The sequence below is a fragment of the Corvus cornix genome, chromosome 13 (genome assembly GCF_000738735.6).
Source record: "Corvus cornix cornix isolate S_Up_H32 chromosome 13, ASM73873v5, whole genome shotgun sequence".
In the NCBI taxonomy this organism is placed as follows: domain Eukaryota; kingdom Metazoa; phylum Chordata; class Aves; order Passeriformes; family Corvidae; genus Corvus; species Corvus cornix.
Genome location: NC_046343.1, coordinates 7,216,105 through 7,498,399, shown reverse-complemented (window position 1 = coordinate 7,498,399; position 282,295 = coordinate 7,216,105). Strand labels below are relative to the sequence as shown.

The 282,295-nt window shown below is 46.5% G+C and overlaps 10 protein-coding genes across 27 annotated transcripts; 4 read left to right on the top strand and 6 right to left on the bottom strand.

Moving 5' to 3' along the window:
* The first annotated feature begins 7,457 nt into the window (after window positions 1-7,457).
* On the top strand, window positions 7,458-27,610 carry CANX (calnexin). 3 transcript variants are annotated; one of them, XM_039559484.1, is made up of 15 exons: window positions 7,458-7,517; window positions 15,197-15,385; window positions 15,850-15,923; window positions 16,432-16,490; window positions 16,722-16,863; window positions 18,176-18,257; window positions 19,394-19,586; window positions 20,485-20,674; window positions 21,418-21,531; window positions 21,987-22,143; window positions 22,451-22,666; window positions 23,085-23,204; window positions 23,308-23,446; window positions 23,580-23,671; window positions 24,267-27,610. In XM_039559484.1, the coding sequence occupies exons 2-15, from the start codon at window positions 15,200-15,202 to the stop codon at window positions 24,318-24,320; spliced, it is 1,818 nt and encodes a 605-aa protein (XP_039415418.1). In that variant the 5' UTR covers window positions 7,458-7,517; window positions 15,197-15,199; the 3' UTR covers window positions 24,321-27,610. The 3 variants fall into 3 exon arrangements, with proteins under 3 accessions (XP_039415418.1, XP_039415419.1, XP_010398077.3); XM_039559485.1 differs by lacking the exon at window positions 7,458-7,517 and adding an exon at window positions 7,744-7,851; XM_010399775.4 differs by lacking the exon at window positions 7,458-7,517 and adding an exon at window positions 12,372-12,396.
* Window positions 27,611-28,223: 613 nt separating this feature from the next.
* MAML1 (mastermind like transcriptional coactivator 1) lies at window positions 28,224-50,696 on the top strand. 2 transcript variants are annotated; one of them, XM_039559582.1, is made up of 5 exons: window positions 28,224-28,834; window positions 37,427-38,824; window positions 40,856-41,119; window positions 44,038-44,152; window positions 46,311-50,696. In XM_039559582.1, exons 1-5 carry the CDS (start codon window positions 28,466-28,468, stop codon window positions 47,300-47,302), a joined length of 3,138 nt encoding a protein of 1,045 aa, XP_039415516.1. In that variant the 5' UTR covers window positions 28,224-28,465; the 3' UTR covers window positions 47,303-50,696. The 2 variants fall into 2 exon arrangements, with proteins under 2 accessions (XP_039415516.1, XP_039415515.1); XM_039559581.1 differs by having other exon boundaries at window positions 28,225-28,834; window positions 37,424-38,824.
* A 2,393-nt stretch (window positions 50,697-53,089) lies between these two features.
* On the top strand, window positions 53,090-61,330 carry LOC104689587 (leukotriene C4 synthase-like). Its single transcript, XM_010399774.4, has 5 exons — window positions 53,090-53,245; window positions 57,746-57,845; window positions 59,652-59,722; window positions 60,381-60,462; window positions 60,728-61,330. Exons 1-5 carry the CDS (start codon window positions 53,188-53,190, stop codon window positions 60,873-60,875), a joined length of 459 nt encoding a protein of 152 aa, XP_010398076.1. The 5' UTR covers window positions 53,090-53,187; the 3' UTR covers window positions 60,876-61,330.
* Window positions 61,331-61,588: 258 nt separating this feature from the next.
* MGAT4B (alpha-1,3-mannosyl-glycoprotein 4-beta-N-acetylglucosaminyltransferase B) lies at window positions 61,589-112,876 on the bottom strand. 3 transcript variants are annotated; one of them, XM_039559670.1, is made up of 15 exons: window positions 112,719-112,876; window positions 77,166-77,345; window positions 76,346-76,486; window positions 75,376-75,509; window positions 72,828-72,874; window positions 70,627-70,740; window positions 70,113-70,188; window positions 69,620-69,734; window positions 68,723-68,853; window positions 65,790-65,897; window positions 64,677-64,870; window positions 64,209-64,287; window positions 63,664-63,751; window positions 62,670-62,782; window positions 61,589-62,594 (listed from the first exon to the last, which is right to left on the bottom strand). In XM_039559670.1, the coding sequence occupies exons 1-15, from the start codon at window positions 112,813-112,815 to the stop codon at window positions 62,571-62,573; spliced, it is 1,641 nt and encodes a 546-aa protein (XP_039415604.1). In that variant the 5' UTR covers window positions 112,816-112,876; the 3' UTR covers window positions 61,589-62,570. The 3 variants fall into 3 exon arrangements, with proteins under 3 accessions (XP_039415604.1, XP_019141625.1, XP_039415605.1); XM_019286080.2 differs by lacking the exon at window positions 112,719-112,876 and adding an exon at window positions 80,273-80,315; XM_039559671.1 differs by lacking the exon at window positions 76,346-76,486.
* A 7,248-nt stretch (window positions 112,877-120,124) lies between these two features.
* On the top strand, window positions 120,125-124,562 carry SQSTM1 (sequestosome 1). 2 transcript variants are annotated; one of them, XM_039559743.1, is made up of 8 exons: window positions 120,126-120,378; window positions 120,524-120,619; window positions 121,424-121,653; window positions 121,774-121,930; window positions 122,391-122,480; window positions 122,981-123,225; window positions 123,445-123,652; window positions 124,261-124,562. In XM_039559743.1, the coding sequence occupies exons 1-8, from the start codon at window positions 120,201-120,203 to the stop codon at window positions 124,416-124,418; spliced, it is 1,362 nt and encodes a 453-aa protein (XP_039415677.1). In that variant the 5' UTR covers window positions 120,126-120,200; the 3' UTR covers window positions 124,419-124,562. The 2 variants fall into 2 exon arrangements, with proteins under 2 accessions (XP_039415678.1, XP_039415677.1); XM_039559744.1 differs by lacking the exon at window positions 122,391-122,480 and having other exon boundaries at window positions 120,125-120,378.
* Window positions 124,563-125,001: 439 nt separating this feature from the next.
* Window positions 125,002-128,381, bottom strand: MRNIP (MRN complex interacting protein). Of its 2 annotated transcripts, none has more exons than XM_039559745.1 (7): window positions 128,289-128,381; window positions 128,153-128,212; window positions 127,920-128,017; window positions 126,690-126,759; window positions 126,283-126,419; window positions 125,937-126,039; window positions 125,002-125,715 (listed from the first exon to the last, which is right to left on the bottom strand). In XM_039559745.1, exons 1-7 carry the CDS (start codon window positions 128,346-128,348, stop codon window positions 125,143-125,145), a joined length of 1,101 nt encoding a protein of 366 aa, XP_039415679.1. In that variant the 5' UTR covers window positions 128,349-128,381; the 3' UTR covers window positions 125,002-125,142. The 2 variants fall into 2 exon arrangements, with proteins under 2 accessions (XP_039415679.1, XP_039415680.1); XM_039559746.1 differs by having other exon boundaries at window positions 125,952-126,039.
* Window positions 128,382-130,182: 1,801 nt separating this feature from the next.
* Window positions 130,183-152,273, bottom strand: TBC1D9B (TBC1 domain family member 9B). Of its 3 annotated transcripts, none has more exons than XM_039559547.1 (22): window positions 152,094-152,273; window positions 149,715-149,825; window positions 146,769-146,887; window positions 145,536-145,764; window positions 144,610-144,868; window positions 143,749-143,956; window positions 143,404-143,616; window positions 143,103-143,264; window positions 142,372-142,522; window positions 141,806-142,020; window positions 140,943-141,060; window positions 139,937-140,222; window positions 139,149-139,278; window positions 137,877-137,975; window positions 137,106-137,174; window positions 136,085-136,325; window positions 135,731-135,796; window positions 135,506-135,577; window positions 135,039-135,089; window positions 133,916-133,963; window positions 133,385-133,491; window positions 130,183-132,616 (listed from the first exon to the last, which is right to left on the bottom strand). In XM_039559547.1, the coding sequence occupies exons 1-22, from the start codon at window positions 152,209-152,211 to the stop codon at window positions 131,924-131,926; spliced, it is 3,765 nt and encodes a 1,254-aa protein (XP_039415481.1). In that variant the 5' UTR covers window positions 152,212-152,273; the 3' UTR covers window positions 130,183-131,923. The 3 variants fall into 3 exon arrangements, with proteins under 3 accessions (XP_039415481.1, XP_039415482.1, XP_039415483.1); XM_039559548.1 differs by having other exon boundaries at window positions 135,039-135,071; XM_039559549.1 differs by lacking the exon at window positions 135,039-135,089.
* A 1,349-nt stretch (window positions 152,274-153,622) lies between these two features.
* Window positions 153,623-209,411, bottom strand: RNF130 (ring finger protein 130). 4 transcript variants are annotated; one of them, XM_039559414.1, is made up of 9 exons: window positions 208,816-208,988; window positions 208,460-208,750; window positions 198,307-198,501; window positions 184,855-185,105; window positions 181,272-181,343; window positions 179,263-179,345; window positions 172,586-172,682; window positions 171,371-171,575; window positions 153,623-160,323 (listed from the first exon to the last, which is right to left on the bottom strand). In XM_039559414.1, the coding sequence occupies exons 1-9, from the start codon at window positions 208,886-208,888 to the stop codon at window positions 160,214-160,216; spliced, it is 1,377 nt and encodes a 458-aa protein (XP_039415348.1). In that variant the 5' UTR covers window positions 208,889-208,988; the 3' UTR covers window positions 153,623-160,213. The 4 variants fall into 4 exon arrangements, with proteins under 4 accessions (XP_039415348.1, XP_010398230.2, XP_039415349.1 ...); XM_039559413.1 differs by lacking the exon at window positions 153,623-160,323 and adding exons at window positions 166,253-166,443; window positions 169,251-169,344 and having other exon boundaries at window positions 208,460-209,409; XM_010399928.3 differs by having other exon boundaries at window positions 208,460-209,411.
* Window positions 209,412-212,644: 3,233 nt separating this feature from the next.
* Window positions 212,645-270,375, bottom strand: FLT4 (fms related receptor tyrosine kinase 4). Of its 3 annotated transcripts, none has more exons than XM_039559721.1 (30): window positions 270,225-270,375; window positions 248,822-248,918; window positions 242,832-243,103; window positions 239,029-239,141; window positions 237,963-238,125; window positions 237,574-237,713; window positions 236,708-236,876; window positions 236,006-236,123; window positions 235,263-235,414; window positions 234,380-234,542; window positions 232,459-232,603; window positions 229,781-229,889; window positions 228,321-228,680; window positions 227,925-228,071; window positions 227,142-227,273; window positions 226,758-226,864; window positions 226,331-226,466; window positions 225,410-225,514; window positions 223,907-224,020; window positions 223,583-223,671; window positions 223,201-223,348; window positions 222,617-222,711; window positions 222,153-222,275; window positions 221,655-221,766; window positions 221,177-221,276; window positions 220,613-220,718; window positions 219,545-219,684; window positions 218,850-218,970; window positions 217,981-218,066; window positions 212,645-216,643 (listed from the first exon to the last, which is right to left on the bottom strand). In XM_039559721.1, the coding sequence occupies exons 1-30, from the start codon at window positions 270,280-270,282 to the stop codon at window positions 216,424-216,426; spliced, it is 4,140 nt and encodes a 1,379-aa protein (XP_039415655.1). In that variant the 5' UTR covers window positions 270,283-270,375; the 3' UTR covers window positions 212,645-216,423. The 3 variants fall into 3 exon arrangements, with proteins under 3 accessions (XP_039415655.1, XP_039415656.1, XP_010398072.1); XM_039559722.1 differs by having other exon boundaries at window positions 212,645-216,640; XM_010399770.3 differs by lacking the exon at window positions 270,225-270,375 and adding an exon at window positions 267,278-267,387.
* A 4,387-nt stretch (window positions 270,376-274,762) lies between these two features.
* LOC104689585 (zinc-binding protein A33-like) lies at window positions 274,763-280,680 on the bottom strand. 4 transcript variants are annotated; one of them, XM_039559862.1, is made up of 7 exons: window positions 280,629-280,680; window positions 279,747-280,021; window positions 279,060-279,155; window positions 277,208-277,441; window positions 276,813-276,832; window positions 275,933-276,048; window positions 274,763-275,835 (listed from the first exon to the last, which is right to left on the bottom strand). In XM_039559862.1, the coding sequence occupies exons 2-7, from the start codon at window positions 280,017-280,019 to the stop codon at window positions 275,291-275,293; spliced, it is 1,284 nt and encodes a 427-aa protein (XP_039415796.1). In that variant the 5' UTR covers window positions 280,020-280,021; window positions 280,629-280,680; the 3' UTR covers window positions 274,763-275,290. The 4 variants fall into 4 exon arrangements, with proteins under 4 accessions (XP_039415796.1, XP_039415797.1, XP_019141675.1 ...); XM_039559863.1 differs by lacking the exon at window positions 280,629-280,680 and adding an exon at window positions 280,558-280,582; XM_019286130.2 differs by lacking the exon at window positions 280,629-280,680 and adding an exon at window positions 280,183-280,551.
* Window positions 280,681-282,295: the final 1,615 nt, after the last annotated feature.

Genomic DNA, 282,295 nt, shown 5'->3' with positions numbered 1-282,295 from the left:
CTGCAGAGACTACTGCACCACTTGTTGTACTTGCACACAGCCACAGTGCTGCTTCATAATCCCTGACTCACCATTTTCCCTAGAAACATTGTTAGAATGGCCATGTTTATGGGGTTTTAACAATTTCCAGCTTTCCAGTCAGCTGCACTGAAGACTGGGGCGAAGCTAAAACCAGAACAGTAAAGAACAGCAAGAACATCACACCCTTAGGGCTATGCTGCTCAGTCTCCTTACTCTGAACTGGAAGAAAACCCTGTGGATCCCAGATTCTCAATTACTGTCTTCTTAGGTTGACATGCTCTTGCCTATATTTGCTTTTAAAAAAGGTTATTTGATTTCTGAAATAGCACGAAGCATTGTTTCCTTTCATTCCCCCATAATCAAACAGCAGTGGCAGCAAGGCTCAAACTCAGTAGGTGAGCCTAGAGGACAGGCTCTGCTATTCCCTTGGAACGAGTCAGAACGGGCAGAAATGTTTGGTGTCAATACAGTTATCAGGGCCCTTGTCTCTACTTTGCCATGAACAAGCAGCTCCAAAGCAAAGACCTCTGGTGTGGAGTAGGGCTGCAGGGTTCTCAGGGTGATTGTTGGTGATGTGGACAGCCTTGGCTTCCCACCCAAAGGGTTTTCAATTGTCTACAAAGATAATAAGGACACCACAAGCTGTATCTCAGGTTCACCCTACACTTCGAGGGCCTCCTGGGCAAGATACAATAAAAACATAGACATTCTCATAAAAGAAACCTCCAGCACATCTCCACAGTGCACACCTTTTGCCCATTTCTAGACACTTTTTGGACAGAAGTTCAGACTGACAACAAATGAATGAAAATAAATTTTCCTCTGTAACCAAGGGAGGGAATGCACACATCACTGTAATGTTATTTTGGTTTTGCCAGCCACAGCAATGCAAGAAAATGCAGCATATTCCCACAGAAAATTCCGGAGGATCACCAGGTTGGACCTGTCAAGGTTGCTTTCACTGCACACAGATCATGCAGTGGGTTGGAAGCAGGGGCTTGACGTGGTCCTTCCCTTCACCCTGCTGCCACATCTGTGTTGACCCACTGCTGTCCCTGGGCACAGCATGGCTTGGCAGCCAGGCATCAGGCAGTGACAAAGTCCTCAGCACACTCTTTGTTCCTGCTGGGCTTCGAAGGCCAGGCAGGCGTGGGACCACCTCCGGACCCCACAGCTAATCCTTTCCTAGGAGATGTCTATGACAAATAAAAGCAGCAGCAAATCCTATAAGCCCTTCACTCCTGGCTGCTTTGCTCCCAGCAACCAGGGATGGAAATCTGTTCACCATTTCTGACCAGATAACCCTGGGCATCCGGAGTCTCGGAGGTGCCCACACTTTTTGGGGATGTTGACAAAGGGCTGCCAGGAGCTGGGAGTTCCTGCGAGGCAGAGAAGCGCTGGAGACATGTCTCATTTCTGGAGGCAGAGTTGGATCCTGCAAAACACAGGGATTGTTTACCCCCTTCCTTCCTGGCACACAATAGAGCCTTTTCCTGCAGAAGAGAGGCGGAATTTTAGTACGGCTCTGCAGGGAGGGGAGGGCAGGCGAGACCAGGAAGGGTGTGAGACGGGCCCCAAACCACACGCCCAGTGCAAGTGCCTTGGCGCCGGCTTGGGAGAATCCCGGGCCACGAGGGAGAGCCATAATGCATTTTTGCCACCAGAAGGCAGCGGGGAACTGCGGCTGGGAACAGCTGGTGTTCTCAGGACCTGCCCCAGGGAGAAACAGCAGAAGGAGCTTCTGCCTCTGCTGACTATAACCTGCCTTGTTACACTTCCCTCGTCTAGCCCCTTTCGCTGTCCTTAGGAAACCACAGGAGACTACAGTTTACAGAGAAAGCAATTTTCTTATGAATTTCTTTGGAAAATAGATGTGCATCAAACTTGCCTTGCCCTCCCATCTGCTGAAAGCCTCCGGGGGGAGCATAGGCGTGGATTCCACCCCGGCATGGACCACTCCCCTTGAACAGCTGTGGCACTGCTGTTGTTTTCGGAGAGGGAGCTGAATGTGCGAAGTCCCTCTGTCCTGCAGCTCCAACCTGTGACTCAGTGGTTATTAGGGATACAGTGAATGTACATGAAATCCTTGCTGGCTGGTTGCAGCCACCGTAGCCACAGTGCAGTTGTGCCGTGAACCCTCCCTGTGGGCACTTACTGCTCCCTACATCTCATACAGGATGGGGAAGGAGCCATTACTGGAAAGAGGTTTTCCCTGGGAGGGTTGTTTCTCAGAAGCAAGTGCCTCCTGCACCTTACAGAACTCTCTGACCTACCAAGCACTTGATGGCAATTTAGTAGGTTGTCAAGCTCAGTTTTCCACGTGGGCCATCCACCAGAAGATAATGCTCCATACCAGGGACAACTGAATAGGACATATGTCCCACCTGGGCCGCTCTGACGTATTTCAGCACTTGCCTTCATCAGCAGTTGCACTGGGCATTAGAGGTTCAAGTTCTCAAGTTGCTCAGGCACGTCTACATCTGTGCTGCTCCTCAAAAAGCCAATTCTGCTTATCCAGCAGAGATCAAACCATGTGCCTTTTAGTTGATTTGCTTTCAGCTGGGACAGGTGCCCAACACCAGCCACGGAACTGCCACAAGAGCATGCAGGAGGAAGCCACATGGAGGGTGGAACGCTGGTAATAGAAAGAGAAAGAGGCTCAGTGTAAAACCACATGCAAGATTTAAGTGAAAACAGTAGGGAAGTATAAAAAATAGGGATCAAAAGGACAGCGTGCAAAGCACCGACCACATCTGCGTTTCTGTTTTCCTTAAAAGAAGAACGTGGTGAGGTTTGATCAGACACAGACAAAGACCCATTTAAATGACTGAAATACGTGTTTTCTGTTGTCCAGCGTCTTCAGCTGCAGGAGCTGATGAGTGCAAGTGGGAGAGTGGCCAGTCTGCAGAGGTTACTGAGTTAAGTACAGCTAATTGCTTGTTTACTGACTTCAGTAAATTGGGATTAGGATGGGCCAGGGTTCCAGGTGGTGGCCTTGTGCTGTTTACATAGCAAGTCAGGAATGCAGCAACTCTACATGATTTTGCTTGCTTTTTAAGAGGATGTGATGGGGAAAGCAGGCAGCTGAGAGGGAGCACAGTGCTGAGGCCAGCTCGGTAAGCCCAGAGTTGCATCTGGCTCCAGATGCCTGGCTTCTTGTGCAGGGCTGGAGCAGTTCTTGTCCCCTGAAGCCAAAGGGTGAGTGGGATGTGGGTGGGGGGCTCCTGGCCAATCCTGGCCATGGGGCCTCACCGTGCTTCAGAGTAATCACATGTTGTTATGGGAGAAGAAGATCCTTCCTTTCTTCCTTGCTTCTTTCCTAGAGTCAGTCCGGACATCATCCTGCCCCTCTTCCCCCTAAATAATAAACCCATTTACCTCTTTCCTTTCTCCCTGGGTTATTCTATGTTTTAATGGAATTTCAGTTGCCATTAATCACATCCAATCAGTCTGTCAAAACTTAAGACATTCAGCAGCTTGACCATTGAAAACTGATTTTGTGTTTGTTTGGGGGGCAGTTGTGGTTGGTTGTTTGTTTTTGTTGTGGGTTTGTAAGGTTTTTTGTGGGGTTTCTTGGTTTTTGGTTTTTTTTTTTTTTTTTGTTCCTCAAAACAAAGAACTGCTTCCAAACAAAGAAAGCACAAGCCCTGAGCCAGACAGCCCCCAGCAGTACCGTGCAAGGTGGTACCGACTTGTAGAGGAATTATCACGGAGCCATGAGCAGCTGGGGGAGAGCAGCTATTGTCAGTCACTCTGCTCCAGTGAATTTGAAATGTGTGAGCTAAAGTGGAAAGACTCTGTTCCAGCATAGTGTCTCTCTTTTGGCCTTGCTGCACAGCCCCTCTCTGTGTCCTGGCTCTCAGCTATGGGGATCAAGTGTTTTCTTCTTTGCAAAAGGTTTTGAGCATTGCTGATGCCCTCAGGACACCAAGGTGGTGGCACCTTCTTGCTGTTGCTGGCAAGTCTTCAGGTGGTTGGAGGTTAAATCCAAAGGGTAACCTGCATTTCCCTAGTGAGGGAATAACTCCTGTTGCATGAGTTGCAACCATGCTTGGATACAAATGCCTCAATTATGAGACCCTCAGGGAGGACACAATTCTGGGGATATATGAGGGCCACTCTCAAGCAAACCTTTATCAGGTCCATGAAAGAACTGGTGGAAAGAGGCACAGTAGAAGCCAAATGGTGCCCAGCAAACTGGTGCAATGCCTATGGGAGCCACAAAAGCTGTGTACAACCCATAGAAAACATCAGGATTTCCCTGCCTTATGTCCAGACAAAACCTACACCTACTGTCTTGTCTTGGGTAACTCTGAATTTGTGGGTCCCAGAAGTCTTCTGTAAAGTTCCTGTTCTCAGGGACACTTCCCAGCTTGCGCAAATGGTATCAGGTGGATAGATTGTCTTCTTCCACCTCAGTACTGTGTCTGCCTGTCTCCTTCCACCCCTCTGTGAGTGCTCTGCTACTGCTTCTCTGTTGATTTTTTCTTCTATTTATCTGCTGCATCTCATTACAATTAATTTATAACACTTCTTACATTCCTGTTTATTAGCTCTGAAAATGGCAGGACTTCATTATTACCCTTTTAGATTATTATCCTCTCCCCCTTGTGATAATGTCCGTGCATCTTTTCCCATCCTTTTCTCAAGCATGCTCTCCAGAGATGTCTTTGTATTAAAATGTGTTTTCATGGAAAGCATTCCAGGGCACATGGACATTGCCCCGTACAGAGATGTGAGCTTGTCTTCCCTCCTGCAGTTCAAAGTTTGAAAGAGCAAAAGTCAGTGTTCTCTCACTAGTTGTCTGCCTTGACTGCCTGCTCTCTGCCAGTGTGGTGTCCTTCCTGTCACACTGACCTGCTGGATTTTCCACTCACTTCTTGCCAGTTTTCCAGAGGAGATGAGTCTGAAAAGATGTACTACTAGTGCTTGAAATGCAAGGAGAACTCTAGCAATGTGGCAGTGCCCCACAGGGATTAAGGAAGGAGAAACTCTTCAGAGACTAAGTTAGAGGGAATTAAAGTACCAGTGGAAAGCACATGAGGTTTCTCTGTCTGATAACACTCAGGACAAGAAACATTCCCCAAAATGGAATTATTTAAAGTTCTAGTGCATTTATAGACTGAGCATTGCCTCTCACCTCTGAGGTGTGCATATTCAGGCTCTGCCAGTCTCACCACACTCGTTGATTTCTGCCTTTCCAACTGTACTGCCAAAGTCAGAGAACAACACACTTTCCCAACTGTTTGTCAGTGGGACAAAGCAAATCTGCTGCAATAAAGCCTGAACACACAAAAATGTTTTTCCTTGACAATGTCATGTTTGCCATGTGGTATCTGCCAATCTCTTTCTCTCGTCTTCTCTGCCCTGGCACTCCAGAGTCTAAAAATACCACCTTCTCAGCTGCCAAAGCAGTTAAATCTCTATGCATGTTTCTTCTGTTTCCTTTACTCATCCATTTTGTTTTGTTTTCCTTCTGGATTATCACTCTCTTGTGTTCATTCTGTATTCCTTTTATCTAAGTTCAAACATCTCGAAAATCCCTGCATAGGATATGCTTTTAGCAGATTCTTTTTTTTTTTTTTTAACTTACATTGCTCTGTTCTCGTGGATGACAAAGCAGCACAGGCAGGAGCCAGCTCCAGGGCTGCCTGCCTGTGCCATGATTCAGCAGGTTGTAAAAGGAAGGAATGTTTTCTTTTTTGGGAAAGGGTGGGAGAGAAAGGGGAAGCACGCGTGACAGGCATGTGTGTATATTTGACTTCCTGGTGCTTCTGTGATTTCAGTGGGAGTATTATGCTGTCCTGCAGTGGTGTTGGAGTTAATAACCTGTTTCAAAAGAAAGGTTTGAAAGACACTTGGTGGAAAAATGGGTTTACCTAGATTGAGGAGGGTGCTTGCTAAAATATACCGCTTTGTTACCCTTTAAAGTATTTTTCCATGGTGTTTTTAGGTTCTTCTTTAAGCACTTGGTATCTCTTGCACTGTCTGTTGTTTGTGACTGTTTCCCTACCTGTCTGCATCTTCTGCTCAGTCTGGGTATAGCTCAACAGAGCAGTTTAGGAGCCAGCTTGGTGTCTTTCCGGAAAAATGTGTTTGATTCCAAACTTCAGTGCAAGCAGGGATTTGCTGATTTCATTTATGCTGAGCCTTATTTCTGAATGCTGGGGCCCTGCTTGTTTTGTCCTAACACGGTGGAATTTTCTCTGTGGGGAAACTTATACTGCTGACTCATTGCATCAACTCAGAACAGATTTATGTTTACAGAGGAAAAAAACACCACCCATTTCTTTCTTTTTCCTGCCCCTCCTAGTAATACTGGATTTGTTATTCCTGCAGAATACCTCCTATCTCCTGGAACAGGCTGCAGCCCACAGACCCCACAGGAGCTCGTTTTGAACTGGGTGATTCAGACACAGCTTTTTCCATTGAACTGTTCTCAGCTGGTGCAGCTCAGAGACAACTCAAAGGTGCTGTAATTTCCAGGGTACCAGGAGCCTGTTTTCCTCAGGCCGTGGGGCCGTGTTCCCTGCCCTCCCACATGGCTTTGTGCGCGGCAGGACACGGAGACTCCTCAAGTTTAATCTTGACCACGTTCATATGGTCCCATTAAACCTGGCACCTCCTTGGCCCGTCTGTCCCATCGGCACAGCAGGGACACTTATTTCTGCATTTTCCTGTGTTTCTGTACTGATTCGATGTACAAACATTCAACATCTACATGGTATTTCACCTCTAAAGAACTACATTACTTTCATTTTCAAAATACTGAACGGCTTAAAGGTTCCAGAATTGCACAAGGCCTTTGGGCAAGCAGCTGCTGAGCAGAGCTGCCATGTTCCGAACACACTGGAGTGCGTGTCACTGTTCACTATTTTATTAAACCCACGGCTTGTAATTGAGGAAGAAAACCACCGGATACACTAAATTTTCTGAAGAGGCAAGAAAACCTGAACACCTTTTCTAAGGAACGAGAAGACATAAAGATGCCTTTTTAATACAACGGTATTTTTGAGGCAGAGGGTGAGGGACGTGAGGGGACCGGCGGGGCTCGGGGAGGCCGTGAGGCGGCGGTGGCCCCGCCCCCGCCGCCCCTTACCGCCCCCTACCGCCCGCAACACCCTGTCAGCCGCCGCAGAGCCCCAGGACCGAGACCCGTTGGGACCCCGCCCACATCCCAACGGCCTCCCCGCGGCACCCAATCAGCCGGCACTTCCTGCAACCCCGCCAACCAATGACAGCGCTCCACGAAGGGCAGCGCCGTTGAGGGCGTGTTTAGAGGCGGGCCGGCTGTTGAGCGGCGGCGACCTTAGCCAGTCAAAATGCAGGATCGGCGGCTGGGAGGGCGGGCGGCCGCGCCGTCCGCCAATGGGAGAGGCTGAGCGCCGTGAGGAGGGGGTGGGGCTGGCGCGCGGCAGATAGGCGGGTGGCGGCGGGCGCGCGGGCACGTGACGGAGGTGAGGGGAGCCCGGCGGCGGCGGCCGGGGCGGTGGAGGGTGAGTTTGTCCGTCCGTCCGTCCCCTCCGTCCGCTGCGGCTTCGGAACATCGGGGCGGGGAACGGACCCGCCCGCGGCGTGAGGCAGGGGGGGAGCCGGGCCTGTCGGAGGGTGTGCGGCGGGGCGCTGCTGGGCCCTGGGGGGTGGGCGGCCCGTGCGTGGTCCCGGCCCCATCCCGGGGGTGGGAGGAGGCGGGGACCCCCGGGAGTCAGGGCGAGAGGGACGGCCTGGGGAGGCCCCTGCGGCCGGGGGCGGGCGCGGGGCTGCGGCGGCGGTGCCGGGTCCCGCTCGGCACTCGCTCGGAGCGGCCTGGGGGGAGCGGCGGCTCTTCTGGTAAGTTCTGGGAGCGCCGCTCTGGGCAGCGGCCGGTGCCAGGGCCGCGGGGTGGAACCGGGAGGGAGGCGAGGGTCGGAGGTAGATGTGGTCGGAGGTAGATGTGGGTTTAGGTTTTATCTGGCTACGTGTTCTAGTGTCGGAAATAATGTTGAACGTGTTCCTCATGAAGCCCCGCAAAGGGAGAACAGGAGGGGCGTGCTGAGCGTGGCGTGGGCCTGGTTGGGGCTGTGCGAGGGGAAGGAGAAGCCTCTGGAAAGGGGGAGCTCAGGGCGTGGAGCTGGGGGCCCAACAGGTGAAGTGCGGGCGAGGAATCTGCAGCAGGAAGATCTGAGAATTTGAGGGAATTGAAATGCATGCTTTGATTTTTGTCCCCCAAATATTGTTCGCGTTGAGTGTCTATAAAATTGTGTATAAGTGACATCTCGGTTCTCATTTCTGGCTGAGGATTGTATTGTGTGCTTTCAAAAGAAAAAAAACCCACACCTTTGAATTAAAGCACATACAGCACACTGCTTTCTTACCTATACTGATTCTGAAGAGTGAACTTACACATGCAGGTCTGTGGTTCAGAACTTTCTAGGCTGCAGAAAGAGAAATGCTGGAGATGATTTGGTTGTGAAGGGAAAAAGACATGTAGTAATGGTAAAGGTCCAGACATCAGTATGATGAGTACTAACATAATTAATGCTGCAGAGCCTCTGCAGATCACTGTGGAAAACTCTTTCTGGAACTTATTTAGAGTATGTTAGATGTCTGAAAACTGGTCTCTAGGCATGTAATGTATTTCTAAATGCAGTGTGTTTACTTAACGTCGCCAAGTAAGCATACTTAACACATGGGTTTTATGGGACAGTTTTGCACATTGTGGTCTTGGTTGTTGCTAAAATACCAGAAAGAGACAGCAGAACTATAATAATGTATGAGCTAATGCAGATAAAATAATGGTTAAATTTAGGTTGAGATATATATATATATTGCTCTAGGTTCATGCTGAGGTACCTGACTTCAAAGACCACCTTATTGTTAATTTAGCTGTATTTGATGGGCTTATGCAAAATACTTAATAAAATTAGGAAAAGCTTTGAGTAAAACTTCGTATTAAATTTTAATGTTTTAAAAAAAACAACGTTATGAAGAAGATACTCATACAATTTACAGGCAACATCACAAGCTGTGTATAATGTGTAAACTGCTTCTTGGGATCAACTGCCATCCTAGGAAGGGAATCTAATGTAAAATAGTAAGAAAGTTTGCGACTTCCATCAGATTACCCTCTCATTTGGTGTGCTGCAGTACTTTCCCCTGAGCAAGTGAATAAATCTTTTACAGAGAATACACTGAGACTTGTACTTAGCCCTGCCTTTTACTTCCTTTTCAGGCCTTTGGTTTTCTGCCTCTGGTAGTAAACGTGGTAGCAGCCTGTTCTTGCTGGAATCAGTTCTGTAGCAGGGCAAACTTCAGTCAATTTCTAGGTGTGATGGTCTGAAAGATCTTGGGGTGCCTCCAGATGTGCCCCCACCTAATATAATTTTCCTAGCAGCCTATCCGTTTTATGATCTAAAAAAACTACAGTTCTGTCTTTGCCCTCCAAGGACTTCCAGTTCTGCAGGAAGGATATCTGTGCTGACAAACAGTATCTGCTGTTTGCTCCTGTACTGTATCTGCACTGTTGTACATTATTTTTAGAAACTGGCATATTTGAAATGCCTATTAAAAGCAAGCTTTGTTGCTGTCCCTTTTCACACCTAATCCCTTGCCTGGTTTGTGCTCTCTACAACCCAAACAGGAGGCAGCTTTTTTTGTGGGGCTCTCCAGGAGAGGTTTGGCTAATCCTTTCCAGGAGACTTCTTTCTCATGTAGCAGTGTATCTTAGCCACCCCTTACTTAAGAAAAAAATAAAAGGGGGTAGGAGGGCAAACCATGGAGAGTTATTGCCTTTTCTCTTGTTAGTAAGGTGGTTTTCTTTAGCCTTGTCTGCTGTTGATTGAGTTATGATGTTAAAGGCAGAATCTTAGCAATGCTGGAAGTTGTCTAAGTGTAAAACAGTATTTCAGGGGAAAAAGTGTTTGTCTGCATTATATGAGTTGTTGTATATACATGAACATAATTTTATTCTATCCCCTTTAGAGGGGTGCTGAGGCACTGTACTGGTTGTTGAAATTACAGTATTTGGCCACACAATGTTCAGCTTCACCATGGTGTCCATCCCCCAAGTCTGCCGAAAGACAGGTCAGGCAGGTGCAGGTGACAGGCCTGCACTTGAAACTGTGGCATTAAGATGACTCTGCTGCCATCAGCTTTATTTCCTCTATCCTTGGCTACTTACTTTCACTGATACTGCTACAACTCCTTCTGCTTTTGCTGCTGGATTGGCCTGGGATGTTGATTCAGGGTTAAAATAACATGGCAGGAGGACTTCGAGCCTTCTTAAACCAGCGGCTGGTTCATCATGAGGCTGTGTAAACAGTTACCCTGGCACCGCAGAGGAGGCAGGATGTGGAAGGCAGAGGGATTGTGAGGTGTAGAAGAGATTTCCTCTGCTCTTCAGTAATTCTGACTTTAAGAAATTAGTACACTACCAAGTAGGGTAACCAAGCCTTTGCTCAAAACCCACAGAACTCTCATTTGAGAGGGAAGATGGATATCTGTGTCTCAGCCTTTCTGTTCTTGTCTCCTTGCAATTTTTTTTTGTGTTGTGATGAATCGTCTTTACATTTGACTTTAAATTTTTCTTCCCTAATTCTTGCCTTGAATGAGACTGCATTGTGCTTGTTTTCACTGGTGTGCTTCTGCTGTAAATACCACACTGAAGCCCAGTGTTTGGAACACAGGACTTTGCTAGTGGGTTTTGCTCTTCCTTTGCTTGAGTCACTCAGCTGAGACTTCGGGTACTGCTGAAATAGAAACCATTGATGCTCATCCAGTTAAATTGCCTAGGTGTAGTTCATAGTAAGTGACTTATTTTTATAAGGTCTATTTAGTCTGACTGTTAATTATTTTTTAAAAAAGGTAAGTAATAAACTAGATAGCCAGTAGCCATTCAAATATATATTCTGAAATAATGCTGTATTAAGAACTGGCTTGATGAACCACTGAAATAGATTAGTAACCAAGGAGATGATTAAACTGGTTTTGCAGGCTCTGTTTGACCTGACAGGGAAGTTACTAAACAGTATGTTCTGGAAGAATGATAGCAAAGGACTTGAAGATCCTTTCTACGGGCAATTTCGCTCTCTTGTAGGGGACATGTATGTTAGGGAGAATAGTGACAATTGTCTGTTGTATGAGTGTTTCCAGTGTGGTGCCAATAGTAAAGAAGAACTTTCTCCTTTATCGCCAGAGAAAGGGGAATTCTAAATAAAACTTAATCTTTGAAGATGCATGACTTTCTTGAAAGCCTTGAACTCCAAAGGTAGTAATCACTTAACCCTACATGTTAGGAGTGCTGCTTTTGGGGCAAGAAGCTGATTCTGTTTCTGAATCTCACTCCAATTTGGTTTTGATTTTACTTTGTGAAAAAGTAAAGTCTGTGGTGCAGCTGTTCCAGGACACTGCTTCCAGCACTCTGCTATAGAGCTTATAAATTCTGGGGTAAAATGTTTCAGCCTTTGGACGATCAGGTGAACAGTGCTTAAATGTCAGCTCTGAAGTTTTCTGGGATAGAAGCCGGCCATGTATATGTGCAGAGAGAGAACAAGTAATCTGTAGCACTGACAGTCTCAAACTCTCTTCCTTGTTAGTACTTTGGGATTACAGTAGTTTTCCCTCCGATCTGAGTGGTGTGCCAATGTCTGTAAGTGACTGAAGTCCTTATTAAAAAAAAAAAGTACAAGTAGTTGTTATCTCTGACTTGAAACGTTGTTATGGTGAAAGTGATGGTTGCACTGAAGTAGAATGGAGACGTCAGAAGCTCTCACCTATTATGAAAGTGTTCGTTTGTTAATGGCTTTCAGCAATTGCATGATCAGAAATACACCAGCCTTCAGAAATACTGTACAGATAAACGTGAAGAAGGGAGGTGCAGGCAAAGTAAAAAATGGCTAAGGATGGTAATTGCTTGGAAATTGGACACTTGTATAAGGGAGAAGTCTGATCATAATAGAGTAGGTGTGTGTGTCTGAGGGTTAGACTACGTTTTAGATGACTAATTGAACACCTGTAGTTGCCAGCAACTTAAAGTTCCACTGAAAAATTGATTTACGCCTGTTCTGTATAAAACCTGAGCTGCATCTCTCTCCCCCTCCCCTCCTCTTCTGTTTAGGAATAACCTAATTTACTAGGGCATAATTGTGTTTATGTTGTGTCCCTAAGGATTGAGTAAAGTGAATTTGAAATTTTCTCCTGTAGCTGTACATCCATTATGGATAGAAGTAGCTTTTTAAATATCAAAAATGTGTGCTTCACTTAAATTGCTCTTCTGAGAACATAGTGCCTTTTTTTCTATAATTTAGTCAGCTTTTTATATTGTTTCAGGTTAAACAGAATAAGGAGATTGGCATGATAACTGGCAGTTGCAGAAGAAGCTACCAGCCTGTACTCAAGGTATATGAAATGGTAGCTTATGTTGAATTTGAGGCTGATTTAATATGTAGGAAGTGTTCTAAGCAGCCTTCTGCAGGGATATAAACTTGTGACAACTGCTTGCTAATGACTGTAAAGAAGTAAGGATATGAAACTGGATTAGCTTCTCTTCAGACTTTTTTAGCTTGCTTTTTTTTTGGGAGGTGAAACTTGACCAGAAAATACTTTTCCCTTGAAATGAGGTTCAGCGAGGCCTCAAATTCAGACAGAGCATTAAACAGTAAGTGTAGACCTGCAGTGTAGATACCTGTGGCTGTGTCAGGAGCACGGATGTGCAGCAGCAAACTTCTGCCCCTGCTGTGTGGTCCCTGGCAGAATTGTCCAGTTTCACTGAGATGCTTTGAGAGAAGAATTTCTGAGGCCATGCACCTTTGCCACTTGGGTGTGAGCATTTACCAAGGTCCATTTGCTGCTGACAAGTATTTCCAAAGGGTTGTAGTGGAGGTGGGATTGTGAAGTAGGTAATTTATTGCATATGGAGTCAGTATTGGCAGGAAAGTTGTGGGGAATGATTTAATTCTTTCACCAAAACTTTCATGCTGGTTGGCTACTGGTGAGATTACTTAAAGGATTACTTGCATGCTAAACCATTAATACCCTTTCCACAAGGTTGGGAGGAAGGGTGCAGAAACTCCTCCTTCCTCTTAGGAGAGGAGAGAATTGGCTCATTTTTAATCTTACTATACTTTTAAGATTAACTTTGTTGTATCACTTTCCAAATCATGACATGCTCATTCTATCTTCATAGTATAATTTGAAAGCAGTTATAAAACTGTATAATCTTCCTGAATTTAGCTCTATTTAAAAAATATTTAGTGGGGCCCTATTGGTAAGGTAAGACGAAGTGAAACCCTTTCTGTGGAAAGGTGTTTTTGTACCATCTCATCCATGGTTGCTTCAGTCACACAGGGCACATCCAAAGATCTAAAGATCACTTTTTCAGATGAAGTTTCAGGCTCTCATTTCTGTATTGCTTTCATGCTGATGTGTATGAGTTTATTCAAAGAACACATTATCTGTGCAAGAAGAATTTGCAGCTCCAAGGGTACTGATGTCTGACTGTTTTCAGTCCTTGGTTTTGTGTTGTGGCTCTCACACTAATATTAAGAGCTATGAGCTGTTGAGAGGTCTGAAACTGTTTTCAGTTTTGGCTGTACACTGTGCATTAAGCAAACAAGCTGTGCTCATATATAACAGCCCTTGAAAGTTTTTGTCAGCTATTCCTTCTGGAATGATTGTCCTTTTGGCTCAGAGGTGTTTGAGTGCAGTTGCCTGAACTGAGGTGGGGGAGATCTGTGCGTATGGATTTGGACAATAATCCTCAAGGCCATCACTGTTGTTGGAAAACTGGCTGCAATTGCATGTTGCTGTAGTGACAAACTGGACATGACCTCAGCTCAAGTCTTTAAAATACAATTTTGTTGTAGTTATAAAACATCCTCTCTGTCATTAGAGGTAAGTTAAAGAATAATCTAAGAATGGTAGGTCTGGTATGCAGCATAGTTTTGGAATATTGGATAGTGCTGATAAGCCTTTGAGAATGTAAACTCTTTTAGTTGCCTAAACATGCTTTGGAAAGTTGAAAGTTTGTTTCCTATCATGATCTTAAGCCCCTACAGGCACTGTTAATTCTGCTTGAGTTATGTTTGAACGCCTGCAAGGCTACAGCGTGAGGTAGGTGTAAGGGAAGGAGGAGGGGGTGCTTTATTTTATACTTGTTTTCAAAAAAATTTAGTCTCAGTTATAACTCTGGTTTTGGACGGAAAATTTGGAGTGGGATTCAAAGGAGAAAAGGTAAGCAAGGCGCAGGTTGTTGTGAGGTTTTTGGGCAGATAAAACTGAGCAGTGTTCTAGGAGTGTTGCCTTCTGTATCAACATAAAGATGCAGTGATATTGTTTTTCTAGGTGGCAAGTCAAATTGAAACCCATTTTACTTACAAGGTATTTTAAGCTGTGGCTTGCCAATGTCTATCATATTTTAGGTGTGACAAGGTGCTGAGCACATTATGAATTAATTTAAGTGTGATATTTTAATTCTGTAAGGCTTCAGTTAACAGCTACTCTCTTTGGTCATCTTGTTAAATTAGAGATTGAAAGAAGGGAATTGAATCAAGTGGCAATTTCTAGGAGCTTCAACTGCTTATAGGTGTCTGGCAGTAGTATCAATGACTGTTGGCAGTAATTCTACAATAAAACCTGGGGAAGGAGTTTGATGATTGAAAACACCAGAGTTCTGCATTTGGAAGGACAAAAAGTATATTGAACAGCAGACGAGGACTGATTATTCCACAGGTTGCTCTCTGCTTGAAAAAACTAGGAAATTGTATTTCAGTTTCTGGACTGAATGGAAGCTTGAGTTCCTGCATAGTGTATTTAAAGTCTTTCATAAGCACAAAATAGGTTTTCTTTTTAGGCTTTTATAGCCATGTATGTTGTGGTGTCATGTATGTGTCTGCTGTCCTGCTTGTGGGCTGTGGCAGTGTAAGAGCAAAATTATGACACTTCTGCAGCATGATCTGCAGAATGTGCATATGTGGTTCTCCACTTAATTAACATCTGTTTGGTATTAAATACTTAGCTTTATGTTGTGTTCCTCTCCAGCTTTTAGAGCTGTCTCAGACAGATGCAGTAAATAACAGAGTTGGAGAGATAAGTTTGCACTTCAGCTGTTGCCTTGGATGGTCGGATTTGTACCAAGAAGCAACGCGTTGCTCTGCTTGCAGTGCTGGCTTGACCTCTTTGCCTTGTCTTATTTATTCAGAACATGGAGCTGAAATGGCTACTGTGTGTGACCCTGCTAGCCCTTGGGATCCTTGCTGCCCAAGCACATGATATGGATGAAGACAATGATGCTGATGATGTAGTTGATATTGAGGATGACTTGGATGATGGTATTGAGGAGGTAGAAGAGTCCAAGTCTGAAACAAGCAGTCCTCCTCCAGCTCCAAAGGTTTGGCATAGAACTTCTTTTAACAGTTGAATTACTGCTTGTGTTTCAGTTAATGTGGGTCTGATCAAAGTTGTCTTTACTTTCTTAACCTTTAATATGTTGTAATGTTATTAAAGATGTTATCTGGGAGTAGGGCTTGGAATTAAGGTTGGCTGCTTTGTTCCTGCTCTCGTGTCCCCCATGTTCTTCCACAAGACAGATCTAACCTTGAAATCTGTGATGTGAGTATAAAGAGTTAATGCTAGTATTTCCAGCTAGATATATACTTGAGTTTTAGTTGCAGACAAGAGCACAACAGCTTGGCACAAGCAGCAATATTTATGTAATTTCTGTATTTATGCTTCAAGAATGTCCAGGTGAGCTGTACTCAAGTGTAGGAGGGAGTGCGAGCTTTACATGCTTGTATTTCTGTGGAATAGAGAATGTGTCTTGAAAGGTGCATAAATGCCCCTCTTTTCCAATAGGTTACTTACAGGCCCCCCGTCCCAACTGGTGAAGTATATTTTGCAGAATCTTTTGATAAAGGAACTCTGGATGGGTGAGTATAATCTGAAGGATGATTCAGTACAGCAAATCATGTAAAATCTTGGTGAAAGGCAGAGAAACCCTCTCTGCAGAGCCCATGTTATTCAAAACTGAATCAAAGGGCCCCTGTTCAGTTGGGATTACAGTAATGACTTCTTGAGGCTAGCTGTTCAAATGCTGAGTTATATCAGTATTTCCTTAAGTTCTCGTAATAAAGGGGAGGTGAGGCCATTACATGTGGCTTTTTTACTTTCCTCAGGTGTTGTGAGGATGGTAAGGTGCTGCTCCTGTTCTTTTACGGGAGCGAGGCACTTGCTCATGGGGCCATGGTCCTACCTGGGGGTGGGAAGTGGCAAACACAGAAAAGTTTGCAGGCTTGGGAATAGAACTCCTCAGGGGATCAAGATACTGGGGTGTAGTCCTGAGACAGCAAGGGCTGCCTTATCTTAAGGGCAGGGTTTTTAGTGTGTGTGTGTGTGGAGAATGTATGGTTTTCCAACCACTGGATATCTGTCTTCTAGATGGATCCTTTCCAGAGCCAAGAAGGATGATACAGATGATGAGATTGCCAAATATGATGGTGAGTCAAACCCGGGTTTTGGATGATAAATGTTTCTGATGTTGTTTGTCATATATAAAAAAGAGGTGCAAGACTTTTCTCTTTCTCAGCTAAAATTATATTCACTGAAGAAAATGGGGGGGGGGGGGGTTTATATAGCTGGCTAACAATATAAAACATAGTTCTGATTTAAACAAAATAGCCACTTGGAGATCTTAAAATAAATTAGCGTTTGGTCAATTTCTTCCCCAGGTAAATGGGAAGTCCAAGACATGAAGGAAACTAAGCTTCCAGGAGACAAAGGGCTTGTAATGGTAACCCGAGCCAAGCATCATGCAATTTCATCCAAACTTTCCAAGCCATTTGTGTTTGATACCAAACCCCTTATTATACAGTAAGTAAATAATAATTTAGTGTTCTGTTGTTTCCAGGGTGACATGATAGCAGGCTGAGGTTAATTCCATAACTGAGCTTTTGTTGACTGGGGGTCTAGATGACACAAGTTGCTGTAACATATTATTACACTGTTTTGAGCGAGAGTAAAATAGTAACCCAGATTCCCAAAGTGAGGAGTTAGTAACACCATGGGTCCTTCTGAAGCCTGAAAAAGGAAGAAGTCTCTGCAAACTAGACTTGGTAACCTGTCTTTTGGCTTCAGTGCACTTGATTTAATTGTAGTAACAAGGTCAGGCAACTGACTTTTGTACAGCTAATTGTGGAAGTCCTTGTCCTTTTGAATGAAAGCTGGTCTGTAAATAGGTCAGTGCACTTTCTTATGCAGTAAACTGCCCCTTGTTTCTGAGGGGAAGTGGACAGAGGGATAAAGATGCATTTGTTTCCTCCTTCCTGTGTCTTAGTTCATTTGCCGTGGAAGATTAGCACCTTACATAGCTCTGGTCATGACTGTTGTAGAAGAATCTACTTGCATGTGTGTTAGAGAAGCAAGTCGGGGAAAAACGTAATTCAGTGAGAAGAGTTGAATTGTGCATTATTAGCAATGTTATCAATTTTAAACAAAGAGTAAACTAATTCATGTTGGCACAAGATAATGAATTGGTCACTTTGCTTTGCACTGTTTAGTTTTGGCTCAAAATACAAGGCTAAAAATAAAGCCCAGTGGTTATCCACTCCAGCTGCTGGCATTGTGAGAAGATCAAGCATACTTAGCTTATTCCTGACAGAGATGTTATGCCTTTTTCAGGCTCCTTGGCATCCCTAAATATAGTGTTGTATGCATATAACCCTGAAGGGGCTTTTCCTAGAATCCAATTGTTTTTGCTTTGGTAGTCTTGCACATTGAGTTGTCTGTCTACCATAGTAGTTGTGGGGAAAAAAATTGGTTTGCCTCAATCCCTCTTGAAGTGTTACATACTGGAAAGCTTTTTCTTCCTTCTCTCTACTTGTAGGTCATTATCTTCTAGGCCAGCACTCAATTTCTTTAATCTTTTCTGTCAAGATAAGTCTTCTAAATCTTCAATTTTTTAACTGTTTCTCAGCCTCTTGTGAATATTTTCTTAGTCTTTATATCTTTATATATCTGTATGTCTGTATCTTTAATATTCACTGGGTAAGTGATTCAAAGCAAACAACAACAAAACAGTGTTACTGTTAATTTGTACTGAAAAAATTGTAATTGTGTATTACATAAATAATTTTTCCTCATGATAACATATGTTCTCCCTTTTTCTATTCAAAACTAAAACTAGGTATGAAGTAAACTTCCAAAATGGAATAGAGTGTGGTGGGGCCTATGTGAAATTGCTTTCAAAAACCCCTGAGTTGAACCTGGTGAGTAATGCTACTAGTTTTGAGTATTAGCTGTGAAAGAACTTGAAATTTTTTCACTTTGCTTCTTCCTGAACAAACCCTTTTAGCGAAGGCAGTGGGGCCTGATTGCCCAAGTGCTTTGCACTCAGCATTTTCCCAGTGCTTTCAGTTGGAGAGGGTAAGTACTGAAACGTGACAGCCCCTTGAGTGGAAACTCTGAAGTTCCCTAATAGCTGAGCGGTTGTGCACCTTTGCCAAACTCTGCAGTACTTCAGATTTTCCTGGGTTCTAGAACCAAACAGGAGGTACTTAGGAAGTAGCCAGCTCCTAAGGCCTAAGAACTGCTTTTTGTCCTCTCATTCGTTGCGTTGAAGAGGTTTAGCTTGCTCGGACAAAGCTGAACTGCTGAGTAACCTTGTGTAGGCTCTTGTAGCCTGTGGGTTTTCTTTAACCATTTTCCTAGACTTTATAGGATGTACCTTTTATGACTTGTTATCCATCCTTCTTTCCTTCTGCAGTCTCATTGGAGTTGTATTATTAATACAATTTCCAAACTATTAAAAAACTCCAAAACAACCATGAACATCCAAGAACACAACTTGGCTGCCTAATCCGTTTCATATATGCATTGAATTTTCAGATAACATTAGCAAGAACAAATAGACTTGAAGAGTTCAATGGTGATTATATCCAGTTAGATTGAGGCAGTGCCCCAGTTCACAAGTGTAGACTGAATGCAACTTGGCCTCACTTTTAGTGCTGCTTATCACTTGTGTGAAAGAAACTCAGTGGCCTTGCTAGTCTTTCTTTATTGCCAGTAACTGATACGTCTAATTGATAGCTTTTAAAATACTTTATTGTAATGTAGAGCTATACTTAAACATTGTGGGAATCACTTACACTAATCTTTTGGATAACACTTGAATAGCTGGTGTTTTCCATGTGGAAAATAGAGCCCAAAGGTGCAAAATGAAATAGCTGGGAAAATTCTCAGCACATTATTTTTTTCTGGAGGCTTATATGAGGAATATAAGCTTTAGTGTGGGGACTTCATGGGCTTGATATCCAAGTTGCAGAATAATGTCTAATGAATTGGGAATTCTTATGACAGACAGTGACTTAAGTTGTATTTTTAAAGTATTGCATTGTTTTAAAAGGATCAGTTCCATGACAAAACTCCATATACAATAATGTTTGGCCCTGACAAATGTGGAGAGGACTATAAATTGCACTTCATCTTCCGGCACAAAAACCCAAAGACCGGCAAATACGAGGAGAAGCACGCGAAGCGTCCAGATGCAGATCTGAAGACTTATTTTACTGATAAGAAGACTCATCTTTATACTCTAGGTATGGTGACTGCTAACTATGAGTGTTAATAACTACTACATTTCCTGCACCAAAAGCTCGTAGAGTGAGCCAGATGAACAGATGAATACTTGTGCCAATGCACCATACAACTAAAAACCACTTGAAAGCTTCAAATGCAAAAACTGATTGTCTATACAAAGGCTTATTTCATCCTTCCAGAAAGTCTTGATTCATGTAAGAAAGGTCATGCAACTTGAACTTAATACTTAAAGGAGAACTGAATTTCAGGGCAGTTGTAAGTAACTTGAACTAAGTATATTTGAAATAATTATCAGCATTTATAAGCTGCCTGAATGCTGCCTCTGAGTAACACTAGCTTTAGATGTAGAGGCATCATGGTTTGTTTTGGTTTTGTTTGGGTTTTTTTCTGCTTTCATGTATCAGACAAACTCAGGAGTTCTTGAAATAGTGTTTGGTATATTGGCTATGATCAAAATCTTTCAGGAAGTACTTTTAGGACTATCTCTAGCTTTTCCTGCTACAGAGACAGCAGTAGATAAAGAAGTGAGATTAAAATCCTGTCAGTAGTAGGAAGTCTCAGTCTCGAGTAGAATATGAATATATACATTCTTACTAGTAAAGCAATTCTTACTGTGCCAAGGTCAACTTGTTGTGGTAACTGCTAAATCACTCTACAAACCTCTGTGCTTTTAACATTTAAAGTAGGACTTCTGCCAGGAGTCTGCTTTCTCACAGGGTGAGATGTGGTACATCATCACTAGTTGTATTTTGGCATAAGGAGAAAGGTTCTTAACAGTTCTTTATAGCAGTTGATGGGTAGGTGGTAGCTTGGGTTGTACAGTGCAGATGAGTGATGCCTTATGACTCATGCTTTGTATCGTACATGCAATGACTACTTCAACTTCTTTCCTTACAGTCTTGAATCCTGACAATAGTTTTGAGATACTGGTCGATCAAACAGTTGTCAACAGTGGGAATTTGCTAAATGATATGTCTCCTCCTGTGAATCCACCCCGAGAGATTGAGGACCCAAATGACCAGAAGCCTGAGGACTGGGATGAGAGACCAAAAATCCCAGACCCAGATGCTGTTAAACCGGATGACTGGTAAGGTGTTGGAAGGGTGGAATTTGGGGAGTCCTTAGCCTGATGATTTGGTGCTGATCAAAATGTCTTTCTCATGTGACTTATGGAAGGTTTTGAGTCTCACCCTTGTAATCAGTACACTGTCAGTTTAGGCATCTTAACCGCACTTCAACAGGCAGAGGCAGACAGGTTCCACCTGCTCTGGGAATTTCTGTTTAGTGCTCCTGTTCCTGTGTTGGCCACAGACAAAGATTTTAGTGAAATTCCTATGCTACCTGTTGCTTTCATCCTTGATGAGATCAAAAGATGAGCTGCAGAAGGTATAACTGAAGGATCTTTGTACTTGTTTGTGCAATGTATAGATAAGGTAACTGAAAAACCTGCTTCCTAAATCAGAAACTGATCCTGGCTTTCTGGCTTTGTACCTGTGCTTTGTAAGTGATAGACTCAATATCAAGCACAAATGTGTTTTTGCAGCTGTTGCTAAGAATGGCATTTGCTGTAACATGCCATTTTTAGGCTGGTTTTTAAAAAAATTAGTAGTAGTAGTACTTTGCAGTTGGCACCTTGATATGCCATGAGGCACATGCATAGGTAAGGGATTGCAAGGCAATCCCTTTCTGAAATCATGAGGTGACCCTGACAGAAGGGAAGGTGGCTGGCTGTCTAGAGCAGTGGGCTTGTTCAGAGTCTGTAGAATCATGCCTTGGGCTTAAGAACTCTTACGTGTTTTCTTTGTTAACACATAATGCTCTGCTCTCAAGGGATGAGGATGCTCCTGCAAAGATTGCAGATGAAAATGCTGTGAAACCAGAGGGCTGGCTGGATGATGAGCCAGAATATGTAGCAGACCCTGATGCTGAGAAACCTGAAGATTGGTAAGTTTGCTGCCTGTTGCAAATGGCAGCAAATATTTCATGACTCTGGTACTGACATTTGCAGTTCATTGTTGCTTACTGACAAAGTTGCTGTTCAGGCTATTTTTCTTCAAAAGTACAAGGCAGTGGTCTGAGGACTCATGTCTTGCATTCACCTTTGCATTTTTCAACTCTTCTGTGACTGTAAGCAAAACAGGGCAGGGATGTTCATCTTGAGGTAGAGCTTCTTGGAAAAGACAGTGGGAGACACTGTGCTCAGGGACTGGCTTTTGTTGATCTGTGCTTCACAGTCTTTGAAATCCTCCTTCCTTCTGCAGTATATGTATCTACACACTTATGCTATATAAAGTTTCAGAATCTCCATTTTGTGGTAGGAATTTTGATTTTTCCCAGAAATCAGACATTGCCTGAGCCTTACTCAGGGGCGAACTTCAAAACTGAGCTTGTCTTTTCAGGGATGAAGATATGGACGGTGAATGGGAGGCACCTCAGATTGCAAATCCTAAATGTGAGACAGCTCCTGGCTGTGGTACCTGGCAGCGCCCAATGATTGACAATCCAAACTACAAAGGCAAATGGAAGCCTCCGATGATTGATAACGTGAACTATCAGGTTGGTGTTTTTTTCATTGCTTAAGCTGGTGGCCAATGCAGCATTTCCCTTACAAAAAGCAAAATTATTTAGATTAAGCAGATGTAATTAAGAATTCAAGTGCTGTCATGGTTGTACTGTGTTTCAAGTGGACAGATTCAAAGTGCTTTCTTACCAGGCACCACTTAATTGTAGTGATTCCCAAAGCCTGGTAAGTTGCACCTGTAGATGTTGTAATTGAGTGCAATGGATTGTTATATCTCTTCATTCATAATGGGCTGAAAACTAAAATTTGTCTTCTAGTTAGTGAGTCTTTTGTCTTTTCTAGGGCATATGGAAACCTAGAAAGATCCCAAACCCAGATTTTTTTGAAGACTTGGAACCTTTCAAGATGACTCCCTTCAGTGCTGTGGGACTTGAGTTATGGTCCATGACATCTGACATCTTTTTTGACAACTTTATCATCTGTACTGAAAGAGCTGTGGCTGATGATTGGGCAAGTGATGGATGGGGACTGAAAAAGGCAGCTGATGGTGCTGCAGAGGTGAGAGAGGAAGGTTTAATTGTGTGCTGCTGAGTGGAACTGGCTGAGAGGAAGCACCTCCACTGTTCTCTCTCACAGCCTTTGTCAATATATACCTGTATGTGCCAAGGCTGAGGATTTTGGTAATCCAGGTTTGAGCCTTAATTCATAATGATAGTATGTTAATGGTTGCTATAAGTAACTAAGAGTACTCGCTGCTCTCTTCTGAGTTTTTGCTCTGATATTTGGACTGTTTAGCCTAATGCTTAATTTCTAAGCTATGGGAAAAGTACTTGTGCAGGTTAGCTTGAGGGTTTTTTGAGGTCTGAAATATAATGTTTAAAGTTGCAAAAAGCCTGTTTGAAAATTCTGTAGCTTAAACTTAGCTGCTACAACTTGCTGTATGGGATGAAATTTGACAGTTCTTTTGGTCTTACAGCCTGGTGTTGTGGGCCAGATGATGGCAGCTGCTGAAGAACGTCCCTGGCTTTGGGTAGTCTACATCCTCACTGTGGCTTTGCCAGTGTTTCTTGTTGTCCTTTTCTGCTGTTCTGGGAAGGTAATGCATTTCCTCTGGTAATTAGTATCATGTTTAAAAGGAGGTTCAGTAAAATGTGCCTGAATGTCACAAATAATTGCCTGGGTTTGATACTGCCTTTCAGAAACAGCCAAGTGCTGCAGAATACAAAAAGACTGATGCTCCTCAGCCTGATGTGATGGATGATGAGAAAGAAGAAGAAAAAGACAAAGGGGAAAAAGAAGAGGAGGAGGAAGAGGAGGACACAAATGAGGAAAAGCTTGGTAGGTAAACTAGATAATCTTGAACAATGTTCTCCTTGATAGAATAAACCAGCTGGATTTGCAGATGTGGAATAAAGCCAATGTGAACTGAAGATAAGTCAGAAAGGAGAATATTTTTTTTTTTCCCCCTTAGAAGAGAAGCAGAAAAGTGATGCTGATCTAGGAAGTGCTAGTCAAGAGGAGGAAGAAGAGGAGGAGGAAGAAGACAGGAAACCTGCATCAGAGGTAAGAGTGCTTGATCTTTGAAGGAAGCTTGTGCATTTTCTTTCATAGCCTATGTAGAACAGGCCTTAACTACAGTGTTAAAAGTTAACCTGGCTCATGTCACCCCCCTCCCAGTTAAGAACTTTGGAAAACTTAGTCACCCTGAAGAATAGGAATTGCTGTGGCTGACTTCAGCAGTTGGGCACCCTGCTAAAGGCACTGCTGTAGAGCCTGCTTTGAGAGAGGAGTGGGACTGTTGGAAGGTGTCCTCTTGAGGCAAAAGGCTTACTCAGCTTTGAGTGCAGTCAGGATGTGACCTTAAGTGCTCCCCACTGATAAAATGGCTGGCTTAAAAACGGGTGGAGTGTTGCTTGAAGTTAAAGGATTCTCCCAGCAGCAGAGTGTTGAGCACTCCCAACAGATAGTGTACATCCACTGTGAAAATGAGGAATTTGCCTGTTTGCCACAAAGTACTTACAGCAGTAGGTCTTTTCAAGAACTAAATTCTAATGTAAAAGTGAAAGTTTATTATTCTTCATAGATTTTCTCAAAATGGTTTTTAAGGGTATATTTAGGTTTTATTTTGTTGATGTTTACACAAATTGCTTTCTTGCAGGAGGAGGAAACTGTGAATAGATCACCCAGAAACAGAAAGCCAAGGAAAGATTGAAAAAAGTCATAAGAACTTGATCTGTGATTTCTTTTTTTTTTTTTGGTTTTTTTTTTTTTTTTTTTTTTTTGGTTTTTGTTGTTGTTGTTGTTGTTACTTTCAAACGGGGTTCTGGGAGAGGACCTTGGACACCTTACATTGAAACTTGGACAAACCTCAAGATTTCACCATCCACAGGTTCCAGTCACGCTATCCAATGTAATGGAGTGTCTAGCAGTAAAATATTTGCAATCATCTGTTTTAAAGAGCATCATTCCTGTAGAAAGAAAGCATTTAATATAATGGGCTGTGGATTTTGGAATGTAACATAACTAACCTTTTCATTTTTGGTTTTAAATATTCTTTTCTGTTCTTAAATAGATTGGTAGAATTTTTCCAGTTTCAAACCTTGGCTTAATTTAATATATTAATTAGTGAAATATAACAATGAATCTTGAAAGTGCTAGGTGATAAAAATGCAGTTTTATAACTAGTTTTTTTTACAAATATGTAAATTCCTAAATGCACCAATGTCTTTATACCCCTTGAAATTTGGTAATTGTTTGAAGAAAAGTTGTCAATGCATTTGACACCCCCCCCTGCCCTCAAAAGAAAAGAAAACTAGGGGGATGTATGGGGAAACCAGTAGTGAAACTCTCTAATCAATCAACTTCATTCTTTTGGGGGGAGGGGAAAGAGGAAGAAGGGGTGGAAGGGAAGGGGTTAGGCAGTCAATAGAATATATGCATACTGTGCATGGCTAAAGCCCTGTTAAGTGTTGACAAACAATCTAGGATTTCGAGTGGGTCATCTTAATGTGGCATTTATTCCTGCAGAGCTTGCAGACAACCAATTTTGTTTGTTCTTGAACTCTTTTTGTAAAGCTGAGGGTTGTTGGGGAGGTGTGGTTAGGCTACTTCCCCCTTTGCCCTCTGTTCAGCCACTGGTGTTTTCCTCTCTGTGACGATACAGCTCTTCCTGAGAGCAGCTTTGCCTCAGTTGCTGAAGCACTTCATGTTCAGCTCATTGTCAAACTCGATTTCTCAGCTAGGCCTATTCCTTTGTAGGGCCCAAACACTGAATAAGACAGTGTCCCATATCCCCTCACTGTTGTCACTGTATGTCTGCTGTAGAAATGGGGGAGGTAGGCAGGTAGACAAGTTGAACTGAGTATTTGTTAGGGAAAAAAACCCACAACCAAGATGTCAGTATTGTAGGTGGGGAAGGAGCATGTGGAGTATCTTAACTGGTATGTGAAACTGTTTTAAGTCCTTTTATCTGCTCTTCATGTAACAAGTGCATTCTAAATTATATTGTGAATGTTAGGAAGTTCCAATTCCAGCTGAATAAATTTTTTTAAAGTGTTGAGTCTACCATACTACACTGTTTCAAACACTTTTTTTTTTGTGGAATGCAGGTGAGCACTACAAGAGCATTACCTCTGAGGGTGAGATGGATGTAATTCATTACACTGTACCAAATATGTTGGCATTTGGATGTCTATATAGATAAACTTTTGCCTTTGTTTAGAATGAAATTAAATGTCCTGAAATTATTCTTCTTGCACTGAACTTAAACACTCCAGTGTTGTTTGGTCATATGATAAGGTATAGTGTGTGGAATTATTCCCAGGGGTTATGGGGGGAAGAGTGTTCCAATTACCTTGCAAACAATCTAACCAATTACTAAAAGACTCTTGTTTAGGGTTTGGATTTTTTTTTTTTTTTTTTTGTAAAACACCTTTTGCTGCCTGTCCTTATGTTGTATCCCTTGGTTGTTGTGTTTGAAATATTAGTGATCACAAATGCATAGCAGGATTTCTTGATCTCTCTGCAGTGTACAAATAAACTATTGTAAGCAAGATACTGGAAGTAATTTCAGACTTCTGTTGGGAGCTATTGCATGTTTAGAATGCCTTTGCCTGTTGAACACCTGGTCAATACTGCTCCTTACTGCAAAAATAGCTTATACTCTGACATGGAAGATGTCATAGCTTAAGCATTGCTATTAGCTTGTTCTCAGGACTGTATTTTTATCAAGGAGCAGCTGCTATTTATGACTCTCAGTCCTTTGAGATGATCTATGTGTAAATGGTTTCAATTCAGCTAACATTTTGAGCACAACATAAAAATCTAATTAATCTAATGGTTTTTTATCTTAATATGCAAATTGCCTTAAACTCCCAAACAAACCATGTGCATACATGTTCTTTCAAAGCATCAAAAGTGAACTTGAGATCTGCTATCAGCTTTTAAATAGTATTATATTAAAGATAATTGTAAATCTACATTTGCTTCTGCTAAATCTCCTGAAAAAGTCTCCTGTCTGCATGTTATGGCTTTTTTTGATACCATAGTGTATGCTTTAAATAATCACTACAATAAATGAAGACTTTCCAAAATGGATAGACAACTCAAGTTACTTTTTATCCTGCTTTCTGGCTTGGGTGTCTCAGTTTGACCTTAGAATTGCTCTTATTTTTAAAGTCTTGGAGGGAAAAAAAAAAGCTACCTGCTTATCCTGAGTGCATAAAGCATAGCTGTGTTTTTTCGAGTAGTGAAGCTCCACCTGGCTGTAACCTGTGAACTGGGTTTGGAACTGTTACAGATACTTGAAGGTGTATTTGGGCCTTTTATGTCTGTGCAGCCAAGGGTGGCAGCTCTTGAAAAGGATGCTGAGCTTGACGTGCTGTGTCTGACAATAGCGGGGGAGGGGGGGTGTTAGGCTGAATCAAAACAAAACCCGTGGGCTCTGAAACACAAGGCAGAAGTGCTGAGAGCAGTTTTTCTCCTGGAGCCGATGCTTGGTAGGGGCAGTTCATAGATCACGTTGCATCTAACCAACTAACCCCTTCCAGCAGTGTCCCTGGATGTGATCTACCCTCGCTAGTGCTGCTCAGTACTGAATTGTCACAGCTGGAGGCTGTGACCTCTCCACTGCATTATGAGTGTCTGTTTTTAAGATTGACTCCTGGGCCTGAGGAGCGTTTCTTGCAAGTGCTGACTACTTGTACATGTCCATGGTTTTGTCTTGCTCTTTCCTTACTCCTTCCTCACAAACTCAGCTGTGGCTACGTACGTGGGGCTTGTGACTGCTCTGCTCATCCTAAACTGATGATTAATACCCCTCTTCCCTCATGGTTTGTAAAGGGTGTTTTTGGTTGATTGGGTTTTTGTTTTGGTTTTTTTTTGTTTGTTTTTAGTGTTGCTGGACACAACTACTGTGATTTCATGACCATTTCAAACAGGTACTTGTAGAAGCAACTTGAAAAAAAAAATGTAAAAACTAATCAATAAAGAAACTTAAATCTGTTTGGCTTTCTTTGTCTAATTAGCAAAGCTGGATGAGTTTTCATCAGGGTGAGGGTGAGGTGAACCGTGCCTCTCCTCCAGGCTTTTGCCAGGTACGCTCGCGCTTTGTCCCGAACGCAGCGGTTGTGCAGGGCCGAGCCGTGGCTGCAGCGGGCCGGCGGTGCCCGCGACGCGGGGCGGACACTCCCGCCGGGCCGGGCCGGGCTCCGCTCCGGCGCCTGCGGGGCTCCGGCTGCCCGCCCCTCCCTGTCAATCACCCGTGGCTCCGCCTCCCCGCTCTTCTGATTGGCTGCGTCGTGGCCGCCCGGCCCCTTCCCTACCTGTTCCTTTTAACCGCGCCGAGCACCGCCTCCAGCTCGCCCCCGCCGCTTAATTCGCGCCTCCGCGCCCTTCTATTGGTCGGGAGGGGTGTCGGTCACGGCTCGTGACGCGCCGCGCGCCGTGACGTAGCCCCCCACCCAGGAAGCTCCGCCCATTTATTCTCAACTCGGCTCTGGAGGGGAAAAACAATTTCAAGATGGCGGCGGCGCGGACAACAATGGGGGGCCGGGGGTCCGGGCCGGCCCGCGCCTGAGGGCGGCGGCGGAGGAAGCGCGGCGGGCTCCGCCAGGCCCCGCGGGGCGGGCAGGGCTGAGGGAGAGGGGGGCAGCGTAGCGGCATCGGGTTCAGGGCAGAAGGAGGAAGTGGGGCGGGGGGAGCGGAGCGGGCGCCGGGCCGGGCGGGGGGAGGACCCGGGGCGATCCCGGCGGGCAGCGCAGGTAAGGCCGACGGGAGGGGCGGCGGAGGCCCCGCCATGGCGGGCGCCGGAGCGAGCAGCCGGTGAGCGGCGGCGGCCGCCCCTTCGCCGCCCGGCCCATGGTGCTGCCCCCCTGCCCCATGGCGGAGTTCGTGGTGCCGCGGCACAGCGCGGTGATGGAGCGGCTCCGCCGGCGCATCGAGCTCTGCCGGCGGCACCACAGCGCCTGCGAGTCCCGCTACCAGGCCGTGTCTCCGGAGCGCCTGGAGCTGGAGCGCCAGCAAACCTTCGCCCTGCACCAGCGCTGCCTGCAGGCCAAGGCCAAGCGGGCCGGCAAGCACCGGCAGCCGCCCCCGGCGCCGCCGCCACCCGCACCCCCTCCGCCCGCCGCCGCCGCGGGGAGCGCCGAGAGGAGCGGAGCCAACGGGCTGGACGGTGAGGCGGCGAGCGGAGAGCAGCAGCACGGCCGCAGCAGCGCCCTGATCGCGGTAAGCGCCGCCCGGGGCCGGGTGCTGGGGCCGGGGAGGGACCGGCGGTCGTGCCCGGCTGGTACCGGGACCTCTCGTCTGGAGCTGGATAGGGGAAGGAAAACAAGCTCTCGCGGCTGGTGTGGTGGCCTGCGGTGCGAGGGCTGGGGTTGGGGCTGCTTTGGAGAGTACCCTGTCCGCCCTGTTACAACTTCGCAGCCGATAAGCGCTGTTTTGTTTTCGCTCGTCACCTCTGCATGCTGGAAGAGTATATAAAAACTGTGGCATGGGGGGGTAGGGATAGTGGCATGATTTCTATTGATGCTTAAATAATTCAGAATATTTTGTGAGTTATATTTCTGGCTAATTCACCTAAAATGCCCCTGCAGAAACTGTCAGAAGGGCATTAATACTGCGGTGCCTTTGGATTTTTGTTTGCTTAAGTCTTTAATTTGGGTTTTCAGGGTTTTGTGGAGTCATTTGATAAGGATATGCTTATTACTGAGGGGGAAGTTTTAAGACAAATAATGTGTCTGTTAATTTTGGTACATATTGGAAAGAATTTCAGAGGCAAGGCAGCTGCTTGTTTGCCACTCACTCTAGTGGGTGTGAACACTATGAGAATCCCACTCCACCCATTAAAAACTGGCTTAGCTCAAAATCTTAATGTTTCTCTGGCTTCTCTAGCATTTCTGGTTGTCGGGACATATTCACACAGCCCTGTTTGTATATCTAGATAGCTGTTGCTTAACTTATTCTAGGCCCTTTAAATATACTGCTGTGTGCTAATGTGTCAGTAATGTAGGTTAGTAGGATAACCTCTTAAAGGCTGCCTGTCCTAATACCTGTCTGCCTTAAAACCAGGTATTTTTAAATGGTGGCCTGCATGAAAATGATTCAGTACCTCTCTGAGCGTCTTTAAAAGGGGACACTGGATTAGCCTAAGACATCTTCAGGTCAATATATGGAATAAGTCGTATTTTTAAGTTGCTCTGTGTATTTGATTGGATTAGAAAGGAAGGAGGATATACATCTCTCTGTCTTGGACCTCATTTATTGTTATTAAAATAGAAACACGATAGAGCTTATTGTATACTCGAGTGTCCAGGGCATGATGTGAAATACTGAAACACCGGGTGTATCAATGTCATCCTTACTGTGACCAGCACTAGGCAGCCGGGGTGCAGTTTGTAGTATTTACAAGATAAACTGAAAGCGTTACTTAACTGAATTACTTCTGTTCTTGCTAATACACCTATGAGACTCGAGGACTTGCTGACTGTTGAGAAGACTGAGGTCCTTGTGACCCAGTTAGAGCACTTCAGAGGGCTGCTACAGAAGGGTGCTTGAGGAAGAGAGGAAACCTCGTGCATTCCTGACATTGATTCTGCAAAACTTTACAGTTAGCTGTTGTTTAGCAGACTGATCTTGAATCTAAACTTGTGTCAAAACAAAAATTACTCAAACTTGTTTTTTATTATCTAAAGACTTGGTGGGAGATTCTGTTTATTTCCTGCTGGGCTCTGAGGCTTTTTGCATATGGGGCTCTACCCCTTAATAATGTGTATTTTCATTACAGTCAGGGCTCTTTAGCATGTCAAATCCTGTTGCTTAAACTGCCACCACACGACTTCATATTGATCTTCTAAAAGAAAGATGATTCTAATTCATTGGTGTTGTTTCTCTTAAATCACTTTGGATGTGGATTTGATCTAATTAGCATCCATTATAATGAAGGCTCTCAACAGCAGCAGGTTCTGAAGTGCACTGCACATCTGGGGAAGCCCTTGTACAGGAAGCTGCTGCCAGTGGCCAATTTGCACAACAGAAGAGGGTTTTAGTGTATGAATGACTCTTCCTCGGGCTGGCCTGCTGTTTCCTTCCTAGGATCCATGACTGTGAGCTTAATTGCAGCTGCTGATTCATCGCCTCGTTGCTGGGGTATAAAGTTGGTTTGCTTAGTAATTCAAGTCTTGGAAAAAAACACAACAACAACAACATCACTTCTGCTGCTAATTTAATTCCCGTGGCCCAGAAGGTCCCTCTCTAGGTTGGCATTTTACCTCTACCCATCATGTTGCCATTATCAAGACCGAGCATGTGCTTTGAATGAGAAGGACATGAGCTTGATTTCCAATGTTCAATGAAGTTTGGATGAACACCAAAATTATCTTGTGTTAAAACATCCTGAACACATTCCTTTCCAAAGAATGCTGCTAGCTCAGTGCAACGTGCATTATATCAGCTGTTGCTGCTGTAACAATCCAGATTTTTCTGTGAATCTGCATATGAATCTACTCTTGGAAATTGGTACTTTGTGTTGAACATTAGTGAAGCATTTATTTTGGTCCCTGAATGAGAGAGCAGTTCATGTAAAGGTGAAGGCTTCTTGATCTAGCATCAGAGGGCTTGTAGTAGTAGGACATGAAGCTGCATTGCCACAAGTGTGGACAGTGTGGGCACTGCCAGGTGCTGTGCTGCAGAGCACCTTCTGTAAATCCACAGTAGTCACAGGGAACAGGGTGGCACCGCCACTTCCTCCTTAGTGTCTTGTATGATTTGTCACGTGGACAAAATCAGATATTTTCTCTTCCAATTTGAGCTATGGAAACTGAGAGAATACAGTATTGATACAGAAGTACCTTGGATTTTTTGTGCGTCATGTAGGCCTGTCCTTCCTTTGAGAAAAACGTTGAAAAACCTTCTAGCTTTCTACTTTTAAAAAACTTCTAGACCATTATTTAATGGGAAATTCAAATGTTGACATCTATTTCCCATTTCTGTTGTTTAATATGACACTATTAAGGCTGTGTTCAACGTAGAAGATGCTTGATATTTGGATAATGTGTTTGCTCTGTTAATCTTACATTTTTGAGAAACAAGGAAGCTGGGAAGAGACAGAGCTTGTATCCTAGAACAATTTTTCTCTGCCAGGTTCTGATACATGAAAGTTCATCTAATAATGCTGTTTAAATTCTCTACAGGAGAAAGGTTGACTTCCTTATATATCTGTGGTAGACTGTAAGGCAGTGTATGGCTCAGCTGAACCAAAGGCATTTCACTGACGTGAGTGAGGAGAATGGCAAGATCTGGATTTTCATCTCCTTGTTTTATGATGTGGTGTCTTGGAAGGAGAGCTGCTCCCTGTTTCTTACTGGGTTTTTTTTCCCCACCTGAGAGCAGTTGTTGTGCAGAGAGCTTGCTTTGTCTAGGACTGCCACAAAACCACAAACAGTATTTCTGGAATGAGCACTGAAGGTCTAGTCAGTGGCCTGTCTTGAGAATGCTTTGTGTTAAAGCTGAAGAGCAGCATTTATTTGGGAGTGATAGATGTTTTACATTAATATTTGTTAAATTCTAAATTAAGCAAAGGCACCAAGTAAAAAGTTTAAAATGAAATTTAAATCCGAGGAGAGCAATGCAGTGTTTCTTGGTTGAAAGACCTAAAGTAATAAATTAAGGGGAATAGATTGCCCAGAGTGTACTGACAAGCATTAATGACATTCCTCTAACGAAGCTCAGGCTGGTACTCTAACAGTTCGAAAGACCTCATTTTTGTGTAAGCTGTGGTATAGGGGTGTTAAATTGTGAAATTATGTTTTACCACAAAAATAGCAAATTATTTGCATGTTATTTATATATAGCTATGGTGCAGTGTAGTCTTGCCACCATTGTTTGTTTTTGCTGACAAGTCTGATAGTTTGTTGCCCAACAACTCAGACAGGTTTTTCTTTGTCTCCTTTTAATTCTCTGTGAGGTATTGTTTTATGTTTGAAACATTTCCCTTACCAGATTAGTTAGATATGCAGTGATGCTTCCTAAGTTGTAAGGATCTGGGAGTGACTGAGCTGCTGTGGCTGCTGTTTAAGTTCAAGTGAGGTGGAGGATCTGGCATTGCAGCTGAAGGCACAGGAGTTTTTTTGATTCAGCAGAACAATTCCTGTAGCAGAAGCTGCCCCTTGTGACTAATGCAGGCTTGGGATATTTATAGACATGCCTATCCACAGCCCTTCTTTGCTCCAGCAGGCAGTCACCCAAATACAAAAGTCTGCTGGAATTAAAGTAAAAATTAAAATGAGTCCAGCAGTTTGGTTCTGACAGCACAGTGGAATGCAGGAACACATTGGGTAATAAAATGCTTTCCTTGCAGGGGGAATGCAACTTTGGAAGCTGTGGGTAGATGCACAGTAAATGGAGAGTTCTTACTGTTGTGTGTACTCAAAATGTTATGTTTTCTATTCAAAATTCATACACTACTGTCTGGTATTTGCACTGTTATTCCAGCTTAAGCAGTTGTCATCTTTGTTGCTCCTGTCCTTGGCGAGGCAGGGGAGGAGAATCAGTGTCTATAGAGGACCTACTGTGAACTCTGGTTCATGGGAGCTTATCTGTGCTGCAATACTGCTACTTCCATGGCAGAAAAATGGATGTATTCTGATTTGGTTTCCTCTTCTAGATGAGAATGCTAGGAGCTGTATTTGAGCTAGTTTTTTATTATGCTTATAGGCTGATATAGCATTTCTTCTTTGAAAATGTCCAGCATGATGTTTCTCTTGCTGGCAGATCAGGACAAGTCTTTATAGACTTAATTCTGATATTGAAATGGTAAACTAATTTGAAGTAAAATACAAAAAATTGAAGCTCTACTGAATCCTGTAAGAATGTTTAAATCTCTGTAACAGATGCTTTAAAAAACTAAGTAAGAACATTATACAGAGCCTGAAAGGCACAGTATGAGTACCAGATTTTTAAGAAGTTTCTTCTCTGTCATGTTCACTAGGTGGTTTGGTTTTTTTTAAAATGAAACCTGCATGCAGTTTGTATTTTTATGTAGATATATTTACTGTCTTCAGTTACAGGACGCAAAGTATAGCAAAGTAGTGGATTTTTGCAAAAGGACTTTAGCTGACTGTCCTCAGTTTAACAGTCCTGACTGGTAAAGGATTTCTTGCTTTCAAGCAAACAATGTGAGCTAAACTTTCATGCTTGTTAAGTTCTAACGCATTGAAATGTCACTGGTTTCAGATGATTATCTAAATCTAGTTTCAGGTATTGAGTCCACAGAAAAATAGCCAACACCAAACAAACAAACAAACCTGAACCAAAAAACCAACAAAACCAATCAGAACAACTTTGTACCACTGTTTTGGTCAGTGATTCATGCCCCTTCCCACCAAGGCAATAAGAGAGCACTGCCCTGGCCTCTGAAGTTTTGAACTCGGCCAGTGCTAACAGACAAGCAATAGATTGAGCAATTTGAAGCTTTTCTGGTTTCTTGTTGGGCTTCAGTAGTAGGTTTTGGACAGCTTTTACAAAGTCAGGCAATTTGCCCCTGCAGTGAGACTACAGTAGGGCTGAGCATCATTGTGGTAAAACTGGTGGGTTTTAGACAGAGATTGAATATATCAAAATGCTTTGTGTGCTGTCTGTTTTCTGCTGGCAGCCTTGTCATTTGCCTGGGCATGCATCCATCTCTGGCATTGCGGGCCTGTGTCCTTGTCAGTGTGTGAGTTATATGGCCAGAGGCTGCTGTGTTGGACACCTTTTGTTGTCATGGATGGCACCTGGGTTTTGTCAGCTTGTGTTCTGTGCATGAGGAATCCACAGTTGGGCATGTGTGCTCCTGCCAAGGAAGTGTTTACGACCACATTGAGGACTGTGTGTTCTGCTCACGTGAATAAAATGCAGCTCAGGTGATGTGATGTGGAGGAGGTGCAGCCTGTGGCCCCTCAGTGGCTCTTTGACAAACTCTGTGTCCTGTCCTGGGCCAAAGGACGGAGGCCTGCTCACATCCCCTGCCTTGCATTGCTCCTACAGTGATATAAATACTTCAAATAAATGCTTTTGGGGTAATATTTTTAGGCATAGCTAGATAGCAGTGATCTCAGAAGTTCATCTTTTGTTGGAAAATTGAATACGCTGAGAAAATGAGAATACACTACTGTATCTGATCTTGTGACAGTGGAAATTATTGGCTCAGTGTTATAAATAGAATTGATTGATTCTGCTTGGGAAACCATGGACAGCGTACCAGAGGACCACTGTGCCTTACAGGATGGTAATGAACAAGAAAATGAAAGCTGAAGGGGTTTTCTTAGTGAGTAGCAAGCTATGCTTTACTTCATCCGTGTGTTGGTTGGTTTTTCCCCTGAGTTTTGGCAGAAGAGAACAGGTTTTTCTTGCCTTGAGAACTCTGTTGGAGCCGCTTGATATGTAGATTGCTTGCAGTCTGACTTGTATCTCACATGCAGCTTGTTATTTTCCCCCTCAGACCAGATTATTTGGATAGACACAGACAAACTGGGGAGGAACTTAATCTCCCTTTTTTTTTGCCAGAGGAATACAGTTTTAGGTGAAAGGAGGATTTTGTCTCGAGCAACTTACAGTCAAAATGTCTCCAAGGGTCAGATATCAGAGTGTTATGACTGTTAAAACCCATAGAGATATGAGAGTTCCTGTGCTGGATATTAGGGGTCTGTATCTTTTTCTAGACTGCAGTGAATGTAGCTCACAAAACTAAATTATTACTTTTATGTAAGTTTTCAGGGAGTGGGTTTTTTCCCTAACTATTTAGAATTAAGGAGGACCCATTCCCAAACTTTGAGTAATTTGACTCATCATATAACCTTGGGCAAGTTACTCATCCACCTTGAGCTTCAGTTTTCCTGGTGGAAGTATTAAGTAAACAACTGGAAACTTGCTGAAAGCCAAATGTTGTGATGGAGTTGAGCTTCTTTGCTCTCTGTTGTTTTGCCTTTTTGCAAAAAAGTAAATTTCCACTATTTTTTCAAGTTGGTATTTGAAAAGTTCACTAGAGAGCTGCTACTCTAAGCTGAAGACCTAATGTTTAACTTAAGAGATTTCAAGTTCCAGCCTCCTCTCCAAATGTACACCTCACCTCATCCTACTCAGTCTTCTGCTGATCTTGCTACTCTGCTGCTATTTCCATGAGCCATCTAGAAGATCACAGTCTCTGGGGAAGCTGGAGGCTGTCCCACAGATAAAAATACGACTTAGCTCTTACCTATGCAAGCATTAAACAAATAATGGGGATTTTTTGCTGTTACCTGTGCAGGAATTAAACAGATGGTCTGAGGTTGTTTTCCCCCAAAGAGCAGCTAACTGTAGACTGTTAAAAAAAAAAAACAAAACAACTATTAACTGTGAACCAGTCCTTCTGTCTGTAAATCAAAGAATGCTGTTGCCCAGGCAAGTGTGTAAAATTCTTCTGATAATTTATGCTGGCCCTACATACAACCTCTTGCTTGAATGCTGAGATCTTGAGGTTTCCCATTTTTCCTTGGATGAGACAGCTTTCCCCAGGGGTTAGTGGACTGCCTTATGAAGACTGCAGGTAATATGAAAAGAACCATACTTGCCTTGAGGTTTGTTTAATGAGCTGCTTTCCTGCCATCTGAGAGGGCTGTTGTTCAGCGACCCCATGCCTCAGATGGGTAGCTCTTGGTGGGGATTCCTGTCGTGTGTCTTGCTGAGATGTACCACGGTGTCTCACCCGGGTCGGGAGCTGATGGCAGCTCCCTCTTTAAGTTCCCTGTGCTGTCGGAGCAGTGTCTCTGCCCTACAGGTTTGTCTGCGTTGGTGGAGCGTTCCAGCACCAGCAAAGCTCAATTTTTTTTATAGAATGCACCCGAGGGAAGGAAAAGTTTATAGTCACCTTTGATGTGCGCAGGAATTCTGTTTTCAGATGCTTTTGAGGTCAATAGAAAGAACTTTATATTTGCAAGAATGCTGGCAGGAAGGAGAAAAACAGGGAACAAAGGTGCTCAGGCTGTGGCTGTGAAGCTGCTGCTGTAGCTGCTGGTCGCTTCTAGGTGGCACCACGAGAAAAAGAATCTGTGCCTTCACCATCTGTGAGAGGCCAACTGTGGAGCTGCTTGGGGCTCTGGTGGTCAGAGCAGCTGGAAAATACTTCAGGAGAAAGGAGGAAAAGAATGAACTTGCTCTGCTGTAATAGAACTGGCTGAACTCTGAATTGCATTTTCCACAAGTGTGAAGCAATGGTCGCTAAGTGACAAATTGGTTTTGCTTCAGTGCCAAAAGTGTGATTGTTTACAAAATTTATATACACAGTTGTTCTCTAAAAGTTATCACAAGAGAATCACTTGTTTTTTCTAAATATTTAAATGTGAGACTGCTTTATAAAACAGTCTCATGGAACAATTACACAGTGTGTGTACATAGATCAAATAAAATATGGGGTTTTATTCTCATCTAAAATTTGATTCTTAACATTCTTCAATATTTTTTTCATTTTGAATAGGAAAAACCATAACGTATTCCAGTTCACAGCCATTTCTCAACTTTTTGTTGTTGTCAGAGTATATGGCACCTTTAGTTTTGTCTGAAAATCACACTACTTCTCTCTTTGAAGTAGTACATGTTTTTTGAAAATTTTCCCTAAGAGGTTATAGTGAGGAAGTCATCTCATGTGCTGACTTGTAAAACAAAATGTTACCAGAACAAAGATACAATCTTTGATTTTTTTCTGAAGTGTTTTATTCAGAGCTAGACAATGTTCTGGTAAGAGATAAAAATCCAGATCTATGTAACATAGAACTACATAAGTAAAATATTCCTTTTCTTTTTCAGCAGCTCCATGAGACTGTGAAAAGAAAGCTTGACAGTGCTGCTTCCCCTCAGAATGGAGACCAGCAGAATGGCTATGGCGATGTGTTTTCTGTGTCCAAGAAACTGCGTCGTGATGATGGTCTTGGAGTGAGTGGTTCTTCCAATGGAATACCCCCTGTGTCTCCACTCCATCATCTTGACAAGAAATCTGGCACTGGAGATACCTTACAACTTAATGGGAAACATCCGATGGGGCTCGATGGCATCAACAAGAAGTGTCTTCCAGATTCCAGCCTGCAGATGAATGGAGGTGGTGATGCAGATGACTCATTTCCTCTGAGTTTGAACAAAGAGCTGAAGCAGGAGCCCGTAGATGAGCTTCCCTGTATGAATCCTGTAGCAGGAGGTTCTATATCTCAGAATAATTTGATGCCTGATCTTAACCTAAATGAGCAAGAATGGAAGGAACTTATTGAGGAGCTCAATAGATCAGTGCCCGATGAAGACATGAAGGATCTCTTCAATGACGACTTTGAAGACAAAAAAGATGCAGATTCTTCAAATTCAGCTGCACAGACTCCATTGCCACAAGATATTAACATAAAGACTGAGTTTTCCCCAGCACCCTTTGAACAAGAACAGCTGGGATCTCCCCAGGTTAGAGCCACTTCTTCAGGTTCAGCATTTATTGGTGCTGCTTCTGTACCTGTAAGTGCTGCTTCTACAACAGTTGGTACTTCCCAGGCTATGTTCCCATCTTCCAGTCAGTCAATGACTGAAAATCCTAATCAGCCCATGATGCAGGCATCAAACCACTCTCAGAATGTCCAGAGGCCTGTGTTGTTACCTGGGAAGTGTGCAGGAAGTGCCAAAGAAATGTCTTCTGCTCATCAACTTCAGCAGATTGCTGCCAAGCAGAAGAGAGATCAGATGTTGCAGAACCAGCAACAAGCTTCACAAGTCCACCAAACAAATCAGATGTCTACGTGGCAACAGTCTGGGTCTTCCCATAGTCCACTGGCTGTCCCATATACCATGGAAAATCCCACTAGCCCATCGGTTTATCAGCCAGACTTCAACAATCAGAAACTCATGATGCCTAATTTGGGAAATAAAAGCTCACCGAGAGCTGGAGGCAACTACCATGTGAACATTTTGGGTCATCAGCAAAACAGCTTGAACCAGAACCCTGTGAATAGTCAAGGCTCTATGCTGGACTATGGGAACACCAAACCTCTTTCCCATTACAAAGCAGAGTGTGAGCAGGGGGTGGCAGTGCCTGGGCAGAACAAGACTCCCATGCTGGCATACCTCCAGCAGCGCCAGCAGCCACCACTATCCCACGTGAGTGATGACCAAAATGGGATGATCCTGTTGAAACCCAAGTCTGGAAACATTGCCTACCGACTGCCACATGGTCAGGTGAATGTCCTGAATTACCTTTGTTCAGTAGCAGATTTAAGGTTGTTGGGTAGGTAAGGCTGGAGTACAGATTCCTTGGTGTAGTTTCAAGTGTTTTCATTGATTTTAAAGAGAAAATTTCTGTATACAATAAGCTGAGACAAGAATCATAAGGTCTTTTTTCCACTGGGGACAGTTTTTAATATTGGGTTCTAGGTCATGTAACGTGTGATTTCCAGCTTAATATACTTTGTGGGCAACAAATTATGTCATGCTTCACAGAAGCCTCTGCTTAAAAAGATAAATAGATGCTTTGTAAACTTTTGACTAAAATAACTCATATAAAACGGTAGTGTTAAACAGTGTTCTCAAAGAAGCTTTGATTTCTTTACCTTGTTTTTAGTCCCTACTTGTGTCAGAGTTGGCTTACTATAAAAAGACCTACTTTTGCAGAGAGGTGGAAGTGGGGGCTGCATTCCTCATTTCTTGGGTGTTCCTTGGCACCTTTCAGTTCTAAGGATTTTTATTGGCTAAGTCTCTGGGCATTGGGGAAACATGGCATAGGAGAGAAATACATCATTAAGAATGAATAATAGTAATGTTTGTTTGCTTGAAGCATATGCTTCAGGTTTTTCTGTAACAGAAAATTCCAGGTGGTGCTCCTTTGCCTTGTATATAACTGTTACTACAGGTGTGCTGCAGGTGAAAATTTATGTAGTGGGTGGAAGTATAGACTCATTGGGATTCTGTAACATGTACCTGCAATGCACATACGAGAGGGCTTGTTAAAAAAAAGGTATTTGTTACAAGGATTAAAGCTCCTCCAGCAAAAGCTGTTTTGAGATCCAGCTCTAGTCATGTTTCCCTCAACAAAACAAAAAACCTGTGAAAAGGCTCTCAATAGTCTGTGATAAAGACCACACCGGTGTACGAATAAAAATTTGAGATCAATGTTTGCTTCATAAAGCACAAAAAAAAAAAGAATCTCTTTGAAAGCTGGCAGAAGTAACTGTCTAACAGCATTTTGATGGAAGAAGAAGGGTAGAGACGACTGTGTGTGTCACATCTCCCACTCACTGAAAAACAATGAGGGTGACCTTGCATCTACACTGCCACACTTGCACTGAACTAACAGAAATACTGACGAAAGCTTCTGGAGAATTTCTCAAAAACTTGCACACAGAACAACTTAGCACAGCATTCCTTCTATTTGGTCCATGATTCCTTGTGAAACTGCAAAGTGAGAACCAACAGCCAAACCCATTAGCTAAATTCTTAACTTGAACATAACATTTGTTTGTGCAATTAGAGATGAGGCTGAACTGTGCTTTATAATGATGAAAGCTGTCAAATTTCAAAGGGATTTGCTGGTACTAAGAGGGCAGTATCGGATCTTGAATGATAATTGTTACATGTTATTTTTGCTTATCCCAAGTTCCAGTCTCAAAAAAAATGCCAAAAAATGCAGACTTAAGAAAAACGAATACTATCAGACTTATCTTTAGTAGTATTTTTGTCTGTGGAGTATGGTGATGGTTGGGCTGCTGGAAAAATACTTTAAGACCCATTTTGACCAGTGGAAGCCTTCTCCCCTTCACCTGCAAATAGTAAATTCTCTGATACTAAAAGAAAGCAACTTTAGGGTGGGAGACATAAACACTTGCAGTATTAAATGTTGACAGAAGAGGCAGGATTTAAATAAATGTTTCATATAATGAAAATAGAAAATGTAGTGTTTGAAAAGCTGCTACCAAAGTAAACTAAAGCTGGGATGTGTGAAGTGCTGTTTGTAACTGCCTGAAAAGGAGCACACAGAGCTATACTCACCTGTTTGAGCTGGAGTTTGGGAAGTACTTTGAGACTGAAGTTAAAGCCTCTCTTCCTAAATGTTGTGGAGCTTCTGACCCTAACTCCAAACTGGCAGTTCTGTGTCTGGCACTGTATAGATGGGTGTTTGGTTGTCTTTAATTAGCTGAGCTTCCATAAGAAGCTTCACAAGTGAAAAAGTTACTGCATTTCTGTAACTTTTTTTGCTTTTCCTGTGTTCTGCAGGATCAGAACCCTGCTCCTACTGTTCCTCGTGTTCCTGTTTCTGTCCCAGGCCCTGGGGTGGGTGCCCAGGCTCCGAACGTCTCCATGGCAGGTAACCACAGCAACCCAGCTTATCAGCAGCAAGCAGCAGTGATGAAGCAACACCAAATGCTGATGGACCAGCAGAAGCAGAGAGAGCAGCAACAAAAGCATCTGCTCATGGAGCAACAGAAGCAGCAGCAATTCCTAATGGAACAGAGGCAGCAGCATTTGCTGGCAGAACAGGTGAGAGCAGCCAGCTATCTGTTTTTTTAATTTGTGCTGCTTTGCTTTGGTGCATAAAATAGCTTTTTGATCTTTTAGAATCAGAGAATGGTTTGCTTGGGAAGGACCTCAAAAATCATTTCAGTTCCAACATCTCTGCCATGGGCAGGGGCATCTTCCACTAGACCAGGTTGCTCCAAGCCCCATCCAACCTGGCCTTGAAGCATTTCCAGGGATGGGGCAGCCTCAGCTTCTCTAGGCAACCTGTTCCAATGCCTCACCACACTCACAGTAAATAATTTCTTCCTAACACCTGATCTGAACCTAACCTTCTTCAAATAGAGGTCATTCCCCCTTGCTCTATCAGTTTTGAGACACCTTCCCCCTCCAGCCTTCTTGTAATCCCCCTTTAGGTACTGAAAAGTGCTCTAAGGTCTCCCTGAATCAGCTGCCCGTCAGAAGCTTTAAGAAGGAAATGATACAGTCTCCTCTGAACAGAAAATATATGAAAGCTCATTTTGCGGGGGAAGGTTGTAGTAGAATCTGCAGGACTGTGGAGCTGTGGCTGTGCCAGGTCCTAGCCAATGGCTCTTTTATCACCTGGAGACATCCAGTTAAAATTGAGGTCTCAACAGAGGTGACACAAAAGCCCCTTCAGTTCTGGAGCCAGTGTAGACAAAACATAGTAATGTGGTTGTCAGTGTTTGAGTGTGGTAAAGATCTGTTTTTGATATTTGGGTTAAAACAATTTGGACTAAGGGAATACTGTGGGGGAATTACATTATCAAAGACCGAAAGACAGAGAATGCCCAAATCATCAATAAAATCACGTTTCTCCATGAGTTATGTGATCTGTGAGCTTAGAGTACTTTTTAGTAAATCAATTAGTCTTTGGTAACTTGTATGTTAATATCAAATGTCAGAAATGAGTAATCATTACTCTCCCAAAATGTTAACAAACAGGTATTCTTTGAAAGCAGGTGGGGAGAAAGGAAATAGAGGGTGTGACCTCCTGCTTGTGATTTTGCATGTCTGGTGGATGGTGGTTATTAGAGCTTTGTTAGAGCTCTTAGAGCTGTGGCCCAGTAGGTTTCCTTAGGACAATAATGGACCTAACAGGTGTTAGATATCTCTGAACAGTGGGGAGATGATAAGTAGCATATCTCAAACACAGCATTGAAATATTTTTTTTCCTATCTGTTTGCTTCTGCTTTGCCAGCACATGTTGCTGCAGTAAATATCAGTATTATGAAAATATTTCATTCATGTCCTAGTAATGGTAACTACAACTAACTTCTGTAATTTCCATTTGTGTATAGTGATGCTGGGACTCTGGTCCCGAATAAGGAGCAGCTTTGCTTTGGAGCTGAACAGTTTTAGATACTGCATTTGCCACATTTATTGGCCCTGTACTGCCCAGTCAAGCTAGGTCTTGTTAGCATTCTGATTTGATGTTTATTTCTTTGGATACGCATGATACTGGATGCAGTTTTACAAAAAGATTTCTGAACTTGTTGATGTCTACTTTGGAGGTTTGTAGTTTCAGGTAGCTTCAGTGCCATTCCTTGCCACTATAAATTTGTCTTTTCACTTGGTATTCTGCGTATTTTTTACTTTTTTTCCCCAAGCCAGGTTCTGCAGTTCTTGGTTTCTCTCAGAGCTATGGCATCTCTTGTTGGCTTCCGTGGTCAGCCTCTTTCAGGTCTGACTGGTCCTGCAAGCAGCAGGTCCTCTGTAAAGCGGCCTGCCCTCTTCATTCCTATGCATGTCTCAACAGCTTCGCAGCTGGAGACATTTGGGAAGGGTGGTAGAGATGTGTATCTGCTATTTGTTACATTGCACCAGTCTCTTGTTTAAAGTGTCTTTGCCCCAACACTCTTGGAAGGGAATTTCTGTCCCCTGCTGTGCTCTGTGTAACTTTTTGGATAAGTAGGTGGTTGTGCATTGTATCACTATGGGCGTTTCTCAGAATTTCAGTCTCGCTGAAGGTACCTGAGTAAGAAGAGACAGAAATGCTGTGCCTGATACATTTCGTGTTGTAAAAGCAGCCTATTGGCTCTTAAGACTGTCAAGATCTGAGTGTACTATCACTACATCTACACTCCCCTCAAGATTTTAAATTTCATTTTTCCCTAAAGTTTCCTAGTAGAAAATTCGTTTGGTTTATTTTTCAAATGGCTTGATCATAAATTTCTGTGCTCTTTAAAATGTGCTTTTAAAGAGGCACAATTATTTTGTGTCATGAGTAGGGTTTGTTTTAGTTGATCAGTGTGTTGTTAAGAAAGCGATTTGAAACAATGGTTGCAAAACTTGTATGACTTGTATTATGGACTTAGTTCTGCAGTTTTCCATAATCTTGTAGGAAAACCTGTGATCTATGATAATATGGATTTGTGTATATTTTTTCATATTTGCAGACAAGGATTAGAAAATATTTACATGTTCGGTTTTTGTATTTCTGTGTAATTTTTTTTATATTTCTGACTTGCACTTTTACTGGTTTCTAAAGAGGCATCTAAAATACATTGGAAATAAAGACCAAAAAAGTAAATGTTATTATTTTTATACACTCACTTTTGCTCTTTTTGTACCTGTACCTCTTTTTGTCTTTAAAGTGTTGCTAAAAGTGCCCGTTGATTATGTTACTGATTAGGCCACTAACATCTCAGATTTTCGAAGTTTGAAAGGCTTCAGACATGGACTGCAGTAACTCTTGTAGTGCATGCTGTTGTCTCTGAGATCCTGGTCTTGTCGCTCATCAAAGTAAATTGACTGTGTTTGAGCCTTGAGAACAAAGCCTGAAGTGACTTTAGGGCTGCAGAAGCCCCTTTGATTACCAGCTGTGCATAGAAATATGCAGACAGCTTGTTTTTATCCAAGATAGCCCTTGGAAAAAGCTTGATTAGTTTTCAAATTGTCTTGCATTGGACCTTTCTTAGGAGAAACAGCGGCAGCAGCAGGAGCAGCAGCTGCAGCGGCATCTGACACGGCCTCCTCCCCAGTACCAGGATCAACCACAGAATCCATACCAGCAACAGGTTGGACAGTTCACAGGTGAGTAAATGTGGCAGTTGAAATAATAGCAGAAAAAATATCAGGAGTAAAAAACAAGGTGTCTTCAAATTTCCTGGATTGGATAGCTTTTAATTAATTTACTACATGTCACTCTGCCTTGAAAGCTCTTAACCTATACTCTGATTCAGTTGCAAACAGCTTCCCTGGTCACAGGTATTTGGGACAACTTAAGCTTCTGTTTCTTAGTGTTGTTTGGGAAATGAGTAAAATTCTTCAGTACCTTTATTGTTCTACAGGCCTTTTTTATACTACTATTTCGTTGTGCAGGTTGGAAATTCTCTCTGTCTTTGATATATTAGGATTCAGAGGGTTTTTTTCTGAAGCCTGACGTCACTACTGCCTGTATCTATCACAGGCCCTCATTAAAGAAAAATAAGTGGTGTATTATTTCTCTCATCTCTAGGATGAGTTTAAAAGTCTCTAACGTTCTTATCCCTGCTACCTTTAAAAGGGAATGCAGTTTGAATTCTCTTTGTTACATGTTAAGTGTCCTTCGTGGGATTTTTTTGTATGAGAAGCAGCTTAGTATGTCTGTAGTGTATTAACTCTGATAAAAAATGTTGTAACTGTTGATCTGGAATAGCTTCAAAAATGTGGAAGAACTAGAAAACAATAAAAACTCATCTTCTTACTTTAAAAGCTGTTAATTGATGGGGCATCAAGAAGTCACTTGCCTTTTTTTCATAAACCTAGAGTACAAGAATAGTGCTAATTCCCTTTGTTTTGTTTCCTTACTCTCCATGTTCCTTCAGAAATAAATACTGAAGGGGAAGGATGCAAATGGAAATGTAATACCTTCACCCTGGCAGCGTTCATGCCTGTGCAAGTGTCAAGTGCAGTTACAACTGGGTTTTGTTACTTAACTGAAAGAACTTGATACCAATACAACAGGATTGTGTGCTAACAGAGGGACCAGTAGCATCCTTCAAATATTGCACTGAAATATTTCTTTCTCTTACCACTTTTCTACAGAGATAGGCATACAGCTATTAGAAATAGAGTAGGTTTTGCTATAATGGACATCAGTATTATTAAAATTATTTTTTCCATGTAATGATGATTGTAACTATTTTTTGCACCTTAAATCCTGATATGTGTACTATCTTTTCATTGTAAATATTTTTATAGTAAGACACTTCCCCCACCCATCCATTCCCCCAACACTGATCTTTTTATGATGTGCTTTGTTGATAATGAATTCAATCTAATTTGAATTCTATTTTAATTTGGTTTTGATAATTTGGTTTTTATTCAAATATAATAATAATGGAGAGCCAGTACTCCTTAGCTATCATAAAACATGAAAAAATTCTGCAGCTTTTTGTTTTGAAAGTAGAGAAATTGTGTAGGTAGGTTTCCCCTGGTCAGCTGTAAGGAGTGTGGAGGGTGTTACATGCAAACTTTACAGAACTGTTCTGCTATTTTTGCTTCCAGTAGGGGGCTGTTTCTTCTACAGGAAGAAACTTTTTAACTCAGAATTTGCAAAAACAAAGGACCGTATTTGGTTTACTGAGAAGACATTTTTCCAAATCACCTTGCTTGGTTATCAGCATTGCATATTGACATAGTGAATATTTCACTGTGGAAATCCAAAAGATACTTGACGAAAAATTTCTGAATTAGATATTTCTGTATTAGATAAATAAAAGATATTCCTGGAATTGGGAAAATGCCAAACTGGCAAACCTACAGTTGTCTGATAAGAGATGCACTGTGTATGCATGGAATGACTGACGCTGTGTGTATGTGTGTGCAGTTAGAGGTATTTTTTAACAGCTTAGTAAATTGTGCATGCACTTCAAAGTATATGTGGTAACCTTTGTTCACAAAGAAATATCAGAGTCCTGCCTTTAAAGTCATAATTTTTTTTTTAATTAATGATACTGAACTCTTAGAAGTGGTATTCAGATTTTTTTAGGATGTTGGCATATCTGTGTTTGAGATCAAGGTGGAGGTGCTAACTGGAGCAACAGTTGACACTCTGTAATTAAACCTCTGCTTTCTGTGTGTTGCTTGCAGAGGTCAGTTTACACTAATGTAGCTGCACCTCCTTTCTGGGTTACTGTGCCTACAAGCCTGGCTTGGCTCTGGATGAACGTGAGGTATTTAATGTACAAAATATTTCTTCGTATTTCAGGGTCATCTTCAGCCATGCCTGGGGTCAGTAATTTAGGACAGTCCAGCTCCGGTAGTCCACGGATGTTTCCTCAGAGCCAGAACATGATTCAGATGGGACCCGGCCACACTCCTGTTGCTCCACTCCAGTCGGGCTCCAGTCAGCAGGACCGGGGGGTGTCTCAGTACCCCAGCATGCAGAACATGCAGCGCGGGGGGTTGTACAACCTGGCATCTGGCATGACCCAGATGGTTCCCCAGCATGCGACTCCGAGTGCCAATGGACAGACACCGATGCAGAGACAGGGCAGCTTGGGCCAGGGCGCTGCTGTTCCTACTGGCTATGGGCAGAACACCTTACCAAACTCAAGTATTTCTCAGCAGCACAATAAAGGTGCACTGAATCCAACCTTATCTAAGCCACAGATGGCAAGAGTACCAGCTGCTATGGGGGCTCAAAATCCATCTTGGCAACACCAAGGTATCCCTAATATTAACAACCAGACACAAGCAAACAGTGGCTTAGGACCATTTACTGCCAACTCCTCTTTCCACATGCAGCAAACACATCTAAAGATGTCCAACCAGCAGTTTGCCCAGGGAATGCCTCAGGTAAGCCTAAGCACCAGCAGGCCCATGACCTCGATGAATGCTGCTGTCTCTGGGCAGATGTTGTCGTCGTCTTTGGGAGCGCAGCCGCGGACAAACCCACCCGCACAGCAGCAGGTACCCTCACAGCAAGTCTTGCCTGGCATGAACCAGACTGTTCCAGACCTGAATGCTTTCAACCAGAACCCAAATCAGCAAATTCCCAACAGAGGAAACCTGCACTGTAGCCAAGGGTACCCTGTGAGGACGACTAGTCAGGAGCTGCCTTTTGCCTACAGCAGCCAGTCAGGCAATAATGGACTTCAGAACTTAACTGGTGACACAGATCTGATAGACTCTTTGCTGAAAAACAGGACTTCAGAGGAGTGGATGAACGATTTGGATGAGTTGTTAGGAACTCATTAAAATGGGGCTGGGGGCGGGGGTTCTACTTTTTTTAATTATTTCATGAGATATAAACAACTGTTGGACCAAAAAACCTGTGGCATTGAGGAGACTTGCAGGCATTAGAGGTAAATGGTTGGGAAAAAGACTGGAGCTGCTTCTCAGCGAGTGTTGACACGTGGTCACGGCGCACCAAGCAGGTCTGCAGGAGGAGTGTGCTTTGTCTGCGGTCTCTGAGGAGTCGCACACTTGAACAGGTCAAAAAATACTGTGTCCTAGCCAGCCTTCCAGAAATTTCACTTGCAGTGTTCTAAGACTAAATTTTTTTAATTATTTAAAAACAAAACAAAAATTCCACAGAAATAGTGCAGAAAGAACGCAAATAGTTGCACAAATTGTGTTTAGGGCTTAGTCTGCAGCTATTACTTGCAATAATTATTTGCGCATAGCTTGATATGCTGTTATAGTAGTGTCCATCAAACTTCTGACTTTTTATTTGAGAAGAGGCTGTATGCACCTGAGTATGCTTGCAAAATGTTTGGAACTGTTTCTTTTCCCCATTGCTGAAGCATGTGCCTGTACTCTGAGTAAGCAAGTGATATTTCACAGTAAATATTTCTAGATGCTGGTAATAGTTGAGAGAAAGTATTAAAACCTGGCCAGTTAGTCTAGATAGTCATCTTCATAGATTGTAGTCTTTTAAGCTGCAGTTTGCACTCTGTTGTAGAGAGGCACAGTTCCTGGCTTGTACCTTGTTGTGTTTAAAGGGGGAATTTCTTACGGGAGAACTTTTAAACTATAGTAGGTTTAACGTGAATTGTAAAGCCATTTACTTTGCACCTGTTTCTTCATAACTTATTTCCAAAGGTAGTTGTATTTAAATGAAGGCTTTGCTTCATGACAGCTCATCTAGTTTTCTTTGTTGTAAAAAGTAAAACTAACCTTCGAGATCAGTTCATCCCCCGAAGTTAGCAATGAGCACAAGACTTTGTCACTTCAGGATGAAAATGAGGAAAAAAGAATTTGGCTGGGAGGTGGAAAGTCCTTATTAGCAATAATAGCACAGGAAGCCAGGGAGAATACTTTTATCAGGGTTGCTCCAATGTGGAAGTCTCCCCCTTTAAATGCTTTGGTTTTTTAATACTGGGTTACAAGTTTGATAATCTTTCTATAGATTGGTGGATTTACTTTTTTAATATCCCTTGAAGCAGATGCTGGTTCTTCAGCTCAGCCCAAGGAGACCTCTTATCCATATGTTGGGGTTGGTCCCAGAAAGGACAACAAGAACCACAATGGGAACGAACAGTCAGTGTTCCGAAGTCCTTACTCTCTACCAAAAAAATCCCTTATCCACCAACAAACCACCTTGCCTTAACGTTTATTTTAAAATGAAAATAAAGTTGAAAGCTTTTGTTTTAAATGCACAAATACCTCTTCCCTTTCTAAATCCACTTTCTTGGAAAACTCCTCTAAACTTTGTAACCAAACCCAGCATAGTGATTTCAAAGCAATTTCCTTCAACACAGACTGGCTTCTCCAGGAGTTTTCTGCATTGCAGAATTGTGAGAGAGGATTTTTTCCAGAGGGGGTGAAGGGAAGTGAATGATATCATTGGTTTCAAAGAAGGAAAATATTTTACTGTATCTGCAGCTCCTTTATGAGACAATTTGCACTTTTGAAAACTGCTTTTTTAACACTAATACTTTAACCCTTTCCAAATATGCATGGAACATGGTTTGTCCAGCACACTTAACTAGTGTGGATGAATTCCACTCTGTTGATCAGATTTGCTGTTCTATCATATTGAACTGTTGATGAAAGATGTGCATTGATCAGTGGATCCCACCTTTGAACAGTGGATAAAACTTCACTGAAGCAGGCCTAATCCCTCATAGAGCTTTTGAAAAGATAACATAAAGATTGTTTTTGGATGGGAAGATGAAGGTGTTGGTGACTTTGGTTGTTGACACTTCTGATATTTTCTAGAATAAGTAGTTGAGATGCAAATAACTGATGCTAGCTTTTCTTATACTGGCAATCTAAGAAAAGAGCTAGTGAGCTTGGTTTACTATTAAGTTAAACCAAAAACTGGTCCAAGGTAAGTGTCATTAGAAGAGTATAGATATAAACTAGCAATGGCAGGGGAAGGAGTGTTTGCTGTATTTTTAATTTTAAGGGTTAACTTTGCACCAGTGTGCCTTCCCTTCCTGTTGGGGGTGCTTGGGACCTCAGTTTCAAGTGGCATCCTTCCATGTCACTGGTTTTTTTCTCCCCCTTACAAACACTTGACAGAAATAACAGGGTGGTAGGATTCAGCTTTTCTTTCTCCCTGTTTAAGTTGTGGTGAAATCTGCTCTGTTTTCCAGTAGATTTTGCACAGACTTTGTTCTGAATAAGTCAAAATATGATCCATCCAGTTGTGATTTCTTAATTGGAGGACAAGAACATCTGCTGTTTGCATTATTACTACCAAAAAGGCAATCCAGCGAAATGTCCAGGAAAACGCAGGTGTGCTCTTTCCTCCACTGTTTCTGGAAGCTAAGGTGGATATTGCTCTGCTTGACCAGAGGGTTTGTTCAGGAAGGTATCTGGGTTTGATGACAGGGCCTTTTCATGGTACTGTTGGAGTAAAATTAAGTGTGATTCTAGACAAACTGGCTTACAATGCCCATTGGTCTCCATGTGTGAACAGGATCCAACAGCCCTTGGCTCTGGTTTTGGTCCCTGTGCACAGAACGTAGTGGGACCCTTGGGAATGCGGTGCCACTGGAACAAGGTTGGAACAGTTCAATGGAAATGAAAATATGGTTTTGATGTACATGGGTGCATGGGCAGGGCTGGGCTCTGCCCTCATGCCCTGTAACGTGTCACTGTCTGTGTCTGCACTCGGGCTTTCCATTTGCTGCAGCTTCAGAGCAATAAAACCAATCTCCCCTGAACTGAACCCAGCCGGCCGCCCATGGCTTTATTTATGAACTGCGGTTTTGGTTGGGCAGGCAAGGTGAGAGTGTCACTGTGCAACATCCACTGCCTTCCAAAAACCACGATCCAATTGAAAAGGGTGCTCAAAATTTTGTTATACACATTTCCTTTGTGTAAATAAATGTTTACAATTTTATATTAAAGATTTGAATAAGAGTTAGATCTTCTGACTGTATATTTTTTACTTTTTATAGATTTTAAAACTATAATTCTTTATATATGTGTTTGGGGGGTATTATGGTAAGTTTTATGCTTGTAAATGGAGAACAGTTGAATTTGATGCTAACCTTTATGAATTTTTGTCATTGAAATGTATAAAGAGTCCATTAATCCCCTTATTCTTTTACTACAATTACTGGTGCACACCAAAAAGAAATCCTTCACTTCTGTTTTATCATTATAAAATAAATATTTTGCTAGTGTATTAAATATACATGGTGTGACTTTATACATTTGCGTGAGCTGAGCAGAGTTCAGCATTGTCATTCCTAGCGAGATGGTTCCTTCCCTTCATCCCAACACACAATTTTTGCTCAGCCTATTACTAAGGCTCTCATTCTGCTGCTGTGTCTTACCAATTCTTACAGTTTCAGAAAGTCCATTTAAACAGGCCAGAACTGGATAAAAGGGCCTTAGAAAACTTAACTTTGAAAATTAAGCTTTATGCTACTCCCACTTCTTTCAGGCTTTTGGTTCTTTTCTGGAATGCAGTTGTAGGCCTTAAGCTGGGGAATTCAACTGCAGAGGTGGTTGTTAGTAGTGAAAAAGATGTTAACTACTGAGAGCTCACATATGCAAACTATAGAGTTCCAAAAATGTGCCAGTTCCCTCAGAATAACAGCCTTTAAAGGTTCACACTGATTTCCTCAAGACTTGTCTGATGCAGGCACATGGCACACACAGGAATCCAGCTGAGACATGGGACACGTGCTGTAAGCAGGAGCTGATGTTTCTGAACAAGGAACAAAGCACTGGCAGCAATGTGTCTGGATATTTTGGCTTAAGGCTGGTGAAGTCCCATAGCCAGCTTCTGACATTGATGGATCATTCTCCAAGCCTTGGAGTTGCTGTCTTTGTCTAGCTGTATTTGCAGCCCCAGCTCAGCCTCCTGGTTTCCTCACAGCATCCTGACTTACCAGAGTGTATTTTTAGTGTATTCCTACTCTAAAAGTTTTGTGTTCTGTTTGGGAGAGGAGGAGACCTGTAACTTCAGAAGCTTATAAAGAACCAAATGTAATAATAAGCAGCAGTACCAGAATCAGCTGCTTTTTGCCCATTGGGAACTGTGAAATTACATTAATTCTTGCTTTATTGTCCCATTGAAAATGCTGCATTTTAGTTATTGTTGAGTGAAACAGAAATTTTCCAAACCATCCCCCACTGAAATGACATGTGTGGTTTTCCAAAGATTTTAGAGTCAGTGGCAGCTTGTGATGAACCTTTGCTAAGAACCTATTTTGATTATTTTTTTCTTGATGTCAGTGTTTTTCCTGAGAGTAATGGAAATCTGTAATGGAAATGCTTTCTCAAGCCTGAATTGTTTGTTGAAATATGGTGTAAGAAGACCCCTGGTGACATTTCCCCTCTGACTTTTATATTGGACACCCCAGATGCAATCTTTGGTCACCAATAGGTTCGGTTAAGGTTAATTTTTAGGTTTTAGTTCTATTTTAGTCTGAGCCTGCTGCACCTTGGAGAGTCTGAAGTTACATCATATGAGTGTTTTTTAGAGAAAGGGAGTGGTTTTGCTATTCTACATATGTGGTTATTTATAAAAAGTGTAACATTGGATATTTGATTCATTAACTGAAGTTTTCAACTTGATGAGCTGTCACAATGAGGTTTTGAAGTGATGAAGAGCCAAACCAGAAAAAAAACTTGCTGTGTCCCACTTGGGAGAAACTATAGGTCTGGTATGTGCACAAATTCTGTAGTGAGGGTTTGTGTGTGTGACTGAACAGAGAGAAGTGCAATGGCTTAGCACCAAAATTAAGAGAAAACCTTCCTTGTCTTTGATTTCAAAAATTTTAAAGTCACAGTAGTCTTGTGTACAATGTTGCTCAAAAACATAAGGTAACTTTTTGAACTGATGCCTGTTTTACTTTTGTGGAGTGGGGAGAAAAGTTACTCAGGGCTAAAACATTGGTTTTCAAATTTTATATTTTACAGTTATAACTCTGATGTCAGTGTAACATTTCTCAGGGTCTGTATGTTTCTACATCATCTGCTGCCTTCAGAACTGAGAACTTCTATTTTGTATGTTCGCCAGGAAAAGGTTTGTGTTGCTTTAAAACATCAGAAAACTACTAAGGGTGAATGGGTGCTAGAAAAGACCTCCTCTTTGGTAAACTTAGAGTAGTAATGAGTAGGATAAAGTATCTGAATGTTCTTCTAAAATTACAGAATCTGATAACAGAATTAAGTTACTTCAGCTGGAGTGTATCAAATCTTTCATGGTCAACTCCACTACTTGAAATAAGAGCAGAAGGTCAAGTCATTAATTTGTAAATGCTTGTTAATAATTTTTACAACCTTGCACATAATTGAGATGCTTCAGAGCTCATTAAAACTAGCAACAAAAGGGCTGGAAAGAATTCCATCATCTTTCCATTGCTGGCAACATATAATTCAATCATGGTATAAAATCTGTAAATGTTATTAGGAGAATTTCATAGTTTGCTCATGCAAAATTCTTCCCCACTCCATTGGTCAGCTAAAGGCACTTGGCTGGAATAGGTATTTTCTCGTGGGTGGCTGCTTTGGAAAACCACGTGGTGTGGAGAGAGTTAAGGTGAGTTAAGGTGTGGGTGGAGGAAACACCTGTGTTCAGAGGCAGCTCTGTGGAATTTGGTGGTGGTGGGGAGAAAGGATTGGGACGGCTGTACCCATCGCATCAGGTTGGGGTTTGCTCCACAGTCAGGAGCATGAGAGATCAGATAGACCTGCTGGCCATGGTCACAGTTCTGGGAGTCCTGGAGCAAGGTAAATGTCCTTTGTACAATGCCAGATGGTATTCAGCTAATTATGTTAAACTTTGTGGGGTGTGGTTCCTGTATTTTCCTTGGAGTGTCTGTGGAGTGAAAGTCACTGTTTTCCAACGTGGTAAAATGATACAAATGTTTGGGGTATCCATGGCAGAAGTGTCATGCCTGAGGGTGATCATTATTTAACAGGGACTGAAACGATCCTCAAAGCCAGCAAGTAAAACTTTCAGACTTAAAGCAATTTCAACAGGATGTTCTTAAAGTACACCAGTTTGTGATTGAATTCTAGTAGGTAATTTGTAACTTGCAGTGGCTGGAGGTAGCCAAAATAAGGGCAGGTTAGTAAATGTGCTGGTGAGGAGGTCAGTGTACAGACATGGAGGAAAGAGCCTCGTGCACACAGGTGTTTCTCTGTGGCCGATCCCCTTGTATGTTCATATGGCACAGCGTAGATGACAAGATGAACTGAGAGCACAGTAATTTGGAAACTAATGCAAGTTCTGGTCAGAAATAGACACAGAGCTCTTCAAAGGAACTCAGTGACTTCTAATTTAAATAGATGCATTGTGTTTAGACCATTTCAAAAGAACAGTGTTGTTGCCAAGCTCTTTGTTTGTGGGTCCTTTGGGCAAAGTCTCTCCCTCTTGGGCTTCAGGACGGTCACTCCCCTGCCTGGGATGGGGACAGAGCCCCCATTTTATTAAAATCTTCACATTTCTATAAGGGAAAGTTTGTGGGGTTTATTACTGTATTAATTCACCATACAGCTATCACATCTCTGCTTGCAAATGGATGTGAATCTATGAGCAGCCTGATGTGCTTTTAGCCATCAGATGATAGATCTCTTAATAGAAGCATTATTTAAAACAAAATATGCCACCTAAAAAAAAAGACCTCAGGACTTCCGAATTATCTGTAATTTCCACTCAGTTTACAGAGAAATGCTGTGACTACAAATGGAAGAAACTTTTGTACTATGAATTTTTTTGTTATTTAACTAAGCGGAGGTGGAGCGAGTGTTTAGTGTGCAAAGAGAAGCCATGAAGAAAACTTGAAATTGAGTCACAGAAATCCTGCTGAGCCCTTTTCCTTTAGGAAACCCTCAGCAGCAAATCCGTACATAGCAGTTTTGTCTCAAATGTTTTTGTTTAATGAGAGTTTCAAGTACTTTGTAAAGGTTGCAGCCTTAAGCATTTTCCTTTCATGGCATGCAGGCCAGGTGTGAAGCCAGCAGATAAATAGCAGGCATTGACACCCTCCTATCTGTGTTCGATTGGATAAAGTATCCTGGGTTTATGATCTGTGCATGGGAAGCCAAGGAGCAAGTGCAGAATCCTGTGTGTTTCCTTTCCATCCACTATGAAATACGTGTGCCTGTGTCACTGGGGTTTTGAGCTGTGCAGTGGCTTTCTCTGCATGTTTTGAAAGGGCATTTGTGTAGGTGAGTTACAGGTCTGGGGCTCGCTCGGAGCACGGACATGGGCTATTCCCTGTGACACTCCTCCATCACATCCTGGTGTGGGAGATGTAATTTAATGGCTGACCTTGGTACAACGTTGGTTGATTTTTATGTTTCCTTTTAAATTTCCTGGAATCCTGCAGTTTCCACATTCTTTTAAGTAACTTTCCCCTTTTTAATTTAATCATTCTCAGTTTAGTGAAACTCTTGAGCTTAGTGCTCTATAGATACGTGTCCCAGCCTTGTGGTGAACATTGTACCACAGAGCAAAATTATTCTACCAGTTTCCCCTTCCTCCCCTCCCCTCCTCCCCCCCCCCCCCCCTTTATTTTATGGCTTCAAAGGAAAGAAAACATATGCAATGTCACTGTCAGGCCCCACAGGGCTTGTTTGCCAGGTTCACTCAAATGTGGCAGATAGCAGCTATGATATGATTTGACAAGTTTGTGGACATAATCAAATAGAGAATGAAGAATATTTCCGCTGAGGAGCAAAGTTCAGGGAGAGCTGAGCCCCTAAGCCACATGGGAATCCACGCAGGTGATTAACCTTGAGACATGAATCACAAAAAAAAATAGTTTGAAGGGTCCTGCAGAGTAGATTGAACACTTTTTTCTAAAAGTCTGTGCTGAGAAGGCTCATGCAGTGTGGGTTTTTTCAACGCCTCATTCTGAGAAATGCTTTTGGGGACTGATTCTTCATCCTTAGTGCTTCACCGTTACACCAGGTTTGGGGAACAGACAGCCATCCTCCAAAAGGCTCCTGCTCCTCTTGGGTGGTTATTTTGTATGTTACCCATCCCTAAGTGTCAGGGATCTGGGTAGGACTTGTCTGAATATTAACCCCTGTGTAGAAGCAAGATGCTAATTGTAGAGCTGATGGAGAGGTTTGATCTGAAATGACTCTTACCTCACTCATCAGTCACAAGAATACTACGCTAGGAAAGCTGCAGATGGCACAAAGCAGGATGAAGAGCATTGCCCAGTGCAGTTTGGCTTATGCCACAAGCAGAGCTGCTCATGATGCTGTAACTTCAGCTCAGTCCATTTCTGGAGAGGAGACCGGGATGAGACCCTGAGAGCATCAGGGAGGAGGAGAGGTGATTACCTGAGGTGAGGAGGTAACAGGATGAGTCATGGTTTCATCTTATTCCCAGAGCTGTGCCAGCAGCTGCTGAATTCCAGTTGCGTGTTACATCTCTCTGGATACAGAGAGGGAATGCTGGGTCATGTCCCGCTGGACCTCTGGGGAAGGACAGTACCCTCACCCGTGACCAGTGCTCTACAAATGAACCCAAGAGGGGGGAGCATTCTTGTTTCTCCCCACCCTGCTCTGTCAGCACCTTTTGTTTAGGGCTGGGTCACCGTGGAAGACGCTAGAACGTGCTTAATTGTTCTTAAATGTGTCTTTAAAGGAATGACTGGTATTTATGTTACTAAAGCCTTGTGATACACAAGTCACAGAGCATCAGATTATTTACATTTCTAATGCCCTTCTACGTATTTTCTAATGCTTTTCTGCAGGCACATGTCTTTCCTCTAATCTTGGAACATCTGTTCCTACTTCCCCTTCTTTATCCTGCTGTTCTGCTTTTATCTTTGTTACAATAAGACAGTCCCCAAGGCAGGCCTTACTCCTTGTCTCTATGTGAACTCTGGAAATGTTGCTATGCGGGGACTTTGCTCACACAAGCGTCTCAGTGACACCACCACAGCCACCAAAGTAATTGTTTTCATTATTTAGTGTTCTCCTATAAGAAAATAGGAGTTTTCAATAAAAGCAACAGTGTAGTAGTGCACCTAAATAAAACACTTGGAGCATCAGCAATTGCCCGTGGGAGTAGGAGATTTCAATAAATAGTGAAACACTCCAAATCTTCATATTGGCAAGTTTTCATTGTTTTGAAGTGACTTTCCACGTCCTTTACGAATGTACAAAGGACTGATGTAGCAGACACTGAGTCAGTGCCTTGGCTCAAACGTGGCACAGGCTGATAGCAGGCATGGGAGGCACCTCTGCTCCTTGAACTGCTGGACTCCTGGGGCTGCCCTGCAGGAGCAAGGGGCAAGAAAAAATTGCCCTCTTCCCCATTTCCTTTTATTGCCATGATTAAAAGCATCTCTAATTGACTTAATGATACCCCAGTGCTTGACAGTTTGGATGCTGCTCTGTGACGTGGACCATCCTTTGCATCCACTAGGAATAGCAGAGTTTTGCACATCATTCCCATCAGACTGGCTGAGGGTGCACGGATGCTCTAAACACAAAGGGCAAGATTAAGAAATAATTCTGTGACTCGGTGTGGACTTGGTAAGGTTTTATTCTTTGTTTGGGCATGACATGATGCAAAGTGTCATCCAGCACTGGTGCTCAGCTGGGATAACCAAACCTGAATTTAAACTGATGCCTTTTCCTGGTCTTAAAATCAAGAGTCAAACACGGTTAGAAGGGAAAAATGGATTTTACCTTGGTATTTATTTTAAGGATCCTTAGGTGCACTATGTCTAGGTCGAATGCACCTCCATGCGCACCACAATGCACACCCGAAAAGATCTGGTATATCATTAAAGGTGTTACTAATTAGCACATCTATCAAAAATTCCCCAACGAGAGGCTCGAATGAGCCCCCTTCCCCAAGGAACCTTCCCCTGGATGGTTCTATCTTAGTTTACAGAATGCGTTTTGGAGAGGACCTTGGGGTCTGGGGCACACTGATCCCTACGTACGAAGCTTCTAAAATGTTTAGTCTTCTAGCTGAACAAACAAGTCCAAGAATGTAGGCAATAAGCACTAGGAATACAGAAGCTGTAAAAAAGTGTAACAGGGGTATAAAAGGAAAGGCAAAAAATCTCCATGGCATCAAAACCATGAACGTGAAGTAAATGGCACATTTATTACAGGTCATATGTGACAGCCCTGGGCTGTGGACCTAGATCATATTATCTCTTTTATTCTAACCACTTGCTTGATTCCAAGCCAGATAAAGCTTGGCTAAATAAACACTGCTGGTCTGTTACCATTCCTGTGTTCTGTTTTTAGCCTATTTTGCAATGCAGGTGATCTACACCCGTCGGAAGTACAGGATTTCCCCTCCTGAAACAACAGGTCACCCTGAATTTGAGCGGACCTTCAGAGCTCAGTAAGATTTTGACTTTTTTGTAGTGACTTTGTCTAGATAAGACTTGAGTCAACTGTCACTGTCGGGAGACACTGGTCACCCTCAAGTCACCTTTTCACTTACTGCTACTGATATTAGATTTTTCTTTCAATGCTTTGTGTGCAAAGGTCTGAGTTTTGATTTGGAGCACTTTGGCTGGGGTGTTTCTGCAGATCCATGATAATTCTCCTTCTGGCATTGTGAGGCAGCCAAATTATGAATTAGTGGCCGTATGGAGGAGGTGCAGAGCATTCATGATTAGCATCATTAAATTTAATATTACCGTTGGCTCCAAATGGTGAGAGCAGCCAAAGCTTTATTAATAACCTGATATTTTCTTGTAGTGTTTTGCTGTCGAATTGAAGCAAAGGGCTTTGCTGGCAGAACCAGCTACAAGAGCATTTTAATTTTTTCCCTTTCAGAAGCCATTGTACTGTGAGAGTCAGCACTCGTGGGGCCCTGCTGAGGGCTGTTTCTTTTTGCTCTGTTCCTATGGAGAGAGCAATGCTGGAGGTAAACTGGAAATGTTCACAGATCCCTTCGGCTTCCAACAAGCACCAGATTCTGTCTTTCATCTCAGTCATTCTGTTTTGTAAGCGATTGAAAGGAATTGGCTGGGGCTGGTGTGAAGGGTAGTTCCAGCACAGTACTAAATCCCGAACAAAGCAGCTGCGTTCCCTCGCCAGTGCACAGGAAGCATTTGTGGAGTGACAAAAACACCAGCTTCAGTCCTTCTGTGGTGCCATGGAAGGCCAGCCTGCCTGGAGACATCAGCCTCTGTGAGCTGGGGAGCTGCTGATGTGGCTTTTAATTAAATACTTAACTATTAAATGTGTGTTAACCAAGTCATGCCATGGGCTGTGGTGTTCTGGGAAGCCCTGGCTGTAATTGGCAGAGAAGGTGACCTCGGGGAACTTGGACTTGAGAAGGTATTGCTTCTTTGTGGGTTTTTCTCCTCTTTTCCTTGTGGAATAGTACACAAATGGATAAATTGATATATTGAGAAAAAAAAAAAAAGGGGAAAAGTGGTATTGACATACTACTCACTTGGAGAAACCTGGCAGCCTCCCTTCACTGAGGCTCAAACTGCATTTACAGCATAAGGTTCTACAGACTTTTTCCAGCTCCCAGCCTGGCTCCATTCTCCAAAGGTTGGTTCATTTTTGGCCCAAATTAAGATTAAATTGCCTAGGGAATAGTAAAATGTAGGAGAAGCAAAACCAGTGTCTTTAACAGCACAGCTCCTAGCCTTCTTGCAGAAAATCAGTATTTTTGCCACTAAAGGAAAAAGTAAGAAGAAAACCTGGCTGCAGATCTGATCACCTTCTGCTGAATTTTATCTGAGAGAAGTCTCCTTCTTAGAATGTGACATGTGTCACTCCCAAATTTGGGCTGTGCTCACCTGAGGGGAAGAGAAAGCTCCTTAAATACTGACATGGAGGCTCTCCCGCAGCAGCTGGCGGTGCAGCAGCTGTCTGTGATGGTGCTGTGTACGGAATGGAGCCTGTCGCGGGTCCAGCAGAGACAAATCTCCATCTCAGCCACAGCTCATCATTCCAGGGCCATGTGAATGCAGGAGAGGTGAACACTGTGTGTTGTTTGGGTGCTTTTTTTCTCTTAAATACAGATATTGGGTGTTCTGGATCACAGAAAAGGCTCCTTTCCCACAGCACAGTAATGGTTCTTATCAGCTCTGATGTGAGTTTCCCATTCCCTACTCCAGCCTTGGTTATCCATGCTCCAACATATAAGGAGGCAATTTTAACTCTCATCTCTGGTTCTCACCAGGGCAAACTGCTCAGAGTACTTCCCAATCTTCATTTCACTCCTCTGGGTTGCTGGAATCTTCTTCCATCAAGGTAACAAGGATGTGGGGGGGAACTCCAACCCAAACCACGTGAACAAACAAACAAACAAAAAAACCCCAACCCCAGTTTAAATCCCATTGTGACTCAGGCACATTCTCTCTGTGCTTGTGAGGCTGTTGTTCATGGAAAACAAATTTCCCCTTTAGCTGGATTGACCATGAAGTGCCCCAGCTCCTGTTGGGAGCAGCTGAGCCCATTCCTGCCTGGAGGAGCAGGCACTGGCAGCCCTTGCTCCTTCACCAGAGCCTGGCTGTCCCCTCGTGCTGCTTCTCCTCGACAAAGTCAGGCTGTCCAGGGTGCCAGCAGCTGAGGCAGTGCTGTGTCAGAATGAGAAACCATAACCCAAACAGTTACTCATCCACTGTCTATCACTACCAAGTGAGTTTAGGGGATTTGGTTGCTGCCACAGGAAACTTGTGAGGAGAAATCATTTAAGCGAACGTTGCCAACCCAAGTCCCAGGGCAGCTCTGTGGGGCAGAGAAGTTCATCTCTCACAAAAAGGGAAGGAAGAAAACTCATTTAAACTCCCACAGTGGTTTAAAGCCAAAGAACTCTGTGTTTGGTTTTCTGGTCATGCCCCATCTGCTGGGGTGACAGTGCTGGAACACAGCAGTGTCCAGGCATCCCCAGCTCCCCTCTTCCCCACAGGTGTGACTGCGGCGTGTGGGCTGTTGTACCTCTACGCCCGCCTCAAGTACTTCCAGGGATACACCGTGGCTGCACAGGGACGGTGAGTACCTGACCAGGGCCGTGGGCACCCAAAACCAGCCCAGGGAGGCTGGGAGCAGGATGTGGCCCCTGAACAGGTTTCCTTCCCACGGGTGGGACTGCAGGCAGATTTTCACCACCTCCTCCTCCTCCTCTCCTGCCCCCATGTGCTCATGGCTGTGTCACCTCTTCCCTGTCTCAAAGGAGGGTGGGGATGCTCAGCCCTGCCAGTGTGCCTTGTGCCCTGGCTGGGCTGGCAGTGCCTGACAGGGTTCTCTCCCACTCAGGTTGGCACCACTGTACGCCAGTGCCTGGCTGCTCTGGCTGCTGCTGGGTCTGGCGCTGGCCGGGCTCCTGGCACACTTCCTGTGGCCCAGCTCCTCCTCATGGATGTCAGCACTGGCCTGGCCTCTCCAGCTACGCAGTGCCTGGTGAGAGGGGCCACAGCTCTCCCAAAAACCACTGTTTGCCCCTGGCACAGGGGAGCCAGTCATGTGGCACCATCAGAGAGAGACTATTTCCCTGTCTCTGTGCTCCCCTCTGAAGGGAGGTGGATGCTGGCACTCCTCTGCTCTTCAGAGATAATTTCCCTTCTAGAAAGCAAGTGCTTTCCAGCCCCTGCTCCTGCTGAGGAGCTTCACCGCTGAGCTTTGTAGCACTGTCTGCTCTAAAATGCCTCTGGCTCTGCTTCATGGAGCACAGATCGACCCACATGCTGTCGTCTCTCCTCCTTACTGCTGTAATGATCTATGTTGAAGAATCACACCATGGATATACAAAAATAAATTCTTTTTCTCACTAGAAATCACCTGTGATTGTCAAAGGTGCTCAGAGACTGCTGTGAGAATATCTGAGTTGGGGACTGTGTTTATAGGAAAAGCTGCTGTGACTAACTGAAAAGGATGGGTAAGCTTGCGTAAAACCACATCCAAATATTGGGAGAAAAACCTGACCCTAGTCCAAATACTAAAGTCTGTGTTTGGCATTGATTGAATGACCTTTACCTTGCCCCAGCCTCACTTATCTTCACTTACCCTCCCTGCAGTAGTACTTTGCCCTCCCTGGATTACACCCTCCACTGTGAACCTGGGGTTTGCAGAAGCCTAAAGCAGCCCTGCTGCAAGTGACTCTCACTGCTGCACCAAAGGTTTAAATTTAGCTTTTATTACAGTGCACATTATTTTATATATTTATATAGAGAGATGTACTTGAAAAAATCAAATGTATCCAATAATAAAAAATACAGCACATTAAAGTAGTATAATGCATTCCAGTGTATAGCTGAAAGGACATTGGGATTTACACTAATCCCTACTATTTTTGAACTGGGCTACTTCTGCTATTTTTTTTTTTCTTCCCCAAAAAACCCACATCAATCAATAACTGAAATAGTTATTTTAAAAAAGACAGTTTCTGCACTCAATCTCAAGGCATGAAGACACTGGAGACTTCACCATGAGTTAAGGGGCTGTGTTCAATGCTGGCAGGCACAGTGTGGCGTATTTTATTTTTTGTTTTCCCTGCCATAATCATAGCTCCAACCCCTTTGGATTCGTTCCTCCTCTGCTGAAGGAGGGTCAGTCTTTGCCCTCACTTAATCCTCAGCTGTGGCCAGGACTGTTGCCTGGGAGAGGGCAAGGCAGACCTTGGTCCCTGCCGCCTCCATCCTAGCACGCCGGCGGGGTCAGCTGGCAGGACTCAGTGTGACCTGCTCTGTCCCCAAATACAGCCAAAGACTGCCCTGTCCAGGGCTGAAGGTGCTTTTTTGTCCCCACGCTCGCTAAAGCTCATCCCGACCCCAAACTGTCCCGTGTCCGTGTGTCCCGAGCGGCAGCCGGCACCCTGAGGGGCCGAGGGAGCGGAGCAAAGCCACCCCTCTGCACAGGGGGTTGGGTTCTGCTTTTTGCTCCTCTTCAGGAGAAGTCGATGCCCGTCCTGGCCCCGCAGCCCTGCTGGGGATGGTGGGGCCGGCCGAGCAGCAGCTTTGCCGCAGTCTGGCGGCGAGTGCTGCCTCCGGCAGCCGGCCCTGCGCTGTCCTGGTCCGGGCAAGGCGCCGTGGGGAGGAGGGAACAGGAGGGAGGGAGCAGGACCAGGGATCCAGGAGTGTGTCCATTCTGCCTCATACATGTTTCACTCTGCTTTTTTGATAAAAATCTGAAAGAAGAGAGGGATGGGATGAGAGCGATGAGCAGGGCAGGGCTGGGCAGGTGCTGAGGGAGCTCGGCTTACCTCGCTCAGGATGATCCACACTGGGGAGTCGGTCTGGATGGACAGCCTGATGGCCTCCAGCGGCCCGAAAGATGGGTCCACCTCGCCCTCTGCGATGCCCTTGGAGAATGAGCCTGGTGGGGAGAGCATGTGGCTGACACAGGGATGGTCCTCTGGCATTGCCCCTTCACCTTCCCCTCTCCCTGAGGGGCACCACCAACAGCCCCAGCAGCCCCTGCCTGCCACTCCCCAACACAAGACAGGCTAAAAACCAGCAGCGTGGATGGCAATACAGTGCAAAATACCACACTTTGGAGAACAAAAATCAGGTAAACAAAACAAAATGGGGAGTATTTGGCTAGATATTGCTGCTGGGTGAAAGGGGACAGAGTGGCCTGACACACTTTTTGCTTGTGATTTTGTTTTTTTTTGAAAATGCAACTGGGAGAAACCAGCCAGCATGCAGAGGAATAAGAAAATGGCAAAACACTACATGTACCAGGAAATTTTTCTTTTATTTGTCTACTTAATAAAAAAAAAGACATCTTAGCAGGGACACCAGGGCTGTACCACACACTGGCAGGTCTCTGGAGGCTGCAATTTCTCCTTCTTGTACAAGGGCAGGGCAAGCACTAAAACAAGCTCAGGTGGCAGGAGACAAAGTTTGACCTGCAAGTGCTGTGAGTACACAGACTGAAAAACTGCCCCTGGTGGAGGTTTTTAACCCCATCTTAAGCAAATGGATAATCTGCATCATTTGCTCCCAGCTCTGAGCAGAGACTGGCAGAAATGCAGGACTGTAAACTATCTGAGGAGGACAACCTGGTCTGAGAGGGAGGGCAGTATAGGAGAGGAGACAATGACAATTAAATCCTGTTCCAGCCTGGCTCCTGGCAAGCAGAAATTACTCTTTGCCAAGCAAACAGCTCTAAGGTTCTTGACTGATGTGCAGGTGAGGACATGGGCTGTGTTATCAAAGCCAGCAGGCACTTTACCACCTGACACCCCGCTGTACCTATCTGGATGTAGCCATCCGCTGTCCTGCGGTATTTGACGACTGCGCCTCTTCCCTCCTGCAAGGCTTCCTTATCTGACTGCAGGCTCTGCAGAAGGAGAGGAGTTTTGTGCAAGGCCAGAGGCAAGAGTCACCCAAAAGTCCCAAGGAAAAGTAGCAACCCCAGAACTGTCCTTGCCAGCAAACCCTGGCATCTCGTCCCATACCTGGCACCCTGAGACACATGCCCAAAAAAGAGGACATTTGCAGTCCTCATGCTGCTGCTTCCACTGCACCATTCTGGCTCCATCCCCTCCTCTGCAGTCATCCCACCCATTGGAGCATCCCCTCTGCAGGCAGGGATAGCTCACACAGACGTGCTCAGCAAAGCACCTCGCTCCCGAGGTGGCATCACACCAGGCATGACCCCCTGGCTCCCTGCCAGCACCTCAAAGAGGCACTCGAATCTTGTAAAGATTTTCCTGATGGCTTTAAGCAGTTCCCTTCTCTCAAGCTGCTTTTGCTTCCCACTCCACCCTCACCTCAAGTCTCAATCAAACCCTTACGTCAAACGGCAGAACCTCCACGGTCGTGTTGAAGAGTTTGTCTTCTGGGTGCTCGATGTTCCCGCTGCGGAAGAAGAACCTGTGACAGAGACCAAATCCAGGGAAAGGCACACTGAGCGCGGGGGCACATGATGGCTTTCACCCCATCCGAATCATCAAACAGCTCAACCTAACAGGCACCTTCCCAAAGAGCCCACAGCACGATTTGGCAGGAGACTTTCTGTACCAGATTAGTGAAACCATGGAGTGCTCACAAGTGCAGGAAAGCAAAGGGCTCTGGCAAAGGTGGCCCCACTGAGAAAGGGTCAAATTGTCTTTCCCTTAGAAGAGCACTGCTCTCTCCTCCTGGGCAGCCAAGCAGGAGACAGGCAAGGAATTTGATTTAAATTGCCAGGAGAGCAAAAGTCAAGTGTCTCCAAGTGCTCTGGGGTGTCCCCACACCCCCCTGCTGACCCCCCAAGCACTGGCCTTTCGATACGGAGCGGTTTGAAGAATCGGAATCGGATGAAGTCTCCAGCAGTGGGAGTGAAGGCCCAGAAGAAGTCCTCCCGCAGGTAAGCCTTCTCCAAGGTGAAGTGCTGGTAGGTTTTCAGGCTGGTGCTCACCTCAGCAGGAGGGTTGACATGCTCTTTCCGCAGTGCCTGTTTTCCAAAGTCCTTGTCCTTCGTGGGCACAAAGCAAAAGGGCAGAGAAGGGCCATGAGCTGCTCTGGCCCGTGAGGGCCCCAGCTACAAGGCACTGCAAATTAAAATTTTGTGATTTGCTGGCCACAGAAGGATGAGAGATGGAAGTAATTTGGGGAAGGCATTAGGCAGGGGAATATCTGACTGGATCCCAGGACACAGCTTCAGGAGAGCCAGCTCAGAGAAACACCCCTGCTCTGTGCTCTGATCCAGCACACCAAGGAGCCCTTCATTGTCCAAATGTCCCTGAATGCCTGTTTCTGCCCCAGGAGCTCTGGAAACAGTCCTTACGCTTGAGGAGAAAGCGGCTGGGAGGCTGACAATAGCATAAAATGACTGGATTACATGGCCTGACAGCACTGCACTGTGATACAAACTGGATCATACCATCCATTTCCCTGGGGATCACACAGACAGCACAGTCCAGGGATGTGTCTCCATGGGCTCTGCACTTGTAGTTGTGGGAAGCTGCATTTTGTTCATGTTGAAACACACATCAACAATTCCAGCTCTTTCGCAGTGAGTTCTAGCTCACCTATCACCAAATCCCAGGAATACCGAGTGGGGTAGGAAGGAAGTCAGATCAACCCAGGAATCACCTCTCCAAGGTGCATCAGCAGATTCTTCAAGTGACTTGCCTGGACCACGGGCTGGCACTCAAGATGGGTGTCCAGGACAGGTTCCAAGGCTTAAAATCTCGCAGTGACTCTTGGTGCATGTCACTGCCATTCTGAGGAGCAAGAGCTACCTGAGCTCACTGTAACTCAGAATAAAACACAACCACTGCACAGAAATCCAGCTGCCACCAGCTGCTGTCACTGATGTCCCCACCCAAAGACAGCCAGTTCCTGGGTGCCTGCAGGCCAGGCCACCTGCAGCTTGGGCAGCTGGTACCCACCTTCAGCTTCTGTATCTTCCCAGCCAAGGAGGAGTGGGTTCCCACATGCTGGAAGAGCGAGGGCTTGAAGCGGATCCTCAGGTTTGCCTTCTGCCTGTCGCAGTGTTTCTGAAACGAGACAGCCCCACAGTGCCCCAGGCTCAAACCTCTGTGGGCCACTGTGACCCACAAGAGGGATGGACAAGGGCACAGGGAATGACAGACAGCCCTGCCCTCCATCTCTATGCCCTTCTGTGTTATTTAGGCTCTAATTTGGCAAGAGGGCTTTTAACCACACTCTGGACAAACTGGACTGTGACTCTTGGCCACTCACCCCCCAGGCTCTGCTGGGCAGTGTCCGGGTTCAAGTGCCAAATTTCTCCTTGCCAAGCATAGCTTAGAGCACTGAGCAAATCCCCTCTGTACTGTCAGGAAGGGACAGCCAGATAATTGAGTTTCCTTTGCCCTTGGCTTATTGGGAAAGCCTTTTTCCTACAACTCAGAGCTTGGGATCCCTGATGTCTGAAGGTACAGTAATCCTGGGATGATTCAGAGCCCAGGTGAACAGGTACCAAGTGCGGGCTCTCTCGGGATGGGCAGCTCCCAGTTTGCTGGCAGGAGCTGTGAGCAGATGTACAGCACATGCCATCATCAAAGCTGCTCGGCTGTTTCACGCCTATCCACCACATAAATAAACTTGGAGATGCAACTGCGATCCTGGCAGTGATTTACCGTGGAGTGGAGGGAGAGAGACGATGGAGAGGGAATAAAGGACAAAAGGGAAAATCACTGAGAGCGTGGGGAGATGAGAACTCACATTTTAAAATAGCTCATTTCTCTCAGTTTGGGGGAGCAGGACAAAAATACAGGTGAAAAGCTGTATGGAGAGGGTATTTGTTATCCAACTTTGGCTTTTTCCAAGAAAAGAAATGCCTGCACATCCCTAATGCCATCTGCTCTCTCAGCCTCCCACCCAGCAGAAATCCCGCGGAGGGCACGGTGTCGCCGGATGCCTGGAACAGACAGGGTGCCACACCAAGCCCCCACCACGGGCCAGGAGCTGGGAAATTCCAGGCATGACCCTTGCGAGCTGCAGAAGAGATAATCCCCTAATCCAGCTCACGTTACATTAGAAAATTAAAACTAGCCGTGCTAATGGGACAGACCCTACTCGCTGTCAGCAACTCTGGATGCAACTCCATCATGGCTATCTCACTCTGGATGGGGAGAGGAGAGGAAAAGGGAGCTACAGCATCTCTTGATTTATCTTTCTCCCCTTTTTCTGTTCTGCTAAAGAAACATTTGCTGAAATGTTTCTTTAGCAGACAAGCCAGGAGGGGGAATAGCTCAGTTGGTGGTAAGAAGGTCATCCTTTCACACAGCTCTACCCCAGGTAAATCTAAAATTAGTTAAAAAAGAAGGAGCAAAGCACTTACCAAAAGCTCAGGTCAAACAAACTTTCAATCAAAAAGACAAATCCTCCCTGCTACCAATTTGATTCTGCACAGTGGGATTTACAAGAGAAAGTCATGTTTGAAAGGGCGCTGTGCAGAGTTAATCATGCAAACAGTGGGGGAAAGGAGCCAGAAATCCACATGGAAAGTAGGTTAATTTTTAAAAAGGCAACATGTTTAAGAGATTTGCGGTTTCCCCTGAGAAAACCTTGGTTCCATCAGGTAGGAAAAGATGAGCACAGATGAGTTAAGAAGAAGATGATCCTGCGCAGCAGGATCTGCATTTAATCAGTGCTCAAGCTGAGGATTTTGAAGGTGGGAGCACAAACAGCAGCATCATTCCCAGCTCCATCCCAGCATCCCACCAACTCGGCTTTGCCCACAGCGGTGCAGAATGTGGGGCTGCCAGACAGGCCTGGGGATTGCTCTGTCACACCTGAGCACATGGTTTGAACTGTCAGGAGTGACATCGCCTGAAACTGGTCCTGCTGCACAAGGGGTACAGGAGCAGATGCCACGTCCTCTACCAGGGATCAGGCCACATTAAACCACATCCTTGCCTCAGTTCTGCAGAGCCCTGAGGATGGTCCATCCCCCCAGCACATTAATACAATACTAATTCCCAGAATGACCACTTGCTCTGCCATTTGTCACCCCAATGTGGCTGTCACCACGAGGGCTGTCCTAAGCCACTGGCTCTGAGCTCTGCACAGGGACTCTGCTGCCTGTTCTCCACTGGGGGAGGAGGGCGAGCAAGTGTTTGAGTAAATACAGCATGTTCAGAGAGGAGACAGGAGAGTATGTGGTTCTGAGCTCATCTTACATCTGCTGCCGCACACACTCCCTCTCTGCCCTTCCCACTCGCTTTAGCCCCTTGATGGTGGAGTTCAAACACAACCTCCACAGGGCACAGGGGCTTATGGCTCTGCAAAAGGAGTGGCAGCATGAAAACAGAGCCCCTTTCACCTCTCTGCACCCTCCTAGAAACCCTGACAAGAGCTTTGTATGATCTGGCTTCATTCTGCCAGACTGTGCAAGGAGGGTTTGCTCTGGGTCGTCTGGGGTGAGCTCTGGGCAATCTCCATGAGTGCTCCAGGTGGGTACAGCACATCGATCCAGCATCAAAGGGTTATTCTGGGCTTGTAGTCAGTGAGTGGGAAATGGCTTCAGGGAGAGAAGCACACCGGAATGCAAAACAACACAGAAGAATGGGGAATGACTCCTGTCCTCGAGGACTGGAGGAGAAATACCCTATTAGTGCTTAGATGCAGAAATAATGCCTTTTCTGGCAGCTGCAGACTACAAAAGCCTGAGCTCCCAGGTCTCCACTTACACAATCTACAAGGACACCCCGCGGCACGCTCCACAGGGATGGCATGGCACAGTGCAAAGTCAGTTAACACCAGAGCTCACAGAAAAGATCCTCTGGAGGCACAGCCAAGCATATATTTGCCCACACAAAAACAGAGCATTTCCCTTCAACAGAAATTGTTTACATACTGCATCTTTCTCAGGGTTGCAGACTTTCACCCAGAGGATGTGATCCAGCAGCCAGTCAATGGGTTTGTCCTTATAGAACATCAGGATGAATTCCACAATCAAGCTCAGATCCAGAGACTTGAACATTTTTCCTACAGCACAAAGAAAGAGAGAAGATAGAGAGAGAGGAGCTATGGTATAAAATGGTCAAGAATCAGAGCTGGGAAAGAAAAACTTGGGAGACTGGGCTATGGAGGTTAGATGTGTCCATCTCTCTACGTAAAGGAAACAACACGTGGCCCCAGTTTACGTACCAGCACTGCTGACACTGCTAATGCACTTCCGGATTTAATATTCGTCGCAGAATTAGAGAGCATTACAGTCTCGCAGGTCACAACAGTATCAAAAGGTCTAAAACTCTCCCATTCAGTAAAGAGAAACAAGGATGAAAACTATACAGCCAGCTGAAGGACAGACCATTTCCTGCCCCGAAAACTACAAGTTTTAAGCCAGTCAAACTAGTATCCAAAATAACAGATCAAGCTGCTACTGCAACCATGTACTGCCGTTCCCAAAATAGTTCTGGGCTGATGTAAACTTCCTTTTGCACACTCTTAGGCAAATCCAGATCCCATCCAGCCTAAAAGCTACTGGTCATATCTAAGCTGTTTGGCTGTTGTCTGGGCCACTCACCAGGTTTATTTTTACTAAAAGTGAGCATCAGCAGTACCAGCTGTGAGGATCTTTCTCCGATGTGCAAACGTAAGGGTCATTGCAAAAATAGGGAGGGATCAAGTCCAAGTATTTTACCATCTTGAGGGGACAATTTCTTGGGCCAAGAATGTAGTGCTGGCAAGAGCCAGTAGGCTCTTGTGCCTTGTTCCTGATAGGACTGGGGTGAGCAGGGGAGAACATTACCAATGAACCCCAGCTGAGAGAACTCCAGGATCATCCACTCCTCAGAGGGCTGCTGCAAGGCAAAGTTCTTCATTGTGCTGAGATAGTTTGGTTTGGCCACAATATCATCCTCCAGCTGCAAGACAAAAGGACACAGTGCCAATGTCCCATCCAGGTCCCAGCAACAGTCTCTCTACGCAGAGCAATCACACCATAGACCAGAGGAAAGCTTTAGCACAGACCCAGTTTATTTTGGAAGGTGCTCCAAGCAGATTTTTCTCACTCAATCTAACAGGTAAGAGAAACAAGGATTTCTGCCTTTCCTAAGTGGGAGGCTTCCAAGTCTAAAAGTATTTTAGAAACCCAGCTTTTGAACCTATGTGGTTAAAACCTGCTCCCACTCTGCTGCATCACACAATTGGATGTGCTCTTTATTCTCTCTCAGCTGGCATGAGCCAGTACAGTGAACTCACAGGTACATCCATCTTCCCACCAGCACCAGCACCAAACCCACCTGCACATAATAAATGCCTTTGGACTGGGCATACATCATTAAAAAGCAGTAGTCCAGGTTCTGCTTTGTCCTCCACCTGCAAGAGACAAAGACAATGGGAGCACCAGTCTCTCCTGGGACAACGGCTGCCCTGGGGAGCCTGCCAAGGCTGGGTTTGAGATGGGAAGGTGACACAGCTCTGGGAGGCAGAGGGAATGGCATATGGCCTCTCCCTTTGGTCCCTGGTCAACTAAGAGTTACTGGAAACCTCAAGGACTTCCAAAATGAAGGTAATTTGGGTTAAAATGAGCCCCTCACTTGGTGATGGAAACACCACAGCACGAGGCAAGCCTGGCAAAGCTGGTGCCAGTTCATCTCCCATCACCAAATCATGGCCTTCCAACTTTTGGGTAATCCAAGTTTAAAGTCCTTGCCTGGCCCTGCAGAAGAGCTTTCCCTGCTGGAGTCAGTGAGGAACTTGCTACAGTTTCTTAAATTCAGGGCTTGCTTGGTTTATAAGCTCATCCATTCTTACCTGACTCTTTCCTTGGGGTCCCCAAAGGATTCCCGCAGGTGGGAGAAATCAGGATAGAAATGTGGAGATGGGGAAATTACCTCCAGGAGACCTGAGTGTATTTCCTTTGGGAATCTGAGGGAGAAAAGCAGCAGTAAACAAATACCTCCACGTCTGACGCAGCATTTCGTAGACCAAATCACTGGGTAAACACTGAGCCACAGAACCAAACAAACAGCACAGCCTCTAAGGTATAACTTCCCTGGTATCCAGTGCACTTCCAGGCCTCATCAGCAGACATCAGCAGGGATTGACAAGGAGTTTTTAAGCTGTCTTCTCCCTCCCACAGTCTCTAACAGCCCCACATGCACATGCTCCCCCCCAGCATCCTCCTCCCTTCTGCACATACATGGGTCAGCTTTAAAGACAGCCCTGAGCACCATGCACTCTTTATAGGCTTAAATGACCTGCAAGCTGGTTCAGCAAAGAAAGGACTTGGCCTTACATGCATTTCGAGATTTTCCAAAGGCATCAGTAATTAAATTAATCTTGCCGAGTTTTTGCTATACATTTCTGCTAAGTTGCTTAAAACACTGCTGTGCTGTAGTTCAGAGAGCCAGCAGGAAGTCTACCTAGTTCTCTTATGCAGATAAAATCAGCATCTACTTTTCCTATAATGCAGCTAAGAAGCCTTTAAAGAGTCAAACTCAAACAGAAAATAATGTCACCCATCTGAAAAGTAGGCACCTACATCAGCCTCGCAAGCAATACCCCGGGACTGCTCTAACTGTGAGAGGTAAGCAGGAAAACCAGTTATTTTTATACTGCCTTTTCGAGAACAGTTGGTGCAAGGCTGTTTCCTTTGTTTGTGCAGAGCCTGGAGGACGGGAGATGGGGCAGAGGGAGACAAAGCAGTGAGACTGCCAAAAACTTCTCACTTCTTGTTCCCTTCCTTATGCCTTCCTTGGGACTGGCAGGTCTTTCAGCTAACATTTTTCAAATCTTCCCTTCTTCAGGCAGCAGTGAAACAGCAGCTTCTCACTGAGCTGACAAAACACTGTGCTGAAGCAGCAACAGCTTTCTCCCTCCTGCGAGAGAAGCCCAGCCTGTCCTGGCCCCACACCACCTCAATTCAATTTGGAAGAAAAATAATTTCAGTGACTCGGGGAGGGGCAGGAGGCACTGGACAGGGGGATGATGAGAAATCAAATCATTAAGTCAATTAAAGTTTCAGGACTTCTACGCAGAGGCACTCTGCAGCAGAGCCCGGTAATTTCATCAGGATCCATTGGACAATCAGTCCATTATCCCCCGATAAGTGCGTCCTCCTGCCAGCAGGCACAAGGAGGGGAGCCCTGCCAGCTCCTGCACAGCAAGATGGAGGGCTCTGTTTCAGCTCTTCTGCAAGTGCCCGGGAACACAGCCCTCCCCACGCACGTCCCAGCCCCTCTCCCATCATTGGCTCGGGGACAAGGGGTGCCGGGAGGATGTGCTGCCCTTTCCCTTCCCCTTTGTACGGCGACTGCGATCCTTTGGAAAGGAGCAATCGAAGGAGCTGGACGGGAGTCACTGCCCCTTCTCTCACCACCTTTTCCCTTTGCCCCCAAGCTCTGCCGTTAATGCCAGGACTGGCTCATGGTTAATAATCCATCACCAGCTTCTGCTTAAACAGCCACAGATGAAGCTGCAAAAGCCACTGAGGCTGCAGGACAGAAATAGCAGCCAGCACTGTGAGAGACAAATGTAACTAGAGCCTGGAACAAGGGGAAAACAAACAGGCTGGAGCGGGAAGAAAGATGGATCATGGATTTTAAAGCAAAATAAGGCAGGAGCATTTGTGTGTGCTTACTACACTGCCCAGACAGCACAGAGCAAGTACAGGGCTGCAGTAGACACTGAAACAACTGCCAGGATCACTGGAAATCTAAACAATCCATCTCCTCACAATGCCCCAGGACAGAAGGAGCAAAACAGAACGAAATGACCATGTGTGTTAAATACTGTGAGCACAAAGCAGCCTCCTGGAAGCTTCATATGGGATGCATTTTAGAACAAGCAGAGAGTGGAAGTGGCATTAGCAAAGACAGCACAGAGTTTAAAAAGAGGAAAAAACCCCAAGCAACAACAAAATACAAAAGGGAAGCAGAAAAGTGTGTATTTTCTCCTTAATGAAGCTGTTCCCCGGCACAGGCTGTACACTGAAGCCATTTGGAAGTGCTTACAAGTTTTTGATATTTTCTGCCACTCCAGCTGTGTACTGCGGATCTGTCTGAAAACAAAAGAAAAGCAGTGTTAGAGCCTTCAGCCTCAGCTTGTGTCCCCCATGGCTCAGAAATCTTCTTCAACACACCCCAGGGTACTGTCAGCACATCTGTATCATCTTCATTCACCTTCATGTCCTTTTATCCAGCTTTACTGCTCTCCTATGCTGACAGGCTCCCAGGAGCCCTCCTCTGTGGTCAGTGTTAACCAAAGGCACCACACACCAAAATCCACCCCAAAGGACACAAGATCCTGCACATCTTCCCCACGTGCTCTCCTGGCACTTCTGCCCCTGCCAGCACCAATTGTTTGCACAAGTTTTAACCTCTGGGCTATTTATTTTTTCCCTACACACACTGGCTTGCATCCAAGTGAATACTCTTGGCAGCGAATACTCTGTACCCTTTGGTGAAAAAGAGGGGTCTATTTATAAGTTTTTCATTTCAGGTTCATTTTGACACTTTTCTTCCTGAAGCCCCAGTTTGTTCCCACAATCAACGTGGCAACCCATAACATTTGGCAGACAAAGGTCGTCAGCGCCGCTCGCTGCTGTCTGCGGGTGAGATAAGTGCAAACACAGGGACAGGCACCGCACAGAAACCATCTGCAGAGTGATGGGAAAACCCCCCCCCAGAACAAAGGGCAGGAGACCCACAAGCAAAAACTGTTCCTGTTTCCTGGTGGTGGCATTGTTTTGGGCAGCCATACGGATCATGAGGCCGCACATCCCGGGTGGATCTGCTGATGCAGCATTGCAGAAGCCAGGACCAGCTGCTGCTGCACTCGGTGCTGGGCGAGGTGAGAATTAGACACCGAGATGTGTGTCACAGGCTGAGCACAGCACTTCTGTGCTGGCACGGAGACAAGGAAGGGTTTTCTCGAGAGGAAAAGGTCCCTTTCTTACACAGGGCTCAGAGTCCCAGTGCTGGACTGATTTCTTACTTCAGCATGCCAAGAAAACAGCAAAGGGGAAAACAAAAGCAGGAAAGATGTTCCTGGCTTTGGCAGGAACCATGCAGCTCCATTCCAAGTGTCTGAAACAGTGGGCTGGTGACAGCCGAGCCAGCCATCCCCCCCCAGGGCTCCCCTCAGGCAGCTGAGGAACCCCCTCCTCTCCCCAGCAGCCCAGCCACTGTGGATGACACCTGCAGTGGCCAGCAGTGACACCTGGGAATGAGAAGTCCCTATCCCAGAAAGGACATTCAGTTGCTGCACTTGTGCTGAGTCTCAAAATTACTCAGCATTTGCTTCATGTTCATACCACCCTCTCCACTACTTACTCTTTATCCCATGCTCAGGGAGCTCTAACAAGTGCAGGTACATGGAGAAACACTTTGGAAAGAGGCAGAGCAGGAACAGCAGTGGTAGACACTTGCACAGAAGGATGTTGTGCAGCTCCAAGACCAAACTTGGCCAGAGGGATCTGCAACAACTGCAGTGGCTGTTACTGGGATGTGGTGTGTGTGCTCCTGCACTTCACAGGATCAGAATTCATTTATTTGTTGGTCACTTTCCTCATCATCACAGGAGCTGCCATCACAGCATGCACCTTACTTTCAAGTCAACTAAAATATTATTACTGCAGACCAAAACAGGAGCTGGTCTGGGTCAAGTTGCTTAAAACCTCTCAGGCTTCAACTTACCCACTGCACAGTCACCAAACTTGTCCTGGCTCCAAGGGAGCCAAATGATGGCCAGGACCAAACCTTGTTCTGGGCCCTTCGGGCTGCACCCATCTGGGCACACCTTCTCCCTCTACAAAATACCAGCCAGAGCCCTGAAGGCCAAATGCTACTCAAAATGTCAAATTATGGGTAAACAGGCAGCAAACCCAGACATTCATCTTTGTTCTGCTCCCGGTAACAGGCTACTGAGGTTTATCTTTCTCACTGGATTTCTGGAAACTAAGACAAATGCACTTCAGGCTCAAGAAAATAATCCTGAGAGGAAAGCCATGGAGAAAAATAACCATCTAAACCCATAGATAAAAGCAGCTCTTGAGGATTAATGTATCAAGGCTTTTCAGCCCTTGGATTCAGCAACTGATTCTGGGCTCCGGGCACCGGTACAAAGAGGCATATTAGTCTGAACCCCGAATCATTGACTCCTGGGTTTCCAGAAGGGTTTAGTGATGTCTTACAGGTATGTGGAGAAATGGATCTGCTCTCCTAGACGTGGCTGTGGGGCTCCTCCAGCCCATTTTGTGAATATCCATTCAAGCACCATGCAGGAGGCATCATGATTTAGGTGAGCTGTGCCACACCGGCAGCTGCCAATGGGACATGTTTGCCTGCTCACATCCTGACCCTCTCTGGTCCAACTGGTGTTTCATTTCGGGCAAGACAAACCTGCTGATCCTGCTGGACGGCAGCCCAAGGCCAGGCTTATTTACCCAGCAAGTGGCAGAGCTGGAGTCCGGGTGGGCAGCATCCTGTTTGGCACCGAGCCTGGCAGACAGAAGGATGGGGGCCAGGGAAAATGGGGCAAACTGGCAAAGCTCTGTCTTACCTCGGCAATGAGGACAACGATGACGGAGTCCTCCTTCTCCTGCTGCGTGAGCTCTGAGATGAGGGAGTTGAGGGTGTCGGTGAGGTAGGAATGCACCTCCCGCTTCACGCTGGGGATTCCCATCACGACGGACACTGCCCAGGGCCACAGAGAGATTTCAGAGAGGGGGCTGTGCTGGGCAAGACACTTTGCTCTGCTCCCATGGCTCACCTGGCCAGTGCCAGGCTCTGTCATTAAAAACCAGCGGTGAGCTGCAGGTTGGTGGGTTCCTGGGCTACACAGGGTTCACACACTGCTGTCCTCAGCCCAGTGCCAACCAGCAGAGCACCTCAATGTGCCAGGCTGGCAGGGCACCCATGGGCAGTCAGATATGCTCTGCATTTTCTCCCTGAAGGAATAATCTCTAAGGAAACACCCAAAATCCCTCCCCCTCCCAGGGGCCTTTTCAACCTGTGAACAGCAACTTCAAGACCACCTCTTGTTCTCCAAATCCCTCCCACGGCCAAAAGCACTCCAGTTTAGGAGGTGCAAGTCAGGTCTTTGGTGTTGGGTTGGGATTTGGGAGCAGGGGGGAATCATCAAGTAACCAAAGTCCCGTTCCCAATGGGATTTGTCTCCTTAGATGGGTTACAGTCTCCATGAAGCACCCTACAAACTATGCTTTCATCTGAAGCCCTTCCAGGCAAAGTCTAGAGCACTCTGGATATGGAAAGCAGCAAACAACATCTGGCAGAAGCACTGAGAACATTTTAGGGCCAGTCAAGAGCACAGACAGCACTCCCTGAAGACTTGCAGGCGTGACATGGCTCACCCACCCCACATGTCACGATAACCAAGGAAGCTTGCATGACGCATGCAGCCCTTCCTCCAGTCCTGCTCGTATCTGTGCCACAGCCAGGCCCGGAGGAAAGGGGAGGGACAGGCACCAAGGTGAGGAAGAGCACCAGAAGCAGCACTAATTCCCATTTACCTCCAGTGCGCCCCTGTCCCACATGCACGGCTGGCTGCAGACTGTTCTCCTTTGACAGCAAATGTGGCAAATGATGGAAGATGGTGGGAAGGTGCAGCACATTCTTGTTGGTGATATTCCACAGTTTTAACTTGGTTTCGTCTTAAAAAGGAAAAGGGAATCAATTGCAAGGCACGGTAGGTAGGAAGAGACTGCAAGGCAAAAAGCCTTTTTACAGCAGCCTGGCCACCCGAGACTACTGCTGGGTTATAAAGAATCAGGCCAACCTTTAACATGCTACCACAAACCCAATTAAAGTTCAGCAGGAGCCAGGAGGGCCTTAAAGAAGTCCCAAAATATTTGGGAAGGAGAGGGGAGAATGAAGATAAAATGAAGGTCAAATCAGATCTTTCTGTAGAGATCCAATTTTCTTCAACCGAGCAACTTAAAAAAAACCAAAAAAACAAATAAATTGGCAAGGGGTGCTCAGCCAGCCTAACTCCTTCCTCCCCCCTCTCTTTGAATACCCATTTTCCATATGGATTGAATACAGCCATAGGGAACAGTTTGTATGACTTGCAAAGGAGAAAAAAAGCTTGCAAGCAAGCAAATTGGCGAATATCCTCGGCAGAGGCAAATCCGTGTTTAATGATGCATATGCACCTCTAATTAAACAGCAGTTTAAGAGCGCCCAAGTCCCTCTGAATTCCAGTTTGCTCGCACCGGGGGAGAGAAGAGCAGGTCCTGTCCGCAGTCCTGCACACACACGCACACACCTCTCTACCTCCTCATTAGCAACAGCTTCAGAACAGCCCCAGATCCTCAACGTCTGTTTATTCACCAGATAAGCTGCTCCAGGTCCGGTTTATATCCCGCAGGGCCTGCTTCTCCGACAGCGCTCTCTTGATCTCCTCCAGGACCAGGTTGAGCTCCTTGGAGCGCTTCAGGCTCTCCTGCTCGGCTGCGTGCAGCCGGTCCCGGAGCGCGAGGAACTCCCGCTGGTAGATGTCCACAACGTCACCTGCGGGTGGAGAAGAGAGAGAACCTTTGTCCTCTGTGCTAGGAAGGGTTTCACTCATGCCTCCCTTACCTCCTCAATCCTTAAATTATGGATTTAGGGAGCTGTGGTCCAACATGCACCCATTGGCAAAAGGGTCACAGGGAGCGCAGTGTAAGTTGCTGAATTACAATAATAAAGCTACTTCCATTTTTTCTCTTTCAACTGGGGTTTCTGGGTCATGTAGAAATAGAATGATATAACAGTTTGGGCTGGAAAAAGCCTCTTAGATCATCAAGTCCAACTTTTAACCCAGCAATGCCAAGTTCACCACTAAGCCATGTCCCCAAGTGCCACATCTACACAACTTTTAAATCTCTTGAGGGATGGCGATTCCACCACTTCCCTGGGCAGCTTGTGTCAGTGCTTGGCAGACTTCTCCTGAATAACTTTTTCCTAATAGCCAATCTATTCTTTTCTCCAGGGTGAGCCCCCCAGCTCCCTCAGTTGCTCCTTATCAGACTTTTGCTCCAGAGCATTCCCCAGCTCCACATAAATACAACCATCTCCCAGGAGATCCTGAGTGATGAAAAGAGAGATGTTGGCAAGGGGGAATGCTGCCCTGCAGTGAGACAAGGGTGCAGACAGCACCTCCTCCAGCTTTGGAAGAGAGCCCCAAATTTTAACAGTCAAAAGAGATTTTGGGAATCTAACCTCTCCAAAACATGTCAGGATAAAGAAAATCACATGGCAATAGCTGCCTGGTTGCTTATATAATTTCAAATGTTTGGATACACACCTTTAGGATGCACCCTAAATATAATAAATATATTAAAAAACCTTCTGATGGGGTAACAAAGCCTTTTGTTTTGAAACAACATCTTATCCCGTGCTCTGTAAACAGAGCAATAAAACTATCAAGAGCTTTCAGTCAGAACTAACTACAACAGCTGGGAGTGAAATCAGTGAGCCACTAACGAACCTTCCCAGGACTTTTTTTTTCCCAGTATTAATGAAACTTCTCATTAAAAATACACTTTTATCTGTGGTCATTCATGTGTTTTCAGTAAGACTATAACTCACAGGACTATACCCAAAACAGATTTATCCACTGAATAGTAGACTCTTAACCCAAACACGATTAGGAGAGCTAATGATCAAAAATACTGCACTGGAACTTCCCAACGCAGGGCTAAATATAAATCAAAGCAATTGAAAAAGATACCCTGACTGCATTGAAAACTTCTATTTTGGGGTCCATGAAGAAAAAGGAATTTTGAAGATCAGACATATCCAGCTTCAATGCACAGAGTTTCCAAGACAACAGTGCTTCCCAGTCCAGCTACTGGTAATGCTTTTGCCTAGGAAAAGTTTCCCCTACTCAGTCTTTCCCCCAAGAAAAACCTCCTTAAAGACTCACTGCTTCACACAAGGGATGCCCCCAACGCAGTCTGGCTCCTATTAACCTTTTGACATTATTTTCAAAGCCACAGCACACGGGGAGGGAGCAGAGGAAGTTACACCCATTTGATGATTCCATCCATCTTACAACACATTATTCAGAGAAATTCAAGGGACAGACATAAACAAGACCAGTCCTTCCTTTTTCCTGTGTAGTGCTGCTCACTTTCCACTCCCATCAAGAAAACATTTTCAAATGTGCAGAAAAACAGGTTAACACCCAGCTTTGAGAGCTGCGACGGGAATTCACAGGAGGATGTCAGGCTCTAAAAACTCATCCCATGATGAGTGAGATCTTTACCTGCTGGTACCTCTCAGGCATAAGAATACACTGTTCAGCTTTCCAGTACTCCACATTACAGGTTTCCCTACTTGTGTCTTTTACTGGCTGCATCTGGGAACACCAGCAAGGAACAAGACTCACTTTCTGTTTTTGCACAACATGATGGCTTGTGCAAGGCTGGAAGCACTTGGCTCTTGGTATCCTGGGAGGTTACTATCCCGTGGATGCTATCAAAGCTAAATCACAGCTAAAGGCTGCCATTAGATCTTGTTCTGCAATACCTGGAGCAGAGTAAAGGCGAGGCTTTGCACTTAATGGCTTTTTCCAGAGCACTGCACTTCATTTGTGTCAGATTTAGAAGGGAAATGTCACTGATTATTCAGTCACTAATGACCTGCCCACCGAAGCCAAGAGCTGTACTTTCCTTAGACTGCAATGGCGATGTGCAGTCAACCATTTGCTGCTTTTCTGGTTAATGGTTGGAAGTGAAATTGTATTTGTTTCCAGCGCTCTTGTCATATGATGTCTTCGTAGGCTTTCCATTCTTTAATTAAAATTTCATGAAATTTAAAAGCTGATCGATCGTGACTGGTTCCAATGACAGCCTGAACAATCCTAGACAAAGCCCGAGATGGGTGTACAGTTTCCCACGAATTTCCAGTAATTTTGCACTTGTTGGCCCGCAATGACACGTGGCTGCAGATCCGTGTCCTCACAAAAACCCTCACTGCTCAGCCAGAGAGGGCTCTGAAAACCCATGAAGGGCAGCAGAGGATAAGGGGGGGAGGGGGTGGACTGGCTCCCATCTCCACAAGCAAGGTTGGACACAGAAGTGATTTGCTGCTAATTAGGCTGAACAAATTTTTCAGCTAGTGTCAGTTCAGCACAGACCCTTTACTTACCTTTCAAAGCAGCAGCACTCCCTATCTACATATTTATTGTACTCCCTCCCAGCACAAGATAACAGAGCTCTTAAAATATCCCCAGACTCAAGCACTGCAGGACAAAAACTCCTAGCTATATCGAAAAAAAAAAAAAAGATTAAGCTTATTTTTTTCTTGAGAGATAACACATTGCTTTGGGCTTAAAATATACTGGTTTAAGAAAGAAAGAAAGTCAGCATTAGGTGACAGGCTGCAGGACTGACCTGGGAGACCAAAAACCTCTCAAACTTGCAGCACACATGTGCAAAGAACCCATTTCTCACCTTGCCAGGGCCCATACTTGCACTCCATGGTTTTTCACAATCTGTTTTTAGAAGCAGGCTGGCTGTGAGGCTCCAAGTGGGAATCAGGCATCCTCATACAAGCTGGTGCTCAGCAGGGCAGGGAAGCAGCACTGGGCACAGCTGAGTGCTAGGCACCATCTGTCCATGCTATGCCCACTGGAGCAGCTCTGAGAGGGGATCCCTGGAGGGGTGAGAAGCCCAAGGCTGAGGGACAGTGGCCATAGGAAGTGTCCGGCTGAGCATCACTCACTGACCGATGTCCCCCCACACAGCTGTGCCCAGACACAGCTGCCAGGCTTTGTGTTTTCAGCTGAGAACCCTGGGCTGGGTTTGCTGAGCAACAACACAAACCAGTAGGGAAGCAAAAGGAAGGGACAGATTGAACAGGCCCTTTCAGGAGTTGGACTTTGATGATCTTAGTGGGTGCCTTCCAAGCCAGAACATTCTGTGACCCCCCAGCAGTTGGGATGCAGTAGTGTGCAAGGGATGGGCACAAGCTGGTGGGGCTCATAGGCTGCTCCTCAGGAGCCTGTGGGTGCCCCACAGAGCTAAGCTCCTGCAGCCTTCCCAAAGGATTTATCCATCTAAGACAGCATCCCCTTAATAAAAAGCATTTCTCCATTATGGAGAATTCTGTGGCTTCATTCTTATTCAAGTGACTCTTAAGTGCAAACTATGTTTGCTAGCAGAGGTGAGGGCTGGGACAACTGCATCCACATCCATTTTCAGTTTTTGAGTGAAAGCAAAATAATCTGATCCTAAACCAGCAGACAGACACAAAATCAGATCAGTGCCAATAAAACCCCCACCCTGAAATCTCACCCAGTCATCCACATATGCATATATATATATATATATATATAGTCAGGAATTTTATAATTCTGTATTTTGCATTTGTCTTTCCAATCACACTCCAACCTCCCAGGGAGTCTGCAGTGCGTTTTAAACACATCCGTATTTCAGTTCCAATTACTTTTGGTTTTATTCTCTGCTGATAACCTCTCCCAGAAGAGTGGACCCATGCCCAGCACCAGAGATTTCCCTCCAATTCAATCTTTTCAAAAGCAAACACACAGTCTTTGCTAGCTGGACTTGCTCCTCATTAGGAAGACTTTCAAGAGACTTGGTTTAAAAACTAAAAACAATCCTCAAACCTCTAAACTGTTTATCTCTGTAAAATCTTGGCTTCAAGAGTGTAACTGCACCTTTTGACCGCTGTTGCACAAGCTCCCAAAACCAAAAGAGCAAGAAGAAGTGTGCTTCCCTTACAACGTAAATGAACTTGGAGCAGAAAATTCATCTGCCTACAGAAAATGTCTCTGTAATGACTGTTCTCCCTCATTTTAGGCATTTTAGGCATATTTAAAGCACCTCTTTAAGAAATAAATGCTTCCCCCTCTAGCACTTGCAAGGGCCTGGGGGGACTGCAGAGCACAGGAACAACCACCTCTTCATGCTAGAGCATCTGTGTTATCCAAAAAATGCTAACGGGGAAGAACAGGAACCAGGCTGGTGAGCCACTGTCCCCATCCCAGCCAGGTACCTGTGCTGGCCCCAGCTGCCTCCAGCCCCAGCCATTCCCAGCAGCTCCTGGAGTTAGATGATGATTAGGGAATTTTATTTTTTTCTTACATTTTGATGTTTAATGATTTATATAATGCTGGCATCGCTCCACGTATTACACTCTAGATTGCCCTGATTGAATCGCAACATTCATTAGGTCTCTTGCTAACAGAATTTCACTGGACCATTAAAATGGATAGAAGGAGTTACTGTGCTGTATCCGTGAAATAAATTCAGCTCCTGGGATGCAAAAAAGGAACAGTCCTGCTTTACATGGAAATCTGATGGCTGGTGCAGCACACAGGTATGAGGCACTTTGCACACAGGGATTGCAGCAACTTCACAATAACCTTTTTATATTGTTAAAAGCAAAATGTTGCACTTTGCTTATTTGGTTTTAAAAGGTAGAAACCAGCTCTAGAGACTTACCATAACCAAATCCCCAAATCATCCCCCCAAAACCCACTGCAAATAGACCCTTAAGTAGCAGTAAGAAAAAGACAGGATAGTTTAGCATCCAGAATGCCCAAATATGAGCCCCTCCCCACCCCCCCACCAAAGGCAGGATGAAGACTGAGCGGGTCTTTTCCTTCAAATCTAAAAAAACCCATGAATGGTGCTCCTGTGAGATGAGAAAGCTGAGAGACACATCACCTTCCCTTCTGTGAGCCAGCAGGTCACTGCTCCCAGTTTCAGACTCATCTTTTAAAATCATAAATATTTTGGCAGCGTGGGATATATGCAGCCACTGAGAACCTGATTTGCATTGAGGAACTGAGCACCAAGACACACTGAGCAACAATTCAAACACTGTCAAGGGTAGAGTTTGGGGAGTGGGTGGTATCTGGCAGGGTGGGCCTCCCAAAAGGCTCCAGCAGTTGCAATTACCCTGCTGGGGGCTGATTCATCTGCATAGAAAGTGTGAGTGTTTCAGCAGCGCCATCACCACACAGCAAACACGGATGCTCTACTCAGTAAAGATTATGCGACATTTACGTCTCCACTGTGTCCCAAACCACCTGGATACTCAGTCAAAGCAGACATTTTCTAGCTGCTGCTTATAAATACACCCCAAGATTCTTTATTAGAAGGTTTTTACACCATTTTTTAAAGAAAAAAGGTTTTTAAAGCAAAAAAAGTTTTTAAAGAAAGTTTTCCAAGTTTTAAAAATTATGTTATAATTTATGGCTTACCACCAAGGCAAAAAGTAAGAAAGTAGAATCTTTAGTACCACTAGAAAGCTGATTGTTATTGGGAAAATAGCTACAGGTGTGGAGAGTTTCAGGCAGGGCAGGGACTGGGGAAGGAGAGGGGTGGCATTTGGGCTTCCCAGCTCAAAGCAATTGGGCTGGGTTAGGTGGTGCTGGCACTGGCACTGATGGAGAGGCCCAGTCACCAGAGTCACGGAATGGTTTGGGTTGGAAAGAACTTTAAAGTTCATCTCATTCCACTCCCCTGCCATGGGTAGGGACATCTTCCACTAGAACAGGTTGCTCCAAGGCCCATCCAACCTGGCCTTGAACACTTCCAGGGATGGGGCATAATGGGCACTGGTGGTCAAAAGAGCTGTCAAAACCAGCAGCTATGGTTTAGTTCCTTGTGTTCATCCTCTGCCCTTTAATTACTCTTTATTTCAGCTCAGTCAGAACCTACAGCACATGCTATCCTGAACAATGCATTTTGATGCCCCACCACCCCAATGCACCCCTCAGTGCCACCACTATGCTCCAACTTGGAGCTTGTGCTCAAGAGCTGTTCTGGAGCACCAGAGTCTACAGCACCTTAGAAAAACCAGTACCCACCCTCCACACCCAGTAAAAGGCACTGATTGCCAAGGTGGGTTATGGCAGTGGGAAAGATCCCCTCACAGTCAGTGGAGGCTCCTGTGCTGCCCCTGGGTTGGCTGCTGGATTTGAGCATCCCACGGCACCAGTGCCATGCTGAGAGAACTCATCAGCCAGGGCAAGAGGCTTATTAAAACTCAGCCTGTCTGAAAAAATGATCCTCAAATAAAGCCAGCGCTTTCCCCAGCTCCAGTCTGGTGTGTGTGTATGTTGTTTTCTTTAATATGGCCATTTAATAAGAGCCTGTGGTATATTTAACAGCATTTCAACCTTCAGCAGCTCTGTGTAATGAGAGAAATGCAATGCATCTCTCCACTGACTGTCCCTCCCCAGGGAATATGGGCACCTTTAAGTCACTATTTTTGCAGCAGTAGGTGTTGATCATATTTCTGTTGTGCATCTCCTCGCTGGAGTTTAATGTTGTCTCAGCACATACATCATCAGAAGGAGAGAGGAAAATTCATATCCCCTGCACCTTGTTATTCCAAAGTATGAGCTACTGTTTGCATTGGAGATTCAGTTCAGACAGCACGCACACAGATATTTCAAAAAATCAGCTTTTTGTTTTGCTTCCAAAGTCCTAAGTAGTAAGTTTTCAGAGATGGGGATGAGTAGATTTCCCATTATGGGGATGCTGAAACACAACACAGATGGTGAACATTACAATTCCCCATTCCAAGGAGGAGAGCAAGTCACAGGAGTGCCTGTGCCCAAACCCAAAGGCTCCCCAGGAGTGAGGCAGGCTCCAAAGCAAGGATGTAGAAACTCAGAGATTAGGAATGCATACGGCAATGTCCATCACCTCTGCCTAAAAGGCCTTGGATCAGGGCAGAGGAGGCAGCAGAAGCCGTCAGACTGCTCTTGGGTACCTGCAGAGCAGGTTTGGGATCTCTTTCTGCAGCGCAGCTCCGTGGGTGAATCACAGTGAAGGATACAAAGCGCTCCAAGATCACTGCAAATCCCCTGGGCTTCACCTGCCAAACAAAAGCACTGGCAGGAGAGGAAATTCCCAGCAGGTATAAACCACCATCAGCTTCTGACAAAGGAACCAGTCCTTCTGATTTGTCCTGGGGTTTTATCAACCCATTCAAGGGATTAACAAGATGAAGAAGATGGCAATTCATTTTGCTGCAAAACAGCTAAGGAGGAAAGGGGAAGAGGGCAAATGCTGCCATTGATCTAAAGAGAAAAAAGATGGGATTAAACAGTGAATTTTCATCATAGCAAAAGGTTAACTATCCAGAGGAAGCCATAAGGATTGGTATTAAACTCACCAGCTAATAGATTTAGTGAGGATCTGGGGAAGGAGATGAATTTGTGAAGTAGTCAAATATGGAGTGGACATGGAGATAAGCTCGTCAAAGCCAGAAAAGGAGCAAATCATCAAGAGAAAAGTCAACTAAATGGCAAAGCGACACCAAAACTGATAGATGCAATTTAATTGGGGGGGGGAAATCAAGGTATTTTTCACATCATTCTTAATTAACAATATCAACTAGGGAGGAGGCCGCAGCATCAGTGTCTGCAGCCCAATCTGCAGGCAGCAGCAATCCAGGGAAAAGGGGGGGGGGTAGGGAGGGAGGCAAACAAGATGTTAGTATGGTTAGTGAACAGGATGGGGAATAACAGTATGAAGATTATAACATTATTAAAATGATGCTGCCTAATCCCAGAATAGTTTTCACATCATCTGAAAAAGAGTATTAATACAGACTTAAAAGGGGCTTTTGAGAGGGTGATAAGAATGATCAAAGGCCTGAAAAAACCCCCTGCTCTGTGAGGAAAGAAAATATATGTGAGATAATTAATCTTAGGAAGGGCATGATAATAGGGCTTATGATGAAAAGCATATAAAATAGAGAGATATAATGAAAATATACCACAGGCTTCCATTCTCCTGGAAGAATGGAGAATGGTTACTTACATAGCAGTAAGTAACCATTGCATTCAAATATTAATTTGAAACTGATAAAAGGAAATGTGTTGCACAGATAAAGTGTATTTTTTCTATGAATTCGCTGAGGAATTTAAACAATGTCAAAGAGCTGGAAGGTGCTGAGCCCAAGGTGGGGTAAAACAGCATCCTGCCACTGGTCCCTGGTCTCAGCTGGGTTGGGAGCCCCTTTTTCTCCCCTTTTCCTTGGGAGAAAGACCATGCATTTCTATGTCTCTCCTCACAACCTAATTAGGAACACTGAAGCTTTTGTCTTCAAAGCAAAGCTAATTCATTAGCAATCTAATTATTTACCTGTGTAGCACGAATACAGCTTTCGAAGCATTTTTCTCTCAAATGGAAAGTGAAGGCTTTGTACTTGGTGGGTTTTTTAATACCCTTTATTTGACTGGGGAATAAAAATGGGCTGAAAGTGAACAAAATAAAGCATTACAGAAATCACGGGTCATTAAACCTCGAAATAATTGCAGCTCGACAGGATTTTTAAGTGAGGACATTACACAGGCAAACCTGGGCAAGGGGTAGAAAGGAAGCGGGGAAAAGGGGAACAGAAAAGGATTTGAGCTGGTACATGTGGTCAATCCTACCAAGCAAACCTCTGCATGGTTTAAAAAGAGATGCATTTGCCTATGCACTTTCCTTACATGGCACGGGCATGGAAAATGCTCTTGGATGCACCTAAGGGCAGCAGGAACAGGTTGGCAGTGGAGAGGGTGTTGCTCTCCTGCTCTGAAGATGAATGTGCAGGAATCTGCAGCAGCCTCGTCTGCGCATCACCGGGGTCCAGGCTCAGCTCCGGGCACTGACCATGCCATGGGCCATGTCACTTGTCACTTGTCACGCTGGATTGAGAACCATTGCATGCAGGAAAAGCCCAAATCAGATTTGGCTCTCAAAGCCCAAATCAGATTTGCTTGGATCTCACCAAACCCTCCAGACTGCATTTCTCTCCCTTTCACTTTGTTCTCACAAGCAGCAGCGAAGCCAGTGAGTAAAATCTCATGAACCAAAACAATCCCAAAGGACCAGGTGATGACTGGAGCGTGCAGGACCAAGTCCCCATGGGTGCTGGCAAGGCCCAGCTCTGGAGCTTTACAGAAGAAGAAAACCCTGAAGCAGAGCAAATGCCTCGAAGTCCAACAGGAAAACCCTTTCTATTATAACCTAATTAAGTTAATAGTGAAACAGAGACCTTGTTCCACCAAACCCCAAAGCCCCCACGCATCCTGCTCTGTGCTTAGTGCTAATGGCTCGCAAGTCCATCCAAAAGGAATCCCTCCAAGAACGGAAGTCAATCCTTGCAAAGGTCACCGTGTTAATCATCACGCCCTTTCTCTAGCAGCAGCTGTCGGTAATTGCCTGTGAAGGAGTCGAAATGAAACTCTTGTTAATCCTTCTCCCAACACTACTAAAATCAAACATCATCATTATCCCCCCCACAAATGACCCTGAGCCACCAGCACTTCGCAGCTGATGGACAAGCTCAGCCCATCTCAGGAGAGATGTTGCACTGGCGGGCAGAAAAAGCAGCTCCACTTTGCAAATTGAAGGTGAGTTTATTGATTAGCAGCAGTAAGTGCTGGTGCCTTGTATTTCCCCACCTCCTTGTACAATCGACCATTGCACTCATCATTCCACTAAAGTTACCACCAGACTCAGAGCAGCTGAGATCCTGGAACAGTGGGAATGTGTTTAATCAATAACATATGAAGCTTTTGGCAGGGTTGAGTGTATGAAAGAATTTTACAACAGTGAAATAAAGTATTGCTGTGTTATAAATCAGAGAACACATATGGAAAAGTTAGAGTGATGTACTAAGAGGGATATCAAGGAAATCACAGAAGTTCTGGCTGGAGTCCCTGGCCCCGCTGATGTTAATAGCTGAGAACTTCAATGCAAGTCAGGTTTGACTTCTTTTTCCAAAAGAGTAGCTCATTTGCAACACACATGACTGTATTGGAGTGAAAGGATATTGAGAGTGCTCCCCTCGCTCCACTGTTTATGCAAATTGTACATCTTGTCTACCTGCAGATCCACAGCCACTACCAGATTCCAATTTCCCTATTGTACCAAATGCCTCATCAGAAGCATGATCATGCTCTTGGGTAGAGAAGATTTTAAAATCACCACATACTGATCACTGGATGAGTTGATCTAAACAGCATTTTGTTTTAGTAGTCTTAAATAATTTGCAGAATGCTTAAAATAAAATGCAGGCAGAACCTTTTAAAAATTACTCAGCATTAATATTTGAAATATTTATCCCCTGGGGTGCAGGCTTGTAACACGAGCACTTAATGGGGTACATTTCTTTTCCCCACAGGAAAAACAAGATATTGCCATAAAATAGCACACTTAGGCCAACTAGAGTTGTCGATGCTATCTGGGGGCTCTTGTTTCATTTTATATGCTAGGATAATTCCTGGGAAGAAAAACATACCACTAGAAGAGTAGGAAGACCCACTCCTCCTTTCTGTCATTCACCAGCCAAGAAAACATGAGAAAGGGTTATCAAATAATGTCGGCACCCTCTCTCACTAAGCCAGACCAGCTGCTTTAGAATGCATAAAACCCGCACTTATTTCTTCCCCTTGCAAAAAACACATGACTGGAAGTACAAAGACAGAATTCCCAACTTGCCAGCAACAGTAACCTGCAGTAAATTAACTTTTCTCTATTCCAAAATGCAGGGACTAACCTAGAACCAGGAGGCCTTGGTTCCACACCCAACAGCCCAGCTGCAGAGCTGCCTGCCCGCCCCATGCCAGCAGCAGCAGCAGCAGCATTACTCCAGCAGATCAGCTCTGCTGAGAGGCAACACAGATGCTGGTGATGGCACAGCACAAGGTGGGGGTTGCAGGACATTTCAAGGGTAGAAAATAAACAGCTGGAGGGAAGGAGGATGCTGACTACACGGGTGTCCTACTGGTAAGACCTCTGGTTGCTTATTAAATGATGCCTGAAAGCCTCTCAACAAGATGCTGCTCTGAAATGTTACTGGCATCTCCCACTCCCCCATGCCGAGCTCCAGGAAAGGTGTCACAAGTGGCTTTCAGAGAGCCAGGAGTGCCAAAACAGGCAGCGTGCTCCCTGCATCTCCTCAGAGGGCACCAACACCCAGACAGCCCCATGGTCCCATGGCCTGATCCAGCTGGAGAATTTAGCATCCTTGCTGCAGGCTTAATTTTGGGTTAGATCATTCTGTTGACTGAGCCAGTGATGCAAAGGAAGCACATGGGAACCAGGATGCCCTTTTGGACAACAGCCCAAAAAGAGAACAGTTTAAATGGCTGTTAAACCACATCCCTGCAGGTTTTGCTTTCTTGCAATGTCAGGTTTACCTAAAGGCTCAAAGGCAGTGCACTGAGCCTTACAGCCTGCTGCTTACCACCTCCCAAAATAGGTGTGATTCTCGGGGCCTGAACCACAGGACCATGGCATTTATGCTTAATTTCACAACTCTTCTTAGACTTCTTAAAGTGCTGCTGAGTCCTGGCAGAAGACACTTCACGCTCCCTGTGAGCAAAGACACGCTGTTCACACCTCACATTCCCTCTGAACACGTCTATTGATATGGATTTGGGTTTTCAGTATTTCACACACCGTTACCTTTACCGGTGCCACATATAAGGTAACCTAATTGCTACGTGAGCTGCTGTGGATCAGTTTTTCAGACCTTCCACCCCGAGGGAAGCTTTGTTACAGAAATTTGACATAGGTGCTGCAAGGAGAATGCAAGATGGGCTGCCAGAAGCTGTGCCCAGCAAACAGCGTCAGAGCCCACAGGGAGAGTTTTCCATGATTGAACAGTTGCATCTCACGCAGCCCAGAAAGCACCAGTGCAGCCATACGTCCTCACAGGAGCATGTGAAGGATGACATCGGATCAGGCTGTCAACTCAAGGAGGTGTGAGGCAAAGACAAGAGAGGGCACAGAGCTCCGGAGAGGCTATGGCTGCTCAGCAAAGGCACAGGAGGGAGAGGGCTTTTGCACAACAAAAACCCCAAGCACAGCTGAGCAAAGCCACAGCTGGTACTGAAGGAGTTAAACTGCAGAAATCACAGCAAACTACACCGGTGGGTGTGAGGGACTGCAGGGCCTGTCCCAGGGATGCCAGGAGGTCAAAACTCAGGAAAAATCCCACAACAGGGGAGCAAGGCTCAGCATGGCACAGGGAAAACAGTGTGACTCACCCACCAGGAAACTGCCCTTTAAACTTGCAGCATGACTCTGTAGAGCAAAATTTGAGCCCTTGTTCCCTCTCTACAAAGAGGTTTATTGGACTTCAGTGTCCAGGGAGGTAATTTATGTACTGAGGTGCTTTAGGTACCCCTGATGCACCTGAAACGGTCTCTCAAGGCCCATGGAGGCTGCTCAACACCTCTTGGAGTCCTTTGGAATGCCTCTCTGAGATATCCATAAAGCAAATCACCCTGAGTGAGTCCCCAGTTAATAACCTACCCTCACGCCCAGCTTCCCAAAGCTTCCTGCACACGGATCAGCTTTGTTACCCAGGATCACTGCTGTGCATGGCTGAGAAAAATTTAATCCAATTTCTCTCTTCTTTAGGAATAAAACATCAAGCGCAGGCAGTCAGTCAGACACAGCAGCAATGTGGAAGAAGTGGCAGCATGGCTGGGTTATCACTGGCAGCAAACCCATGTCTGAGCGAGCAGTGGATATGGGGGAGCTCCAGTACTGGCATGGGCTGGGAGGAGTGGTTCAAGACATACAGCCTCTTTTGGGGAACTCATTATTTAGTTTTATGACCATGGAAAACCCCCAAATGTGTAGACTATAAGATCATTACTTAGCATGTGGGTATTTATGACTACAAAGATACTCCTACAAGGCTCCCATGGCCATGTCCAAAGCCTGGTGAGAGCAGGTGCATTCTGACAGCCCTATAAATCCATACGCTGGAAGAAATATCATATTAGCCCTACATTGCTGCAGACTGGAGCAGCCCCAGCAGAGCTACCCAGTGCTCTGCACCACCTCCCTGGCATGGAGGGTTTTGCCAAGATACACATCCTTGTGCACCACCCAGAAGTGGCTAAACCACTTTAAAAGCCACAGTGGGGTCAGGATGCCACAGAGTGCTGCTTTGGCACTGCTGTGCCTCAGCAATGTCCCCTCTTGGGACCAAAACACACCCTCTGCCAAACCACCTCCAGCACCTCTGCAGCTCTGGCACCACTCATTGGCAGCAGGGCCAGTGCACACACTGCAGCCAATTCCCTGGGCATGCTTTCCTGAGGTCAAGCCCAGGAATGCCGTGTGTGTGTGTGTGTGTGTGTGTGTGTGTGTGTGTGTCTGTCTGTCTGTCTGTCTGTGTTTGGCATCAGATTTCAGCGAGGTGATGTTTCTACAACCCTTCCCCAGCACAGATTTAGAAGCTGTTGGACAAGCAGCCATCCAAGCACCCAGGAATGGGCAGGACATGAGTGCTAAACCAGCCTTGAACACCTGACAAATCAATTCTTTAACATTAGACAGCAGACTATAAAGTGAAGCTATAAGCACGTATCACTGCACATGAAGGGAAATGTGTTCTGCTGTTAATGCCCATAACTTCCCTACTGAGGGTAATGGATGCCAACAAAAGAAGAGACATCCAAGAGCGCCAAAACGTGCACTGTTTTTTTTCTAAGCCTGTGTTGGGCACACTACTTGAAATACAGAACGGCTGAATTCTATTTTCTCCCCAACCCTCGAGCCAACATAAAATGCTCATGTTTTAATAGTGTCATTAACCATTAGGATAAATTACCAGGGTTATAATGAATTCTCAGAAAAAATACTTGTGTCTTCAGAGCTGTGTTCCAGTTATACACCAAGCTGTAGTTCAGATTAAATAAAAAGCAACTCCTGTGATGGGTAGCAGATAAGAAGTCAGACTAAATAATGCTGGAGGTCCTTCCCACCTCTGAAATAAAAAAACCCATATGTGTTATTTATGATCAGTGTACTACAGGGCCTGGCTGATTCTCTGGAGCTGGAAAGGAAGAGCTGGATGATCTTCCAAAGGAGAAGGGGGAGGAAAAAAGCCAGTTAAATTTCCCAGCCAGGGAAACAATTCATGGATAGGAGCATTTTTTAACTTCAACTTCTTCAGCAAGGAGGCCGTGCACACTCATCTTGCTGTTCAAAGGACATCTTGTGCGTATGAGCAAATTTGTCCAAACCGTTTTGGCTCCGGCTGCGGCAGCATGTTTAGTACACGATTTCCAGATGTGCTTCTATCCCCGTCAGTCCGGCTGCTGCCTCAAGCCAAGAGAGTTATATAAGCTGCAAATCTTAATTGGATTATTTAGCCCAAATCTTTGGCCAAGAGGCAGCAGGGCCAGGGAACCGGACGGGCAGCCTGGAGAGGAGCTGCATCCCCACTGGCTTGCGGGGAAAGGGAGGAGCAGAATCCAGCAAATTAAAAGTTCATTAAAGCAAGACTGGCCTCTCCCTCTGTCTCTAATGTTTTCTCACACCTCCTGTCCCTTTTACAGAGGAGGTAGTAGTTGGTCTTTTACTAGAGCCATGTTTTCCTACTATAACAAAATTAAAAAAGAATGCAAGGAGCATTTAGAAGACATGAGCATTTCCTCTCTGCACTAACAAGCATTTCCTGACTGTGCAGCTCCATAACATGGAATACCACATTTAGCAACCTTGTTTTCCCACAATAATATTTTTTTGCCCAAACTTTGGCTGTTGTGGGGGCTTATTTTCCATTTAAGGGCATAATCCTGCTTGCAGGATAACCCATCCCAGCACATCTTCGTAGATGTAATTATTAGGGCAAAATCCTAAAAAAGAAAGTGTTGCGACTATTCTTGGGAAGAAATCAGGAAAGAGGAGAGAGAGAAGCTGAAGAGCTTCCAAATGCTGTAGCTATCAAAGTGTGCCAGAATGATTCTATTCCTTTTATTTTTAACAGAACTGGAGAGTTAAGTCAGAAGTTAACACAAGTATATAAACTCACATTAAACTTTGAGCAGGTCACCTGGTCCATTGCTTAAACAAAAGGTACATGCATGCTTGACAGCTACTCAAACCATTGTCATGAGGCCCTGGATGGACTTTGTATGGCTTTACTACAAATAATAATAAAAAAAAGCAGCCTGGCATCCTTCTCTGCCACTGCTGACAACATTCCCACCACTCTCCACCAGGCAAAGTGCCACAGATGAATTCAACAGATTAAAACAACCAGAACAGTACAACAGACAGGGATGTGCTCAGTCCTGCTGGAAACAGCTCCACAAACACTGCAAATCACACACAGAGAGGGAGGATGCCTCTCACTGCTCCTCTGGTCCCCAAAGCATCATGCACACAAGAACCCCAAAATCCAGAGCATCACTGCTGGCATCTACACTGCAATTCCTGATGAATATTCCTGTCAGTGAGGGGCTGCAATTAACACGCTGTACAGAGTCATAGTAAACAGCAGCAGTGACCAAAAAGCTCTTTATAGAAGGGCTCTCTCCTACAATACCATGATTACTAGTTATGGAAATATTGCAAAAAAAGGCAGACAAAGAGATTTCCACAGGGCACAGCGAGCCATCCAATTTGTGCTGTGCTTGGACTTTGTAAATCAAAATGCAAGTGACATTTACAGCACTCTAGCTGTTCCTTAAACTTTATTTTTCTTTACTGCGTGCATTTTGTGCCCTTACTGAGCTGCAGCCAAAGCTCTGTGTGACTGATGGGAAGGCGAAAGTTGGCTGAGGCTGACTGGGCAAAGCAGCCTCAACCCCCTTCCCCGTTATCGGCATTAAGAGCTTCAACAAATTTGTGTAATACCCAGCATTATAGAAATGGATTTCCAACCAGAAGAGCAGTTGGCAGGATTAAACAAGTAGAAAAAGCACATGCACATAAAAAATCAGGAGGTCTGCACACGAGCTAATGGAGCAAGCAGAAAATCACTGGGCATGCTCCCTGGGCTGGAGAACCACTTCCTTTACGACAGACAGTAACGTCTCATTACAGGAGAAACAAATACAATAAAGATGAATATTCCATCTTCCCCTGGCTACATTTTAAGTGTTAAGCCAATACAAATTCTCGGGTTATATTTCACAAAAATAGCTACTCAAAAAAACCCTGCTGGCAGCGCAGCAGAGCAAATTTCATTTGAAAGATAAATCCTACATTTTTGTAGGCAGATGTGGAAATATATCAGACTTTATCATAACAGCCCCTCCCAGGAGCCGAAGAAGCCACAGAGTAAATTTGCAACAAAAAAGTTGTTTCTTTTCCCTCCTTCCCCTATATTGCTTAACTCAACACAGACAAAACTACGAGCAAACCAACTGCATCTGGTAAACGGAGGCCACACACTCCCCCAGCGCCACGGTGCTCTGCAAAGTCAGTATGGAACCAACCCGGCACTTGGGATCATCAGTAAAACACTTGGATGGTGGAACTGCACGGATGCTGTAATTACTGTCATCACAAAATGACCATTCAGCTCCACTCCTCCACCGAGGCAGGACCGTACCAACCCTCAGCGAACAAACACGGCCTTGTCGGGGTGTCTGGGCACGAAGGTGCCTGACACTGGCCAGCGGCTGCCAGGAGAAGGCTGCTGGCAATTTCAGGAACGCTGCCAAATGCTGAGCTGGAGCAGGACATTGTAGCATTGCTATATCTGGCTGATAAAAGGGCAAAATCAAGCTACCTCCACAGTTTAGTGAAAACTCCTACAAAGCTGACATGTGAAATGATCTTAAAGCTGTTCTTCAGCGCAGGATTATAAATCTGCATCAACACCATCTTCCCTCCCGCTGCAAGAACACTGCACTGAAGGGTGATTATCCATCTCTTACCAGGATGGGGCAGGGAGCAAAGGAAGAAGCATCTTTAATGAATTAAATCCCAGCTTGGTCAGAGCGAGCCAATCCCTGCAAAGAACATCCCATGGCTGCTCCCACAAAGCAAATGAAATTCCCTAGAGAAGGTGTTGAAAATGGAGTGCAGAGAGACACGCACCCTACCCAGGAGTGTGAGGGATGCTTAATCATTAAAACCTGTGGTTCCATACAGGTCTGCATCTGCAGTTCTCACCAACCCCCTCAGGAGGGGATGGATTAGGGGATGGGAGCTGGAATTGCCCCAGGCAGTAGTAGCATCAGGGGTCTGAGCATGACTTCCAGTCTTGTGCCTCTTGCAATCTCAAGAAGACCTTTCTGGATTCAAAATACTTTTAATGAGGACTAAATAGTTTATTATGACTACTATTTTTAGCTTTAATGAAACTATGAAGCAGATGATCACTTTTAACTCAATAACTAGTAAAAAATAAACCAAAAAATATATATCTAAAAGAAATCTGATGCATTTGGCAAAGCTTTCCTGCTGCATAAACCAGGCTCAGTGATGACCTGAAGTGCAACAGAGATATGCAAGGGGGGCAGCTCCTGAGATTTGTAGTTTTGGCCAAACTGACTACAAACTGGAAATCCTGCTGGCCTAAAGTCCCCTGGATTCAAGCACTGGAAGCAAACCTGCACCAAGAAGCAGCTGCTTCTATGGAGCGTAGCTTGGAAGAAGAGCTTAAGCTTTTGAGATTGCTTATTTTTCTTAAAGTTGGTTTACACAACTTTACACTCCTTCTATAATCTCCCCTTGCCTTGCATCTCGACTTTGAATTATTTATCATCAGGTATCACATTTATTTGCATACTTTATGAGGTACAAACCAAATGATTAGTCATTACATATTAGACTTTCCCAAACCATCTGTGCCAGGTTCTGCAGCAGTTTGGCTTTGGTTTTCTTTAGTACTTTGGGGGGAAAAAAAATTCAAGGGGAGAATACTGGATTAACTTGAAACACAGAGTAAAACAGTCCACGTTTGTGGATAGTAAAGCTTTATTACTCTGCTAGAGCTGTGCTCCTCCAGGAAGGTGCAGATGATCATCTTCAGTGTAATTTAACCAGTGATACAAATTGCAAGCAGCATTATTTCAAAGACCTCTGTTTATTGATTAGAAACAAAAGCCTTCTCCTCTTCCTGCTCCCTCCTTGAGTGGTGCTGATTGCACACAATAGAGAGCTATCACTTAAAGAGCCAATTAAGTCAACTTCTGAAAGGTAATTGAATAGCTGGAATTCTTAGTGCACTATTGTACTGCATTATCTTGATTGCAATGAAGGAAAAACAAAACAGCCAGAGCAACGAAAATTAGAGAATGAGGCTCTGGCCATAGGTAGGAATACTGAAATGGATGGGCCCACTAACCCTGCCCTCCCTCCCCCCACCCCCATCCCCCCAAATACTTTCTTTCTGTTGCTACTTCTAACTCTTGCTAGAAGTGTGAGAAGGCACAGAAAACTTGGTCTTGTTTATTTTCTGCATTGGCAGGACTTTACGAGGGATGGGCTGAGCTACTGACCAGGCAAAGAGAACATTGCTGGCTACAGCCACCCCAACACACCCCACCCCTGCGGGGAACCCAACATCTGGACATCCTGTACTCAACCAAAAGCTTTGATAAAATAATTTCTTGTGGCTTGGGCTACGAAGATAACACTTTCTGTACAGATTCACCTATGCCTGATAGAGCCATCAACAGATCTCTCTTCTGCTCTCCTGGCTACCTTAAAAACAACCAGAGGACTTTAGATCACCTCTGGGGTTTCCATACCATGGCCTACCTGGGTTGAAGTGAAACTACAAGGTTGAAAGCTGTTGGGAAGAAGGACATTGTTTCAGTCCCTTAGAAAAAGCAAGCTTATAAAAGCCCCAATGATTGTAAGCCTGCCAGCACTCAGAATTTATATAAAATAACTCATTTAAATGCAGTAAAAAAATGCATCACAATCTGTGAGAAGAGTCCTCAGAACTTGAAGGCACTGTCTGTACATGGTCAAAATTCACCATCAGTTTTTGAGCAATTACTTAAAGTACCCACAGCTCTTGGGTTATAAAGCATTTACACAGACACATAAAATAAAACCTTTTTCCAAAGTAGGAAAAGAGGCGCCACAAAACATAAAAATCTCCCTCTTTCTCCTGCGCTGACAGCAGCCTGCGGCGTGACCTTCCACCCCTGGCCCTGGGTTTCCACAGCAGCACAATCAATCCACCCAACTTCTAAGCACACTAATGGCCAACTGCTGCTCTCCTCAAGCAGCTTTGGCACCAGCTGCCTCCCCACGTGTATTTTGTCTGGCACTGGAGCCTTGCTGAACACAGAGCTGAGCAGGGTGAGATGCTGCAGAGAGGATGCTCGCTCCGTCTGCCCTCCTGGCACAGCCTGAAGTTCCTGCCCCGAGTCCCACAGACTTCCCAGCCCAGAACAAGTATAGATATCCCAGAAAATCCCAATAAATGCCATTCCTCCAGTAACAAATATGCCAGCAGAGAAACACAAACCCATCCTTCTGTAGACATGGCTTCTGTGTTTGAGGGGCTGCAGGAGAGATGCTCAGAGGGAGGTTCCAAAGGGATTATGCACCCAGCAGGTTGGGAACCTCTCCTGTGTCCTGATTTCCCACCTGTGAAATGGGCTGAATGACACCCAGGCAGCCTTGTAGAGGGCTTTGCTTTTCATCAATCCACTTCCCTGTCTAGAAGTCAAGTAACACCACCTTCACCCTGCTGCTGTGGGGCCTCAAGAGCTGTCAGTCTGAATGGAAACATCCATTAATCCATTGGGAATCTGGCAGTACCACATAACTAACCTCTGAAATACATGTGATACCAACGTTGGCCACTGTGACCAGAAGAATGACTTCAGCACACAGCGAGTCCTACCCAAACTTCTGCCTCATTCATTTTTGTCAGCCTCTCCTCAGTTTACTTTGCAATTATCTCTGCAATTCTTCTTTCAGAAGACAGGACACAATTTAAGGAACTTAAGCAATTCTTTCAAACTTGAATGGTCTCTATCCAAAAGAAGCCAGAAGGAAGCCCATGCACTCAAACACATCCCAAGAGTCTCAGTCCTCAGACAGTACTCTGTAAAGTGGGAGCATTAGGCTTTCTTCATTAGCAGGCTGAAAGCCCATCAAATACAGCAAAGCACCAGCCTCTCCCTGGCCATTCTTTACTTGAGACTTGTTCTATCTTTTCAAAAGCTCTTTTCAGTTACACAATCAAAAAATTCTTTAAGGACTATATCTATCTATCTATCCATCTACCTATCTATACATCTAGAACAGCTCTAAAAATTGTTTGCACTTTCCCTGAGAGCTCACATCTACTTATTGGATGGAGGAGCCAAGAGGAGAGAACAAATATTTCATGGAGCAGCCATTGCACATAAATACTGCCCCTGACACAGATGTGCCATGAATACAATTGCATCCTCACATCAATTACTAGTACACTCTAGAAGCTACATTTGTAGAAGTCAAATAAATAAATGTAGGTTTGAAATAAAAAATTATTTAAATTTCCAGCAAGCCGCTTCACCTTATAACCATTCTTTCCTGTGACATGTTGTGCTGGTTCCTATTCTAATAACACATTCATGTACCTGCACAGGTACAAGGGATGTATACAAATCACATCTTGCAGAACAACTGTTGGCAAAGAGCAGGATTTGAGTATTCATTACTCACTGCTCAACAGTTACATACATTTTAATTCTGACCTCAAAACACAGTTTGGACCATGGCAGATATTTCCTACAGCACAGGCTGCCTTCAGATGAGAGTTAATTCAGTTTGAACATGGCAGCAATGAAGAAAGAGATTTAAACTCTTTCTGCTCATTCTCCAAGCTTAGTGCTGCAGAGGTAAAAATGAGGGAGGACTAAACTGGATGGCTGAATTTGCCTCTCTCAGCCTCAGCTCTGAATTCAGACCAGCCGGGTGAGGCCGCGCCTCCCTGTCACCTCTGTGACATCAGCCTGTGTCAAAAAGAAATTAAATTATTTTAATGAGATTCTGCTGAATGTACACTGGTGGAACCAAGAGAAGAATAACCTCTAGTTTTAAGCTGCTTAATTTTCACCAAAAGAAGGGGACACACTCCTCTGCAAAACTCTTCCTCCTTTCCTCTTGTTACCCTGAGCAGCTCCCTCCTGCTATTTGACATTAATAAGTAGATCATTACTTCACCAGCCGCACTTAAAATCTTCCATAAGGTAAGATCCAATTGCAATTTTACATCCACATAGCTGCCCACACTGAAGAGCCCTGAAATGCTCTTAACGAGTTGTGTGCAGAGGGATCGGCTCTTCACACATCAGCAGAACAGGCTTGGGAAGTGACAGCTGCTTCCATAGTGCACAGGCAGTGGAGCAGTTTAAGGGGAAGAGAAATGGTATAAATAATTGAAATCACAGCAAGAAATGTAGGCAGAGCAGAGGGAAAGAGGGCAAGTCCAAAGAAGCTGGCAGCAGGAGAAGAGATAAGGACTTCTCCTGGAAGCCAAACTAAACAAAGTGCATGTACAAAATCCACACCTTCCTGCCGGTGTGCTATGCCACACACCAGGAGACAAAAGAATTTCTTGACCTTTTCTGCACTGGCTGGCTGTGATCCGAATTCTACCCAACTACGAGCGCTCTCGTGTCAACATCTTCCCTTTCCTCCTCTCCATCAAATCCTGAAGTCTGATGCAAATGATCCCCATGTATGTTGCAGCACTGCAGTGACCTTGGTAACCAAACGATGCTGATGAGTTGATGTGGATTTCAAATTCTGCCACTGACAACCACCTCACCTACAGGGACCCACTCCTCCTGGCCCAGCTTTTCATGGTGAAGCTCTCTGGGAGGCTTCCCAGTGCACCCAGGACATTCAGGGCACACCAGAGAGGATCCTGGTCTCAACTGGGGCCTCTGAGTACCATGAGCCCCTGCAGAAATGGCCACCTTTGGTTTGCAGGCTTGCAGAGTAACTAACCAGCACTGTGGAACAAGAGACGAGTGCTTAAAGTTTCAATCCCAGGAGTAAAACACCTCCTTTGATGGCCACAGCTGCTACAAAGGGCTAAAGGTGTAATTTTGCCTGACCTTTAACTATTACAGCAATACTCCTCGACCTGCATTTTAGAAGTTATGAACAGACAGCACAAGCTAAGTGATCTGCCGCTGTCTTGACAGATTTCCAAAGAGACATGAAATATCTGCCTTTCTGTGTGTGTGCATCGTGCAAGTCACTTGAGAGATGTGCAGACATCCGGAAAAAAATCACAGTTTCTCTCTGGGTAGCGCTCACCCAAGCAGGAGATGGCAGGAGATCGTTTATAATGCTCTGTGGAGGTAACACTTGGCATAACAGCTCCAGGAGCCGCTCCATCACAACACTGGGTTGGAGAAAGGACACTTCAACTCAGCTAACCAGACACCTTTAACAGAGCAAGTAATGAGATTTCTTAATGAGTGGTTCATCTGAAGGGTGTGCAGTGATACCAAGACCCAGGTGAAAATGCCCATCAAGATCTCTGTGCAAGTCACGAGTGTGTAGGATGGATATCTTATTTTAAACAGCAATCAATTGATTTTTAGGAATCAGCTGTCAGACCTTGCCAGACTCCTCTTGCAGAATGTCAGTATTTTTAGGCAAAAGCCTGCACCAGGCATCACTGTTAAAGTTCAGCCCTGCTCCTAGAGCCACAGGGCACACAACTCTGATCAGGAGGTGAAGAAACCTTGATACTGACTTCTGTGTGAGCATTTCAGCTTAAGAGTTGCTGTTCTAGAACCATGTCACCAAAACAAAAAATGACCACATTTTTTAAACATGACTCGTTTCCTAAAGAGCCTTCCAGAGGCTGCAAGGATCCCACGTATCCTCTTCTCTACACACAGCCCTGCTTGGCAAGTGCTTTATCGGGGTGTGCCCAGCTGCACATCACACCCTTGTGCAGCCTACCTGTCCCAAATCCAAGCCTGATATGGAAGGGCTGAGCTTCATGTGCCTCTAAGGACATCCTCCAGATGGGACAGGCAAGTGACAGCTCACAGTGGTGTGAACAGCAAATCTGGTGTCAAGAGCAACTTACAGTTCACAGCAAAAAGAGACACACCAACCCCTTGGATTTCAGCACAAAACTGGCCCTTGTAACCTCTCTCTGCCACAGGAGGGAGACTGGAAACCCAAGTCCACCTTGGACAGGACAGAATTTCTTCTTTGACTTCTCACTAAGAGCAAGGAAGCCCTTCTGTACTTCTAAAGACAACTGAGCCCTAACAATGCTGCCATGACAGCAAGTAAAGATGGGAACCTTGTGGTTTCAGAGGGTCTGACACTGAGAAGCTGCATTTGGGTGCTCTCCAAACGAATGATGGGACTCTTTCCTGACAGAACAGCCATGAACAGCATCTGTCCTCTGCAGTGCAAAGAAATGGTGCTGACTGCCAATCCTCCTCTTCCAGCTGGAGGACAGCTCGTGGGCAGCCGTCTTCAGCTGAGAGTCTCCAGATTGCTCCCATTGTGGGACACACAGCCTGGCTCACCAAAAGATGCTGCAGCCAGCTCAGACATGCCTTAGATCACTTGGGGAACACTTTGTGTGAGGCTGGAGAGCAATGGCTCTCTGACAGCTGGAAAATGCAGCAGCCTGAGCAGCTGGGGGATAATGAAGAAGCAGCCACTTCCTAGAGGTGTTTTGCTGTCACCCATTCTTAGAGGTGCATTTGTGCTGCCATTTCCTCTGACCATGGGGTCTCAGAGGACAGAGTTTCTGTAATGCAAAGCTTTGAATGCTGTTAACTGAGCCAACCCCATCCAAATGTCACGGTCTCAGTCACTACAAAACTGTTCCTTTCTGCCATCCTCCACTCCATCCATGGGGTATCCATTAGGTTCAAACACGAAGAGCCTACAACAAGAGCCTTATTAGCTGACTGTACAACTGGATTTGTTTTGGAGCACAGCGCTGTCCCCCACACTGCAGGACAGAGCTCTTGATGGGGAAAAAAAAATGGATCAATTAAAAGAATATCTCACATACCTTAATATTACATGCAGCTCTTCTGTCAGACTTAAAACAACAGCACTACCAGCTGTAAAATGGGAAAAAAAAACCCCAGGAAGTCTCTCAAAACAGCAGACCAAATGAAAGGAGAAAAAGATGAAGGAGGTTTCAAATCTGCCCTGGAGAGAACGTGTGTCACAGCTTTAACCTGCTGTGGGGAGGGGGAAAAAACGAAACAGGGCAGCAGAGACCAGAAATCAGATTTATTACGACCAACCAGGTAGAAAAAAGACAGATCATCACGAAGAGAGGATGGCTGTGTTGGAATCAGCCAGCTTCTGAAAATGTCTAGTCAGCTTTAGCATTTGATACACATGAAATTGGTGTCCACACAAGAGTATTCTCCTGAAAGGATGGGATTTAATGCAGTCAAGATAATTATCTAGATCCTTCTTTATCCCATTAGTGGTTTTCATTCGCATCCTGGAACACCATAAGCGGATTGTTCAAGAATTATTTGCCATCCACTGTTTCAATCCCGACTGGAATTATCTTTATACCTCAATACGAAGAAAAAAGATTACATCCCTGCCAGGGCTTGCTGGAATGCCCTCTTTTCTGAGGCTCCCTTTATCATTCTTGTTCTATAAGGTGATGAAACGAATCAAAAAATAATTGTCATGGACATGATTTTGCCCTTTCCTCCTCTTTCTTCCTCACACAGGTGTTTGGGAGGAGGAGGAGGAGACGCTCTTCCCCCCATATCCCCTGCAGGAGATGCATCGCTGCACCTGCACAGAGATGAAGCTCAGCAAGACTTACTCATCGAATTACCCAGGACAGGATCCAAAAATGCTCCCAGCTTCCTTTTGCACCATGATCCACTAATAAAAGAACAAGGATGAAACTGTTAAAACCAATTAAACGTATCACTTGATGCATGAGCAGGAAGCAGGATTCACTGCACTAGAAATCCCAGGGGCGTATGCTAAACGTCACCTCTCGTGCTCCCCAGCAATGTATGCCACTGTGCAAGCTCCGGTGGAGATCAGGCCAGCGTCACTCAAACAGCCAACACAACCCCTTGCTTCAAGGCCTAAAACAACAAGAAGACAAAATTCCCCTCCCAGCTACTCTAACTGCCTGCCAGGTTTTGTATTAATGGAAGGATTACATCTCCATCCAGGTATGGCAAGGACACAGATCGTCTCCTCACGGGCAGCCCTGACTCTGACCAGCAGTGAGGAAAGATGCCTGGATACCACAAAAACCATCCCTTCTCCTTATGGAAAATGAAGGAGGTAGGTATTCAGACCTGACATGAATAGGAACGCATGTATTTTTTAAAGAATCGTGCTTTATGGCTGTGTAATGAGATCTGTAGGAGAGTTATCTCTATAAACAAGTTATTAAAAGGGGGAGGAGGGACACAATAATAGCAGGTGCCAATTACTCAGCTCCCAGCAGAGACTCTTCAATTTCTCACCTTCCCCCAAAGCAAGATGTGCCTCTGTATGGCACCACATTCACTTGCAAGTGTGAGACCCTTTGGAGTGTCGCTTCTCTCCCCCTGGCAGAGCTCCATTGCCACCGGAGCAGGGCCGCCCCTTGCCCCACCAGCCCTGCGCCAGAGCTGGGACCAATACACCATGAAATTAATTTGGAAACTGAATACAACCACATTTTTATTTGACTTCAGAATCTGGCCACTCCTCCCATCAAGAGGAACAGCAAATTTGTGAGCTCACTGCAACTGCCAGGTTTGCATCTCTGCAAGTATCTGCTTAGTTTTGGGAACAAAACACCAGTAATGATTTTGCTATTTTAAGATGGCGGCATCATTTCAGACAGTAAATGTCCACCTGGAGCTGTCAGAAAGAGCCCATCCTTTGAGGCAAGCACACCAAGGTAATGATTAATATTACAAAAGTAATTCAAGCCTCTAAAATCATTGTTTTCAAGATCAGCAAATAATTACCAAGGCATTCAGCAATCAATACCCAAGATAAATAGAAGATTAAATTGCAAAAGAAACAGAAGAAAGTACTTAATATTTGCCAAACACATGCCAAATACACTTTTTCATGGTAACCAAATACTTCCCGTAAATAGATATTTTAGCTCAGTGGAGAGGCACTTTCAGAAAGTAATAAATTAATCCAATAAAACAGACAGACAGGGTGGAACCAGACATTAACGAAACACAAACTGATCTATACAGAGCCAACCCACAATCCATGTCCTAATTATGCTCATCCACCACTCTGAGTACTTACCTCCCCCACCCAGGTCAGCTCTTTAGCTTGGGGAAAATACATGTTTCATGTGGATTCACTGGCACGACAAAGTGGAGAATTTCAGCCATCAAATGACAAAGCTTGTGCTCAGCCAGAATTTGCATTTCCAGTTTTTTTCCTAAATACTTCTCACTCCTCAAAGTCAGCAAATCAATCTCCTTTTAAACACAATTTTTGCCTTTCCTTCAATTTAGTTGAAGCTCTATATATGACGTGCAGGAGGAGCTCCTGCTGCCCATCAGCACCAGCCACCCACATGTGACGCCTGGGGAAACATCCCCACGGCATATCCTCACTCTGGAATCAGGATGCTATGTCCTGGGGGGCTGTGCCTGGCCTCACCACCACTCCTGGGACCCAGATGGACTCAGAGCAACCCCTGACACTTGGTGCAAAGACCAGCACCATCTCCTCCCCAGGCAGCCTAAACCAGCTTCTACCCAAAATCATTGCTTGGTGTTAACGAAGCCACACTATTAGGTGAGCATCTGCTAAAGTTCTTCAAATAGTGGATAACTTGAACTGGACAAGGTTAAGAGAGGGAAGACATGGGAAGATCTCCATCCTGGTCATTTTCTACAGCATCAAAGGAAGAAGAAAGGGAGGAAACTGAGGGAAAGAGAAGACAAAGAGAAAAGATATCAAAGCCAGCTCCAGAGAGTGCAATGAGAGATGGCACGAAAAAGGAATAGTTAAAACATGAAAGGCGAGATCAAATAAAAGTAAAAGATCACAGTCTGGGCACAGAGCAGAGGGAGGGGAGACCACCACAACACTTCTGCCAGCATTAACAGAATAATTCATCTGACAGGTACTTGTCTGTGGCAGTGATTGAGTCTGAGAGAGCTCAACCACCACCAGATCCATCCATTCACCTGGCAAAGGATACAGACAAACACTGCTCTTGTTCTTCACATGGGGACACTGCACAGCAGCTCTGCTCCCCTGAGCGTCTGTCTTTTGGAGAGGAATAAAGAAATTAAGTTCTCCCTCAGAAAACTTCTCCAGCTTCTGTGTGAAGTTCTTGGTACGGGCAGGGTTGGCCTCACTACTATGCTTTAACTAAACCACTACTTTTTTTCAGAATATAAAATACATATACACAGATCTTTAAGGAGCTCATTTCTCAGGATTAGAAGCGTTTCTTTGATTATTTACAAGAGCTTCTAAAGGCTACACAAACTTTTAGTACCACAACCTCTGGCTCCTCCCTAAGCCATGACATTCCTCAGAACAGTGACAATTCACAGGAGATTTCTTGCCACGTACGTACAAGCAGTGAGTGACAAAAAAGGGTCTCCAGGCTGAACCTCCCAGAAAGCTCTTGGCATCGCAGGGAGAGAAGAAAAACCTAAGTGCTCTAAGGCAGACTTGAAATGTGATCAGGATGATCTGAAAACTCATTGAGGAACAGGTATGGACTAGGCAGCAGCACTGCCGCTACCAACAACTCCTGAACAACCAGAGTGACAATTATAGCCACGAGTAAATGGACACTGTAACGCAACAAAACTCACCATGAACTAAAAGACAGGTGGAGATTAATTCTTGCCCAGAAGCTTCTTTAAAGCCTAATGATTTACATTTTAATGCTACTGCTGTCCACTTTAATATAAGCAGAAATGAAAATATCTTGCACAAGACATTTTTGTGTGCATGTCTAGTCATTTCAAAATACAGATTAACCTTTAGGTAAGTATTTATCCTGTACGTAGCACAGGAGGGGTGGAATATTTAAATACTGGGGGAGTCACTCCAAGGCAGGGACAGGCAGGCAGGAGAAGAGATGGAGTTACAGAGCCATCTGTGTGCATCAGAGACACATCCATGCTAATGCACTGATCCTGAGACTCAAATGTGACTTGACACCAGGACAAAACAGAAGGAGAATTAGCCAGTGACACAAGTAATGCAGAAAGAGATTATTTAATACAGGAATCTGCCACTCCCAGACTTTCCTGCTTTGCAGGGAAGCCTGATGTGAGCTCGAAAATAAACCCAAGAAGGGCATTGCTGAATAAAAAGCCCCCTAAGCTGCAATTCAAATGGAAAAGGTAGAAAAAATTTATTTCCCTCCATCAAAGACAACAATCCTCTGCCTGCATCAGGAAGCTGCTAAGCAGATGCTTGATCAGCCCTCCCTGAAAAGCCTCTCCTCCTAACAGTGCTAACCTGCCTGCCCCCACTGAAGCTCTTTGATTATTTTAATACTTTCCACAACCCTTTAATTTGCCCAGTGAGTTCTGCCACCACAGCAGCCCTCTTCACCCACCCAATCTCCCAACCTCTTGGTCTCCGTCTCATGAAAAAGAAAACTTCAGCATTAGAATTGGCACAATAATGATATGGAAAATTTTCACCTAGAACATTAAGCATCATCTCCAAGTATTTTTAGGCAGGTTTTATTTTGAGGCTCAGCCTCAAGGGTTTCCTTCAATGTCCTGGTGGCTGTGGATGCCTGTGCTGAGCCAGGCAGCCCAGTATGGATATTTGTTTGTGTTTCTTTACACCACAATCAGAAAAACTGGTCCTTTGGTGACTGGTTTGAGTTTTGTGAATAGGGAGGGCCATGGATAATCCAAGCCTACCTGCAGCAGCCTTGTCCATCTCTTGCTAAAGCAATTTGTCCAGCACTTAGTGGCTTCAAGGCTTTCTAGAGATGACTGGCAGCTTCACTTAAACTAGCCAGCTATAGATGTGTTTTACATTAAACACTAAGTGAATAATCAATGAACATTCAGGATATAAGTACAAATCAATGATTTGTTTTAGATGAATCAAAGGGAATCACAAATGAGTTTTGTTCTGCAAAAGAAGTAAACCAAGAGAAGTACTTGATATAATTGGGGGTGTGTGTGTTAACCTCCTCTGACTGCTCCTCTCCTACGCGCTGACACAGACCCTGCTGTCACAGAAGCGTGGCTGTGTCCTCCAAACCCCTGTGACAAGAGATGTCACTGTCCCCAGAGAGCAGATGGGAACTGAGGAATGAAACCAGCCAGCTGACTTTTCCAAGATGGGGAGGGACACAGCATAGCAAGGACACGAATCCAAGTCTATGCTGAAGAACAAAGGCTAGCAGAAAGCCCTTGTAACTTCAAATCCATCACACAACCACAGCTCTTACTGTGGGAGCAGCAACAGGACACAGCAAGTGCACACACAGTACAGGTCAAGAGGCCCATTTAAAGGCCTTTAAAAAACCTGCAAATAAATAAAAACAGAAGTACAGGTGACTTCAGACTATGAATTACTTATTTCGATAAATGCATATCAACAGATTGCACAGTGCCTCTTGCTCTTGGGATGAATTTGTTCAAGTCACAGGTGCGATAATTTTGCAAATGCTGCTGCATTCCAGCCACCAATTTCCCACAGTGTCTGCTGAGCATCACCCAGGCCACGTAAAGTCTCTCAGAAATGTTCCTGCACAACTTTTTAATCACCATGCATTTTAATGACAGATTTCTACACTCCATGGTTCCCTAGCCAGGTCCTCGCCTGCACCTCCTCCTCAGCCCTCAAAAGCACTCGCTGGGTCTCCTGCTGGTGTCTCTCCTCCTGGGAAATGCTTGCAAGGGTTGCAGTGAAATGATCCCAGCTGAAACCAGGGCTTTCACTCGTATCCATTTCGCTGCAGGCAGTGCCCAAGACCTCAAAGAAACTACAAAAACCTGAAGTCAAGCTGGTGCAGGCAACAGAAATGAAAAAGCAGCGGGAACCCCACATGCCGCAGGACACGGCTCGTATTTAACGGTATCAAGCTTTGACTCTGCTGCTTCCAGAGCGGATTAGCATTCACGGCTTTTATGCACTATAGAAGAAGACTTTGTAAACACACTCAGAGGAACGTCCCTCTGGGACAAAGTTTGCTTCCCACAAAGGACACCCCCAGCGGCGGAGCATCCCGCCGTGTGCGGCACTGCGCGAGCGGTATTTCCTTACCGAGATGCTGCCTGAGGCCTCCCTGCTGCACCAGAGCAATGTCCACGCTGCAGCCAGTGCCCCACAGCCACCAAACCCAGCATCCTGCTCCTCACCACGCTCACAAACCAAGGGAGAGACCCTGTGCTCAGACCTGCACCAAGACACTCACCCGGGATGCGTGTGGCGAGTCCTTCAAGGAGCTGTGCACGCCTGTTCTGAAGCGCTTCCACAACATCCATGGGAAAAACAGCTCCCACAAGGTGAGCGTCCAAAATACCACACAGTCACAATTGATCTTAAGGGTGTGAAGCCACCATGCAAAGGGCAACCCCACTTTGCAGGCAAATCTACAGGTACAGAGTTGACTGCAGTTGGGATTTTAGAATGGAAACCAGGAGCTGGCTGGCAGTGGGTAACTAGAAATCATTAAAATTTGACAGAGAGAAGACTTGCCAGGGGAAGCCTGCACAGGCAACATGGATACAGAGCCTGCCCTGAGCTACACAGCCATACTGAGGAGGTACAATGTCAACCTCTACATTGGAAATGTAGCATTTCCAATGGGCAGCATGTTGGGAGTCTCCTAAAAGGTTCAACACAAGGTTTAAAATTTCCTATTCAAATAAAAATAAAATCCCAACACTTAAAACCCAAATATTCTGCAGCATTTATGGCTCTGGCATAGGCTGCAAGGGGCAAAGAGAAGGGCTGTATAAGCAGCACATGGCTGGTCAGTCAGTCAAGGTAAGAATAAACATTATGGTTGAGAAATGAACAGTTTTCACCATTGGAAATGAAAAAAACCACAACAATTTAATTGCAGGTAGGTTAAACTGTTTGTCTTCATCCCATCTGTACTAGTGACTTACCTAAAGTCATGAAACCTTCTTGGTTTTACTGATCCCTCAGTAAGTCCTGAGTCCCCTGGAGTCCCCACACTGGGCACACTAACACCCAAACCTGCCTGTGCCTTCCCAAAGGCTTGATTCTCCACCCTTAGACCCTACATATCCAACACCTGACACTAGGTTACAAAGGAGCTCTCTGCATGGCAGCTCATGGTTTTGGGAAGTTAAACCACATTTAAATCTAAAATCAGCAAAGAGAATATCAGACTTTGGCCAAGACACCCACCACCGTGACGCACAGCACGTGGCCACCTCCGAACAGCCCATGATGCTGGACACCGGCTGCCTGGGTGAGTGGCTGTGCTATTTGAGGCTGCCCTTCTCTTCCCACTCCAGCAGGCTATTTCAAATCCCATTTATAATTGGAAAGAGGCAGCATCTGTTTTTGCAGACCATGAGGTCAAAACTTTACTAATAACCACAGCACGGCAGAACACCATTAGCAGGTAAACAAGCCCTGAGTTGGTCTCAGAAAAGCAGCTCTATAGATGGTTTGTTCTGGTTTATTTTCTTTCAATTAATTGTTTTGTCCTCCCAACACAGAGTGGGAAGACAAGCAGACTCTGCAGTGCATTACATGTGTTTTAATATGATATTATCCCCCACTGGAGGCAATGTGGACACCTTGCCAGAGTTCCCCACAACTCAACGACATCAGCAACTCCAGAGCACTGGGAATTGTCTCCAGTCACTCACAGGGGATGACTGATGTTACAAAGGACTGGAAAACACAAAGCCTATCTTTGAAAAATACAGGGATGGGAACAAGGAAGCAGGAAATTATAGAATAATCAGCTTAAGTTCAATTGAAGTGCTTAGAAGACAAGGAGAACTTGAGCAAGAAATAACCTCTGCTCATCAAGAACAAATCACATCAAATCTCTCTTTCTGTGACAGGGTGTCAGAACTTGCAGGAAGGGGAGAAGAAACAAAGATTTCAGAGACCTGTGGTAGTGTCTGATGGGACATGCCCATAACGTAGCCAGGGATGCAGAGACTGGCCTGAGCTGTCTGAAGGTGGGACCACCATTGCTGGGAAGACCACCCAGGAACAGGGCACTGCTCTATGAGCACAGACTGGGAGGACCCTACTGAAGCATCTTCCAGCAGAACCCACCCCACCAATTGGTGTTCTCATCCATGACTTGGCTGATGGCAGAGGAAACAGGCTGATTGCCCTGGAAGGCTACACCAAGCTGAGAGGGACTGCAAGCATGCAAGAGGACAAGAATTCAAAACAATCCCAATAACTTAGAAGAAGCAGTCTGGAAAAAAAAAAAAAAAAAAGGACTCAGTTCAACAAGGACAAGCATGAGGTAAAGCAATTTGGTAAGAATAATTAACCAGGCAAACACAAGATAAGGAATGAAAAGCAGGAAAAGTTCTGGAGAGGAATAGTTGAAAGGTTGATGGGATAAAAAATATAAACATGAGTCACCTATGGCAAAAGTGAAAAGCACACACAGTGGGATATATATAAACAGGATCACTGTTTGTAAAAGATATGAAGTAACCCCCAGTCTTCTGAGCAAAAATACAGCAGCAACTTCAGCCCTTTATCCCAGGTTAACCATCACTCCTCGCCAAGGATGATGGTCCAGAAGAGAGTAACAAGAGCAACTGCAGACCAAGAATACATGACCTAAAAAATAGTGATCAAAGGAACCAGTGTGGTTTAATCTGTATTAGTAAAGGAAACAGTAGCAACTTCCAAATATCTACTGGCCTGCTGCAAAGGAAGGAAGGAACTTTTCTGCCTGTGCTCAATAAATAGAAAAAAGAAGAGAAATCCTGAAACTAAACTGAAGAAAAAGACATTTCTGTACGAATCATGAGAAAAACCTAATATGAGGGCTGCTAAATGTCAAACAGATTGTCTGGGGAGCTTAGGAGTCCCTGTCATTGGAGGTTTTTAAGAATGAATACGACAAACATCTGTCAGGAAGGGGTTGGTTATCAGCGATCCTGTGGAGGGCAGGAGATGGACTGAATGACCTCTCAAGGTCTTCTCCAGCTCTGTATTGAATAACGGCCTGATACGTAAATGACCATAATAGCCGGAACCCTGCTGTGCTGACACAGCCGGCCCGTGTTGGCTGTGACCTGTTGTAGCCATCGCCGTGTGCTGCTGACAATCTGTTGCTGCCAGAGGAAACTGCGCATCCCGGGGAGGGTCCTGCCGAGAAGGACAGGGACAGTGGTACCCAGGGTTGTTATTTCGGCACTTGCATGAGCCACAGGGAAAAGCTGCTTGTTAAAAAACAAAAGTGTGTCAAAGGACAACACAGCCCAGACAGCACAGACTGCCTAGTGGGGTTGGCCACCCTGCTTCTGAAAGCAGGAGGGGCTGCTCAGAGCCCACACAGCGCTGCACGCTGCTTTTGCTTTATTTATGAGGGGAAGCTGCAAGCAAAGCCACTGCTCAGGGGTAACCACAGGGCAGTTCTCCGAGCGTTCCTCTGTGCCTGAACAAGTACTGTGGTCTAGCACTTCTGTCTGAAAGCAACACACAACACCAACACCTGGGTATGCAAACATTTTGGCCAGCTAAAAATCTGACCAGCAGAAGCAAACCAATCCACCAGTACCAAGGCAGCACCCCTGCCTTGCAAACGCTTGTCACCCAAACCTCTGCAGGAGGCAGCTCTGGTGGGATTTAAACAACCTTAGCAGCACAACAGGAGAGCCTTCAGTGACGAATGAGGCAGAGGAGTCCAAGCAGCCACCTGTCAGACACCTGCAGCTACCAGGAGTAAATCGCACATCCCCGGCACTCCTGCCCTGCTGCCAGGGAAGGGGCTGAATGGGCTCATGTCATCCTGCCCATCAGAGCAAAACCTTCCCCCAGAGCTGCCTCAGCCCTGATGCCAGCCTTGCACCATGGACAAGCTGCACCTTGTGATGGTGCATGGTGTGCCACAGGATTCCAATTCCATCAAGTCACAGCTTACACTCAAAAAAAAGCTGCTTCTCAGCTGCAGCAGGGAGAGATGCTTATATGCCAAATACAATGAGAGAGTCAAGGGCTGGTTGGTCAGACCACACACCTTTAAAGACCTCTAAAAGTGCAGCAACTAGAAGAGCTGAGCGATTACCACAGGCGTAGGAGGCTGCACACTCATACACAGTACAGAGACACAATTCAGAAGCAACTGTCAGAATTGTCCTCCAGGCCAGGATAAGTCCAGTGCACTGCTTGAGTGACAGACTGGGTGGAGAAAAGCAACTGTTGTGTTGTCAGGAAAAACCAGTAGCAAGCATCTCTGCAACATCTGCACAGGATTCCTCCACAGCCTCGGCGGGACAGGGCCCTGCACCTCTGCTCTGCAGCTGCCTACTCAGTGCAAAGCCAGCACCAATATTTGCGTGCTGAAGCCACAGTCCTCACACCTGTCCCACATCCACTGAAGTTACTGGACTCAGCATTGAGCCACAACAGACGCATGCAGGAAAGGCAGAGCTGCTCAGATCTCCGCTCATCAGTTTGCCCAAAGAACCCCCAGCATTTGAGAGCTCTCCACAATTGCTGGTACCACCATCCTTCCACGCAGATTTGACCCACCTGGCTCCCATCGCCCATGAAGGTTTTGGCCATAAACATGAGGGTGCAAAGAAACACATCACCAAAGCCAAGCCAAGCGCACCCCGACCCAGACAAGAGCCCGTCCATCACCCCACATCTCCCCGACCCTCCGTGGGCACCCCTGGCCACAGCGCGCCTGGGGAACGAGCAGGGACCCCCGGCTGGGGCACCTCCCGCCCATCTGGGCACGGGCAGTCGGCCCAGGGGTCCCACAGGTCACGGTCCCCTGGGGGCCAGGGAATACCGCGGGGCCAGAGGCACACAGAATCGCGCCGAGTCCGCACCCCTGGGGTTCCAGCAGGATCCAGCCCTTGGGGATCCCCCAGGTCCCGCAGGATGCTCACCGGGTCTGGATCCCAACGCACCCCCGGGGTCCAGCCGGGCCCGACTCGCGGAGTCCCTGCACCTCCTCCCCGGCGGCGGGGCGGCGGCCGGGTCCCCGCGGAGGCGGCCGAGCCCCCCTTACCTTTGTGCCCGCCGAAGGCGCCGTACCAGGAGAGCGAGAGCAGCGCGCACAGGCAGCCGAGCAGCAGCGTGAGCGCCGTGCCGCTGCGGAGCCTCATCGCCTCCTCGCCAGCGGGGGCGGCCGCATGTCCCGGGCGCGGCGCGGCCTCGGCGGCCCCGGGGGCCCCGGCGGAGCGGAGCGGGGAGCGCGGAGCCGAGAGCGGGAGCGGAGCGGGGCGCACCGCCCGCACCTCCCGCACCGCCCGCACGCAGCGCCCGCGCCGGGCCCGCCGGGCGGGCGGGGCGGGGCCGAGGGCGGGGCCGAGGGGCGGGGCTGCCGCGAGAGAAGGGCGCCCCCGTGCGGGGGAATGCGGGACTGCAGAAGGGCGGGGTGAGGGTGAGAGTGAGTGTGAGTGTGTGTGAGAGTGAGTGTGAGTGTGTGAGTGTGAGTGTGAGTGTGTGAGTGTGTGAGAGTGTGAGAGTGAGTGTGAGTGTGTGTGAGTGAGTGTGAGTGTGAGTGTGTGAGTGTGAGTGTGAGTGTGAGTGTGTGAGTGTGAGTGTGTGTGAGTGTGAGTGTGTGAGTGTGTGAGTGTGAGTGTGTGTGAGTGTGAGTGTGTGAGTGTGAGTGTGTGTGAGTGTGAGTGTGTGAGTGTGTGAGTGTGAGTGTGTGAGTGTGAGTGTGAGTGTGAGTGTGAGTGTGTGAGTGTGAGTGTGTGAGTGTGTGAGAGTGTGAGTGTGAGTGTGTGTGAGTGAGTGTGAGTGTGAGTGTGTGAGTGTGTGAGTGTGTGAGTGTGTGTGAGTGTGAGTGTGTGAGTGTGTGAGTGTGTGAGAGTGTGAGTGTGAGTGAGAGTGTGAGTGTGGGTGAGTGTGTGAGTGAGTGAGCAAGTGTGAGTGCGCATCTGTGTGCATCTGTGTCTGTGTGTGTCTGAGTGTTGTGAATGTGTTTGTGTATGTGCGTCTGTGAGCGTGTGACTGTGTGAGTGTGTGTGAGATTGTCTGAGACTATGAGTGCCTGTGTGTGAGTGTCTGTGTGTGCATGTGTGTGTGTCTGTGTCCGTGTCCATCTGTGTGTGTGTGTGTATGTGCATCTGCGTGCACATGTGCATGTGTGTGCAAGAGTGCACGTTCATGCGTTACATATATAAAGGTACATTCTTGTAATTCTTTGCTTATTCCTGTCAATGTACGCCTGCCTCCTCATGCCCATCCATATGTTCCCACAAAGATACAGATATATCAGTGGGTGCCTGCGTGGGTCTGTACGTGTGTGTGTGTGTGTGTGCATGGCTGTGTCCATACGCGTCTCTCTGTGTGTCCATATGTCTGTGTGTGTGTGAACATGTGCCCGGGTCCATCTGTCTGCAGTGTGTGGGGGTGTGCATGTACCTGTGGCTGTGCCAGGGTGACGCACATCCCCCCACATGGACCCCCAGCAATGGCCCAATCCCTGCACACGTGGGTGCCCCTGGACAGAGGTGTGTGCTCAGCCCCTGTGCACAGGGATGTCCCCACGGGGTGCGCACAGCTGGGGGGTGCAGGATCAGGTCGGGGGCAGCAGTCCCTGGAGTCATGCAGGTATCCTCACTGCCATTACCACAGAAGTGTTCATCTTGGTTAAGGAAACAGCATCCAATGTTTATTGAGAGTAAATCGAGGCCAGATGAATATCGCAAAAAGAAGCTGCTGCCTGGAAGGATATTATCCCTCTTCCAAAGGACCTGGCAATCAAGGGTTATGACCTCAAGCTCATGCTTGCCTGGGTGAAGGACAGAAGAAATCAGATTAAAAATTTTGCTTCTGTTTTCTTCTGTTAATGGGTCCAGCTTATTTCATTATAGACTGTACAGTGAGGTCAGGCTCCACAGGCATTTATTTGCCTTCATCATCTGAACTTGGTTCTGTGGGTACGCATGAGGTCAGGCAGCTCAGGTGCCTTGTACGTGGGTACATAATTCCTGAACCAGTGAAAGTTGCCATCTTCCATTCCCCAGAGCTCTTTTAGCAAGTAAATATTTCTCAGACGTGTAAATATTGTAGGACTGGCTTCCAGTGATCAAAGTCTGTTGCTTGAAATGTTTGGATCAATTAGGGTGCAATGTACAGCAAGGCATGTGCCCGTGCCAGAGGCAGGAGTGGTGATGCAGGCACTCAGCAATGCTCAGACACCGCCCCAGAGATGTCCCAAGTGGCAGGTAGGGATGAGCTGGGAGCCAGCCACCGTCTGTGGGCACATCTCCTCCCAGCAACACTCCAGCAGACATGGGAATCCTCCTGAAACAGGAAAATCTGGCGAATGGGTCCTCAGGCCTCTGCTCTGTTTCCTTCTGGAAAAGCGAGCAGCGAAGGGAGCCCAGGAGGGTGCGGGGGCTGCCTCCAGGTGCTCTGAGTGCCTCGTTGAGGGCCCATGCACATTTATGAGGAAAAGCCCAGGTTGCCCATTTCTGCAGGTTATGGTTTTGTCTAACTGCATCCTTAGAATCTTCTCCAGTTCATGAAATAAACCACATTTTTCAAATCTTGAAATGGCCTCTCCCAGTGGTTAGAAGATGCGGGAAGGAAATCGGCAGAGGGAGCCCTTTGGACGGCATCAAAGGTTTCTACCTCCCTCCACTGACAGAAGCCAGGGAGGAGCTACAAGGCCCCGGTACAGATCACTGCTCGCACCGGGCACAACCCTGAGCAGGGAAATCCCTGAGCAGGGAAATCCCTGAGCAGAACTCTCTGGAATGCTGAAAAAACCCCAGGGGCCGGGGCCTGGACCTGTGCATCCTGACCTGGATTTTACAAAGCATTGCCCAAGCAACCATCCCCCTCAGAACATGAGGCAGCAGCAGGTCCCACGTCTCAGGGCAGCCAAGCCCTGCAGCACTTGTCCAGCTCCATGGTGAGCTCCCACATTCCCAGGCTCAGCCTCCAGCCCAGCACACCCTCTGCCAGTGAAGCCTCCACCACAGCAGCAACAGCACTTGCACATCACAGCAAAGACCAGGGGCTCTGTCCCACCCAGCCCACTTGAGTTCTTACCTCAAACCCACGTGTCAAACCCAGGAGCCAGCAGAAGGTCCACAGGAATTAATGGCAAAACCCCCCAAGAGGTGGCAGACAAGTAAGAGCTGCTGGTGGGGAAACGTTTTAGTCCATTAAATGGCTATTTATTGGCTGTTTATTTTCAGAGGTGCAAACTGCTCCCACCACTCGGAATATGTGGTGTGTCTGCAGCGGAAGAGAAAAGAGGAACATTAATAATTTCTCCAAGACAATTAATTAGACTCTTTCCCAAGGATGAAGTTTAATCTAATTTCTGCTGTTATACTTTGTCTTCATAAAAGTCTGAAGAAATTAATGAGCTTTATACCACCCTCTCATGATAAAAACCTTGGGTTCTCTTGGAAAAATTGCAGTACCTGCCATTTTTCTCTCAGACCTGAAAAGGTCCCTTTTAATCTTGAAGTCCATCCCTCTGCTCCCAGTTTTATCTTTTATTCTGTTTTTAAAGTTTTGAGCAAATTTTGGGAAGTTTTGAGAAGTTTTGAGCTTTGGTCCTTTTTCAGAGCAAAGATTAAAATGTGAACTGCAGAGACACAAAATTCCAGCAGCAAATAGAGAGAAAAGGTTTTCTTAAGGTGATCTCATGATCTTTGAACAGTTGATGTTGGCAATGTTGAGCGTGCTGCAGAAATGAGGACCCTCCATGGGAAGCGCTCCCATAGCAATCCACACGTCCTGAGGCCACTACAAAAATTAGAAAGAGAAAACATTTATTACGCCTAGGTAGAAAATGTAACCCAGATTTATAGCTGATTTTATCTAGTGCTCTAAAGAGCTCAGCTCTGTAGTTTGGCCCATCTTCGGGCTTGGTCCTTCCCAGGCTGCTTTATGCAAGAAACAAAATAATTTCATTTTCTATGTGTTTTATAGGCTGCTGTGTTCAAACATCACCAGGGTTTGTTTCACTGCAGTATAAATGTTTCCAAATCTCCTTAGCCACGAGAGAGGAAGATGACAACAGAGTGCTTTACCTTCAATGTGTTGACATGTTGATGCTTTAATTCAGGGCAAAAGCTACAAGTCAGGTTCTCAAAGCAACACTTGCCCCAAGCAATTTGCGTAGGTTGTAAAAAGCTCTTTCTCACCTTCAGGAACACAAGATCCTTATGGAATTGCATGACACCCCCAGCGTGCTTGTACCTTGTGCCTGCTCTCCACCTATTCTTCTATCTGCTCCTCTGTCTCAGTGAAAAAACTGTCCCAGAGTTTTCTGCCCTTAAGAGTTTCACGTCACAGCAATGAGAAACGCTGCTGAGCCTGTGTAAACACCTGACATGGCACAGGTAAACTTCAGGAAAGCATAGCCTCAAAAATGAGACAGCAAAAAACTCCCTGCTCAGCTTTCTGCTCTGCCTGTGCCAATGAGGAAGGAGGGTTCTGCTTCCGAGGCATGAACAGTGTTTTCACTGGGCTGGAGGAGGAGGGAAGCGGTCATGGGACCGGGCTGAGTCACCAGCGTCTGACCCGACATGTCTGGAGCATCCTGCACCTCTCCAGAAGCCTCTAGAAGGAGCGTGTAGGATCGCAGTGTGTGGATGGGGCACTTGGTGCAGCCTGGAGAGCTACACATGGTCCCTCCATCACCACACACTGTCCTGCCAGAGCCGGGGGGCACAGGGGCCAAATCCTCCCCTTCTCACCAGGAGTGCTGGGACAGTGATGGGAGCCTCGGGCTGGAGCAATGATTTGGGGGAAAATTTCCTCTGGAAAATCCTCATCAGCCTCTGCTGTGGTTTGCAAGCAAGGAAAAGATTTGACATCCCCCTCCCCCACCCCACCTTGTTCCCCCCCAGGGTTTTTTTACAGCAAACATGCAAAGTTTGGACATAAGGAGTATTTCTGGTGATTGTGCCCTCGGAACAAAAAACTCACCAAATATTTTTAAACATTTCCCAGCAGAAGTGGGTGTAGAGAGAAAGCAGAACATGGAAGGGATGCTAATTGCTCCTTTTTAAGCCTTTCCTCTCTAACTTGAATTTTTAAACTCCAACAGCTTTTTTCCTGTTCCTTTTACTGTTCCTTTGCTACACCCATCTGTGAAGCTGGTTGCTCAGCACCTGGGGCCAACAAGCCACTTTTTTGGCAGGGGTTGCTGTGCTGCTATGGGATTCCTATGGAACCATAAGAAAACATCCACATAGCCACTGCTTCACGCTGAGAATGCCAAAATCCAGATCCACTTACAAACAGAGGGAGAAACTTCTCAAGTGGATCTGGGAATACAGCGCAGCTCCTCGTGTGGCTTCTTCTAGGGGCTGAGGAACCAGCCAGAGGCAGATTCCCGGGCTGGAGAGAATGGGGGAGAGTGAGATCTGAGCTGAGAAAGGGCTTGCTGGGAGGAAATCCCCGACCTCGAGGAGGAGACTCACTGAGTCACCCCTGTCCCGTGATCGGTGAGGTAAGCCAACAACAGACCGGTGAAAGCCTGTTTTCCTTATGTTTTGTAAAAGTGCATGATGTCATACCCAGAAAGCTGAGCGTGACTCAGCATGTCCCACCAGGAGAATTGGATTAAAGTGGACACAGAGGAAAACTCAGATTTGTGATTTTACTTCAGCGCATGGCTTGATAATTATAAATGCAACAATCAATTAGCCTGGAGACAGAACTGACATGAAAAGACACGGCAACCTGAGGACAGCCCCCCTGCCTCAAACACCACTCAAGCACAGGCAGGGGTGGAGAAGGGAATAGGAATTGGTGCTGTCTGGGACAGTGGCAACTTGGAACCTAAGGAATGAATGTGCCGGAGCTGGGTCTCAAAATACGAGTCTCTGGCATTATAGATGAGATCAAAAGTGGCCCTTGGGGTCCTCAGAAACAGGGCATGAGATGAACATGCTGGAGGTGCTGCATGGTGAGGCAGATCCAACACTGGCAGAGTGTCCTGTACTGCATGTCCTGCTTCTGCTGGTGCCACAGCAGATTTTATGGAGAAAAACCATAATCCAACAATGTCAAGTCATCAGCTTTCAGACATAAGGATGCACACAGCAAACAGGCAAAAGGGAAGGTGAGTGCAATACAGGTTTGCTGCCTACCCAAACCTTTCAATACTTCCTGCTGTAAAAGTCGCTGAATCATTTCCTATATCCATCCTTCATCCGCGCTTCCACCTGAATCTGCTGGTGTTTAAACTTTAACTCACTGCTTTGTGGTAGAAATATTAGCCATGTCATACCTAGAAACTGAATTTTCTAGAAAACATTTTGACTTAAATGGGGCAAACTTTTCCACTGTAAATACTATTTTCCAGGAAAGGGTTGCAATTTCAACATCGCCACACATATGCCAAAAATGTCTCTACATGAAGGGCCAAGTGTTTTAACATATATACTTTAGGTCAAGAAATAAACTACCTTCCCAATGTGGAAATTAAAATGTATGCTTCTCTTGATTACAGATGATAAATCGTGACACAGTTTCTCCTAAGTTCTTAGTATCTTAAACCAAGAAATACAGCACCGAGAGTCAAAGTGGTCAGGCCCTTGGGTGAAAGGAAATTAACACCAACAAGGAACCTAATAATCATTGATCCATCATTATTTAATTATGCTTGGACAGCACAGACGGTGTGTTCTGCCAGCTGAACCCTCCTGTGGCTGGATTAAGAGGCCTGTCAGCTGTATCTGATCTGCAAAAAAATACTGCTGCCAACCAGCTTGGAACGGCCTCAGCACATCCTCCTGAATGTCAGTTGTGTTTACACCAGTGTCTTTATTTTTAGCCCCCCTTCCAAAACACGGGGTTCGGGGGAGAGTTATTTATTCCTGCCATGCTCGGCACGCAAACCCCTCCGGTGGGTGCTACACGAGCAGGGCTGGCGCGTGGCTCCCCACCTCTGTTCCCCGGCCGAGTTGGCCCTGTTTGCCACGATGGAAGGGACAAGCAGGGCCGGGATGGCCAAGTGCCGCGTTTGCACGTGGCTCGGCGTATCTTGGTGGCCGCTGCCGAACGGTGATGGGACCAGGACAGCCCAGAGCTGCCCCACGGTGCGATTGTTTCCCCACCGGTGTGTCTCGGAGGCCACCCAGAAGGTCCCTATGCCGCACTCACTCCCCGCCGCCCAGGCCCCGCTGGTGCTTTGGCGACCACAACAACCCCGTGCCCCCAGACCCTCCTGGCACTGCCCCGGGGCGCAAACCCGGGCACAGGAGCTGCTCCCGGGGGCCGAGCAGGGCAGGGGGCAGACACGGGCATTTGCACGTATCCACAGGTTTTCCCGGCTGCAGGAAAACGTGCCTTGAACGCTTTCCCCTCGGCGCTAGATGGGGACGGACCGGGCCCGGGGGCAGCAGGGGCGTGGCCTGGCCCGAAAGGGGCGGGGGCTCCCGGGGCGGGGCCTGTGCCGTGGCGCTATAAAAGCGGCCGCCGCGGGATCGCTGTAGCAGCTGCTCGCTCCGCCCTGTGTCTGCCTCTCCCGGCTTTCGGCCGCAATTCCTGCTGCGCCACAGCCATGGCGGCGCTGACGGTGAAAGCCTACCTGCTGGGCAAGGAGGAGACGGCCCGCGAGATCCGCCGCTTCTCCCTGCCGCCGCCCGCCCGCTACCGGGCCATCTACGACCGTGTCGCCGAGCTCTTCCAGGGGCTGCTGCGGGCCGGGCCGCCGCCCGCCTTCCGCATGCACTACAAGGGTGAGCGGGGCAGGGGCTGCGCTGCGGGCCGGGCCCCGGGGGGGTGTCCCGGGGGTGGCAGGTGTCGGGGTGCGGGGTTCTGGGTACCCCGTTACCCCCCGTGACACCCGACCGGGCCCCTCATCCTGCCCTTCGCCATTTACAGATGAGGACGGGGACCTGATCGCTTTTTCCACCGACGAGGAGCTGGAGTTGGCGATGCCGTATGTGCAGGATGGCGTATTCCGTGTTTACATCAAAGGTACGGCCGCGCAGCTCCGGAGGGTTACAGCGGGTCTCGGCTGAGCGCTTCCTGGCAGCGCTCCCAAAACGGGACAAGCCAGCCCCGGCCCTTCCCCGTGTCCTCAAGGGCCTGGTGGAAGCTGCGGCCTCTGCGGGGAGGTTAAATAAAGGGCAGTGTAATATGACAGAACATGAATCTTCCCCGATGAGGTGGGATAAACAGACCACAAGTTTCCTCCTTGCCCTATCAGCTGGTCCAATGCGAGGCTCTGTTGTCATTCTTGTTCCCTGGATACACTAAACTGGCACTGGTATTTTAAATATTCACAACAACGTGTTAGCCTTAATTCCACTCTCCCAGTGCATAGTTGCTTGATAGTCCCTTATGTTCAGGTAGATGCTTTCAAAGCTTTATCTGCAGTTCATCTAGTGAGCCACACCTGTTGTCCCTGTTCTCATGTTATGCTTCCTGGCGTTCGCCTTCCTAATTCCTTCTCCAGAAACATTTTGTTCTTGCAGCGCTTGGGAAGGTAGGATGAAAAGCTAGATTAGGTGGTGCAGTACTAATCTAAAATAAGCATGCCAAGAGATATTTAGGGTAAGGCATGCTTGGTTTCAGGGGAAGGTCTCTTTGCAAAACCTCTTTGCACGTGGTTTAAGGTGTCTTACATGAGCTTGGCTTAGATTTGGCAGCCAGTGTAAAAATAAACTGACCTAGTAAGTCAACACTGCTTTGATGGGCTGTTTGTGCTTCCTCTTCTACCTGATTTCCAGCCTGTAAATAGTAACCTGTTCTTGATGCAAAGTTTCCTTTTCTTAACAGAGAAAAAGGAGTGCAAGCGGGAGCACCGCTCACAGTGCAGCCAGGAGCCTCCCCGCAACATGGTGCACCCCAATGTCATCTGTGATGGCTGTGAGGGACCCGTGGTGGGGACCAGGTTCAAGTGCAGTGTCTGTCCAGACTATGACCTGTGTAGCACCTGTGAGGGGAAAGGAATCCACAAGGAGCACAACATGGTGATGTTCCAAAGCCCACTGCTTAATCCATTTGAGGTGAGCAAAATCTATGGATGGGAACTGATGAATGGGAGATTACTCAAATTCACATTCTGAGTTTCAGTTGCTCAGAACGTGGTTGTGTGAACAGTGTTACATGAACGTTACCCTTTACAGTGGCTTCCCCGAGGACGCTGGCTCCGTAAAATGCGCCATGGTGTTCCACCCTTCCCGTGGATGCACTGCTGGGGGTATCCTGGGCCTGCAGCTCCCTGCCAGAACTCAGAGCAAGCTGAAGCCACTGCTGCAGCCCCCAGTGCACCTGCTGCAGAAGGTAAGAGGTGATGCCCTGGTAGACAAGGTGGTAGTGGTGGAGCCTCAGACTAGCTGAGGTTCTGTAGCACAGGGTAGAGTCTGGGTGGGAATAAACACAGGAACTAATCTAATTTGCTTGAAATAATTGGCACAAAGTACGATTACTTTAAGGTGTGCTTGGGTTCATGCAATCAATGAGGATACAGATAAAGTATCTGGAACCAAACCAAGCCAAGCTGTTAGGTCAAGCATGTCACTATTCTACTCCAGATCTGCCTTTCAGCATGGCTAATGAGCCATAACAATGCTAGTGCTGGCTTTCTGTTCCAGGGGTAGCTCAGTTAGTTTTTCTCTGTAGAGCTTTGTTGTGTGATGTATGTGAGCGACAGGAATGAGCACTAAGCTGCTGTGGGGACACACCCTCTGTAGGTGCCCTTTCCCTCTGAGCTTGTGTGTGCTAACAGAAATTGTTTTTCTAGAAGCTTCTACTAACAGCCAGCCTCAGGACCCCAATGTCACCTTCCTAAAGAATGTTGGGGAGAGTGTTGCAGCTTTTCTGAGCCCCCTGGGTAAGTGACTTACAATTTGTTACCAGTCCCTGACACTGGTTTACAGGCCTGTTTAACAGGAGCAGCAGTCAGCTGTTGTGACTGGTCTTGGAACCATCTCCTAAGCCTCAAAGGCTTAATTTAACTTGGATACTAATAATGCCTAGGCTTAGAATGGCCACTTTGAGACAAAGTGAGGAAAGATTTCATAACATGTCAGCACTGTAACTTCAAGTCAGTGGTGACTGGATTTTGCCTGGTTTATGTAGACATAGATATAACTTCTGCTCTGGCCCTTTAAATATATGGCTCGTCTGTGTAGATGAAGATGACGATACGGTGCTTAGCTATTCTTTATTAAAGAAGGCTTTGCATTTTAATTCCTGCATGTTACATGGCAAACTGTAGGATGTGAGAGAAACCTTAAGAGTGTAGAGCAGGAATTGATCCATTTAGGATCATTTAGGCCTGTGCTTTGGAAAAATCTCTTAAGACTTTGTCCACCTCAAATGCATTTCTAGGTATTGAAGTTGATATCGATGTGGAACACAGAGGAAAGAGAAGCAAAGTGACTCCCACTTCTGCCAACCAAGAGAATACCAATGCTGAGGCAACCAACAGTACTCCAACCCAGAATGTTCAGACCAACGCAGACTGGAATAATACAGACTCTGCTACACAAGTAAACGTTGTTGCAGAACAGATACAAGACATGGTGATAGATCCTGTGCCCACACAAATGGAAGATGGAAGCTTCCACTCCCAGGTACAGGAACTATGACAGTAATTGAATATCATCACTTAGCATGCATGGTGGGAGTGAATATTAAAATGAGAGCAGATTAAATTATATACAGCACTGTTACAGGTGTAAAAGGTGGTGGGACTTCTTGTGGATGTAATTCTCTGTATTAAAGGCAGACAGGAGTGTGCATCCTGCCTGAAAAGCACTACAACACCTGGACCTTTTTTCTATCCATTTCAGGAGCACAGTGAGTCCAGCAGTTCATCGGGGGGTGAGGAGGACTGGACCCACTTATCATCCAAAGAAGTGGATCCTTCCACAGGTGAACTGCAGTCTTTGCAAATGCCAGACACAGATGGTCCCAGCTCCCTGGATGTGCCTCGGGATCCTCCCCAGCCAGGACCTACAGGACTGCGAGAAGCTGCTCTCTACCCACACCTCCCCCCAGGTAGGAGAGTATGTGCAGGTTTCATAGCTGAGAGTAGCTCTGGCTTGGGAACTGTCAGCTTGGCCTGACACAAGCAGACTTGTTACAGAGCTGGTAGAAACCAAGGTTGTGTAAGTTAGAGCTAAACCTGTCCCTGACTTGGGCAGGTTTGGCAGCTCTTGTACCCTGTTAGAGGTGATCAGGTGGTTCTTCTCTTGAATGTTGCTAAGTCTTAACCAGATGTCTGACCTTAGGCTAATACACCATTTGAAAAACATGAGATAGGTGCTGTCCTCAGTTGTGTCCTTGCTGTGTACTGCTCAAGAGAGCTGTTTAATGCAGGATGGGGACCAGTACATCCTGTGGCTTTAGGGCAGCACTTTTCTGGTGGGAGCAGTAACAGTATCCAAGGCCCCTTCACTGAGATCAGCAGCACTGAGTCCCACAGCAAGGCCAGCTGAGCCTGACTAAGCAGTTTCCTTAGCTCTGATTATGTATTGTTTATCTCAAACATCTGCACTTATGGGAGACACAGAAGAGCGTGTCTCCTCACAAAGTGCTACCAGAGCCTTGCCTGGTTTGCCAATTACATGAAATAGCTGAACTCTCAACTATTATTCTCTTCACAGAAGCAGACCCTCGCCTCATTGAGTCCCTGTCCCAGATGCTCTCCATGGGCTTCTCTGATGAGGGTGGATGGCTCACTCGGCTCCTGCAGACCAAGAACTGTGACATTGGGGCAGCACTAGATGCCATCCAGTATTCTAAGCAGCCACCTCACTTGTAGTAGTAACAGAAAGCAATTTTCTACCTGAAAGCAGATAATGCAGCACAAGCTACTGTGTTTAATCTTTCTTCCTACTCTGGGTTTCTGTCTCATGTTATTCAGTGCTTGTAGAATGGAAGGAAAAATAAATACTACTGCATGTGATGTCTGTGTGAGCATTTCAGTATCACAGCTATGTTATTTACTGGACTAGGCTAAAACCACAAAGCGTATCTGCTAAAGCTAAAACCACAAAAAGGCAGATCTGCCTTTTTGCACATACTTTGATGTGCACTTAGGGCTACACTGAAGAAGAGAAATGCAATCCCTTTGCTGGCTCTGGAGCTTGCTCACAGCTCTGGAAGAAAGGGTTGCTATGGGAGATCGAAACAATGATGTAGTCCAGGGAAAAAGAGCTGTAGTTTGTAAGGAGTCAGTCACAGAACTTAATTGTACTGGCCAGGAATCCTTAAAGCCTGGAGCTTTCTCTCCCGAAGCTGACCTACTTCCATTCCTATTTCTAGCTGCTGAGGTTGCTAGACAACACTGTAACCTGAGAGCAACAGTCTCTTCCCCCCCCTTCCCTTCCCCCCAAACACAACCATCAAGCAACTCAACCACTTTAATAGTACAGTTCTCTATGGCTTTGAGTGAAACCACCTTCAGTTCAGAACTGTGCCTCAGTAAACAACATATCAAATGCATTATAGAGACAATAAAGGCATGCTCAAGATGCCTGTACTTCTTACAGATCATCATCAAACTCCTCACCTGTGCAGAAGAGTTGCTCACAAGAAATGCTGCTCAGCTTTGGCACAAGGTTAGAGTTAGTAAGGGTGTTTGCCCTCCCTGTGCTACCCAAGCAGCACCTTCCTGCAGTGGTCTCTGCACCAGATCCTGCCCTTAGCACCTGGCTCTGAGGTTCTCTGAGCACATCCTCAACTGAGCAACTGCTGCTGGGTGGTCTTGAGGCCAGATCCTCACTGCTAGCAACACACTTTTTAAATTCAAAACCTCTACCCTGAGGCAGAGTTTGTCCAGCCTGTCCTAAGCACCTCCAAGCCCCACCAGTCACGGTGCTGTCCAGCCCCACACCTCCACTGCCCTCCTGTAGTGCCATGGCCACTGCACCAGCATTTTCACTAGAGTTGTCAGATGATGAGAGAAATTTTCTCCACTTGGATGGTTTGGTACAAGGAGTTGAAGGTTGTGTATTCTCCTCAGGCACTACAGACTCACAGACAGCAGGAACCACACTGCCTCCAGAACCAGCATCCCCATCATGTCCATCAGGCACTGTTACAAAGCATTTCTTGTGCTGTAAGAAGGGAGAGAACTTAGTTATAAATGCAGCACAGAAGCATTAAAGGTGGCATTGGCTTTGTCTGAATAAAACCTTTCAGAGAGAAACCCCCAACATACTTTTTTTCTCCCCAGTCATTCATTGGCTTGCTTGGAGAAGAGCAGAGAAAGCCTCACAGAAATTCAAAATTATGATGATACAGAAGAAGTCAGAAGCATCTTCTGTAGCTAAAGTACCTCAGTGGTTTTAACCTTTTTGGCTTGGTAGACAAGCTGAGAAACTCCACTTTCTTCTGCAAGCTCTGGAACATCACTGGAGAGGAAGCGCTTCTGGTGTTTCCTGGCCAAGAAAACCATTCACAAAGAGGACAGATTAGATCCACTGTGATTCTTTCCACAGATCACCAGAGAGGTTCATACAATGCGTGGCTCTTTATCCCCAAATGCCAAACCCCTACTCAGCTCAGGTCATACACTACAACCTGCACTTAGCTCAGATCTCAGCGATGAGCTGCCTCCCACACCTCCTAATCAAGTGTCACCACTCGGGGGCAGGAATTACAAAACCAAGCTCTCTCTGTACCTTTGTTCTGCCACAGTATTCTTTCTCTGGGAACAGAACTGTTGCCTTTCTAGAGCTGCCTCCTCCTCGTCGTCTTCCTGATCCTCACTCTTCTGGTCCAGATATTTACTCCAGCGACTGCCTTCTGTCCTTCCCTCCTACAACACTGGAGAATTACTAAAACCAGCAAAACATGGGGGTTCTGATATTGTTTCACATGTGCCAAATGCCTCAAATCATGAATCAGTTTAGGACACGTTCCTGTATCACGTTCCCAGGTTCAGTTCTGAGCGAAACGGTTTCTGTGTACATCTCCCTCTGCAGGAGCCTCTGCTTTGATACACCATTTCAGCTGTCTGAACCACATCAAGGGATCACTGGTTTCACTGGGATTCACCCAGGACACATAGACTTTGTAGGGATCTTACCTGCTGGACTGAACTGTCCTCACGTTGTGCTGCTCTATTTTTGCTGTCATTTACAGATTCTTCTGCACACCTAAAACAGAGATTTAAACTACTATTTCTAGAACACACTCCTGTCTGTTGATTTATAGGCTTCAACTCACCCAGTCATAGCACAGGGGATTGAAGAGAAAGCATGGATAGGAACGCTGGATAGGAGACATATCAGAAAAAACAGGATCTATGGAATAACTTAGGCCAAATGAATGATTTGCAAGATACATTGCACAAATACTTGATTAAATCTAGTCAGAGGGTAGCCCTCCTTGTTGCTACACAGAGTTGCAAGTTTGATCTAAAGCCACTAGTCATGAAATGACAAATTTTAATTGAGCACAACTAGGGATATAACAGTGTTTGTTTGGTACAACAGCTTAAACTCACTAATTTTATCCCATGAAAGCAAGGAAAAAGGGAAGTTGTTTCACAATGTTTTGAATTTCACAATTCTTTGAGAATAAAAATAGCAACACTTTTTGATAAAGTGAACAATGAGTTTTCTTCCCCAAGCTTAGCCCTGAAGCACTGTGTAGTCAGAACTAAGTTATGTAACTACCCTTGACTGAAAATAACTTTGCGTAAAAAGGAGGCTGGACCAGTTCAAGACCACGTCCAGATTGGATGATTTATAAGCAGATTCAGGAATGAAATAAACAGGAAGGTGTTACTCAGATTTTCCAGCCCTGCAGGAATTACACTGAAGTGTTTGCACTGAACCAGTCTTTTATCAATAGCAGCACTGATTACTCAACAGATTTACAGTGTGAACCCCTTAAATGCCAACAGTTAGGCAGCAACTTCTTCAAATGGATGTTTTCTGAGGATGTAAACTGTAAAATGGACGCCTCCACAGTCAGCTCATCAAACAGTACTTAAGAAAGACCAAATTTTAAAAAACAACACAACAAACCCAAACCCTATTGCATATGTATTAATGAGTAAAGGCCTTACCAACACATGCTACTGATCACCTAAAGTTACATGAAAGAAATCCTTGTCAAAAGAAACATGCTGGGACACTAAACCTTGCTCCTAATGAGGTGAGGACAAAACTGGCACGGTCAAGGCTTCTCAACAGGCCAGAAAACCCTCCCATGACACGCTCAGGTTGGGCAACAGGCACCCAGAGTGTGAAGGTGCACATCAGCTGCAGCACATCGAAAGCAACGAGCAGGTAAAGGTTAAACACTGTACCAAGATGTCCAACCAAGCGCCTCCTCTGCTTCACCCTGCAGCAAGTTCAGCTTCTGGACGTGGCGCCTGCACTCCAGGCCCGAGCCCTGGCCATAGACCTGCAGGGAATGAATGAGCACAAGGCTGAGGGAGCAGCCAGAGGGGCACAGCACGAGGTGAGGCGGCACCCCAGGTGCCACCGAGGTGCGAACCAGGGCCAGAACACGCGGCTGAGGGTGTGGGGCCGCCCTCACCTTCTGCACGGCCTGCCGCTGGCCGCACACGCTGCAGCTCCACCGCCCGCTGCGCTTGGCCTGGGAGGGCACAGAGGGGTCGGTCAGAGCCCGGAACCCACTGCCCCCGTCCCGTCCCGTCCCGCCCCATCCCCACCTGCTGCCCCTGGAAGCGGCGGCAGCAGCAGCACCGCAGCACCCAGAACCGCTGCGCCATCACCGTCACGTGACCCCGCCAGAGCCGCCAGCGCCCCCCAGCGGCGGCACCGGGCAGCGGCACCGGGCAGCGACAGCAGCACCGGGCAGCGGCACCGAACAGCGACAGCGGCACCGGGCAGCGGCACCGGCACCGAACAGCGGCACCGGGCAGCGGCACCGGGCAGAGACAGCGGCACCGGGCAGCGGCACCGGGCAGCGGCACCGGGCAGCGACAGCGGCACCGAACAGCGACACCGGGCAGCGACAGCGGCACCGAGCAGCGACACCGAACAGCGACAGCGGCACCGAGCAGCGACACCGGCACCGAACAGCGGCACCGGGCAGCGACAGCGGCACCGAGCAGCGGCACCGGGCAGCGGCACCGGACAGCGGCACCGGGCAGCGGCACCGAGCAGCGGCACCGAACAGCGACAGCAGCACCGGGCAGCGACAGCGGCACCGGGCACCGGACAGCGGCACCGAGCAACGACACTGGCATCGGGCAGCGACACCGGCACCGGGCACCAGACAGCGGCACCGGCACCGACACCGGCACCGAGCAGCGACACCGAGCAGCGACAGCGGCACCGGGCAGCGACACCGGGCAGCAACAGCGGCACCGAGCAGCGACACCGGCATCGGGCAGCGACAGCGGCACCGGGCAGCGACACCGGCACCGAACAGCGACAGCGGCACCGGGCAGAGACAGCGGCACCGGCACCGGCACCGGGACGGGCTCTCCGCTCTCACCACCCAAACACATCAAGCCACCCGCCGGAGCCCCCTTCCCGAGGGCAGACCCCGCACAGCTTTGCTGGGCCGGCTGGCGGTGCGTTAACTTCGTGTCTGCACCTGCATCGGCACCGGTCAGGTTTGCACCTAGCTGGAGATGTGCTGGTCTGTGTTATATTAAAAGTAAGTATACAGAGAAATAAGGAAAGGGGGAGAGGGGGGAGAAGAGGAGGAAAAAGAATAGGGGGAAAAGAAGGAAAAAGAAGGGGGGGAAATGGGGAAAAGAAAGACGGGGGAAAAAAGGGAATACAAAGAAAGGAAAAAATAGAGAAAAGGAAAAAAGAAAAAGGAGAAAAGAGAAAAAAGAACAATATGAAGAAAATAAATTAAGAAGAAAGAAGAAAAAATGAAAGAAAAAAGGAAGGAAAGAAAAGAGTACAGTCACACCAAATCCACTTGTTGGGAAATATACCAAGTTTAAAATTTTTTACATAACTTTTATCAGGGGTTTTGTTCGCCTTTTCCCCAGGGGAAAGGAATTTTCTTTTCAAAGGACTGTTTCATCACTCAAGGCGTGATGAGCTTAACATCTCAACAGACTGGGAGTAGCACAGAAGATACACAGAAGATAATGACCATTAACGACCATCAGCTCCCAACATCGCCCCTGGCACGGTCAGCAAGACCTGGTCCGGAAAAGACTGATAAGAGAACCAAGGAATGAGGACATTATCATCGGAGGCAAAGAAATCCATAACCAATAAAAAACCAAATACTAAGAACTGTGTAACTTGGGACCAATGAACACTGAACCAATGAATTTCTATGGGTTTTGACTGTATTCAGTGTCTGAAAAATCTAGTAAAGAGCCATGTGTCATGGAATGATTTTCTCTGCACACCCGGGCTATGCGTGGCTGAAATGATTTCTGTTGCACATCCTGGCCAGAACAACATCCTGGCCAGAATAAAGTAATGCCTTGATTCTCTAACACTAAAAATGTTATTGGAGAGTTTTTGGTTTTCCCACAGTTTTGGTAACACACTTTTTCTGATAACCGGGTAAAGAACCAGCAATATTCCATGAGCTCAGAGAGAAATAAAAGACAGCCAAATAACCTATAGGATTCTGATTCATTTATTGTATACATGACGAGTAAGACAGACAGTGTAAAATCACATGTATTATTTGTACTTTAAAAAATTACAATAAATTACTGAATAATTAGTAAAAGCAGTTTTACTAATGGCTGCTCTCCAGTGATACAGGACAGAGGAGGCAGAGAAATAAGAAATATGTACCAGCTGTGAATACAGACCGAAAATGTCACGAGGATGAATTAACACTGAGTAGCACACCAAGTAGTGTTAAATGGGAACATCCACATGTGTCCTTCCTACCTTTAGATCCCAAGTGCCAGCCAAAAGCTGGATCAAACCTTGCCTTCAGTGCGGGCTCTGTTCTGGCCAAGCAGCAGCATCTCTCGCCCTGCCCCTGCAAGGCCACTGCCTCTGTGCTGAGACAAGTTTGTCTGTAGTAACAGCATTACTTCTCCTTCCTTGGAGAACACACCCTGCTACCAGAAGGGCAACTCATAGTTTCCTCTGGTTTTAATTGATTTAGAAGAGCACACACTCAGTCTCCCAGTTATTTTGTCTCTAACTGGAATGAGCTCTGGTATTGAGGTTTCCCATAAGGGGCTGCTGGCAGAGCCACGCTGCTCTAAATTCTTCCCCTTTAGGTACAAATGCCCTTGGATGTGCAAGTAGTTTCTAAGAGCATGTCCATTGCTAGACTCTCAAGAAAGGAGACTGAGCAGCAGCGGGTGACACAATGCTCCTGCACAACTTCCAGCCCCAAGCATTTGTGAGGGCTGACTGACCAGAGTATTCTTACAGGTCCTCCTAAAAACTGGACCCATCACTAGCTAGGGAAAACAGGGAATCAGCAATAAATAGTAAACATACTGACAGGGAAAGTCCAGCAGACCAGTGAGCCACTGCCCTGGAATGCTGAGGCTGATTCACTGACTTCTATTTTAGGAACTTACTCCCTCATTATAACCATCATGAGCCCATTGATTGACTCAGTATCACTTCTGCACTGAAGCCAAGGAGCTTGTGGCTTCCCAGACAAACTAAAACCAATGGCTTTCAAAGAAATAGAAGAGCAAATGCTAGAAAACCAGGTTTGCCTGAAAACTCCTGAATTCTGAAGGAGAAAGTAAGTGATCGGACACTATGAATATGCCAAATCATATGTGAAAGAAATCTGCAGGTCTGAGCAATATCTGTGTTTAGATCTTAGGGTGCTGGGAGCAGTGGGGCATGTTTGCTTTATAGCTGCTGAGTCACAGAACATCTTACAAGAACTTACAAGATTATTTATAGGTCAGAGTCCTACAGCACTTGACTACACTGCAATAGCTCTCGGACTGGCAGCCAGAGGTGAGCATGGTTTCAAGCCAGGCTGCATCTGCTGTGCAAGTTACCCAGGAACCTACAGCAAACAAGGGCAGGCAAGGAGCAGTTACTGTCTGAAATAAAACTTCATTGAAATAAAAGATAGCAAAAGGCAGACATGCATAATTTATGGTGGTAATTCTATATGTCAGGGGCTATTAGGTTCTAATGGCTCTCAAGAATGTAAAACTAATTCTCTCAGCCAGAGTAGCCAAAGAAACACCTACACAAAACAGTCACTGTCAGAAGCCCCATATCAATTGGATTCTATTGTAATTGTGTAGTTACTGGTCTGGGAATAAACAAAAAAAACCCCAAACAGAAAATACCAAACCATCTTGCCATCTGCCACACTATCTTCCTGTTTTGTCTCCCAAAGACAACTCCTGCATTCTTGATTTCACCCTGACACAGAGGAAAGTTCATAGTCACTGGATGAACTGAACTGCCTCTCTACCTTCTTCTGATCCTTGATCTTTTGGAGAATGTTGACTTTTTTCTCAAAGTAGTTTACAAGGGCTGTTTCTGTCAGCATGGAGGCCAAGATCTGCTCGAAGGAGATGGACCAGTCAGTGTCAATGGTGCTGCCATACCTGGCAGCCGCACTGCTGCCTTCACAGCCAACCAGCACCGTGTCATCTGCGATGTCTTCGCACTGCAGGGAGCCTGTGCTGACCATGGAGTAGGAAGACATGGACATATCATCTTTTGTTTCATCATCTGATAGCAGCTGTAAAGGAGAGCCTTGTCCTTCCCCTGACCCATCTCCTAGAGTGTGGTTTTCCTGCTGTATTTTTTCAGGCAGAGCATCAACGCTGGCTTTGTCCTCATGGTCAGCTTGGGGTTGCTGCTCTACTGCTGAATTCTGACTCTGTTCAGATGTTGGTGACTCCTCTTCACTCACAGGATCTTGGATATTGTTTGCTTTGCAGTCCTCAGACTTCCTCGCGGGCCTGTTGGAGAATTTCTTCCCAACTTCCCCAATCCGCAGAAGGAGACTGGCCACGGTGGCAATGGCATGGTACAGCTCCTGCTCCACAGGGTCCTCGCTGAACATGTTGTAAAGGGTCTTGCATAACTCTATGAACTGTTCCTTTAAAAGACAAAAACCAAATAATCATGTATCAGGCTGAAAAAGTTGTCAGTGGCAGATGAGGCAACAGGGACCATCTCAAATGACTCATTGCTTATTTGCCTCCCCACTAAGTTCAGAACAGTCTGACACAGGCAAACTCTCCCCTCTCTGTTGCAGCTAAATTGAGACACAGCTGGCAATTTAATGTGGTGGGTTTTCTGCTGACAGATGAACAGAGTAGTCACATATTCACTAATGCTAAGAAAACCTGAAGTTCTACGTCTATTCTGCTACTCTTCTGTGGCCAGCTTCTAAGCATTTCTGAACTGGTTTAAGTAGCACCCACCAAGGAAATTAGAGACTGCAAAGATCACGGCAGTCATCTGACTCTCTCTTCTGTAACCACATTCTTCACTTTCCACCAAGCAGCTGTAACTCGAAGCAACACAAAACCAAAAAAGCTGAACAAGTTTCTGTGACTGGTGGCATATTTGAAACATCCTGCTCTGGAGGGAAAACACAGAGTGCAGTTCTTATAGGAAAAACTGGTGTGTGAGGCAGAGTGAATCCACTACATTTGACTGGTTGATAAAAAGCAATTTGTCCATATCCACTGCACAGCTCAACAGAAATGTGTGGAATTAGAGGTTCTAAAGCTCACCAGACCAGAACAGCAGGGAAAACTATGGGCAAGTACTGAACATGCTGGCACAATGGCTGCACATACTGCAGAATTCCACTAAGCTGCCAGTGATCCAACTGGAAACCTTCATATTCCTTTCTTACCTGGCTCATTTTGGGGAGATCTTTAATTGTTTCTTTCTTGGATTCTTTTTCCTTGGCCCACATTCTTAGGTAGTATCTGTAGTCCTGTGGACTGGTACCCTTCTCCTCTGCAAGGCAAGAACAAGCCACTAGTCAGGTGGTTTATGGTTTCAGACTTTCAAAGCAAAAATCAGGCTTGAAGAAGGGGTTATTGACAGCCCATGAAAGCATCTACCAGGAAGACTGCATTGTTTACTGCTGGTTTATCTGATCCAGCTCAGTAGAGCAAAAAATTAAACAGTGCTGCAGCAGCTTGACTTCTCACAAGTGAGCTGACAACTTACCCAACATGATTTACAAATGCTGTGATCTTGGTATGTAAAAGAGTCGGAGCAGTAAGGCATAGGGATACTTATTTCTCAGCTCACCTCCTGCTTTACCTCTGTCCACAAGGGACACTTTGCAAGGTCTCTTTGATCAGCATAAGACAACGAACAAGTCATAATACGAGAGAGATGAGATTAGAATGTGGTCTATTGATGATGAAATTACCTTTTTCTGGACCATTCTCATTTCTCCTTCCTTTATCTTCTTGGGTTTCTAAAAATTATGGAATTATAAAACAATTAATAGCTGATTTTCAGCAATAAAACACACAAAGAACTTAAGACAACTCAATATACAAATTAAAATTATACAAGAGTACATTTAATAGAAGTTACATCTCACACTCCCATATCATGGTTAGAGGAGTGAACAGAACAGGATGGAAGCAAGAGGCTGATGGGATGAGATGGATAAAGAGCCACACTCAAAAAGCGGGTTGAAGAGCTGAGGTAGAGGGCAGAGGTCTTAAAAGAAAGCGTGAAAACACAGATATGAAAGATAGCAAAGCAATGTGATGGCTTAAAGACAAGATGTTCAGTCATCCAAAGCAAGATAATGAATGGAAAAAACCCAAACCACTACTGAGCACATATGTGACTAATGCCTACACTCCCAATCATTCACTGCCTGAACTGACATTTTGGGAGCAATTTGCAGTCCAACTTCACGAACTTCACTTCTGGTTCCCTATATTGTCATTAGAGCAAACAGGAAGTCTTGGTTCAACTCAGACTGTTAAATCAGCCACCTACACCAAACTGCACAACTACCTCTTGTAGTACTCAGATTTTTTGGAGCATCATTGTATTCTGGTAAATATTGAGCATGATTGACATACTTTGATCTCCTATCTGACAATCCCCAATGTTGTATTTTAAGAAATGCAGTAAACTGGTCTACCAACAGTTCGGCAATTCAATGGCATGCATCCTTATTCCTTTAAAATGGAAGACTGTGGAGTAGGCACAGGAATCACCTATCCAGGCCAGCAAGCCTAGTACCCCCCCCCCCACCCCGTTCTGAGCTTCTTTCTGACCACCAGTTTCTAGGATGAGATGAATTCCACTGAAAGAAGCCAGACAAAACCTATTTTGACCAAGGCTGAAACTCAACAGGCAGAATATACTGAAAGATATTTCATTACTTATAGCACTTTATTAATAGTGACAGTGTCATGAGAGAGGAGCAGCAGCAATAATTTCAGAGTATTTACATCAGCACACTGGGCTGGCAGGTGGTGTCAGCACCATAGCCATGCTCAATGCATGCACATAATCCATGGACTGACCTTGAGACTCACAGTGCAGGCAGATATCCAGCTCTGAGACAAAAGGAGATACTTGAGCAGCAGAAAAAGGGGTTGAGGGGACAATATCCCAGATAAAACAGAAGAAAAGGTCAGACATAGACAGACACAGAGAAGAAAACAAAAACAAGAAGAGAGACAATGAGACTTGCATGAAAAACCTAAATCATGGTGGGAGACAGGGGCTGGTGAAAGCACACTGCTCCTCCTCAGCAGTCTGTGCCCATGCTTCAGAGCATGCTGTATCCTGCATGGAATTGGCACTGAGGAGTTTTAGCTCCAAACTTCTTCCCCATCATGCAACAAAGACAGTGAACTCAAACACACTGGCAATCCTAACACACTGCCAGCACGGGACCATGCCTTGCACAAAATCACTGTTCAGAGCACATGGATCTATGCTGCAACTCCTGCCTAACTGAGAGGTAAAGGCAGCAGTGTTGCATTACCTTCTGTTGTCACATCCTCTGTGAAATAACTTGTGGCCTCCAAAGCAGACTCTGTCTCCTCTGGATTCAGAGCTGTATTCACACAGAAGCAAATGTTAAGATCTCTAACCTAATTCAACAGCAGTACAACCCACTTCATTAGCAAAACTCATGAGGCACCCCATGTCAATTGATGTCAGAGCAGCCCGTGTTCAATAGCAGCAGTACACAGAAGCAGTCACTCACCAGGAGGCAGGTGCAGTTTGTAGAGTACTTTGAGTTTTTCAGTGAGGTCACCATGGTACATCCCACCTGGAAAGAAAAGAAAAAAGTTAAGAAAAATAGCACTTTAATGATAAAGAATCAGCCTCTGCTTACAGGTTCAAACCAGAATGAATTCCCATACAATGACTGCTCGAAGTCCTGTGCAGAATCAATAATGAAATCCACACCAAAAAGGCATATTTTGTCCAGCTTGAGGCTTCCTGTCATCCTCCCCTCACGACAGTGAACACACCATTATCTCCTTTTAGTTCTCTTCTTGGAAAAGGACAGACACATTTTTTGCAGCACTCCATTTTCTCCAAAAACACCACTTACTCATTCCTGTCACAAACTCCTTGAAGTTGATGAGAGAATCCCTGTTCTCATCCAGGAGGCGGAAGAGCCGCCCTGCCAGCACAGGGGTATGTGCCCCACAGGCCCAGGGGGTGAGGCTGATGAACAGCTCCTTGAACTGCTCCATGTCTATGCGATACTGCTCCAGGTAGGGCAGGCTCTGGTCCCGGCGGGCAGCAGCCGCACGGTTATTCCCCCAGTAACAGCTCATCAGGTACTTGGCCTTTGGACAGAAAGGATTAACAGAGCAGATTATGCTGCACCACAGGAGTGGAGACTGTTACAGCTCAAGAATAGCACTGAGGGAGCAAAGAAGAGACATTTCAGGGAACACGTTATCTGCCTTGTTATTCCCAGTGTTACTTCACTACAAAATAATACGAAATGAAGGAAGAGACAGAGATTCCAGGAAAAACACAAAGAATAATTTAAAGTGAAAAATTCAAAATATGATTTCAGGTTTTAACAAAATGACATTCAGGCTTTATTGCAAAGGGAGCATGCCGGTTTTAGATCTAAGCCTCTCTTTCTGAGTCTACAGCAGAGCACAACTGAGTTTGGTAAATGACTTTGGTAAATGCACTTGGGTAATACCATTCTTTTAAAAATACATATGCTGAAAAATAGAGGCAAAGCCCTTAAGTAATCTTGTCACAATTACAGATGAGGTCAATGGAAAACTTGAGAATAAAAATTGAGGTACAGTCAATCCTAGTTCCCCATTCTCAGTGCTACATGACATTCCTTTTCATTGGTTCCACAGTTTCTTTCTGAGTATTGTTCAACTACTGTGGATATGGCTTGGCCACCTTTGGGGGAAAAAATTAAAAATAATTAATCAGATAGTAACAGGGCCAGTCCTACTGGCACCATGTGTAACAGAATGCCACATCAGTTTCTGATGGTCACATTAAGAATTAAAGCAAAGTCATTGCCTCCCTTTCAACATACTTTGCTATTTGTGTCACAACATTCTTCCTCACTCTCAAGAAAGGCTTCTTACCTTGAACACTACATACAGCTCTTCTAGTTCTTCCATAGAGAAACCAATGTCACCAGACACAGCTCGGACCTGTAGTTACAGACAAAACAGAGTGAACAATTTACTTCAAAAAGAAAAGTTAAATACAACTCAGTGAAAAATCTGTGTAACATAGAAGAGAAGAAAACAAGTGCAAGGAGATATGACACAGAATGGGAAGGAAAACATCACCATTCTAATACCCCTGGAAACCAATCAGGAAGGCAGTTTGCAGTCAAGCAGAAACTGCTGACGTTTTCAGTAGTTTACTGTGCTTATTTCCTGTTTGTGCAGACCTGACTGAGCAGACTGTGTTGCCCCTTCTCCTGTTTTTATCTTCAAAGGTTTGACTTGGGTGCATTAAAGAACAACACTGAAATAAACACTCTGATGAGATTCTCCACCTAGGACATGGGAGATAACAGCAATAAATATGGACACATCCCTTTGGCCATGAACCTTTCAGTAAAATTCCCTAATGAACTCTCTAAATGGCAGTAAAATAATTATCTGCTAGCAAGCTTTTCTCAAAGATTCCAGGCAAGCAGTAAAACAGACAGCACTAGGCAGGGGAGACTATGTCAAGGCCTACAGGTGTTTTTTCCTCTCTCTCCATGCCAAACATCTCATTCAATCATTCTTTCAGTCACTTAAAACTTGGTCTGCTACAGCACGAAGTTTCTTGATGCTCACAGCAAAGCACTTTCCATAAATCTGCCATTTGGTAGCTCATTCATTCTGGGAGTCACATACCACACTCTTCTTGGCTGTATCCTCCAGAGACTGGATCACTTTCAGCCTTTGTTTGAAACGCATTTGTTCAATGTCATCTGCCTTCAGATTGCTAAATTTCTACAAGAAAGGAAGCAGATCAGGTCAACATCATCTCCTGAAGAGAGAACAACCAATCTTCAATTACGCATTCTTTAACAAGTGTAGTATCCCCTCAGAGATGACCTAATACCACCACTAGAAGCCTTTTACCAGCAGCAAGATGAGAAAAAACTTGAGCTCCATTCCCTATTCACTCCTGTCCCGCAAGAGAAATAATTCAGAGCTCATGAGAAATCTGACATCAGAGGTCTCTAGAGAAAAACTGAAAATGGATCTGTCAGGACTGACAGAAATACAGGTCCTGTACTGTGGCAGAGATAAGAGAACAGACAGGTTGTCATTCCTTCCAGCCCTGTCTTTTTTTCCTCTAGGACGCCCATGAGATTCAGCCAGAAAAACCATAGTCAATAAGCTTTTCTATGGACTAGGTCACACAAGTAATATGAATTTGGTGACACTCTTTTATAAAAAGAAACCAAGAACAAACAGAGATGGCAGATTTGAAGAAGCAAACAAAACACCCAGGGAAATGACAGCTGCCTGAGTGTGAACAGCCAGAAGGGGATGGGGTGAAAAACAGGAGATAAAGAGGGAAATGATTCCACACTTAGCAGAGAATAGCAGAGAAGAACTGCCAAACACCAGTTCTTTCACCTGTGTTCTCTCCATCAGTCAAAAGCAAATTTCTTATGAGTTTGTGCTCAGTGTGAATAATGAGGAACACCTCTATCAGTGCAGAGGTATTTTAACAGCACTGGCACCTTTCTGGGGTCACCTTCCTATTACTATAATGTGGATCACAGAACAGGATTCCCATTCATGGGAACTGGGATGCTTCCATGTTTCTGCAGAGAGCTTCACAATTTTTACCCTGAATTTCCCCCCTTAACTCCCTAGCACTAACAATCCTCAAATAGAAATAACAATGGAGACTTTTTTGACAAAGCAGGAAGAAATCTCTAGTCTGTAACTTTTTCCTTATTTGCAGTCTTCATTTTAGTCCCTCTGGTGTTAGGCAGACTCTTCGTAATCTGCAATAGCCAACAGTGTCAGGTTCTACTCATACCAAGCAGGTGGAACAATGGCTTCAGCCTGCACTCCTTAAGCACCTCAAGCTATGAACATCGCTCAGAATTTGGCTGCGCAAAGTATAAAATGGGATGTTAGGCAAAAACCAAGCCAGAACTTTACCTCATATGAAGTTTTGATGAGTTCAAAGATGTCAATTTCAAGTGGGGGGTCATCTCCACTGGTCAGCAGTGCGTGCAAGTGGGGAATAGGGGGAGAGACACTCTGTCTGTTAACTACGTTGTCCAAATATCTGTGGACAAAAACGAGAACAGATGCAAGATTCCAGGATTAGTGTCCAGGAAAAGAAGTAATATCCCATATGCATTACTCCCAACTTCTTTGTATCATTAATCTAAACAAGAAGAAGAGTTTAGTTTTTCCCATCTAATCTGCAATGCTACCCTCAATGTAACCTGGAGTAAAATTGATTTTTATCCTATTTTGGGGGTATTTACTCTTTTTAAAAAGTGGGCTTCTAGTCATATGCTGAAGATCTTACTACACATAAAAGAGATTCCCATTTCAAACAAGCAAATCTTACATTTACTAGACTTGGGAGATATCTGCTTGATAATGTTTTATGTTTCTAGAAGGTGATTCCTGCCAGAATCTATTCTAACTAGTAAAGCAGAATTATTACGTAAATTTCAAATAAACAACCTTTAAGAGTTCAAATTCAAACTGAGATGCAGGAATGCATTATGCTGCAAAACAGCCTCAGAAGTATGGGATTCCTGCATAGCTGAGCCAACAATTAATTTCAGCTGTTGCAGAAAGCAATAGCAAGCCTCTCTGGAGCTCAAGTTTCATCTTAGAGTGTTAACTGTGACCTGCTATTAGGTAGAAAGAGATGATGACTAAAAGGCCACTGTAACTATTCTGTTATAAATAAGAACAGTGAATGGTACCTGCCCAAAATAGTCATGGCTTCACCTTCATCACAGCACTGTAATAACTTCTCCATGTTGGCATCAAGTATGGCCAATGACACCTGCAGGATAAACTTGATTCCCTCATAGAAAAAACAGTCAACAATGACCACGGCACTCTCAAAGGGCATCACACTGAGGAAGAGAGTGAGAAACCAGGAAAGGGATATGGTGGAGATCACTCCCAGGTCCTGCATCTTTTCTGACAGCTGTGGAAGATACTCTCGTGTTAGTTCTTCAAAGATGCCTTGGTCCACTAATGCACCTGAAACAGACAAACGAAACAATGGTAGAACTCAAAATGGTGGTGTCATGGTACCAAGCTAAGCAATTATTAAACAAAACAGTGTGAGATCACTGAATTTCATACAAGCCTCTGAACATCGTAACTAAAATTAAGACATTAATTTTTTTCCCTGTTCTCAATAAAACCAATGAGACTATTCCTACATTGCAGAGCATACACACACAGAGCCTCTCAACACAGAACCTCTCATTAATTTGTGCATTTGCCCTGAATGAAGGGGCGGAGGATTACTGATACTATGGTATTTACACCAAACTATACTCAATTATACAAACCAACTTTAAAAGCCCATGAAGTGGTGCTTTCACTAACCTTTCCTGAGAGGCTGTTCCAAAGATTTAACACATCATTCAGATGCCTCCAGATGGGGAAAACTAAAACGCAGTAATTTTCTGCTAGATATGCCTCCTTACTGCCAGCGATCCCTCCTGATACCAATTTTTAGTGACTTCATCTTCCCTGTTACTACAAGGTAGTACCTACTACCTTGAAGGCCGATAGTGTCTCTTCCTATGTCTCCATCACACCCCTGCCACCTTAAAAGGAACAGAGTTGTGCTTCATTATCTTCAAAACGCATCACATTTAATTCATTCTGAACAACAAAATGCTCCTGGGAGATGCTGGTGCAACCGTAGCTGAAAATCCAGGCTGCAGCAGGAATCTGACAAGGACTCACCCACTACTCTTGTGTTGTAGTAATCTGGCAACATCCGCTCGCACAAAGCCACCAGGAGCCAGAAAGCCTCTTCCTCATTGCAGTACAGCAGCAGCACCGAGGTGACAATGTTCATGGCCTAGGAGCCAGCACAGCAAACAAACAGGTGCAGGGGAAAAACAAGGAGGACTTCATGAAAGCTCTGCTACTACAGACCAGCTAAACTTAAAAGCATGAATACAGCAAACTGTCACTAAGAGTCATATCTATTTCCAGCTTCTACTGGTATCTGAGTCAATAGATGACCTTAAGCCAATTTTTCTTCCTGTTTTCAGTTCCTCTGTTCATGAGGCAGCAAATAATTTGATGATCTTGTGTCACACACTTTCAGTAAACAACATGAACAAGAATAATTTTCAAAGTCTTCACAAAAATCTTTGTAAGAATTTGGTCATAACAGAACAACATTACAAGAACCTGTAACACCATAGCAATACACAAAATGAACCTGAATTTCCATCAAGTTGTTTCACAAATCAGCAAATGGCTTCATTTTCAATATACTGTCCGTGTGCAACATCACTTATTTGATTTAATTGCTCCTTTTAATGAAACCAGATGTTCTTGCTGAACTACGTAAAAGCTCTGGCAGGAAAACTATTAAAGACACTGACATTACATCTAACAGCAATGTGAAAAGTCTATTTAAATACTGTGTTCAAAGGATATTTAAGAGATGATGCAGCATAACTTCTTTCCTACTTTCTCACCACTACATAGACAGCATGAAGAAAAAACTTGAAACTGAACAAAAAACTGCAGAAAAAGTCCAAGTCAATCATGGCCACTGTGTAGGAGTAACAAGCCTAAGACTTCTTTCCTACCTGACAGTACCCAATTGTTGGATTTCTGAATGCATAAGCTGTTAAGACTCTCCGGAGGGCAGCAATTCCCAACTCATTTTGGAAGGCAGGATGTTCTGGCATAGAGCGGTGCAGATCTCTCTCAATTTCCTCTGTAGCGAGATTGTACCTTCCCATTGACTTTTCTACAAGATCTGTATAGTAACCAGGATGAGTCACCATCTCATTCCAAGCCCCTGAAATGACAAACAAACATTGCTTTACCTCTGGTGCTTGGAAATACAGATTCCCAGTTTCAGAGATGAGGGAGACAAGAAGCACTGCATGAACTCATGAACTACAAATAGATGTGAAAATATAGCAACAAATGCATTGTTAAATGTTAGAGTCTAGGTCCCAACACTGAAACAGAGACAAAAGAAGACAAACAGCTAGTAGGATAATAAAGAAAGCCACCACAAAGTACTATTCAGATGGAATCAACTTGTCATAAATTTTTTCTGAAATGAGCTACGATTCTTTCCTTTTCCTTTGAGATGTGAAGAAAGCTTATTCCTGCTGCCAAAATATGCAGCACAACATCCTACCTGAGAAAAGGAGCCACAGCTCTCCACGGAGATTCTCTGGGATTCCTTTCTGTACCAGCTCCCTCGTCTTGGCAGTGCGGTACATACACATCCCTCGCCCATATTCAAAGAAATGAATGTTCCAAGACTCTTCCTTCATCTTCTCCTTTGCCTTCAAAGGAACAAATATGGCTATTTTAGGGGAATATTTCATTTTTATGTTTGTAGGACAGGTGATTTCTGGATATACTCAGGCCTGCACTTCACAAGAAAAAATATTGTGACATTTAAAGCCTCTCTTCTTTCTGCTAAAGCAAAGAGTGTATATACTAATCTATCCTGTTCTGAATCAGTTATGACCTTGCTTAAAGTCAAGTTTTTAAAACTACACCTTGCAAATCTCCACATAAATGCAAGCAGAATCATGGATCATGATGAGTAACTAACAAGCAGAGATACCAGTTCCCTGCTTTCTTGCTCTGAAGAAAACTTGTTCTTCAAAGTCATGAACTCACATCCCAGAACACTGGTAACACTCATTTCTCAGCCTCTGGTCAAGTATCTCAGGTATGTCAGTACAAACAGAGTAAGCCGACAGTCAAGTTAACTCTATGCAGCACTAGCACTGTGACACACACAGCAGTGATACTGAGCAGGGATAAAATACATTTCCATTCTAGAGCAGGCCAGGAAATCAGCAACCTACTGCAAACTATTTAAAGTAAATTGTTTTACATAAAAATATTATTTACCCCTTTGGGTCCAGAGAGTTCCTCAGCATCCCTCCTGAAGAGTTTGAGCAGTCCCTGAGAGGCTGTTGGCACTTGCCCAGCACAGAAGCTGACAGGTCGATGGCTGAGAGCAGACGTGGGGCTGACGGCCAGGGGGCTGCTGGAAGGCAGCTCTGGAACCTCCTGGACAAGAGAAGAGAAAATGTCTGAACTCAGGCTCCCTCCTCTGCTCATGGCCTAACAGAGACAGCACTGGCTGGTGACGTAAGGAGCACTGCTCTGAAAAGCTGATAAAAGTTCCTCCCAGCTATTTCCTTAGTACCTCGCTGCTGGGATCAGCCACATTCCACTTCCATTCCCTGTCGATGCTGCAGGGTTTCTTAGATGGTGTTCTCTGCAGGAAGTCAGAGATCCTCTGTACCAAGAAATCCCGGTCTTTCAGATTGGCGAAGAAGAAGGTCATTTTACTCTTAGTGCTGATGGACAGAGGGCTGGGCAAGACACTGGAACTATCTGCTTTCTCAACTATTGTCACCTAGAACACAAAGGCAAGGGCCATTCAGATCTAGCATGTTCTCCATTATCCATAAAGCACAGCACAAAAGACAGAAGGACACAAAAGAGAAGAGAGGCCTGTAGTCTTAACATATAGCTAAGAAATCCCCACCTCCCTGAGAGGAATGATGAGATGACAGGCCTCCTCTGCCCTGCTGGCAAAACAGATGTAATTGTTGGAAACAAACATCTGGCCAGGAATATGCATCTTGTTGAATGGTGTCCACAAGGTACAATCTGTATGTCCATCCAGGCACTCATCCTTGGGCAACCGGAAAGTGGCACGGTAGCACTCATTTTTGGCTCGAGCATCCAGGTCTCTGGGGAAAAGTAAAGGGTAGTACCCTGAAGCTTTCTTACTCATTGGAAAAACCCACTCAAGCACTAATGTCAAATGTTCATTCCAATCACAACCTTCAGACTGTGCTGTGTATTCTTAGTATTCCTTTCTCTAACTGAGATGCCACCCCTCCTCTGACTCCACTTTCAGCCTTCAGACATGCCTCCCTGACAAGGTATGTCCTGCAATACAAGATAAAATATGCAAGTGCATCTGCAAAACTGAAATGTTACATCAGATCCTGAAACTGCAGAGAACAGTCCCCAGTGGGAGGATTTATTACAATACAAATCTGTTTCTTTTTATAAATCTTTAACTTCAGACAAAGGGGCTGGTGTAATTTTCTTCCTTCACCTTTTTTTTTACATATGAACTTGAGCGGTTTCTAAAAAGTCCTTCTGACAGTGCCTAGCCACGCATGAGAAACACACAAGGGTGTGTGTGAGAATTCAGCTCCAATTTGGGATGGGGAAAAAGAGAGAACAAGCAGAGGGCTAATGACTGAAATAAGTGATGCAGCCCCTAGAGTGAGAACACCCCAGCAGCACCTGGGAGCTACAAAATAACGCAGATTTATTTTTACAATCCCCTGTTATCTATCTTCTTTTCTCACTGCTGAGAACATATACATACCTTTTTAATGCAGAGATGTTCTTAAGAGGCCTCCTGGGCTTGGGGAGAGACTTGTCCTGTAGGAAGCTCTCGTTATCCAGTAGCTGCCGCATCGCAATGTTGGCCAACTGCTCCATCAGCTTGAAAGTCTCATTGATGTTGAGAAACATGGAAAAGTAGAGTTCACTGTCCCTTGTGCTTACTTTAATGCACTCAGGGAACAGCAGTGTAGCATTTTTTTCTAGCTGGGTTACATCCACCCACTGGATCACCAGTGTTACTGAGAAAAAGAATTAAAAAAATACTATTATTACAATTGAGGCAAAACAACAACCAAACAGAAATTAAGGTCAAGCAGCCTGTGAGCCCTCAGTGGAGCAGGATTTCCCCCCCCCATTATACATGGACAGTTCTTTTCTTCACAATTTTACTGGGTTCTCCAAAAATACTTGGAAATAACCTTTGGGATTAACTAGACTAGAAATAGTCCTTTTGGAACTGCTTTATCTCCCATCCAGTAAGTGCTTTCAACTACAGTTACTGAAGTTTTCATTCTTTCTTTCCAGCAAATTAGCTTTGGACTCAGGAGTTCAAGCTTTGTAAATACTAGGTCCTGACAGGTGTTCCAGATAAAACTCATCAAGGTAAAAATACTGCTTGGTTCTCTAATCCAGTCAGTCTAAAATTTGTAAAAAGTAATCCAGTTTGAGTAAAACAGATGTACGACTTGAGAAATGTTTTAAAAAATGACTTGGGCATTCAGTCTAAACAGCACTGAAATTGCCTGTGAGAGCAAGAACTGATTTATGTGCTGAGCCAGGCAGAGCTCAAGGATTCCTAAAAGGAAAAAAAACAGTCAGCTTAAAAATGAGTTCACACAAAAGATCAACTGCATCAAAAAGATCATGGGAAATGACAGAAACACAACTTGCAGGCTCATAACTCACCCTCTTTGCCCAGCAGGAAAGAGTAGAAACAGAGGTGGTTGACGGTGAGGTACAGCCAGCCCTGCCTGGGGACACGTCCCTTCCAATAGCTGCAGGAATAGTAATTGACCAACTTCTCCACCTCAGGCATCCCAAACTGCTTCCGCATCTTTAGTTCAGCCTCTTTGAATTTACCTGGATCCTCTTCACTTTGGGGCTGCTCATTCTTGTTCTCCTCAGCAATAATGCCCTGAAAGGACAAGGGAGGAGAGAGGAGAAATGGAAGTGAATGTGTCTGCCAACAGAAATAATGTACAAAGCAAAGGGTCACAGCAGTAATCCAGAAGGCACAAAGGAACAGGACACAGCACTTATCAGTCCTCCTGTCATGTCAGAAACGGCAAAGACATGCAGAAAGGGCAGTCAGATACTGTGGGAGTCTGGGATCCACTCCTGAACACATGCCACAAGCACTCATGTTTAATGTTTGACTGAGTTCCTCATGGCTGGCTTGGAACACTTGGAACACCCTGCAGGAGAACTGAAGTCTCTTTTCACTTGCACACATGCTTCTTCAACAGGAAGAAGATCATCTGCTAGGAAGGGCAAAACTCTGCAATCTGTCAGATCTTGACTGGCCAGAAGGAAAAACAAATGACCACAATCTCTCTCATGCACAGACACACAGAAGATAGAAAGAATCTGACAGGAGAGCTGAAACAGATGCAACTTCTGCAGTTCAATAAAGAACTGTAGTTATAAGTTTCTGCTTTGGAGGATTTGTGGGCTGGGAATCTGAAGTGTGTTAACTGCACAACCAGCAGACACCAGAGTCCAAAGTCAGTGGAAGTTGGGGTGCAGTTCCTTTACAACCTGGGTGCCTTTCAGACTACTGGCAGGGCAAATACATTGCTTGCAAACTAGAATTCTCTCTCCTCCATCTGTTGCTAGATGAACTCTTGTTAAACATTCTCCCTGCATCAAAGGCATAATTGGCATGGATTTTAAAGAGGTATTATATTTTGATTAGTAGGAACATCCTAAGCAGGCCGTTCCTTGAGATCTACTGCTCGTAACCCTTTCCTTTCAAATATATTTGTTCAGTGTTCTGACTGTGATCTGATGTTGACAATGCTGTATGCATTCCATGACATTTCATACCTATGTACGACTGAAAAGGGTAAAAAATTCTTATAACCATCTCCCCATCCTTTCTCAGGACCTGGAAGTTCTTCAGGGAAACATGTCACTTACATGTATCTTGCCCTTGACAAAGGTGGTGATGTCTTCTTCATTGTCAAAGATGGACAGAGTCTGCAGTAAGTTATTCTCCAGCCATTCCCAATGCTTTGTGATCTCTTTACGAGATGATCCTAGTTGAAGGGGAGAAAGATGATGGCAAGAGCAAAGAAAAAAAAATTAGAACAATGCCTTTTTTCCTCCAAGTTCACAGGAAACTAATCATTACTGAACAGTGATTAGGATTAATCACACACACCAACTGTGTACATGTCAAGGATATTTTAGGTATACCAGCATTATGTTTCTAATAAAATGTCCCCACCGTCACCAAGGATAATCAGCACACAACCAACAGATCAGCCTGTTTGCCAATGCACACCAAACACAGCCTTTTTCCCAGACAAAAAGTATTCCTATGTTTCCGTCAAGAATCATTCTTTTGATTTCTGGCATTCTAAAACAAAGATAATGAATGACCAGAAGAACCTTAAAATTTCAGAACAACTGGACTTTTTACACCTACAAAGAGGTTCCATTTCCCAGGAGCAATGGTCAGCAGGGAGCCTACAACAAAATATTTATGTCAAAAAGTTCTCTGCTTTCTTAAGTAAAAAATTCTCAGCAAACTTTCTATCCAATGGTTAGTTGTCTTTAACCACACACCTACAACAGTTCACAAAGGATAAGCTCCATTCTGTAACCAATTTAAATAACTTTTCTTTAGAAAGTTGCCTTAATTTCCATTAATTATTTCAAGTATTTCTTTTTTTCCTCTCTGTTGATACCTATCACAATACTGTAGACAGAAAAAAAAAAAGCAGAAGAGATAAAAAAAATTCAGTTTTTTTAACACAATAAGAAACATTGTTAAAAGCAGATGAAAAGAAATATTTTTAAATGCAAGTCATAGACATTTTTGTTTCTCTTTGCCATATTTCAGTAAATTTACCTTCTAGTTTCATACTTATGCAGTGGGATACATAAAAATAAAAATATCATGCCTGTCACTACTCAGTTTCTCTATGAGTACATTTTACCACTGTGTGGTTAATGACTGAAAAGAAGAAAAACAAATGACACAAACAGTTGCCTGGGAGGCAGCTTCAGTCATGAAATCATCTTCACATATTTGTAGCTGGACACCAAACCATAAAAACCCAATGCTAGCTAATCTGAGAATAAAACTAGAAGCAAATAAGCTGTCCTGTCTGAAAGAACTGCAGGGATACGAATTTGGGTTTGTGTGTACAGCCCAATGTGCACGACAACAAAAGTTTTTTCTGTTGCCTCTGCATATAAATTTACTTGACATCTACCACAGCATCTGACAATGTTTCTAAAGCATAAATGATTTTGAGTAATACAAAATAGTTTATTTTAAGGGCACAAAATTACCAATTATAGGATGCTGCGATTGTGAAAAAACCCCACAGGTTCAGCAACAACAGCAGTGGAATAAAGTCTGTGTCCTGTTTTGTTTCATGAGCTGCCAACTCTTACCAAGTGACAGCAGACAAATTGCTAAAATAAGCCTGGCCTCAATAACTGACATCTTTGTAAGAACAACATTAGAATGACATACATGAAGGAGTAAAAGTTTACAATTCCTACAAGGAGGGTTATAAAAACAAAGTGCTGAAGAGCTGAAGCTGCATGTGTGGCCAGATTGCTGCCCACTAGTATTTACACACAGTGAATTGTAAATAAAATATTTCCATTTTTCAACTAGAGAGCAGTATACATTTTATAACTTTAAAGGAATACCAGTACTCTTACTTTGACAGCAGAATGAGAACCAGATATGAATAAAAAATACTTTGGATGAAGACAACATATTTACTCCAGTAGAATAATTTATCAAACTCCATTTGGGTGTTACCCAGCCTCACTTTTACATGCTGCATTGCTTAGAAGTAACTGAGATACAGTGGCTATCAACTAAAACACTCCTGAAATTGAACAAAATAACTTACTGAGTGTCAAGATACCATAAAATTACAGATCTGCACTAAATATTCTCCTTTTTTCTGTGCAGCTCCTGACCTGCCATTTTGTTTACTGTCTTTCTTAATTCTCTGCCTCCACCCTCCTCAAAAGGGAACCTGAGTTTCTGTGAAACACAGCAACAGCTAAAGCTCTCCTCTGCAGAATTTAAGTAGCTCTGCAAGGGAGAATATTGTGTTGGTTGCCTGGGGAGAAGGTGGGAACAGGAAAAACAAGACATCAGCTTAGCAAATTATTCCTTCATGATCAGATTTTATGTCTCCACCACAAAGTGAGAAGTGAAGATTCTTATTATAAACGAAGTTGGTCTAACAAATATGTCTGGAGATATTTCCTCTTTAGCAAGTATTAGGACCTAAAGCTTTAATCAAAGTTCACCAACAGGCATCAGATGGTTGCATTATGATATTCTAAAACAGCAGTTACATTTCTCAAGTAAAAGAGGCCAAGGATCCTTGATGTTAAAAAAAATACTATTCTAATACATTTTACAGATCTATATACACATCTATTCCAGGCCAGAAATAACAGAAAAAACATTAACTGGACCAAGACAGTAAAGAGGTTCCCCAAAGAACCTCTGGTACCTTGAACAATGTTACATGTTCCCACCTTGTGCCATGCTCCTGGTAAGTAGGAGCACAACATTCATCATCCCACCAAAACCAGCACATTTATTCCCTGCACAATCTCACTACAACCTTGCAAACACAAGGTACATCTTGGAAGAAAGAAAATTCCTAACATCTGCAGAAACAGAACCTTTTGCAGAGCTTCAAGTTCCTCAATTACAGTTTAAACAACACTGACTTTTGTCATTTCTGGAATCTTCCACTACATCATCAGAAGCTCTCGCAAGTTTCCTGAGCAGTCACAGGATACTCCTATGTGGGATAACTGGTCATCTGAACCATGAGAACAACTCAAATCTAGTCCCCAACAAGAGTCACATACCACAGGCTACTGCCCAGTACACTTGAGAGTCCTGAGTCTGGTGCAGAATCCGGTATGGGGCAACTCTGGCACTGGAATCCAACACCACGTCTAGTGTTCCCACAAGGAGACCTAGGAAGCACAGAGAGAGAAATTACAGCAATGTAATACCAAAATAAAGAACTGGGTTAAGCAAAAGCACGGGATCATCACTGCAGATGCTGATATTCAGAGTCTGTGAACAGCTGTGATGGAAGTGCTGTGGCACTCGATTGAGAACATGAAGATACTGCAGGTAAATTACCTAAAAACCAACTGCAGCCTGTCCTACTGGCAATGGACAAAGTTTAGATGGCAATTAAGTGCTTATGAAGCCTCCTTATAATCCTCAGCCTTCCTAGGAGAGTTTTCTGATGGAAGTGAAACTTATTTTCCTCTGCGGGGTTTCTGTTGCTAATAGTGATTTTTAAGCCTACCAAGCTAAAAGACACAAGAGTTTTCGATACTGTATCTTTCAGCATCACCAATGCCAACAGCAGATAACTTGTCCAAATGGAATCAAGTAGATCTAGAAAAACTGGTGCTCACAGGTTTCAGGGTTGTTTCCAGAAGTACTTTGATTAAACAAAGATGTCAGCAACTCAAAATTTGGCAATACAGAAGCAAAAAAAAATTGTATATATGTTAAAGAAGAAAGGAGACACTTCCCAGAGTAAATGCTGATGGACCAGACTTTGCAAAGCAAATCCATTTACTTCAATTAAGTATTTATTTCAATTAGATAAAACAAATATCTAAGATGATACTTTGCTGTGTTATTCTAGACAATGCACTATGAGCATCTTTAATGCAAATTAATTTTGCAACACACTCAAGGTTAAAAGTTCTCTAGTATTAGAACTTGGAGAGGGAGCACGGTTGCTCCTTGGGCTCTGTCTTTGTGGGGGGTCTGGTCTCAACTCCCAGCTCTCATGGTTCGGGTAAGCCTGTGCCAACCGTAGTCATCCCTATCTGATTCTTTATCAAGAAACATGCCACTTCCGCTGCCTTATCTCTCTTGGCTATCTATGTAGCAATTAGCAAATTAAGAATATACCACTGAGTGTCCTTCCACTGAAACATTATCCACAGCAAGCCCATGTGACAAACCTAAACCAAATAACTATGTATCCAGCACAGCAGGATCTATTTGGGCTCTGGGTTTCTTGTGTAGTTTTAGGCAGGATAAGGATTAAAAGTTAATTTTGAATCCTTCCTATGACAATACTGAACGCGTCAAATATTGAAACACAGACCGGTAATGAGATGTTTAAAGAACTTGAGCCTGACAGCAACTTAAACACTCTTCCAGCTCAGCTGAACATCCCACTCTAACTCTGAGATGTCACTGTGCACCTGAACAGTTCCTTAAGGACACGTGGGTTTTAACCTCCAGGAGCTCTGAAGAAGACTCTCACTGAGCCACACTAGCACAAAAAATAAACAGAGCTCAAAGCTTCAACCCATTGGGAACACATCAGTTTAAATGTTCCGAGAATAGCACCAGGCATCATTTCTTCTTGGAAAAAAATGGAAAATTGTAGAATACAAGTACAGGCCTATATGCAAAACTGCACAAGTTATGTGATATCAAACAGAGCAGTTCAAAATAATTTTGAGCACTGTGAAAAGATGAATTATGTTGAGGATGTTTATCAGATGCGCCATTTCTGTAATTTGTCTAACAGGGCTAATACATGACACTGGCTGGGTGTAATTCACAGAAGTAAAATGCATATTTTTGTAATTCACATAATTGAAAGCATTCTGCACATAAATGGGGTCTTTAAAAGTGAGGGGATTTGTTGTTGTTGTTAACACTGTGCTTTGGTGACAGTCATGTTATTTTAGCAGTTTGTGTCACAAACACGGTTGTCCCCCACACACAGGGGTATCCACTGGGCTGGACCCACACAGCTTCACCCCCGGCCCATGCACAGCACAACTTCCATACTGCTACTAAATATAAACCACGTCTTATTGTCATCCTCTACATCTTGAAGAAGCACATACACACACAAAATATGCAAATAAACCACCTTAATAATTCAAGGCAACGCGAGCAGGGCTGAGAAGCCATTTTTGACAGGGGAAGAAGACGGTCCCAGGCACCCCGTCAGTTATGCGAGCCCCCCGGCAGCAGCTCCCCGGGCCTGACCGCTGACAGCCCCGGCTCAGCCCCGGCCGGGGGCGGACACAGGCCCCGGGCGGACACAGCGGCCGAGGGGCTCCGGGGTCACACACAGCGAGGAGACGGGCGGAACGCGCCTCTCTCCCCCCGCCGGGCCCTCCCAGCCCCCGCCCCGCGCTCACGGACCCCGGGCCGGGCCGGAGCCTCCCCGCGGCCCCGCCGCGCCTCACCCGTGAGGCCGCCCCCTTTGCCGTGTCCCCGCCGGCGCTGGAGCAGGAAGAAGGGGTTGGCGCGCTCGGTGACCCACAGCGCGCCGGCCAGCAGCACCTCCTCGGGGCCCAGCCACATCGCGGCGGGGCTGCGGAGCGGCGCGGAGCAGAGCGGCCCGCGGGGCTGGGCTGGGCCGGCCCGGCCGGGGCGGGAGCGGCGCGGGGGGAGCGGCCGGGCCGGGTCACGGGGCCCTCACCGCGCCCGCCGCCACGGCGCCCTCTGGCGGCCCGGCCCCCTCACTGCCTCCGCAGCGCCGAGGTCGCGGGTTCGAGCCCCCGTGCCCGGACGGCGCCCGGTGCCACCTCCCTGTACTGTCCTCGGTGGGCAGTCGGGGGTCACCTCCGCGCTCTGCAAAGCTCCTCTCCCTTTGGGTGGCACATTGTGGCTGCATTGAAAAGACCTGAATTGAACGGCCTGAAGTTGTGTCGGGGAGGGGCGAGGGGGGTGTTAAGTTGGATATTAGAAAAATACCCACCCCAGAGGGTGGTCGGGCACTGGAACAGCAGGGACATGTCCAGCTCTCCTGCCCAGGCTGGCGATGCTTCAATGTCCCCTCTGGGAAGATGGGAATTAATGTGCTCTTTTTGCTCCGAAGAACATGCACTTCCAGCATCTCAGCCTCGTGAGCCCAGCATGGGGGTCCTGGCATCCCCCTCCTGGCAGCTGGTTGATTTTGGTCCTCACTTTGCAGCTCCGGAGCCCTCTCAAAGCTTGTGGCCCAGTCCGAGGATGACCTTTGCAGCACACAGGACAGCGGGAGGTGCAGTTCCCTCTCCTCCCTTGGCTGCAGAGCAGCCTCCCAATAATTTAGTGAAATGCTATTCTTGTTTCGATAACCATTAGAGAGCCTCCAGGCAAACTCTGAAAGTGTTACACCAGCAGAAAACACTGACATCTCCCATCTCTGTGCTTATTGCCCAGCTCCCAGGAAGGCGGGAATGCAGTGGTTTTTTTAGGCCAGAAATCCTTTAACCCTGGATGATCTATCTTCTTTGTTAGTGCAGTGCCCTAATCCCAGCCAGAGCCTTTGTACACTACTGTAATATAAATATTTATCAGCTGGCTCAGCCTTCAGGGCTTTGCCTTCTCCTCAATGGCACAGCTGTTTTTGGGGATCAGCGTGGTGGTTTCTGAAGGCTGGGTGTCCTGTAGGAAGGGTTTGAGCACTGGGAGAAGATGCTGAAGAATCCTCTGTGCCATCTTTAAGGTGGCAAAAGCTGTGGGAAAGTGGATTAGTGTCTCCAGCATACTCATAAGCCACTTTGAACCATGTGGCCCTTAATGGCCTGGGATTTCTAGGCATTAGTACAGCAAGATAATAAAGTATTTACATCAGAGTGGGAAAAATCCTCTCTGAAAACACATCTTTAGACAATGTTGTTCCACACTGTCCTCTAAGACAGCTCTACAAGAAATGCTGGAGGGACTGGAGTCACTGGGTGATGCTTTCATCCTCCCATATTTTCAGACACCAGACTCACAAGCTGTGTATTTTTAAATTGCTTTTTATTGAAATGTAGTACATTAGCAAACCCTAACTAGTCGGTATACACTATGAACATTTCGGCATATACCACGTAAATACAATACAGTGTTATACTTACATCAAAACATGTCAACAAGTTCTGCTGCTGGCAAGCTACACTTCCACAGGGGCTGGAAAGCTCTGGCTGTCAGGAGGGCACTGCGTGTGCCCATGTCCCCACAGTGCCCCCAGACCCCTGGCAGCTGCTGGCGTGTTTAGGTTACGTGGTCACACCGGTGTGACCCACCTGGCACCAAGCCAGTTCAGACTTTCCATTCTACCCGCATGCAAATTGGGGTTTTTGTTGTTGTTTGCTGCAGTCTCCTGTGCCCAAAGGCCGGGGTGTCCCCTCTCTGCCAGGATAAAACGATCCCGTTTTGGTGGATTCAGTGCATAGTTAGCCATGGCCTTGAGTAGGTGATCCTGGACAGGCACGGTCATACAGAGCAGCTTTTAGTATTTAACATCTACTTGCAAACTGCAGCAGGGCTGATGAGACAAGCAGAAGAGCGATGCTATCACTCATTTTGCTCCGAAAGGTTATTCCCCGTTATAGGAGTGGGCTGACAGACCTTACCAGTGCTGGGAGTTAAGCCTAGACACAGAGGGTGGGAAAAGTCTGCCTGCTGATGTCGTGGCACAGGGAAGGCCTCTCGTTCATGTAGCACCTTCCAGCACAAGCAGAAAGGGACAGGCTGGGGCACTGCCTTGCTGGGACCTCACAAACCTGCACCACGAGCTTTGCTTTAACAGCCCCACTCTATTAAACATTCCTGGCTTAACAGCAGCAAAGAACAAGTTTACTTTCAAGCCCAGACTTTCCTGTGCTGGAGCATGGGAGGGTTGCTGAGCTGTTTTCTGTATGATCCTCTCTCCCAGTGCAGCCCAGGTCTGTGGGAAGGCTGCAGGCAGCTATAGCTCTTACTGCCCGAGACAGTCTGAGGGTGTTACAGACACAGGCACGGGGGATCCACAGCAAATCTGACGATCCATGCCTTAACACAGCCCAGCAGAGCTGCTCTGATGGGAATTAATGGCTCTTATCCCCCTGAGGGGTTTGGGCAGCTGAAGATCAAGTCAGAGCCAAGCAAGGGCCAGCCCCCAAGTATATGGGAAGCAGAAAAAAAAAAAGGCAAATGGCACATAAATGCACACAGCTGAGCTCAGGGAAAAGAATAAAAGCTCCTGGTTCCTGAGAAGCTTGTGCATACAAGTGGAGAAAGGAATAGCCCAGCAGGAGTGAGGGAGCCTTCACATACATGCCCAACTGATTTCTGGACTGCAAACCCCCAGTCCTAGCTGTATGACACTAACTGATGTTACACCTCAGCCTTGCATTGAAATCACTCTAAGTAGCTTCAACTTTCAATAAAACACTATGTAGTTCTTACTTCGTAGGAATATTAATACTTAATTATTAACTCCTTAGGAAAGGGACTATTTTTGGGCAAAACTTTATACCACAGGGCCCCAAAGCCCAGAGACCCTGGACATTATTGCCATAAGAAAGAAAAAATATTCAGATGTTATTGCACAACCTACACATCCATTTCTCTTCATGTGGGCATCACCACGAGGCTAAAGGGCAGAAAAGCAAAAGGATGCTCCATTCAGGGATCCAGAGAATGAGCATCCCACAACAACAGCCCACATCCCATACACCCTGCTGTGGCTGAGCACAGCCCACCAGGAACCTCTGTGCTCCCACAGACAGTGACTCTGGTTTGGAGGGATGCTGGCATGGTGATGGCACAGTGAAGCGATGGCACAGTGATGGAGAAGATGCTGAAAAACAGGTGGACAGCAATGTCTGCACAACAGGGACCTTCACCCTGCTCTCCAGAGGAGGAGGAAGCCAGTAGTAATTGATGGAGTGGAAAGGTAGAGATTAATTGGGAGAATTAAGAGTGTCTGGGAATGTTGCAGGCTTTTAAAAAGACTAGGTTAATGAAAGGATCAATTAACTGACAGATAACAAGGTGTCAATTGGTGGTGCTTTGCAAAGGCCCTGTGAGCAGATTTCATCCCCCCCAAAGCACCTCGAAAGCACCAGGTAAACCTGACATGCCCTTGTGAAGTTGGATTTTTTGGTCAACATCTCAGGACATCAACTGGCTGGGGCTTACAGAGCATCATGGCCCTGCATCAGACGAAAAATCCCATCTGGAGCCCTGCTCTTGTCACTGCATCCCACAAGGAAGGGGTACGGAGTACCGCTTTTTCTCTTAATTATTTCAAAGACAAGGGAAAAAAGCAGAAATGAGCACCAACACAATGAAGTACTGTCTACTTCTCCCCTGATTTCCCCCCAGTCGGTTTAGTTGGAGTATCTTTCCCTCTCTCACTCCCTCCCCTGCTCACTAGTTTCCACCAAGTGTGCCAGAGCTGAGGCTGCCCTGCGGTGCAGCAAGTCTAGCAGGAAAAGGAAAAAGTGAAGATATCTTTAAATATAACAACACATATGCAAGCTGTCATGGCACATCACACACTCTTCTGCACCAGTCAGGCTGGAAAATTAGGTCAAGTATGGCTGGGTAACACAGGGTGAAAAAGGAGCAAAAGCTTTACTTGGGAAATTGAAGGTGTTTCCTGAGGTCTCTGCCCTGAGCTCTCCTGTCCTTCTCTCCCCACCCTGCAGGGCTGGCAGCAGCCCCATGGCTCTTGCCCTTGCCCCACTGTGCCTTGGCTTGTGAGCTGCTGTGCTACTTCTTATGCTGTAAAAAACAAACGACTACTAGCTAAGCAAAATAACAAATATTTTTAATAATTAAGTCAACCCACTCGCCAGTAATCAGGCTGCAGAGCTGCCTGAACTTCAGCTCAACCCTGGTGCCCTCATCCTTCAGCTCATGACCTGACTGTACCTCAAACCTAAACTGGACGGAACAAGTCCTGGAGCCTCAGTGTGACCCATGTTTCCTGCAAAATCCCCTCTGCTAGTAAAAAGCTCTTGGCTCTCCAGAGCCTTTGCACTATTTTACATGAATGTGTTTAAAGAAAACAGATGTGTAAAAGTCTCATAACATAGTCCTAGACATGTTTATTAAACTATTTGTGGTCTTTCTTTGGCTAATGTAGGATACCTGGCTATTCCTATAGCATCCTCAGGTGCCAGGGCAAGCATCCTAGAGCAAAGGGACAATGCAGATTCCAACACATGAGCTCACTGGATGGAGCAGTTGTGAGGGTCATTAGGTAAATTTTAACATGCTTCAAATTTAATATTTAATGTGGTGTATTATAGGTAAAAAGCACATTTACAGTCTGGTTTTTTACTGGCAATTATCCTCTAAGAACACAAGCAAATCTTGATTTTACAAATGTCTTATGGGAACATGCAAAACTTTCATAGAAGAGGAAGCCGAGAAAGGGAAAGCGAAGTGTTGGGGTTTAAATAGTTTAGGAAAACACTTGGAGATAAAAGCTTTTTTTATATGTAGAAGTCATAAACTGAATGTTTTCCTGTTAAAAAGCACTTTTTTTAAACCTTAAAAATTATTTTCCAAGTTACTGGCACTTACAGTCCTTGGTAGGTTGCCATATATTTTACTTCTGTGAAATGACTCAACCACACACAGCACCACTGCAGCAGAACAAGAACAACGATGCTCATCAAGCTTTTTTTATATACTGATTAATATTAAAAGGAAAACCTCAAACTTGCCAGCACAGCCCAGAAAAAATCACCCATGTTGCTGAGGTGCCTCTTCCCCATCCTAAACATGACTAACTGGGGGAAGGCCTGCTCCAGCACGTCCTGGCACGCACATAGGGACCAATTGCTTGAACAAGCTTTTAATTTTTCCGTTGCAAGATTTCCCAAATCCATGATGTCAATTACAAATGTCAGCTGCCCTGTCCAAGATGCTACAGCACAAATCCATTTTTACATCACTATGCCAGACTCTGATCTACACTGAGGCAAACCTGCCCTCCCCCTGCTTAAAACCAAGATGTTCGGTTAGAAATAAGATTTAGCAAAATACAAATTGCATTATTTATTATATTGTCTCTGAGGGCTTTGTGCTTTCTAGTTTTGAAATTTAATTCCTATGTCTGTTCTAGCTTTTCTGTATGTTCTGGCACACAGCTTGTGCAAACCGGATCAGTTGGAGCTGAGAAATCATCAGTTTTGGTTTTGCGCTGAAACTGTGCCCCAGTGACATTCCCGGTAGCCTTAGGGGAAATCTTAGGGGAAATCTTAGGGGAAATCCCTGTGTCGGGATGGGGCAGCCCCTACAGGAAGGATTTGCCTGGAGCACCAGCACCCTACGCAGTGCTACAAGAGCCTGTCCTACCCAAAACCCCACCGAAGCAGCTCTGTGCTGGTCAGAGACACCAAGACATGTTTGCATTTAACCAGGAACACCCAGGTATCTGGGTTTATCGTAACCTGACTGCTCTCCACAGATAAAAACAAGCCCCATAACATCCTTGAGAGACGGTGGTTTTCCTCTCGGGCGTTTGCGTTCCCAAGGCGCCGCTCCCACGTGTCCCCGCTGTGATCTCGCAGATGCAATTACGAAAACAGGGGCTGCTCAACCAGCGCTTCTGCCGGCCCCGAGTCCCCTCCGGCTGCAGCTCAGCCAGGCCGGGATGCAGAGCTGGGCACGGGCTCGCCGGCCGTGCCCGGAGCTGTCGCCGCCTGCCTCACACACCCGCCAGCAGAGCAGGGATGCTGACCACGACCCGCTGCTCCCCCAGCCACTGTGGCACTGCCTGTGACCTTCACTTCTGCTTTGTAGGAGAAAGTGGGTGTCAAAACTGTGCTCTTTAAAAAAGCTTGGGGCTTCAGAGCATTTCCAGAGTGAGCTGAATGGCAATAAAAGTGCATTCGGTAAATATCAATGTAGGTATTATGAGAAAAACCTCCCTACACTTCACGCCACCCACTCTGGAATTATCAGATTAAATAAAGCTGATGCACAGCAACAAAAGTCAAAGCACGCTCAGCAAAGAGGCTCATTTCCTCATTTTACAGAGCTGGGTTTTTCTTTTTCTCTTGAACATCCATGTTAAAGACACAGCTGAACCACACTTCAGAAAAGGATATATGTTAAGCAGACTGCTATACAATTAAAAATATTATAAAGGAGGGGAAATTCCCCTGCTTGTAGCAAAAGCAGGTGAAATTAAAGCATGGCAGGATGAATCTTACCTTTCTTTTTGGCTTAACTGATTTCTCAAGATTCCTATACAGAGGGTGAAACTGTGTTTCACATTACAAGGACACAAATGAGTTTCTACACCTACAGTAACTAAGACTGCAATGGAGAAAAATCCAAACATTCATTAACAGCTATGCATTGTCTGGTAGGAAAAGGTGGAGCAGAAGCGCTCGCTCCTCCACGTCGGCTCATTTGAGGAACGCTGTGGATGACTTAGCTCCAGAGGTTCCTCTCTCGCTCTCCATTTCTGCATTGTTCTCTCAGAAGCTTGCAAACAATATCCATTTCCCCACTGCTTTTGTCACATGCCAGTAAAAATTGATTTTTCCTGCAGTGTGTCAAAGCAGTAGCTGCTTTCCTTTCTTCTCCTGCTTTTTGCATTCCCATTATTGATGTCAGTGGGAAAGGGCACAGCTCAGAGAACGTATTTGTTAAGTAACTGTTGCAGATCTCAACAGGAGAGTGGGATAAGAAGCATACTTCTTTTCTTCTCTGTGTAATGCCAACATGCTGGCTTTTAAAAAACCTCAGTGAAAAATTTGGTGGATTTTTTTACCCCCCACCCCCCAAAAAAAAAGTTACGTGAGAAAGAAAGCTGATTCGATTCCTGCATATTTCAAAAAGTCTAATGGTTTTCAGGTAGATCAAGTGCTGGTTCTGTGAACGTCCTCTCTACAGAAAGAGACTCACTTGACTTCAGCACACAGAAGGACCAAAAGTATATTCTGTGTATACCATTCTTCTCCTGCTTCAATCAAATGGGAGAAAAAACCCAAGCATCAAGTTCCTGGAAATCTTTCTGCAAAGGCAGGTCCTCTCTGCATCTTGAACGTCAGACTGGCTCGCCACTGTCCGGGGTTAAGGGAGTTGTAGGAAACTCAATGCACTTATAAAGGTCCCTCTCAGAAGGGGCTATTTCACAGTAGGGTTATGGATTGACCGAGATACACGAGTGCTTTTACCAGTCACTGGCCATCTCCTCTACAACCAGTTCCCTTTCTGACATTGCCCAACCATCTGGACAATTAAAACATTGGAATCAGCAGACGCCTGTGTAAGAGACGCATTTGCAGTTCAGCATGAACTCTTAGGGCCACCGTAAAACCTCTCCTGCATCGCCGCGGCTGGGCCGACACAGCTCCCCATGCTGTTACTCAGCAATTTCCATCAGACAACCTTGCTTGCACACAACTCTTTGTCAGCTCAGAGATGCCACCCTCAGAATCCACCACAGCTGGTCTTCGTCTGTGCAATCGAGAAGGCGGGTTCGTGTTCTGGAAAAAGCAGCTCTTCTTCAGACAAAGGAGATCCATGGAAAGAGTACACAACAATAGGAATGAGAAATGAAAAAAACGGAAAAAGGGCCAGGAAGGAGCATGGATTCCTTTCAGGTTTTGTTCTCATCGTACATGTCCAAGGCAGGCTCGATGGTTGAGAACTCGCTCTCGTAGACCAGGCTTCGAGGGGACAGAGAGTTACGATGGAAGAAGTGACTGCCTGCAAGAGGTAGAACAAAACCACATTAGCAACACACATGAACAATGGAAGAACTGAGTAAAGCATCCTCATACCTGTCTGCTGGATGCAAACACAGTACACATGGAAAAAACAGCCACCCTTTAGCATGAACCAGTAACAACCATATGAAATATTTTACCTCTGTTCGTGTGCTCCCCTGCCAATTTAAAGCAACTGCTTTCCACATGCATGAACAGTCCCACCTTAAATGGCTCTTTCAGATAAAACAGGTCAAGTCTGAGCAAGGCTGGGGCAGGCCAGAGATTCACACTCGGTGCTGGCTGTTGATTTACAGTCTTGTAAAGCAGGGATGTGCTTCCTCAGAAGACCCAGAAACCTCTGGTCAGCACCCAAGCGCTGTGCCCTGCACCAGCACAAAGTGCTTCAGCTCCAGGTCAAAAGGAATGAGCAGGCAGAGTGAGGCCCTCCCCGAGGATCACCCCACCGATGCTGCTGGAAGCCCAGCCTCCTCCAGAGCTCAGCAAACTCCATCCACGAGTCACCTTCTAGAAACAGCCACCTACAGATTTCCTTATGCATAACCAAAGGGGACCCAACTCTCTTTTCCAATGCTGGCAATACCCAAAACAAGCACAACAGGGCTGTTGATGAAGTGGGGAGTGGAAGTTAATTTTTTTCCCTTGGTGGTCTGGCATTCCCATGGTTCTCTGAATCCACATATGTGTTTTTGCAAGGAGCCCAGCCCTCCTGCTGTACAAACGATTCTCTCTGAAAGCATCTATCATCAGATCAGGCCCTTGGCCAAAACGCTTCATTACCTGGTTTCTCAATCCCAGGGGGGATTAGCTGAGAGCAAGGCTACTTAGATTACAATACACCAGGCAGCTACATTGAGCCAAACTGGAGGCAACTGAAAAGCTTTCAAGTTCATCAAGAAGGCATTCAACAAACTAAGGTGCCTCCAGTTTCAGGCAACAGCGAAGCAAGATGCTTAGGGAATTGTAGTTTTAGCCCTGGCAAATTTTAGCTGCTTAAATCCCCCTTTCTTTGCCAAATTTTGAGCCCAGCTCATTCTGAAACAAAGACCTTACAGAAGACATAAGAAAAGAAGAATTCAGCTGCTACTGTCCAAAATGCCTTTTCTCCTTCCCCACTCACCCAAAAGACACAGACTTTGTGTGCCCAGGTAAAATCCTTGCTAAGAACAGCAGGAAACTGGAGCTGGGCAATGGATCTGCTGCTCTTTTACAAGCAAAAGTCAGTGCACACACTCACTCCACCATTTGCAGTGAGAATGGGAAGTTCTCATAAGCAAATGAATTTTTGATCTCGTAGTTAACTGAAACAAGAGTGGAATTAGCAGTTACATTGCACAGGAGTGAACTGTTCACTCTGCCAGGAGCATATATCCAGGTACTTGGAACAAGTGGGCTGTCTTGGAATATACTTCACAGAAGCAGTCAGTGGGGAATGATAAATGCCCATTTTCTGGATCTGAATCGTCCCCCAAACTTACAGGTTTTTAAAACTGGGCAATGCTTAAAATAAAAGCAAATAAATAAATAAATAAATGAAGGTCGAGTGTTTGAGAAAACATAAAGCTGGAACTTTATGGATTCCAGATGATCACGGTCTGTCTCCCAAGAGCTGGCCTCGATGACCTTAGAGGTCTTTTCCAACCTTAATGATTCTATGATTCAACCAAAAAACCCCCCTGAACCTGCTTTGAAATTATACCAGATAAAACTGATTTCAAACCTGTATTATGAGTCAGGATCATCTGCTTTTTGATGAGCGAGTCTCATTTTGCAGCTGAAATAAGCCGTGAATATTGGATATTTCATCTCCCCTTCCTCCACCTGCTGCAATGTAATGCACAACCAATGCTCAAACAAACCAAAGGGATTCTAAAAATTTGAGGCTGCTCTTGTTTTTATTACACAGAAATCAAACCTGGGATTAGGAAGCAGACAGCCCAGGCTGTCATTTCCTCTGTGTGCACCCAGACTTCCACTCTAGCGGGTTTGAGGGAGAGATTTGATCAACAGGCAGACAGGTCATCTGACAACAAATATTTTATATTAATCTGGAAATAGGCAGTGTATATCCAACACCTCTAAAATTCTTTACTGTGATGTTTTTGTCCTTCTTGGCAAAAGAAATTTAAGCCACCCACTTCCAGGGAGGCTGAATGTTTCCATACAGATAGACATCTCTTGGCTTCCATACCACTTATGAGACACATCGTTCCTTCCTTTCCTAAGTGTCTCCTCTCCCATCCAGAGCAGCCAGCCCAGAGCTAAGAATCCAGCTGCTGCTCAGTATTTTCCACCACTCAGTCTTCAGGTGCTCCATTAACCAGGAGCATTGCCCACAGTTTACGGCTGGAGTAGCGGACTCAGCAGGGCACAGTGACCCAGCCACGCTCCTCTTAATGCAGAAAATTGCTACTGTTTGTTTAAAAACATGGCATCAGTCCAGCTGATAAATTTACTGAATAAATGTATTTTAAGGACAAGTACAAACATCCGCAGTTCCAAATTCAGCGTATGAATCTGTTCTTCCTATTTTGCACTTACCAAGAAAGATCAAGGTTTATCCCTTAGGTACAGAAAACAAATGGGAAGGCTGAATGCAGTTTTAATACATGAAAATGAATCCTTCAGTGCTCTCTGCCACTATTCTTCTTATATGCTTTAAAACAACTTTTCAGATAACTTGCATTGAGTCTGAAAATAAACATACTACCCTGGAATTGATCTTTATACCTACCATAGGATGCCACCAAAGCAAGCACAACACCAAGGCCAAAAACTCAAGACACAGCAGTGCAGGTGCACCAGGATTAAGCATCACCTGGTGTTCCTTTTCCACCTGAAAGTATTTTAACACCCTTAGTCATTAATCAGGGCCATCTTCTGCCACAAGCTGCAGTCCCTTCCACAGCTCCTCAGGCACAAAGACATCTTATGGCGGAAATCTGATCAGAGCACTCCCTACCTCAATCTGTTTTAGACACCATCTCAGTTAAGGAATAACGGAGTGGGACTATTTCATAAAGCACCCTTTCCTCAAAGCCAGCTTAGCACGAAGACCATGACATGGTTGCCATTGTGGAGACATGGTGGCATGACCGGCACAAGTGGAGTGCTGCAACAGATGGCTGAAAACACTTCAGAAGGGACAGGCAAGGAAGGAGACACATTGGGGGAGTCCTGTGGTGCTCACAGAGCCACCTCCCATGATTTACCACCAGTCCCACCTACCTGGGGAGGTCCCAGCTCACTGGTGGTCAGCAAATGTGACACCCAGCTACGAGAAGGGCTGGAAAGGGGGTCTGGGCGACTGCAGGCCTGTCAGCCTGACCTCAGTGCCAGGGAAGGCCATGGAACAGATCATCTTAGTGCCATCACACAGCCCATCCAGGACAAGCAGGGGGTCAGACCCAGGCAGCATGGGTTCAGGAAAGGCAGGTCCTGCTTGACCAGCCTGGTCTTCTGTGACAAGGTGAACCACTTAGTGGATGAAGGAAAGGCTGTGGATGTGTCTACCTGTACTTTGGGAGAGTTTGACACCATGTCCCACAGCATTCTCTTGGAAAGTGGCTGCCCATGGCTTGGACAGGTGTACTGCACATGGGTTAAGAACTGGCTGGATGGCTCAGCCCAGGGAGCAATGGGGAATGGAGTCACACCCACAGGGCTCAGCACTGGGGCCAGCCCTGTTTAATGTCTTTATCAATGATCTGGATGAGGGGATTGAGTGCAACCTCAGTCAGTTTGCAGCCAAAACCAAGTTGGGTTGATCTTCTGTAGGGCAGGAAGGCTGCACAGAGATCTGGATAGGCTGGGTCAAGGTATTTAAAAAACACAGATGTGGCACCTGGGGACATGGTTTAGTGGTGGGCTTGGCAGTGCTGGGTTATGGTTGGACTTGATCTTAGAGGGCTTTTCCAACCTAGATGATTCTATGATGCTATGAAAAACTTTGGGGATTTCCTTCTTCTGTCTATCCAGAGTAAAAAAAAAAAAGAGTTTCTGGGATGATGCAGAGTTCATCTTTGAACATATTTATTTCATTAACAGATAAACATGCACTGAATTGCTTGACCTCAAAGTAACCTATCAAAAGTTATATCATTATTAACATTTTGTTGAGACAGTTGTTAGAGGCTCAAAATAAAAACTAGAAAAGATGATGCTGAGTTATTTAAATCCTCCATAGAGGGAAATGCACTAAAAAGTCCTGTCAACCCTTTTGTTCCAAATATCACTCAACTTCTCCTTCTGCTGCAGTTCTGAAGAAGAAACACGAACCAGAACTATTATGGTGCCTTTTGCATCTGGGTCACTGCTCTGCTCACGCTGTTCCTGTGCAACAGCATGAAATCACACTTAAGAAATTTTGTTTCAGAAGACAAGCACAAACTTATCAGTTTTACTACTGCTGTTGAGAGATGAGTGAAAAAACATGTATCGTAGCTTGTTCCCTAAATTCTGCTCTAACCACATTCCTCCATTTTTGGCAACAACACTCAGTTGAAACATGCTGTACGTTACATGCACACAGCCCTCAGACACAGAATGTTTGAGGTTTTTTTCTTCTCATGAGTAAGTCCAATGGGGTTTTCCAGTCTTTCAAAATGCACTTACTGCTCTATTGATTTGTTTTCATATTTCTTTCAGAATTTCACAAGGACACATTGAAGAAGAATTCTATTAAATGCACTGAAGCTATCACATTCTACGCTGTTTATTATAAAAGCTGCCTTCTCAGCTGAAGCCTGATGGACAAATAAGAATTAAGAAACTATTTTAATGTAGCATCTGGCTGTGTTCCTAAATTCTAGAAGTGCCTATACATAAAAATAAAATTAAATTAAATCCTCTAGTTCCCAGTACATAAAAAAATTAAATCTTACAGCAAAATTGCTTCTCTCTGTTCATTTAATTAAATTAGAAAGCATTCCATTTCTACATCTTGATCCGAGAACAACAAAAAACAACCAAATGCAGAATAGTTTTTAACTTCTGTCAATTCCTTTTTCCTTCCCAACTTGTTACCTTCATTTACCCATCTCATTAAGTCAAGCATTAGCACTTGGCTGCAACTCAGGCCCTCGTGTTTTAACTGACTGTTGTGAATTACTCACACAGAGCTTGCATAACTTGTGTGAAACAGCCGGAGTGAGGACAGTGAGGGGAGCTGTTTTCCCTCTGCCTCCTTCTCCTTGCCAGCACAGAAGCTGTGGCAAGAAGGGACATGCTTGCATAGAGTTTCTACATTGAAGAGTGTTATCAATCTTCTATGATCTGAATTTGAACCAAAACTAACCCCCACCATTGATACGAAAGGAGGCTTCACGCATGGCAGTGGGGGAAATGCTGTGTTTTCACTTGTTATTAGGAAGGAAGAAGAGGTTTAGAGCAGCTTCACTATTATCAAAAGGAGGGTGGGGTAAAAGTAAAAGACAGAAAAGGTTTATGATCTGTGTTTTGAGACAACAGCATTGCAAATCTCCAGCAATGCCCAGCCTCAAGGCAAAAATCATACTGCAGTGCTCCCAGGGCGACTGGAGTGTTACCGGAAGAGAAACTGAGAAAATGTTTTTATTTCAAATTAATTCCCAGCTGGAATGGTAAGTCCATTATAGCAGAATTGACACCTCGACCCAGCTTTTTTCCCTAACAAGTTGGTGTGGAATGATTGCTAACACTTGTTTGTCACTTCAGTGGCAGTTAAGTCACTTCAGTGGCATCATAACAATGACACTCTATGAGATTTCCACTACTACACTACTTCTGTCCCAAATGAATGGAGAATAACAGAGACCTGCAAAGATTGAATCATTCAAAGGAAATAAAGCACCTTTTAAAATTTACAAAATGCTCTCAGACTTGAGTACTAACACAGAAAGCCCAAGAAAAATAAAACTCTCACAGAGTAAGATTTCATAATTAAAGTTTTTTTATTTCTCACTTTTTCTTTAATACAAAGCTTTGGCATCAGCAAATTTTATGAAAAAATAGAATGTACTAAATAATTGCTTGTGCTGCATGATCGATAAATGATGCATAAAAATAGGTGTCTCTCTCCAAGGCAATCGGCCGGAAAGCGTTTCTTCAATAGCATTCTGCTCTGCAGGGCAGAAAAAAAAGGAACAAAATATTTATGTTAAAGTTAATACTGCCAATATTAAAAAAAAAAAAAAAAAAAAAAAAAAAAAAAATTCCTGTAAAAGTAAGCTAGTGAAAAATAACAAATTATACAAAGCCAGAGCATTAAGAGACATCTGTATTTGTCACATCATTCCTACAGGACAGCCAGAGGTCTGAGCACTTCTAAACTCTTGAGGACACTCCATCTGCTACTGAAAACTTTCTGTAAGTGGTCCAATCCAACATTTGGGCTTTTTGGGCTTAAACCCACACTTACACAGTAATTTTTTTTCATTACCTAGGAAGCAAGCAAAATGTGCTGCTTCTGTTCCTTTCAAACACTGCCTAAAACTTTTATTACTAGTACTGCAAGGTTATTTTGAGACCAAGAGAAAGCAGCTGGTTCCTTATTTTCTTATCACTTAGATGATGTTTACTTTTGTCACAACTATTTAAAAATGCATGTGTGTGTATTTATACATACACACAAACATACATACACACAGCTAAACATGTATATACTCACAACTCCGGAACTATTGCTCTAAATAACTATGTTTAAGCTGTGGGAAGGACATAGCAAAAAAACAGGTACGGGATATGGTTTTAGGTGAGTTTTAAAGCAGAATTTCAAGCCTTTTACTTGCATCAGTGTATTACATGGCCTCATTCTTGCTACTGTTGTTTTTAAACAATAAAAATGCCTCTGGTTCCTCTTGAAATACTATCATAAAAAGGCAGGGTATGCCAGCATTGCTTTTTACATGGAGAGCAACATAAAAAGCAGGTATGTTTAGTAGAAAAAGCAATGAGAAGGAGCTGCCATATATCTGGCGTGATATTCAGCACAGGAAATTCTTTGTCTGGCACTGGGAAGGTGTCAGTGACACAATAAATCTCAGCATTAGTGTCATTTTAACTGTCTAAAATGAGTAGTCGAACCCAGCAGCACTTGTGGAGGCTGCTCAGATCCCAAAGGATTCAGATGAAGAGCTGCTGAGGTTGAAGGCCACAGCCAGGAACCTCAGTTACCCAAATAAGTGATTTTTGAAGCTCTGGTTTCTGTGGCTGTGAGTTTTCTCAAGTCTGTCTCAAGTACACACTCGATGTGCTCGCATTTTAATTCCTGTCACTCAGAAAAGGAGCTCTCCTTGTATCAGCACACCCTTTGTTTGTACTGAGGGAACATCAATGTGAAAACACTTTGCTGGAGGCCCAAAGTCCCTGCCAATGTGCAAGCTTGTCCTTGCAGTAAAAACAGTCCCAGAGCAACAAAAAGAGGAGTTGCAAGGCAAGGCAGAAATGCAGCTGCTATCAGTGCCCACATCTGGATGAGACTTCATGGGCTACAGCTCCTCCTCCTTCCCAAAGACATGCAAGTGCCCAGCAATGCAGACATTCCTGTTCTGCAGCCCATCCTGCCCCATGCCTTCCCAAGCTATTTTTCCAGGCAGATTAACGATGTTCAGCTGCAGCCATGTTGCCAAGTTGCTGGTTGATGGCTGCAAGTTCAAGAGTTTGACAAATGGAAAAAATAATAATCAGTAGACTTGATAGGGCTATTTGAAGTCCTAAAAGTTTTCTTCATGAAGCCCTTTTGGAATAAGCATATAAAAAGAGGAGGAAGATTTGCAAATTAGTGGTAATGAAAAATCCCTGATGACCAATATTATGGACCCTCCTGAAGATGATTAGCTGAGATTGTCTAAAATTTTACACTGGAGACTATTAGACATGTTTCCATCTTATTGAGAAGGACACCTTATACTTTCCAAACAGCAGTAAAAGTAAAAAAAAAAAAAAAAAAAAAAAAAAATAATCCAAACCCCTTCTTTCTCTTATCTCAAAGAAAAAAACCAAAGAAAATGTTTATAAAGCTGCATTTCCAGGCAGCATTCCTTTGGATCTCACCCCACTTCTGGTTGAGAGATCAGCACTTTAATGGAAACTCAGCTGTGTCAAGATGTTCAGAGACAAAGAATGATGTTGACACTTTGCCTTCACAAATAAATAATTAAATTATGATTAAACATATATCCTGAGCCCAGATAGTCTGTAAACCTACATGAAAATAAGCTAGATGTACCTAGTTAATAGATTTGCAGAACAGATTTATACTTGCCCACACACAGAATTATAAAAAAAGACTGGAAGTCATCTGCTAGGGTAATTTCTTGTCCAGCCTGTCTGAAGGGAGGCTGGGGGTTTCTATATAGGTTAAGAAAGCATGGAAGCAAGCCTCCCTTAATTTAAGAGAGGAGAAACAGTACTGCATTCACTGCTTTCATCTCTCCCTCACCTAAGAAGAAGATAGTTTTCTATTTAAACACCTTTTTTTTCCCCTTTAGCTGAAAGTGTGCCAACTAGGAGTACAGAATTATTTTTGTTTAATATGAAATTTGACTATAAAATTGAGGTGAAAACTGTCAAAGGTAAGTGCTGGTAGTAAGTTTTACTGGCAGGTGAATTTTGAACATGGGAATTTAATGGCAGAAATCTAATGTTTACCTAGACCAGTGATCAGAAACTGAACATAAATATTCTCTCTTTTCCCCTTTTCACATCTCCACTTAGCAAAGAGATTTCCTCAGGTAAGCCAGCTAAATATAAATTAAGAGGGACTTTACCCTGAAACCTGCTGTTAACAGACACTCAACATTTGAGAAAAGCAGGAAATTTGATTCCTTGAAAACTATACATTCCCCCTTCTCTTGGTATTTTATTCCCAATGTTGTCCATGACACACACCCACCAGAAATGCACAGAAATATCTGAATAGTTACTTACTCATTAGCATTCAAGCTAGCTGTGGCTTTGATGATCATGTAGCAGAGTGTAAGGGCACTGAGGAGGCCAAAACTGGCAATAATAAACCATTCTTCTGTTGACAAAGGAAAGGGAGGAAATCACTCGTGGGAGAAAGCGATGCCAATATTTCCCTCAAACACCACTGGCGGAAGGCAAGAGGCTTCTAAGCCATGACTGGCCCCAGGAGGTGAAGCAGAAGGAGGTTAAGCCACAGAGTTACTGACGGGAGAAGGCTAGCAAAGAAGAAGTGGAGAGAGGTGCAGAAAAAAAGCATGGCACAACAGTATTTCCTGGCTGAGCCCAAGGGTTAGTGATAAAGAAAAGTTACTTAACAATGTAAAGTGAAATGCAGGATCAAGGGAAAATGTAATGAAAACTCTGTCCACCCCCAAGTCAGAAAGACGACTGTCAGGTTGGGTTAGGTTTGGTGAGATGCAACTCTTTCACATAAGCACACCCAAAGTACTGTTGTACTTCAACTGTGTCTTCGCCCCCTCCCTCCTGAATTTATGTTATAGTGTTACTTAAAACCCAACAAAAATCAGGATAGATTGCTCAACAGTGAAACATAACTACAGTTTTCCACTTAATAGACAGATAAATCCGCAGAAAAATAATTTCAACACTGAAGTAGACACACACATATTAAAAAATAAAAAGTAATATAAAGAAGTCTATTAAAGAATGTTCACTATTCAAAATTCTCCCCAGGATCAACCTGGCATAAGTAACAGTTCAGAATACAAACACAGTTGTCGAATACAGCTTTTGGTTTAACTCTCATGCATCAAAGAATTCATGTGTCACCCATAAAATACAAACATTTCAAGAGCCCTTTCTAAAGCTTTACTTTATAAACATTATCAGAATGAACTGTTGGTGGTTATTTCTTGTTTTACCCTGGCATCCCATCTGTGCACAAGCAGCACTACAGCTGGGAACAGACAGTAAAAACACCTTCTGAAAAGGCAGTTACTAAAAAGAGAAAACTACAGTTTCCCACCCATGACAAGGAAGCAGCACAGCCACAGATCTGTTCTTGTTCCACAAGACAACTGAGCGCAAGGTGAACCGGAGGCTGAACTCTGGATGGCAAAGTGACTTACTGGCTTTGTGGAGAATCCAGATTTTGTAGGTGGATTTTCCCATCTCAGATCAGGACATTTTTAGATATAGACTGTGTTTTCCATAAGGTGAGGGGTTTTTTTAAATGAGACATTTACTTTGCTACAGCATCTAAAGAAACACTCTAATGAACTGCATTGGTTTCACTGCCTCGTATAGATGTATCAGTGGCAACCAGTGCCACTAAGTTCAAAATCTAGATCACATACGCACATAAGCAAAATACAAGGAGAAAATTAGACTCTTGTACTGCATGGATTCTGTTTTTTGCAATTCATCCAGAAAAACAACCATTGATGCATCAAGTTGAGACTATACAGCACATGGAAAACTGATGCAATAGTTTTGTATTCATTATAGTGCTATTGTACATTAAAAACCCTAGGTAAATCCAGTAAGTGGAAATTTTCCATGCAGCTCTTATGGATAAGAGCTTTCAAGCAGTGCAGGAACACTTTTCTGATGTTATAAAACACTTGGACAATACTCAAATGTTGGTACATCAAATGCTTCTTTAATTCACAAATTTTATAAGAAAAAACACCTGCTAAGTGACATCAGAATTCCAGTAGCAATGTTCTCAGGGGAAAAAATGTCTGCAGAAATAGCAGTCAGCTAAAATATTTATATTTGTATAAATTATTGCACGTAAAGTATTCTGAAGGGATAAATAATAATTTTGGCAATCCAGCCTCTCGTGCTGGTTACTGAATTCACAAAGGTTATTTTGGTGCCATTTTAGTTCATCCAGGGTTCTTTGCATGAGGATCTAAGTGGATATACCATTAATAATGGAAGTGTTGGCACTGTCATACCTAAAGTTATTGGTTCCAGTAAGGAGCATATGCCTCTTGCAGAGGCACTGAGGTCACCTTTGTCCCTGCAGGGACATCCATCACCAGGGCCCTGCAGCACAGAGGGACACACACACCACGGAATCCGTAGGATGGTACTGGGAGCCAAAGGACACTTACTTGTCACTGCAATGTTGATCTCTCCTGACCTTGGTGTCAGCTCCCCGTCCTGTGGCAGCTGGGACATGCCCGAGGTGCGCAAGGGCTCCAGGCTGAGGGAGCTGTCGGTGCCGAAGTCGCCGAGCGCCGAGCGCCTGCTCGCCGGCTGCCCCCGCGTGAGCCTCTCCATGTCAAAGGCTACATTATCTGTGCATGGCACGTTGGGCTGGGCAAAAACACAGCTCCATGTTACAGCAGTGAATGTTCTATGGGTAGCAAACCTATACATTGAATAAACCCACCCACACACACTTCTTTCAGCCACTGTGGCTGTGCTGAGGTCACACAGGAGAGAAATGCATGAATGAACAACTTCTACCTGAAGTCACCTCTTTAAGAGGAGAAAGAAGAAGCAGAAAAAATGATTGAGATACAAGGATGGGACTCAAATACACTTGTATCATAGCCTATGCCTGTATGGTTTACCACAACCATGATAAACTCTGAATTCTACTGTATCCTCTGCTAAAAACCCAGGTATGTTATTAACTGCAAAAACAGGTCATCCACAATATATCTGCTACTATTTCTTCGGAAATGTGCAAATTTGCAACTGACACAGCTAAAAATGGAGGCCTGATTATTCTCACTGTCTTGAATCAAAAACTAGTTTAGACAGTCTCTCCATATGTTCTTCTCCTACTCTGAAAAGAGCATCACTCCCACTTTATAATTTTTTCCTCATACAGGAAAGATTAAAAAAATCTTCTTTGAGGTTTCATTGCTATCCCTTTGTGAACTGGTCAACCAAAGCATAATGTCTTATGGGGATCCCATAAGACATGACCTGCTTGAGGAAAACTCACTGCTCTTGGCTACAGTGGGGCTTTTAATGTGCAAATTTAAGACTGTCTACAGGAAACCACGAGAACACGAGATTCACAGAGTAAATATAACGAGGGTTGAAAGGACTTGAGAAAAGGGAAGATTACAGAGAATCTAGCATACTTCTAGCAGATAATTGCCATAAATGCAAATATAACAATATATTCTCAATGACCAACCAGGGAAAGAAGGACCAACAACAAATCAGCAGCAAAGAAATTGGTAAAACCCCCCTAATATTTTCTCAGTAAGGGTACTAGAATACCCTTACCCCTCTCTCCCCTAAAATTATTCTTCCTGTTCTGGGTCTCAGACATGGGAGAAAGAAGAGCTCACAACAGAGCAACTTACCACAATTCCCAGTGCCTTCAAAATGTTCAGTTTACACATTGGACATGTACAGTGCTCACTGAGCCATGGATCCACACAGACTTTGTGGAACACGTGCCTAGAAGAACAGAGAAGGTACATACATAGTTTGCAAACAATTCTGTTTTATACAATGAAAATGACTTAAACTTTTGGATAGTTGCTTTTTTTAATTTTAAAATACATGCAAATCTTAGAATTGCCAGTATTCTGTGGTAATTGCAGTAATTAAAAAAATTTGCTTGTTGTTGTCACTCTTTACTAATAGTTCAATTAGGAGGAAACACTTGAAGATTTTAATTCCCACCTCACACCCCCCTTTTACTGTGGATATGAGTAGAAGATGTAAGGTAAAAGAACCAAGGTAATGCCATTCCCACCATAACTTGTCTACAGTCTTGTCTCAGTTTTGATGCAGAATTTGACCATAAACTGTGTAGGAAGAGCATAGATCCATCAGCTGTCAATTTTGTTCACAAGTCAGTGGAACCAACCCAAACACATTCCTGTTTGACTTTGAAAAGGCTTTTATAATTATCATATCGAAGTAAAAAGAAGGCTTTCCCCCTGCCATCAGTATTTCTTGATATCAAGAAGGAAAACATGTCCATCATGATATGATTGTCATAAAAATAAAAGGAGGGGCAAACTGGGCTTTCAGAGGTGGAAAGGCAAATTGTGCTCCTACTTGCACAGCAGGCAACTCTGCAATAGGCAACAGTCTGCATTGCCTCCTACACTGCATTCAAAGTCTTAGTCACACACATGAATATAATGTAACAGTGTTGGGATTGATATAAACCAGTATAACAAGAAAGGACTATGCAGAGACCAAAACAAGGTACATAAATTAAAGGAAGTAAAGGAAATGAATGCTCTCTTAGCTTTCCAAAAGGCAAAGAACTTTTCAGAGGATATTCATGGCAGGCATGGGTATCACAAGATTGTCTACCCAATATAGATTCAGCAAATACTCATAAAAACCCAATCTGAGTAACTGCCTATGATAACTCCAATGATAAGAGCCCTGGTCCTTCATTTCCAGTGGTGCTGACTGCAGAGCAAGAAGCCAGTAAGAGCAGGCACACCCAAACACGACAGACTGGTGATCATGACAAAGTTCAGCAATTACAAGGGCTGCTTAATCAGCGAAGAGCTGTGCTCTGGAGCCAGCAGGGAAAGGGGCAGGGGCAGAACAAGCAGTTCTTGCCATCTATTTGAGGCATCAGCAGGGTCTGCAAGAGGTGGTCATGTGTGCCCCCAAGGCAGCATAAAGCTGAGATATTCTCTGCCCCCTCCTTGCTCGGGTTACACTTGTGCTCTGTGCCTCAGAAAGCTCATCATGGAATCCGGGAGCTCTTTGCTCCCTGTCCTTTGGGATTTTAACACCAGAGACCAAATGAGGCACATTGCCAGATTATCTGCTTTTAAGTCTCTGAAAGGCCTCCTGGAACTGTTAAACATTGCAAAAGACAGTATATAATTATGTTCCATGTCTTCAGACTGATGCAGGGACTAAAGAATATCAACATTACGAAGTTCTAGGCAGCTACAGCTCTATGTCCTACCTGTACTAATTAAAGATGCACAATTAGGGTGTAAAATAGTCAATAGAAGATAGACAGGGAGCAAAAGAATTTTGCTTATCTCTATCCCAGATAATGCAGGAATAAAAACTTAAAGAACCTCAGTTAGTCACTTGGCTGGCCTGTGTCCTCTAGCAAGATGGCAATCACAAAAAACAGGGTATGTACAGTGACTTGTGTTCAAATCATCACCCAAAATAGACTCACTTCTATTATTATTCTTAATGCATTCCCTTCATTACTCACAAAACTACAGGAAACAATGTTTAGAAACTCTGGGTGATACAAAATGGTTTTAAATATTCTGAAACATACAGAGATGCTATTTTTCTATGTTAGGCAAATTATGACTTTTATTTGCTTGTTTTCTTTTAAGTCTCTGGAGTCTGTTTTTTTAAAGTAGAACAAACCTGAAAATCTAATATTTTGGGCAAGAGCAGACATCAAGACTCCACAGAAGTATGAAAACAGCTTTATTATATCATTATTGGCTAATCAGTGCTGTAGAAGCACTCAGATCAAGTGAAGCAGGCGACTGATGTAGATGCCAACGTGCATCCACTAAATATTATAAGTTATTTTAAAAAGCCATTAGCACTTTGATATATTTATATACACAGCCGAATTGTTTTTGTGACCCCCTAATTCTTTGCTTTTAGTTCCTAAACCTTCATGGATGTTTATTAATGTGTTTCAAAGAAGTGCAGTTCTCCAAAGGTTCTTGATTTAGAAATCATGGCTCTGCCTACTACTTACAGAGTTTCTCTACCCCTTAAAAAGTTTGCTGATAGCATTATTGTGGCTCAGGCTCTGTCTGGATTTGTCTGTTTGCAAGAGTTAAAAAGGAGTTATACAGCAATGACGACAGCAAACAAGAATTATTTTCAAACCTCACACTGACAAAGTAAGCCCTTGCAATTTCTGCTCTCATAAACCTTCCTCCTCTTCCTATTTCTGTCATTGGTATTCAAGGACCATAAATCTGAAGAGTTCCCAGCAAGTTGCTCTTGGTCACGACAACTGATGATGTTCCCTCAGGAGCCACACGCTGGGGAGTCAGGTGTGACACAGCCTCTGCTGCCTCTCCAGCCTCGGGCTGGAGGAAGCAGGGCTGGCAGCCAGGCTGGCAGCACTGATGGAGTCTCCCATGCAGGCACAACTCCAGGCAGGTGACCTGCAGGTATTTTTCCACTCTGTCAGCACACCCAAGCCAGTTGCCCTCCAGCTGGTAATAAACACCATAACACCAACTCTTGTACAACATGGCTTCTTTGCAGCATTTCACAGGGGAGAAAGTGAGTTAGGAATCTCTTTTAGTGGTGTAAGGCCTCCAAATCTGCACATCACAGAAGGAGAAGGGTTGAATGATTTTCAAGTGCTGTTTCCCTAAAGCTCACTACCCTTCCCTGCTCTCAGTGCAGCATCCCACCAAAGGGACCTTTGCTGTTGCAAAGAGCATCTTTGGCTACTGCTGGGGGCAGCTGCTCCCCTGGCCCTGGGGTCCAAGGCACTGCAGGAGGCAGAAAGGATGCCATCAAGACTCTGTGTTAATTTGGTCTTTAAAAGAAAAAGGTAGCTATTTGCAGCAGCACAGAATCAAACAGATAAAAATATGAAAATCAGGTTTAGTCACTTTTGTCACTTTCCTCCTTCTTGCCCAGGATAGAAATTAAGAATTTGGCTCAAAAGCCATCTATTTTATAGTATTCACAACTCTTAATTCTTTTGCTACCTTGTTAATTCCTTCCTTCCCAGGATATCTTTCTGCCCTTTCCAATGTCATTTTCTGCTCTTCTCTAACCTGTCACTTTGCTCTCCCCATCCCTTATCTCTCACTAATCCTTCACACTACCCACTCCTGATCACTTTCCACCTAGTGCCTGTTCAGCCCCTAAATGCAACAGTGTGATGGCAGAATAAAATTACCTGAAGAAAGAGAATGTCCATGAAGTTTGTCTTTCGCTAGGATCCCTCTGACATTTGCTTCCTCTACTTATTTTTCCCTTACGTAATGACAGTCACAAAAGACACATTCCTCAAGCTTGGAAGCCTGAAACAGATGGCTGCTTGTCCCTCAGTGCACTAAAGCTATAGGTATGTCCATAGGCTGCTGGTACTAAACATACTTCTCTCTCTAAAGCACAAAATGAGCTATTGCAAACAATTCAGTTGAATTTCTACCACTTTAACCATACTTTATTTTTAGATTGGCCACAATTTCCCGCACGCCATGAAACTTTACATCACAAATGTGGTGTTTCACCACAGAATTTTAGGTGCAGCTTGCTCAGCTGCTGGTAGATTTCGCCTGTTGTGTGTCTGCCCAGATTCCTCTGCTGAGGCACAGAGTGACAGACCAAACTTAACTGCAGGGAATAACTGTGGTACTAAAGGGAAAGGCTACTTTTAAATTGATGAAAGCAGCAAGGATGCCTCATGCCAGTGATTCCTACTGTCTAATGATTACAGCTTCCCCAACAAGCACAGTAAGAAGAATTTCTAGCCTTTCATTTGCTTTCTCTTGGTCAAGTAATTTTCTCCACGGTTTTCTTGCAATTTATTTTCTCATCTGGCTTAGAAGCTCTCTTGTAGGCTTTGTTTTATAGTCTGTGCGCTGTTTGGGTTGTTTTTTTGTTTAAACTAACATTTCATGCTGTGCTAAAATGGGAGGTTGAAGTATGAGAAAGTAGAAAGGAGTTAAACCTCCAAAACAAGGTTTGGGGAGCAGCATTTCAGGCACTGAAGACTGAAAAATCTTACACGGAATCTGATATTTATTGGGCCCATCTCTGCAGGTAGTAGTTGGCTTTTCATCCACAAATATAAAAATGTCTTGTGGAAAGCATCCATCTCACTGTTTGTGTCTAGCCTAGATGGTTTTGCACTCAAAAGCTGAGCTGCAGCAAATGAAAAGTGAGATGTAAAAAAGAAGTAGAAAGTGAACATAAAAGTTGTCATACAGCCTTCGGCAGGAATGTAATCTGAGCCTTCGCTGACCTTACATTCTTGTGAAAAACAGAACCGAAAACGATCTACACAAGAGCCTTGATCTCTCCCTTACATGGGAGACTGCACTGGGGCAGGTTGTGCTGAGGTGGCAGCCAGGTGCACCTGCATGCAGCTCCCTGAACAGCTGTAACTATCCCTGAGGGCCCAGAGCTTCCTGCCTGCAGGACTGCAGCTCACCAAAGGTGTATGAAGGAAAAGGACTTTTCTTTCTTTTTTTTTTTAATTAAAAAATGTATTAATGATCACCTTGTTTAAATGGTCTGTATTGTATCTGTGGATATGAGCAACATATCCACTGCTTGGACGGGGGCAGTTGTTCAACTAAGGAAGTTGGCTTTTAATCCCAACTCTGCCTTGTGCTCAGTGGGAAGAGTTGTTTTCCTATGGGGGAAGACTCATTCTCTCTTCACTGGCAAGGACCTCCTCCTGCCTTTTGTTTGGTATCAAGAGAAAGGCACAGAGGGGTGGGACTTGTGACCTTTCATTCCACGTCCTTGAGCCTCACAGTACCACCCTGAAGTACAAAAGAGATGCTTTCTTAAGAGGCAAACAATCATCTCAGCGGTCCAAAACTGGTGTGCAGTTTCCAGAAGTTCCTCCTCTAATTTCTGACTAAGCTTCTGCATAACATATCAAAAGAGCAGGGCTTAATTCACCTACACAAACTTCACTTGAGATTGCAATAAATGATGTAACTCTGAAATCTTTACTTAACACTTGGGAGTACATTTTTTAGAGCAAGAGGACATCAACTTTGAGTAAAAATGACCGAATTGTAAAGAAGAAACACACCCACACCCACATGATTAAAAGCTCCCAAACCTTTACTAATTAAGACCAAGCTCTTCTATTCCTAAATATTTTAATTGGAGTTTCTAAATAATCATTTGTAGAGTATGTTAACTAAACAACATTAAGAATCTAAAACACGTCACTGTTTCCTACTGTCCAAGAGGTAAGGAACACAGAGAACAGTAAACTGAATGAGATTTTTGGCTTCAGAAGTATAATGCACACATATGTTGATCAATAAGATATAAAATAATAGTGTTTTCCTTTTATGATGATGGAAATACACTGCACATTAGAAGATATTCCAGCTATTCAGAACAGCCTGCAGGAGGATTTAGAAGACCAATAATGAGCTCATATGTGCTGCTGCTGCCTGACTGGAGATTGACTCCAACACATGACTTTGTTGCTTCTGGAGTATCATGCAGAACCATTTATGTATCAAGTACAAGCCAAGTTACTGGATCTTGCTGCATATACACAACCTAACTTACACATGGTTTTTGTGCCTGGAGATGGGGAGAAAGCTTTGCATTTCAGAACACAAGGGAAAGATGTCCTTGGTAATGCCTGAAGCTACCAAAATGTATGATGCATCAAAATCAGCCACCAGGTGGAAAAGTATTTAAAAGCATCTCTCAAAGAGAAAATGTCCCAAAACAACTCAAGAATGGAAATGGAATGGAAACAAACTGAAAACCTGTAAATGTCAACACAGTGCCATAAAAGGGGTAGAAGTTGTTATATTTTAAGCACTAATGCAGAATCACCAGCAAGTACAAATCTTCAGGCACAAGCCAAGATCACACTGCACTGAAGAGACCAAAGACAGATGACAGCACAGAAGCTGACTAATGTCAGGAGGTATGAAGGTTGCAAAGACTGCATTTCTATTTCCTACAGTTTTGGAAACCATCAGCCAGCTGTTGCACATCTACTGTGCAGAATGCTGCAGCTGTACCTGGCTCCTTATACTGAAGTTTTTTGAGTCTGCCCATGACTTGGTCCTTAAACCTGCACCCCCCTCCACCTCACTGCAATCTCAATAGCTCCACTGCCAATATCTTTAATATAATTCTGTTTAATCTCCACTGTCCTAATAGTGCCAGCACCCACACTCACACTTTCTGGCACCATAGTCTAAAATAAAGTGGCTGTTATTAGGACTGAAAACATCGAACAAATGCATTTGTGAATTACAATGCACATGAAATGAAGCAAAAGAGCACCAACAGATAACAGTTTCCAAACAAACCAACTTCATTATCTTACTTGCATGGCAAAATGCGAACAACATCGTTCTGCTTGTAACTCTCAATGCAGACAGCACAATGATCAAAGTCTGGGTCTGTTTCCTAAAATGAATAGAATGAGAATTCAAGTCAAGAGTCAAAGCTATGACAAATGTCAAAGTAGTTGTGACTAGTACATGAACTGCTTTGTGCCAAGTAGCTGTTACCAAGCTATAAATCCAATGACTGCATTATTATACTTCAACATGACTTAAGCAAGAAAAGCATCTCCTACATACAAAACTCCTATTTTTTTGAGCTGGTAAATCACCATTTGAAACATAAGCTAAGGCCTAAATGATTCCAATGTTCAGTGAAATCATTATAAAATATAGTGGAATTTTTCCTAGATTTCCTTTTGTTTTTTACTTCCAGCTTGGAGATAACATTTATCCAGGGCTATTTCATCCAGGGATTTTTTTGGTTTTTTTTGTTGTTGTTGTTGGGTTTTTTTGTTTGTTTTTTGGTTTGTTTTTTGTTTGTTTGGTTGTTGTTGTTGTTGTTTTTGTTGTTTGTTTGTTCTGGCAGAATAAGAATTCTGGGACTCATTTTTACAGCCAGAACTAGCACATATTACTTATTGCAGAGTAGTCCCATATTTGTGTCTGCTGCTTACTTGCAGAAATATCATTGCTCTTATCCAGACATGAACATGAGGATCACTGATTGACTGACTCTTCTCTTTTCTGTTTTCCAGAAGTTAAGATTTTTTAAAATTCTATTTTAAAATACGGTATTTTTAAATTCCAATTGAAAAAGATGGGACTTCATTTGGATATAGATATGGCATCAACAATACATATTTAAAATGTTTGGGCCTGTGACAAAAAATAGGCTGTTCCTTCTCTTAGTTCAACGTCACTGTTCTTTTTGATGCCAACCAGCTACAAGCCAGACACCAAGACAGGGACCAGAGCAAGGCCACAGCCACTCCTGGTCAGCAGCAGCCAGGGCAGCACACAGAGAATCCTGATGGCTCTTCTGAGGAAAAAAAGGTTTTTCCCACTCTGTTCACCTGCATGTGCACCTCATGCTGTCTGCACTGCAACCTACACAGCACTTGACAGCATAAATTCAGAACTGGCAAGACAACAACACTTTTTAACATGGAAAAGTTCCTCTAATCTTTATGTTCTCCCATTCCAGAAAAGATTTAGTGCAGTGGGCTGTTTTGAAATAAAACTACATAGGGAGGGAGGAAGAACAGAAAGACATTTTCTCTGCCTTCTCTCTGGAAGCAAATTTTCCTATCACTTCCTAATCTCCCACTGCAGATAGTGTTGACAAGAAAGATAAAAAGGAATCACAATACAAAGGCCCTAGGAAATAAGATTTTAAAAATCAAATCATAGCCAGAATTTCCCTGCCTTTTGAAAATTAAAGCTAAAAAATTAAGCAAGATTAATGACTATTTTTTCCTTTCAGAATCAAAAATAAAGTAATACTGCTCATAAAGTGGAAAAAGCTTACAACATACCACACCATATATTTTAGTTTGCATACCAGCAAGAAATGTTCTTGGAGTAACATTTACTGAAATACCTCTTTATGCTCCCCCTTAACTTACTGAATAGTTGTATTTTACTTAAGAGATATCTTCAATTATCTGTCTTTTATATTTATTTTTCCTTTACAGAACCTATATATGGAAAGGTTCTAAGCTTAAGAATTCCACATAAACAATGCCAGCCCTTATGTACTCACGCCAGGACATCCTCCCAGCCAGCACACAAAACCACCCTCAGTCACAGTTGCCAGATGGAGTGCAAATAGTATTTAAGCAAGAAAAACTTCTTTGAAATATACAGACTTACAGCACACATCAGTACTAACAGTTACACAAAATATTGTGCCACAGGACAAAGTAAGCCTCCAACAAGGAAGGCAAAGTCATAAATTAGAAACTGAAAGAAAAAACTGAGAGTGTTTCCCCAGAAAAAAAATAAACATGACGCTCAAGTTTATCATGTTGAAATCTTATTATTATACCTTATCACCCTTCTTTACTGTCCTGGTTGTCAATTTACCAATGGCTTTCTTGGCAGCATCTCCAAGTCGACGCTAATAAAGTGACAAAGAAGAGAACACAAATTAACCCTGATAAACAAGCTTCATTAGTGTCCTTTATAATGACTTATTTGGGCTCAGTAATACCATTGCAATACACACTATGGCAGCAGGCCAACACATAAGACAAAATGCAAACACAGCAAAGCACTGAGATTTGTTGAGAAGGAAAAATAGCCAACAGCTGAATCCTCAAATGCTCTCCATAAGCATGGGCATAAAACTCAGGGACTGTATAGAAGTCCACAGAAGTGAATCAGCACTGATGTGCAAAACTAATCAAAGCCAGGTTGCAGGATAAAAGCTGAAGCAATGTCCCCTCCTGATGATTTCCACTGTACTCTGTTCATACTGGTTTTTATTCAGTGTGCTGTAATACACTGCTTGTTCTCTTAAGCTTGAATTATTTTTATATTTCCCCCCTGAGCAGGCTGATCTTATTCTGAGATGCACAAGATCCTCCCAGTGTAACCTAGTTTCTCTCTTGCTATTACCCAAAACCACCACAATCTCATAAAAGAAAAAAATGATGGGTCACGAAATCTAAATAAGCCAATACAGACTTAAATTAAGCTGAAATTAATACTGGTTTGAAGATAACGTCAATCTGCATGCAGAGGCCATACTATTTTCCTGCTGTTTATGTTGCTTCATGACCACCACAGTTAGATGGAAGGAGCCTTTTCTGACATTCAAGTGCTGATTCCTACTGAAATGCCCAGTTCCCAGCCAACAAAGAATGGCTGTTTGTCACTGTTTACCCACTGGGGTCCCAAAGGTGGGCACTGAATGAAACAAAGATCCTGTTGTCTTCCTTCAGTGACATGAGACATCAGACTTGGTTTAAAACTGACTTAAAAAACAGAAGTTCACGTATCTCCTCTTTCCCCTCCAACCTGTACTGAGTACTCCACCTTTGAAAGGGATGGGCTGCTTCTGAGAATGCAGCTCTCAAAACCTTTCCTGCAGCCTGCAATCCATGTGTGGGGTTTTGTGCCCACCTTCTATGAAACTGAAACCCAAATCCTTCATAAGGTGTACCCCCTGTATCACACATTTCCCTGCACACAAACTGGAATGAAAGTTGCTTTTATTTGAGAAACACAATGATGTCACAAGTCTGCATCGCAACTGACTGTACCACTTATTCTAGAATTACATAAGCACTTTTCTTCCTTGTGGTTTCACAGAACAGCAGCTCTAATTTTGTATTTTTTAGAGCAAGGATTTGAAAAAAAATCAGATACGCAGTCCCAGCTACTGAAGCATATCCATGTAGGAAGCACAGCATCAGAAGCAGAGCTGGGATAGGAAATTATATGCTTCCTAGAGTCAAAAATCTCACCCTAACTTCAATATGCAAGAATTTGGTCAATTTAAGCAGATCTAAATTACGTGCCCTGGAACAAGCATATTGGCCTGAGAACTTAATGACACAGAACACACTGGGCACACTGCTGGAGTAGATAACCATTGCATAACCAAAAGAGTGATTACTGAGAGGAACGAGGCTGAAATGGCATTTAACTCAAATGCTCAACACTACCAGCCAAGTGAATGTGGGTAGTATCTGTATTTCATTCCACTGCATGTGATTGTATATGCACTACAAGAAATTTTAAAGATTATTTTCCCACTGAGAGCATAATATTTCAGCAGAATTCTTCCAACATATTGAAGTTCTTTTACGTAAATAAATTTGCTAAATAATAACTTTCATCTCTTCCGTTGAAGAGGTCAATCTCTTCTATTTTCTAATTTTAACAAATACTCTTTCATGCTAACACTGGAAACACTCAGAATTTGCTATTTTGCTAAGTTAGGGCACAGGCACAGACCATATGCTTGCCTTTAAAAACCACAACCGTGTGGATGGAAAAGGTCACTTCCACATGCAAAAGAGTTTCACACCTCCAATGGAAGCACGCAAGAATAACCATGTGAAATACCAATATCTGCTTGTGTTATCTACAAAACACAGCAAGTTTTTGATGGCTTTGATTTAAAAAACAGAAAAACGTGCGCCTTGACGTAACTTAAAAACAAGATCATAGCCTAAACCAAGTTATTTCATCACTAACAGTACAGTCTTTGTGAAAGCTCTCAAAGCTCTTTAAAAGTAAGCTGTAGCTGTCGCCACCTTCTTATTAAAGTTTAATAAGCTCAGCTTTTTAAACCACATAAAATTTTCATCAAGTTTCTCCTGACCTTTGTAAAAATTTAAAGAAAGAAAAAAGGTCCTAAGAGCCCTTTCCCAATGGAGCAACTGTTTTGAAACGTGGACATTTGGAAGAAGCCTAGAGCCATGTAGGGGATAGAGAAGGCACAATTTAGTATTCCACAGACATTCATTAAGTTACAGTTATATTTAAACTTTCACCATCCCAAGGGACCACACTAAGTACTGGCTACAGTGTGGTCATTTAAGAATGACATCCTTAGGAAAATCTACAGGATGCCCATGGGACCTGCAGCATCAGACACTATTTATAGTAACTGAAAAGGAAATCCTGTGCCACCACCAAGGCTTTGTAAGCTTGAATTTGTTCTAGGTCTGACAGAACACCAAAGAACTGCCTCACAGCCAGCTGCCTTGTATCACCTGTAATTTGGGGGAAAGGGGGACAGTGACTAGAGGTCAGGAGGTTTTGACTAGAGGTCAGGAGGTTTCTAAGTTAGCCTTGGCAGAGAGACAGGGCAAAGAGGACACTATGGATTTCCCAAGGCTTACTGACCCTTCTCAATAAAAGCCAAGGCACACTATGGAAGGTCATTAAGTCCACACTAGTAAAACATTTACTTCTAAAGTTTAATCTGTGTTTGAGTTGACAATTTGATTTAGTCTGGGTCTCTGAGTATGGCCATAAGAGTTGAAAAGGAATGTAAGCAAGGTATATTGGACAAAATTTTAGTTAAAATATATCACCAGGAGAATTAGGCACTCCTTACCAAGGGTGATCTTAAATAAAGTTGAAAGTCAACACAGACCACTAAGCAGCTCTACACCTTAGTTTTCTTACCCTAACATTCATGATAGATTATGATTTAGGAATACTTTTATACAATTTCTGAATTACCTTAACTATTACAGAAGGTATCCTTAAGAGCATAGAGAGAATTAGTAACATTTGCTCAGTGTTCCCCCATACTACACAAGTCGATTCATAATTTAACTTTCTTCCCCATTCCCAACATACATCCAGTACATATTTACTCAGCCAACACAGAATTCATCTTACTTTTGGACTTACACTAACTAAAACTCCAAGTATTTTGCTTCAGTTCTATTCTTTCCTGTCATGTATTAGGATCTATACTGGTGCTGCTCAGGTTGAAAACACTTTGCTATATAAAAATCCTTGTCTGGCAACATGCTCTGCCTTGGAACAAAGAGGTTCTGAACACCAGTTTGATGGGCATTCCTTAGAAACTATTTGTTCTCTATTGATTATTGTATACAGAAATATTATCTCCATAACTTAAGAGAAAAGAAGAGACCCCTTACCTGATTCCTGTCACGTGCACTTGTGTACCTGATCTTCTGGATGAAGTAAAATATTAACCATGCTGAAGAAATGATCATCAAAACAATGAATGATATTGACACGAAGACTAGAGAGCCCCGACTGAAGTTCTTCGGAGGAACACGGGACCCCACTGCTATGGCCATCAGGACAGAGATATTCTTTTCCAAGTAATTCAGGATCTCCTTAACCTTCGATTCTGTAATCATGACAGCAACAATGTCTCCAGTTCCTATAAAAAGGGAAAAAATATTTAATTTATATTTAAAATTAACATGGCATGCTGCTCACAAGATGAATTTTCCAGTTTTCCAAATGGAAAGCCATTTGACAACTCGAGGTTTTAATCTAAGCCATCTGTGGCACATGGAACATGCTACTGGGCACTCTACTCATGCCTTGTCCTTCAAACCCAGATTTTCAAATTAGGGCATTAACATGCAAACTCTCTGCAGCTCCACACATAGTAACAGATCTCTACTGCTGGTTACACAGTACTTCCCATATTATAATTACTGTGTGCAGTCCGAACTAGCTTTCAAAAGTACGTTTGTTCCAGATCTGAAGCCATGAATACCTAAACAGGCAACTCTCAGAAAAACATTTAGGAGATGAGTGAGAATATGAGAATATTGCTCGAGCGCCCTTAGCACAGGCAGTGCTGTGGATGTTGCTGGGAAGAGTTATGCAAGTTCCCCAGCGTGGTTATGTGGCTGCAAAGTAAAAGAGAATTGAAAAACTTGGCGGAAGTTTGACTGCTGATTTTATCACCCATACAAAGACACGCTTGATAGGATCGCAAAGAGGCTGTCAGCTTCATCAGCTCCATTTTCAACGTGTAGCCCATCTGTTTTCATAGTGTCTTGCCTCTAGACTATTTCCTGTCCCAAAGGGAAAATTATTGGTACAAGGATAATAGGAAAACCATAAGCCTTGCCGAAAAAGAACAAAATCACCTGTAGAGCAGAGAGAGCACCCACGTTTTAATGCAAAGACCCCATTAAAAAAATAGGATTTTGAACACGGGGTAATTATAATTTCAAAGAAAGGAAAGTTTTAGAAAAACCAAAGCCAGAAAGAAAAAAAACCTTGCGAAGTTTCATTCTTATTCATCCAGACTTATTTGCTTCCTATACTAAAAGCCTTTTCAAGACCTATTTTCAAAATGCTTGCAAAATCTGCTCATCTGCTTGTTCCATCTGCTTGCTCCAATTCACATTCCCTCAGAGAGGAGCTGTATAAGGCAAACGACTTCAGCACCAAGATTCTGGATTTAGAGTGGATTTAAACTACAGAGAACCTAGTGTGACAGTAGAGAACATGAGGTCCTATTTTAACACAAGGCATTTGTTCAAAGTCTTTTAATCAAAACCTAACTTGAAGAAGCTACTGTATCCACAAAATGATGTTCAAGAGCCAAAAGAGCAGCATCTTTGAAACCCTGGGCACAATAATTCAGGGTGACAGCTACATAGTTTTTCCACAATGGGGACTTTTAATAGAGTTGTGCAACAGCCTTAAATGTTCTCTTATTACACTTTGCATTCACTATGCTAAATAGTAACATTTACAGCCACTATAATCAGTTTTCCTATTAAGTTCACTAATGCTGGTGATGTGAATTCTTCTGACAGAACTACTCAAAAGAATCAAAACTTATAATCTCAGAAATTAAAACTTGCACAATAATTGAAAAAACATTCCACAGCCCTCAAATTGCTTTCCTCAAGAAATTTAAACTTTTCTTTATTTAAAATTGAAATGGCAAAGTCATTCAGGCCTTGTCCTGCTAACATGGGGCTAAATAGGGAAAGAAAGTTCAGTGTTTCCTTCTGAATATTTTTGAAACAGTGCCACAGTAATTCAAAAGCTTTGAATAGCAATGAAAGCTCAACACAATTTATTTAATCTCTAGTATAGCACAGACTCACACAAGACCAATTTTAATCCAGCTCTCAAGAGATATTTCAGTACCAAGTTTGGTTTCATGCAAAAATAACCAAGATATTTAATAGACAGCAAAGCTCAGAGTACAAGTCCATCACTAGCTTTATTTTCATGGAAATCTACCCAGATTCCTATTTGTCCATTTGGGAGGACAGTTCCTGCCCTGACTTTCAGCACATTTTTACAGCACAAGAGACACCCTTCCTACAATATCCTGTATGTAGATGAAGCACATGCTCCTGCAACCCCAAATCCCTGCAGCTCAGATAGCGCAAGATCAATCAAGAGCAGATAATTTATACTGCTTGGTATTTTCCCCAGACTTCACTTCTGCTCTTCGTATCTAGTTCAGGCAGAGAAGAAAAGCAGGGAAGGGTTCAGGAGGACTGTATTCCCCAGAGCACATGCTCTGCTAAGCTTCCCCAGAAGAAATTTATTTGCACTGAGAAATTATGTTAGTATGAAAATATCACGCTGAAGCACTCAATGTAATATCCTAACATGATTTATAAGTTATCTGCAACGCAAAGATGACAAAGATTTTCTGATACTAGTCCAGTGTTATCTGAATCCAAAGCTGAAGCCTCTACCTATTCCCTGCTGCCCAGGGAATGTGACAAAGCTGACAATCTGTCACGCGTTTTATATAAAGCCCAGCACAATGGGAACCTCTGGCATCACTGCAAAGTGATTTGCATTCCAAATGACTCAACTGGGAACAGCCGAAGTGCTACTGCTGCTTCTGACCCCGCCAGAGCCAAGGAGAACTGCAGAAAAGAAAAATAAATTGTGTCTGTTTAACATACTGAAGCTCAGTGGAAACTGGGACTTGGTTCATCCATATTTTTGTCAGGGGCATCACCCTAAATAATTTTAGCAAGAACTCCCTGTTTGAGAACAATTGGGGGCAGGAGGAGACAGTGACTCATTTATTTTAAGCACCTTGAAACCTTTTATTTCTGAAACTTTAGCAGAAAAAAATCCTCAGGTGAAGACAGAAAGACTAAGAGTGTTTGTGAAACTCAGAGAATATGGTCTTACTCCATAATCTTTCGAAAAGCAAGATTCTCCTCAGCCAAGAACACAGAGTCCAGAGAAAAGAATATGGATTGCTTACTAAAGCCAATGAACTACACATGGAACCATAGATGACAAGCTAGGACAGACGGTAGACATAAGATAAATATTGATGCCTGTAAACATAAATCATTTAATTGCTATCATCCAAGCCCAGGCAGCTCTTTCCAGCTTGCAATTTTATCATGCGCATGTTTAATTAGGATAGTTATACAACTCTGTGTATGAAAAGGGATGAAGTTGTGACTAATCATTAAATCTGTGTAATGTTACATTGTGAGAGCAGAAGAGAGAAAAACTTAAGAGCTGAGAAGACACTAAAAACAAGACTATGGGAAAAACAGCAACATCCAGAAGTTTCCTGTAGAGCTCGTAAGGAAACTGCTTTGCTCTCTCACTGACCTATTCATATGTCCTAGCAGTTCTAAAAGAGCATGCTTACAAAGTCAATAAAAAGTAATCTCAAAGAAATGTTACAAGTGTCCGCACAGGCAAATATTTGTGGTGCTTTTGTTGTGTTGGGGTTTTTTTTTTTTTTTGTTTGGTGGGTTTTTTGTCATTTGCTTGTTTGGTGGGAATTTTTTTGGGTTTTTGTTTGGTTTTGCCTTTTCTTTTTTTTTTTCCTTTTTTGTTTGTTTGGTTTTTTTCGTTAATTCTTGACTACCATATGTTTGTCTGAAGCTCAAAATATGGATAACTATGTCCAGGATACCAAGCTGAAGCTGAAGATAGGCATGGTTCAAAGAGGAGACTTCAGACACCTCCACCTAGCACCCACTAGGGGTTGCAGGGAATGGCAGCCTGGCAAAATGCACCTGCTAATCAGGCTGCAATGCTTCAACCACCTTCTCACAGCTGGGGAGGGCAGAACCTTAGATCCCATCTTGATTGTGGAAAGGGTCAGACCACCTGTAAAAGGCACTGAACTATTTTGATTTGATGCAACAAGGTTTGTAGAGAACTGAGAATTAAGTTAAGATACTCATAACAAAGGTCAGTGATTTGCTAATGGCTGATATTTAAAGCTAAAGTCCTTGCAGTAAGTCTCTGATAGTGGCTGCTGATGCTGCAGACACAGCATGAAGCACACAGACTGCACTCATCTCATGCTTGCGAAAGAATATTGTCCTCTCTTTAAACAGCAGAGAATATTTAACTGCAACTGAATCCGTTCATCGCTTCTTTCCGAAAACCCTAAACTTAGCAGACATTTACCTGAATAATTCTGCTGGTGAAAATTTCAGAGTACTTCCTTAGAAAACACAAACAAATTCCCCATTTCCTGATAAAGGTAAAGAATGGTCCAGACAGTCACTTGAAAGCTGGATTCAGACATTAAAATGCCACTGCCTTTCTGAGTGCAGCAATAGGATCATCATCATGATCACTTAATTGGAAATAAAACTGCCAATCTTCACAAACCAGACTTCCCTAATCTTCTGTTAAAATCCTGTAGCTGTGTGCTAAGCATTTCTGAATGCATTATATCAGAAATAAAAAGACAGCAATACCTAATATTCAGTACCCAGGAAAAGGATCAATCCTATTACTGTGAGCGACATATTTCTTGGAATAACATTAACTAACAGTGAAACCACTTCAACAGAATTTGGGAGCCCAGAAAGTGACAAAGCAAGCAGGAAAGCACTAATGAAAGCTATGGCTGTATATGAAATTTTGAGAGACTGATTGTGAGTTCCGTGAAAACACCAAAAGACATCTGAGCTGCATAAGAGCAGAGGCGAAAGCAAGGATTACCTCTACCAGGGAAGGGATTCAGCCATAAAGGATATAATCCATGAAACTTGTGAGGTAAAGGATAAGGAAAAGGCATGCTGACCTGTATGCAAAGCTGTGCCACTAGAAAAAGTGGGCTTGGGAAGAAGAGTTTTTAAATAAAAACTTCCACAGCATTTAACAACAGTGAGGAAACCCACAAATTTATCAGGTACCTTAACATTTTCATCTGATGCAAAACAAAGAAATTTGTTGTGAAGAATAACTCTTACATTCTAAACAGGTTTATGGGAAAGCAGACACCAAGAGAACGAGCCTTGGCATATCTTCAGAGTTATTAAAACTGGTCTAGCTGCACATATTTTTATTTTGATCTAATCAGAAAGTAAACAAGAGCACATCCAAGCTGTCAACACATGAGCAATCTCAAGAGTAGAATATGTTGTTTGAGATGTCCCAAATCAAATACAGAAAAAGCCCATAATATTTGACAGTTATTGCATTCTAAACAAGACAAGAATTTAATGCCAAGAATATACATTAATTTTAAAATGAGACTGGTAGCATTTTAAAATATTTGTCTTCCTGTTGCCTTAATAATATTGAAAATGTTGAATTCTTGCCTGTATGTAAACATTTACTTTAGGATGCCTATTTTATGTAGTGTCAGACACCAGAAAAGATTTTACAAAATTACCATGAGAAAAATCATAAAGGGCAGCAGCATATGAAACTATTACCCAAACGTCAGGCTTTTAAAGGTGCCTCAGTTAAATACAACCAGTGGAACAACTTGCTATCCCAAAACACTGAGCAGGTATTTGCAGAAATCACAAGTCTCTTTGCTGCACAAACCCATTCAAAACAACCTAAAGAAAAAGCTTCTGAAATTAAAACTTGACTTCTGTCTACTCAAGAGGACAAAGAAGTAGGTATTTCAAGTTCAGGGAGGAACAGGCTTCTATGAAATACTGTCAATGTATATCTGAAGAGCACTCAGAACTTTTCTTTGTAGCAAAAAGCTACAACAGATTTCACTCTGTCAGGTGAAGAGAGGGTCCTGCTCTGTGCCCTCTAAACATGGTTACACACTTCAGTGTTCTGGAACATGCCAGGCACTGCTGTACTGCAGACATGATGGACTACCACAAAGTCTGCTCCTTTAAGAAAAGCAGGCATTGATTCAGGCATAGGATTAGAAAACCAGAAACAGCAAGAGCAGCTTTTCAAAGATGGGTGTGACACAATTAAATTCAAAACAAATATTAAAGCTTAATCAGATTCTTGTTGTGCTAGCCTGTAGCACATTAAGTCCATAAGTGATAAATAATAAACTTATAAGCCTATCCTCCTTTGTTAAACAAGAAACTATGCCTCAGTATAATGTCCTTGCTGTATTTTTGACCAGCTTTATAATCTACTCTGACCAAGAGTTCCTAAAAGGAGAGATAAATTGCAAAATCAGTCGAGAAAACTGTTGGGCTGTATTTAGGTAACAACTACTGACACATTATTTCATAACCCAATTGCTCTATTCTGACACTCAGGGAAATGTTTCTTATGGAGAAATTAGCATACAATCAAAACAGGTAGTCACAGCCACATCCTGATTCATTCACAAGTCCAAATCCTGCTGATACACGTGAGCTGGCAAGCTATGCCCCTGGATTTCCTCAAGCTCGTCAAGGTCAAGCTGACTCTCTCCTGCACTAACACACTCCAGAAAACCAACACTCACAGCCTCTCAAAGATACAACAAAACTTCAGTATGTACAAAAGAGGCATTGGGCTTTGGCTTCTCTGCAGATCATTTCCCCTCCACCAGCCTCACCCAGGGAGCTCCTCTCTGTCTTCCATCCCAAGTCATATAACACTAAGCACTGCTAGAAGAATTAAGATTCTCTACTAAGCTACAAGATGCACCCACCTTTTTTGTAAGAGCTCCACAAGTTCCAGAATCTCTGCTCAGTCTTTAAACATGCTATTTCAATGCTTCTGGATGGGCAGCAGGAGGACAGACCCATGGCCGGGCCAAGAAGGGGAGAGAATTTATAAATCCCTGGAATGTGAACTGCAGCAGAGTTCCCCTAGAATGGTAAGGACACTGGATTCTGGGGCTTGGGGTTTCTTGTGCTCCCCTCTTTTGAATTGCCTTGATAATTCCACTTATATCACATATTCCCTTTCTGTGGAAGACATGTAGGTTCTGGGAATTACATTTATATATATATATATATATATATATATTTTTAGTGCATGTGACTTCTTGGGTTCTTTACACTAGGGAAAACCAAGCCGAGACAAGAGAAAAGCAGATAGACATTATAATGACTTTTGAGATATTTCACACTCTTTCCTGTCTTAGCAATGCCTCTTTTGCATCTGCTTGCACTACAGTTTTATCTTTTTTAAAGGAAACGGACATTCCACCTAAATAATGCCGGAAGAATAAAAAAAGCTCGGCACAAAGAAATGTGTCACTTGATCATCCCCTTTCCACAGTCTGTGCACAGATTTTTTTCTTCTTTTACTTAAATTTTTACATAGCATTAAGCAAATTTTACTGTGAATAAACTGATTTGCAGCCTCTTTTAAAGAATAAATACTTGCAACTGTTAAGGTATTAGTATGCTAATGAAGCAGACCAAATTTTATATTCAAACCTTGAACAAATGCAAATTAATAAAAAGCTGAAGGATCACTTTAAGTTTTGACTAGGGAAACGGTGTAATCCTAACAAATTACACACCACTGCATAAAAAGGTTCCTCGTGTCACAGTTTCACACATTTCTGAAATATCTATACCTGCCTATCTTCAAAAGATATTTTTGCTAATTTGAAAACAGCTTTTCTTCACTTTCTATACTTTTGAACAGTGTCCAAAACCTGTTATGGTGTCACATTCTTGATTCATCAATAATATTAATGTAGCGTAGACATCACTGGTCCATCATCAATATAAGACACACCTGGATTTTGATAATTGTCTTGCATTCCACAGTGTGACCAGGTGCTAGCAGGTGGCTTACATTTTGCCATTTCTGGACAGCAGTTTGTATTCCCACTAATGGATGGTGCAGCTAAAAAACCCAGGCATTTCCAAAATGGGCAATTTGTCATGCTCAAGTATTTTCTTCTATAGACACACAACTTCTCTACAGATCTACCTATCTGGACATGGACAGTCATTGCAAACAAATTCAGCAAAGCACAAAAGAGAAATGGCAAGATAGCCTTACCCAAGGACACTACAAAATACTTTGAGAGATTTACAAAGAGCATATTCATAGATTAATATCATAAATTTGGTTCTACTGAGTCCATAGATACAGGGAATTACTCTACTGCTGGAGCTCAGACTTTGGATAAGAAGAAGAATGTAATTACTTACAGTCACTAACAGTCCCGTGGGCCTCTTCACAGTCACAGAACTAATTACCCTTTCAGCTGGCTGAGGTAAAATGAGCCCGACTTCTGTTATTTTAGTTGTGGATGAGGCATGTATGACACAGAAACACTGGTAAGGAGTTCTGCAAGGCACCAAGGCTATGATGGCTCTGTAAAGGGGCTTCCCTGGATTGCCTTGAAGAGAGAAGTGCTTCCTTATGGTCCAGAATCAGCATGTCAAACATACTCCTCTCCCTGTCTCTAAGTGTCAGACACCTCCATCTACTGTGTGACAGACTTTCCTGATTGATACACCTCCAAGGAATGTAGTGGGAAACATGATCAACAATAAAGCTGTTGACATTCATCCTCCATATTTTCAATTAGCAAACATAACCAAAAAATGATCAAATATATGTAAACTATGGTTAGACTATTAATTGCTTGGCCCTTTTTAAAGCTTCAGCTTTAATGACTCAGCTCTTTCCTTTTCATTAATATTCTGAGGTAAATTAATAATAACACATTTTAATAATAATATTGTAATATACAATAAAATTAGTTTTGACCTGTGGATTCAAAGTAGGTCTCAGTAATCCAGGGCAAGTTTTGCAGTGGATTTGGTATAGAGCTAAAATATTCGTCAGTACACATCTGTGCATGATAATCTGCAGTACACCCTGCCAGAGCTTTCACGCATCAGTTCAGCTCAGAGTTACATAAAGAGACATTTGTGAGAAAAAGGCAAGCAGCAGAGTTAAGAGATGAGCTGCTCAGGGATCAGTGCCACAACAGAGGACAGTGGCACCTCGACCGCCAGCTCTCTGCAGTCTATTGTACTCACTCCGAATGAGGGCAAGAACGTGGAAGAGCCATTAGATGGCAACAACTTCAAATTGCTTCCTGTCCCTCCTGCTTCTGACCCACTGACCTAAAACAATCCACAGAACATATAGGCAGTTTTAGCACAGTTCAAAGCAAGTACAGCCCCTGCCTCCCATGCTAGTATGCTTTCTAAGTGAATAGAGGGCCATGAAAACTCTTTCCCTTAGAAGGAACCTGTTTCTGGGAGCCTATGTTGGACACCTCTTGCACAGTGCCATGGCAGGGGAACATCACCTGTGCACATCATGGAACAGAAACAAGTTCCTCCAGAAAATTAATGAGTTGTTTCATTAGAAGAGCAATGAAGATTTATCTTGATGACACATCTGCATCTTGGTTCTCAAGACCTTAAAAGATTTACCTGTATCAGGTAAATCTTCTAAAAACAGTGTTATATTAGAAGTTGTTTATATACTTCTGGAAATTTCTTAGGTGCTGATAAACCACAGTTACTGGAATCCAGCAGCTTCATTTTGACACTCTCTTCTATATGTGTTTCTCTTTTTCTGTCTGTATTTGTTCCATAAATTCTAAGTATGAAATTTGAACTTTGGAGGCTTCTTTGGATTTTATTCTTTTCTGTAAATCCAAATAAAAGTCTAGATTTTAAGAGAGAAATTCAGTATCATAAAATCAGAGAATGGTTTGGGTTTGGAAAGGACCTTAAAAATTATCCAGCTCCAACCTCCCCAGATTTAACTGTTTTGTACTTAACAGGATTGTATCCATCACACACAAACAAGAAAGGAATTAAATTGTTATTTAACCTGCACTGTCTTCCCATTCCCATAACTGCTTATAAAGGAGACAGCAACTGCATATTTTCTCCACCACACAGGCTCTTTTTTACATTAGACAGTAGCAGTTTTGCTTTAACAGAAGCAGCAAGCAAAACCACTCATAAAACTGCCTTCCTGCCAGTGACCTCATAGTCTAAGAAAACCTATGCTGGGAAAGATGTCCTTTGCTTAGGTTGATAGAAGACATCTACAGGACTGTGTAAAATAAGTATACAGTAACATACAAAAGAATATGCACAAAGAAAAGAAAATAATGTTGCAAATAACATTAACAGAAGTACAGGTATTAAAAAAAAAGTTAACCAATTCCTGAAGGTCATTACCTACTTTAAAACTCAAAGGTGAAAACGAAGGGGCAGAGACTTGGTGGACTATGACACAAGAGAAAGCAAATTCTGCTATTAGCAGCAGAAACTGTTCATTTGACACAGTGATGATAGACTGACTCCACAGTGACAGTCGTTATCCAGCCTCCAGAAAGAACTGCCATTCTGCTAAGTAATATTTTGAGTACGAACAAATTTCCATAAGAATAAAATTTTCAAATGTGTATTCAAGCATAAAATAGCTTGGATAAAATATTAATCCTACAGGTGAAAAGTGCTTCCTAAGCTCTTTTCACAGGGAATCACCTCTCTGCAGGTGGGCAACATACATCAATCTGTGTAATATGTTATTTATTTTTGCCACAGACACTGTCTAAGCAGGTGATTGGAATTCATGCAAATATCCAAGCAGGAAAAGCTTGCAGTTCACAGTGTGCATTATAAGCAGTTGCTGCTTTCCTCTCTGCTTCACCTGGAAGATGGAATATTTCTAAGGCTCACTATGCAGCAGTACAAAGATTATGTTACAGTAATATAAAATAACACAAGGTCTACTTTCTCCTTTGTCTATGGAAAGAAAATGTAGAGTCATTAAATTAGTCATCATAATACAGCTGCAAAATTGTTTCGTGAAGACTGCATTTTTAAAGAAAAGAGGAATACTGCACAGCAATAGACATCATGTGGAGCTAACACCAACTTGGTGGCCCACCTTCCTTCTCACTTGCTATCAACTCTAACACATATTAACTTAATCACTGCAGAACAGCTATCAGATACACAGGGTCAGCTCCTCCCAACCTTTAGGGACAGAAAATACTAAACAGAAGTGATGTAGTGCACTGGAATATCTAATTAGCAGACCACACAGATTGACACAGAATCAGTTAGGTTGGAAGAGACCTCTGAGATGACGTGGTTGTTCACCACCTAAAAAGCACACAGTATTTGCTTTGATATGGTTGCATATCAAATATGATATGGTTGAAAACGCAGAAATAGGAGGACCAGGGAATGTGTGCAAGTCTGCTTTACACACAGTGTTAGGAAAGACTCATCCCACAAACATAGATTCAGGAATCTATCTCCCACTTGGAATAACTCTCAAGAAGGGGAATGCTGGGTTCCAAACCCTCCCTCTGCTGAGGCTAACACCAAAGGACCAGTCTACATCTCAGTTACACACACTTGCAGTTCCTCCATCAACCCACAGAGAAGTTAGTTGCAGGAAGTTCTGCAAAGTGATTTCTGAGGAAATCCCTTACGTGTCCATAACACAATCAAAACAAAGGCTGTGGAGCAGTATTTCTCTTCATTACAGCTGCTACTTCAGTTCTAAAAAACTACTTTTAGCCTGTCACGTAGTTTGAACACTTCAAGTCCAATATTAGTTTTGAGATAGAGCCTTCAGCCCAAACCAGGACAGAGATTCCAAAGTAGACTGAACACATGCACCTAAAACCCAGTATTTCAAATACACAAAGCTAAAATATCATCTCCAGTAATTACATTTTTTTTAAAGCTTACCATAAGTAAGAGCAAATATTTGGAACTCACCATGCCAAAGACAGTATTGGACTTTCCCCCAAATATCAACTACCCAAACAGCTGCCTGGGTACCTTATAAGACACTGTTTTAGCCACAGCAGCTCTCATATTTTACATCTTGAGATGGTATTTCAACCAACCAGAACTACTGGGCCTACTGATAAAGTTTCAAAGGCAAAACACTGCTCTTCTGAGATGAAACAGGGAGGGAACAAGGATTTCCTAATAGAAGACAGACACCATCCTACTGCTGTGAAAGCCAAATCTAACAGCATTATGAGAAAGAAGGTATTAAAGTTATAATCAAACCCATTATATGATTTAACATGTAATAGAGCCAACAATGCCAAAGCTGTATTAGCAGTAGTAGCCTTTTTTTCCTGACACACTGAGGTACTCCAGGCCATGGGAAAACTCACAAATCATTGTTAAATAGAGACAGCAGAATTTACATTCTTACAGGTAGTTCAAAGAGTCCAGAGCTGAAGGTTTAGGAGGGCACTACAACTGTAGAGAGAGAAGTGGGGGGGCAAAAAAAAAAAAAGTAAAAAAAAAGTAAAACCCAAAAATTGGCAAAAAATGTTTCATTAGAATATAGGACTTTTCGTCTGCAGATTACTTGTAAAAATGTCTAAGGAAGGTACCTGAGATAAAAATCAATTGTTAACAGGCTTTGAATTGCTACATGGAGGTCAAAACCCCCCTGCAAAATTCCTGTGGCATACAGAACTGGGAAGGTCAAACTCCTGTGAGACATTTTGCTTGTTAAAAAAAGGAAGAAACAACCATAGCATTTCTTCAGTAAAAGAATTCAATTCTAATTGTGTGACAATATGCATAGCAATAATTAAGAAATTCTAGTTTCCAAGCAACCCCTTATGCTAAGAGACTGAAAATATTCCAAAAAAAAAAAAAAACCCGAAAACCAGCCAGCAGTACCACCACCAAATATAGAGATACGCCTTTTCTGGTTAAGCTAGATAGTTCCAAAATGAAAAAATCTTCTGGAAAAGGAAAAAGGTAGTTATCAGAATTGCAAAAAAAATTTTTAACCAAGGAAAATGTTTACATATGAGGCTTCCAGCAACAAAAGTAAGTCACTAGGAACAGTAAAATTTTAGACATAGGCAGCTGTAAGCAAGTAGAACTCTCCAGAAAAACAGATTTCCAGCATTATTTTAGACAATTTACAGAGGCAACTGCCCTCCAAATCACTGTTTTGTTGACTCCTGTATGGCACTTAGACTTTGATTGTAGAAAGAGAATGCTCTGTAAACTGTCATTAAAAAAAGCATGCAAGCTTAGATCCCAAAATACATCTGTTAACATTTGGAGGTCCCCACCAGAACGACGAGTTGAAGACACGCTGCTACAGAATTCTTCAGGTACAGATTCTTTGTTAAATTCTAGATCTTCCATTATATCTGTATGTTAGCTTCTCTTCTGCAGAAAGGTTTGAAAGATTGCTCCTCAGATCTTACTGGCATTTCCTCACTCCAACCCACCCACATCCCCACTGCAGAGGAAAAGCGCTCCTCATTGGATAAGCGTTGGCTAAAGGAAAATAACTTTTCAGAATTATTGGCTTATTTCACTATATTATATACATGTAAATATCATTAGGGAATGGGCTACTTCAAGTACCATCTGTCCAATGCCAAGGGCTCTTTAACAATAGTTTATACAGCAAAAGCATTATAGTGAAGGAGATTACATTTTATTTACCTTGATGTGTCATTGTGACAGGCTCTTCACTGGACACATTGTTGTAAATGACCACAGCTGTGGCATTATGTGAAGCTGCTCGCAGTATTTTCTCTTTAAATGTACAGTTTCCTCTCTGTAGTAAAGCAATCCACTGCTTGGTGTTTGGTGGGACCTGGAAACGTGTTCGAGGGTCACAGCCCAGACGATCTGCAACTGAAATGGGAAACAAATTTACACAGACGCCAATTTCTTCTAACAGGAAAAAAAAAAATCCTAATTCCAAGTTTGCTGAAGTACTTAAATGCTATACACTAGGAAGCCACTATCCTCTTGTTTAAAAAGTCTAAAGATAACTGTATTCTTAGGAAAAAAAGATTTTAAAAAAAGCAGTCTCCCACATTGAAAGCTATGACTATATGCCCGAGAATTAGGCTCACTGACACACGCTATTTTTAACTCCAGTGCAGCTAGAACAATGAATTCACGTTCAAATCAATACCTGCCTAGAGGCTGAAAAACATTAGAATATGGTTCATTTGCTATAGGCATTTACAAAACAGCTGTTTATCAGTCATTCTGGGGAGTACAAGTCTTTTCTTTCTAATGCAGCCATAAATATCGCTGCAGTGGGAAGTACAACTAAACAAAGCAGGTTGTGAAAACAAGATTTCAGAGTTATCTGCCATGTGCAGGCTACTGTAAAAAAGGACAACATTAAAAGATGATCTTGTACAACCCCAGCAGCCAACATCAGCGTTTTACATATGCACATTTTGTCTACAAGGAAATGTATTCAAATTCATAGAGAAACAAATGGGTTTGCGAACGCAATGCACTCGTCAGCTAAACAGGTATAGATGGTATAAAGGAAGGGTAACAGAAATGGCAAATGCCAGATGTCTGAGTTCAACAGTGTGCAAAGCTCTTTTGTCCTTTCTGACACTGTAACATATCCGGGAACAACCCAAACCCACAGAGCTGTGTACAAAAGGCACAAACCCCAAGGCAGAAGATAACTTCACAGCAGCTGAAATCGCCAAAAGACAGATCTGTTTGCACAACACAGTTTAGTCTGATACACTGTGGTCATATCATTAAAGGATTTTATAAATTTAGAACCATTGGCAGTTTATAATGCAAATATATTTATCCTTTCAAATGCCAAGAGTATAAGAATCTTTGGCTACTAAAAATAGCTGGGATAAACAGTGATTTTTTCAAGACAAACAAACAATTTATTTGCATAATAGCTCAGAAAACATTACAGTTCTGCAATGTAAGAGCAATTCAAATGAAGTGTCCCATAATTTTTTTCCTTCTCAAGAAGTGAATTCAGCACAACTATGAGATTTCAGCAAAAAGTCTACCACCAAAAAAAATATCCAATTTAACATATCAGCTGGAAACAAAACAAAAGGTCTTTTTAAGTACTCTCAGCTTAACATAGCTGAGGTTAAAACCTGTAACAAAGGAGAGTCAAAGAGCTAAAGATGTTTTCTGAAACAAGAAAGAAAATTTTCTGCTTGCCTAAAGAGAACTAGTGCAGATGAATCTATACTGTGGCAGACGTACAGGAAGTCATTGCTCTTAATTTGGACAAGAAGTGCCTCTCCCTGTTCCCCTGGAAGGAGGGTGGGGAGCCAGATATCAACACATCCTTTTCACAATTGCTTTTCAAGCCTGTATTAGACATCTCAGACATGGAGGGCTATTTGCTGTATTTTTGTTTCATACAGGCATCAGGGAAAGTCTGAAATACAGATGCCTGAAGCCAAATTTTATAGAGCGTTTTCTTCCATTACCCTGACACCATTACTTGAATTCCTGTGGAAATTGCTAGCTAGCACTGATCCACACATGTTGCTTTGCAGCACTGGTGATGGCCATCACGAACATCACCAATCAAAGAAGAGCATGATCATGCCCACTGCACTTTTGCAGCTTGTCTTTGTAATCTTAAATTTGAGAACAGTATGTATTTTTAAAGGGAATTACAGTCCTTTTTGAAAATGTGGAAGAATCACAACACAGTGTATGAGCCACCAACCTTTTTGCCCTCTGTTAAGATAAAAGCTGTTTAATACACAATTCCCCCTTGTTCTGAATATTTTTACTCAAAAACATGGAAGGGGGAAAGCACCAGCAGACTGCGATAGGAAGTTTCCCAAACCCTGAAAGCCAAAAAATCCCATCCTTCTCCCATGATATCATACTCAAGAATCTCAGGTATGATACTTCTGTTGGAAAATACCATTTTCTAAATGGCTACAATTCCACAGAATCCCCTCAAACTGCCAAAAATAACTCTGAGAGTAGACACTATGGCCAACATAAATTTACCTAAAATATATGGGATTATTAAAAACAGTAATCCTACAGATTATGTACTGTTTGCTTCAGTACAATCATGATCAAAACTAAAATATGAAGTGAAAACAAAAATGGCCACAAGAACAAGGTAATGGGTTATTACAGTGAAAAACCATAAAAGCAACAAAGAGCACCTTGAATGAGGAGGCAGCATTCTCAAAATTCATGTAGGCACCTTGAATTTGTATGCTTGAAAATTTTTAGCTTAAAAAGCAACAGAGAAAGCAGTAAGAGATAACAGAAACTGCATCTGTGGGAAAAGTAGTACAAAATTTTCTACCATAGTGGAGATCAAAGTCTCTTTCAGCTGTGGACAGAGCTATGAAATGTTACTGGATAAAGCAACAGAATTAGGAAACAAGATATTAAGAGATTAAAGCTTTCCAGATATAGACCAACAAACACCACTCAAATGCTTACAGCATGTTATTCCTGACGAGGTGTATTCAGCATACCCTGATGAAAATTTAACAGCTGACAATATTATCTCAGTACTATTTAAGTAATAGAGAAACACTGATGAAAATCTGGTTGGTTTAGATAAACCTGAACTGAGTGTCTGCAAGTCACTTGAGATTTAATAAAAAGTCACAACCCACTTTTCTTTGCATTAGCATTCTATTACACCACACAAATGTTAAGTAAAACCTTTCCACTTTTAACTAAATAAAATTCAGAACCAATAGTGAAAAATGTGGGGTGCTCTGCTTGTCTTTTCAATAGACTGAAGATAGTCCAAAAAAGTGTGGAAGTCTTAGAATCACAGTCACCTTTCTAGAATTGTGAGATGGTTACAATAAAACATCTCTTGTGCAGCTCAGGTGCCAGGGATATCAGTGGGCACTGCAAGAGACACACATGAACAGGGTCAGCCAGAATCGTCATTGACAGCTCTTCACTACCCTGCCATCTATGATCTGGTATCCAAAGTTTAACTAGAACCAACAACAAATGAGTTGCAAGTATTACCTGGATGATCATAGAATTGTTTGGGTTGGAAAAGACCTCTAAGATCAAGTCCAACCATTAATCTGGCACTGTTGTGTTCACCACTGAACCATATTCTTAAGTACCACATCTACAAGCCTTTAAAATCCCTCCAGGTATGGTGACTCCACCACTGCCCTGGGCAGTCTGGTTCAGTGCTTGACAATCCTTTTAGTGATGAAATTTTTCCTAATATTGAATCTAACCCCCTCCAGGCACAGCTTGAGGCAGCTTCCTCTCATTGTGCCACTTGCTACCTGGGAGAAGAGGCTGAACCCCACCTGGCTCCACCCTCCTATCTGGGAGTTTTAGACAGCAAGATGGCCCTCCCTGACCATCCTTTTCTCCAGCTCCCTCAGCCTCTCCTCATCAGACTAGTGCTCCAGCCCCTTCCCCAGCTCCTTTGTCCTTCTTTGGACACATTCCAGTACCTCAATGTCTTTCTTGTAGTGAGAGGCCCAAAACTGATGTTACATGCCAGAATGAAAAGCAACTTCACATTAAATTATTCTAAAACAGATCACTTGCACAGAAAAAGATATGATCAGAAGCCACTCATGGAAGTTCAGAAGATAGAAGCATACAGAAAGCCATTTAAGTAAGTTTCCCTATAGGTGTACTACTCTTCTGGCTTATTTGAAATATAAGCTATTTACCCTGCCCGTCTCTGTGTTCATCTATGCGTCATGTGTTGGCAAAACCCCAATTTTCTGTTAGAAGTGGCAGCCTGCTGGGTTAAAGAGCTATGTACAATGTTGTCGTAAATATCTCCCTCCCTACTGTAAGTCCCAACACCACAGAAGAGCCTCTTTAGGCTGAAGAATCAGCTGTGATTTAAGCACCCACCATTGGGCTTGTGTTTGTTTTCTGCTTTAGGAGAGCTTAGTTTCCTTTTGCAGAATACACACAGTGGCTCAATTTTTATAACTGTTTCTCCTTGAGCATTTTTTATAATTCAAGACCCTTCCTGCTGAAGGACTAAGGTTTCTGACAGCATTTTAGGGATTCATGTGGAAAAAAATAGTTAATAATGCAACAGATCCAACCAAGGCTCCTCAGCTACTGAAGAAGTAGTGGCAAGCTCACATCAGCACAGCAACAGTAGTTTCCTCCTCTTCTTTTCCAATTGCTTGACCATGTTTTAACCTTCTCCCTCTCAGAAGGAGAGCCATTTTGTGGGAGCAAAAATGAAATGACTAAGCAGCTCTCAGGCTTTGTCAGAAGTGTATACCTGTCTGAATGCAGACTGTCCCCTAGTTCTGAACTGTGGCTACGTTTGTTCTTTCTCACACCGTGCGTTCCTGCTGCTCTTGCATCACTGTGAATGCAACTGTGACACCCCCCTTCAGCCAAGGTTGCTGCACTGGCTGTTATCAGACTTTGTCCTCTTTTCACAGAAATACTCCACTCTCTGGGCATTAACCATTTTATTCTATGCCGGGTTTTTTTCTCTTTTTTTTTTTTCCCCTCCTTTAAAGGTCAGATATCTTGCTATTGATTTCATCTTAGCTAATACTGTACTCTCTGAAGCCAGCGCCAGTTGCCAGAGCTGGTCTGTCTCAGCTACACATACAGAAATCATTTAAAAGTCTGACCTTCAGTCACTGTAATACAATAGCTGGAGAGACACCACTAGTATTTTGAGGGACAGCAGATCAAGAGGCTTGTTGGGAAAGAAACCACAGAGGAACACAGGAAGGTGCAGTGCCATGCAGGCTGCACCCTGAAGCATTCCCTCCCTACAGTTCTGCTGCCCAGGTAGGTCCTATGTAGAACACCTGACAGGTAAAATAAGACAGCTTTGTGCAACACATTAATTATAAACCTGTGATAAAATTTCCAGAAAAGGAATTCAGCTGGGAAATTCAGAGGCAACTCAGCAGTTCTGATTGATTCTTACTTCAAGGAATGGTACTAGTTATTTGCTATCCCATTAGGGCTTAAAACATGCGATGAACATATTTTCTTTCAATGCATTACTGTTATTATCAATATATTATTATCAATACAGTCCTTATTCATGCCACTCATAATTTCTACTTTATAAGGTTGTGCCAATGAATCAATGTGTTATGTACAGCAACGTTTTATTTTCAACAGCTCTTTCAGGTAATTGCTTTGACTAAAGCTGGCTTTAGCACGGAAAGAAACTCTTTGAATGAGAGGTAATCTGGTTTCAGGGAGGAAGTTAAACAAAAGAAAATCACTGAAGCTTAGAAGAGTCCTATAATAGTTCAGATTTAATCTTGTTAGCTCAGTAAGTATGCTACAATTATGGTGATAAACTCCAATATATAACCTCCCCTTTTGCTATCAATTAATGACTACTAATTAAGCTGGATACCAAGACCAATGATGAAGCACAGAAGCATGGCACAAGATTCTTCTTACCCTATTCTACTGGTATATCTGCTTGTTGCATTTTCCTAAGCTTTACTGGTTTGGATTCTGGGCCAGAATTTCTGTCTGAATGCTGCCTAAAGCTCTGCAGTTACCAGGAAACTGGCATTTCAAATCTTCTGCAGCTAAAACTTGTTCACACAACATGTTTATGAAGTGCCAGATGCTACAGAATGCTGTACTTACAGCACAATGCACAAGATATACCTCCTTCCTAACACTGAGCCAGTATTGTTTCTTCCACACTTCCACCTTTTTCTAACATACATTTTTCCTCACATTCTCAGCCTCCTTGCCCAGCCCCAACCCTTCTACCCCTTTGGGAGAGCTCTCCTTTCTAGGAGCTCTTTTTCCAAAATGGCTTTCATACAACCATCACCTCCCCACAAGCCCTTTAGACTCCATCCCTTTCCACTCCTCACCCCCTTGTTCCTGACCTACTGGCTCAGTGAATTTTAACATTTTCAAGTTTGACTCCACTGCTTTTCCCTTCCTATCAGCCCCACTCCCAATCATCCTGCCTGCTTCCCAGCTTCCCAAGCCAGCCAAGGTGCACAAAACCTTACCTCCCAGCAAGGTCTGACCACCTGTAAGGGGACTCTTGAGAGCACACAAGACTGACATTTCCAGCCCTCACACTGGAATCCAAGCACAACAAGCAGTAACCCAGACTCAATAGCCACAGAGTCCGGTTTCCCATGGAGAATGTTTTTGAGGGAACTAAACCACAAAGCACTGCAGTTTCCACCAAGAACCATTAAGACGAGTATTCAGTGGCTTCTAGCTTGGTGTGCCATGGCAAGAGGAATGTGCCTGACACCTAAGGGTCTGCACTGCAACTGGTGTCAGGCACCCAGTACCAAAGAGGATTAAAAGCACAGGTCATTGGAGTGGCACAGGGCTGAACACTTGCACGGTGCACGTACAGACATCCAGGAGCACCCAGGCAGCTGCTGTGAGAGGACTGGGCTGAAAGTTCAAGGCCATGTTGGACGAGGCTTTGACCAACCTGGTCTAGGAGGGTGTCCCTTCTCAAGGCAGGGGGCTTGGAACTAGACAATCTTTAAGGTCCTTTCCAACCCCAAACTGCTCCAAGATTTATGAAAATGTCTGCTTGCACAAAGTCACAAATAAAAGAGTAAGGGACTGAGCGAGAAATATTCTGGAACCCCCCTGAAGGAATACTATAAACCTTTACTAAACTATCAGAAAACCTGCATCAGGCTTTCACTATTATCCTTCCATGCAGAACAAGAAGAGCTTTTTTTTTCTTTTGAAGTTGCAAGCATTCATATCCAGAAGTGGTTTAAAACACTCTTCTAATAAGAAATTAAGTCATGACAAGAGATTAACAAGTTAGAGGAGGTAAGAAAAAGAACTCAAAGTAGAAGAACGGAAGAGAGATTAATAAAAAAAACTATGCTATCATGCATTTAATGTACTCGGAAAAATATGCCCACACAGGTGCTAAATGTACACCCAGCAGCCAACTGTGACCAAGAGCTCACTGGAGCTGCACTTTCACAAGTCACATTCACAGGCGGTCATGCCAATTACTGCCACCCCACTCCCAGGGGAACATTGCCTTTGAAAGCCCCTATCAATTTCATACAAGCTCTATAAAAAGAACACGGAAAGAGTTTTAATACATGTATTAACATGACATGGTTGAATTCCATTAAAGAAACCCTGCAAAAGAAACGGGAGAAGTGATTGACTGTCATGCTGCACTGAGATTTAAAGGATGGGTGATCACATGGGACTGGCATCTTCAAAAAGCAGTACATAAAATATCGGGAATATTCAAGAACAGAAGTCAGAAAACATCACAGAACACTTAAAATCACAGGCTGTACTATTACAAATGGTGTGTGGTCAGCAGCAGATCATTGGCCCTAAATCCTGAATTAGTAAACTCATTTATTTCCCTGCAGGCAATGAGTAAGGGATGTAATAAGATGCCCCATTCCTGGAAGTGTTCAAGGCCAGGCTGAATGGGGCTTTGGGCAGCCTGGTCTAGTGGAAAGCATCCCTGCCCATGGCAGCGGGGTTGGAACTTGATGATCTTCAAGGTCCCTTCCAACCCAAACCATTCTGTGATTCTATGATTCTTTACACAGCATGCAAAAAAGTGAAATTAAGGACACTTCAGCTCTAAAACGGTCCATGCCATCAAGGTGCTAACAGATCACCCACATGTGTGAAAATTTCAAAGATAGCCCATAAATGGGTGAATGCTTGACATCAAAGCAGTTTCAAATCCAAGGTATCCTCAAATAAAGTTGCTAACAATTGTAGAGTCCTTTTCTTCTGAGGATACATGAAAACTGGGGTAGAGCACTTACTGCTCTAACAGCAGTGGCTGGCAGCTACTTGGGTTTAGAGTTATTAGAAAAAATTTTGCAAACGAGTTCTACAGCAATATTAACAGGCTGATAAAAAAAACATTAGAACAATTACTTTCAGCAAGACTGCATCATCTTTTATCAAATGTGAATATAAAAAAGCAGATGATGTTCAAGAACAGCTTAACTAAAAGCATAAAATATTCCAATCTTTCTTACTACATGGAGCATTTTTAAACCACAAGCACCTAAGCAAAACTAAAACAAAATATAAGCATGCAACAACCTACACAGAACAGTTCAGAGTATATAAAGTAAGAAAAACAACTGCTGTTGAGCTTGCTTTAAGTTGTCTGTTGTGAAACAGAAGGGCAAAACAGAATTTCCCCAAAAACTGGTAACAAAGTTTTAATGATTGCACCATGTCAAACTATGTCAGCTCTGACATTTTCACATCACCTTCTGTGCTTTCTCAATAAAGTTATTCATCGTAGTACTTAGCAGTAGGTATAAAAATGCTGTTTATGGACTGCTCATAATTTCATTTAGCTCTTCTCATTATTAGCTGCCTGTGAAAATGCTGTCAAAGCCTCCCTCAGTGTTTTAATCACACCTTAATGAAGGCATTTCAAAGGAAAGCAGAAAAAGTTACAGCAGCATATTAAAAGGAAATTAGTATCAAAAGTTTTTCTTGACAAATAATGCAGCTCTTAAAAAATAAAGTGCTTTGATACTTTGCATATATTAAAAGGCTGCATTTTAAAACCTGTAAAAATACTACTTGCAATAACAGTGTTTACATGCCTAAAACTTTCAAGACAGACTCCTGATTTCACGGGGGTTGTGTGGGAATGTAAGTGAGGAATATCAGGAAGCGGAAGAAAGACTGCAACATATTTAATGATAGCTGGTAGACAAGATTTGAAGTACAAATAAAAATCGTTTTACAGCAGACCTCCTCAACAATTTCTGCTTCCTCACCCTTCCACCCAAAAATCCACCCCATTAATATATTCTAGTTATATTTTGCAAAGCTAATGAAACTGAGCTCCAGTGAGGCTGGCAAGCACCTGCTGATGCACAACCTGATCCATCCGGACCAGAAGCTTACAGAGGCTGCCTAGCAGGATGCATTTGTTCTGAAGAAGCATCAAAGTATTTTCCTGATCTTAAGATTTGGCAAATTCTCTGAAGCTTCTAATAATACAGTAGTTTTGTGCTATCAATTCTTCTAAAACACTCTTTGTATTCACCACTTATACTCTACTTTTAACTAACTACAATATTTCACTTAATACATTATTCAGATGTTTACTGTCCAGGAGACAGGTTGGGACCACTGTACTCCATCAAGTGGTCCATTTCTTAAAGATGGCAGTCTAGACAATGTAAAGAATGGTTTTTAAAACAAGATACTACTAAAACGACATCACTATTACTGAAGAAATCGGTTTCACTTCAGGCAAAAATCATGACAGTATTCTCAACTGCTCAAATTAGTGTTCTTTATAAACCCCAACATTTATCAAAAAACCAACTGATACATAACAGCTTCACTTAATTAAAAGAAAACTATTTGGACACTCTATCCAATGTTCAGTACTGCAAACAAGTGCATTCTGGGCTGGTTATAAGAGCAACAACTTGATAGCTTCAGTCCTTCCAAGTCTCGATGGGTAGCTTAAACAGCGTTTTTAGGAATCGCACACTGAAAAACTGTGACTTCATGCAGGTGCCAAAGCTATCCAGATGCACAGCGAGATGGCTATGCAGCTGTTCTAAGATTCAAGGCAATGCTGTAACCAAACACTGTCAACTATCACTACCCTCTCTGTAATTAGTTAAGGAATAACACCTTCACCGGTCAATACGCCCAATCTACTGGGATCCATGCTGGAAAGCATAGTATGCTTTGCAGAGCCGTTTTTCAAGCCAGCACTCTCAGATCATGGATTTATGTTATTTTCCTCTGGGCAAGCTCTTCCTCCTGGTTTGTCAAAACTGTCTAGGAAAGCCTGCTCAGCCCAGGCAAGGACCAACCACCCGGCAGCGAGCGAGGGAAGCGTTACCTCCGTTGATGGGGACGGGAGCCACCAGCAGCCCCTTGACCTCCACCTTGGGGGAGTCCTGCCCGTAGCGGCCGCGGTCGATCCGCAGCAGCGTGGGGCCGCCGCGCTCGGGGCTCAGCACCGTCACGTTGATGAGGGCGGTGTAGTACGCCTGGCTGGCGTTGTCGGCGCCGGCCGGCCGGACCCGGCCGTGCCACAGCAGCAGCGGCAGCAGCAGCAGCACGGAGGAGCCGCCGTTCCAGTGGTGGTGAGGCCACCGCCAGCTCATCTTCGACTCCAGGCGAGCCGACGGCCGTCACCGGTTGCCTCCGCCGCTCCCCCACGGCAGCGTCAAGCCCCGCACGCCCGGGTGTGTCCTATCCCATCTGACAGCCCGGGAGCGGAGAGAGACCAAAAGCAGGCGGAGCGGGGAGGAGAGCTCGGGCTCATGCCATGGGAGGAGCCAGGGGAGGCATGGCAGGTCCCAGCCGAGTCCGATCCGCCGCCGCGGCTCCCAAGGGAGGCTGCTCGGAGAAAGCGGCGCTTTGCCGGTCCCTCGGGGCTCCGCCGGTCCCTCAGAGCGCCGCGCTCATACCGCCCGCCCGCTGCCGCGGGGGAGCTCCCGCCCGGCGAGGGGAGGGGAGGAGGCGGGGGCGGTGCCGCGGCCCCCTCCCCGCGCAGACCCTCGCCAGCCCAGAGAAGGCTGCTGGCGGAAGCCGCCGCTACCGCCTCAGTCGCGCTCGCACACAGCCGCGGGGGTCGCCCCGGACTCGGCCCGCCGCGCCGCCTCGGTTCGCCTCGGGGCTCGTCGCCCACTTAGTGCGGCGGGCGGCGCAGCTCAGTGCCCAGCCCGGCGTCCGCAGCCGGCAGCCGTCGCTTCATGCCCGGTTCGCCCCGAGGGCAGCGGGGCCCCCGCACCGTCCCGCGGCTCCGACTCCGCGCCCGCGCCTCGACTGCAGCCCCGCGTTCTGCGCAGGCGCCGCACGCCCCACCCCGCGCCACGAGGACGGGAGGCGGGGCTTGGGCGAGGATCACGCCCACGGGGCGGGGTCCGGCACGGGGCGGGGGCACGGCCTATGATGTCATTGTGGGCGCTGGGAGCTGCGAGCGGGGGCGGCCGGGATGGTACCGGGCTCCAGCGACCCGCGGTTCCATAAGGAATTAGATCACAGCATTACAGAATCAGATAGGTTGGAAAAGACCTCTGAGCTCATCGAGTCCAGAGTGGGACCAAACACCAGCATGTCAACTAGACCATGGCACTCGGTGCCACATACATTCTCTCCTTAAACATCTCCAGGGACAGTGACACCACCACCTCTCCCGGGCAGTCACTTCCAATATCGAATCACCTTTCTGTTAAAAAAGACTTCCTAATGTCCAAACTAAACCTTCTCTGGTGCAGCTAAGATCTAGGGACACATACAGGCTCCCATGGCTCCTCAGCATCTTTTCAGAAAAATATTTCCAGTTCAGGAGCGCTGATCACCAAAAAGATAAAGAGTTTTAAAGCATGTCAGAAATAGGGGGTGGAAGAGCTGTGTGTGTGTGAAAACGAGGTGGGATGTGTTCAGTCTGTCCAGGTAGAACTGAAAGAGCTTTGGGGCAGGAACAGCACAGCCTCTGTGTAAGGATTCAGTCATCCCTACCCAATTTGGTGTTACTCACTTCTGACATACTAAAATGGGAGGGAAATTGTACACTCAAATATTCTTAATAAATATTAATTCCAGGAAATACTGTAAAACAGGGTTTGATGAATGATCAACTAACACAGTTTTAAGGATTTCAGTCTCTTGGGAGATGTAACAAAATAGTATAATGGCCTCCTTGGATTTTGAAAGGCAAACTAACTGAAAATTAGTTACAACAAAGAGAACAATTACTGCAGGACTGTGAGTTAGGATATTTTCTAAGTTTCTGAAAAAAAAGGCTGTGGAGCTGTTCTTTTGAGATACGGTCTCCTTAGTGACTTCCCCAGCTGCATGGGAAGGCCCTCAGATAAGCCTGGCGTTTAACCTACGCATCTTATTAACCTGTTTTCTTCTGGAAGCTTTTGTATTTTATTCACTTGCGATGCACGTGGTCAGACACGCACATAAGATTACACTGTCGAAGCAGAGTCTGTTTATTTCATTGAGATGTAAGTAGTTTAATCCTGTCCTTGGAGAGACCTCTTCCATTTCCGAGGAAAGCAGCATGCTTGCAAACCTGCGTCTTGGAGCAGAAAGGACCTACGGACTCTGCTAAAGGCATGTGTGGTTCTGTGAAATCCTCTGAGAAGCTGTTTCTGCAAAGCTCTGTAGAAATGTCATTACAATCCAGGAAATGACTTTGAAGCAGAAACTGAATGTTCTGCTTACATTTTTTTAAATTTAATTTTGCTCTTCTTGGTAAATGCTGGCTGAGGAAGCACATGCTATTGATTGCCTCCTCATTTCACCCAAACGTTCATCCCAGCCGGAGGATGAGAGCTGTGGCTGACACACTGATACTGCAGTGTGCAGAACATGTTTTGGAGCTGTTCTCGCTTTGATTTCTCAGCACTAAGAGCTCTGCATCATTCTGATGCAAAGTCATGTGCTTTATTGCCGAAATGTCCTCAGAAGGGACCAAGAAGTCCTGGGAGCCTGAAGGATTCTTCGCTATCACTGCGCTGACCTTCGGAGAAGGATCTCAAAGCACTTCTGAAAAGCACTGAGGAAGCATTCACTGGCTATGTTAAAAGCAAAACAAGGGGCCAGAGCTTCACCAATTCTTTGCTAACGGCATGAAATGGCTGGTTTTTATTTTGCCCTGTCTGGTTCCCTGTGGGCTGTTTCTGCTGCAGAGAGGCGCTCCAATGCCTGTGTGAGGGCTGCCTCCTTGGTTCTATCCCCACCTCAATCCCCATCCTGATCCCCATCCCTCCTCACACAGTTGGGAGGCTGCTCCTCACCCGCCTCCCAGCCTGTCCTATGGATGCCCTATGGATGGGCTGGAAGGCAGGCGAGGAGCAGCCAAAGGGGACTGCTCATGGCCCCAGGAGAGAAGCAGCCAAGCACTGCTCCAGGATGCACCAAAATGGAATACTTCATGAGCAGAACAGCTTCAATCTCCTCATTCCCCAGATGGGCAGGTCCCTGGATGGGGACAGGAGAATTAAAAGGTCCTTTTGGACGCTTTCACTCCATGGTGGAGCTGGATGAAGGGATGGCGGTGGAGAGGAGCGGAGATGTCCTCCTTCTGTCCCCTCAGCTGTGCCTCTGCCACTGACGGCTCCTCAGGGGACATTATTGTAGTCAGACAAATGGTGCTCATGCCTTCACAGGCCAACCCAGGGGTAACGAGGGGGCTGTGCCTGAGCGTTCCTTCAACTCCTGGCGATTTTTTTTTAGGGAAATACTCATTAATGCTCTTATGTCCCATTTCACAGAGAACACCTCGTTCAGCCGCGGTTCCGCCCCTGCTCCGCTCCCGCCCTTCACTGCGCTGTGACACGGCCACAGACGCGCCGCCATCTTCCCGCCGGGACCCGCGGCGCCGGGGGGAGGGCGCCACCTGCGGGCCGACAGCGGCACCACCAGGGGCTCGCCTGGGCCGAGGGCCGCGGGTTCGGTGCTGTGGGGAAAAGGGGAACTGGGACGGAATTTGGTGCCATAATGACAAGGGGGACCGGGGCCGGGGGGTCAGTGCCCTGAGGAGAACGGGCGTCCGAGGCGGGGTTGGGTGCCCTGAGAAGGAGAGGGGTCCTGGGGCGGTTGATGCCCTGGAGAAGAGGGGTCTGTGGGGGTTTGGTACCATGAGGAGAAGAGCAGTCTGGGGGGTGTTGCTCCGAGAAAGGGGGTCCGAGAGGGGTTTGATTCCCTGAGGAGAAGCGGGGCCCGGGGGTCTCTGGTTCCCCTGGCGTGGTGAAAGAGGACAGGAGGGCTGCAGACCTCCAGGGCCGAGACCCCCAGGGCCGAGGTAGTGGGTAAAGACGGTGGATGCGGGGCACAGGGCTGGGTGCTGTGCTTGCTCCTGCCAGAGGGCTTAGCTGAAGAGAATCCGACCTCGCCATGAGAAAAGACAGAGTTTCATCCTGGATGGAAATGCCACAAGGTCCAGCTGTTTCCAAGAGGATGTGGGGAAATGCAAACAGACACAAAAGTAAAAATAATAAACCCAAAATGTGCTGGGGCTGGGCTGCCCCAGGGGCAGAGGTGGCCCCAGGAACCAGAGAGCAGCTGCCAGTTACGACTTTATTCATTTTCACATTTAGATATTACAACAAAACTCTTAATGACAAAGGATAACAAGTACTATAGGAAGAGAGGAAAGGAAGCAGTGTTCTAACTGGTTTGATATATAACTGTGAACTTCCAGAGACAACACTCAACGTGAGTTACAATCACTCACATATGCTCACTGGTAGGAAAACTCACGTGCAAATACCCACACACTCACCCACAGCACACTCACACACACTCACACAGACCATGCTTTGTACTCACACTTAACCCCTGTTTTAGCCTACTTGCTTCAAAGGCAGCCCACTGAAACATTGAATGCTGCTAGAGCAACAACGGGTACCAGGTTAAAATATTGCAATATAAATGTAGTGTTACTTGATACACAGGATTTTCTTCAGAGACACACGCGTATTTGCAAGTAGGGGACCCAACACTTTGTTTTCAGGAGGGAGGAATGTCCTCTCAACACCAACACTTTGTAAGGAAAAGTGAGACTGCGCATAGAGTGGAAGCAGCCATTTTAAAGGAAGGTGATGATGATAAATAGCTTAGCTTCAGTGTTGAGTTCCAGTAAGAAGCCCAAACAAAACAAAACAAAACAGAGAGTGCATTGTGAACAGAGCAGGCACAATTATCGAACCCTGGGTTTTAAACATTGAAATACTCCCTTGCTGCTGTGGAAAGACAGACAACACTCCTGTCTCACGTCTTAAGCCCAAAACAGACCAACTTCACGTCATGCTTATCTGGAGACTGTAAAAATAAAAAGCCAGAAATAATTCAAGAGAGTGGGAAGGGTTATCAGGTTTGCACATCTAATTTTAGTATACCTTTAGAGAGCAAAAGTACAATTGTCTCAACAACTCTTCAGTATCCCACACTACAGTTGTTCTTCATCAGCAGGAGTGTCTGAAGCGGAGCAGCTTTTGCTCCTATCATGCTGCATTGTTCATGCAATGCTGTTGACACAGATACAATAGGATCTGATTCCACCCCCCATCAAGATGGTGCAAGAGAGAGAAAATAAACTTCTGTGGAGCTGAATGTTCAAAAATCAGATGACACAGAAGTGCCTTCCCCGGGGTGAAGCAGGGGATTGTTAACAATGGTTTTAACAACATAACCCTTCTCCACAGGGATGCTTGTGAGCAATTTACAGCTAAACTTAGAGAAAAAGTGCTGCTGTACTGGCTGGATGTCCACGCTGACAACCAGCCTGGGCACTAAAATTCCTCTGTCCCCTTTCTGCTGAGGAATCCTGCCACTGCCCTGCAAATGTCATGCTTTGTTGGCACATATCTATCCCTCACATATGGACGGGGACTTGCAGCTACTTAGAAATTCTGGTTTTTAACTACTATTTTGTCTGTAGTCCTCTTTCTTGGGCCCTCTCTCAGATGGGGCTATTTCCAGGCAGAGAACTCTTTGTGGAGCACTGGAAACAAGAGAGTCTGAGTCCTATGGATGCACATCACCCAGCGAGCAGCCTGAATTTAGCTCAGCTGGTCACCTTCTACCCATGTCAATGCCAGTGGAAACCTCTAGCAGCATGAGGCACATGCAGCCATCCTTCTGCCAAGGGAACCACCAGTTCAAAAAGCAGGGCAAGATGAGGGCAGGAGAATTTGATCTGGCCTACACGCTGTTGGCTGTCCTACTTCCTTGTCCTGGCTCTCCAGCAGCTCCTGCCAGAGGATTCTTACTGAGTCGTAACAATTACTTAAAGATGCTCAAATTCCTGGCAACTTCAGGGGACACCAGTAGAAGTCAGGGAATTCATTGTCATACATGGTTTCCAGTTCCACATTCTGAGCCAGTTTGGCTCAAGCTGATCTGGTTTTGTGCCTCTTTTTTGCCATGGAAATTGCAGCCATGTCATGCTGCTGACACAAAAAGGGAGGGGAACATTGAGCAAGCTGCACAGGCTTAGAGAATTTGAATGACAGGCGTGCTTTTCCCATGTGCTAAATAAATCTCCCCATTACACTTGTGTGGAGAACTATAATTAAGACTTGGCAACATCATCCATAAGGACTCACAGGCTTACGTCGGGAAACGCGTAAAACCCTCTGCTGGAAAAGAAATACAGTTTGGGAAAGCTGTACATCTGACAGGAAACACAGTTTTACAAGTCCAAATCCTTGGCTGTGTGACAGAGGCGTGGCCCACAAGCAGAAATTCCCTGGTGCTGAGATGCCCTGGTGCAAAGAGCTCTGCCAGCCATGGGCATGTGGGAGAAGAGATGATGACAAGCAGTTCAAATGAGCCTTTTCACGCAGACTCCTGAGGCAGTGATGTAACCGTGCTCTGTGGCTGAGCTCTTGGACTGGGAGCAGGATGGAAAGAAGTAGGTGGGAAGTGGTGAGGCAGCAGTACAGAAATCTATAGAGAGGGGCTGCGGAGGTTCCCCAGAGCTCTAAATTCACGTGGTATCTCTTAGAAACAAAAGACCAAAGTGAGATGTTTCCTCCACAAATAACTGTTTCTTAATCCTCCAGAGACAAGTATGCTCTGCTGGAAGCTCTACAAAAGAAACTGGAGAGGAACCTGCTGGGCAGAGAGTGCCTCCTTTGAGTCAGGGAACTTGGGAGACAGGAAAGGTCATGGTGCAGAACTGTCCATCCAGGAGAATCAGGGCTTGATCCCTGGCCAGGTGCTGTGCTCCATGTGTTCAGTGATGTCAACACACAAGGGGATGCAACCCAGAGCACCTTACTGCTGAAGCACTGTTCCTTCCATTGTTTCCAAAATGCTTTGCAGCAGCTTGAAAATAAACATTTCACTCCCTGCCCTTTTGATCTTTTTCCTCCCAGCAAACTCTATGTTTAGAAGCCAGCTCAAATTGACCCAGCTTTGCTTTAATTTCTCACTTGAGCAACAAATGATCTCAGCACCATTCTGGGAGAAGGGGAAGGTGAGAGCAGCAGACCTGTGAGTAACCTGCTCCCAGCAGAGATCATAAAATAACCTGTTTTGCACAGGGCCTGCAAAAAGAGTTGCTGTTTATCTCACCAGGAGCACTTTAGCCATCAGCTGATGACCTACTCAGCACTAGCTGTGTTGAGATGGCTAAAATAATCCTAGTGATAAGGCAGATTGGCAGGTTTCCTCCCAGCAGAGATGAGAGAGGTGTGGATGTTGCTTGCAGAGGAGATGGAGAGGCTGGCACCTGCTCAGGATGAGCAGCATGCATGAGCATTTACAAAGATCCCTTGGGATCTCTCTGTACACCTCTTTAAAATGTCCTGCTCTTGCTGCTAATACCACTAGGGATTTTTTCCCTTTGATTCTGCTCCACAGCTCAGCGGCTGACATCATGATGAGGGGAGGAGGAAGCAATCCAAGGAAAAACATTCAGGCTGCACACCAGGAAGAAACTTGAGACTAAGACAGATCTATTTATATCTGACCTGAAATGGGTTTTCTGAATGGGAAGCTGATCTGAGCGGAGGCTGGATGTTAGGCAGAAGGTGCCGTAGTGCTGAACACTGGCACCTGCTCTCCGGCAGAATGCATCTGTCTGAAGTGCAGGAATAAAAGAAACATGAGGAATCAGTGAGGTGCTCTCTCCAGTCGCGGCACGGGGAAGCTGCAGCTGGAGGTGCTGCGTGGTTCATGCTGTGGTTCCAAGGACATCAGTGTTCCCCATCCATTTGGGATAGGTTCCCTGTTGGGTTTGGGCATAGGTTGAAGGAGAAGCTCTGACTGACCCCGATGACGTGCCTGGAGGGTGAGGGGGGATGCCTTGGCTGTTGCCTCCAGGGCGTGGTGCCATTAGTACTGCTCGGAGAAGAAGGAAGCGTGGAGAGTGGGGGGACTGGCCCCCTCTCCAGGCGGGGTGCAGCTGCCATCCTCAGAGTGTTCCGACAGCTCCCCGTATTCACTGTTGTAAAAAGTCTGGCCTCCGACTTGGGATGCATACAACGGCCGACATCTGCCCCGCAGGTCTGACTGTTCCCCCGACAGCTCCACGGTTCGACTGGGCCCTTTACTGCTGTGAGGGAGAGAGACACAGAGAATTAACCTTGGCACTCCTAGAAAGCCTCTGTCCTGCTTAGAGAGATCCCAGCTTCAGAAAGTCTCATCTTCTAATGCACGGGGCAGAGACAGGGTCAGGAATGGACTTGCATCTCCATTTCAAAGCACAAAACCAGGCCTTGCTCTAAATCTAAGCACAGCCTGTATGTTTTGTGACAAATCTACACATAACCTGGTATGCTTAGTTCAGCTCTTCTAGATACATTTGGAATACCTTCTAGATACAGGGAAGGGTTGGGACCCCAATGAATAGGGAGAGACAAGAGACATTGCCTTAATTGTTTCTAGACCTGGCAGGAATAACAGCAATTAATACAAACCAACTGCCAGGATGGGGGAAAGGGAACAAAGGAAGATGATGAAGAAGATGTGGGAGGAAATCATCTGGCCCATCTCAGTGCATGCCAATACCAGAAATCGCAAGAGCAAGGATTTGCTCATTCAAGGAGAGGTTTAAGAGTAGTATTTTCCAGGAGACGGGACACCAGGTGTAGGAGACAACAGGAACATGCCTTAGGGAAAAGAGGACAAGAAGCAGAAGACAGTATGATACAAGAGCAGAAAGGTCACAGGGCTGTGGCTAAGAGAAAAGACAATGACCAGTCCAATCTGATGTTGGGAGGCAGAGGAGATGTGGAAGAGGCTTGGGACTGGCCTTGTCTACATATGAGGTGACATGGCTTGCTCAACACACTGTCACAGAGACAAGGTCTCAGCCTGCTCTGGCAGAGATGAGCTGCACAGGTTCTCACCCAGTTTCAAAGCCTGGGGCAAGGACATAACCATCCATAACATCCTCAGCTCTGAGAGTGCCAGCTCAACCTGCCAGACTCCATGTCAGCATGTGGGAATTCCTAAGGCCTGTCCCATCCTTGCACCACCACATCAGGGCCCTGTACCCTGTGGGTCAGGGCTGAGGGAGGAAGGTGGCAGCCACATAGTTTCTGTCCATCCCATCTGCCACCGCTTAAACGAGCCCTGATATATTTCACCAGAAAATGTCAGTAAGCCTTACCAGTCTCATTAACACCACCACTCCACTGTGCCTCATTATCTTAACAGGCACATTCTCATTGATGGGCACAGTTTATATTTTCAAACCCTAGAAAACAGCAGGCTTGTCTGTTCTTCCTGTGTTTTGCCTCTCGATAAGGAGTATGTGGACTTATCTGGCTCAGGGCCCACAGCTGAGAGCTCCAAGCAGTGCAGCATATGGGGAGATACCAGGAGCTGTCTCCTGGTCTCACTGCATTTGGCAGCAGGGCAGCCTCAGTGGCTAGGCTTAAGGAGTACCTGAATCCACCTTCTTTTCTGTGTCGGTTTTCTATCCTCTCAAATTCCTCAGATGCCAGAACCATCCCACTGTCTGTCTGATTGTCCTGAAAGGAAGCAACAGGAGTTATCAGTAACATCTCTGTCAACTGATCAGAGTGGGAAGGGAGGAGAAATCATTCAGGAGATGAGATCATGTGTATGTGTGATGGGGAAGAAGAGGTAGGAGCACTTTACCAGCATGCTCCATAGTTTTGCTGAATCTGATTTTCTTAGGTACCTGCTTAAAAGAAGCACATAAAAAGGTAAGATTTGTGTGCTTAGTTCAGTGCCACTTCTGGGGAATGAAAAAAGAGTGTCCCTTGGCTGGAAGATGTATTACCATCAAATCTGTGAGAGGTGATATTTTCCTCCGAGACAAAAGGTATGGTTTCAGTTTTGCCACTAGAGGAGATATCAGTACCAGTCCAGTTCAGCGAGACCAGGAGGGTCCCTACTGCACACTGCCGTGTGGGTCAAGATACAGGGGCTGCAGATAAGCACTCTGGGTTTACCCAGAGAAGTCCTGGCAGGATTTCAGTGTGCTTAACCAGGCTGTGTTCACAGATTTGAGAAGAGTGAAGAGCAGGGTCTTCTCTGTGGTCCTTTTTAGTACCCCCCCCTTTGTATATCTAACCTCCCTGTTTCCCACTAAGGCAGTGTGAACTGTGGTGGAGAGAAACCCCTGTGTGCCAGAGGAAGAAATGAATGTGCATAGGACTGAATAGACTTAACAGGAATGACACAGACAGGCTGACATAAGATAGGAGTGATCTTCCTTCCACAGTCTTAACAGTAAAGGTGTCAGAAAAGAGCTGCCCCCCACTCAAATCCACTCAGATGCTACTCACCGGGTGTGCCTTGTACATTGTGTGTGTCATGGGAAACTCTTCAAATGTCTTTATCCTGGATGGACACCTGATCTGATTTCCTCCCGTCAAACAACCAGGGAATGAGACACAGTTGTAGTATCTGCCAACAGAGCATAGCGCCTTCAGTAATGGCAAGAGTCAATGTCCTGAATGAACAGGACCTGAACCCAACCTCCTCACTGTGCAACTGAAGTATGCAGGGAGGAGGATGACCCAAATGGTGGATTTGGGGAGGGTAATGGGGTCACCTTAGGCCTCATAACCCCATACTACTTCTGCAGTGGGGAACACCCAGACTTCCTGACTGAATCAGGCCCCAGTGACCTCTCCACTAGGGATAAGCAGATATAGATCCCAGGCATCACATTATCATAGCTTGCCAGGGAGGAGAGGCCTGGGACTAATTGTTGGGTCAGTTAGGAGCAGATATGCTGGCAGCATAGCTGGAGGAGAAGAAGGAATGTCATAGGCTTACAAATCAGCACTTCCTTATCAGCAAAATAAAGTAATTTTGCTCTTATAAGCAAGATGCTACGGCTTAAGTGCTTGGATCACACCTTATCACCTGGGATTTTTCAAACATCTGGGTTCTCCCCATATCCCTCAGGCTCCCTTAGAGGTCAGGCTGCTGGCTGCCTGCTGGGCTCTCTCTGCCCTTTTCAGAGGGGATTCACCTTGCTGCTAGGCTGTGGCAGCGTATCCTCATGTCAAAGTCCTCTTCATCTGAGTTTTGCTGGGCAGAGGAAGGCACCTGGGAGAAACCATCATCTTCTGAGCTGTGAGAGTCGTTCAGTGGGATGTAATCTTTCCCTTCCTGGTAGGAAGAACAGTAAATGGCCTTACAAGAAGGGGAGGACTTTCTCACGAGAAAAGGCTCCACAGGCAGAAGCTGTCAGAGCTGGGAAGGAAAATGTCTGGTTTATGAATTTTATTTCTCTGGGACAAAATATCTGGTTGGAGATTTCTGTGACCTTTGCATTAAGTAGCTGTGAGTGATGTATGGAGGTGTGTGTGAGCAGGAAAACAACCTAATCCCATAGTTCTCCAGTTTACATGGACAGAGTACTGTGCTCCAGGGCAATGTCGTTGTGGCTTAGTCATGCCTGTGCTGGGAACCACTGCTGCAAGGTTAAAGTCAGGAACGTCAGGATGAGATAGTACTCAAGCATTTAGTTATCATTTTCTGAAAGGGAACATCAAGAAAAAGTTAAAATCAGAGCTGCACGCTCATCACAGTTAAATGTCCTGGTGAGTTTCCACATGGAAGTGATCAGTAATACATTCAAAGAAATCGTATTACTGACTGCTGTAATGTAACAGTTGTTTGCTTCACATGGCCCTGACATTTCAATCTGAGGACAGAGTTTCAGAAACCCTGGCCAAGTCCTGGTTTTCATTATGCAGGCATGTGGGAGGCAGAAGTACCAGGGCCTTGACTCAGCTGAAGAATTTCAAATAATCATCTGGGGATTAGGCTGCAAGTACTAGAATGACGACTGAGAGGGCTTCTGCCCTGCAAGGAGCAGAGTTTTATGAGGATGCAGCTAAAAGGCTGTTGCATAAATGAGTTCTCCAACAGCTCTGGGAAATAGACCTCTGACCCAGGAATCTCTGTGTTATTGGTTGGCCTACACAAAGGTATTGCATTGATCATGGAGACAGCTGAGAGCACAGTGAAGGAGCTGGTGATGACAGAAGAAAGAGCTTTCTGGAGCAGAGCAGGGACACAGAGGGGTTTTCACCTGCTGAACATTTTCCTGAAGAAGGTTCCCCAGTATCTCCACAAGGTCGGAGAAAGTCGGTCTCTCCTTGGGATCACCATGCCAGCAGCTCAGCATTATACGGTAGCTGCCAAGAAGAGATGCTGGTTTTATGCCACAGAAACTCCCTCCTGCCCCACTCCACAGCTCCCACCCACATGGTGCCCACTGGGACAACCAGTTCCTGCACTGGGAAGGAAAGCTTGGCACCCCCAGCACAATGGCCAGGTGGACTTACTGGCAGGGGGTTGCTTTGTTTTGCACTTATAATAACAGGCACAAGGAGCTAATTCAGACCCCTCTGATACCCTCCAGAGCAGGAAAGCACAGTGCTCACTTACAGACCCATCCCAGCACGGGCATGCAAGGATACCTAGAGAGCAGCTTAGAATGAAGGATGTGTTGGCTCATCCCCTATCTTGGCTGAAAGGTCTGCATCCCACAGAGGGGCCTGTCCTGCTCTATGCTGGGATCTGGTAGGTTTCTGCCCTGCCACAGAAGCCTCTGCTTTGACCAGTGCTGGAATCCTTGAGGTTTCTGACTCACATTTCTGCTGTGGCATACTCTGGTGCTCTCATTCTGGTACCGTCTTTGAGCCTTTGGCAGAACTCCTCATTGATCTGGACTCCAGGATATGGAGATGCCCCTAAAGAAGGTTCAGAGAAGGGTGGGAACATGAAATGTGCCATCAGAAACCAGTCATTTTGAGACTGCCCTTTTGTGACTGCCCTTCCTCCCAGAACACTGAGAGATGTGGTCACTTCTCATACACAACCCAATCCTTAGTGCTGCCTGAGTCAGGCTTCTCTGCCTCAGTGAGCTGGAGACCAGCTCTGCATGCCTGTGTCCCCATCACTCTGTTCATGGGTGGATATGGCCTCCATTTTTTTTGCCTACATTGATGTCGCTTCCCATCAGTCCTTAGATGTGCTTCAGAATGTCTGTTCTGCACAGACTCACCCACAAACTGCTACGTTGGTAGAGGTGTCTCCCTCAGCAGCATGAGACCCTCATTAGCACTCACCTAGTGAGAAGATTTCCCAGAGAAGGACCCCAAAAGACCACACATCACTCTGGGTAGTGTAGACCTTGTCGAAGATGCTTTCTGGAGCCATCCACTTCAGTGGAAGACGGGCCTGCAGGAGTGAGAGGCAAGACACAAATGTTCAGGTGGGAATATGTCCCAAGACAGCCCTTCTTGTAGCAAAAGGATGAAATGGATGAAAGGAAATCAGAGCCAATAACCCTGCTCCTCTCTCCATGGAGGAATGGAGGTTTGATTACATCAGAGAGAGGGATGGAGACACTGAAAGGAGGATGAAAGAGTATAAGGAAGAGTAAGTTAATGACAGGCTGAGGGGCAGAAGGAAGGAGACAGAGATCTGCTGGTGGAGGAGGACAGGACATGTGTCATTGGTCCAGTGGCTTTTGGTCCCAGCCATGCAAGTAATTCCACTCCTGCTTTTTCATCTTTTCATCAAGGGGGCCTAGTCTGTAAAGGGTTTGAGAAAATGGCACTCACACTGCCTTTCCTGACATAGTCGGGGTCTTTGTAGATGTCCCGGGCGAGGCCGAAGTCACAGATCTTTACCACGTTGTTTTCTGACAGCAGGATATTGCGGGCTGCCAGGTCTCTATGGATGCACTGAGGGCACACAAAGAGGAAGGGGCAAAATAAGACAGACAGGAACCACAATCAGAAAGTGTACAGCACCTCCCTTCCCCCATAAACCTGAGCTGTAATGGCGGAATGGTAGAAATGGGAAGAAGCTAAAGATAAACATTTCAAAAAGGGATGGTTAAGGAGAGGTTGAAATGCAAGAGAACTAATTTCCCAGCTTTGTGTACACATGACTATCTCATATTTCCTGAGAAGTGAGAAGTGTGAGACAGATCGCTGTGTGTCACCTGAAAGGTGGCTGTAGTCAGGTCTCTCTCATCAGGCACGCACAAAAGATCAGGTGAGCAAAGGAAAGCTGAACTCACCTTTCGGGATGCCAGGAATTCCATGCCACGTGCTACCTGGAAGCTGTAGCAGATGAGGTCTTCCATTGTCAAGGGACTTTGCCACAAGTCATCCACTGTCCAGAAGTAAAAGAAAATGATTAGACAATTGGAGATCTGTTGTCCTCTTTGCTTCTCTCTGGGACTGCAGGATACAGCCAGTTCCTCAGTGAAATACAGTTAGTCCTCAGTCCTAATTGGAATAATGAGTCCAGCCTCCAGCACATCAGTCAGAGAGTTGTGGGGAACAGGACTAGAAGGGGCTTTGAAGGTCAGCTCATAATTTCTGTCCTAGGGAGGACTCACCGAGATTCCCCTCAGTTCTCCTTTCTTCAGGCTAAAATACCCAAAGGGACTTAATCCTCCCTTCTGAGTTTCTGGTGTCTATTACAAGAGACAACAGATGGTATAATAGCCTTGTTTAGGGAATTGACATGCAACAGTGATCAGCTCCAAGGCTGGCTCCTAGCTCCTCACTGATATTCTCTACACATTCCCCAAGCTAGCCAAGTCTAGCATAGTTTTGGTGCTGCAGGTGAGGAGCTGCTGCCAAGGCTGAGTGTTACCTTCCTGGATGGGCTGCGCTGTGCGGCTCTTGTGCATGAGGAAGCGGTGGAAGATGGCGCTGTCGCTGGTCCCGGAGCGGCTCCTCCTGTCTGCTCTCACTGCCTCCACGATGGACTGCACCTGAATACGCAGCCTGGGAGACTTTTCCTGGCAAGGGAACAACCCAAAACCCTCAGCAGGCAACACACACTGTAACCCCTGCACCCACGAGCTGCACAGTCTCTTCCTGTTCTTAAACTGTAATTCTGGCCTGCAAGCATCTACCTTTGCAGAAAGAAGGACAGAGGGTATCTTTGTCACATTGTCAGATCATGTATTAGGCTGCATGTCTTCCTTCCCTAGATATGGGACAGGCCCCTAGGAGCAAAGGAAGCTACTCACCCTGTAAGGACTGAATCCTTCCCGCTTGGTCCGCAGGTAGTTGGAGAGGTTTCCATACTTGCAGAACTCAACAATAACCATGAGTGGACCTGGTGAGAAGAGAACAAAGGTTGGGGCAAGAGGTAACAGCTTGAGTTGGTCAGAATTTGCCACAACTTGTGTTATGTGCAGCCCTGGTCAGCTGTGACATCTGCTCTAAGTACACACAAACACACTAATAACTTCCCCACACGTCCCTGTGATCACACATGTGGACAGCAAAAAGACACGGGACAAGCTCTGCTCTTTGGGAGCAGGCATAGCCTGCTGCCCTGGGATATTTACCATTGGGTTTGGTACAGGCACCCAGCAAATTCACCACGTTGAGGTGATTCCCGATGTGAATGAGGATCTTCAGCTCTGACATCAGTGCCTTGTGCTCGCTTGCAGTAGCTCCCTCTAGAAACACAGAGACCATGTCACGACACCTCCTCACAGCTTTTCACTCCCCCTCACCACCTTTCTCTAGCAGCATGTTAATGTGTCTTGCTGAGGAGGCTGTGACCTCAAAGCCTTGGTACATTTTGTTATTGCATGTTCCAACATGAAATGTTGAGCCTTGTCTGGAGATCCCAGGATCCCTGCTGTAACACATAGGGTGCTATCTGCAAGTGCAGGGACCCAGAACAAAAGACAACACAATCTGTGCCCAACATATTTTTCTTTATGATAGTTGTGCAGTGAAAAAGATCACTTGAGACTTTCATAGGGATGCACCTGTTTGAATCTCTGCCCTTTTGGCCTCCAAACAAAGATAACAAGCCATGAAACAATTTGAAAGAAAATTAGGAACAAAAGACATCTGATTCTTTTTATCACAATTGAAGATAGGATCTGTCTCAAACCCAGATATCTTTTGATGATTCCTCTTCAATAGCAAACACAGTGTCATGCTCCTGCCAGATCTCTGTACTGCATCTTCTCTCAATTGTCCAATTCGTATCAATTCTTGACCCTCTGTTTTACCCCCAGAGCATGTTTTCTGGTTTTGTGTGCCTTTTTCATACTTTTCCGCTTCCCCATATGCATTTTGTCTTACTTGAGAGTTTGTAAATTTAGCCTGAGAGACAGAAGCATCCTCTTGAGCTGCAGCTGAAGGGCCAGATGAGAGCCTTGCCTCAAAGGACTGTAAAGCAACCTTGCACACCAGGCTTCCTTCTGCTGTGCAGATGAGCTGTACATTTGCAGCAGTAAATACTGCTCAGATGAGCCATGACTTGATTTCCATGTACAGGCTACTTCTGGCCACAGACTGCTTCAGTGTTTTGTTTGGTGCCAAATTACAGAATAATGTTTTGGGTGCCTGTTTGAAAGCAAGGCTATAAAAGCTTAAAATCTCACTCTGGATAGACCAGGTTTTGGGTGCAAAGCCAATTTAGCCCTCAGAGCTGGATAAGAGCTGCAACCTGCTTCCTTACCCAGCTCTGGATCTGGCCCATAAACACAAAATACAGGTACATTTGGAAGAAGGCAGTTGGGAGCAACACTTCCTTCAGTGACCTGCCAAAGAGGGGCTCTGGATTCCTCTTTGTCCTTTGAGACAGATTTCATTCTTTGCCTTTGCAGACAGCTAAATTTCCTTGAAAGCGGAGTTCCCCAAATCCCTGCTGTCTGTTCTGCCACTTCAGCCTCCCAGTGCAGCTGAATGGGGCCAAACAGGATCAACTGTGTTGAGGCCAAGAAGCCATTGATTAAAAGACAGGCATTTACAGGGTGGATGCTCCCTGGCAGGTGCCTCATTAATTGCTGTCTACACACATTGCATGTTTTGCTTCACTGTTCACGTACCTTTCAGCATTTTGACTGCTACAGTCTCACAGCTGTTACTTTTATTGATCCCAAATGCTGATGCTTCCACCACCTTCCCAAAGGCACCATGACCCAGGACTTTACCTATGGACAAGGAGAGTCAGTGTGAAAAAAGGCAGGTGCAGAACAGGAAGAATAGAATGAAGGAAAACAAAAATCCCAACAGGAAACCATGGGAAGAAGAAAGAAAAAACTTCATAAAGGAAAAGGAAGGAATGGAACATGTGCCCTTTCAGGTGGCTGCTTACTGTGTCAGTGAGAATAGGAGAAAGGACGATGAGAGGAACTGAGACAGAGCTGGCATGGACAAAGCAGAGGAAGGAAATGGCCATGAAGAAGTGAGGGGCTGTTTGTTGCCCTCGAGCAAGAAGTTGTTGTGTGTGGGAAAGGTAAACGACCCCTTGCAGCACAGCAGCCAGGACTAATGTCACTGCTCTGTGCCTCAAAGGTAGTCTGCTGCCCTTTAAACTCTGGCAGACAGAGGGAAGAGGCTGCAGGTAGGTGTCTCAGCATGAGGACAATAATGGATGCAATCCTGGTCCTGAACTTGGGGTACCTGCTGTGAACTGGGCTGTTCCGTCCAGACTCCCACTTGGAAAATAGGGGGATGTGTTTTAAAGCATGCCAAGGGGTCTTCTGTTTTCAGTAATACCTGTGTGGATACACTGAGGAGGTTTGGGCTTACAGTTGGCTCAGACCTGTCTACAGTCAGACCTAAAGAGATTTCCCAGGCACAGCTGGGCTTTAGGGACAGCCTGGGGAAGAAGATGGGAAGCCTGAGGCAGAGAGAAAGCATTAAATACACACAGAGGTGTGTTAAGAAACCTGGAGAGTGAGTTTGTAGGGCTGGTGGGAAGCCCTGGCTGCAGTGTGCAGTGGGAGGGAGGGGGTCTGGCTCACCTAAGCGCAGGCGGTCTCGTGGGAACTCCCACTTGCTGGAATCATAGGGCAGGTACTCGCACTGCTCCTCCAAAGGCACCTCGCCGGGGTCCATGATGATGGAGAGGTAGCCTGTCTTGATGTCTGCGTGGGCTGGCTGCAGGAACCAGCCAACACAAAGGGTGAGGAGGTGCCCTCCCTGCCCTGGGTGCTGACTCCCAAACGGGATTTGGAATCTTTGCCTGCCTTGACCTGCTACCCCCTCAAGCAAAGGCCATTTCCAGTCACCTCCTTTACCACAGCCCTTATGCACCCTGTCCTTGACAGTGAGAGCCTTTTATGACCTCCTTTTAGCAGGTGCTGTCATGCAGCCCCACATCACAGCACTGGTGCTGCCCCAAGCCCTGATATGCCACACGCCCTGCCTGGGGCACAGACAGTCACCTACCCTTTTGATGTTGCAGAAGATGAGAATAAGTAGGATCCAGAAGAAAACAGCAATAACTCCAGTCCCAATCAGGATGACAATCTCCACATTGGTCCTATCATCAGAGCCTGCGGGATGGGAGGGAAATCATAGCTTCAGGGATTTGCATTCCATGCCCCAACTCAGCCATTCCTTATGGCCTGCATCAGGATGTGGGGTGACTGGAGGCATGTTTGCCTGAGCTAAACATGCTCTGGACTATAGATCCTCCTGTGAGAGCACCATGCCACCAGCAAGGCCAAGGGGCTTTCACTGCCTCCCACTGCCACAGGGAAGAGGCATGGGCTTGGTCACAACTCCTCCTCCACCCCTTCACATCCCCAGAGGTATCGTGGCTGCTGGTACCTTCCACAGAGACGCTGGCCGAGGAGTTCACACAGCCCTTAGCATTGCAGACGCTGCACAGGTAGAGCCCAGCATCCTCCTCCCTCACCCTCTGAATGCTCAGCCTCTGGTTGAAGTCCGCAAGGTCAATCCCTGTAAGGCACAGAGGGCTGTGGTGGGCACTCACAGGGAGGGAAGATTAGTACACTGGACTCAGGCTCAAAATAAGGCTTGCATTTTTTGGCTGATTCATTTTAGATGGTAGAATGACATCGCACCAGCTGGTAAAGGCTTTTCTCTTGATGGCCCCAGAAACACCCTGGAGGGGCCTTCCCCAGGCAATGTATGGAGAGTACAAATCCCCCACTGATCATGCTGAATAGGGACAGTGCCCAGGCAGTCTAGCTGGCGTGTCAAGTTCTGCTTTATCTTCAGAACCTGTTGCTTTCCCTCTGCAATGTGCCTGGATCCTTCGCATGTTCCTTCCATGAGATCTGGGTTGGTCCCTGCGTAATCAGAGATGCCAGGCACTGAGCTGAGAGTAAGAACATGAATGATTTCTCTCTCCCTGCCGTCCAGCTGAATGTGCACAAGCACAGACAGTGTTGAGCCAGGCCCTGGGGCATAGACTTAGCCAGCGAGACTGCATCAAACTAGGACAGAATGTGATTAAAACCAGGGTTTGGCTGATTCAGAGAACGGGTATCTTTATCTGGGCATAACAACTCCTGGAACCCAGCAGTTTTCAGCTCTCCAGCTGCCGGACTAATGCCCTGCCTGTGATCCACCCCCAGCCCATTGTACCTGACACTTCTTCCACCAGTTTCTCATCTTTGTACCAGCTGATTTCAGGAACATGGTTGCCGTCCACCTTACAGCGCATCTCTATGGAGTCGCTGACGTTCACCCAAATGTCTGTCAGGTTCTGCTTGAGGCGGGGGATCTCCAGGGCTGGAGGAGCAGCACAGAGAGGAGGAGGGGAAAACGGGAAACTGATTGATCAAAAGAATATCTGTGTTCCTGGGGGGCTTTGGGTCTCTGACCCCTGATGAAGGGTGTCTTGAGAACCCAGGTGCCCTGCCTTTGCCACCTTGAGTTTAGCTTGCTTGTGTGGCTTCCCCTGGGGACGGACTGGGAAGCTGATGGCAGCAAGAGCACCAGCTCTCCTCTGTCACTCCCACCAGCCCTGTGGACCCTCACCCTGCACAGAGATGTATTTCTTGTGGCAGTGTTTCTCCCGGGTCTTCCTGTTCTGCACCTCACACACGTAATCTCCCTCCTCATCCAGGGAGATGTTGGGGATGGTGAGCAGCAAGGTCGCATCGTTGGAGTCAGGCTGGAAGCGCAGCTCCCCCTGCATCTTGGTGGCATAGTGGTGGACGTTCTTACAGTCCAGCACGAGGGGGTTGCCCTCCTCATCGTGGAGCTTGGAGAGGTTCAGCCGATACCACTGCAGGTTCTCATAGGTGTAGTTGTCCGCATTGCAGCTCAGCTGTAGGTCCTGCCCCTCTATGGGCTCTTCCGAGGGCTGGGACTCAATCTCAAACCCGTCTGGAATGGCTTTCAGGAAGGAAATGAACATGTGAATGAGTTTTCATGGCTGAGCTGCCAAACACAATGAAATTGTCTCCTTGGGCTCAGCTCTCTGAGGTCTGCCTGTCCTCAGCCAGGGTAAAGGTAACCACTGTAGACCAGAACTGTGACATGCAAACTGCTGGCAACCACAGCTTAAGCCCAGTGAATGCTACGGGATATGCTCAAGTCCCAGGGCCAGATTAAGATGGAGTCAAAAATGAAACAAGCCAGGGAGATCTGAATTAGGCTGTTACTGCTCCCAACTCAGCTGCAGCATTCTGGTTTGCATCCATGCCCACTTTTACATGTGCAGGCAGTGACACAGCAGCCTGGACAACAGCACGGAGAGCATTACTGAAGCAGTGACTGAAGATGTTCATCTGGCTTCACAACAGCTGGTGGCTCTGACAGCACAGGTACTACAACAAGGGCCATGAGCCCAGCCTTCTGGGCTGGGAATTTTATTATGGAATTCTCATTCCGTAAGATAAGCTTTTGCTGTGCCCTTGCTGGGCTCCCTGTCCCAGCAGACAGGGACAGGCTCCCGCCAGGACGGGGAACCTCTGGCAGGAGGCTCATACAGCTGCCTATGGGCCATGACTCCAGCCCACACCACTGGGCTCTGGTTTCTCAGCTTCCTCTCACCACCAAAATCCCGTGGGATCATTGCCGGGGCCTGGGGCCAGCGGGACCTGGCCTGGGATAGGGTCGGGCGGTGCCACTAGAGGATGCTCTTGGACCAGACACATTCCCAGCCCAGGGAGCTGCCTGGGCGTGAGCCAGCGGGATGTCCCCAGCCCAACACCTGCCCAGGACCTGCCAGGGCTGCTTCAGGACCTAGGCACAGGCAGTGCTGGCTCATTCCCTGGTCTGCCTGCCCAACTGTCCCTGTGCTATCTGCTGCCAGGGCTTCAGGCATTTGCCACCCAGCAGAGCTCTGGGTTAGCCCTGCTTTCCTGCTGACTTTTCCAGCAGTCTCTGTTGAAGATCCTGTGAATGGCAGGATCTGGCAGCTCTAGGGACCTGCCTGTTTCAAGCAGAGAGCTTGGCTGATGCAGGTGGGAGGAGGATTTTGCAGTACTCACTGGTCACATAGAAGTAGATCAGCCGCTCATCTCGACCCACTTTATTAGAGGCAATACACTTGTACATGGCTGAGACATTGGCCTCTTGGATGGCCAGTTTGCTGACTGTCTGATGGGGGAAGAGAACATATGGAGGAGTTAGGAAGAGCAACAGGGAAGAGAAGTAGGATCGCTGCTGCTGTCTGGCAGATAGCAAAGCCCCCAACAGCTGTACCTGGGAAAGGGTTATGCAAAAATATCCCCTTATTCTACAGCCCTTTGTGCATATCAAGCTTTATCTGTTGGCTTGAGCAACAACAACATGATTTTATTCCCAATCTCTGCTTCTTTTTATGAAGCCCAGTCAGCATAGATGCCTCTCCATGGGAGCAAACTTCTTGCAAAGCCCCTCAGGTCACAAAGGGGACAGTGCTCAGCAAGGGGGACAGTAACATGATGCAGGGCTGAGGGGATGGCTAAGCTCTTGCTAAGCTTTATTTATAACAGTGGGGAGAAAGGGAAAGGACACCAGGGCTTTGATTCCCTGAGCCCTCTGCAGTTAAGTGACTACTTAGTGTCCCACAGGGTTCAGTGGAATTTACAGGTACTTACAGACCTTAAAGCACTCCTTTTACCCATAAGGAGAAATCAAACCTGTGAAAATATCCCAGCTCTCATCCCTTCAGGAAGAGCTTTCATCTTCTCCCTTTGAATTCCAAGTGTACATAGACACGGTCCTAAAAGCTTCCTTGTCTCTCCTTCCAGCAAGACATGACTAAGACTGGGCAAACAGCCAAGCTGCCATCCTGGGAGCATGGACCCAGGGCATGCTGCCTCCAAATAAGCCAGAAAAAGCAGCTGGGGAATAAGGCTGCTCTCCTCCTCCTCTTGGCTCACACTGCACATGTGTGAGCTACCAAATGTGTTACAAGCACTCCCCTTAGAGGAGACTTGCAGTTTGAGGCTCCAGCTTAAACAACAAGTTAAGCACATGCAGAAATCTCTCTAATGAGACTGTGTTTAAAATGAAAAATTAACGTGTTCCTTCAGGGAAACTTCTTTGCCTTTACTATTCATCCCATAGACTTTGGGAAGCATTTCCGTTCTGAGGGGCAATGTATTAGGTTATGTTAACCAGAAGGAACAGTCATTCATTCAGTGCATACTCAACACAGCTGAAGTGACTTTATTACTGGTACTTTTGTGCATTGCCTTTTCCGTTTCTCGGGGTTATTCACACAGCCAAAGTGACCCTATTGCTGGCACTTTTGTTGGTGTCTTTCCTGTTTCTTGGGGATTTTCCTTCTGATCTGCAGTGTTATGTTTGAGTTGGGGTTTCTTGATCTGACATCATCCCGCTGCCTGCAGTGCATGGCTGTGCACTGCACATCCTGTGGCTCATTCTGGCCTTTACAGATGGAATTAAAAACAGGAGGATGGTAAGAGAAGACAGGCAGAAAGGACAAGGAGAGAGAGAGAAAGCAGATTTGAGGATGTAGCATCCCACTGTAACTGGAAGAGCTCTTTTCTCCCAGAGCTCTTGCACACCTGTGGGATGCACAACCTAAGTTGAAGCTCCAGGAGAGTTACAACCAAACAAATGGAATGAGAAGGACGCAGCTGAGGAATAGGAGGAAGAAAATGAGGAAAATAGGGAAGGATCAAAAAGGACCAATACAAGTATCACATCCATAGTAGGACACAAGGGGTTCTCACCCAGGAGCTCTCACCACCCCTGCTTGCGTCCCTGAGGAACATCAATCCCTCATTCTCCCTTTAGCTGCTCTGGGAGGAGAAGCATCTGCCCTTGCCACCCTTTTGGCAGAGTGATGAACTCCCGGCCAGGCCAGGGGACGGGAAGTGCCTTTAGAGGTGTGTAGGAAAACAGGAAGTGACTTTCGGAAACAGGGGCCCATTTGTTTGTTCTGCATCCCTCTGTGAGCGCCTGGTGCCCGACACCAGTGGGGACAGGAACCCCGTCACGGCGCAGACCTGACACTCATGGCTACCAGGGACACGGAAAGAAACAAGCAGCAAGCAGGTCACACACTGCAGTGAGGGAGAGATGTTCCTTCCAGAGAGGAAATGCTGTGATGGAGAAGTGGCTTTGTGGGGCACACATTGCTCCCACTCACAAAGCTGAGGCAGATGGATGCCAGCTTGTCCAAACCACCCTCACCCCAGCAGGATGGGGACAGCCAGATGAAATGCCCCACCAGACACATACACCTTCCCAAGGCCAGAGATTTCCTGGCCAGTTTGTGACTCTTGCTCTCCTGACCAGGATGAGCAGGGTTTAGTTCTTGCAGAACAGCTCATACAAAATGCTCAGAAATGGCCATGGGAGCCCCCACAGCACCTACCCCCCATGCTTTCCCTAGCTGGATGCCCTGTGTTCAATAGCAATCCATGAAATCCCTCCTGTGCAGCCAGCCCCAGTGGGAGCCTCTCTGGACACGGGGTAATTTCTCAAAGATGACAGCTCTCCCTCGCCCTGGGGCTGCCTGGTACTGCGGAGCCCCAGGGCTGGGAATGGCCGCTGATGGTTTACTTTAGAAGCAGAGGTGTGAAGCCCTCCCCAAATCTGTCTCTGCCAGGCTCTTTTCCAGGCCACTTGTCCTGGCTGATTGCAAAGGAGTTCCGTGCCCGTGCCCGTCTCCAGCTCCCTGTCCCAGGATGGGCTTGGAATAGAGCCTCACCTTGTTCCGCCCCTCCACGAACTCCACCCAGGTGTCAATGCTCTCGATGGGGTTCACGGCGTCCTGCTGTGACACATCTTTCCAGTCCTTGCACTCGGGCATCCGGTCCCGCTGATGGCGCCTTGCTGCCCGGTGCCTGCTATTGCTAATCCAGCAGCCAGGGACAAGCAGGGGAAAGAGGAGAGAGACACAGAGAAGGTCAGGTGGGAAAAAGGCAGCAAAAGCAGCTTTGTGTCAGAGAACTGATGGCCCTGTCCTATAACTCTGTAGAATTTCCTGGATCTTTCAGTTACACAGTTCTGATGTGCTTTATAAAGGTGCCTTGCAACCACTAGTGAGGCAAAAATTTCTAGGTGTGAAAATTGAGACAGGGAGCAGATACAGGTGTCCCAAGCAGTGTCTTCACCCCCAGGCATGGGGCTTCATCTTTCCTTGCTAAGAGTGGAGGAAGGCAGGGGTGAAGTCAATTCACATGTGCCCAGGGCAACTCTTGATGTCATTTTGCTCAGCACCAAGGCCTTAAAGCCCTGCTGGGACTGAGAGTCAGGGGTGTCACTGACTGGCTGGTGATGGCCTAGAGATCAGATGGTGCAACACCCAAGGGTGCAGCACCCAGGGGTGCTCCTGCTGCCTCTGACTCAACAAAACCAGGAGGGAGACGTCCCAAGTAGAGGTGCTGCTGGTGTCTCACAGGGGAATGATGGTACCTCTTCAGGCTTAGACAGATGTGTGGGGAGAAATACCCAAATCTGTCAGGGATCTGGGATGCTGCAGCCTGCAGGGTGTTTTGAAATGCGTGTTGGGGTGGAAGATGGGAGGATCTGCTCAAAAATGTGGGTTGGGGTGGGAGGGAGAGGCTAAGGGTGACAGGGAAGCAGAGGGGAGCTGAAGGCCCAGGAGCAGTGGCAAAGGTATATGCTGGCAGGGTGGGGCAGAGCATTTGGTGGGGCAAACACACTGGTGAGCTGTGTAAACAACAGGAAGCTGGAAAGAAGCCTCCTGCATCCTCTGGAGCTGTGCTAGGCAGAAATATGGTGGCCTTGGGAGACAGTGCTCATAATTCATGGGCCCCTCTGCTTCCTGACAGGGCCACAGTGCACTTGCATGTAATGGAAAGCTCTCTGGCGTCCCTGGCTTGGCAAAAGCCTGCACAGGGCTGCAGGACCCAGCTTCCTCCAGGCATCCTGATGTCATCCACCCTGACTCCTCTGGCTACAACGCCCCAGCATCCCTTTTCCTTCTTCTGGTGAGGCTGTCATTAAAAAATGCCACTGCAGCCGTGCCTGATGCTGCCTCAGCTTCCCAGGGCACAGGCAGTGGGCATGCACCCTTCCTGCCTACCTATTAGTGCTGCTGGCACAAACACCCTGCTGGCAAATCATCCCAGCAGCTGGCAGAGATCTGGCACTTCCCCAGGATTCCGCAGTTCTTCCCCACAAGCAGCAGCTGCCTATGAGCACTTTTGCTTCCATCATTACCCAGGAGAAGACAAACGACAGAAAAACCACAGGGACCTCCAGGCAGGAAGGGTGTGAGCCCCAGCTGCTGTCTTGGGGTCTCACCAAGGGGCTGTGACAATTTCTCCTGCAATCTGCCTCAGTTTCCCCATTAGCACAGTGACCAGTGGTTTCCTTGCAGGTGCTGTGAGGTGTGGCTGGGCCATGGACATCCACTGACAGATGCAGGTGGCTGAGGATGCAGAGGATGCTGTGGAAGCTGTTGGTGTCTGAGACCAGCCAGCCTGGGCAAAAATCCCACACAGAGTACAAGTGTCTCCACTCTGCCTCCCCACAAGATGCCATGTTGTGGGTGGGAGAGCAAAAGCGAGACACAGTTGGGGACACAGCCACTGTCACAAGAAGCCCATGACACCACGATGGTTGCCTGACAAGAAACAAGTGTTGGAAGAAATGGCACTTACAGGCTGCGTCGGGAGAACATCCGACAGGGCATCCACGGCCTCCACTGCCACTGGATCACCTCCGGTGCTGGGATGCCATAGACAGTGCAGGTGAGGGCCTGGGGGCTCCTCTTGGAGTAGATGCTTGGGGAAGAGGCTTCCTTCTCATGGATGTGTGGAGGAACTGCAAGGATCAGAGTGACATTGTGAGCAGCTGCAGGCTCAGCCACTGCATCCCCAGGCCTGGCACAGCCCTCCCCAGGCCTGTTTACAGAGTGCCTGGGCACTACAGCTGTCTGGATCTCAGGGCAACTCAGGCCTGCAAGGCACAGCAGGTCATATTTAAGCAGATTCAAGTGACAGCCTTTCTCCTTTCTCTGGTGAGTGGAACTGTCTGGATGCTGCAGGGCTCAAAGCACAGGGCCACAGAGCCTGCTGGAGACACATCTTCAGATAGCAGTGCCCTTCCAGCACTGTTTTAGCTGGCATCTGTTTCCTGCATGACAGGTACCAGTTTCTGCTGTGGGAAAACTCCAGAGGAGCTTCCCACATAGAGGAACTCCTCCAGATCAAGACTTCATCTGTGTGGCAGCTGCCCTGCTCTCAAGTCCGCATCAGTCAGGGTCACCCTCAACAGCATCTCCAACTGCAATTGGGAAGTGGCCCCTGAGCCAGGACATGTCCTGTCCAAAGTGAGGGAGCCAGGAACAAAACTAGTGTCACCCAAGCCAGAAGGAAGCAGCCTCACTGGAGCCATAGCATCCCTCAGCAATGGGGGAGAAAGAGGTGATGTAGGTACCAACTGCTTTAGGACAGCAATGGGGACTGGGTCTTGAAGGAACCCAAAGACTGGGGCCATGGGCTCAGCACTTCCCCCCCAGTTCCAGGCCTGGCCCCCTCTTACCATTGACGATTAACTGGAGGCTGATGTGCTTCTCCAGCCCCGCCAGCCTGTTCCGCAGAACCAGCGTGTATGTCCCGGCGTGCTGCTCCGACACATCCTTGATCTGCATTGAAGATTGAGATTGCTTGGGAATTAGCTTTCCATCCTTGTACCTGCGGGGAGGCAGAGAGAAAATGCAGCCATCGGGAGGAAGTGTCCCACTGGCAGCTGGGCAGGGGTTTGCTCATCCCCACTAGAAAGCAGTCAGGGTGCCCCTCGCTAGCACTGAGGACCTCTCTGGAGAGACCCCTGGGCCTTCTCCGGACCCAAGTTATGGGTCTGCACATTGTGTCATATGGATGTGTGTGGGGTTGGGGGTGTTGTAGCTCTGCCCTGAGCAGTGAGTGGGTGCAAAGCTCCCATCTCCAGTCAGCTCTGATGGAAGTGCAGCATGATGAGGTGCACAACCCATCCCACTACCTGGTTCCTCTGGGTGGCTGTGATTGCCACAGCAGAGGGACAAGAGGGACAGCTCCTGTGGGAACTCCACTTGGCCCCTCCAGACCGTGCAGAGCTGCCAAGCCAGGCTGTGCAGCTGAGAGCCAGGACTTGTGGGAGAATGGACCCCCACGGGTGGAAAAAAGCGACATTTGTGACAATCTTGGCCACAGAGGGACCTAGCAAGGAAGCCAGGCTAGGCTTCCCCATTTGGCAGGGGAAAGGAGGAGAGGAAAAGGTGGCTCAAGCTAAGAAAGGTAAGTTACCACTGGAAGTCTGGTGGGGGGTAAGCCACGACTTTCACTGGCAGCTTCACGGCTTCGTCTCCTGCAGTGGCTTCTATCACTGGGCCCTTCCTCCACTCCACGGTGATGAAGGGCTTTTCTGCAAGGAAAAAAGGGACCATGGAGGAGAATTCAAGGGGGCAGGCTGTCACAAAGATCTACTGCTCTCCACAGGGCCCAACAGCAAGGACCAAGAACAGGCAGTGTGTCGTTACAGGGCAGCTGAGATCCTGGCAGCTGAAGAGCTGCCTCTGTCTCCCTCCTGGGAACCACTGGGGATGCAGGAAGGCTGGGCTGCCCCATGACCTTCTGCTGCCAAGAAACAGCCACCCAGTGCAGATGGTGCCTTGTGCACCCGCAGCTGGTGCCCCTCAGGCCAGCCATGCCACAGGGGCATGGCATTTGCCACAGGGCCGCAGGATACGTGTGTCCTGCCATCCCACTGTATTTGGGCCAATTTGGTGTTGGCATCTCTCTCCCTCCGTTTTGGGACCTTGCTGAATGTGACTGTGCTCCCAGCATGGTGGTGAGGTGCAGGAAGGCTGAGGGGCTGGAGAAGGGCTGGGTTTCACTAAAGCAGAGTGGATGGAGGTGCAGGAGCCACTCTGCCCAAGCAGTCTGGGGATGGCTCTGCTGCAGCTGGGCTCTGGCTGTGGCTCTGCATGGCACTGGCAGATGCTGTACCGTGCACGATGACATCGGTGCTCTCCTCCAGCATCTGGGCACCATTGGTGGCAGTGCATGTGTACTTCCCCACATCCTGCTGGCTGACATTGTGGAGGGTCAGGATACTGGAGAGCTCCGTGTATGTCTGCAGGGACCGGCGCTCAGGCTCGATCACTGCTTGCTGCATCTGTGGGAGATGACAGAGAGAAGGGGATGAAAGACATCAGTAGGAGGGGGCTATGTGGATAGACTCCTCACAGCTGTGATTCCTGATGCTCAGTGCTTGCCTCTACCTGGACAGGTTTTTGCACAACTGACTGCCATCCTCAGGCATGGAAGGGCACATGTTCTGTGTACTGACTCCTGGAGGCTGGGGTCAGATCTTAGCATGTTTTGCTTGTATGTAGCCCAGGAACCAGGCTGGGAGCCCCATGAACTGAGTGATATTCTCAGGGGACTCCCCTGTCTCACCATTCAAAAAACCAGAGGATACAAGAGGGAAAAAACAGTGAGGAAGAGACCACCTCACAGGCTCTTGGTAACAAGGGCTCTATGATTAGAGTAGCTCCTTTTAAACCAATCATGTTTGCTCTGGATTTGCACTGGTGAAAGTGAAGCCAGTGGTTTCCTGAGAACCCCAGAGCAGTAACATCTCGGCAAAAAGGGAGCTTTCTGCCAGGAAAAGGGTCTTCCTTCTGTCTGCCTTCTGCTACAAAGGAAAAAAAATGGGAAAACACTCTGACCAAGATGTCCAGGGCACAGCATGGTTAGGATTGTGAAGCAGAGCCCTGCCAATGATGTGAAGAGGAAGAATGAAGGGTCAGGAGGGGGTGACTCAATGGGTAAGAGTTCAGTGCACAGGGAGCTGCTCTGTTTGCTGGTACCTGTTTGCCAGGGTAAGTCCACTGGAAGTGGACGCCAGAGTTGAACTCAGCCCACACAGTGCAGTTCAAGACCAGCTTCTCTCCCATTAGCAGCTCCATGGCTTTCTTGGGATACAGCTGGATGTCATAGAGCTCACTCCCTGATGCAGAAGAGGTAAGGAAAAGACATTTATGATCCAGTAACTCTTTGACTCAGACTGTGCAGTTATAGGTTTGGGAATGATCTCCTGCTGCATGGTGTATCTCTGTCTGACACACAGTAGAAGAGATATAAGCACCATGCAGAGTTTGTGTAGGTAGAGAGGACCATAACATTCCCATGAGCCACAGTGATGGACTTCAGAGCCACCCAAACTGCTCCCCTGAACCTTTCCAAATATAGTATTCACCTGCTATATGGATGATGAAGAAATTGGATTTGAAGACCTTCTTGTCAATTACAGTCTCACAGTGGACATACAGTAAGTCCTTGATCAAGTGTGTGGGTACCTGCATTCCCTTCTTATTGTCCCAGAAAGTGCTTTTCCCGTCAGGGTGGATGAAGAAATTTTGCTGGAAAAAATCAAGATTTTGCCAACTAAAATAAGAGGTTAACAACATTCCCACTCCACACCTCCCAGGCTTTATGCTGGCTAACACATCCCTTTTGTGGGAAGAAACGATGCAGCATCATGCTGTGATGGCCTCCTGCACTCTCCCCCTGAGGGTTTGCCATCTAGGAATCGTGGCCTCCCCTCTACCCTGAGCATCCTCATCCTGCACCATGAGCCTCCTTGTTTGCAGAGCGGGCCAGAGACTTCCAGGAATGGAAACTTCTAGAGATAGCTAAGGAAACCGATGCTGATGTCCCAAACATCAGCCCCACCGGGATGAGTGCTGACCTTGGGTAGTGTCCTTCCTGGGCAAGGGAAAGGCCCCTGGCCCCCAGAGTGTCCCTGGAGGCCTTTGTACAATAGTAACACTCATCCTGGAAGGATGTATTTGCATTGTAAAAAAAAAAAAAAAAAAAAAAAAAAAAAAAAAAAGGAAAAAAAAGGCGAAAGCAAAAGCAAACTGATAAGAGACCTGTTTTTAGTCATGAGCCCCAGGGCTGCAGCCTCCTCCCTTGGGGGGATGCTGACCACCTAGAGGGGTTGTAGATCACAGAGACGAGGCAAACAGGGGATGCTGTGGGGAAATGGGTTTAAAACAAAGTCTTGTTTTGTTTTATAGAGCTCCAGGGAAGAGAAGCAAGGTTGGCAGGAAACCCGTGGGGTCTGCCCAAGGGAACTGGACAACACAGCCTCAACCAGCAAATAAAATGAGGAAGCCAGTGGCTTGTACTTTCCATGGAAAATGTATCCCATGCATTTTCCTTTCCTGGCAGTGCCTGTCCTGCTTCCACTCAGGCAATTACAAATGCAGAACAAATGCAATACATCTCGGTCCAGAGTCTCCCAGCGGCTGAGCTCTCACCGAGGTCAGTGTGACGTTAAGATCTGGGACAGACACGAGGCATGGTACCCAAGTGTTCTCCTTCTTGCTGATGAGGAGGGTCTCCGGCTTGTTGATAAATGGCTGTTCAAAATCTGAAGAAAAGATACAAAGAGAACAACTACTAAAAAAGAAGAAAAAACTGGGAAAAGGCAACAACCAGTAAAAAAAGGAGGCTTTCTGAATTTCCTTAACACAGCACAAGCTTCACAGAGGGAATGGTGTTGAGCTGTTCAGCCCCATCTGCCACATGTGACAGTCAGAGGAGACACCTGGAGCTTGGGAACGCAAAGGCAGCCAGCTCCTCCACACCAAACGCGGTACCAGTGCAGCGGCACTTGTATGACATTTGGGCAGTGCGGGAAATGACCTCCGCTTTCCTGGAGCCCTCAAGGTCTCTGCCTGAGTGTGACCCTTTGTGAAAGCAATGCGTCGTGTCCTGGGCTCGGCGCCTGCCCAGCTGGTGGCTGTGTCCCCGCACAGGGCTGGCGTGGGGCTGCCGGGGCTGTGCTGCCCTGCTGCAGCGGCCGGCAGCGCGACCTTCCCGGGCGAGGAAGTGATCCGCAGCGCAATGGTATGCAGATGTCATCCTGCAGCCATCCCGGCCGGCAGATAAACACATGAGCTGAGCTTTCCAGGGCTGCCACCCCACTGCCGCCCAACTGCTGCAAGCACAAATATTGACAGGAAGAGCAAAACCACCCAAAAATAATCATTATGGAATGACTTAGCAAGGCCAGGGATGTCACACTAAACTCTGTGCAGAGCCAGTGTAGAATCAGCAGTGACCCAGGCTGACTAAATGGGATGAAGACAAAATTGGAAGAAACAAAGATTTGTGAGGCTGCTTGGTGGCCTCAGTGACAGATGATTTATTCTGTAGTATCAGCCCCTGCCTGCCCTTTTCCACAGGGGTTTATGCCTCATGGGGTGCTATCTGACACACTTCCTAGTGTCTCGAAGGCATGGTGTTGCCAGCATCTCTCCTCTGTAAATGTCCACCCAGCACATGGTCATGATTGGCTTTATTCATGGAAATTGTCCCCTGGGTGAAGGGGGGTCTATAAGGAGGGGATCGGTCTCCATCCGGGAGACACTGGGCTGCCTAAGAGTCCTGCTAGGGGTGATTTTACAGCTTTTGGCATGCTGTAATCAGACCAAATGATCCCAGTGGCCTACGTTTAGTTTTATTCACCTGTGTTTCAGCTAAACCACTGATTTCAAGGGAGTGTAGCATGAGGACCTCTGTTTGTCCAACTCAAGATTCTTTTCCTCTGATACCCAACCCCAAAAGAGACCCATCTAAAAGGACAAGTCAAAGATGAATTTGGAAAAGATCCTCACTTGTGGATTCTGTTTTTCAAGTCACATTGGGCCCAACCCAATCCAACCCAGTGCTCCCACTGTTAAGTGCATAAATCTTTAATTTTTGATCTATAAAGCTGCTGCTTGAGTGATAGTCATGCTGCAAAGGCCTCTCCTCTGTGTGAAGTGCTTTTTTCTAAAGTGTAGGTGAAACAACCCACACTCAAGAAACTGAATTGGTCAGCTCTTACAAAAACACAGATTGCCCAGAGAGTTCTTGTCTTTACTTCCTGGGGGTTTTTGCTACTACAGGATTGCTGACTTCTGAAACCAAAGATTTGTTTCCCAGTGTGAACATGTTCCTCATTCCTCTCCTGAGCCCTGGGCATGTGAGAAGGGGGAGCTGCACAGCTGCCAGAGGTGAGAGACCACAAAGTCCCCTTCAAGCTCAGATGGCAGCCAAGAACTGACTGATTTACTGGGCTAGTTTTGCTGCCAGTGAGCTTGTGATTCATGCATTAACTCCCCTCTCTGACAACATCACAAATTTCCTTAAGACTGCCTTAATGGGTCGGATGGGAATAATTTAGCATCTTCGTCATTAATATATGCTAAGCTTTATGAGATGTGGGCTGTACATAGCCTATCCTGCTCTGATGAGGCATTCTGTGTCTACAGTGCTATCTCTAGTTGTAATAAAATACACACCTAACCAGACACATGGGAAGGAGACACATGCATGGAGAGTTCATTTAAGAACTGAGCTGCAGGTAAAATACAGAAGAACCTATTTTTCCAGGCAAGTACAGATATTTTGTTCCTGGCAATTTCACCAAGCTCTCAACATGAGAAATGGGCTTGATGGATAAACCTGTGGTCTGATCATCCCGTCTCCGAACATCCCCAACACTTACATCAGCCCTTCCAAGCTCTCCAGGGACAGTCTCACGTTGCAGCCCAGTTGAGCAAGAACAGGCTTTATCTGAACGTTCTGCAATGGCTGTGGTTACCATATGCCTGGGTTTTCCTGACATGTCCCTTCTCCTGCCTGAAAGCCTGTCCTGTCTGGAAAGGCAGATTCTGAGGTTTCCTAGATGCTTGATAACCATAAGAGGGGACAGCCTGATTGGACTGAGCATGAAGGTGTGCCGTGTGCACAGCAGTGCTGCGAGGTGTTGGCAGGATCTGGTGCACACACGCCGTCCACAGGCACTGTGAGTCCCACAGGCCCTGACAGCGTGGGATTTATTGCCCCTAAGCAGCACCATGTGCACTCTCTGGTAAACAGGAGAGCCGCTCCTGAGCTGCAGGGAGGCTGGAGGTGAGAGAAGGTGGATCAAGGGGCAAAGTGGCATTTGCTGGATCACAAAGAAAATCAGTTCTTGCAAAAGCACTCCCTGCACGTAAGTTTTTGGGGTTGTACTGATTTTCAGCATATCTAAGAAGCTCTCTGTCTCCATCCTGATACAACCCTCTAGAGTGTCTGAACACCACTGTCCAACTCACAGATGTCTGAAATCCAGGCAGGCTCTGTCCTGTTTTAGGGTGGGCAGCATAGCCCATGGAAAGAGGAAGCAATTGCCCAAACAGACTGCAATTCCTCTCCAACAGCTGCCCAGCTTTTCTGATTTGCCCCTGCATTTTTCTCTGCATAGTTGCAGAGGCAAAATTGGCTTTGCCCTGGGACTTCTGAAAAATGCATTATATGTCATGATCTGCCTGGCTCATGACAACTGCACCAACTAATAAATGGGGGTGGAAAGAGAAATAGCTCAGCCAACTGTTTCCAGGGGACAGAGTTAATTTATCTTGCTGGAGCCTGCTGTGAGCAGTGGGGGAGATGGCAGAGGAGGAACCCCTGGGACACAGAGACGCTGAGTACTGACCCCACAGCCACTCCCTAAGCTGAGGTTCCAGCCCCAAGCCTGGTAACATCCCTCCTCTGCCAAAATACAACCCCGCTTTCATGGGCAGCCCCTGCACAGCATGGAGAGGAGCATCTGGATCTGTCACTGTGAAGCAGCTCAGGCCAGCAGGTCTGGGAACAGGTGGAGGCTGCACATGGAGTGTTTGTACCACTCATCCTCTCCCTCTCAGTCTCAGCTTTATGAAACACTACCACCCCTGGCCACCAGCATCTCAAGGAGCCCCCAGCTGCCCAGAAGATAACTCCTGTGCTTTTTTTACTAGTGGAGTGTCTCTGAGGCTAGGCTCTCACTCCTTGAATTCCTGCATTCCAACCCGGCTGGAGCAATGCCCCCAGGATGAGACATAATTGAATCCCAGGCGCTGCTGCCATGGATGGATATTGGTCCCCTGCACTTCCAGGGAACCAGCCCTTGGCCCCCTCCCCGAGGCTGCAGCAGCCACGTTCTGCCCTGGGAGGCACACGGAGATGTTTAATCTTTCAGATACTGTGTTGGTGCATTGGCTGCCCCACACTCCCAGCCTTGCAGGTGCACACCACCGACAGCTCTTACCTCTCACAAACACGTAGGTGCTGACTGCTGTGGTGCCCTCGATTTTGGCATCAATGTACTTGTAGTAGCACCGGTAGTAACCTGTGTGGTTCGCCTGTGCCTCCGTCAGCACCAGCACTTTGCAGTACGGCTTCGTGCCGGTCCCCTCGCAGTCTTCTTCTTGGATTGCCTGGCCGCTGCTGGGGGCTGCTGAGGCCACCAACTCGGTCTCCTCCTTCCCAGCAGGATCCACCTTGCCCCCTGGCCACGACCACTCCAGAGGGTGCTGGCCTCTAGACATGGGCGAAAAGCAGCGTTAGCTTTGGGCTGAGCATGGTGAACATGGTGGTGGCTTCATTGCTTGGTGTGACTCTGTGCACACCTGCGCATGGCCCAGCCAGCCACCGGTCTCGGGCTGAGGCACGGAGGAATGGCAATCCTCCAAGGGAAAAAACAGGCACAAGACAACCAGATTCCCTAAGTGCTGGGCAAGCAAAGGCTCATCCCCTTCCCCAGGCCACCTCTCTGGCCATGCTAAGCTGTAAGATATCAGCCCGCTCACAAGCAGGCCCCTCTGTCCCATGGCACTGTCCTACTGGTATGAATGCCATGACAGGGAAACACACAGGGCCCTGAAGGAAAGGTTCCATTTATTTTCTATTCCCTCTCATTATTAAAAGGGTCCAGAGCTATTAGGGAAACACATGGACGTGATGATTTCCCTTGGCTCAGTGTAGCTGCTGGCTGGGGCTCATTGTATGATGAATGGAGTGGGAAGAAGAATGGGGGAAGGAGAACAGACTGGAAAGAAGGTGAGAAAGAGAAAAGCAGGAGGGAGTCAGGGATAAAAGACAGCAAGGGGAAAACAAGGGGAGGCTCAGCTGACTGCCTTCTGGCCAGCTGCCAGCTGTTTCCTTCCCTGTTGCTGTGGGAGGGGGTTCCCTTGCTCTGCACAGCACCCTGCAGCCCCTCAAAACCCCAGTGGGCCTGGGGCTGCCGCCCCTTCCCACCTCTGCAGAGACACTGAGCTGCAAACACCTCTCTTATGGCATGACCCCAAAGCCTGTACACCAGCAGCCCAAAGACAGACAGAAAAGTCCAGGAACTCAAGAAACCCCCAGAGAGAACGTGCATGTGTGTATTTATATATAGCTGAGGATCTCCAGAGCAGGAGCTTGCATGTGCACACACGTGCCACCGTAGCTTGTTATAACTGCACTTGTTTACTACAAACAAAACAAGCTTTTATTCCATGCTGGAAGTTTCCTTCTGTGAAATCAGAGCCCCTTTCAGAGGAAGGCCTAGTCCCCACTTGAAAGTTTGCCAATATAGCTGAAAGTCACTTAAGTACGTGCAAAAAAAAAAGAAATGGGAAAAAAGAAGCCGTCATAAGAGACAGCTGTGGGGTAAAAATGGCCTTTTGTCAGCACCATTGGCTCTATGAGGGGAAACTGGGTTCATTTATTATGCAAGCTGGGAATAGACGTGTTGGCACATGCAGGTCCTCTGCCAGGGCTCTGCCAGGGCAGCTCTGTGGGCAGATGCTTTTAAGCACAGGCAGGCTGTGACCATCACCAGACAGCAAGAGACAGCGAGGAGGAAGTGAGATAAGGTGCCATTGGAGGGCACAATGGCTCAGACGCAATGAGGACAGGATTTCTGCCCAAGCATGGGGGAAAGACCTGCCCCTTTGTGTTTGTCTTCAGCAGCTGATTTATCTTCCTGCAAACTTTGCTCTCTTCCAGCTCGCTGCAGATGAGTTTGGAGAGAGTGTGCTGCACTCTTCCCCTGTCACCAGGCACAAGGGCTCTGGAGGCAGTGATGAGTCCTTGGGGACAGCCACACAGCCCCTCTTAACCCACTCAAACTTCTGCTTTCACTAAAAATGCTATCAGTGCCTGAGGCAGAACAGTAAGTACAGCTCTGGCAGCTTGTGTCCTTGAAGCACAGGCAAGCTTCTCCCAAGTACCAGAGTCTCAAGAACACTTCAATAAAAATAAGAACTGAATTTTGAGCTTTTTCCTTCCTATTCATGCACAGGGAAAATAATAGTAAAACTGATTACTAAACCAGGAACACCTGGTGGCCTCTGCCGTGGCTGTTGTTGCTGTGTCCACAGTCCCACTGCACTGGCACAGACCATGGGCTCGTCCCCACTCTTCACCCAGAGCTGAGAGCTTCAGACCAGGCATTTTTGGCACTCCACTTGGAGCAGGGTAATTGTAAAGGTCTCCAGCGTTTCCGCTTTCTGTTTGTTTACCTACTGGGACTTTCACACATTATCAGATCCACTTGTTTCATTAACCATCAAGGCCTGCAGTAGCTGAGTGACACATATTTATATAAACATGGATGGGCCAGAGTGCACAGATGTGCCGACCAGCCCGTGGGCAGCTCAACCCAGGCATTCCTTTCATTCTGTGCTTTCATTTCCTTTCAATGTCCATAGACTTGGTGGGGACACAGAAGGTGTGGGCATTACTGTGAGTCCAAATAAGTGTCACTGGTGTGTTAAGAGGACCACAAAGAGGCAGGAATGAGGGCAGGCCAGGCTCACATGGATCTGAATCTACCCTCTGCATTTGGGGAAGAGTCCAAGCAGCAGTTCTAGATGGTTCCCTCTCTCCTATCTGTCACCTTACAAGATTTATTCCCAAGTTGTTTTCTTTCAGCTCGGTGATAATGTGCCTCTTGGTGATGGAGCCTGCTGATGCCAGCTGGAAAAAAATCCACTGTAGGCTTCTTCACAGCTGTTTTCCTCAATCTTTTCAGCATAGATGCTCTTCAAGGGAGATGTTGGCACCCCTTGTCTTCAATTGTCTTTGAAACTCCCATGCGTGGTATGATGGGCAAAGCTGGTTGTGGCTTTGTGGCTTAGCTGGGACAAACCAAATTGCCCCCAGCACCACAGAGGATGTTCACACCAGCCACACACCTGTAGGAGAGAGCAGCAGGTGTTGTGTGTTCCTGGACACCGCTCCGGAGCAGTGGTTGTGGGGCTTTGCATTATCCTCAGGCTCCTTCAGCCCTGTCATAGTGCTCATTTCCTCCACGAGAGCCAAGAGGGCCCTGGGGTCAAATATTTCCTCTCTGCCACAGACGGGTTTGCACATCTGCGAGTCAGCTCTGTTAACAGGTCACTGGGCAGCAAAGGGCATCCTTGCCCTTCTTTTTCTTGCTTTGCTCCCCATCTGTGTGCCTGGCACCTGCGGGATGGGATGGGATGGGATGGGATGGGATGGGATAGCCAGGACAAAGTTGATCCCTGCAGAGGTTTCTGCTGTTGTGCAGCTGGCTCCTGTGGGGTTTACTCCAATGCCCACGAGCTGGAACAGCAAAAGCTCTCTGCTTTCCCCCTCTGCAGGCTGCCAAGGGCATGAAAGAAGAGATTCACAATATTCTTCCCTTCCTTCTCGAGATGGGAGCTAATAAAAGCTGCACTGTCCATTTGGGCATCATCCCCTTCCCCCTGTTCTGCCACATGCTTGGATCAAAACATCCCTGGGGCTCTCAGCCAGCCCTGGCACAATCTCTATTTTGGAGAATGTTCCTGCACTGGTGCCCTGCTCTGTCTGGGCCTCTCAAGGGTGCCTTGTGCTGGGTGACAAGGGAACATGACTGTATATGATGCCATTTGCAAAAGCAGAGCCCCAGCATCTGGTGGTTCCTTGTGTGTGTGTTGTGCCTTTGGGTATTTGTTAAGCATGGCCAGCTCCAGAGGCATTGCTTATCCCATGGCCTGGCATGGACTCTGATCACCGATGAGGCTTGGTGGGCTGTGGAGCAGGAGCAGGGCTGCAGAGCTGTGGATGTTTGAGATCCAGGCTGCTGCGAGGGAGCCTGAGAGCACAGCTGGTGGCAGGACTCTCACACTCGGTGGGTGAAGCTTGAAAGGTCTCCAGGGAGTCTCACACAGGGGTTTTGAGCTCGTCTTTCTTCTGAAGCACTGCTTCAAGCAGGCCCATACTCCTGGCTCCAGGGCAGCTCAAAGAGCAGCCAGAGGACATTGTTCTCAAGGGAAGACCAGGGTCAAACTGAAGTCACCTCCAACATGATGTTCAGCAAGAAATCCCTCGATTCTGGATTTTATTTTGTATTTGTTTCTGCCCTACCCTGCCCCACCACTCTCTCCTTTGCCTGTTCTCTTGGTGGTCTGCATGTTTATCCCTTCAGCTCCCATTAACACTAGCCAGGTCTTCCCAGGGTGGGCCATGGCCCAGAGAAGAGGTTGGAGAAGCAGCTGGGTGTAATTAGAGAGCCAGGGACCAGGAAAGATTCAAATGAAGTAACAGTGTCCCACAGTCAAAGTCCTCTCCTCAAGACAGACAAACATAGGACTGAGAGCTCAGAAGGAAAAGGGGAACCGTCTGGGCCATGCAGGAGATACTGAGATTTATCTACCTGCAGATAGTGTGAAGGACATTGCACAGCCCCATGGAGCACATCTGGGACACCGGGATGCAGAAGCAAGGAGCAGCCAAAGAGTAATACGGGCAGAGGGTACGTGGGTTTTAGTGCTGTTTGCAGAGGGCCCTGTGCTCTTTGGCTGTCCAGTTCAGTCTTTCACGGCTGCAGAAGACACTTTCTTTTACCACACCTCCAACTTCAGTATGTCCTTTCACCTTGGCTCAATCTATAGACAACAGTCTTGAAACTGCTTTCTGTGTCCCTTTCTGGGCCCCTGCTGAGGAAGGGTCTGCCCTGATTCTAAGCTCATTCAGAACAACCTCACTGAGTCTCCCCTCTTCCAAAGTTTTAACAGAGAGTGTCAGTTCCCACATCCCTCTGTGGAGAAAAGTACCATGGCAGAGCACTGGAATCCCCAAACTCCCGTCTGTTCCTCTATGCTCCCACAGTAGTTCTACGGCTGACCACAGTCCCCCACGGACAGCCATGGACAGTCCTCCAATTCACACTTTTCCTACATCTCAGCACACGTCATGGCTCTTCAAGTCACCGGATGAAAACAAGCCCACAACCACTCAGCTTCCCAGACCAAGTGAAATCAGTTCAGTAATTAACATCAACAACCTTTCCTCTGTCCTTCTCCCTTGGCTATGAACTGATTCACAAAGGAAAAGCAATGCCATCTGTTCCAGGAAAAGTTAAATATGTTTGTGACAAGACATGAACACAATGCCAGCCAAGTGTTTGCAGTAATTGCTCTGTGGTTATATATAACACTGAGAAACACCCAATTGAGGCCCACACTGAATTTAGATCCCCATTGGACCCAGCATTCAGATCCCAAGCATGGGTCTGTTTTCAGCTGCTGAAGGGAAACTCCAGGAAAATTGACCTTGGGCAATTCTCCCACTTGTTTATGTTTTTTTTTTTTTTACTTTCTGAGACAGGAGGCAGTCCAGAAAACATGCACAGCTGAGTGTCCCAGCGTGGATAAATCAGTTCAGGCACACCACCTTTTCAGAGCCACAGTGTCCAAAACAACCAGAGATTATCCAGCTCCTCTCACGGTTATTCACCCGACCCTGGCTGGGGCTTCTTTTCACCCACATATATAAAGGGAGAGCATTAAATCCCATCTTCCTAGAAAAGCTGGAAGCCTCTCATAGCCACCACTAAGGGCAGCATTGCCTTCTCCCATGGATATTTCTCAGTGTCTCCCAAATGCCCCACCAGATTTAGAAACCAGAACTTCAATCCTAGTGGCCCCAATGAGGTGAGAATAAGCAACGTCAGAGAAAGACAGGGAGAGTCAGGAAGACCAGTTTCCCTGAAGAGCTTACAAAAAAGCTATCAAATCACACAAAATTTTTCTCTATCTTTCTTCTTCTCTGAAAAACTACAGCAGAGGTTATCACTGAATCCTCTGAGACGTCTTTGGCTTCTTTTTCAATTAATTAGATGAATTCACACTTGGGGGATGTGGAAGATTTCTAGTCAGACATGCTAATTTTGCCAAGGTGTCCCTGGTGGGCTCTCCTTGCCTGGTCCTCCAACACTCGCCAGGTAAGAGTAGTCTAGACAGAGCCACACTTGCTGGTGCCTACCTGCAGGTGATGGTCAGTGTGTCCTTGGCGTTGATGACGTGCTCCTCCTCAGTGATGCTCAGAGTAGGAGGGGTCATAGAATAGCTGCTCACCAGATCTGTGGAGACACAGGAGAGAGGGGATGATGCAGACATCCATCAGCCTGGGCCCAGTGCTATGGGCAGCAGCTATCCTGGTACCACGAGCCCAGAGAGGGGCAATGGCTTCAGGGAACATCTTCTTGGGGTCTGCTCCTACAAGGTAGTTAATGCTGGCTCAGAGGGACACAAGAGGTTTGCCTGCAGAGGTTTGCCCTCCTGGCTCCATTGAGCAGATCTTCAGCTCTTGAGCCAGGGCCAGACAGCCCCTGGGCTCTGATAGACAGCCTAGCACAGATGAGGGCTAGAAAAAGAATGGAAGACCAGAAATTGGAGAATTCAGCTGTGGCCATTCCTCACCAGGTGAATGATACTGAGCTTGCTTGGACTAGGGCTCTGAAATAATCCCCTCTGCTAACCAGAGGGAGTCTGGCAGGAGATTTTTCCATACACATGTAGCTTTCTGTAATCAGCGGGACAAATCAGGGATTCCCAAAAACCACAATTGTGTTTGTACAGAGATGCTCTCCAGAGCCAGGAGGCATTCAAAGAATGCCCTTCTCCTGTGGCACACTCTCAGGTACAGTCACCTGAACAGGACCAATCCTTTGTGGATCGCAGCAGCCCCCTTCCCTGCACCACTGGACAGGCATTCCAGGAGTGAAGTTATCCAGGCTCAAGGACAGGCAGTTAAACATTATCATGCTTTTCTTCCAGTTTTTTTCAGAGAGAGTCCCACTTTCTGTGTGTTTGCACCTCTGGCATGCCAGACACGCACCCTAAGTGAGCTCCTCATGGACAAAACATCTCGAAGTACCGGTTACCCCCAGAGACTACTGTTGTTTTTCATCAGCACAATGTTGCTGACTGTCATTACTTCATGATCTTTATCTTAAAACTCCAGCTTCTGGAGATGTGAGATAATTCAAAAGAAATCTCGTTGACTGCAAAAACAAGCAAACTAACCAGAAATAGAGAGGGGAAAAAACATTATGGAATGTGAGGCTGTGAGTCAGGTAGGTGCTAAATGCTAAGGAAGAAAAGAATGCAAAAATATGCTGCTAGCTTGACTTTCTACAAAAACACGAGGTTTTTTGCAACTGTGTTCTGTATATGTCTGTTTCCTTCCCTCGTACCATTCAAAGCCAGGTATCAGAGAGATCTGTCAGGAGAGGTCTCAAGGATGTGGTGTTTTCACACGTTTCACAAGCAGCTGTGACACCTCTCTTCCAAAACTGTGACCTTAGGACTACAGATCTCAGAAGTGCTGTGGTAGAGCCATGAGAGCCTCAGGACAAGAGGAAATGGTCTTAGGTTGCACCAGGAGAGGTTAACATTGGATATTAGAAAAAATTTCTACACTGGAAAGGTGGTCAGGCATTGGAACAGGCTTCCCAGGGTAGTGGTAGAGCCACCATCCCTGGAAGTGTTCAGAAGACATGCGGGTATGGCACCTGGGGACATGATTTAGTGGTGAACACGGTGGTGCTGGGTTAATGGTTGGACTCGATGATCTTAGAAGTCTTTTCCCACTTTAATGATCCAGTGATTCTAGAAATGTTTCTCTATGGGGAACCCTAACACAGGAGACAACAAATGGCCACCAGCTTCTCAGACACAGGGGTGGCATGGGGATCCAGGCTGGTGGAGAAGGCACAGTGCCCAGGGCCCACCGCCACCGGGAGAGGCTGCTGAGGAGGACGCGGCACTGAGGGACGTGCAGAGCGGCACCGCCAGCACTGCCAGGCCCGGGCTGCCGGCCTTGTTCTCCCCAATTGTTCTCCACTTCCTTCCCGCCTGCGCACGGCTCTGAGGTGGTGTCCCCATGGCTGCCCCCATGGCAACAGCAGGGTGACAGCCATCTCCCCCACCCCCCACCATCTCCCGCCTCCCCTCCACTTGCCCACATGAAGCAGTGTCAGCCCAGGGGCTGTCCTGGCCCACCTCCGCCTGCGTGCGTGTCCCGCTGCCACGGCCTGTCTTACAGACACCTCTCCCTCAACAACAACAGCAACAACAGCAACAACAGCAGCCATCACTTGTCACTCAACACACGGATCGGTGTCACTGTGGTCCCTGGGGCTGTGTGGTGCTCAGCCCCCATGGAGGACACCCCACCTTGTGCCTCCAACCTCCCCTTCCCCGACGGAGGGGACGTCAGATGTCACACAGAAAAAATGTGCCCTGGGGCTGTGAAAATAAATGACCGCATTTTTTGTAAAATCCCTTCAAAATGTAACAAGGTTTATTAAAAAAGGAGGCGGGGGGAGGAATCTGTCTGCTAAGCTGCGTTTCCTATTAATGCCGGACACACTTATCCCAGTGCAAACACTGCTCTCCAGATGGCCACAGTTTGTCTGTCCATTGCCCCAGGGAGCAGCTGGGGGTGCCTGCCACCCCCACAGTGCTCAGCCCAAAATGCAGAAGATAATGGCTTGCATGGGGCTGGCTGGGGACAGCAAAACCTCTCATGCTGTGCATGATCTGGGGCAGTGAGCAGAAAGGTAATCCCCAAAACCCTGGCAGAGCCAGGTCCATTGCTGGCTGCAACAGGCACTCAATCAGGTCTTAAAACTGGCGTGGTCCCTCTGCTTGAACCACTAAGTAAGTGCCAAGGTGGCAGAAGTCTCTTGGCTAATGCTGTGCTCCACCACTGGGGCTGGGGGGAGCAGGACAGCAGCAGAAATAACCCCCTGCCTCCCTTCACGTGCTGCCTGGTGACCTGTTAGCAAACAACACCAGGGGGTGGAGGGGAAGAAAGGAAAAGTACGATCTGTGCAGGTTGGGGCTGTGGGATTCCTGCAGATGCATCCTGTCTATGGCCCTCCGTGAGTACAACAGGAAAGGAACCACTGCTCACTCCGAAAGCACCGCGGCGCGGGGCTGGGGACACTCCTGCTGCTGGCAGCACTGCTGGGCCAGATCTTCTGGCCATCCAGCCTCTTCACTGGCCCCAGACTGCTGGGAACTCTGGGGACTCCCTGCAGTGGCTCACGCTGGGGACCCACTACTCATGCTGATGCCCCACACTAAGCCTGGCATCTTGGGATGCCAATGCCCAGAGCCACACACGGCATCCAGGACAGGCAAAGGGATGCACAGAGCCATTCCCAGCCTGCAAAATCATCTTCAAAGCCATTGGCTTTCCCTGCAAAAATTCTCTATCACTCTGTGCTTGCCAGATGGATCCACCCCATTGCTGGCCTTGCCCTTTCCCTCCCTGCGGGAGCATGTGCCCTGCCATGGCTCTCTCTTGCGTTTCACTCTCCCCAGCACTGAACTTGGTGCTGGGTTTGGCCATTAAATCTCTGCTAACCGACACACAGATGGTTTGTGTCTCTGGCAAATCCCAGGGTGCGAGGGAGATGTCTCCAGAGCATGGAGTGTCTCCTCTCCTCTGAGTCCCTCCTTCCCCACCTCCAACCCCTGTGATGCTTTATCTCCTCAGCCCTCCAAGCAGAGCCCGCTTTCTCCCGCACATCCAGTTGTGCCCTTGCACAGGGAGAGCATTAATGTAATTAAAAAGGCATGCGGCAGCTCTGGCTTTGTTTTTTCAAGATGGTTGCAGCTTTTTTCAAGCGAGTTGGCAGCAGGATATTAAAATAAACAGAGGGGGATTGATGGGATGCGGCGAGAGGAAGCAGGATCCCACAGCCACTCACACCTTGTCTATTTCCAGAGAAGCACGTTTCCCAGCAGTTTTCCTTGCCTTGATCTTGCAGTGCGTGGCTCTGGAAGGGGCCAGGCTGCACTGAGGGCCTTCTCCTTATCACTGGCAGCTGCTTCATTTTCAGGCCCCTCTACCTCTTTCTGCACCCTGACACCAGTGCTGCTCTCAGTTGCATCCTGCATCCAGGGCTCTCCCTGCCTTGTGGGGAAGCCACACTCACCCTGGAAAGTGCTAGCCACCCCAGGGCATCTTGCAGCCTGATCTCATCTCTCCGCCCTTGGGCATGTTATGGGAAAGCCTCACACAGGGCCTGGTTTTCCTTGCGACGGCTGCAGCTGCTGAATCCCTGCAGAGCAGCACCAGTGCCAGAGCCAGCACTGCCACAGTGTGCTATGGCTTTGGGAACAGAGCAAAGGCTGTGTGTGGGACAAGGTGCAGGTATAACATGGTATGGTACGGTATGGTACAGTATGGCACAACACAGCTCCTGCTCTCCGCCTGCTTCCACTCACAGGAAGCCCTGCACCGGATCCTCCCCCAAGCCCCCACACACCACCTCAGCCCCTCTCTGCTTCCCCTTCCCTCCCTCTCTGCTGAGTTGGCCCTGCTGACTGATTAACAGGGCGCCTTTCCGGAGAGGGATTTTGTTCACACTCTGTCCTTCTCCCTGACTTCCTTCCCCAGCGCTGGGCTGGATCGCTCTGCCCACAGACGTCGCATGTCCCCAGCTAACCGGGCCAGCTCACGCTCCTGCCACCACACCTTGAGGTTCTGTGACAAGAGCTACAAGGTAACATGCACAAAGCAAAGCTGGTCCAGGTGAGGCCTGTCTCCCTGCACCTTGTGTACCCAGCCCAGCCTGCCCACCCTAGTGCTGTACTGGGACAAAAGATAGGCCGGAAGGGAAAAAAGAGTGTCCTTTCCCCCAGCAGAGCTCCCCTGACCCTATCGCCCCATCTCTACTTCGCTGTTTTCAGATAAAAATTCCTAGTCAATGAGCATCTGTCCAACAAAGCAAGGCAGAAACTCAAGATTTGGACACTTTCTAAAAAGGAAAATTTTGTTTGCACCAGTTATTATGTGAGCAAAGCTCTGCTCCCAGATGGCCAACAGTAAAATTCTGGTACCTCGCTGGCCAACAGGGACTCTGCAAAAGAGCAGCAGTAGCTAGCACTGGGGCAGAGGGAGAAGCTTTACTCTGCTCTTTCTGCAGACCTCTCCTCCTGCTTTCCAGGCTGGACTTGTCCGAATTAGCAGCATTTGCTGGTGAAACTGCATGTGCCCCACAGGAACTAACTCCAGGACCTCAGATGCCATTTTTTCCCCTGCTCCAGTCACAATTCCCCACCTGCCTGTGCTGGTATAACTCACTGCCCTCGTGCTGGAGGACCCGTGGTTGCCCACAGACATGTGGAAAGTCCACGTGCTGGAGGCAGAGCCAGGCCAAATTCCCACCTACAGGGCTGAAGTTCCCCCATGGAGCAACTCGTTCTCATGCACGGGGCAAGCATCCAACTGTGGGTTGGAGCAGCAAAGCGTGAGTGTCACATCACACAAGGAGCAGGCAGCTGGCAGAGCAGCAGGGGAAATTTGAAGTAGGGCTGTCAGCTCCTCCTCTTCCTCCTCCCGATGCTCTCCAGCAGGGAGGAAGGCTTGTTTTGCAGAGAGGTGAGATATCACATGAGGCTGAGAAATAAACGTCAGGCTCCAGCCAATGTAGGGATGAAACACCAGGTGTCTTCTCTCCAGCTTCATAGCGGGCAGAGAAAGCCCCAAACCATGGTGGGAGCTGACACCAAAATGGAGCAGATTCTGCCCAGCAGCCTGTGCCCAAGGACTGCCACACAACTGAAGGGCAGGGTGACAGCCACCCATGCTCACAGTGAAGCTGGGAGGAAAACAGAGATGGAAACAGGCTAACGAGCAAGCAATGAACAAATGAAAAATTATAATGATAGAAAACTGAAAATCACCCCCGAACTATGCATGTGCACAAGGACAAACAGAGCAGACCCCTTGTTTTATGGGTTCATGGAAGATGTTCCCTGTTCCATAACTCAGGGTTGACCCTCAGTTCAGATCTGCTTCCGAAGGGTTAAACGGGGGGGCTGTGCTTCTCAGTGCAGGATCAGCCCCTCTAATCTTGGTATTGTGGTAGAGCAGCATTGCAGTCCCAGCCACACAACTGAACCCACACACCAGGAGCTCGCTCAGGCCTGGGGCAGCACCTTTCTCCTTCTCATGGTGGGCAGTGCCAATGGCAAGGCACTGATCCTTTGGTCTATAAATTTTCATCCATGCACCTCAAAGTGCTGAAACGACACCAAATCAAAGCGTGTCAGATTTGTATCCTCACCAATTTGTGAGGACGTCCCCAAAGCATGAGATGTTCCTTTGCTTCAACTAGAACACATGTCCTTTCTCAGGGGACAGAAAGGAAAAATAAATATAGAAACTCAGTCAATACAAACACAGAGGTGACCATCACTATTGGGTGTCTGATCCTTCCACCAGAAGTATGAGACATCATCTTTGCCCCAAAACACCTGTGGGCAAGTTGGTGTGTGAAGGCAGGAGCCCCCTGAGCAGGAACCAATAGGAGGGCTGAGGAAGGGGCCACCAGAGGACCACCAGAGTGGGTGGAAATGCTTTTTTCTTGGCACCAGACTCAGAGATGCCTTAAGCATCCTGGGTCTGCAGCAATGCCAGGTGAGGAGGAAGGACATGTGTCCAAACAGACAGGGTGTTTGGGGACTGAAGAAACAGGGCTCTCCTCCAGCTCAGCACTTGCAACCAGGGGAGACCTCAACCAAAGCACCCCCCTGCCTGGCAGCCAGGTGGGGAGTGGGATGGGCTGGGCAGGGACATAAGCAGCACATTACACAACAGCAGCACGGTCACAACACAAGCAGAAGCCACAGTCAGAGCAGCAGCACCCTGAGGCTGGGCTTTCCTCCCTGCTTCCCCAGCCCCTGGCACTCCACAGCTGCACAGCCATCCCCTGTGGCTCTGGCCAGACAGGCCTCAATCTAAAAAGCTGCTTGGCCTCAGTGCATGCACCCCAACAGGTCTCTTTAGCCTCTCATGGCTGATAAACTTTAACTGGTTCTTTTCTGGCATCTTATAACCACCTGCACTAATGGGTAATGAGGTAAAAAAAGGCACAAGCTCTTTGGGCTCCTTCAGCTTCTCGACTTCCAAGCTGGGAGTCCATCAGGGAAGAGAAACAGAGCCACTTTCAAGAGAGATGGGCTGTCCTGAGGAGCAAAGTTACCCATGTATCCTACAGTCCTCGTCCCTTGGTGCCTTCAGGCAGGGATTTATATCAGGGTATTTCCGAGCCAGCTGTCCTGGGCAGCGAAGCACGGCTACACCCAGTGCCTGACCATGCTCCCACCTGTTTTTGGGACTCTGCTCTGCCCCAGAGACCTGACACCACGTCATCCCAAAGCATCCCGAAGAGGGGTCAGCGAGTGCCTGTCTGGGAGTGTTTATCTGTCTGCCGTTCTCCCTCGGCAGGAAGCACTATCTCACCATCGCCCTGCTCGCTCCAGCCCGGTTTCCTGCTCCATCCTGCCAGGTTTACCCTGCTTTTTCCTCCTCCCCTCCCCCTGCCCCACGGCTGTCAGGCCGTGTTTGCATTTCTGTCTCCTGCCGTCTTTCCTCTCCCTGCCCGTGCCCCCCCGCTCTCGCTCCCTACTCCATCCTCCCCGAGAGGCTCCGTCCTGAGCCAAAGTTAGCCTGTGTCAGGTAGCCACATGTCCGGCCGGGGGCAGCGGGTCAGCCGGGGCCACCCTGCAGACCTCCTCCAGGATCTCTGCTGTCAGCAGCCTCCCCGGGCCCCAGGGGAGCGCCTGTTTGCTGCCCTCGCTCCAGCGAGGGATGCTCCGGCACATCAGAGGGCCGGTTTCCCCTCGGTGGCCGCCGGCCCACCCTTTCTGCTGCGGGCCAGGGCTGGCCAGACGCTGCTTTGTTTGGTCCCCCATTCCCTGGATCGCTCCGCGTTTGTTGGCTGCCTGCTCCTGCCCGGAGAATCCTTTTCCTGCCTTTGAGATAGAGGATGCTCGAGCCATCTGTGTGTTTTATTTCCTTGTAGAAACTAACAAGCCAAGGATTGCTTCCTCTCCCTGACATTTCAGAGGGCAGCTCCGGCTCAGCGGGATGCGCAGGGAGGGGAGGGGGAGCCCAGCGCTTTCAGACAGGAACAGGACCTATTCTGTCCACAGGATTCACTCCCTAAGGGGCAGAAATCCTCAAACCTACCCAAATTCCTGTGGCAGCTCTACTCTGCCACCGCCGTGGCTCTGCAGGAGCCCTGGGCAAGCTGCCCTGCTTAGCATACATAACCACCCCTCTTCCAGTGGCCCCTATTAACTGCACGGCTAAACCCTTGCAAAACTCAATTAAAATTATCCTCCCTCATCTTAAGGACTGTCAGGTTGCTTCTCTTCCTGTTTTAATTTACTTCTTTCAAAATCTTGCCCTGCTCACATTCTCTGCCCCAGCAGGATGTGATTAACATGGCGTAGAAGGAGCAGAGGGATCAGATGGCTTTAGGGGGCTGATAACAGCAATTAACACCGTTCATTACATCTCTAACTTGAAGGGATGCAAAGGATGGTCCACAGCTTTTGTGAAATGAATGTTGGTCCAAGTCCACTACTTGGCATAAGGCATTACCAGCACAAATGGATGGCCAGGATGGACCAGGGGCATCCCCCCGTGGGCCCTGGGATCTCTGGGCAAGTGTCTTGATACTGCTTCTCCCTCCAGTTCACCTATTTGGGATTGCTCAGGAGCTGCCTGACCATTGCAGGATTCAGAGGTTAATTCCACCCTGTGACAATCCAGGTGTAACCCCAGGGGCTTTGCTGGGCTGAGGTACCTCTGGCAGCAGTGGGTACAAACCCATGGAACCCTGCGGACACATCTTTGGCCACTGAGGAGAAATGGCAGCCCATTAGTGATTAAAGGGAAATGATGGAATGAAATTACAATCCACTGCTTCTTACGCTGTACCTGATGGAGTTACGAGGCAGATGAGCAAGTATCCCTTCATGCAACTCAGCTAAATTGTGGATTTTTCCACTGTGGGATACCCACAGAGAGATTCCCAAAGAGAGATAAGCTCCCGGAAGACAGCTCTTACACACAGTGATCCAGGTGAGACATCCAGGTCCCGGAGTCTCTAAAACACCCACTGCCATAACAGAGTGGGTACATCCAGGATCCCTCTGTCCATGCCAGGGCATCGTCCCCTTTCCCAGAGCTCCAACTGCCCATGCAAAGCCAAGACCAGTTCCAGCACCTGGGCAGAGGCTTCCACCCACAGCACCCGGACTTTGCTGTATGAACACAGAGGAAGGGAAAAGCCTTGAGAAACAGCAGAGACAGACCCTCAGATTCAGTACCATCAACTACAGCTCCATCATGAGCCATTTCCAGAAGCTCAGGTGAATTCCTGCCGAAGCAAACTGCAGGTGTGCTATTGGGGGAAGATGGAGTTCAAGCTATGGGAGGCCTCAGCATCCAACTCTCACTGGGAGATGAGGAGGCAGAGGCAGCTGACCGGGAAGTCAGACAGAGCCCAAGGGTCGGCACTGAGCACGGAGAGAAAAGGGCAGCAACATTTGGAAAGAAAAAAACAAGTCGCAGGTTTGCTTTTTCCTTGATGTGTGTGGGCTTAATTGCTGGCCTTCGAAGTTTAACTCTTCCCAAGACTGTTGGCTTATGGACAGATTGAGCAGGACACTGAAAAAAACCCTGTACGCCACTCAGGGCAGGTTTCCCCCATGTGAGCAAAGCCTGGGGTGCCCCGCCTGCCTCCTGCCCAGCCTGCTGTGCCAGACTGACTGTGCTGGGCTTTTTCAGGGGCCTGCAAGCCCTGCAGCTGGGCTGGGGGGCAGTGTACCAAGTGGAAAAGACCTGCTCCTCCATCTTCATGTGCCTGGAGTCTGCATCCAGATGTTTGCTACTTAGCTGTGAACTGAAATCAGCTCAGAGCTCTCAAACCAAACAGCTGCCCTGGAGCTGGCAGTGCCTGTTCTCTGCAGCTCAACCCACCCTCAAGTTGATCTCCAGCTGTGGAGTGCAAGAGAAGCTGATTGATAAACAGGGTAAGTGGGGAAAAAATAGTTTTGCAATTAGATGATTATCTTGGCCTTGGAAAACCTGCATTCAACTCCCCATCTGCTCCAGGCTCCCTGGAAGTCTGTCATGCAGCTTCCATGTACCTCCATCCCTGCCTGAGCCACAGAGGGTAGGGCAACAAAAACTGGGCTGCTTTGGCTTGGAAAAACGTATACTGGTGCAAGAAAGGAGGAATCCTTATTCCTTCTAATTAAAGGTAACAGGTAACAAATTAATTTAGCCCAGAGTCAGTGCAACATGAAAAAGCTACATTAGATGTGGATGGGTGCAGAAAGTAGGAAGCACAAGCGAAATGCAGGAGGAATTTAAACTTCCTGATTATCAAAGAGGGGGCTTCAAGCACTGAGTATAATCTAAAAATAATAATAATAAAGCAAAGGGAAGAGTGGTCAGGGTCATAGAGCTTCTGCCTGGGGAGCATGAGCCCTCCTCCCTGCGCAGCCTCTCCGTGCACACCTGCACGTGCACACACGAGTGTCGGCACGACCCCGGGCGGGGTGGGCACAAGGGGAGCCAGGAAGATCACAGGCACACACTCTTCAAAGGAGAATTAGTCATCAGAGGTAGCGGCAGAGGAAGGAAGGCTCAGGTACGAGGTCAGACACAAGCAGTGAGGGCTGACGGAGGAGTTCTGAGCGCTCGCTGCAGATCTAAGAGCCCTCTGCGCAAGCAGGACGGGAGGTGGGATCCCTGGGGTAAATGCACCTACAGCACGTAGGAGATAAGAAATTTCATCCCTCCACTGCACAGCTCAGCTTGGCTTTTTGCCATTTCTGAAAACAAACTCAGAGCCTTCCCTGATGTGGTTAATGAAATCTTACTCTGTTCTCTGCAGAAACCCCAGGAGGGACGGGCTCTAAAGAGCACAGCAAAGCTTTCCCCCCACATGGGGCTTTGTTGGGCTGCACCTCAGCCCTGGGTCAGTGATCCCATCTGCTCCCTGCTGGGCAAAGAGACTTGAAGATGCAGAGATTCAGGGCATCGGAAGGAAATCTGGCCCTGTGGGGCTGTCCAGGGCATTGATGGCAAGTTACAGATGCACAGGCTCTCAGTTTCTCTTGGCACAGAGCTGTGACCACAAGCCAGGACCCGCTGCAGCAGGAGATAATAATCATCATCTCTGAGAGCCAAAGTGTATTGGGGCATTCGCGTCACTTGGGTTTAGCTGGCTGTTTAACATCTGCACAAATTTCTCTCTCCGCCTCCACATAACACCCCTCGTGCAGCTATGAAACTAATTTAATTCCCTTCCAAGAAAGGCTGAGTTGGAAATGTCACACTTTGTATAACATAGCACAATTCCTACAATGAAACGCCCAGCCTAAATGGCAGTATCGGACTCTGGTGCTATTTGAAGGCCAATAAGCTAAACCTCCTTCTTCTGCTTTTTAAAAATAGCTTACAACAGAGTGACCAAGTTCCATAAACATGCAGTTACTCTCTGTTAATGCGCAGAGGCTGACTGTTGTTTTCCTGCTCCAAGGTGCTTCCCTTGCCACGCAGCGCAGTGGGAAGAGCACGCAAGCGGACGCAACGGGAAGGAAGCGTTTACACATGCTAATGACTTCCAGCCAAGGAGCACAAGCACCAACAGGGAAACCGTGCTGAAGAAACAACACGCCACTTCCTCAGCTCTCCCTGTTTGGTCACCACAGGTAGGTACTTGATGCTCAGAGCCCTGGGGCAAGGTTGGGGATGGCCTCTCCAGCCCCATGGGAATTCAAGGTGTGGATGAAGGGAAGACACGTTTGCTTGGTTCACAAATGCAGGAGGAGCCGTTTTGGAGTGGGGGTGTTTTGGCACCATACTGGACCAAGGGGTCAGGGACAGACACTGGCCCTTTCCCACTCCCAGAAATGTGGGTCTGGAGGCCAGAGTCCTTCCAAGTGCCATTCAGGTTCATTTCATCATACACATCTCTCTTTATGCCAGAACAGGTTTCCTAAGTTCATGTGGGGTCCTGTTTATTTTTCTTTTCTTTTTTTTTTTTTAAATCACTATTGTATTAAGAAGTGTTTTTCTTTTGGCAAAGGTTACCATGGGGCCAACACTGTGAGGAGTCTCCTGCCTTCTATCACCACTAAAACCTCTGAGCCAGAGCTCAGCCCAGCCACGTTGCTTATCTTCAATGAAGGCAGGCTTGGATTTCCCCCTCCATATAAAAAATAGATCCCAGCACTCCCCCTCTCTCCCAGTGCATTCTTTCAAATGCCACCCAGACCTTGTTATTGCTGGGAGGCTGGAGAGCCAGGGATTAACTGCCTTAGGCTGCATCAAGCTTTATTTGTCTAAGCAGCCAAGGGTGAGGAACAGCCATAAATATTGTGACATGCTGAATGTCGTGGAGGGGCAACACAGGGTGAGGCAGGCACCTTGGCAGCAGGGATTGCATCTTGGGCTGAACACAGTCCTGGTGTGACCCATGTCATTGGAAAGGTTCCTGCGACCCTACAAAACAGGGGCTTTGAGGAACATCAAACTCCATCCTCAGATGGATGGACACCATGCTACACCCAGTGCAGCACTAACAGTGGTGCCTCTGTTAGTCCTTGTAGCACAGGAGTAAGCAAACATGGTGGGGAAAATCCCACTTCAACACTGTCACCCAAGGGGACACATCCTGGGTCCGAGCCTGCCTGTCCAGAATAGGGCTCTACGGGGTATGCTGCAACTCCCCTTCGCTTGCACACTGGGATGTCACGGCACAGAGTGGAGATGAAAGACCAGGATATGCCCTGATCCCATCTCAGCATCAGCAGTACTGCCAGAGCCAGCACTTACAGCCCAGGATCTGCCAAGTCTGACAGTTTGGCAACAGCCAGCAAACCCTGTGAGGAGGCATCAGGCCCAGATGCACACTCTGTTAACTAAATTGCTTTACAAGGCATTGCCAGGTAACTCCTTTTGGAGGCAAGGCGGTTTCCTCCCCCGTGCTTTATCCCAGCACAAGGACCATGCACTGCCTGCCCAGTGGTGAGCGATCTCCTTGGTGTGGATGTGTGCATCTCCCCTGGGAGCATCCCACTCTGCAGCTGGCTGCCACGCTCTGAGACACGCTGTTAAACCTCTGCCCTTTGCTTCCCGAGGGCCAGGGGCTGCAGCGTGGGGAAGGGACTGATGGCCACTCAGACCCAGTTACGCCCCTCTGGGGACTCTGCTCTGGCTGGGATGATGCAGGGTGTGAGTGATGGATTTCTGTGGGCACTGGATGCCATCACCTCTGCTGGGTGCGATTTCGCTCGCTGCCATCTCTCTGAGCAGGCAGTTTCCAAATCTGAGTATAAACCACCATTCATACCCAACCTTCCTGCCTCTGTAAATGTCGGGATTTACTGTCATTCATGGAAACTACTGCCTTGACCCGCACTTATGTCAGTATTTATTTTTTTAGGTGACATCCATCTCAGTGGACACCAGTACTTCAGAAATGGAGAAAACAAGTCACAGATGGAGAGCTAAGCCTGGAGCTGAACCTCACTCTCGGCACACAAATTTGTCTGCACGTGCTGCCCCCAATCAATTTTGGAAATTAGTGGAGGAATTTCCAGTCTCTGCTACACAGCCCTGTGCTTTTTTTGAGGAATAAATAAAACCAGTAAACCTTTTACAGATTTCCCTGCTACATGGAGAGCCCAAGTGCCTCTGTAACTCAGAAGGATGATGGAGGACCCCAAAACCCTTCATGGGTCTCCTGGGTCTCGTGAAGGTGCAGACAGACCTTCATAAACCTGAGGAGCCACTGCCCAGCTCAGGGCACCTTGCTGTGCCCTGCAAGGTCTGCCAAGCCCCAATTCACCCTGCCAGCAGCAGGAATGGAGAACCCACTGCAGGATGGGGAAGGACCCAGAGAGGAAGGGGACAGTGACCCAGGGGGAGGCCTGGCTGCCAGGGGCACTGGCTCCCACCAGCTGCTCAGCAAAGCCACCGTGAGCTTGCAAATTCTTTATAAACTTCCCACGTGACACAATTACTCAGGGGCCAGATTCTGAAGCTCTTCCTTCTCTCTTTACTCAGACCAAGCTCCACTGAAGTCACTGAGACATTGGCCTAAATACAACTGAAGGAGTTCAGGATTTGGCCCAGTAATAAAAACTTCCTTCCTTTGTCTACTGCTCACTCCACATGATCCCACTACCTCCCAGCCTCCTCCTGGCCTCGTCTCCTGAGGCTGGGGCTGTCAGTTGTTTTGGTTGATGTTGCTCTTTAATTTTACCCTCAGCCAGATCATGCCAGTCCCCTCATGCAGCTGCAAGCTGCTGAGGTGGAGGGAGCTGGGGAGGCCAGTAAGGAAGAGGGGGAAATTGTGGGGTTAAATACAACCTGGCAGAGGCACAGAGCCAGCCTTCAGAACATGGATGCATGCAGACGCCGTGCGGGCTGGGAGCTGGCTCAGCCATTACCTCCCCAGTTCCTTCAACACCTCCTTGGGGACAGGTTGGAGCACCTCCAAAAAAGCCTTTCTCCCCCCCTGCTGAGCACAGAGCAAATGTCTTGGGCTCTACACCAAACTTCTCTGTGAGGGAATGGGTGAGATGACTCCTGCCCAGGAAAGTACAGCAGGAAGTTAACTCATCTCACTGCAGTGACACATGCTAGAAAGTGACACCATAAGAAACACGTATAGCTTTACACCAATAACTTGCAATGTGAATTTTGCTGCTTTTTCTCTCTCAAAATAGCCAGGAGGATGCAAATCCCTATCATTCCCCATGGGTACCTCATCCTCAGCATGGCCATGTGAAACGTGCACTGGGGTTTGGAGCAGGAGCTCCTGCTTGCTTCCCATGTCCACCAGCCTTGCACACACCTGTGACACAGGCAGAGCAGTACAGGAACACACATGGACACATAGAGACAACACAGATAGAGCAATTCCCTTTGCACCAGCCTCCCTGCCTATGCTGCTTGATGACAGAAAGCAAATACAAAAGGGATTTGAACTCAGCTGAAGTCAGAAGCATCTGGTCCTGAGGTACCACCATGGTTTGATGGCCTAAACCTCAGTCCTGCAACTTATGGATGTTCATGTGGGTGACCTGGTCAGACACTGGATGGCTCAGAGACAATTGACACAACCCCTGTGAGTTCCTGCTGAGGTTTTACATCTTGCAGTGAGATTTTTAACATTCCTCAGCTAAGACTGAAACAGAGGCGCACTTTGAAGTACCCCAGGGAACACGGAACTCTGAGCAGCAGAGGAATGGTGGTCTCAAGGTATAAGGCTGTGCCACAGCCTTTATACAGGTCTGTGGGAGCCCTGTGCCACCCAGCCTGGCTGAGCTAGCTCACTATGTCCTGCATCCCAATCCAGAACACAGCAATGCCAACCTGGGCATTCCACAGACTGAGGGTACAGTGCCCTGTCCAGTGACAAGGGCTGCTTTGCCTCGGGCTTGCTCTTGTATAAATACAATCTCGCTGTACATTCTGCCCTTTTAAAGTACATTAATTGCCATGGAAACGATGCTGTTACTGGTATGGCAGCAGCCTGGTGGCCCCCACAGATGCAAGACAAAAATCAATGGGTACATTGACATACAAGCTGTGTTTCAGGACTTTTTGTGGTTTTGAGGCTGGTCACCATGGGCACATATGAGAGAATAGCTCAGGCACTAAGAAGATGCCATGTTCCATGGAGAGAAACTGAGTACAATAAAACACGGAGGAACATCTCCTTTGTTGTGTTTATCAGCTTGGGCAGCACAGTCTTGTATGGGAGCTGCTCCCAGTACTGATGTGTGTGCTCAACTCGTGGCACTGGTCATCACTCCCAGCTCCTGCTGGAGCATCCCAGCCCTGGCTGCCCTTCACATCCTCATTGCCAGTGAGTACAAAGCCTCACCTGGTCTCAGACCTTGGCAGTGTGGCTTTGCTCCATGCCTCCTCTCTGCCCATCCACAGCCCTTTCCACCAGCTCAGATGCCTCACCAAAAAGAAGGAAAAAAAGCCAATATTACAGATGTATAGACACACACCATCACTTCTTGGTCTTGAGAGTTTTTTAAGTAGCACTGAGGGGCTTTGTACACGGAGCAGTGTAAAGGGAAAAGCTGTGAGTGCTCTACCCGCAGCCATCCCCGGGAACCTGGAGCAAAGGGCAGCCCTGGCTGTCCCCTCCCAGCCAGGGCAGCGCTGCCCTGTTCCCTGCCGTGCCGCCCATCATAAAGGGGTCCCTGAACTGTTATCAGGCAGTGACAGTTTCCGCCATCAGATTCCTCCTGTCCGTCAGGAAAGCTAAATAAGGAACATCGTTCAGGCGGCTGCAGGAAGAGGGGAAATGCAGGGACATCCGGCCCAGCTGCCAATTTTTCCTTTCCCATGAACCACCACTGACCTCCACCAAGGGAGAACCTGGACACCCAGCCTGGCATCGGCACTGCTCCTCTTAGCTTAACCCTTCCCTGGGGGATGCCCTGGCCCCTGAGCCTGCTGGGCAGGTGGTCTCGCCATGCAGGGTGGTGTGGCCGTGTTGGGACGGTGCCTGGGCGCTGTGTCACTGTCACTGCAGACTAAGGCGGGCAGACTTGGTGCAGTGGCTGGCATTTGCCCAGCCAAGTGGAGCCACAGCCCAGAGTGGAGCCACCTCCAGACCTGCATGTGGGTGGGCAGCTACACCTCACATGGAGACGACGGGTCCCAAAAACATCAGTGAGCTGCTCCATCACTTCCCTCTTTGCATGCACCTACACCAGGAGTAGAGTTGAGCTTATGCTTTCACAAATTCCTCTGAAAAAGAACTGGGGTTTTCCAGGCTCTGCCAGGAGTTGTAACCAGCCCTGGGCTTGCTGCTGCAGACAGGTAAAATTTCATCTCCTTTTTCTCTCTGCTCACTCCAGGGCTCTGCCCATCAGTAACAGGCACCAGGACAGCCTGCAATCTACCCATCCCTTTCTCATCGTCCTTCCTGTGAACAGCCCTGGGGTCCTGCTGCCTTTCACTGCATAGAACCCGAGCAGGGGAGCAGCAGCTGTCCGGTTATTATGTGCTCAGAAAATGGGAGACCACAGCACTTATGCTTTCCTTCCCCCATCATCCCTGTTTGCCCAGTTAGAGTCTTTTCCTGACCCATTAAACCGATCCTCCCTCATTAGCACATGACGTCCGTCCCACAGCACCTCCAGGTTTGGCCGCAAAGGCTGCATGAGGGATCCTCACCCTGGAAGGAGGGGGTAGAAACACAGCAAGAAAAACAATTCACTCGTGGGAGAAGTTGTAAGGTGAAATACAAGTCACTGGCTGAAACCTGTTTCTGCTACCTCAGCAGGGAAATGACTCCAGGAGAGACTCCAAGACTCCCCACTTAATATCCTCAGCTTATAAAACTTAGTGGGAGTTTCAGCACCGGCTGCTGCAGGGCCAGGTTTTCACCCTCCTTCTGCTGAACTTGCACCTAGAGATGGAGCGATTTGCTCCACAAAAAGAGCAGCCACACTGGGCTCGAGGGCTCCTCGCCGACTTGACCACAGGCCACCTCCGCTTCCACCATTCTGCCTTAACAATGAGGCACCGCAGATGGGCAATAATGCTGCGCCGACAACATCAGAACTGTTCTGACCAAAGAGAAAAAGCCCCCCTGGGACCTGGCTAACCCCCTCTTTTAACAACGTGAAACAAGAAACAAAGGTCTGGGATAGCCAGGGGCAATAAAACCCCTGGAATTCATTTAACCAGTCACTAGATGCCAGTGCAGCTGCAGCAGTATTTCTTTTCCTAATGAAGGACAAAAGATAATTCCAGCTCTGGCCCAGGGCAAGGCTCAGCTCTGGTCTCTCTGACAGACCCTGGCACACACCAGGAGGTCACAATCCCCCCACAGCACCCAGCAGGAGTGGGACGTGTACCTGGCTGCTGCCCCTCACCCAGCAGGAGATTTACAGGAGCTGTAGGGGTAGCTGGGGCAAGTCAAGGCGAAACGTGGCACTGGGCACCTCTGCCTCACAGTCTAGGGTGGGAAAGGGGGCTTTCAGATTGAACTAATCACCCGTGGATTTTCTCCTTGCAAACGCATGTGTTTTTCCATACACAACTGCCCGTGGACCCCGGCAAACATCTCACACCCACAGCGCCCCGTGAAGGTGAGCTCCACTGCTGCTCGGCAGCGTGCAACAAGCCACCAGCCTCCCGCCATGCTCCCAACACGGGAATCCACCAGGAACTGCCTTCTTCGGGCGAGCCGTGATTTTGCAGCCCTCAGTCACAACGCCCCGGCCCGTCTTTCCCAGCGGAAGAGCTCTGCGGCTTTAGTCATTCCTCACACGGAAACCACCAGCACTGCTGGCTCCCCACCTTCCACGGGCAGTGGAGCCTGCGGGGTCCGGCCATCACAGGGCTTTCTGCTTCTCCCTGCACCTACAGGACCTCCCCATTGCCCCCAGCTTATTGCAGCTTCCCCCCCACCACTGGTTTAAATACACAGCCCCCGCAACTGGGAGTGAGGAGTCCCCTGCCTTGCACCATTGTTTTGGGGCTGTTTCAGTCCCGCAGGCTGAATGCAAAGTCGCCTCTGCTGTGCCGGCTGGAGTGGCTGAGAAGGAGGTGGGTGAGATTCCCAGAGCTCACCTTGCTCACCGAAGCTGCTGAGAGCTGGACAGACCTGGGGACCCACCTAAAGCCCCCTCCTGCTCTGCAAGGCAACATCCTGAGTGTGGCGGATGACCCCTGTGCCGCTGGAGAAACTGCTCCCTGGCCACGGTCCCCTCCTGCTGCCGTTCCCGTGGGATCCCGCTCTCCCCTTCTTTCTCCAGGAACTGCCTCGGGATGCCGGGAACAGCCTGTTCCCTCCTGGCTGGCCGGGAGCACCTGCCCTTCCCACGCCTGCCCCGGAAAACACCGCAACAACGCGGGGCCAAGAGAAACCCTGGGGACAGCGATCCTGCGTGGAGCAAGCCCGTGGGAGAGAGGCAGCAGAGCGGAATGGGACACACTGGAGGAAGCCCCGTCCACTCTGCCTGCACCGGCTGGGGACATTGTGCTGCTGGGGGAGTGTCCCTCTGACCAGACGTCAACTTGAGCTCAGCGACGCCCTGGTGGATGTTTGTGCAGGCAGTGAGCCGTGGGCTCGCGTGCCCAAGCCAAATCCCAGGGCGGTAGTTGCAGCCCACTCATCCGAAATCATCCTTAAGCAGACAGCAGGGCACAGGAGCTGTGGCTGTCCTCTCCCTGGCAGCCCCCAGGGACCACGGGCTGCGTGCCTCCAAACATCCACTCCCCTTGGAGGCCCTGGATCACCGCTGTGGGGTTGAGCCTGGTGGGGTTTGCTGTGCAGTCAGGGCTGTTGAATGAAAGGGTGTTGCTGAACCGGCCCATGTTTATTACTTGCAATAAAGCAACTGCTTCAAATCCCAGCTGCATAGGCAACTGTTGCTGCTGGCACGGTCAGCGCGGGGCTGTCCGAGCGCCCGGCCGGGAATTCTGAGTGATCCGAAAGGGGAGCAGGCAGCGGCAGCCAACTCAGTCGGCTCAGGTCCTACGCAAGCACGGGCCCTTACCTCACACAATGGGCATACGCCCTTGGAAGCGGCAAACCAGAGTCCCCAACGGGATTATTTGGCTGTGGGGTGCTCAGCACTGCTCTGTGCCCAGAGGACGGTGGCTCAGGGAGCACGTGGTCTCATCACCGTTCACAAAGGGTTACCCTGAGAGGCCAAGAAAATCTGCCATGCTGGGGCTGAACCTCTGCCTGCTCCCCCCATCTCTCTGCCTGCACAGGGCAGCTCCCCCAGCTCCACTCCAGCCTGGAGCACCACAGAGCTGGAATGTGTAAGAGTTTTGTGCTCTTACATACAGCATCCTCCAATACTGGCCCATTTAAACAGGCAGCCTGGTGCCAGAACAGACCTTTCATGATCCTGAGATGATTATTTCATCCTTCACAGGTAGAACAGTCTCACACACACATCCCTGTTTCCAAGGGGAGCAAATATTTGCACCCCATTGGGATTGTGGTTAATGAGAAATTTGTGGGTCCTTTACGAGCTGACAAAGTGTCCTCATTGATAGAATGGAAGGAGAGGAAGCAAATGCCCCTGGTACCATCCCCCAGTTGAGCTCCACATCACCCTTCATCGCTGCACTAATCAGGCAGCACCGAGAGCTTCAAAGCTCTGCTCAGTCCTGCGCCGAGGAGGCCACACAGCTGTGCTGGCCAGAGCCTCCCAGGCACTGCTCCTGCACCTCCACGAGATGAAAGAACCCGGGAGCAGCTACACCGTGCTTTACAAATTGCTAACATGAGAGCTTTGAACAGTTGCAGCTCCTGCTGTGATGCTGCCAGCAGCAGGTTCCTTTCTGCCCAGCCTTCTTGAGCATCCCCTGAGCTCTGGCCACCCGTCGTGTACTTTGGCCCCACGACACCAGAGCCATCCGCAGCTTTTTGGGCAGAGCAGGTTGACAGTGACACTGCTGGTGATGCTGTTCATGCCACACCTGCAGCTCTCCCATGAGCTCACTTCAACGGTAGCAGCAAATGCCACTGGTGAGAGCGAATCCCTGAGCCAATGCTACAGAAAATTCTATTTATGCTCCCAAATTCATCTCCCCACATTGCAAGCTTCCACCATGACTAACTTTCAGTCTGATCTGGGCTATAAATGCTTTACTTGTGCAAGAAGAAGCTTCTCTGGGGGTGTCTTGTCCCCACTGCCCTGGCAGTGCCCACCCAGCTCTGCCCTCTCTCACGGGCTCTGCTTCGTAGAAGGGCATTGCAGCCCCATCTCTGCCATGGTTCTGCATGCTCTGCCCGACAGCCTTTTGCCGCAGAAGTACTGTGGGAAGGGAAAGCATTTCACTGGGATCTGCCTCGGGTGACTTCCGAGGCGGACCAGAGCTGGGAGAGGCAGGCTGGACAGCCTCGCATGGACCCCCGCCTCCTCGCGCCTTCCTCCCCGGCACACACAAATTAATGACTCTGTGCGTGAAAAATAAATAAACAGAGCCCGGACTGGCCTCCAGCCTGCGCTCCGGCCGGGCGCGTCCCCGCGCAGGGACATCCCTCCCGAGAGGGTCCCGTGGGGTTTCTTCCCGCTCGCAGCGAGACATCCGCGGCACGAGAACGGCGTGGGCTCCCGCGGCCCCGGACGCTGCGGGGACCGCAGCGGGGTCCTCCCCTCCGTCCCGTCCTGTCGCTGCGGGCACGCTGGCACCGCCGTCGGGGACACCCGGGCGGGCACCGCCGCGCGCGTCCCGGTTGGGGATGGGTCGGGCAGCGCCGGTCGGAGACGAGGCACCCCAGGACGGACTGCGGCGGTCCCCGTCGGGGATTGGGGTGGCCGGGACCTGGAGCGCCGGTCCCCGCCCGGGATGGGGGAGCCCGGGACGGGCAGCGCCGGGGCACGGCACATCCCCGTCCTGGGTGAGAGACGCCGCGGCGGGCAGTGCGTGTCCCTCCGGGGTCTGGGGGACACCGAGTCCCGTCCCGTCCCGCCTGAGCAGCCCCGTCCCCAGCGCGCCCGCAGGTGCGGAGCGGGCGGCAGAGCGGGCAGGGCAGCCCGCAGCCCCGGCAGCTCACCTGCCTCCGAGACAATGCCGAGCCAGAGCCAGAGTGGCAGCGTGCAAACTCTCCTCATCTCCGGGGCTGCCGGCAGGTCCGTGCGATGCGGAGCGGTGCGAGCGCCCCGCGCCCGAGCTCTGCTCCCGCCGCGCCCCAGCTGCGGCGACGCGCGGCGGCGGCGGCGGGGAGCACCGGGGCCGCTTCCTTTTCCTCCGCCCGCCCGGGCCGCCCGCCGCCCTCCGCCGAGCCTCGGGGCGCCGGGCGGGCGGGGCGGGACGGGGAGGGGCGGGCGAGGAGGCAGAGGGGGCTGGGGGGAGCGCACCTGCGGCTCCGAGCACTGACGGGGAATCCCTGCACCAGAGGGGGTGCGCACATACCTTCGCACCTGGGTGTCTCCACCTGTGTGTGTGGGTCTGCGTCCCCTGCAGCTGGGGGCAAGTGTGTTCCCCACGCGTGGGCGTGGGTCTGCATCATCCCTGACCCATGGGCACGTGAGCACCCCCCACACTTGCGTGTGTTTTCACACCTGTGTGCACCCCGTGCATCTCCCTGCACCTGTGTGAGAATGCCCGCACATCGCCTGTTTCTTGTCTGTGCCTGGGTGCGCACCCCGGCCTCTCGGAGCAGAGGGAATGCGCACAAATGCGCTCTCAACAACACTACACACGCACCTCATGTGCTGGAACACATCTCACACTTGCCTGCACACACCCCTTCATGCCTGTGCACCCCGTCAATTCCACACCTCGCACCTGTACGCACACACCCAAGCACACGGTCCGGCACACGCGCCTTGAACCTCCCTCCTCCTGCGCTCCCTGGGGCACACAAAGACACACGCACTTGGGTGTGCTCACACTTGCACCCTCATTCACTGGGGGTGCAGTACGGCCCCCCACTCATGCCATCCATGCATGCACAGTGCCAGCAGCGTGGAAAAGCCACATTGTCCCCCAGCACCGCTCCGTGTGGCACCCACACGGCTCTCTGGCATGTACACGCCAAACCCCCCCACACGCCCGTGGCGTTGGCAGACGAGCGGTGCCGCCCCACTGGTGCCAGCGGCGCTGCCCCCACAACGCTGCCACTGCCAGCGACCGCGGCTCTGGCTCGGAGCGAACTGGCTGCGAATGCCTCACAGACGGAGGCGATGGCAGAGCTTTGGGAGCGCGGTGGCACAGCCCTGGCCAGCTGCCTGTGCACCCAACCAGCGCTGAACGGATAAATAGCCCGGCCCCGCGCTGCGCCCCAGAGGATTATCAATTACGCTCACTTGTAGGCAGTGAAGAAAGAGCCTCAATGAAAGCCATGTGCTCATGGCTTCGAAAAGGCAGCAAAACTTCTGGTGCACTCAACTGCTCACGTTGCCAAACTCGCGGAAGGAATCACTCTGTCCCTCTCCTGGAACCCTAAGAGGGACTCTAAGTCACAGAATTTATTTCACCCGACTCCCCCCATCCTAATTAGTGTGTTTTAAACCCAAAGAGTGCCAGTTCCATCACTCTTTAGCACACTCATATTGGATCACCTCCCTCCTTGATCTCAGCAGAGCAGAAAGCGGCCGTGTCCCTTCACCTCTCGGGAACGCTCGGCTAGGTGTCCAAGCCCCTACAGGTTTGAGGAGAGACTTCCAAAACTTGCCATGATGAGGGAGAGCTGGAATGTCACAGAGGGGTGGCACTGCCCAGCACTAAGGAGCGAAGAGCTGAGGAGGGATCAGTCCCTTCCCCAGTGACGGGGGCTGCGATCAGAGACGGCGCAGCCCCGCAGTGCACCCACGCTGGGGACAGCATCGGGGCCAGTGCCCCTGAGAGGTGAGCGGTGAGGTGGTGAGGGGTGGACAGGGGAATGAATCACACGGCACCACTGAGCTGCTGGGTGAAGTGCACGGTCAGAGGGTGCCTGGAAAAGCTGAGTGCGAGAGGAGCAGAGGGTCTGACCCGGGGCTGAGGGGACAGGCATCTTCCGGCACCCCAGAAGTCAAGGGATTTTGGCATCCTCCACCCATTGCAGTCCAAACGTGGCACGGTGCAGGCGGCGGTGGACAGGACCAGCCCGTCCATGCTGCCATCTAATGGCAGTAGTGGCAGGACACCGGGGAGGGCTCGCCCTGCCCCGGCGGGGAATTTTCCATCACAAACGCAGGGCGACTGTGGGACCGATGGGACCTTTCCATTGTTACCGCCCTGGGAAACAAAAGGATCTTATTTTAAAATCTTGTCCCCATTCCAGCACGTGGGGGACCCGAGGAAGCAAAGGCTTCCCCAAAGCTCCGGATAACAGAGCTTTGCCGCCCACTCCGCACCTACGGGTGCGCTGCGGACGGGGCTGCTCCGGCGGGACACAGATCACAGAAGGCTGCCAAGGCAGGAGCTGCTGGACACTGCCCAGCCCTAGCATAACTATGGGAAAGGGACACTGGGGTGGCTCTGGGAACACCCAGGGACAAAGCAATGAGGTAACCCACAAGAAAAATACAGCTTGCCTCTGGGAGAAGGTGGTGAGAGCCAGCGCTGGCAGGTGCAGAGCTGGATGCTGAGGTGAGGAGTGCTTTAACCCCATGGTGCCCAGTCTCCCATCCCTATCCCCTCCTGCCTGAACCCAGGCCAGGCTCACGTAGGCCAGGCTCACTGCATTTATGCCTATGGTTCCTACTCCACGGTGCTCTGGTTTGTCAGAGAAATGTGTTTTTTTCAGGCAGCATTTAGTGGCAGACTGCATTTCCTCACTGGGCTAATGCCGCACACACAGCAGCCCAGAGCAGCATTTTCACTGCACGTAGGAGCTGCTCTGCCTCCCCAGCCCTGCCCCACCAGCAAGGCCAGGCAAGGACATTATACCCCAAAACGTGGCTCTGCCTGGGAGCAGCATGCCATGGCCACCACGCACAGCCCGGCAGGAGAAGGAAGGACGTGCTTCCTCAGGAGCATTTGAGACAAGTGGTTTTGGCTGCTCTCCAGCTCTGCCTTCGGCATGGGGAGGGTGTGGGAGGTGGCAGCGATGGCAGTGGCACACGCTGGCAGCCCGTGCTGTCACGCTGGCCCACGCAGCACACGGCAGTGGCACACAGCAGCACTGGGCAGCGGGAGCTGGCGGACAACAGAGCCTGGCTGTGCTCACCTCTGCCAGGGCCTGGCAGATCCGCTTCCCCTCACACCTCGGGGACGCTGCCTGCTGCTGCCCAGCCGTACCTGGCTGCAGTTTGGGGCAGGCTGCGGGAGCTGATGGGTTTCAGCTTTCCCCAACGTAACTCCCTGCTGTGATCACACCAGCCTCGCCTTTCCAGAGGCTCCCAGCCCTTGCAGGGGGGAACACGGCCCAACTTGCAGCACCATTTCCAAGCCAACAGCTCTTTCTTCTCCACTTTTATTTCAGCTGAGGCTGTGGGGCAGTGAGAGGAGGTGAGAGCTGGGAGAGGAGGCCGAGTCCAGGTCATGGGCTCAGGATTCACCGGCTAAAGGCCAACAGGGGGCCAGGAGGGAGCATAAACCCCCAGCATCCCCTCCACACCCGAGCAAGGCTGCACAGAGCAGAGGCTTCCCGACCACTGGGAGCAGCCCCGGGCTGTGCTCAGTGCTCCTGCACAGATCACATCTGCCTGAACCCTGCATGGGACATCCTCACCTCTGGCTTCTTCTCCTGCCCTGGCACAGGCCTTCAGCACCCCCAGCCCTGGCACACTGCAGCAGTGGTGCACAGGAGGGGCAATGTCCCTTGTGGCACCATGGGGGATCAGGGCCCCTGTGCCATCCACGCTGGGCAGCCAGATGGCCAGTGAAGGCCTTGCTTTGCTAAGTGTCCCTGGGCCCAGCTGTGGGAGCTGGAAAGCCTCACACCTGTCCCTTCCCACACCACAGAAAGCTGAGCCCCTGCCAGAGGTATCTGGCTCCAGCCAGCACTAGGGACTACACAGCACTGGGGAGCTCTGGCCTCTGCTTTGACCCTAGAATGAATTTGGGTGGGATAAACATGACATTTCCACCCACCTCAGGCACCACCATCCTCCCTCCCACCCACCCCAGCACCTCTGCTGACTGGTGAGGCAGAGATGCTGCCAGCACCTCCTGGGCACAAACCACAGCAGCCAAACCCCCTTGACTTGCCCCCCCCCAGGGATCCCTGCCTGCCCTCCTGCAGGGGTAGTGCTGCCAGCAGGACCACAGGGGCGCTGACAGGAAAAGAGCCACATTCTTGCTGAATTTGGCAAGAAATAGGACTTGGCATTTTTCACATGTAAAAATCTTTAAGACCCAGCCAGGCCAGAGATCGCCAAATCTTAAAACACTGTAGCCCAAGAACAGGGCTAGGCTCAGAGGACCTCTCTCCCTTGTTCTCAAAGAGCAGATGATGAAAAGCCACTGCAAGATGTGCAGGGAGTGCTTCAAGGAACTATATGGGAGCAATGGCTCTTTTAAGCCTCCTGTGCTGCAGGCACAGAAGAGCCAGGGCTGGAGCAGGGGTCCTGGGGGCTTCTCGGTGCCCCCAGGCTGTGCCACACCCCAGAGCAGCAGATCCCCCCCAGCACACAAGCCCCGAGCAGGCGCAGCAGGCACCACCTTGTTTCTAATGAGCTTTAATAGTGACCGAGGGGAGGGAGCAGCGCCACCATCCCTGGGCTGTGCACCGGGCTCCCTCTGCTGCCCTGCCCCGGGAAGCTCTTCCAGCAGACGATGCCCATGGTCGCGGATGTGGAGTTCAGAGGCAACCGATGGTACCCCAGGACCGCTGCCCTCCTCCACGGGGCTATTGGTGGGAGCTCAGAGAGGCAGGAGGTGCCAGCAACCCACAGCCACCTCCCCTGCAGCCCCGTGGCTGCTGTTACTGAACTGTGCTGTGCTCAGGAATGGGAACCTGTTCTTCTAGGAGTGCCAGGAACCCCTGTGAATGCCTTGTGGCAACTACACCCATGGCATAGGGAAGGGAGGGCAGACAGGACCTGGGAAGAGACTCATCCCCTTCCTTCCTCCCAAAACTGAAACCAAAACAGCTCCTCCAACACCCAGCAAGGTTTGCATGTGCAGAACTGGCTGCCAGTGCAGCCCCAGGCCGGAGCCAGGCTGGTGCCCCCAGCACACCCTGGTTCATCACAGGGCCAGGTGGCAGAGCCGCATGGGCTCCATGTTGTCCCTCCCGTCGCTGAAGCAGGTGCTGAAGAAGGGGCAGTATCTCTTTGCAGAGACCTGGTGGAAGGTGAAGAGGTGGGACATGTCCCCAGCATCAAAGAAGGTGACAGTGCCCTCCTGGCAGTCCAGAAAGACACCCACTTTCCGTGGGGGCTGGCGGGGAGTCAGGCGCACCCAGGGGGTGGCAGTGGCCCAGTACTCCATCCTGTTCCGCAGGCGAAGTGTCCAGTAGCCATTCTCTGGGCACAGCTTGACCTTGGCTGCCCGGTCCACAGTGTCAGCAGCCACCCCCAGGTCCCACTTGGTTTTGCTGCCCACCCAGACCTCCCAGTAGTGCTGGCCGCTGTCAAAGGCCTGCGAGCCCAGGACATTGACGCACTGACGGAAGCGCCGAGGGCTGATGGGGACAGGCTGGGCTCGATTCCTCTCTGTCACTGCTGTCAGGTCTCTGGAGAAGACCAGGTTGGGGTGGGCTGACTCAGGGTCAAAGGTGAGTGGGGCGGGAGCTGTGGAGACATCAAGCATGGCATTTTACCAGCTGCATATTCCCTCTGCAGAGCATCCCTGGCCCACCACACCCATCCCTCACGGCAATGTGCTCACCGGGGCAGATGGAGCGCAGCATCTGCCTCCAGAAGATGTACTGCAAGGGGCCGCTGTGGCTGTCCCTGTAGTGCTGCAGGTCCAGGGCAGGCTGGGTCTCAACACGCACCGAGGGCCTGGGGCAGAGAGAGGCAGGCAGGGTCAGTCCCTCTGCTGAGCCACTGCCAACGCAGGCAGGAAAAGCACAGGCAGGGCTGCAGGACACTGCTGCATGTGACAGATTTGGTAAAGATGGGATACAAACACCTCTGGCAGCTGCTCGCTCTGCCTGATGCAGCTCTGCCCGCAGTGAAGTGAGTGGCTCAGGGCAGGGGTGTCCAAGATAGAGCCAGCAGCACCACTCGTGCAGCAGGGACTCCTGGCAAACCCACGCCCAGCACACCCAACAGGATTCCTGCATGGCTGAACAGGCCGGGCCTGTGGAGTCAGGCTGCATCCGGGAGGGGACATGGACACGTTCCCTGTGGCAGTTCCGGCCCTCAGCTACTCCCAGCCTCTGACAAACCTGCACCTCAGAGTCAGTTTTGCAGCCCCATGAGTAATAAGAAGCTAAGAAAGAGCACGGAGAAGACAAAGCACCCAAAGTTTGTGTCATCAGCCTTGTTCCCTCTTGCAGCATGCATGGCTGCTGCACCCATCCCAAACCACCATGTCTCCTCTATCCACTCGTCCCACCATCTCAACATGTAGGGTGCGCCCTGGGAAGAGCATCCAATGTATGCTGGGGACCAGCCTCCACCTTGCACTGCACCAGCACCTTCCTGAGCAATTTGTGACGCTTTAAAAACTTGAGATAAAGTGCCTCTCACATGTGGTCCCAGCCAGGGACTAAGATAAGCTCCTGAAAAGAGAATCAGCTTCTTTCATGCCAGACACATACCTGATATCCAGGCTCTCCACCTGCAGTGAGAAGCAGAGAGAATTAGCAGTCACTCTAATTCATGCAGCTGCACAAATAAGCTCCTTGTCCTGCCTCCTGCAGCCACACAGCACAGAGAGGAAACCAAGCTACCAGGATCTGCATCCTGGGGAAAACTGACTGGACACTTGGACAGAGAAGGAGTAAAGGCTCCCAAGACCCACCACGTCTGAGATCACTGTATCCCTTATGGCAAAAGTCTCCACACTCCAAGGGATTGGGCAGTTAATCCAGAGGGATGGCAGTGAGAACACCTTTCGGGTACAGCCTAGTGCTGTCATTTAAGACTCTCCCATCCCAATTTCAGATCCTGCAACATCCCTCATCCTCCTGCCAGGGCCAGCCGAGCATCTCACCTCCAGCAGTGACACATCTTCCATCTTGCTCAGGGTCTGCTTGACGTGCTCGATGTCCCTCTGCAGCACTGCTATCCCCTCCTCCAGCTGGCCAACGTGCCTGTGCAGCCGTGCCAGTGACTGCTCCTCCTTGTCACCCAGCTCTGCCAGCACAGCTCTCTCCGCTTCCTCCAGGATCTGATGAAGGCGAGCAAACTCAGCCCGAATCTTGAAGTTCAGCTCCCCAGACACTTTCTGAGCAGAGGGAGGAGGCAGAAGGTGAGTCCAACAGCTAAAACACGCAAGTAGGTGCACCAGATGGCTGGGCCTGTTACTCTGCTGACAGAGCCCTGGAAATCTGAGCTTTAGACACAGCCGTGACATTTTGGATGGAGAACAAGACACAGGGACAACTTTCGAGGCTGCAGAGCCAAAGAAAAAAAACCCCACAAACCCAAAAAACCAGATCCACCAAAGGCTTGGTCACCGTAACTAGGAATCCCCACACACAGCCACAGCCCTCTCCCACACCACCAGGAATTTGCCTGTGGGCAAGACTGGAGCTCTTTAAATTTTGTGGAGCTGCAGACTCAGCTGTTCAGGTTAGTTTGGATTTATTTCACAGCGTTCCAGACCCTGAGCAGAGCTGCCTGACGGGCGAGCTGCATAAACTAATCTCTGTCATTAAGGCTGATAAAATCCTATTCAGCTCTATCCAGAGGTCATATTTTTCCAGTTGTTTACTCGCCAGCCAACCTTGTTGTGTTCTCGCTACCTTCCTGCCTGTTTACAAGAGACAGCCAATGACTTCTTATTTTCCTTAAATCTTTAAGCTTTTAATCTCCAAGTGCAACCTTAGCCCTCATTACTTTCTCAAGGAGCGCTTCCTGAAGCGTACATCCCTTCCTCCCCACAGGAAACCCACCTCCCTCAGAGATGTGAAGCTTCACCAGACTCCCTTTGCTCTAGCAGGTGCTTGTGCTGACACACCAGAACCACAGAGGAGGTACAGGGCCTCCCTGTTCAGATCAGTGATTTGCTCCCCTACTCTTGAGACACCTCTTAGCTCTTGCACAGCAACAGGACAACATGTGCTTATTTGCTAATACTGCTTCATTATCTCAAAGGTCTATTCCATACCTGGCAAGAGGATAGAGGTTTGAAATGGTGCAGGCTGTGGGATCAGAGGCTCCAGTCAGAAGACAGTGGTTCTTTTCCCCTCTCAGTTTTATCTCATCCCTGAACTACTTCTATTTTCCTTAAACTCACCTTCCTTGGCTTTTAATGCTTTTATGACACCCAAGAAAGCAGCACAGTCAGGCAGTAGCTGTTCTCACTTCATGGATTTGTACAAATGGGCAGCCTGGACCTCTCAAGCCCATGGAGAGCACTCGGGCTCCTCATTCACCTCAGAGCTTCACAGTGAATCCCAACACCGTCCGTGTGACAAGGCCACCACTTTTGCAGTGCCAACCCTGCCACTGACACAGTTCCTTCAGCTTTGCTGCCATCCCTTCTGACATGAGAGGATTTCAGAGCTGCCAAGAGTTAATGCTCTCCCAAAGAGGCAGCACTGCAGGGCCAGAGCAGGCTGCCCACAGCTCTCACCACTCACCATGTCTCAGCTCTGCTGCACCAACGCACTTTGTAAACACTGCCTTAAAGAGTGCTTAATGCTCCTCCCAAAACCTCTGCTGAATATCCAGCAGTGATGAACTTGGGCCTACACGCAGGGGAGTTTGTGTGGATCCCCAGAGCTACTCAACTAGATTTTTACAGGAAGCTGAGCTAAACTTCAGCTGAAGTGATACACACATCCTCTGTAAACACTGCCCCAGAAGCTGCCTGAAGAGCAGCTCCCACAGGGTATTACCGTCAGGCTGCAGATGTCCTCCTGTGTCACACGCTTCCTCTGCAGCAAGTTCTCCATCTCCTTCTGACGAGCTTGCAAAGCATCTTCCAGGTGCTTCTGCAGGAGCAAGGAAAAGAAGGTAAGGAGGCCATTTCACCACTCTGCTGTGATTCAGGAGCAGTCCCAATTCCTAGGGTCAGCATCAGGAGACTGCAACATGATCTCATATAAAGGCTGTAAGGGGAAGCAAGCACCTGATGCACAGCCCTGAGAATTATATATGTGTGCATGTAATGAATCCAATTTATTTTGAAGACTGGGAGCTCCAGCCTGGGATATCTGTTTGCACAAGCTTTAAACACTGTGATTTATGAACTGAGTTGTGCAGGGACTGTCCCCTCAAGCAGAGCACCTGGCACAAGCAGCCCTCGCCCCTGGCCACATGGTCCCTCAGTGAGAAACAACAAAGCTGTGGTTGGAATTGGACACAGCAGTGAGGGAAACTAATGCAAAAGAAAGTGTTCAAAAGACAGAGAGCTGTAAGGAAATAGGGAGAGGGACTTATCAGGAAGAGACACATATGTCACTGCACTTGGGTCAGATAAGGCTTCACAGTGGGTGAACTGCCTGTGGGAGGAGGGGCTGGTGGCTGCACAGGGCTCACGTGGCACCTGTCCCCTTCTTCCCAGCCTAGCAGAAGCCGCTCACCTGCATCCTGTGCTGGTGCTCCTCGGAGCCGCAGCGCCGCACCTTCTCCACCAGCCCCGAGAGAAGGTAGTGCGTGCGGAAGGCGCGGCTGGGGAACTTGCGGCGGCACTGCGGGCAGGAAGGGACGTGGGCGCAGCTCTCCCAGTATTCCTGGATGCAGCCCTTGCAGAAGTGGTGCATGCAGTCCAGCATGACGGGCTCGCTGAAGAGCTCGCAGCAGATGGCACAGGTCAGCTCCTCCCGCAGGCTCCGGTCCTGGCTCCTGCCGGCCATCCCTGCGGCACACAGGTCCCACCCTGAGTTTCCTGCCACCAGCACACACAAATCCCCATCCCTCTGGGCTTCTGCCTCTCCTCCGCTCCGGGGCAGGGCTTGGTTACCAAACCTCGGGCGGGAGGCACAGGACCTGCCCAGGCGCTGCACTGGGTGTACGCACCGCTGGAAAGCCCCGCATTACGGAGCGGCCCCGGCCGAGGGTCACTCCCTTTGCAGGGTAAAAACTTTCAGTTTCCCGTCACTTCAGCAAACCTGCTCGGTGCGTCTGACAGGGCCCGGCCTTGTATCCCCACAGGGCCTCAGCGCAGCGGCCACCCGGCCCGAGGGCTGCCAGCACCCACCCACATCCCGAGCAGCTCCAGGGCCGACGCAGCACCAGCGCTGCCGCGTGCGGTGCCCCTTCGGCTCGACGGTGCGCACCGCCCGCTCCCCTGGGCGCAGCCCCGGCCCCCCACCAGCCCGGGGACCCCACCGTGCGACATCACTTAGTTTAGTTTAGTTTGGTCCGGTCTAATCTAATCTAATCTAATCTAACCCAGTCCAGTCCAGTCCAGTCCCGTCCCGTCCCGTCCCGTCCCGTCCCGTCCCGTCCCGTCCCTCTCTCACCTCCGACCCTCCGAACTCGGGGTCTCAGCCACGCCCCGCCCCGCCCCGCCCCTCCTGCGGACTGACGCCCGCCCTGACCAATCACCGCGCGGATACGCCGCGCGCCCGCCCGCTCATTGGGTGGGATCCCGCGGAGGGGGCGGGGCGGGGCTCCGGCATGTGACGCGGTCACGTGCGAGGGCGCCGGGCCGGCTGCGGGGGCTTCAGGCGGGAGTGGGACTGGATTGGACCGGACCTGACCGGACTGGACTGGACTGGACTGGACTATCCCGGACTGTCCCGTCCCTTTACTGCCCGTATACTGCCCCTTTACTGCCCCTGCACCTCCCCTGCACTGGCCTTACACTGTCCTTACGCTGTCCTGCACAGTCTCGCCGTGCCCCTGCACCGGCCTGCGCTGCGCACATCCCGCCCCACTGCTGCATTCAGTAAAGAGCACAGAAATGAGCTCCGAGCAAAAGCCTCCCTCTCTCTCCCCTGCTCATGGTACCTTCAGAACACAGCTCTGGCCAACGCTTTGGGGTCACTGCCTTGGGTTGCCTCAGAAATCACGAGGGCTGTGAGCTTGTTAGCCGAAGAAAGAAAGAAGGAAGGGTTTTCATCCTTGTGTGGCCACCTGATGATGATCCCTGTGGTGTTGTGGGAAGTGATGGACGCTGGTGGACATGTGACAAAAATCACAAGAACTTTCAATACTGGAAGTAAAAGCAAGTAAAACTGAAAGGAGTGGGGACACAGGGACTCACAAGAGCTGCACAGACTACCTGTCTCCTTCCTAACCACCATTAGAACCAGAGCATGCCCCCAAAAGGGCAATGTGCCAGGCACTGTCTGGCTACTGCCCTCCTCCTCCTGGTGCTCTGTTTTCTCATTAGAGCAGTGCAATTAGTGCAGAAAGTATTTTTGCCCATCTTCGTTTGCTTGTCTGAGAGATTTTCCCAGCCTTTTTCTTGCGCTGTACGTGCTTGGTCACTGGCATGTGGCCACAGCAGCCCTGCCTGCAGGCATTGGCCTCTGCCTTGTCCCCAGCCCCTCATGGTCACACGCTCAGCCACAGCCCCATGTTGATGTTTGGACTTGGCACATCACTGAGTGCATGAGGAGCAATCAGTCGTGGGGAATGTTGGCCATGGGCAAGTGAGGTGCACCCCTTGGCCTCTGGGTGGCCAAGCAAGTGACATCCATGGACACCAACAAGGTCAAGCCATGGCCAACTGGGCTGGCAGCTCCCACAGAGTTATTGTGGGGGCTCAGGACTGCTCCAGCTCGCTGAGCAAGGCAGTGGTTGGCTGCACACTCCTGTCCCAGTACCCATGGTGGCTCTGGAACAGGGATGCTCAGCCCTCACTGCTCACTGGGCACTGGGGGACAAGAACTCACTGGGCAGGGATTGTTTCCAACAGGCTGAGCCTGCTCTTATTGCTGCCCTTTTATCCTTTTCACTGCACAACACAGAAGAGTGCCCCTGGGAATATTGCTAGGACGATGACACTGGGACCTAGGGATGACACAAGGATCCAGGGATGCCTGAACAATCTCCTCTTAGCTGTGACTTCAGGCAGCAAAACCTCAGTCCCCACATTTAGAGCTTTGTGCTTCTACTAGGCTGGCTCTCACCCTGGGAGCAGTGCCAGTGCCGGCCCAACACAGCGGGAGAGCGGCTGGTG

What these genes read in the sequence shown, in the direction of transcription:
- CANX (XM_039559484.1), top strand. Translation starts at nt 15,200, where the DNA reads ATGGAGCTGAAATGGCTACTGTGTGTGACCCTGCTAGCCCTTGGGATC. An exon ending in GACTCATCTTTATACTCTAG is followed by an intron (nt 19,587 to 20,484) that starts GTATGGTGACTG and finishes CTTTCCTTACAG; the next exon opens with TCTTGAATCCTGACAATAGT. An exon ending in CAGCTGATGGTGCTGCAGAG is followed by an intron (nt 22,667 to 23,084) that starts GTGAGAGAGGAA and finishes TTGGTCTTACAG; the next exon opens with CCTGGTGTTGTGGGCCAGAT.
- MAML1 (XM_039559581.1), top strand. Translation starts at nt 28,466, where the DNA reads ATGGTGCTGCCCCCCTGCCCCATGGCGGAGTTCGTGGTGCCGCGGCAC. An exon ending in GCAGCAGCGCCCTGATCGCG is followed by an intron (nt 28,835 to 37,423) that starts GTAAGCGCCGCC and finishes TTTCTTTTTCAG; the next exon opens with CAGCTCCATGAGACTGTGAA. An exon ending in AGCATTTGCTGGCAGAACAG is followed by an intron (nt 41,120 to 44,037) that starts GTGAGAGCAGCC and finishes GACCTTTCTTAG; the next exon opens with GAGAAACAGCGGCAGCAGCA.
- LOC104689587 (XM_010399774.4), top strand. Translation starts at nt 53,188, where the DNA reads ATGAGAGATCAGATAGACCTGCTGGCCATGGTCACAGTTCTGGGAGTC. An exon ending in GAGCGGACCTTCAGAGCTCA is followed by an intron (nt 57,846 to 59,651) that starts GTAAGATTTTGA and finishes GGTTCTCACCAG; the next exon opens with GGCAAACTGCTCAGAGTACT. An exon ending in ACCGTGGCTGCACAGGGACG is followed by an intron (nt 60,463 to 60,727) that starts GTGAGTACCTGA and finishes TCTCCCACTCAG; the next exon opens with GTTGGCACCACTGTACGCCA.
- MGAT4B (XM_039559670.1), bottom strand. Translation starts at nt 112,815, where the DNA reads ATGAGGCTCCGCAGCGGCACGGCGCTCACGCTGCTGCTCGGCTGCCTG. An exon ending in GGGACAGGGGCGCACTGGAG is followed by an intron (nt 75,510 to 76,345) that starts GTAAATGGGAAT and finishes GGCCCTGGGCAG; the next exon opens with TGTCCGTCGTGATGGGAATC. An exon ending in GCAGAAAATATCAAAAACTT is followed by an intron (nt 70,741 to 72,827) that starts GTAAGCACTTCC and finishes TTTCTCCCTCAG; the next exon opens with ATTCCCAAAGGAAATACACT.
- SQSTM1 (XM_039559743.1), top strand. Translation starts at nt 120,201, where the DNA reads ATGGCGGCGCTGACGGTGAAAGCCTACCTGCTGGGCAAGGAGGAGACG. An exon ending in CAGTGCACCTGCTGCAGAAG is followed by an intron (nt 121,931 to 122,390) that starts GTAAGAGGTGAT and finishes TTGTTTTTCTAG; the next exon opens with AAGCTTCTACTAACAGCCAG. An exon ending in CTACCCACACCTCCCCCCAG is followed by an intron (nt 123,653 to 124,260) that starts GTAGGAGAGTAT and finishes TTCTCTTCACAG; the next exon opens with AAGCAGACCCTCGCCTCATT.
- MRNIP (XM_039559745.1), bottom strand. Translation starts at nt 128,348, where the DNA reads ATGGCGCAGCGGTTCTGGGTGCTGCGGTGCTGCTGCTGCCGCCGCTTC. An exon ending in GCGCTTGGTTGGACATCTTG is followed by an intron (nt 126,760 to 127,919) that starts GTACAGTGTTTA and finishes TCTCTGTTTTAG; the next exon opens with GTGTGCAGAAGAATCTGTAA. An exon ending in AAAAGGTTAAAACCACTGAG is followed by an intron (nt 125,716 to 125,936) that starts GTACTTTAGCTA and finishes CCCTTCTTACAG; the next exon opens with CACAAGAAATGCTTTGTAAC.
- TBC1D9B (XM_039559547.1), bottom strand. Translation starts at nt 152,211, where the DNA reads ATGTGGCTGGGCCCCGAGGAGGTGCTGCTGGCCGGCGCGCTGTGGGTC. An exon ending in CTACAACACAAGAGTAGTGG is followed by an intron (nt 140,223 to 140,942) that starts GTGAGTCCTTGT and finishes TGTCTGTTTCAG; the next exon opens with GTGCATTAGTGGACCAAGGC. An exon ending in GCCATGACTATTTTGGGCAG is followed by an intron (nt 139,279 to 139,936) that starts GTACCATTCACT and finishes TTTTGTCCACAG; the next exon opens with ATATTTGGACAACGTAGTTA.
- RNF130 (XM_039559414.1), bottom strand. Translation starts at nt 208,888, where the DNA reads ATGAGCCCGAGCTCTCCTCCCCGCTCCGCCTGCTTTTGGTCTCTCTCC. An exon ending in GTGCACGTGACAGGAATCAG is followed by an intron (nt 181,344 to 184,854) that starts GTAAGGGGTCTC and finishes TCACTTTATTAG; the next exon opens with CGTCGACTTGGAGATGCTGC. An exon ending in GATCAACATTGCAGTGACAA is followed by an intron (nt 160,324 to 171,370) that starts GTAAGTGTCCTT and finishes TACCTCTTGCAG; the next exon opens with GCAGTCACTTCTTCCATCGT.
- FLT4 (XM_039559721.1), bottom strand. Translation starts at nt 270,282, where the DNA reads ATGAGGAGAGTTTGCACGCTGCCACTCTGGCTCTGGCTCGGCATTGTC. An exon ending in TCGTGGAGGGGCGGAACAAG is followed by an intron (nt 229,890 to 232,458) that starts GTGAGGCTCTAT and finishes TTCCCCCATCAG; the next exon opens with ACAGTCAGCAAACTGGCCAT. An exon ending in TTCAGGAAAATGTTCAGCAG is followed by an intron (nt 219,685 to 220,612) that starts GTGAAAACCCCT and finishes TCTTCCTACCAG; the next exon opens with GAAGGGAAAGATTACATCCC.
- LOC104689585 (XM_039559862.1), bottom strand. Translation starts at nt 280,019, where the DNA reads ATGGCCGGCAGGAGCCAGGACCGGAGCCTGCGGGAGGAGCTGACCTGT. An exon ending in AGGACATCTGCAGCCTGACG is followed by an intron (nt 277,442 to 279,059) that starts GTAATACCCTGT and finishes CCCTCTGCTCAG; the next exon opens with AAAGTGTCTGGGGAGCTGAA. An exon ending in AAGATGTGTCACTGCTGGAG is followed by an intron (nt 276,833 to 277,207) that starts GTGAGATGCTCG and finishes TTCTCACTGCAG; the next exon opens with GTGGAGAGCCTGGATATCAG.